Raw genomic sequence first — 236,448 nt, forward strand, 5'->3', positions numbered from 1 at the left:
AATACACCTCAAAAATCTTGAAAAATTAAGTCAAACTTGGTTTCTTATTCAACACAATGTGAAATATGAACAGGGGTGTAACAGTAAAGCAGGTTTTAGTTTTTTCAAACCAAATTATTACATGTGGGTGTTTTTTCAACCCAAGTCTTGCCTGAATATCTAAATTACAGTTTATTATTTGCTATCATTAAATAGCATAAAACTTAAATAAACACTTTATACATGAAAAATAAACACGAAAAATAGCTGAAAATGTAGATTAGTTTTTTTTCAGTGTAATCAAAGCCAAGATCAGCACAATGTTCTAACACAACCAATAGTTCTCTCTCTAATGAACATGGAATTTATACTTTCATGCTTCAAAAATTAATGGGAAATTGCCAGTTACGATATGCAAAATCAGAAAGAGCTCCCTGCCATTACTTGGATCACCAAATGCAGGCTCAAGACATTTTGTGAATCAATTTTCAATTTCCTCTCAATAGCCTAAAAATGCCTTCAGTTTACAAGCTAACAAGACATGCCAGCAGCAACACTGGTGGCTGATAAAGTGTTTTGTGGCTGAAGCTCCAGCACAGCGTTTCATTTATAAGTCATGATTGACAAGTGAGGATTTGTGGCAGTTCTATTAAAATGGCTCTTTGAAAAGTACAAATGAAAAACTTCCCAAAAAAAGTAGCTTTTTAGAGTCACTAAAAAAAAAAAACACCTTCATAACATCAACTGTCGGCAAAATGGAAACTAACTTTTTCTTCTAGAAAAAGACCACATCAATTTCACATGTATTAAACAGTACTCAAGATAAAGCCTGTAATCAAATGTGAACATTCTCAAAATTAACTCATCATATATCATCAAATTCCTTCAAAACCATTTGATCTGCTCTCTATTCACAACCACATATTCAGCCACAACTTTATACAATCATCTCATTTGTATCTATTTTTATTAATAAGGAATTAGAAGAAACATCTTAGGCCAAGTTGATTCTTACCTGAAACCCAACTGAGAGCTTCATCAAGTCTCCTGAGTTATGAACAAGCAACTCTGAGTGACAGATTTTACTTCTGGGTAAAGGCCTTTAGGGTTTTTTTCCCTTCCCTTTGCACTACAGCTAAAACAAGCCTGTTGATGATGTGACAAACACTGGCAAAGCCAGCAGACTCACAATTATCCTGAATCAGTCTCCACTGTGCATCCCATTGAGAGATTATGTTCAGAAAACCAAAACCAGCCATTGATAAGACTTACAGGAACAGAGCTGCTAGTGTACAAAGCAGGAGAGAGAGAGAGAAAATAAATATAACGGTGTACAAAGAGGACAGAGACAGAAAAGACCTGGGAGGGAAGATGAGAAGATGAGAGCAGAGCCCTGAAAGAGTCCCAGAGACATTGACTTGACTTCATTGACTTGTTTATAACAGTCACCTGTTTTGATGCTGAATGATTCTGTTTTGATTGAACAAATCAGCTGAGAAGACAATTCAATGACTCACTCATACAAATCAGCCTTTTTGAACAGGTGGATTTAATGAATTACATTTATTCCTAAAGACAAGTGATTGTTTGTTCCTGGCAGAGTTGGGTATAACAGATTACACAGTAACACATTACTTTATGTCTTTACACAGTAAAGTAAAGGTACATTTTAATTTATATAATTTGATTACAGTTACTTATGCCAATAATACTATGTTACATAAGTTACAAATGTAGTTGTCACAACTGGTCAAGGAGGCAAACAGGCAGACTCAAACAAGCAGGTGAGTTTAAGGCAACTGGGGAGAAGCTATATCTATTATAGCTATTAGAGTACCCGGGTAACATGGTCATGGTGTTCTTCAAGATTGGGTGAGTATGAGTATATATCATCGATGTAGATGAGGATGAACCAGTTGAGCATGTCTCTGAAGATCTCATGCATGAAGTTCTGGAAGATTCAAGGTGAGTTGGAGAGCCCGTAGAGCATCACCCGATACTCTTAGTGCCTTGTGGGCATCACAAAAGTGGTCTTCCATTTGTCACCCCTGCGGATGCGGATATAGACTCTCCTCAGATCCAGCTTGCTGAAGACGTGGCACTGCATAGTTCCTCCAAGGCGGCCGGAACCAGTGGAAGGGGATAGGCAGATTTGACCATCTGGTCATTGAGTGCATGGTAATCGATGCAGGGCCTCAGATCCCCATCTTTCTTGGCCACAAAGAAGAAGCTCGATGCTGCAGGTGAAGTGGACAGACTTCTTGAGCGTACTCCTCCATAGAGGCTCTCTCCAGGATTTACAGTGGATAGACATGTCCTTTGGGTAGTTTGGTTCCAGGCAGCAGGTCAATAGCACTGTCCCATTGCCGGTGAGGTGGAAGGTGAGTGGCTGCGACCTTGCTGTACACTTCCTGGAACGCCTGATACTCAGGAGGAATAGGAGTGACATGCGGTGAGTCTGGGCTTTCCACGGAGGTGGAGCAAATGGAGAGGTTGGTTTGGACTGAGATCACAACAGGCAGATCCTTTAAACATTCCTGCTTACACTCCACACTCCACTAGAGAACTTTTCCAGTCTTCCAGGCGATGGTGGGTTGATGTTTAGAGAGCCACCTCTGGCGTGCAGTGCCGCGCTAGCCCCTTGCCCAGCGACTTTCCTTTGACTGTGGTGATTGGTAGGTGGTGCCATTTTTGCAATGGGGAGTTTTGAATCCAGCAAGGCTGTGAGAGGAGATTAAATTTCCAGAGGCTCCAGAGTCCACGATGATTTTGACTGAAAAGGTTTGGTTGATGACACATTAGAAGTGCATCTATATGAGGCATGCAAGATACATCTGGAGTGATTAGGATAGTACTCACTGCTGGGCATGGTGGATGAACGGGGCAGGTGCGGAGCTGGTGCTTGTTGGATCCACAGTGGAGACAGATGCCATGGGTGAGTTGACGGGACCGTTCTGTAGAGGACAGTTGGTAATTGTCCATGATCATGGACTGTGGTGCTGGAGGAGAGAGGCTGGGTGAGGCAGCTACAGTGGGTATGGATTCCATATGGCAAGCAGTTGGTGTTGAGGTGTTGAGAGATGAGAGTTGCCTTTTGGAGGAAGCTTTCGAGCCCCATGCCATCCTTGCAGATGGACATCTGTTGATGTAAGACGTGGTTCAGGCCTCGGTGGAACGCCAATTTTTTTATTGTAAGTATATTTTTGAACATAGCAGGACTGTATAGGCTATTCTATTCTGTTTTGTCTATAGTCTGTGGAAAAGCATTCCAAAATTAACATTGTAGTTCCTAGTACTTGTACATTTGATGATGAACAACTTTAAAAACAGCTGTCAGGGAACCCTGTCAAACAACAACTTCATCTTGGTTTGAACAACATGAGGGCAAATAAATGATGATTGAATTTTCTTTTTAGGTGAACTATGCCTTTTATCATTCATGTCACTTGTTTGTCTTTCTGCCGTATTCAAATACACCTCTCACACCACCATCATTACTAATATCAGTCAGTCTGATGTGCTCTTTACATTGCTCACATTCTCACCAATTGTTCTGTCTGTCAGAGACCTTTTCATTATGATTTTATCACTGACACACTTGGATAGTTCACCCAGAAAATGAAAATTCTGTCATTATTTACTCACCCTCGTGTCTTTTTAAATGAAACTGCTTTCTTTATTCTGAGAAACAAAAGGAGATGTTGCTCTTTTGCATTGAAGGTGGATGTCATTTATACTGTCAAACTCCAAAAAGGGCAAAATAGCATCATATAACTTCTGCTTTGTGTGATGAACAGATTGCAATACATTTATAGACAACTGTATAATTTATACATAAGAATGTCTGCTATATGTTATGCTATCTTGAGCATTATTTAGCCTACATACACTTGTGTTTTCAAATAGTTTGAAAATGATGTTCTCATAAAGGAAAAATCTTCCTGAAACTCATTTCCAGGGTGAAATTTTTGCATTTTAATATAAAAGGTATTTTCTTGGTCTGTTGTCTGTGGATGTGATTTTGTATAGGATACTTGGTAAAAAAATACCCTCCAAATATCAAACAGTGTTTTTCAGAAAAGCAGGACTTGAGTGTAAATCTGTATTAAATAAATATGACATATTTACTTTGTCAATCCACTGATTAGATGAGATGAGAGTGGTGCATATGAGATATACCAGACAGTCCCTTTATATATTTGGTTTATATGCTCAAGATAAAAATAAAAAAAAAATTACATTCCACGTTTTCGATAGGTTCAAATTTTGCAATATCTAAATAATTTGGAATTTATCATAATAATGGCTAAATTGTTCTTCTGGGTTTTTATAAAAACAATAACAACATATTTTTTACAATCTCACTATGTTAATAATTCGTCCACTAATTTACAATGACCAACAGTGGACGTGCATGCATGACAGAATAACTTATTATGATATATATAAATTATTAGTTTTTCCTAAATGTAACATTTAATGTAAAACATCAAATCAACCACTCTGGCTAATTACGATTCCTGTGTCATGTACACTGGGCGCACTGATCTATTATTGTTCACTGATTGAGCACAAAAATAAAATACATTTTTATTATTTCTCTCTTTTTATTATCACTAACGTAATATTTTGTATAAACTCCGTGCAGAACTGACAAATATCGCTTTTATGGGGGGAGTGAGAGACTCCGCCCACACGCTCGTGATTGACGTGCTTTTCAGCCTTTCAATTCGCTCCACACGTGTGACGTCATTGGCCGTGTCGTATTTCCGGTTTTCGCCGCCTTTCCGCTTCCTTTCTGCCTGTGCGAGCCAGTTAGTGAACACGCTAGACTCCCTCTCTCCGCAAAGTGAGTGAATAAAAACCCCAATTTAACAAGCATTAATAAACGTCAAATGAGCAAATTATGAACGTGTTTGAAACGATGAATTCCCTCAATCCTTCATTTGCGAGGCTGGAGTAGTACAGAAACTCGGATTGATGTATTGATACACAGCCAGCTAACAATAGCAGTCTGCCACGTGCCATTATCTCTGAATTACTAGTAAAAGATGCTATTTTAGCTTAGGTACATTACCAAACAATATTAAAGTCCTCTTAAGCTTTGAATTTAAAATATTTAATAGGAAAAGAGCTCAAATAGTGAAAGATATGTAGTGTAGAGTTTTTTTTTGTGTGTGTAACGTTACACATTTAAAATGCATTTTCTTTATTTCAAAAAATCATTCGAGCAGAATATATTGCATATGAAATTATGAATATTTTAAATATAGCAGTGTTATTAGCCAATATTACTAGGACATTTCGCTATAAATATTTCTATAAGCTGTCGATGCTTTCTGCATGTTAATGCATTATTTTTTGCGTCTGTGTTGTAGGATGCGTTACGTCGCTGCTTACCTGCTCGCTGCCCTCGGAGGCAAAGACAGCCCCAGCACAGGAGACATCAAGAAGATCCTGGACAGCGTCGGCATTGAGGCTGATGACACCCGGATGAGCAAGGTACATCTGTTCATGAACACCCAGGAGCAAGTGCTGTGCTTTTGAGAGAGACTATGTGCGTTGAAATGCTTTTCTTTAATGTTGATTTCTGTGTTTGTAGGTAGTGTCTGAGCTCAATGGCAAAAATCTGGAGGAAGTGATTGCCCAAGGTAAGCTGGTCATTGTTTTAAACTGGTAATAATATGGGGGCAAACGTAAGGGAAACCTTTGACTTGAGGTTATAGGCCTCTTACTGTTTAAGACATGGTTCCCATGGTTCTGGGAAACCTGGAAAAAGTCTGGGAATTCTCTTCATAATTTTGGGAATAAATTGGATGTAGAATTTCCCAATAATTTTCACTCAAGTTAAATCTTGAAGTAGAATAATGTTATGTTCTTGTAAAATGTACAATAATAGTCTTTATTTACAACTTTGATTTTTTTTATATATATCAAATAAATTTTTTACAATGTATGATGATTTTGGCTAATTCTCATGTAATGTTTTATGCAATTACTGATTTTTTCAAAATTTGTAAATTCCGGCTCTAAAATAATTGAATAGGAATTGCATTTTATGGGTGTAATCTTTATAAAAGGTTTTCTGAAAAAGACTTATCACTAAAGAGTGCATAGGAACCCTACAGTTCACCTTTGCCTCAGTTTATTCCAATCAGGTGGTTTCTGCATTTAGTTTAAAATTCTGAATAAAAAGTGCATGCCAAACTAAGCATGATTTCTGTGATAATCAACATCATAGATAAGAAATCAGTGAGTCTGTGTGATCTTGTCTCAGAGTCTGTGTTTGTGGCCGTCTTGACAGGTTTCAGTAAGCTGGCCAGCGTGCCGTCCGGAGGAGCTGTAGCTGCTTCCAGCGCTGCCGCCCCGTCCGCTGGAGGATCTGCTGCCGCCCCTGCAGGTCAGTATAGAGTTGGGCGATACAGCTCAGTGCTTTTTAGTTTATATTCATGTGTTGATTGTACTGTCATTTTGACCAAATATCCATTACGGGCAAGTAGATAAACCTCAGTGAGATTAGCTAAACTACTCATTAAGAGAGTCAATGTGAAATGCTATGACTGTTTGAAATATTTAATTTGTTTTATGCTTTTGTTATGGACAAATGATTGTGAACTGTTGATTTTAATTTATTTTGTTAAAGTCTATTCCTTTTCTTTTTTTCCTGCAGCGGAGGAGAAGAAAGAAGAGAAGAAAGAGGAGTCTGAAGAATCCGAAGATGACATGGGATTCGGACTCTTTGACTAATCTGTCTCCTCTGGACCAAAATAAAGTTTATTACAAAACGATTTCTGCTGCTTTGGTCATTTCAGAATGTTCAAATGATGCTTATGATGTGGAATAGGATGAGTGATGGGAATCTACTCCATAATCACACCCAGGCAAATATTCATTATTGGGCGAGCTATTCTTTTAAATATTCCTCTAATTACAAATACTAAAGACACATCCCATATGGATTGAATGTTATTTTAGCATGTAAAGAGTGTAAACTGAAACTTAAGCACAGGATTCTGACATTGTTATGTTGAGGCAGTATCTTATCCCTGTCTTGGAAGTGGGTTAGACACGGAGTTTCCCAGTTGTGTTCTTTTGGCTGATTCCACTGTTGCACAACTATTTCTGGGAAATCAGGTGTCTTAGAGACAGCCGTCATTATTTACTTTAATTCAGATCAGAAGGGTGCAAAAAAAGGCAATGCGAATCAGTTTGTAACTGAACAGTTTATTTCTAAAACTACTAGTGATTCATTTTTAATGCACTTGGCATACACCTTTATCTGAAGCCACTAAAGGTTTACACATTTTATTGGGTCATGCTTTCCCTTGGACCTTGATGTTAGTGCATTCCATATTAGAATGTGTAGTAATACGATGTAAATCCACAATTACATATTTTTGTGATATTTTTTTCAATTGATTTGACCACAATGTGTGAGAACAATTTCAGTGTTTTTGCGCTTGTGTGGGGTTTTTGTGATTGTTTGCTCTCCCAAATGTTAAAACTGATGGTTCTTGCAGTGTGATGCTTTAATCATCCCAGGACATGGAAATTCCAGATGCCTGCACATACGTGTCCAACATTTGCTTACCAGAGTGTGTGTGTGTATATATAGTGTTACCACTTACTCAAACTTTCAATTTCACTTGGAAACTTAAAATCCAACTGAAATCAATTATGGTACAATAAGCTTTTGTCCTTTATGACTCTTATTGACATAAGTTTGAATGCACAATTATCAGACAAAACAGCATTAAAGAACCATGGAGGCAGCAAGGTGGGAATAGCCTATGTGTGTGTGTGTGTGTGTGTGTGTGTGTGTGTGTGTGTTTGACCCTGGAGCACAAAACCAGTCTTGAGCCACTGGTGTATATTTGTATCAATAGCCAAAAAAATAAAATGTTATGGGTCAAAGTTACTGATTTTTCATTTGTGCCAAATTCATTAGGATATTAAGTAAAGATCATGTTCCATGAAGATATTTTGTACATTTGCTACTGTAAATATAATAAAACTTAATTTTTGACCAGTAATATGCCTTTCTAAGAATTCATATGGACAACTTTAAAGGTGATTTTATCAGTATTTAGATTTTTTTGCACTCTCAGATTCCAGATTTCAAATAGTTGTGTCTTAGCCAAATATTGTCCGATCCTAATAAACCATACATCAATGGAAATATTATTTATTCAGCTTTCAGATGATGTATAAATCTCAATTTTGAAAAAATGACACTTAACAAAACCAATCTTAAGTCACTGGGGTATATTTTTTAGCAATAGCCAAAATACATTGTATGTGTCATAATTATAGATTTTTCTTTTATGCCAAAAATCATCAGGATATTAAAGGAATACTGCACCCCAACATGAAAATATTGTCATTAATCACTTACCCACATGTCATTCTAAACCATTAAAAGCTTAGTTCATCTTCAGAACACAATTTAAGATATTTTGGATGAAAACCGGGAGGCTTATGACCCATGTCCCATAGACTGCCAAGTAAGTTACACTGTCAAAGTCCAGAAAAGTATAAAAGACATCGTCAGAATAGTCCATCTGCCATCAGTGTTTCAACCATAACGCTATGAAGCTGAGAGTATGAGAATACTGTTTGTAAGCGAAGAAAACAAAAATAACGACTTTGTTCAACAATGCCTTTGTCAACAGTCTTTTTACGCTCTTCTGTGTCAGCCACGCCACAAGAATGCACTGTTTTCTTTCAAATGACACAGAAGAGTGTGTAGGCAGTTTGAGTGATTAAATATCTTAAATTGTGTTCCGAAGATGAATGAAGCTTTTACATGTTTGAAATGGCATGTGGGTAAGTGGTTAAGACAAAATGTTCATTTTGGGGTGGAGTAACCCTTTAAGTTAAGATTAAGATCATTTTCCATGAAGATATTTTGTAAATTCAATGTGCTATTATGGATGTTTATATTATTTTTTTAGAATTTTGAACTGTAATATTAGTATCTGTTCTGATGTGTGCAGTGATGGAAGAGAAGCTCTGCAGGTATCACTCGCAGCAGATGCTGAAGCTGACCAGGAAGCCGATCGCTGGGGACGTAAGGGTGGTGACCCCAACTGCAACTGACTAAAAGGCCCTACTGAAAAGAAGATCATCAGTGCAATAGAAATCATTTGCACTAAAACTTCTTGAATCAAATTTAAATTAAAACCATTTCACTATTCACTTATCACTTATTCACTATGTTACATGCTCTGTAGTGTATGAATAAAGCAAGATAATTAATTTATAGTTGTGTAGGCTATGTTTTTAATACATCACTCATTGTTTATGTTGGAGCGCCATCAGCTGGGCTTTCAAGAACATTGTCTTTATCTACCAACACTGAAATAAATAATATTGGTATTACAAAAGACCTTCTACCAGCAGCTCAGAATCCATGAACACATTTGATTTGAGTGGCATCACCAAAGCGGTGAAAATGTAACCCATCTCCGTTTACTGTAGTTGTAGGTATAGATTGGTAACGTGAAATCCTGAGATGAGTCTATCGAATATGTTTTAGTATCCGAGCAACTAACTTGAGCCATTTGTGTCGCTTTTCATTCACCTCAGCCGTTTATGATGAGCGCCACCGTCTGCATGGTTGCTCAAGCACACGGGTCCACAAAGTGTTCATTAAAAGAAAGACTTAAAAAAAATTATTTTTGACTTTGACTATTTATTTGTATAGAGACAGCTAAAAAAACATGATTTCTGCACAAAACAAACTGAAAATAAATCAGTGTGTTAATTAAAAAAATAATTAAAAAATATTAGTTTTTGTAATATATAACTATTTTTGACTTTGACTATTTATTTGTATAGAGACAGTTCTAAAGAAAAATATAATCACGATTTCAGCACAAGATAAACTGAAAATAAATCAGTGCTTTTGCTTTTTTGTGGAGGTTTTGTTGTTGTTTGCTCTCCCAAATATTACAATTTCTGGTTCTTGCGGTGTTAGGCAAAGAAAATATATATGATATATCATTATTAATTTGATATATATTTCATATTAAAACACTTTATGAACTATCACTGTGCTGAAACAAAGCACACAAATACAGCTTTTTAAATAAAGTAACGTATAGTTTTAATGATGCTTGGCCAATCCTCAACCTAACCAATGGCACAATGGTAACCCCACAACCTTACACATACCAGAAACCTTTTTAAATTTCAAATTTACACAACATTAAAACTTTGTGTTTTTGTCTTCATTTCTAAATATATTTGCATGTATCAATATACAGCCATATTTTCAATGCATATAGATTGCATATAATGAGAAGTTTAAGCACTTGTTTTCCAAATGTATTGTGAAATATACTGCATTATATCTTGCAGTATATTCCCATACTCACTCACACTTTCACTTTCACTTGGTAACTTTGGTAATAATGTTTCTTTTTTACTTTAAGACTCTTGTTAACATAAGTTTGAAAGTACAAGTACATCGGACACAACGCATTACAGTAAACAATATATATGAAGCATTTAACTTCTTGTTTAATATTAGGAATATGCTACCAAATTTTAGCATTTAGCCTATTGCAGAGATAGCCTTAGTTTGTGCTATAATGTACAATTCATAATTTTTTCATTATTTTGTGCAGAAATCATTAAACAGTGAGCATCAGTTTATATACCCCTCCGTTATCACAGAGGAGATCAGATAGATAAAAAGGTGAAGTAATGAAAACAGACACGCAATCTGCAAATTAATTTGCATGCTTTATTCAGACACTGATGATGCTAAAACTTAAAAGATTTGCATTTGTCATGTCATAAATGCAGATTTAATTAAAGATAATTGTTAAGATGTAGTAAAAAGGTGAAATGTTTTTTGCTTTTTATTGCAAAATTGAGTCATCAGTATTACAGTAAAATGATTTAATCCATTTTTCTGTTGCACTGATGATCTTCTTTTCAGTATTTTTCGGGAAGGCCTTTCGGTCTGTATTTGTTGGGGTCACCGCCGTTACGTCCCCAGCGATTGGCTTCCTGGTCAGCTTCAGAATCCTCTTTACCTTTGCCCGAATCACCCCATCCCTGCACAGCCTCTCTTGCATTACTGCACACATCAGAACAGTGATTTAATTACATAACATTATAATGTTGCAGTTCAAAATTCTCAAACATTATTTAAACATACATAATAGCACTGTGAGCTGCTGTTGCATTTTCGTGCAAGGGAGCAACATTCTTGCTCAGTATAAATGCTCAAATGAATCTCTAAGGAATAAAATCATGTCAAATCTGAAATACCTGATCACTTCGGCTGCCCATCTGCCTCCGGGGCCCCTACTTGCAGCATCATAGTTGCCGCGTGCATGAAAATACTTGTCTGAGTTTTTCCAGTTGGCCTCCCTCATATCCTGGTAATCACGCCACATGTCCTTGGCACCTACAAAACACAGTGAAATGGTTAAATCTGCCTGTAAATGGACTCAACTGAGTGAAGTTAATGCAGATAAAAAGGAAAAATAAGTGACCTCCAATGGCTTGTCCTGGGTACTGGTGCCATTGCGCCTGGGTCTCGACCACCAAAACCAACACCAACACAGCAAGAAGCTTCATGATTATAAAGCTGAACACATTAAAATATAACAGTGAGCAAATTATAATACTAATCATGCCACAAAAAGTAGAAGTTTAAAATCTCCATTGGTAAAGAAAGATCTTTGTAGATCACAGAGAGATAAGAGTGCAGCTATACCATCTGCAACTTAAAATCTTTGCATTAAGAAAGAGGTGCGTCAGTGTCTTACTTGTCAGGTTCACTCAGTTCAGACACATAAGGTCTTCAGCCAGCTAGAGACATTTTATAAGGCTCGGATTGGGTTGGACATGGATTTTCCCAACTGTGATGAGAAAAAATCTGACTAATTTAATCCTGAAACAGCTAATCCTGTGTTGCATAACCACTCCTGGGAAAACCCACATTTGTGAAACATGTTTTTATAACATTGTGTCAAAGTAAAACTAAACTTAACCCATCAATTTTTTTTTGTTACTACAAAATAAAGTGCAATCTTAAAAATAAAGGTGCCTCGCAATGCCATAGAAGAACCTTTGGTCTAAATGGTTCCATAAAGAACCTTTAACATCAGAAGATATCTGTTTCACAAAAGGTTCTTTGTGGTGAAAGAAGGTTTTTCAGATTATAAAAAGATAAGAAAGAGATGGTTCTTTAAAGAAACTTTGACTGAATGGTTCTTTGTGGAACCAAAAATGGTTCTTCTATGGCATCACTGTGAAGAAGCTTTTGAAGCAACTTTATTTTTAAGAGTGTAAACACGTAAACATATTTTATTTCAACTAGTTTAACATGAAGTTCTAAAATAACAATAAAAAAAACTAATATATAAATGAATAAATACTATGCAGACATATTTAAAGAAACTCAAAATATAAAACCACAAATACATTTTTCAAACTTTAACTAAAAATAGAAGTGAAAACATAAAATATAAAAATAAAATCCAGTTATAAATATTAACAAAAACAATAATAGTATATCAGTAATACTAGGAATTAAACAAAATGAAGCTGCAATCAAAAATAATTATCACACTCAAATAAAAAGTAGTATGGCAGAAATTAATCAGTTTTGTGGAGTAAAATGTGGTACATTTACATTTGATTAAAGATAATTGTCAAGATGTGTAAGAAAAAAAGAAATAGAAAAAAAGAAAGGAAAGTGAACTGGTTGCTAAATTTAATTAAGCTGTGTCAGGAGCAAAAATTATTTCATCATTTACTGTTGCGTTGGTGGTCTTTTTTCAGTACTTTTTGGTTGCATTCCCAGCGATTAACAGCATACATTTTTCTATTTTGTCACCAATTTCAGAACCTTGATGCCATTTCTCAAAAGTCTAGACACAATATTTAAAACCATTAAAAACCAAGTCATTATTATTAACACAGGCTGTCAACTGTTTAAAAATTTGCATATTGTGTTCATAAAGAAGCCTTGCATTTGCAGAAGTATTGGTCCAAAAACGTATTTATCATGAAATATCAGATCACTCTCACACAAGATGCCCATAGCTTCACTGTGTAGTTGTTAGTACAATCTTTAAATATAGTTGTACAAAACACGATGATGCAGCTTTCATTATGGTTCTACACATTCATACATCTTTGTAAAAGACTAGATTAAACACAGACAATGGAATCATTAAACAAAATTTGAAAAGTATTGATGATGTAATCAAATCACAACAGATTTTTAAAAAACAAACAAACTCGAAATAAGAAAAAGTTAGGTAAGGGAAAAAATATATTATTTTGCTGTATATTCCCATGTATGTTTGTTATGTAAGAGATGGAAATTCCAGATGCCTGCACATAGCCAACACTTGAATATTGTTACCACTCACGCTTTCACTTGGAAACTTGACTCTTATTAACCTAAGTTTGAGTGCACAAGTACATTAGACACAAAAGCATTACTGTAAACATAGGACGCTGCAAGGTGGGAATATATATATATATACACACACACACACACACGCACACACACGCCGAAGCTCTCAGCATAGACTGTATATAAACAGGCTCTCAGGCGAATATGGTAAGGGGAGTGACATTTCCTGACCAGGCGCTGAGTGGAGCCAATCACAACACACGTTGGCGCAGCTAACCAATCACAGCACATTTCGTATTTCAGAAGGCGGGCCTTCATTTTGCAACTTTTCGAGCCTTTCATGCCAGACCGGGGAGAGAGGTGTTTTGTAATAATGTAAAATACGAGAAAAATAAAGTGTTTTTCGAACATTTACGCCTGTTCTAGTACACCCCCAAAACAAAATCAAGACTTTGTAAAAGACCATGATAGGACCCCTTTAACATGTTTGCATTAAAAAATGTTGGTTCCTATCAGGTTCGCTCAGTGTAAAAAATATTATACTGTAATAGCAGAAATTAATCACATTTTTTAATACCTTTTTTAATTTAATTTAATTTTTTAATTTTCTGCATTGTTGCATCACTTTGGGTTATGACCTGAAAAGATTATCAGACAATAAAGCAATTAATTGCTAGAAGACTTTTTGATGAATACAAAGAGCAGAAAAGTTTTGTAACATTGTCTTTACTGTTGACCATTATAATGCATCCTTGCTAAATAAAACTGAATGGTTGTCTATTTATGAAATTTATCCTATTATAGGACTCAATACTTTATAGTTTATTAGTTTGATCTACCATATGGGCTTAAAATCCTGTACGAATAATAGAAAACACACACACACACACACACACTGTTATATATATATATAGCTAGTGCAACAAAGCAGTGCTCATGATGACATGCAGTTATTTCATCATACCAGCTGTTCAGGGTTATATGACAGAACTACTGTATGTTCATCTTGCCAAGCACAAACACACACTACAGGTGTTTTGAATTAAATAATTTCCTGTTTCACCACATATTAACGCTAGCTAATCAGATTAGCACTGTAAGTACACAGTGAACTGACATATTAAAATCTTTTTTTTTCACACTTGAGCTACAGTAGATGTTCGTTGGCATCTGTGTTTGTGGTTATTCTTACACCTGTGTGGCTCAAACTGGCAAATTTGTGTCGGTTTTAGTCTGCACAGACATGTTTCTACATGCTATAAATGTGTTGTGTGTTTTCACAATATAAATATTTAATACATAATACTTCCCTACTGATATACATTTTTGTTATATATATAAGGATCATACATAATTCATATTGTTTATTTAAGTTAACAGAAGAGGAAGTGTAAATGCTGGAAATACAGGTTATATACAGTACCACCTGCTTCTTAAAAGAGAAGTGGGCTGTTTTATTTCCTTCTTGTATTTCCCCTTTTGTAGTTTTGATTTGACGACTAAAGGTACTAGACACCTGATCTGGCTGAAATATGAACACTTTTACAACTGGTTGATACAGCAAGACACTTAAACAGGACGACATGACTCTTGATAATCCATTCTTGCTGTAATCACTCACTTTGGTTTTAGAGAACATGCAAAAACATACAAGCTCAGAGTTGTTCAGAATGTGAATCTTTTCTTTCTTGTGGTTCAAAACCATACTATTGTAATATTTTGTATATCAGATTTCATCAGACGGGTGTCTAGTTTCCTGGACTTCAGTTTAAGACTTCTTACATTAGACATTAATAGACTGAGACGACTTTTGGTCATAATTTGATATGCGGACAACTATTAGAATCACCTTTAAATATCATGAAATCCCCAAACTGCATTTGCCATGATGGGAAAGAGACCTGATGCTAAAATTTTGAAACATATGTGACAATTTATGGAGTCACAGTTAAATTGTATGTGATAAGAAGTAGAAAACACATGAATCCACACCAGAATAAGGTAGTAAACAATGTTATAAGGGATATATTTTTTTTATAGCTATTGATATTATCTTGGTTTATTTCTGGTCAACCTACACTATCATTCAGACATCAGGGGCCAGTAATACTTTTATTCAGCAAGGAGGCATTCAATTAATCTAAAGTGAAAGTAAAGACTGGTGTAAAAAAAAAAAAAATCAAATAAATGCTGTTCTTTTGAGCTTCTTACCCAGCAAAGAATCCTTACATTTAGCTCACAGTGTTCAAAATTATGAAATATTGAGCAACAAATCAGCATACAAGAGTGATTTCTGAAGGATCATGTGACACTGAAGACTGGAGTGATCATGCTGAAAAATGTAGCTTTGATCGCAGAAATAAATTAAATTACATTTTCAAGCATTAGAACATTTTAGATTGATAAATGCAACCTAGCAGAGGATAATTCTTTCAGTAACATAAAAAAATAAACACACACTACTTTTTAAAGCTTCTGCCCTCACACGGCAACTCAGTATTGATTAAAATATGCAAGGAAATCTTTGTTCAATGTATTTGACATACATTTTATATATATATATATATATATATATACATACACATATAAAGCACCAAAGTCATACTTTGCATATTTCTATTAATAACATTTTAAAACCTCACATCTGGAAACGATAAATGAGTCACAAGACAAGTTCAGATCCCAGAGGTTTCTATTTTATTGGTTTGGAGCACAGTTTCATTGACAAATCACACATTGCATGCAGGCAGGTCAAACTGTGAACGAGCTAGATATATAGAGTTCAATGGCTAATGAGAAGTGTGACTTTAAACAGCGAAGCATTGCAGAGTCAAACAAGCTAAGAGGTTTGTCTGCTTAAATAACTGGACACACAGACTGACCAGTCAGTTAAACAACATACTATAGAGTCTGATGGGCTACAAAGAAAAAAACAAATAAACACTTATACAGCACAACTAATCCGCAAATGATAAGATGGACAGAGTGTTTAGCTGCTCTCTTTGCCAAGTGTGAGCTTGTCGAACATGTACTCGGCCATGCCGTTCTGGGGGGCGCCCATGCGGCGCAGGTTGGTCACCCAGTCGCCCAGTTCTTTGATGGACTTCACCTGCTCGTCCAAGTAGTGTGTCTCAATGAAATCGCACATCTGTAAGAAGCAAGAAGAGTGAGTTTGGAATAGGTTTTGTTGGTTAATGAGATTGCGTTGGTGTCAGTAGCTGCACACTCACATGAGGGTCGTTGTGCTGCGAGGACAGCTTATGCAGCTCCAGGAGGGAGTGATTGACGCTCTTCTCCAGCTGCAGGGCACATTCAAGAGCTTCCACACCGCTTCCCCACTCATCCTTCTCTGGTTTCTGTCCAACACAAACAGAGAGGTTAATAACCCTTCTTCCAGTCCATCCCATGTTATCCCCTCACATCAAAAACATATGTTCAGAACTCTTTTTGCTTGTAAACGGTGCTTGATCGGAGGATATTTCCCTCCTGATTCTACTTTTGCTGGAAAAATAGATATTGTGGATGGAGGACTCATATTTTAGATGGAAACTAAAACACTGGAGTGGTGTGGATTATTGTGATGTTTTTAATCAGCTGTTTGGACTCTCATTCTGATGGCATCCATAAAGGGAATCCATTCTTGAGCAAGTGGTGTGATGCTACATTTTCAAATCTGTTCCAATAATGAACGAGACTCATCTACATCATGGAGTGAGGGTGAGTATATTTTCGGCAGATTTTCCAATCAATTATTTCCCCTTTCTATTTGGAATGAATGTACAAGGAACAGCAGCTATTGTAGGTCTTAACACCAATACTCATTGAACCAATTTCTGAAACCATAGCGTTCTCTGTCATGTGCGCTGACAGACGCTTTTATGGTTTAATGCATTCAAAGTGCATTTCCTCAGCACATAAATTAAATTTTACAGGTGTATCCTTATCCGTCAATGCCAGGAAGTCATGCAAGTATTTCCATTTTGCATTAAGGTAACAAAAAGGCCTCTGCTAGCGGCAGAATGCAATCATTTTTAAATAAGATACTGTCTTAAATGCTTTTTTGCAAGACCATTAATGTAAATTTTAAATTCTACATGTATCAGGAGAACATTAACTGCAAGATAATTATAATGGAGATTATTTTCAAAATGTTCCACCTAATTTAGGCTAGGGTTTATTTTCACTCTTTTTTTAGTGATTTTATCTTCTTTCATTTAGTACTCCATCAGTTTAAATATTAAAACCCTTTTTTGACTGCCTTAATATTTGCCATTGTTTATATAACTGATTAAAACTAATTCATTTTATTTTTTAATTGAAGAAACAATTAACAGATGAATCCATTATCAAAAGAATTGTGAGTTGCCGACGTACAGATAAAAATTAAACATCAGGTAAAATGCTGCTAAGAATTTTTGATGCTGTGGCATCTGACTAGTTATCATCACATGTCAACTTCCCGATATTAATTTCATGTGAACTAACCAATTTCCCCATTATGAACGAAACTGGTAAACCAGCTATACCCAGCAAAAATCACGAGATGTATAGCATCACAGAGCTCTGTCAAAAGAGCATTCATGCATGAACTTTAATCTTTCCCCACGACAAAGTAGCACTTAAACATGCTGACTGTCAGTTGAAGTTTATCGTCAATGCCGGTAAAGATAAAGAGCCCCACCCCAACTTTGTCCTCTCTATCTCTACGTCCTTGCCTTGCCCTGGCAAACTGTAGTGCTATCACGTGAACACACTATAGAGGTACCTTCACGTCCTGCAGAAAGATCTTCCCTCCCCTCTGGTTCTGAAACTTCATCAGTTTCTCAGCGTGTTCGCGCTCTTCGTGGGACTGACGGTGGAAAAACTTTGCAAAGTTGTGCAGGGCCTGATCATCTCGGTCAAAGTAGTATGACTGCATGAGAGAAAAATAAAACAGAGGTCACAAGAGAGACAGTAAACAAAATGGATCATTAACTAAACTTTCAAAGTTCATTCATGTAGTGAACTCAGTGCCCCTTCCCTTCACCTATTACACTATATTGTACTCTAAATGGGAATGGGATGGATCTAGTGCGCTGTAATTGCCTTGGACTCTCACCATGGAAAGGTAGACGTAGGATGCATACAGCTCCATGTTGATCTGACGGTTGATGGCCGCTTCGCAGGCCTCCTCAAAGTTCTGTCTCACCTGAGAGCTCATGTTTCTGTAAGAGAGGACACAAAATAAGCTTGCCACACTTGCTGTACCGTAATTTATGCAGCCCGTTATTAATGTGTGCTGTCAAAATCCAACACTCTCACGCACCATAAACCCACTAATAATAGTGTTTACTGTGTCTGCTCCAGACATGCCAGCATGTGTTTATGCTCTCTATAAGATGCTCTACAAGACTGAATGTGGTCTCAGGACAGGTGGTGTTGAAGTTTGACCCTCTTATCATTTGTTTGGTATGGGAAGAGGCACATGAACGCATGACAGACATTTCCTGGATCACTTCGATAATTCTTCTCAGGGTTTAGCCTGTTGGTCCAATCCCACCTGCTCAAGAGCTGGCACACTTACAGTGTAACCTATGTTTAACTTAACTGTAATTGAGAACCGATAAACAATTATGAATACATGGATCTGAAATGTGGCCTGTGGTGACAATCTTACAGACAATTTTGTAATCTGTGTACTAACCAAAGGATTATGAAAAACACCTTGTCTTTTAAGCGATTTTTTTTTTTAGGGTGACAGCGTCAGTCACCATAATGTTTTGATATTAAATAAAGCTAACAGTGAAAAAAAAATCGAGCCGCGAAATAATCGCAAAATTATAGCGTACGTCTTCGTGGGTGTTTACGAAGAAGACCGACGTTATAACGTAGCGATTCTAACAAATAAAGTAAAAAGTGAAAGAATATGAGAATGACGTGGTGGGTAACGTAAAGTTATTGGAGGACACGGCAACCTTTTCAAACATTACATCAACCCAAATACATATCAATTTGGTAAATTAATCGAATTCTTAGATTTATTTGATTGGACTCGTTTTTCCCAGCAGGACTTAATCGATAAAAACAAACAAACAAAGATGGCGCCCCTGCTAGTGATGGATGCCGCTGTCTCTATGCAACCGAGGTGACGTTATTCACCCGTTATCTAAACTAAAACAAACACTATAACTTGAATATGTGTTGATTCTGAAAAAAAACTTACCTTCAAATCAGTTTTACGGCTTTTCAGATGTTATTTGCACGGATAGTCAACGAAGTTGGTTAGCGTAGAATTGTTTTTTTTAAGCAAGCGTCTTTAAATCTAATTTTCGAAAACAAACTGACTAGAGTCAAAGGAGTTGTGACTGATGGAAAATGCGAAAAGACAGGAGATCGGTTGCCGTTCAAGCACTGTTGAAGCAGGTAACCTTCAGTCCGTCCTCGTGGCTGTAACGATTATGAATGCGTGCGTGCTCTGTCCTCTGTAGCGCTTGAATATTTGTGTGACGTACAGCAGAGCGTTTGTATGCAATGACGCGACACGCACGGCGTGCAGGATCCGCCCAAAGATGAAACAAGGCGAAACTAAATGTAAAAAAATAAAGAAGTAACACGCCTAAATAAATAATAGTAATCGATAATAATATCATATAATATAAATATAATTACATAAATAACTACAAAAGTATCTAAAATAAAAATCTAAATGAAATTCCGCAGAGAATCAAGGCACCACAATTAAAACATACATACATACATACATATATATATATATATATATATATATATATATATATATATACACACACACACACACACACACACACACACATTTTTAAAAATTGCAAATCCTACTAGAATTTGTTTACGGAGTAAAAAAACAGAACCATTCACTTTAAAAGTCCAAAAGGGTCTTCTGTGTTTTCCATACAATAATTAGGGTTTTCCTTTAAGCTAGCATAGGTGCAGCCTATATTTGAGAAGCATTAATCATATGCTTTGTGATTGCTGGGCTTCAAAATGACCAAAAATTGCAGTCCTTATTAAAATACAGGGGAAGGAAGAACGTCTACTCTTGGTCCTTGTGCGTATCAGTGGGATATATAATAGGAGGTTTGAATTCAATAGCTTGTTAGGTGCTGATGTCAGGAGTATCTGGAGACTTATGCTGACTCTACAATCATGTCCATCGGATTGAAGCGTTTGGGCGTGGCTTTTGTGCAACATAATCTTGAAAAAAAAAACTATGATTTAATGCTTGAAGAACAACTATATGATACACTCATGTCAGTAATTATTGACCTAGAGACATAGCCCTGGCATTTTTACTGTGTAATCAGCTTAACTCTGTATGAAGAATTCAATGTCAAAAAAAAAAGTGTATTGAGGATCATGTGACCACTGCCCATTGGAAACATGTTATCAAAAAGCACTGAAACAGTTAAGTTGACTGTCACTTATTCACTCCTTACATTGGTCAGATCCAGTTACGCAGTCAATGGCACGTAGATTGTGGCGTAAACATGGTGAAGACCAACATTTTCCAGAACTTGTAAATGTTGTGGAACAGTATGTTGTGTAACAGTAAATGTCTGAGTCAGAGACTGTTTTGCTTGCTCATTAGCAGTTGTTTCTACAGTTAAGAAAACTATTAGACTAAATTATTACTTTATTATTATTATTATTTTTAAATCCATCAAGCAAAAAAAATGTACAGTACAAATACAGCATCTTACTTGGTTATTTAGTTGGACTTTCATTTTTACCAGTTTTTTACAGTTCAAGATTTGTTTTCAAAAGCTTTTATCACATGTATTATGACTAAACGAAAAGTACAGAATGTGAATGTAAGCCCAAGATGATAACAATTTGTATTAACAAAGCATTTTATATTGTACAAAATCAGCGCATTGGCAAAACATATCAGGCCTTATTTTGCTATCTCACAACAAACTGTTTGTAAGAACTAGAAATACTGTAGGTGTGATTGATGTGATTTTTTTTTTTTTTTTTTTTGCAGAGATACGGTTTATGGGCTGCTTTGAAAGTTTTACTCATTTTCACCGGGGATTTCCACTTATAGATCTCTACTGTTGGTGTTTTTTTTACTGATAAAAAAAAAAAAACTGTCACCCAAAAGAAGTAGCCAGAGACGATAATGGCTAGACTTTCATCTATGAGTCACTAAACTTTCTATGAGACAATAGTTATTCATTATGTGGATCTTGAAGAAGACAGTCGTGTTGTCCATATTTTTATAATGGCATAAACATGCCACATCTACAAGGCAAACTACCTGTTACTATATATTTTACATTTGTCACTGTACTTTCATCAAAAAGGTAAAACAAAATAAAAATAAATACATCGACGAGGTGAATAAACTGGATAAATTAAATTGGACAATGAAATTGACTTTTTCACACTGCAGGTCATTTTCATCCCAACGCAAAGTACACATTTTAGATATGTTTTTCAGCAAGTTTATGTACAAACTAATAACAAGTTGTTATCATAAATGTACAATTATAAATTAACAATTGAAACTCACGTGATACGTGTCCTGCTAGACAATTTTTTGTGTGTGTAAAGCAGAAAAAAACAATACCTAAATGGGCAACACTTTATAGTTTGTCTTGCGCCCTCTACTGTACATATGTGAATTTACATTTCCTTCAACCCGAGGCTTTTATTCATTTCGATGTGTGAAAGTTGTGAAAGTTATATAAGTACATTTACATTTGCCAAAAGATAACTTTTTTATTTTAAAAACAAAACAAGCAAATCAAGCCCAGATTAAAAATAAATAAATGTGGGAATAAGAAAGACATAAAGGACAAACCGAAACCACAAAGCCATAAATAAGAAATATAAATAACAAATTAGTACCTAATTTTACTGTCTATGATTAGTACTAAGTAGGACATCTAGTGATAAAATTATGAAGCTACAAGTGCAAAGCCACATTATCAAAACTAAATGTAACTTTTGAACAGAGAGTCACATACAGTATAGAAAATGACAGAGCAGAGTCTCAGGGGAGTTGGGTTACTATAAGAGCTTATAGCATCAAACCTGCAGGATTTCCATACCTCTTTTATATATTTATATCTTTTTTTTTTCATCCACATAGAGCAGAAATATATTTCTTTAAAAAGCTTGCTTTATTTTTTTATTTAAATTTGACTCAATTATCTAAATATAGATATAGGTTAAATCTTTCTCTTCTTCTAAATCATTTTCTTTTCTTGCCTTTTGGTCTCCCATTTGTATTCTTCATGCTCAAACACTGAATTTGGCGACAACATGTTTTTACGAATTTGTTCACTCAGCAGGAAGAGTGAGATGCTGAGGTGCTTCTGAAACATCTTTGGTGAGAAACATGGCACAATTTTCACCTTGGGTTGGGTTTGCGTTTCAGGTTCTTCAAACTAAACCAAAAATAGTTCTGGAACAGTGGAGAAAGATTTTTCCACCTCATGCAAGCAGAGGATGTTGAGCTACCACCTCTGTAGCAATATTTTTACTCCAGCAATAGAAATTTAGTATGCAGGTTCATCCACTTGAATGATCAGTGATTCTGCCACAGTGGACAAATGATGCAAAATATCATCAGCATCAACATTTCTATCTGACAATACACATGGCAGACAATTGTGCTACATTAAATTGAAGTAAATTAACACCATTTATATTTTGGGAAGCAATGACCTTACAAATACATTTTGCTGGATATGTAAGTTGCTTATTTTGATAAAACTATTAAGCTTAAGTGCAAGTTTTAATGTAGATATGTTTAGCTATGTAATACAATTTTGTTATGATTCATATTTCAACCCAAAATATGTTTTATATTTGCAGAAATATAGAGAAATATCTTTATAACATTTAAATAAATCTTTTAGAATCTTTGTTCAGATGAACACTGTTTATTTGAAATAAATCTTTTGCAACGTTTTAAATGTCTTTTAATGTCACTTTCAAACAATTTACCGTGTCATTGATTTAAAAAAAATCCTTTCAAAATAAATAAAAACCAGAACCTCTCTGCGTACAATGTATGTGAATACAATTCACAGCAAACATCTATTCTGACTTAGTATTCAAATGACATCCAAATGCAACACTGACATTGAGTTTGTTTGCTCAGAAACATTATGTAGGTCAAAAATAATCTTAAAGACTAAAATACCAAACAAATTGCGCAGTCAGAGGCATATAGGAAAGTAATTTAAGCAAACAAATAGGATGCCTATACAGTTCCCCATAGCTTGTACTAACGCAAAATGGAACAACAGTAATTTCCTGCAAATGAAAAGTTAAGATTTATTCTCAAGTCTAATTTAGGCATTTCAAAAAAAATGTAGCAGAATACTGATTAATTGCTGACTAATTCGACTGATTTTCACTAGACATTTACATACAGACACTGTGTTCTCTTTGTACGGTTCATGAAGTGCCACTAGGAGGCAGCGGATGGCTGTTAATACCGAGCACACCAAATCACGCAGTTTCACACAAACATACATCTGGCTGACTCTTCTCAGCTCCTTGCAATTCCGCAAATATTTACACAGTAATCTGCTGTATTGAAATGCTGAAAGAATGCTCTGGAGAGTTATTTCCCGGATGGCTGCTCGAGCGCTTACTCTGCTTTGCAGCTGAACCTTTCTCCTATATTTGTGACAAGCTTTGATATATAGTGTTTTTGTTCGTAAAGGGGTTCTCCGAGATGCTGCCGTGACGTATGCGGCTCTGGGCCAATCACAATCCTCAGATCAAACATAACCGACCAGCACTTGTCAGTGTGGGGAAAAAAACGCACCGCGAAATGCAGGTCCTTTTCCCAGCGGCGGTGAAATAAACCGAAAGCGTTTCATATATAGGGTCTTGTGCTCCTTTAAAGGATTAAATCAACGTTTCTGCCTCCTGAATATTTCCTTTTTTCATCTCATTTCGCGTTTCGTCTTATTTGAAGGATGTCTGTGGCGGGGTTTAAGAAGCAGCTGCACAAAGCGAGTCAGGTAAGGAGACGCCCGCGTTACACTGTTCATCTTATAAGACCCAAGTTCTGAGGGTCTTAACAGGTGGATGTGGAGAAAGCGCTCGTGTGTTGTTTAACTGAAGCTGTCTGATTGGTTTCTGTGTTTCTAAAGGCCCGTCAGAGCGGCAGAAACGCCGCAGAGCCGCTTTACTTCTCATGTCAGTATTTGTGTCAACTTTGTTACATTTGTATCAGCGCTTTTGTTCATACTTCTCCGCTCACTGTGACGTAATCAAGCGTTTTTTATTTAAATGTTGCAAATCCCCCCTCAGCTAGCTGTTGTGAGGCCTGCTTAAAATTGTAATTGTAATTGTAAACTGGTAATCGTAATCATGCATTGATGTATGTGCATTATTATAGTAATCATAATCATCATCTGCTATCGAGGATGCCCTGGAACTGAAATATGGAGGTGTTATCACGACATATGTTGCGTGATGATGTAATTATTTTTTTTAGATAACGGTATTGTTATGATGTCACGCGTGACCAGGCAGTCCAAACCATTTTGACGTTTATTCCCAAAAAACTTGTGATGTTTATTAATGTGTTACTAGTTTTTAATTACGATATTTATTCATTGAGTTTCTAGGATTTATTCAGTACATGCTAGTGGTGATTCCGTCATACTAGTTATATTAATCAATAGTACCATTTTATTGTAAATATCTATTATAACTGTAATTGTTGTGTTTTTCGTTATCACTTGTTCTGATGTGAGTTATAAGATGCCTTCCAGCTAACAAAATATGTCTCAAGAACGCTTAAGGGATAGTTGACCCAAAAATGAAAATGTGATGTTTACCTGCTTACCCCCAGGACATCCAAGATGTAGGTGACTTTATTTCTTCAGTAGAACTCAAACAGAGATTTTTAACACAAACCGATGCAGTCTGTCAGTCTTATAATGTACGTGAATGGGAATCACAGCTAAAACAGACAATAAAAACAGATAGGGGTGCGCCGATCACGATCGGCCAATCGTTAATGCGCATCTCGTCAGTAAAGCCGGTTCTCTAATCAACGGTAAATTCCATCAGGTGCGTGATTTCACATAGAGCAGCTGTTACTACACAGAGCCGTTGTTAACTGAGAAGATGCGCCAAAAAATGCTGAAAATGAAGTGGATTTGCGCAGCTTCTCAGTTAACAACGGCACCCCTAAAAACAAACAAACAAAACTTTCACAAACAAATCCAAATGAAACCCTGCAGGCTCGTGATGACACATTGATGTGTAAAGAACAAAACAATCAGTCTGTGCAAGAAATATAACAGTTTTATAAAGTTTTTTTTTTACCTCTAATTCACACAATGTCTGAACTAGGGCTGCACGATATTGGGAAAAATTTACATTGCGATATTATATTTTTCTGCGATATATATTGCGATATGAAATACATTTTTTTTCTTACAAACAAAAATGGGGTGAGCACACTTACATTCCCATTTTAAATGATTTAAACATCGACACCATCGTGTCAATTGATTAATATGCGCAAGGGAGAGAGAGCAAGACAGCGCTCGTGTTGTTTGAAGACATTGAGCGTGCGGCCGGGGCTCGCTTTGCGCGAGCGCTCTCTCGCGTGCGGGCTCTCTCTCTCTCTCCCGGTGACAGGTGCAATATAAATAAGCGTCGGCTCTATTTCTAGCATGCACGTGTTTTCCGCGCGGCTTGACCGTGCCTGAGACGCGCGTCTCATGCAGGCAGTCTGCAAGCTCTAACCTGTTAACACGGGAGCCGAATTAAAAACGGATGTGACTGCGATGTGACTATCGTGGATTTGTACATCGCGATATTGATGCTTAAACAATACATCGTGCAGCCCTAGTCTGAACTGTTATAACTGTCCTGAGCGCATCCTCCTGAGTGTGTTATCAATCAGCAGGCAGCAGACTTATAAGTGCATTACCGCCACCTATCCCTCAAATGGACCATTGACACTATTTACAATCTCAATTAGGAGTGTCTTTGGTCCACTTGAGAGATAGGTGGCGGTAATGCACTTATAAGTCTGCGATCCACCATAAAGCAAGAAAAAGATGCCTCACGCGCCTGCTGTTTGAGAACACGCTCAGGACAGTTATAACAGTTCGGACATTGCAGTGAATCAGAGGTAAAAAACGATATAAATACCATTCCGTTTCTTGCACAGATGGATCGTTTTGTGTCTTTACACATCATTGTATTATCACGAGCCGCAGGGTTTAATCTGGTTTTGTTTGTGTATGTTTTTTTTTTTTTTTTTTCTTTTGTATGTTTGGCTTTGGTGTTTCCCATCTACCTCCATTATAAGACTGACATACTGTAACGGTTTGTGTTAAAAATCTCTGTTTGAGTTCTACTGAAGTAACAAAGTCACCTGGCCACATCTTAGATGCCCTGGGGGTAAGCAGATAAACATCACATTTTCATTTTTGGGTCAACTATCCCTTTAAGTTATGAAAACTTTATTTTTGAAAGTTCTCTGGAACATTCCATTTTAGAATTTTGCAGACATTCCGGGAACATTACTTTTGAATGTGCTCGGAACATTCTGAAAGTAATAACAATGCTAGACGAAGCATTGCAGACATAAAATATTCCATAGACGATATAAATAATGCTTTTGTGCTAACATTTTGAGAACATTATTAAAGATCAGATAACTGTGAATAAACATTTTATTAACATTACTGGAAGAACGTCTGTTCATAACTTTGAGAGAACCTTGCAGGAACAATTCCCATTTGCTTTTCTAATTTTATTATTGTGATTTTCCGTTGAACATTAAACCTAGTTTTTGTTTTGTTAGTAGTAACAATTGGATCGACAATTTGCAAACAAAGAGATGAAAATGAACAAAACAACAGTTGAGATGTGCATATTATTAGATGTACATCACAATATGGAATTAAAAATAGTCACCATTGCAGTTTCTTTGCAACTTGAATAATTACCATTATGCAAATACTGTTTACATTTTTAGTGGTATTTTTATTATAGGCAAAACACAGAATACAAAATGCCATCACTTAATGTTGTACAGTTAATGAATGATGCCCATCTGTTTTAGCAGAGAAATCCCGGTTTAACAGCTGTACAGCCCCAACTGTAGGCACATTCATACTGTAATTGTTCTACAGTTTCATTTCTGTGTTAGCAGCTGCCTTTGTTTGGCTGTTTGGAGTTTAACATCCTCTTCTTTGAATTAAGACATTCAGTGGAAGTGCAGGATGGGTTTGTTTGGGAGAACTGTCAAATCACTCTTTACCTGATTAATGTTTTGCCCTATCTCAGGTAGTAGGTGGTTCTGCATCATTACGCTTTAATGATGAAGCTTCAGCTGTACTCTTCAAATTATAGTGGTCTGATAGTTTACTGTAATTCCTGTCATTTTACAACTGCAGTCATCAGAGACTGTAAAACAAGATTTAATGCACAACTCTTCACAATCTGCATAGTGAATAACTAGCCCTACTTGATCTGAAATCTGTAGTGTATGGCACGAAAAGCTGAGACCAAGGAATCAGATTAGGATTACATAGCATAACACAACTGATTTGTTTTACATGTTCTGAAGAAGGCTTGTTTGTGTGAAACTCATAGGCATGTTGCTAAAGTTGAAATTGAAATTGATTTCCAGGGTGTTGCTATGCAGTTTCTAAGGTGTTATTATGAGGGATTTTTAAAATGTTGATTTCTCTTTAACTTTCTGGTTTCTATATGGCTCAGGTCATTCATTTTTGGCTGCTAATTTTATGTTTTAGCATTAAAAAAGTCATATTGTGATGATTTTCACATGTGTGGTATGGGTTCTGTGGGTTTTAAAGGACCTTTCCACAAATTAAGGCCATAAAAATAATATCATCCCATAAACTATATAATAGTAATTCCAGTCAGATTGAATAAAACAAGAAATAGATTTTTATAATCTCACATATATCATATAGGCTATTAATATTTTTTTTATATGTTGCCTCACCAAAGCCTATCTCCTAGTGTGCCATTTGTTTTTCATTTTATTGTTTTGAAACCCCATGCTGTGCCCACTAGAAGGTCTGCAGTTAGTTTAAAAATATATGTATGCTTATGTTTTGGTGGATATTTTCCATTGTCTGTCTAAATGGCTCAACAATAATGTTTTGTTTCCTGCTGCAGTGGTTCAAATTGCTCTGTTGACATTTCCATGGACCCTAAGGCAAATATTATCATTTATTTTTTTTACTAATTTTACAACTTATTTTCATTTAAACTGACATATATAAAGTGTATTTTAAATGAATATTTAAGATTTCATGAGTAAGACTAATCAGACTGTTATTTTACACTGAGTCAAGTCATGAGATCACATGGTTGAGCTAAATACTCACTTTAAAACAGGAACCCTCAATATTTGGACACTTTCACTAGTTAAATAAATCACAGCTGACCTTGTATAGTCCATTTCTACAAAGGAATCGGTAACTGTTGCAGTCACATTGCTGTTATTTATGTATAAATTTAAATTTATATGGTGCATTTAAAATGACTTTTAATGCAGTGATGCAGGTATACAGCATGCATGAATGGGTGCTGTCATAATGTGAATCGAAACAGCTGATAAAAACAGCACAACAATTTACAAGTAATCCACTCTTCATTTTTAGGTGAACTGTTCCTTTAACCCATATATATATGGAAAGCTGTTGGTATATCAAATATAGTTCACTTATTAGACTTTAATTTAATCTGATTGGGATGATCAAATAGATATGAAATCTTATTATTCTAGTATACAGTCTGTTTGCACACTTGCTGCTCATATACAACAATTCTGCTGGTTATGAACACTTTATTGAAAATGGAGTGGAAGCAGCACATTTCAACCACCCACAGGTTTTTTGATAGTAGAAATGCAAGAGCATCCATTTAGGTTATTACAGTTTTTGTTCCCTGCATTCATAGGCATCCACAATAGTCTATTTCTAATCCAAAGTTCACTTGTCATTAGTTGACATCATTGTTTACACATATTTGTATGGCTGATAAGAGCAGGGCAGGCAAGAGCTTGTTTATAATCTTGTCCTATTTTCCCAAAGGCTCTATTCTCACTGTATGCAACAAATCACTGTGTGAATGAAATGCATCAAGTGTCAGTTGCTCTTTTTAAGACCAAGATTGCGCAGGAAAGCTCAACTGCACCCTCTAGAATGAATAGTTTTAGTTGGGATTTTCCCACATAAGCAGCACGCCAGGATCAGAGTAACTTAGTAACCAGATGTCAACATGGATCAGAACTAGGTGTGTGTGAGAGCAAGAGTTATGTGAACATGGCGAAATGATTCATTGCTGTTGTACATACAAATTACTGTACTGTACTGTAGGTGTACGTTTCTTTTTATTATTTTTTGTAACCGATTAAGGAAACAATTCTCATGTACACATGCAGGTATTATACAGAAAAAAAAATGTGATTCAAAGTTCCAGACCCAGTATAGAAGGATGTTGGTACAATATACATGCAGGGTTATGAACACCAATTATTATTGGAGTTAATGCAATTTGTGCATGCCACAGTGTCAAAACAAATGTTGTTATTGTCTATTTATCTTTTAGTTGTCTGTTTTCTCTGGGTTTTATATAAGTGTAATATAAATTGTGTTCAGTAGTGTTGAACACCAGTGTTTGCGATTATGACTGCGGACACAAAGCATGGCAAGACTTTATCAGTAAAGAACAACAGTGGGTGGAAACCTGATAATGACCTTCAAACTTTAAGAATTACTGTATCCAGACAACAGAGAAACCTCAGCAAACCTCCATACTCTCTTTACTTTGTAGACCCTGTTTCCACAAAAAAAACATCACCAAGCCAACATCATGAAAGAGCTGCAACTGCTTAAACGTTCATTACAAACACTAGTGGTAAAATGCAAAAAAAGATGGTGTCATAATTCCTGGTCAGTTGGAAACCACTGTGGATAGTTTTGGAAAGAAGAGCGAGAAGCAGATTTCCTCCTTCAACATCTGAAGCAACTGGCAGATGTTTTGATAGACAACAGTCCACTGGAGATTATTCAGAAGTTGTATGAATCTGTTCAGAAAAGGTTAGAAACTGAATTAAAGGCTAATGGTGGTAAATCACCTTAATTATTTTGCCTATATTTCAGCTGTTCATATTATTTGGTCCAATTCTTGTATTATTATGCATAATATACTGTAACAGTTTGATTGTAGTTCATTCCAATGTTTTGTTGAAGGTTCATTTCTCAGTTTGGAACAGATTTGACAGAAAATGTTGTGGCTGTTTCTTTATGCTTTATGCGATGTATTTTGCAGATACTTTTATCTAGAGCAAATTCAAGGTTGTATGTGCATGCATTTCCTGAAATTTAACCCATGAAAATGGCATTGCTACTGCCAGTTTGAACAGTTTGAGCCTAAAGCCCAAGTATCTTTTTTATTTTCTTTTCTTTTTTTAAATACTCTATTTGATAGCACCAATGAACAGGTGCTCGACAAATGCTTAATCCTTGTTAACTTTAAAGTATTCTTTGGGCTTAATGGTGTGTAATAGCCTTTTCATGGTTATTTTGGCATGCACTATTTTTAAAGTAGTGTTTAAAAGAAAAATGTATGAAAATGTATTTATTTGGCATTGAAAATGGACTGAGCAGAAATATTACAGCTGTATGTTTCTAGAGCATTTTCTCCAGCATTAATGCAAAAACTAAACTGCAAATTACAAATAGTAGTGTTGAAGCATTAATATATTTTCAGCACAAATTAAATCAGAAACCGACTGTAAAATCAGGGCCTCATGCTATGCAGAGAACACAGATGTGCGATTTATGCGAAAACAGCAGTTCCTCTTCACAGAAATGAGACTAACCAGAAGATGTGTGTACACAAGACTTCAGGTCACTTCCAGCCACATGTATTATTGATTGAGTATCGATCCGAGCACCCACTCCTGGAGAGGAACATCACTATGACGAGGCTGATCTCTCTTTATTACTCACATTAGCGAGTGCTCCCACGGTCATCTGGCACAGTAATGGTTTTACTGCAGATGGCTGGGAGCAGACGCTACTAGAGTTATTCTAGTGCACCAAGGAATGTAAACCACTTAAATCCGCAGTCTGTTTTCTGCTCTGTCTTCAGCTCTTCAGTCTGGTATCATCACGAGTGATAAGACTTTTTTAAAACTGCGGACTGAATCTCATTTTGCATTTTTGGATTAGTGCATAGACTGATGGATTGCTTTTACTTTACTTTCCAAATGTTATCTTCCATAAACTGTTGTGCAACAGACTTTTTTTCAGTGTGTTTTTTCAATGCTTTGAATCCAGAACACAACAAAGTTTATGATATTTTATGGTGTTTTTGTACCTTTTGTGAAGCTTGAAAGTGTCAGTCAAGTTCTGTTAAGTAATAACCCTTTAATTTTGGGGTAATTTATTTGCATATGCAACTATTGATGTGAGGACAATCAATCAAGTCATGAATATGTCATAACTTTTCTTTATTGTCTGAATGTACTGTAGCTGTCACATTCAAAAAAATTTTGTTTTGGCACAATGATTACGTGTTAAGATTGAAAAGTTGTCCGTGTGAAAATAAGGCAGGATGTTCCAGTCGTGGGAGCGTGTTTCTTGTCTTCCCGTCCTCTCTCATTCAGGAAGTTCTGATTGGACAGAGACGTAATATTAATTCTTTATGTGAAACACTTTTGTTGAAATGTTGCTGCCACTCCCATTGGATATATTTCATGAGCATCCTTTGTCTGTCTGTCTATCTATCTATCTATCTATCTATCTATCTATCTATCTATCTATCTATCTATCTATCTATCTATCTATCTATCTATTTATGTCTGTCTAGGTAGATAAATAATATACTATACAAAAGCAGTATTTAAATATAGAGTTTAATATGGTCCATTTTGCTTTTTGTCTTGGAGACCCTGGTGATGTAAAAAAGCCCTCTGATGTAACCAGTGTTACTTCACTCTCTCAGATGGCAGTTGTATGAACTTTCCCACGCGAGGGGGAAGAGGCCTTCATGGTGTTTCGCTCTGCCAGGCAGGATGTTTAAGTGACTATTAACTGTGATGTTAAAAGCCCGTCCCACCCGAGGTGCTGCACCTGATAGATGGGTTCATTTCAAGTTTTTGGCTTGTAGAAAGAAATGGCTTGGCATCAGATGTGAAGGTTGAGAGAGTAAAACAGGCTTTCCTCAGAGAGGGCACAATTTTCTCATGTTCAGAGTTTTGATTGGATTTGTTAATAAGGGGCAGTTGTTTATTTTGTGTTCTCAAAGTACTCAAAATTCATTTTCCATTTTTTTTTTATTTGTTTCAGTTTTGTTTCTTTCATCAAGGCCTTTTCGACATGCATGTGCATATTTGTTACTGGGAATGGACAAACTGTTTAATATACATTTATTTAATTTTTTTAAGCATTGTTGCATTTAATAGGAGATGCAGCTTCTTTGAAAGAGTGTTAACATTCTGATAGTATGGTCTATTTTTTAGCATACTAAAAATCCACAGGTGCATGTATGAGGTGTTGTAGAGAGATAATAAGACAGAATTTTGCTTTGTGGTTTGTTACTTGCTCCCGGGTGTCTGCCAGTAAATGTTTGCTTGAGTAAAAGGTTGCAGTAGAAAAAAAGCAATACAGCTTTGATCTCTTGAATGGGATGTTTTACATGTAACCGCTAGAATAGTCCATTAGTCTAATTACTTGGGTTACATTGAAGTTCATTGTGTGCCACAGTACTGGAGACTTTCTCATGAGAGCTTTGATAGTTTTGTGCAGTAAAAGGTTTTACTACTTTCACATCTTTTGGAGTCAGTAAGATTTTATTTCTTTTAAAATCAATTCAAATTAATTTTATTCAACAAGGACATATTAAACTGATCAAAAGGGACAGTTTAGACATTTATAATGTTACAAAAGATCTCCATTTCAAATAAATGCTGTTCTTTTAAACTTTGTCGAAGAGTCCTGAAAAAAATGCATCAATGCTTTGACAAAAAATATGAAGCTGTATTCAACATTGATAATAGAAAATGTTTCTTGAGCAGGAAGTCAGCATTATAATGATTTCTGAAGGATCATGTGACACTGCATACTGGGGTAATCATGCTGAAAATTCAGCTTTATCATCACAGGAATTGTAATACTATTTCACAGTTTTAACTATATTTCTGATCAAAGGACCATAAGAGGATTTTTCAAGAACATTGCAATCTTAATCAATAGCCTAGTTTGAAGTCAATTATGAAAATGTGTAGCTGTGCACATCCCTAGTTTTTGCTGCATGTTGATTTGAGTGTGAAATGTTTTCAAGTTGAACAAAATTCAAGTCACGCAATTCTGTTTCCATGATCAATTATCTCTGGTACTTGTGTGTGTCCCAGCTATTTGGCATGTTATTCTGGAAAGGGTGACACTTAGGAGTCTGTGTAGAGCATTCCTGTTTTTGTGACCTTTTATTGAAACTGCATTGATGAATCAATTCTTGAAAAGCTAGAATAGGAAACCGATCCCACCCATGAAAAAAACACACACCATTGTTGTTGTTATTTTTATTGTTTTGTTGATTTTTACCCGCGAAGGAAAGGGTCTCATTGGTCAGAGCTGTTCCATTGATCATGCTGCATTGTCTTTATTCTCTGGGGAGGAAGAAGGTCAGAGCGCTCGTGCTGTGAAACTCTTTCACAAACCGCTGTATTTTTACTCCAGTACCCTGCAGGAAGTTACACATCTGAGAGAACACGGAGTCTGTGACTGTCTTTTCTCAGATGTTTGATGTACAGACCTGCATGTCCATTGAAGTACAGTTTTCTTCATTCACTACTTTGCCTTGGATTTGGTTCTTTTAAAGATGACATTATTAAAAGTACTGAAAATAGATATATAATCTACTTAGTCTTATTCTTATTAAGAACAATTGTTCTGTGCACATAAATAAAAAGTATATTTGTAAACTTTCAGAAAATGTAATCTACCTCTAAAATGAATGTTATTTTGGTATTTTACTGAAAAAAGTAACATTTTAAAATAAGGTTTTATTCAAGTCAAAAATAATACCAACATATGCACATTACTTTACACCAACATTAATTCATTCCATGGATTAAATTGGGTAGAAATGGTAATAAAGTAATAATTGCAGGTAACCACTTTTTACAATGTATTTAAATACTATTATAAAATTTATTGTAATAAACTATTATTTTATTTTAATTTTAAGTGAATTTTTAGCTATTTTTATTAAGCTTTTTTATTTAAGTTTTAAATGTAATATTTTTATTTGATCTTATTTCAGATTTATTTGAATTACCAAAAATGTTTTTTAATAGGTTTAGTTTAAATTAACAAGAACAACAAATGGACGACACAACAAGACGATATTGAATGCTGAATATTCACTCAGAAATGTTACATTGCAGAAATTCATATTCACTAATTCAACATGAAATCGAAATGTGAGGAATTCATCAGTGCACATTATTATACAGGAAAATATTTGTTTGTCTTTCATCAAAATAAAATAACCTTCTATCATTTTTGAGCTGGATTTCCAGTTTCACTTGATAATGGATCATGAGTGTCTTTTGACGTTGAGTGTAAGATGTGACTCCAGGCAGCGTGCTATTAGTAAATGAGTCAGGATGATGTTTTCCTCGCTACACCGACGTCAAGCTGATTTCACACTCTCTGTTCGTCTCTCATCATGTGCAGTGATAATAAAGCACTACTGGATCCGTTATGGAGTCACGGTTTGCTGTCGTCTTCAGTGACGGTTATTATCACAGACACAGCTGTGTTCAGTCATCATTATCACCGCTAGACTCCTACAAGCCTGGTGTTTCTAATGGACTGTAGTGAAACTCAGCCTCAGGTTACAAAGCTCGCTTCATTCCTTCACTGACAAACGTCAACAAGGAATTAAAGGAATATTGCAGGTTATTTTCTCCCTTTTGGTTTCTAGACCACATATTGCACACATTATTAATATGCTACTGTAAACACACCTGCCTTTTGTTTATACAAACTGATTCAAATGTATTGTCTGTGCAGTAAATAACCACATTTTTTTTTATGTAATGCTGCGTTAAATAGGGAAATGGTATAGTACTGCTTTTTTTTTTTTTTTTTTTAAAAGAGCTTGACTGACAGTCCAATCCATCTTGTGTTGACAGTTTGTGCATTAAAAATATTCAACATGACAGTACATGTTGATAATAATACAAAATACTCTTGAGTAATACTCCTTAGAAAATGGAAGCAGCCTGCACTAAAAGGTATCCAAAGTGAATGAATCAAAAATGTATTTATTTATGTGTTTGTTTGTTTAATTATGCATTGATTGTTTGATTTCAGTCCTGTGCGGTTTTATTTCAGTACCTTGTCAGTGATGGTCAGTCAGTCACACTAAAAATATGCTGTATTTCATTATAATTTTAAAATAGTGTTGTGGCTGTTCAAATTCAAGTTTTCAAGTTTAAATTGGATTGTGAAACCTGTAAGTTAGCCAAAATGTCTGAAAAGTTGTTGTTTTTAAAGTGGGGCATGAGATTTTGTTGGAGGATTGCACAGACAAACATTCGTTTCTGTGAAATTCCTTGCAGTGTTTGTGCATGATTAAACAAAAGAATGTGGATTAAAAAATGTAAGGTCAGTTTTCATATCAGGCTGACTTTAATCATGCATTCAAATATTTTTTCTTTTTATATCTGATTCATATCGCAGTGTCCTTCTGCTTCAAGGTTCGTGAAATATTGCCATTGAGCGGTGTAAGTCACAAGCAATACAGCCATGTAAGGCTAATTTCTTTTGTGTGTTATGGTTAAATTTAGCCTGACCTAGTTGGTTGCTAGTGAGTGGAGTTCGAGGAAGCCACAGAGACCGATGTGATCATGAGTATCCTGTGTAAGTAAGAACCTTATTTCATGGAGGCACCAGCTGTGAAGTTATTTAGTATCAAAAATTGTCAGGCCTCTAGATATTTTTCATGCTTAGTTTTTTAGAGCATGCTCTCTTAAACCATGTCATTCTCATTATAAAAAGTCTACACATGTTCTCCACTAGAATTCCACTGGTAAGGGAAAACAAAAAACTGCATTTGACAACCCGTTTGGTGGGGTACTTTTAATTTGTAATTTTATTTTAAATATATTTTGTACAAATATATTTTATATATGAATACATTTAGTAATTTTATTTAATATTTTACATTATATATCAAATATAATAATTTTATATTTATATATATATAGTATATTAAATATTATATTATAGTATATTTTATAAAAATATTAAATAAAATTGTAATTACTTTGTTCTATTTTAATATATTTTTAAATGTCATCTATTCCTGTGATGGCAAATAATTATTTGTATCTAATTTTTTGCCTGTTTTGGCAGGTAGAACTGAAATATGATGTGCAGCACATTAAAATAAATACATAATAACGTTTAGAATGATGTTTTCTTGATGTCTGACATTATCATCCATCATAAACGGCTGCAAATGTCCTGTGTTCTCTCACGACTGTATGTTAGGCTCTTTGATGTGCGTTTCGTTTCATCCTGTATTCTTGAGATGCGTGTAATGGCCGTACATAAAGAACACAGCAGTAGTGCTGCCTGAAAAAACATCAGGAGCATTATCTGTTCTGTATCCGCTTGCTGTTGTGAGACTGCCGCCCAACATCGGTGACACACAGTTCTGAGGCTCAGGTCAAATCTATTGTGCTTTATTAAACAGGAACAGTTTGTGCTGATGTTATTTTGTGTTACACAGATCTAATTCTCAACCAGTGATATATCTAAGGTCACCACAAAGTAAAACAGAGATGAGCAAACCAAAGGCCTTGCAGTTGAACAAAGACTTTGTTCAAGGTTTAAGTCTTATATCTATTCTAAGTTTATTAAAATAACTAGAGTTTTCTAAAAATATATTTCAGATGTGCAGGTCTGTCTTTACTCCTCTGATTATGATCTACAGTATTTTTCTTTTTTTGTGCTAACCTCAATCGGGTTTTCCACTTCAAATTTCAACGTGACATTTTACAAAAAGCTGTCTCTTAGAGCTGTCTTAAATGTTAGTCTTTTCCTTTGCTATATGAACAGATGACTGGTTTTAAAGCAATAGTTCACCCTGAAATGACAACTTGCTGAAAATGTACCCGGTCTCAGGTCATCCAAGATGAAGACGAGTTTGTTTCTTCATCCGAACAGATTTGGAGAAATGTAGCATTTCATCACTTGTTCAACAATGGATCCTCTGCAGTGAATGGGTGCCGTCAGAATGAGAGTCCAAACAGCTGATAAAAACATCACAGTAATACACAAGTAATCTAAGTAAATTAGGACGTTTTTAAATTCCAATTTTTGCCATAGGTTAAATTACGAGTTCTCTATACATTATTTTGCTTTCTTCAGTGGAAAAAGTGATCTTTTCTGAATCAGGAGAGAAATATGCACAGACCAAGTGCCATTCACAAGCAGAAACAGTCCAAAAAACACCTTAATGATGGATTTGTTTCTTAATACTGGAGTGGTGTGGATTACTTGTGGATTATCGTGATGTTTTTATCAGATGTTTGGACTCTCATTCTGACGGCACCCATTCACTGCATTGATGAGCAAATAATGTAATGCTACATTTCTCCAGATCAGTTCTGATGAAGACACAAACTCATCTACATGATTGATGACATGAGGGTGAGTAAATTTTCAGACGTAGATGCTACATTTTTACCTTTAAAAGTATTTCAACAATATTGCTGTTATATTAATATGAAATATTAATTTGTATGGTTTCGTTGCACCATATTGCATTGTGCTGTACACGGTTTGCCTTTTGCGTAGGTTTGCATGTCAGTTCTGTGTGTTTCTGAGTGTGTAGGAGGTTTATTCTGTTGTGTGCTGCACAAAGGAAGGGGCCTTATGTTACCCAATATTACTGAATCACTTAATTACTGTTAAAGACATTCTAAGAGTGCATTTTATCTTCCTAAATAATGTTCAATAGAAATCTTTTGTCTCAATACATCTTACATCATCGAGTTACAACACATATCCTTAAATCATTCCAGAAGACATCATTTCAGATCAACTTCCTGATTTGTAAACTGTATCATCATCTTTTTTCTCAGAGGGGAAGTTAAGGAGGTTTCTGAGATTTTAATTTCTGGGTTGAATGTTGGGAAAGTTAGTGGTTATGTGGACACACCAGCTGTTTACCCAGTGGACTGACACACTGTCTACACTTCGTGCATTTTGCATTTGTGTTTGCTGCCTATATGACCCCATCAGAAGCCATAAGAGACCACTGTAAAACAGATTACTACAATACTGTGTATGTATATATATATATATATATATATATATATATATATATATATATATATATATATATATATATATATATATATATATATATATATATATATATATACATACATACATATAATCAATAAATAATATACTTTTATTTTTGATTTAATGAAATAATTAAAATAAAATCTAATTTAATTTATATAATAATTTGTGTCAAAATCTATCTATCTATACACACAAGATAAAAATTTAATGATATTTTATGACTATTTATTTACACATTATATGGTAATCTGTGTACTGTGTAGTGATTGTTCCAGGTTTATTTGGTGATAATAAATGGTTGATTGAACATGATGACTGACATAAATACTAAAACATGGACACATTTATTCCACCTTCAGTCTTTAGCAAGTTGATCTGTTTTGACCTGGTGATCATCTGTTAAAGTGCTGCTGTTAAACTGACTGGTTCATGCTGACGTCACCAGAGTCGTTTGCTGTAGCTGCTAATTGGATAGATCACAGTAAAGCAATCGCTGCTTTGAAAGACATTCTCACTCTTTCTATTCTTATCCTCTGTTTTAAAAGGTGTCACGCTGTTGTCTGTTGCTATTAATTAGCGAGTGCTTTGCTATCTGTCATGTTTTTTTTTGAGTCTAGGTTAGAGTTTGGTTTGCATGTGCTTTCTGTGAGTTCCCACCCTCACAGACAGAAAACTTTGATTTTCACTTGTTGACTCTAACAATCGTCTGCAGCTTTGAATATGTGTGCGCCCTTGATTTAATTGGGCGTTTGTTCCACAACACAATGTTTGTCTGTAAGGAAAAGCGCAACCTGCTGGAGTGTGTGTTATCACTGTCTGGACTTGTGTTGCAATTTCCTTCCTCATTTAAACAGAGGGCACTTCGTTCATTCCTCAGTAAATCGAATGCTTGTCCATGAAGAGGAAATGAGCATTTTTTAGTGTCTGTGGAACTGCTATGAGACCAAGGCCACTGTCTGCCTTTAAGTAGCAGTAGGTCATCATTTAATTTCACTTCAGACATCACATTGCACTGCACAGTGTTGGAGTGTACTTACCAGTTTAAAGGGGGAAACATTGTGAGTGAAAGGGAACCGACTTTATCCAGAAAAGTTTCATTTACATTTTTTTTAATGTTGTATCTGTATAATTCCTAATTAAACAGTGTTAAAAGCACAGCTCTGCTTTGTCTATAGTGGTAACAATAGTAACTGCTGTATTTCTGCTTGTCCAAAAGCGCCACCTGCTGTCAGGAAGTACATTTGCATTTCATTCATGACATCTGTTGCCGTCGGTGTTGTTAATCTTAACCGTTTGATGGTAAATAAATAATATCAATTAGGAAAATAAAATAGCTAGGATTATTTAACACTTTGATTCATAGCTAAGTCTTTTAGATGGATCGCATATGCAGTGTTTTTGACTGGCTTCCGGGGGTTTCTTACTATTAGACTAGATGACTAGTTACACAGATACACTGTTTAATTAGGAATATATATATATATATATATATATATATATATATATATATATATATATATATATATATATATATATATATATATATATATATATATATATATATATATATAACAAACATCCAAGAGCTTTCATGTTTGCGGTCACCAGATGTCAGGAGTTTAAATCAACCAATCAGAGCTTTTTTTCCCATCATCTTCTGCTCAGTGTTTTAGCTAATCATCTCAACCTGGCAACAATCCACACGCACTCTTTCTGCACTGAGAAAAGAGCTGGTGCTATGAAAATATGCTATATTTCTCTCTAATGACAGTGTAATATAGTCTTGTTTTCTTTCATCTGGTAATTTATGTGGTTTTCCGCTAGTTCACATTCTCTTGATTTGAATCAATGTCAAAGTGCATTAATTCTGATGAAATCTGAAAAAAAAAGTAAAATAAAATTCTAAACCGTCAATAATTGAGATTAATATACAGTATGCTCTATGTACTCTACTATCTAGTGTATGGATTTTAGAAGGGTAGTTTGCCATCTTTCTTGGTTTCCATTATTTCCAACATGCCAAACTTTTTTTGTAGGGGTAAAATAAGTACGTCATCTGAATATTTGAAGCACTCCTCTTCTTGTTGGAATATGTCAGTGTGATCTGGGTCATTTTGAGACATCATAACCTGTGTTTCAGTGAGTAAGTAAATGAGCCGTCTGATCTGATTCAGTCCTGTGAATGATTCATAACTCTTTCGGCTGATCATGTTGCTAATGACAGTCTTGTAATTACAAGCGTGTTCTGATCAGTTTGAGTGTTTCGTGTGGGTGTTTGAACAACCTCTGCCTGCAGTCACCCATGCATTAAAGAGCGATAGAGAGAGAGACAGATTTACAAAGACCTTCTGACCCATGTTCTGACCTCACACCTTCATCACTCATGCACAGCAGTGCAGTAAACAAACAGCATCCATCAGGGCCAGTGTTGATGAACCAGAGCCAGAAGTAGGTCAGAATTCTGACTGTTAGTATAAATGTAGGGCACTTCATGCTGCAATTGGTGCTTAGCCAATTACCATTTTGGAAACAGATGAACTTCTGAGCTTAGACAACTGGGGCGTTAGGTGTGGAAAAACTACACGTTTTTATAATTATCTAGTTGGTGGCTAGTCAGATTTATATAATAAAACAGGTTTAGTGCTATACACAGATAATTGCAGCCTCTCAGTAAGTTAACTGACCGATATTTAGTGAATAAATAGGCTTAAAGTCAACATGAAATCATAATGGAATATTTTTTTAATATAAGTTTTATTTTGTGCAGTCCTTCAGTGTGCAAAGAGGATCATTAAAATGTAATTAAATTTCCTTTTCAGCTGATGTAATGGATCTCTCTAACATCCTGGCTCCATGATACAATCAATGTTATAAGATTAGGATCATTTTTTTCTTGTTTCATATTATATTTCACTAAATTTTTTTCAATAATTGAGCAGCATTGACATTTGGGTTCAAAGTCTGACAGGATGTATTTGGATTTATTTGAAAATTTAATGTTAAGGCATTTTTTACTGATGCTTTTACCATTCTTGAAGTATAACTTGGATTTTCAGCAGACTAAAGCACATCATGTCAGCACGCTTGAACCATTCTGAAAAGTTTTGACTCTAAATTAGCCTGCTTTAAGAGAGGTAAATTAAAATTATCAAAAATATGTGTTTTCCTTACAAATATGTACAGCACATTACATTTCCTTTGACTATTCTCTATTAATTTTGTGTCATATTTTTTCACTTTTTTATGTTCTCACTGAACTGCATGGCAAAAATGTCAACCTAATTTTCGTTTTGTTATGCAAGATATGTTAATCCTCTTAGTGATTATTAGTGGTGCTTATAACTAGTTTCTTGAATCACAACAATCAGTCTAGTGCACCAATTATGTAACAATGCACTACAAATTATATTAAGATTCTGGCTAATACAGATAAACTAATAATCATTTTTGTACTTGTTATGGTTGATAACTTATAAATAGCTGAGATTACAAACCCGATTCCCAAAGAAATTAATTGTGAATAAAAACATAATGCAATGATGTGGAAGTTTCAAATGTCAATGTTTTATTCAGAACACAGCATAGATGCTATATCAAATGTTTAACTGAGAAAAATTGATCATTTTAAGGGAAAAATAAGTTGATTTAAAATTTCATGGCATCAACACATCTCAACAAAGTTGGGACAAGGTCATGTTCACCACTGTGTGGTATCCCTTCTTCTTTATATAACAGTTTGCATACCTCTGGGGACTGAGGAGACAAGTTGCTCAAGTTTAGGAACAGGAATGTTGTCCAATTCTTGTCCAATACAGGCTTGCTCAACTGTCTTAGGTCTTCTTTGTCGCATGTTCCTCTTTATGATGCACCAGATGTTTTCTATGGGTGAAGATCTGGAATGCAGGCTGGCCATTTCAGTCCCCGGATCCTTCTTCTACACAGCCATGATGTTGTAATTGATGCAGTATGTGGTCTGGCATTGTCATGTTGGAAAATGTAAGGTCTTCCCTGAAAGAGACGACGTCTGGATGGGATCACATGTTGTTCTAGAATATACCTTTCTATACCTTTCAGCATTGATGGTGCGTTTCCATATGTGTAAGCTGCCCATGACACATGCACTCATGCAACCCCAAACCATCAGAGATGCAGGCTTCTGAACTGAGCGTTTATAACAACTTGGGTGTCCTTGTCCTCTTTAGTCCGGATGACATGGCGTCACAGTTTTCCAAAAAAAACTTTAAAAAAATTTGATTCGTCTGACCACAGAACAGTTTTCCACTCTGCCACAGTCCATTTTAAATGAGCTTGGCCCAGAGAAAACCCCTGTGCTTCTGGATCATGTTTAGATATGGCTTCTTTTTTGACATATAGAGTTTTAGCCAGCAACGGCGAATGGCACGGTGGATTGTGTTCACGGACAATGTTTTCTGGATGTATTCCTGAGCCCACGTTGTGATTTCCATTACAGTAGCATTCCTGTATGTGATGCAGTGCCGTCTAAGGGCTGAAGATCACAGGCATCCAGTATGGTTTTCCGGCATTGACCCTTACGCACAGAGATTGTTCCAGATTCTCTGAATCTTTGGATGATATTTTGCACTATAGATGATGATAACTTCAAACACTTTGCAGTTTTTTTTGAGAAACTCCTTTCTGATATTGCTCCATTTTTTTTCACTGCAGCATTGGGGGAATTGGTGATCCTCTGCCCATCTTGACTTCTGACTTCTTCTTGCCACCCTGAGAGGCTCTTTTTTTACCCAATAATTTTGCCATTTGACCTAATAAGTTGCAAATTGGTCCTCCAGATTACATTTAACTTTTCTGGCCTCTTATTGCTACCTGTCCCAACTTCTTTGGAATGTGTAGCTCTCATGAAATCCAAAATGAGCCAATATTTGGCATGACATTTCAAAATGTCTCAATTTCAACATATGATATGTTATCTATATTCTATTGTAAATAAAATATAATTTTATGTGATTTTTTAATTATTCCATTCTTTTTTACTCACAATATATACAGTGCCCCAACTTTTTTGGAATCGGGTTTGTATAATAATTGTTTAAAATAAAGTGATGTGAATTTATAATTGAAATGAAAAGTAATGACAATAATAATAACAACAGTAATAATACTTACAATAAATGTGCCCTTAAAGGGTTCATTATTATTATTATTATTAGTTTCTTTTTTGATGATATTATAATAAGTGATGTGGAAATACATTTTAAAGAATAATAGTAGTAATAATAATAATAATAATTAATGTGCTCTTGAAACATTTTTAAATTTTCAAATAAAGTGATTTGGTGCTATATTTAATATGCAAATAATAATAATAATAAATTATAATAATAATACTAAAAAGCATCTGCTAAATGACTAAATATAAATGTAATAATTTTTAGCTGATATTGTAATAGGTAGCCTAATGTAAAACTAGATTTTCAATGAAAATGATGAGGATAATAATATTAAATGTGCATCATGAAATGTGACCACAAAACTGTCATAAGGTTTAAAAAAAAATCGAAATATTGAGAAAATAATTTATAAAGTTGTCCAGATTAAGTTCTTAGCAATGCATATAACTAATCAAAAATAAAGTTTTGACATATTTACGGTAAGAAATGTACAAAGTAACTTCATGCAACATGATCTTTACTTAATGTCCTAATGATTTTTGGCATAAAAGAAAAAATAGATAATTTTGACCCATATAATGTATTTTGGGCTATTGCTACAACTATACCCCAGCGACTTAAGACTCCAGGGTCACACATATCAGTGTTATTTATAATCTTATCACTGCTGCTTCAACACACACACAAAACTAAATTCAGACCTGTGACATCAGGTATCATTTCTACAATGAGCTAAGACAGAGGCTCTTTTTATTGATTTGTTTTTCTTCTTCCGCCCACACCAGTGTGTACACAGGGAAACATTATGCGATTTCTTCCTGCCTAATATCACTGTTTCCTGTTTCTGATCTAATATCTCTCTCTCTCTCGTTCTAGTTATTGAGTGAGAAGATAAGCGGTGCAGAAGGGACAAAGCTGGATGAAGACTTCATGGAAATGGAGCGGGTGAGGAAAAAAACGGCAGAAACGAGCCCCTCTTCACATGTGATTTATATGACAAATATATTTACTCTTACCTTTTCCTACCTCTACAGAAAATAGAAGTCACCAACAAGTCTGTTTTTGAACTTATAACGAAAACCACAGAATATCTTCAGCCAAACCCTGGTATGATCACAGATCTCACATATTCATAACACTTATGATTTCATTGAGTCATTAAATATCATGAACACCACCTACTAAGCAGCTGTGTGCAGTGGACTTCTGAAATAAGGAGGCGAGGCCTTCCAGTTCTAATTTGATTACAGGGTTGAAGTCTTGTGAAACACTAGCCTTATACTTAAATGTGAACGATGCTAGAATAACATACAGTAGCATGCTTATACTACTGTACTATTTATTAAAACTGAAATAATTATACCACTGTTTAAGGGTTGGTATGATTTTTCCATTATTACCACTAGTTTGATCCATTTAGGCTGACTTGTTCAAACATGATTTTTGACCATTATCTCATTAAAATGATTATCTCACTCAATGAGAACACAGTAAACTCACCTCCCTTTGAAGCTTCATCACTATTGCACAATATAATTGATTTAAACACTATTTAATCTTGTATTTTGAAATAGCTTTTTTTGTGTGTGTTGTTGATTATTTTCTCATGCAGTATTAATTTTTTTTTGAGTAGATACTGCCTCTCTTGCCTCCACTGCTGCTTCTAAATTACTGTAATTTCTCAGTCAGTGAATCATGTTTGTAGTGCAGTGTGATGATTTCTGGTTTGGTCACGAGTGTATGTTGTGTATCCGGACAGCATCAAGAGCCAAACTGGGAATGCTCAACACGGTGTCTAAAATCAGAGGGCAGGTGAAGACGACGGGCTATCCGCAGACTGAAGGGCTTTTAGGAGACTGCATGCTGCGATATGGACGGGAACTGGGGGAGGAGTCCACTTTCGGTAACGCCCGCACATACCAACAGTCAAGCACATGCATGCACAGACATGAGCCACAGGCAGACGGTTACGGAAATCCCACTACAGCGCGAAGGAATGCTGGTCGATCTCAAGAACTCTGTTTCTCTTTGAGTCACACAGTCTTGCACACTGTGCAGTGTGAAACACGTTTCCTGGAATATTGCTTTACTTACAGCATTTGAACACAACTCTGACACCTTGTGGTGCTTTGCTGATGCCAGACACTGATGAGCACATGCTGGTTATATTACAGTGGTTTCCAAAGCGGATCCTCCGATTAGAAATTGAAATCAGAACAGTTTTACTGTTTGGGGTATTTTGTAGCTTTTTTTTTTTTTGCAATACCCTGTGGATTGTGTTAATTAAATGCAAATAAAAAATTATGAAATAAGTACCTTTCATTTGTAAAGTATTTAATCACTGGATTATCATATTATCACAAAAAGGCATTATAATGTGATTATGTAATAAAATGTTATTTTTTTTTTTATTACATTTTAATATATATTTATTTTTGTAAAAAGACATAGTATATATATATATATATATATATATATATATATATATGACACAATTTCTCTCTCTCTCTGTCTCTCTCTCTCTCTACATTTAAATGTTTGATCACTTTTATATTAAAGTCAAAATATAATGTCTGCCTCATCTTCTCAGGAGCTGCGCTGGTGGACATCGGTGAAGCCATGAAGCAGATGGCTGATATTAAAGATGCCCTTGATATCAACGTGAAACAGAACTTCATTGACCCACTTCAGACTCTACAAGACAAAGACCTCAAAGAGATTGTGGTACAACACTGTTTTGTTATTTTTTTATTATTAAATAGATAACAAATAATTGTTCATTTTATGTCCCTGATTCCCTCTATTATCAGACACTGTCATTTACAGATAGCTGTTTGTCCGTATTTAGTTTGTGTTTAAGGTTAGTGAAGTACATGATTTAATCTCATGTGATTTCCTGATAGCATCATCTGAAGAAACTGGAGGGTCGACGGTTAGACTTTGACTATAAGAAGAAACGTCAAGGCAAGATTCCCGACGAGGAGATCAAACAGGCTGTGGAGAAGTTTGAGGAATCCAAAGAACTCGCTGAGAGGAGCATGTTTAACTTTTTGGAGAACGATGTAAGGAAAATTACCAATGAGAATGTTTAATTTATTTCAAAAAATTATTATTTATTTATATATATATATATATATATATATATATATATACACACACACACACACATATATATTAGTGCTGTCATACATTTAATTAATATATATATAAAATTATTGTCACCATTTACTTACCCTCATTTAGTTCCAAACATGTATAATTTTTTTTTTCTTATGTTGAACACAAAAGACGATGTTTCGTAGAATTTTGAAAAGAACCAAACAGTTTTTGGTCCCCATTGACTTCCATAGTAGGTCAAGAAATACTATGCAGTGGAGGCCATCAACTGTTTCATTACCAGCATTCTTTAGAATATCTGCTTTAAGTCCAGAATAAGAAAGAATCTCATACAGGTTGGGAACGACATGAGTGTGAGTAAATAATGACACAATTTACAATTTTGTGTGAAGTATCATAACTTTGGGACTTTATTATTAAGATATCACATCATTATTCTTTCATTGCAGTCTTACATTATTAAGTTTTGTTTGAGTGTCCATATATATACTCTGTATGTGCTGCACACTATATGTGTTATTAAATATTAAATCCTATTAAATATATCTTGTTTCTGTTTCTGTTCTGGGATCAGTGAAAAGTCATGTCTTTCATGTACCTGTAGGTGGAGCAGGTGAGTCAGTTATCAGCTCTGATCGAGGCAGGGCTGGATTACCATCGGCAGTCCTTGGAGATCCTGAAGGAGCTCGACAGCAAACTACAGAGCAGGTATCTTCACCTACTCATTCTGCAAATCAGCTTAAAAACATCCCATATTCCTAGTCAGAGTTCACTTCGTTTTTTTCCCCCTGTGTATTTTATGATCTAGCCTACTGTTGATCTGTCTTAATTGGAAGATATGTTATGAAATGGTCGACAATAACAAATGCAGGCTTCTTGCTAATATGCATATATATTTTGCTCTTGCAGGATATCCACTGCAAGCAGTCGGCCCAAAAAAGAGTTCAAGCCAAAGTCGATCGTGTCCAGTTTGGAGACCGTCGAAAACACGCAGCACAATGGACTTACCCACACCTCATCAGTCAAAAGCACAGGTATCCACAGGAAAACACCTCAACCTGTGTGCTTCAGTCTGAGCATGAAGGCAGAACATATGCAGAATCTTTCATCTTTCTTTTTGTATTTTGACATAACTTTTAGTTTTAAGATTTTTTCAAGATCCTATTTTCTATGAAATTATCTATACAATTCCTATTTTTACAGTATATCTATTAATAAAATAATACAAGCACAGTGCTTACTAGCAAAAAAATAAATAGAAATAGTAACAATACAAATATATATATTTATTATTTACCATCCATCGACTGGTGGAAAAATTACATTTAATGAACATATGCTATACAGTCTATTTTGAGGTTTCATTCATTGTTTCATTTTGTGTGTTTTTTCCCTTCTGGCTTGTCATTCTTTGTGTGTGCGTTTATTTTTTTAAGAAACTAGAGCTTCATTAATGGCTTTTATTGTGTATTGCTCACATGTTTCACCACCATCATGTGTTCTTACATATTCATTCATATTCCTTTCCAGATATCCAAGTCAACCACACTGTAAATGGAAAAAGTAGGTGGTAATGTTTATCATGGAAATATTTTATTACTTTAACCTGTTCGGACTTTTTATATTTCAGTCACATGATACAAAATAGGAATCAGACTTGAAAAAGACTTTAAAACTAGAAGCTTTGGGAAAAGATAAAGAGGTTAATACTATCAAAATAATTGAATCAGAATCAAAACCTAACAACCTGACAATTCAGATCCGTAATTTATGGATGACATGGTTGTTGTTGTTTTTTTTTGTGGTCATGTTCATGCGTTTGTCTCTGATGTTTGATCTCATGTGTTTTTGCTCTCAGTTGATAAGTTCACACACACAGCACCCATTACTCTATCATGGCCTGAGAGCTCCAATGGTGATAGCAAACGTGAGTATCATCCTGTAGCTTCAGGCCTAGACGCTCACTGAATGTGAGATTGTAGTATTTGAATTCTGCAGAAATATCTAGAGCTTTTTTGGAGATCTGTGCTCACAGATTTCATGTGGACCCACTCATCTCATCTGCCCACACATCAGCTCTCAAACTGAGTTTATTTACTTTCCTCTCAGTAACCCTCTGCTGTTTTCTTTCCATTAGTTTCACTGGATGTTTGAATTCAGCACACAGGTGTTAAATATTTCATTTCAAACCCAATTTTCTCTCCCTCAAGTGATTCCAGACCTGTTTTCTGTTTTAAAAAATATCTTTAGAATTTCATAGTGACATAGTAAAATAATAAAAGGAAAGAAAGGAAAATAAAGAAACTGGTTTAAGATGAAGTACTAAAATATCTAAAACCAAATAAGCTAAAACCAAAACTTAGGAAAAACGGATAAAAATGACAAAAACACGAAATTCTTTAAAAATGACACACAAATATAAAAATAAAGTCTAATTCGAAATATTAAGAAAAACTATAGTAGTATATTAACTAAAGGACAACCCAAAAACTATATTAAAAACAAAATCTTGACAAAATGCTCACCAAAAGTAAAAAAAATTATATATATATATCTAATTCTAAATAATGACAAAAACTGTAATAGTTTATCAGTGGTACTAAAATGACAGGTTTGACAGCTGTGGTCACTGTAAACATTGTGGGACAAGATCATAAAATTTAAAAAGCAGCATATGGGCTCGGATCAACATAATAAGTACAAATGACAGATTCAGTGAAAGGGTGAATTTACTTTATTTACTTTAACTCTTTGCAGAGAGCGAGTCACACTTGGACCAGCCCTGCTGTCGATCGCTCTACGACTTTGAGCCGGAGAACGAGGGCGAGCTGGGCTTCAAAGAGGGCGACATCATCATCCTCACCAATCAGATTGATGAGAACTGGTATGAAGGCATGATTAACGGCGAATCGGGCTTCTTCCCCATAAACTACGTCGAGGTCCTAGTGCCCCTGCCACAATGAGCCCCGGGTCACTGACCGCACGCCAAACCAGACTGTCTGAACCATCCGCTCACCCAACATGCTCTGCTGCATTCTCACCAATGAAAGCCTTGCGTTTGACCACAGACAACTTTGAACCTTTTACATTTCAGTATTTATTTATCTTATTACGTTTTCCAGGCATCATGGTGCAACATCTAGAAATTTACACTGCAAAAAAAGGATTTTTAATGAGTGTTTTTGCTTTGTTCTTTAGTAAAAAATAACTAAACATCTTTAAAATGCAATACATTTATTTTTAATGATAATAATAATGATAGTAACAATAATAATAATTAATCTCAACTTTAAAAGTAAAAAAATGTGTAAGTCAAATAAAAAATAAAACAAATATAAAACTGTTTCTTATGTAAAATTAATTATTTTCATTTAAAGATGTTTTTTATTTAAATATGACAAAATACTGATAATTTACTTGAAATTTACTTTAAAAGATACCACTGTATTTTGTTTTTATAGTTCTATGTATAAACCAGTTTGCCAATTTAAGATATATATATATATATCTGTCTTATAAATTATAATAATTTTTTTTTTAAATTGTTTAGATTTAATAATGTTTAGATATTTTTATTGGAAAAACATCAAGATACTGATTAAGAATTTAGTTTTATTTATTTTGTATTTTTTTTGCAGTGTAATTTTATTTCATCTTCAACGCAGCATTTACCTTATTCATTTGAAAATGTGATGCATCCAATGGGGTGGATTTTGGACTTTTGCTGTTTAGGTATATTTTTCTTTTTCTCTGATATGAGGTTTACCTGCCTGCGGTGGTCTTATGTGTTTTTTGAAACACAAGTTTTCTATAAACTGTGACTCTCTTGACTGCTCCTCTTATGAATGTCCTCTTTCTCTCTCTGTCTGTCTCTGTTTACAGACTTATTGTGATCTTAGGTATCATAGTAAGTAAGTATCGCAGGTGTTTTTTAAATGGGTTTTGCTCTCTCGCGCCTTCAAGTGTTTTTTTTTTTTGAACGGTGGCTGTATTGCACTAAAGCTTTAGAATAACACACCCATTGATGTGCACATTTTATTTTTGTGTTGTGTTTTTTGGATTTAGGGCATTGCACTTTCTACTGTATCTCTTTCTGCCATGCCGAGAAATACAAAATTTTATCAGTCTTATCTTATGGAGTGCTAAAAAGCATATATAAATATATATTGATATGGTTCACAACTTCGTACTGTATGTAACAAGAACTTTTTGCTCACCTATGTGGTTTGTTTGACCGATGTCATCCTCCGAATGACATTTTAAAATGAGCAGATGTTAATGAAACATTCTGTAGTCGAACTGTCCTGTGCTTATCAGCGGCAGTCGACATCTTTCTAATTCGGACCAGTTAAGTTTGAAGTGACGAATATTGTGTCTGTTTGTCCCCCCAAAAACAGACTGTACTCAAGAAATGTCAAATATTATTTTTGTTACTCTGAGCCGTATGTTTCTTGTGCATGAAATTGAACTTTGGATGACTGTTTTTGTTTCTGTATTGGACAGATAGTGCCATTGACCATCCAGATGTTTTCAGATCATTCCCTGTTGTATTTTTTATTTAATTTTTTTGGCCAAATAGAGCAGTCAGAGAGCAAAAAGGGAAAAAGCTGTTTGAAACAAATGATGCCTAAAACTGTAACGTATCAATTCTGTGCCACTAACAGCACCAAACTGAGTTGCCAAAAGTACTGAATTTTTACATTCTCTGAAGAAAATGTCAGTGGTGAAAGAAACTCCTAAAATATATCCTGCTTTACAGTTGATTTATCAACAGTTGCTGGAAATCGGTGCAGGAACTAGTGGCACAGAATAAAAAGATCAAGGAATATGGGAATGGATCTCAGATCTTTTGGATTTTCAAATGTTAAAAAATCACTATAGAGATTATTTAGATATTTTTATTCAGCCCTATTTTTCTTTTAGAAACATTTACCTAACCCTCCATTTTTCATTGTTTGGAAAAATAGTAGTTTTATCCCCAAACCCACGCCACTGGTTGAGCTAAACGTGCATTGTTCAGAGCACTCCAACAAATTGTTTTAAAATGTACATACACTACCATTGAAGAGTTTGGGGTCAGTAGTTTTTTTGTATTTTTTATTTTGAAAGAAATTAAGTTTCTGGAGAAACATGTAATTTCTAGTCAATTTGACAGTAAAAACAGTTGCTACAAAATATATATATATATATATATATTTTTAATAATTGTTCTTTTGAAAAGTATCATGGAGCAGCACAACTGTTTTCAACATTACTAATAATAATTAATGTTTCTTGAGCAGCAAATCAGCATTTTAGAATGATTTCTGAAGGATCACAAGCCAAGAGAAATTCAGCTTTGAGCACAGGAATAAATAACATTTTAAAATATATTAACATAGAAAACCGTTTAAATTGTAATACTATTGAACCTTTTTTTACACTATAAAACATACAGTTTTTATTGTATCTCTATTGTATAAATGTGATTTTGGTGAATTTAAGAGACCTCTTTTCTTTTTTTTTTATATTTAAAACCCCAAACTTTCCAACGGTATAGTGTCTAATTATCCCTGCACAAAATACTGGGATATGATAAAACATTTTAACATTTGAAAAAAATACACACGGCAGCTTTAAATTCAAAAGTTAAGAGATTATAGATAATGTTCGAGTAAAATGAAAGATCTGATTCTTAGTATAAAATAATATATATGACTACTATTCTAGAGGTCATTATGAAAACAAGAAATTGCTCGACTCGAAAGAAAATGTGGCACCCCAACAATCTTGATCTCGGACTTTAGATGTAGAATAGCTCTTCGTTTCCAAACACTATTACTAACTCCTGTACCAATTTTAGTGTTCTTACAAAACTTCTACTCGAATGTTCATCACTACATCACTGAGTGAAAGGAAAGGCTGTGAATTGTTTTCTTTTTGCTCTCTGGCATAATTTATATAAACAAAGTGGTTTATAGATGTTGTAAATGAATATATTATTACACACTGTATATTGCATAAATAAATGACGTGGAAATATTGATTACATGTCACGACTGATTGTGCATTTTATTTCTTAAGCTCATCCAAACACACGAGTAGCAGCTGCCTTCAAAAACCTACCAAACAAAAATAGCATCGTAATCAATTTTAAGACTCTTCGACTTGTCCATAATTGAGTTTATATCCAAACCTCACTGCTCTTCTGCTTTGGTTTTCTTCCTTTGTTTGGTTGCGATTTACCCTTGAGTGATTGTGTTCCTCTGCAGGTGTCTTTGTCTTTCTTCGTTGAGCAGCTCCCAGCACAGGTCCAGTCAGGTTGATGGTCCACGACTAGATCTAAGGTAGGTAAAGAAGTAGTGCTGGTCACGTCTCTGAAGGTAAGCGAGGCTATCGACTGCGAGTCTTGGTTTATAGCGCCGTATCCCTTCCAGGAGCCGTCCTTGATGAGCACCGACTTCTTAATCATCTTCCAGCCCAAATGGTTGAGCTCTAGGAAGCTGAGAAAGATGCAGAAGATCCCAACGCAAAACATAAAGATCAGGAAGATGGTTTTCTCGGTGGGACGCGAGACGTAGCAGTCGACCTTCTGCATGCAAGGCGTCGCTGTGCACTCAAAGTGAGCGGGAACGTGGAATCCGAAGAGGAGCCATTGAGCCACTACGAAACCGATCTCCAAAACGGTGCGAAAGCACACGTGGAAGACGTAGAACTTGGAAAGTACACCCGAGGAGCTTTTGGACGGAGCCTTGGCTTCCTGCAATTTAATGCCCTCATAGACATCAGCAAGACTGTGGCCGAGATGTTTGTGCGACTTGATGGAGCAACTGTCCGAGTCGCAACTGCGATCGTATGCTTCCCTCGACTGCTCGCCTTTTGGCTGCTTGGACAAGTTGTGCCAGGTGTAGATGATGAAGCAAAGTGAAGGTGTAGACACAGTGATGATCTGGAAGACCCAGAACCGAGGCTGCGAGATTGGGGCAAAGGCATCGTAGCAGACATTGGGACATCCCGGTTGAAGGGTGTTGCATACAAACATCTCCTGCTCATCCGTATAGACATCCTCAGTGGCCACAGCCACGATTAGCAGGCGGAAAATCACCATGACCGTGAGCCAGAGGCGTCCGATCATGGTGGAGTGCTGGTGCACAGCGTCCAGAAGCCGCTTGAGCAGCGTCCATTCTGTCATGTCTCTACGCACTGACCTCTTGAAGTACAGCACCTGAAATATATCCACTTTAGCTCTGTTGCCAGCAAGGACGGCCGTTTTCATGTTACAGCTCTGTCCGGAGAGCCAAGGTGCCACCACTGCTCCCAGCCATCCCTTTCTCCTTCAGAGATAAGGAGCATGCCGTCCACTTCACTTTGGTCACATGGTGCGGTCGCTTGTCTTTGGAATCCATTTACAAACCGCTGGAGAGACGGCACTCATCCTGCTCTTGATACCGTTGGCAGATTACACTCTTTTCTGATTGCCGCCCTACATGATAGGATGGGTTCCATGCTTTTAAAAATACGCCACAGATAGTGGATACGTCTATGTGCTAATGGAGTTTGTATACTAATCTTATACTTTAAACTTGGCATATTGTGTACTATGAATATTGCTGCCACTTATGAGAAATTGCTTGTGATGTGGCCCATTTGTAAGATGCTTTGGATAAAAGTGTCTGCTAAATGGATAAATTAAAAGTGCTTCATTTTGTCAGAATTCAAGTGACTGGCTACTGTTTGTCTACTTAGTCATGTTTAATCTATTTAAATCAAGTTAAAAATTGTCATAATTTACACTACCATTCAAAGTTGGAGGAAGATTTCATTGAAAGGTTTGAAAGAAATTTCTTATGCCCACCAAGGTTGATAAATACAGTTTAAAATACTGTATTGTGAAATTTTATTAAAATTAAAAATTTAAAAAACTGTTTTCTATTTAAATATTATTTTAAAATGTAATTTATTCTTGCACTGCAAAGCTGTATTTTCAGCATTCTTCAGTGTCACATGATCAGGGTCGTCGCTAGTGGGGTGAAAGGTGATGATGATTATAGGCGCCCACGGCTAAGGGGGGGCTCCCAGCGATCTCAACCGACTGGCTGAGGCCAGCCTAAAAAGAAACTCGGAACAGTTGACGGGCCACTGCTGAGCGCCGTCAAGAAAGCTTATCATGTTTTTAAACCTTGCCAGTTGAAACATTCAATCACAAGACGCGGGAAAGCTCGACTGAGTGACTACTCGAGCGCTGTGTTCGGTGCACAAGCAGAGAGCCGTGTCTCACAGACAGCCACACTGAACCGAGCTCTCCTTCAGGAATTTTGCGTCCTCCTGCACCTTAATGAACAAAAACAAATCGCAGTTTAAACAAACAGAAAAAGATGTGAAAGAGCCCAATTCAGCACCCGCGGTGTTCTGGTATTCAGTCTAAAAGTGCTTCAACAACGAATCTGCCTGTTCTTGCTTTTGTACCGACAAATACATACAAAATATGTGTTCAAAAAACTGTCGGTTATGTCTTAAGGGAAAATTAACAGTTGAGAAAGAAATCGGATGTGTGTCATTTTAATGGATGCATTGTCTCTTAAAGTGACCACGCATAATTTACTAGCTCTGCTGTCGGTGTCCTTCACTGCTCTTGACTGAATTACTTTGTAGTTTTAACAAGAATTTATCCACAGTCCAACCAAAAATTATTCAGATACCAGAAATAATTGTTTATATTGCTTTACTAGTGGATGCAGGACACTATAGTTCATTTATGTAAGTGAGTATAGCAAAATAAAGTACTGACATATTATACCCCAAAATTCTTCATACTGTAGACTACCAGTGAAATTGATTTAAAAAAAAAGTGTAAATTTGCGACCAAAAATTATTCACACTTTGATCCTCACCATGTTTTGCTCACATGTTTTTTTCCTGAATTGGTAATGCACCCCGCAGACTAAACTAAATTAAGAATTGCTTGGTAATTGTTCAACAAAGTATGGATAGTTGTGTAAATATTTTCATACTAACAGTTGTCTGAAGTTTTGGTTGATTATAATCTATTGCACACCTTTCTATCAGTTATCTTACATTATCAAGATGAATTTGTTCTGACACAGTTTAACTGAGTTCTTGTCATATTTTATTACCAATTTCTAAACTATAGCAAATAAACTGTGATAATGTGAGAAAGGTTGAGAAAGTGTCAGAATAAATTTGGGTTTGACTGTGTATTTTATTTTACATTGAAGACTACAGTGTTATTTTATATTTAATTATTCAGTTTCACCTCGACACCTACGAACTTGAAAAAACATAAACACTGTGTATATAGCACAAATAAATAAATAGAACGGACATACAAATTAAACAATTTCAAGCAGGGCCCACTGGTACAATCTGCACCGGGGCCCCGCTAACCCTAGCTACGGCCCTGTACATGATCCTTCACTTTTTGTGGAAACGTGAACTATCTTGCAATAGAACGTTCAGAAGAACAGCATTTTTTTTTATAGAAATCTTTTGTAACATAAAAGTCTTTACTGTTGCTTATGATCAATTTAATGCATCCTTGCTGAGTAAAAGACCCCAAAGTTCTGAATGGTATTATATCAAATGTTTTTAGCGGTATAGGATAAGGATAGAATGGTATAGGATGTCCTAATGCTGATGATACTGGATGTTTACAAAAGTGATAGCAGCTATTTTGAATGTTAAACTAAAATAGAAATGATAGCAGTTATCTTCATGCTATATCTGCTGACTGATTATAAGAGCCTTTAAAAGGTCTGACACGAGTGGACTTGAGAAAAAAGGGCAGTAACCATTGGGAATTGGAGACTGGGGCTCAGGTCCAAAACTTAGAGGCCAGCTATGATGACAGTTAAGGCAGCTTATTAAGCAGTAGTTTGAATGTTTTGTGTCATAGAAATAGCTTTCCAAAGCAAGGAGACTCAACTCATTCATAAGCATCACACACAAAGCTTAAAATAGTATTTTATTTGTTTATCAAGTGTTTTTTTTTTTTTTTTGGCCCATTGAAATGCAAGATTGCCTTCTCGGAGAAGAATATGTGATGCTGCCTTCGAAAAGAAAATTGTTTTGGAACAGCCTTAACATTGGGAGCACCATTTGATGTATTATTGCTGCCTACATAGGCAATTCACTAGGTTTTAGAATAGAGTGAATGAGTCCCTGGCATCTTAAGCCAAATTCAATACAAATGTGTTTGGTTTCATGCAATATTGGGTGTATTTAAATCAGTGCATGTTGGTGATGCAACATGACAAAACTACATCAGTTCAAGATGTGCAAAATGTGTTGCTCAAATATTATGATTAGAAATTTTACAATGATATTGCAAGTTAATGATCACATTATGCTTCAGTTTTTTTTTTTTTTTTTTAAAGATAAAACTACAGGCGAAAGCCTTTTTTTCATGTAAATGTTTTTTTAATTTCCTGCACAGTTGACTGTATTTTCTGTTTAATGAGTGATAAAATGATCCAAAACCTTTATTATTATTATTATTATTATTATAAATTATATATATATATATATATATATATATATATATATATATATATATATATATATATATATATATATATATATATATAATTTAAAGCAAATAATGCATAATTTGTGTATTTAAACAACACTTTTAGAAAACTTGTAATACAGAATGTGCAATTCATAAATGTAATCAGTCAACTTGAATGTAATGTATGGTGACATCTGTTAGTAATATTTTTTTAATTATTCTCCAGTAAGCCATTATTTTTAAAGCATATTTTGAGGTTGCAGTGCATTGTTGAGGCTGATACATGTCATTGTTCTCCTCTGAGCACAGTGCATTTATCCTGCTCTGGCTCATAGGGCTGGTGATGTTGATGTACTCACCGTGTCTAATGGCTTTATCAGTAGCTCTTGCTGTGATGTTGTCCCTGCTATCAGACATGGATCCAGGTCTCAGCTCTCTGCGGCTGTGTGTGTGTGTGTGTGTGTGTACTTGTGCATGTTGTGTTTACAGAAAGGCTGCTCTCAGAGCATTTCTGTTGATCTTTAATGAGCTGTCAACAATTTCTGAACATTGATAACACAGGCACATGTGCAACCATTAACCAACACATTTAATATGCAGTTAATACCAGATTATTTGCATGTAGTGTGTGATAGATGTTTTGTTACGTAAAATATGGCTGAAAATAAATAACATAATACATTTAGTTAGGTTGATGCTTAGAAAATATGATAATGCTCGAGATGCATTCTCTGAATTGTTGATAATCTTTTAATAATCAGTGATTTTATTCTTCTGCTGCTAAAGTCCATCTGCTTTAGGGTTCGACGTGTTGTGTGTTCAGAGATGGTATTCTGCATACCTTGGTTGTAACGAGTGGTTATTTGAGTAACTGTTGACTTTCTATCATCTCTAACCAGTCTGCCCATTCTCCTCTGACATCTACAAGGCATTTTCATCCACACAACTGCCCCTCACTGGATATTTTCTCTTTTTCGGACCGTTCTCTGTAAACCCTAGAGATGGTTGTGTGTGAAGATCCCAGTAGATCAGCAGTTTTTCAAATACTCAGACCAGCCCATCTTACACCAACAACTATTCCACATTCAAAGTCACTTAAATCCCCTTTCTTCCCCATTCTGATGCTCGGTTTGAACTTCAGCAAGTCGTCTTCACCACATCTAGATGCCTAAATGCATTGAGCTGCTGCCAATGTGATTGGCTGATTAGCCATTTGCATTACCACACAGTTTGAATAGGTGTATGTATATATATATATATATATATGAACACACACAAACATATATATATATATAGCCAAGGACAAATGTTAAAAAAAGAAGCCACTTGATTTTTTTTCCAATAAATTCCAAATGCTAAAATCTAACGCTTCCCTATTTTTGTAATTTGATATACTGTTACACTCAAAATATGTTCAATGTTTCGTGTTGACTTATTTCATTAATAAAATAAATGTTCCATTTGTACAGAGAAGATTTTGAAATTACATTTGTCATGTTGGAGCAGTGGCTTAGCGCAATAGTGGGCTTATGCAGATGGTATGAGTTCAAATTTGGCATGCAGTCTTTTCCGAAACGTTCCTAATTGTTTCCTGCTTTATATATCTCATTATAAAATTAGAAGTTTCCAAAAAGAGGTTGCATATCCTTCCACGCTACCAGACGGAGGGTGAACGTACAATAGCGCCGCAGCCGGTCACAGCTCGCTGCATCCCTCAACATTAAAGAGCAAGTTCTCTTTCACCAGAGCTTGTTTTATTCCTCCGATAATCCCTGGTGTCTGGCTCTCTCTTGCAAGCGTCTAAGAGGTGTCAAAGGAATTATTCACCCCTTCACGCGGTTCATGAAGGAATCCACATTGATGTCCGTCCCCGCCGGTCATTCTAGCGAGCAGCTTGGCCATGAATAGCAGACAGGATTAGTGCCAACAGAACAGAAAGAGAAGCGAGCAGACAGAGGGAGGAAAGAAAGAGGCAGATTTATGGGGCGAGTGTGAAAGTCCCTCATATGACTACTTGTCTACAGTGTTTCCCCTTCTGCACTTTCATCTAAGCCACGAACATAGACCAAGTCATGTAAATGAGTGCATTAACCCTTGGCTGCCTGATCTCCCTTAATTGTTGCAACTGAGTTTCTCACGTGTTAAAAAAATCCGCTGTTTTGTCCATTATGCTTTTGTTGTGTCTGCGTTTTCTGGGATTAGACGACATTTGAATATAAATAATTATCTGACCACCAGACGGGGAAATTGTCAAATGATTTAATGACACATTGTTTAAATATGGCAAATAAACAAACCTGTGCAAACACTCAAAATCACTCAGCGTTCATTTTTCAACAGATATTCTGTTTTTCATGTCTGACTGCTGTGGTAAATTCTTTGCAACGTACAGAGTTTAAAAAATAAGGTTTAAAAAATTATATACAATCATACAATGTAGCCTGTGAAATATATTCATTTATGAAAATATGTATATATCTGTATATAATTTTAAATTAACAGGTTTCATTTACTGTTATAATATGTATTATAATATTTACTAAAATCCCTTTTAAAAGATTAATACCGAATTTATTAATTTATTTATGGTGTAACGGCTCCTGTGGTGATATTGTGTGATTATCTCATGCTTAGAAAAACTCTCAGCCAATCAGATTCATGAACCAGATTAAAATTTTTAAATAGGCCTAATTTTCGAGTTTTAAATGAACTGAATAAAAAACAAACAAACAAACAAACAACAACAACAACAACAAAAAAAAACTAATCCAGACAGGTGTATCAATGGTTCCCTATCTGTCGGTCACTACGAGTTATGTCGACCGACAAATGGGGTCTCACTTGGGAGGCCAATCATCTCTGATTTTAAGAGAAAACGCCAATGAAATTGGCAAGTGGATTAACACACCTGAGCCACTCCCCGTGCCAGCGGGTATAAATAGGGCGACAGGTGCATCCACTCATTAGATTTTTGCTTCGGAGCCGAGTGGTTGTATGAAAGCCGTTATACTCCACAAAGCCATTCATCTGCTGTGTCGGGAAGCTGTTCTGGTTGGCGGTACGGCGCAAACAGCGGTGTCCCTTTCAGCGATTCCCCTGGGCGCTTCAACTAAGAGAGCAGATTTCCTAAAAGAGCAAATCGCGGACGATTCGCGTCTTTTTCAAGACGCCGTTTCGTCCGCGTCCTTCTGGATGCGGTCGTTTCCTGTTCTCTGACAACGGCCACGTTCGCTCTCTTCCGTGTCTGGGCATTCAGCACGCTGAAGGCGCGTTCGTGGATGGTTCATGCACGCACTGCGTGTGTGACCATGGCAACGCTGTGATCGCGTCTCCCCTTTCTTAAAGGGAAGGGAGCAGACCCCTCTGTCACTACCCGTTCTGGTTTCTCTGTCTCGAGCAGAGGACCGCCGGCTAGTGCTCTGGGAGATTTGAAGGTGACCGTGAGAGCTTCTCCGCCGGGCCACGCCCCACGGACCTCTTACCCCTTCCGCAGTGTTTGTCCTGTGCAGCTGCTGGGTGATTTTGCTGGGCTGTCTTATGGCAGTCCCAGCGGGTCATTCAGTTTGCCGCCGGAGATCAGATGTCGATTGCAGCATCGGGGGATGGGTTATCGACCTCTGTGGATGAAGATTCGGCGGGGCTGCCCCCCTCGGGTGTTGTCGCCACTGCCGAATTGGACCCAGAGTCGACAGCCGTGCTTGCCCGGGCAGCTGTGAGCATCAGGATGGAGGTGAATGCACCGCCAGCCCTGAGTGCTCATGGCTGTTTGATTGGTTCTCGGTGTGGAGCGCGACTCACAACCGCGTTTTACTCTGGTTCCTTTCTTCCCGGATGTGCATGGGGAAGTGATGTAGTCGTGGATGGCCCCTTTTACGGCCGGAAGCAGCTCATTTCGTTCCTCTGTCCTCACTACCCTCGATGGCGAGGCAGCTAGGGGTGTGTTGACATTCCCCAGCAGGAGAGTGCGATTGCGGTGCACTTGTGTCCGCAAAACGCCGCCACTGGGAGGGATAGTCCGCGCCCCTCACCCAAGGCCTGTAAGCTGTCGGCCGCGCTCGCTACCAAGGCTTACAGTGCTGCGGGCCAAGCTGTCTCTGCTTTGCATGCCATGGCTATCCTGCAAACCCAACAAGCCAAGGCTTTAACAAATGCACGAGGGTAGATCCAACCCGAGGTTGATGCAGGAGCTGCGCATGGCGACTGACCTCCCCCTTCTGGGTGACGGAAGTCACAACGCAGTCCCTCGGGTAAGCGATGTCCACTCTGGTGGTCCAGTAGTGCCGTTTCAGGTTCAGCCTGGTCTGTATGAGAGACATTGACAAAGTGCATTTTCTCGATGCTCCCATGTCCCAGGCTGTCCTGTGTGGCGACGCTGTCAGGGGCTGTGCCCAGTAGTTCCTGACAGAACAACAGCAGACTGAGGCCATACAGCACATCTTGCCACGACGTGATCCTCTGGTTGCCACCATTCCGTCGCAGGCAGTGCCTCAGCCTGCTCGTCGCCGAGGGCGCCCCCCTGCGTCCTCCACACCAGCTCCGCCCCGTGCTGAGAGTTCTTCGAGGCCGGCGCGTCGAGCCCCGCGCAGGAGAGCGGCGCCCCCCGTGTCACTCCCGGCTGCAAAGTCCTCGAGGAAGTCGACTAAGCGGCCCTGACACGGGCAACTCGGAGATGCGGAGAACTGCTCTTCAGGAGATGGCGGAGAGAGCGCCACTCCCTCCCCCGGAGGAGGGCCGGGTGGAGAATCTTCTGGTTCTGTTCCGCCGCTGGTCGAACGGCCAGTGGCACCCACATTTTCATTGGAAGAGCAATTTCTCCTTCCTCCGAGTTGCAAGGCTTGTGGGCTGACAATGAGCGACGCACAGCTTCCTCATTCTCACCCACGACGCCCCCTTTCGCCAGCGGCCAAGAGGTCGCGGTTCGGAGACGCAACGCCTCTCCACGCGTCTCTGGCCAGTTCCTCCGGGAACACGGGGAGTGTGGTTGCGATGACCCAGGACGCAGTGCCTTCTGGGCCTTCCGGCACGACTCCCCATCGCTGCACCACTGCGGGTATGTCGACTGTCCCTTTGGTGCCACTTGTACGGTATCTGGGAGCGTGGCTTGCGCTGCCCAACCCGTCACGCTGGCTCATCCGGACGGTTCGACTCGGCTATGCGATTCAGTTCGCCCGGCGACCCCCCCCAAGTTCAATGGCATGCTCGAGACTTCGGTGGCAGTCCAGGACGCCCCTGTCTTGCGCGAGGAGATTGCTGTCCTCCTGGCGAGGGATGCAATCAAGCCGGTCCCTCCAGCCGAGATGAGGACGGGGCTTTACTGCCCTTACTTCATCGTGCCCAAGAAAAGCGGTGGCCTTCGACCTATCCTGGTTCTGCGAGTCTTGAATCGGGCCCTACACTAGCTCCCGTTCAGGATGTTGACGCAGAAACGCGTTATCAAATGCGTCCAGCCCCAGGACTGGTTTGCAGCGATCGACCTGAAAGACGCGTACTTTCATGTCTCTATCCTCCCTCGTCACAGACCGTTCCTGCGCTTTGCTTCCGAGGGTCAGGCATGGCAGTACAAGGTCCTCCCCTTCGGGCTCTCCCTGTCCCCCCGTGTCTTCATGAAGGTCGCGGAGGGCGCCCTTGCCCCACTTTGGGAAGTGGGCATCAGGATCCTCAACTATCTCGACGACTGGCTCATTATGGCCCGGTCCCGAGAAGAGCTGTGCGATCACAGGGACTTCGTGCTTCGGCACCTCAGTCAGTTGGGGCTTCAGGTCAACCGGGAGAAGAGCAAGCTCTCCCCTGTGCAGAGAATCTCTTATCTCGGTATGGAGTTAGACTCGGTGAGTATAATGGCACGTCTCACCAGCGAGCGTGCCCACTCAGTGCTGAACTGCCTGAGTTCCTTCAGAGGCAGGACAGTGGTACCGCTGAAACACTTTCAGAGGCTCCTGGGGCATATGGCATCCGCAGCCGCAGTCCCGCCGCTCGGGTTGCTTCATATGAGACCACTTCAGCACTAGTTACACTCCCGAGTCCCGAGATGGGCATGGCGCCGCGGTACACATCGTGTCACCATCACACTGATGTGTCGCCGCCTATTCAGTCCTTGGTCGGACCTTGCTTTTCTACGGGCCGGCGTGCCCTTAGAACAAGTGTCCCGGCACGTTGTTGTCACAACAGATGCCTCCAACTCGGGCTGGGGCGCGACATGCAACGGGCAGGCAGCTTCAGGGTCCTGGACAGGACCTCGACTGCTGTGGCACATCAACTGCCGGGAGTTGCTGGCAGTGCATCTAGCTTTGCGACGGTTTCGTCCGCTAGTGCTGGACTAGCACGTGTTGGTCCGCACGGACAACACTGCGGCTGTTCGTACATCAACCGACAGGGCGGTTTACGATCACGTCGCATGTCTCAACTCGCCCGTCATCTCCTCCTCTGGAGTCAGACGTGGCTCAAGTCGCTGCGTGCTGTCCACATCCCGGGGGAGCTCAATCGTGCAGCCAGCGTGCTCTCACGACAGCTCACTTTCCCCGGGGAATGGCGACTCCATCCCCAGACGGTCCAGCTGATCTGGAGTCGATTCGGGGAAGCCCAGGTAGACCTGTTTGCTTCCCACGAGTCCTCCCACTGCCAGCTGTACTATTCCCTGTCCCAGGCCCCCCTGGGCACAGATGCACTGGCACACAGCTGGCCTCTGGCTTTACGCAAGTATGCGTTCCCCCAGTGAGCCTGCTCGCACAGACACTGTGCAAGGTCAGGGAGGACGAGGAACAGGTCCTGTTGGTTGCGCCTTACTGGCCCACCCGGACCTGGTTTTCGGAACTCATGCTCCTCGTGACAGCCCCTCCCTGGCGCATCCCCCTGAGGAGAGACCTTCTCTCTCAGGGGCTTGGCACCATTTGGCACCCGCGCCCAGATCTCTGGAACCTCCACGTGTGGCTTCTAGACGGGACGCGGCAGACCTAAGTGATCTGCCCCCAGCGGTGGTAGACACTATCACTCAGGCTAGAGCCCCTTCTACGAGGCAGGCCTATGCTCTGAAGTGGAGTCTGTTCACGAATTGGTGTTCTTCTTACCGGGAAGACCCCCGGAGATGCCCGGTCAGAGTCGTGCTTTCTTTCCTGCAAGGTAGGCTGGAGCGTGGGCTGTCACCCTCCACCCTGAAGGTGTATGTGGCTGCCATTGCAGCACATCACGATGCAGTGGACGGCCGGTCCCTGGGGAGGCATGACCTGATCGTTAGGTTCCTGAGGGGTGCCAGAAGGTTACGTCCTCCTAGGACACCCCTGATTCCCTCCTGGGACCTCTCTATTGCCCTGGCGGGACTTCAGAGGGGTCCCTTTGAGCCGCTGGATTCGGTTGAGCTGAAGTTCCTGTCTCTCAAGACAGCGCTCCTGATCGCGCTCACTTCCATCAAGAGGGTCGGGGACCTCCAAGCATTTTCGGTAAGTGAAGAGTGCCTTGTGTTCGGGCCGGCCTACTCTCACGTTGTCCTGAGACCCCGGCCTGGATACGTGCCCAAGGTTCCCACCACTCCCTTCCGAGACCAGGTGGTGAACCTGCAAGCGCTGCCCCTGGAGGAGGCAGATCCAGCCTTGTCGTTGCTGTGTCCCGTAAGAGCGCTTCGCATATACGTGGACCGCACCCAGAGCTTCAGAAGCTCTGAGCAGCTCCTGGTCTGCTTTGGAGGTCAGCAGAAGGGGAAGGCTGTCTCTAAGCAGAGGTTGGCCCACTGGATAGTGGACGCCATCGCCTTGGCTTACCATTCCCAAGGCGAGCCGTGCCCCCTGGGGGTGAGGGCCCACTCCACACGGAGTGTGGCCTCCTCCTATGCTTTGGCGCACGGCGCCTCTCTGGCAGACATTTGTCGAGCTGCGGGCTGGGCGACACCTAACACCTTTGCGAGGTTTTACAACCTCCGTGTAGAGCCAGTTTCCTCCCGTGTGTTGGGTAACAGGTAATTGGCGGGAAGGGCTGGCTGGGTGTCTCGCTTGCTGCGCCATTCCCCCTAACACGGGGATGTGAGCGCCTTCTTCTCCCAGTAGAGTTCCCCGGTTGGCGTACCCTGGTCGAGCATCCTCCAGCACCCTCGGCGTCAGACTTGGCGGAGCAGTCTGTCGCCAGGCCCAGTACTGGCGTTAGCATGCCCGGAGCCGGTCAGCCCCTGTACTGGGCTAGGTGTCCATATGGCTGGGTTCCCTACGGGTAATCCCATATGTGTATTCTTCCACGGTAAGGTTTCCCTCTTGGCAAACCCATGTCTTCCCTTGACAGATCGCTCTGTCAGTCTCTTCTGGCAGCCGTTCCATCCCTACTCCAAGGTAGGACCTGCCTCAGAGACCCTTTCCATATGTAGTACTGCCCCCTGGGTCAGTCCATATCGGTATATCCACATGTCACCTCCCTACGGGTAGGATGTGGTCTCCGTAGCGACCTTTCCTAAAGGCTCGCTTCCCCATTGTCTTGCCAGCTGAAAGAACAAATAGGGAAGATTTGAAGCAATCTTTCACTGAAGGTTGAAATCCCTTCCATTTACTTTATGTGGGCGGAACAGCAGCATGGCCTTCTCCAGCAGCGATGTACTCACCCTTTGGCCCCTTCGGTACCAAGGTCAGTGAATTTGCGCTGGGGCTTTGGGAAGGTTACGACCTTAAGCGTAGCTTTTGTGGCACGCCAAGGCTTGTCAACAATTGCAGCGCCTCAGGGTTGTGACGAGGTTCAGGTTATGGCGTTTTCCATAGGACCCCATTTGTCGGTCGACATAACTCGTAGTGACCGACAGATAGGGAACGTCTCGGTTACGTACGTAACCCTCGTTCCCTGATGGAGGGAACGGAGACGTTATGTCCCCATGCCACAACCTTGAACCATTCGCTGTTGCCGGGACACGTTCTCGGCTCCTCAGCGTAAAACCTAATGAGTGGATGCACCTGTCGCCCTATTTATACCCGCTGGCACGGGGAGTGGCTCAGGTGTGTTAATCCACTTGCCAATTTCATTGGCGTTTTCTCTTAAAATCAGAGATGATTGGCCTCCCAAGTGAGACCCCATTTGTCGGTCGACATAACGTCTCCGTTCCCTCCATCAGGGAACGAGGGTTACGTACGTAACCGAGACGATATCATGGCTAAAAAAATATTTCAAATGTTCTAAAATAGTGTATGAATATATATATATATATATATGTATATATAGTGACAAAATAATGTTTTATCATTAACTTATTTTAAAAATTGCCTTGTTAGCTGTATCACTAAATAGCACATAGTTAAAGTTAATATTGAAAATATATTTTAAAATAACTTTCTCGTAATATGATGAAAAATAATAAAAAGTTGCTTATTGAATTTAATAAATTGTTCTTACAGTTCTGACAGTCCTGATAGCATCAATAGGCCTAATATAAGTGTCTTATACAATTATCTGCACATTTATTTTTTGGCCTTATGCCTCACATGGGATAAAGATGGTTAAGTACATTAATGGTTTAAAACCATTTACAGTATCTATTTGTAACCATTTTAATATAATTCTTTTATCTTAATAGAGTATGGGTCCCACTTTATATTAAGTGGCCTTAATTACTAATATGTACTCACATTTAAATTAACCACGTTGTACCACATCTTTTACGTTGTAGCTACTTATATTTTTAAAAATACCTGCATGCAATTAAATCTGTAATTCATTTCTGTAATTACATTTATAATTACATTGTTAAACCCATCCCTTACACCTTAACCCAAGGTTAGGGACATGTTTGATGGCATGGGTAGGTTTAGGTACCCCAAGGTATCCCACCTCAATAGCAGCAAAAGTATTTTGCATTACAATATAAACACAATAAGTACACTCTATCTATTTTTTATGTAAGTAGTAGTTAAGGCCACTTAATATAAAGAAATAGCCAGTTAATCCAAAAACCTTTCAAGATAATATCTTGCATGGAATAAATGTTTGGATAAAATAATCTATAAAATATAAACATATTTAATTGTGCCTGCTTAAGAGTGAAAGATGTCCAAAAACAATGAAGATACCAATACTGATGCTCCACCAGACCATTTGAGCTCTTAATTATTATCAACACAAAAATACTTTAGAAAAAATCACCTGCTACTTAAATGTGGCAATGGATTAGAGTGAATTATGGTTGCACCATTTTAGACATCAGTCTGTGAACAAGATAAAGAGGTATTTAGCAAGAGATCAGGCTGCTCTTAGGCCAGCGGGCTAAAATTAGGCCTGGTCCATGAGGTTCAGATGCCACCAAGACTTTCAGCAGTTGTTGTTGTTGTGTCTGCAGCAGTTTACAGTCAAAGAAAGACCCTGTTCAGTTAGAATAATGTCCGGAAAATGAAAAGCCACTGGTGAAGACTAACTGGATTAAGGAAGTTTGAATGAGGAGGTGCCCAGAGTGTAACCAACGGTGATGTGAGACGGATTTCCCTTTGTCGGCTCTGTGCCTGTGCTTTCCTTGCCTTCAGGCTAATCCTTCTCACCAGCGACCTTGGGCTCAATAATAATCTGACTGGAGAGAGAGAGAGAAAGAGAGAGAGCCTACGAGTCTAAGCCTTCAGAGCCCGGGTTATGGGGAGTTTGGATGGAGAACATGTTCTGTCTGATGGTAAGTTCCTAAAAACTATGTTGTTGATTTGATATTGCTAAGTGATAGAATAGTAATTTTACAGTTGTTTTAGTACTTATCGTAAAATGTTATATGCCTATATAGAGTAGATGTTGCTTCAGAGAACGTGAAGAATTTATTGACGGTGCATTATAAAGATGTTGACGGAAATGCAATGGTTTGCAAAAGTAATGCTCTATCACGCAACCAAAACTTTTAAATTTTTGCTTTCTGAAATAAACATCTGTTGACCAATGAGATTTTCAGATAAGGCAAGATGTCTTTCAGAAACAATCATCAGATAATTTTTTTATGGCATTCCCACATGACATTTTCCACAATCTGAAAATGAACATTTTGCACCTATGTATCTATTTATTTAAATATTGTTCAAAAGTTTTTTCTATGTTTTTTCTAACTCATTAATACTTTTATTCAGCAAGGGTACATGAACAGTAAAGACTTTTATGCCATAACAAAGAATTCGGTGTAAATGCTGTTTTATTGATCTTTTTCTCAAAGAAGCAAAGAAAAAATATATAACAGTTTCCAAAATATTAAGCAACAACTGTTTTCAGCATTGATAATAATCAGAAATGTTTCTTGAGCAGTAAATCATCATATTTGAATTAATCACCAATATGTGAATATAAAAATCTCATTATTCACTATTTAAGTCATTTATTCACAAAAATAGGAGCTAACAAATTTCCTGCACATTCATGTTCAGAATTAATATAGGTATTCTCATAAATTTAAGTAAATTTCCAACCCTGTGATTTATATATCAAGTGTAAATAAGCAGCTAATTCATTCTGTTCCTCACACAAAGCTCCTGTTCTGTCGGTGTCTCTTCACTGCTGTCATCACATGTCCCTCATGTCTCTCAGGAATGAATGGTCTCATGTGCAGCAGTCATGCTCTGTGAGGACTCATCACCTGGTCTCAGTGCTGGTCCAGATTCAGTGGATCTGGTGAAAGCGAATGCTGAGACCTCCACGGATCCTGTACAGGAGGTCATTCACAGCAGCACTTATGTTTCCTCTGTGATCCCTGCTCAGCTGGGCGGCATCAGGTGGGTCAAAGTCAGCTCAAACCCTCCTCAAATTCACTTACCTGTGATTTTCTAGGGATCCTGAAGACCTTATTTAACTTGCTCAGGTACGTTTGATTGGGGTTGGAGATAAAGTGTGCAGGGCATTGTCCCTCCTGGGCAATATTTTCAGAAAGCCAGTCAGCCAAACAAGCCAAAGTACCTGAAATCCTATTAGACATTGGTGGCATGTAAATGTGTGTGGTCATGTGTTCATAATCATATCTGGCATCAGAAAGTTGACATCTTTGTGGCTTGATTTTGCATTATGGATAAAGTTGTCAACATTATAATACGTTTTAATAGTAAAATGAATGGACTGTTGATCATGGAAGCCAAAAAAAAAAAAATACTATAAAATAATTAAAATAATAATAATCATTTTTTTATGTATTTTATACATCTTATACTATATAAAGTGTTTTTTGCTCGCCGAGGCTGAATTTATTTGATCAAAAACAAAAAGTAAATATTATTACATTTTAAAATAACTATTTCTGCCTGAAAATATTTTCAAATGTAATTTATTCCTGTGATGCAAACTTGAATTCTCACCCAAAATGAACGTTTGCTGAAAATAGATGTTTGTTTGGTCATCAGAACAAATTTGGAGAAATTTAGCATTATAAAACTTGCTCACCAATGCATCCTCTGAATGGGTGCCATCAGAATGAGAGTCCAAACAGCTGATCAAAACATCACAATAATCCACATCACCACTTCAGTCCAGATAATCTTGTGAAGTAAAAAAAAAAAAAAAAAACTAACTTCAAATCATTGCTTCCAGTTAAAATACACTCCTCAATCCATAATATTGTTTTAACCAGTGAAAAGTTGTCTAATCTGAATCAGGAGAGAAACATGCACAGATCAAGCACCTTTTACAATAGTCCAAAACAATTCTACACAACTATTTTGGAAGATTTGGATTTTAAAAGGACAACAATGGATGGGCTTTTGGACCCTTTTCACTGATGCATTATTATGGATTGTTTATATTTCAGCCAGTTAAAACAGCTTAATGATGGATGGGTTTGTTATATAACCACAGCTTTTCACTTCTCAAGATATTAACTGATGGTTAGTGTGGATTACTTGTGGATTATTGTAATGTTTTTATCAGCTATTTGAACTCTTATTCTGACGGCACCCATTCACTGCAGAGGATGCAAGTGATGTTAATCTGTTCTGATGAAGAAAGGTGGCCTGAAGGTGAGTACATTTTTTTTTTTTTTGGGTGGACTATTGCGTTAAATGACTATAAATGTTTAATTGTACTATCCTGGAATCTTGTGTGATCTTTAGTTATTGTTCTCTGAATCTGCACTGTTTGATGGTTAATACCCAGGTCTCTGTTTTCAGTCTGAACGCTGAGGAGCCGTTCTGTCGAATCTGTCATGAAGGCAGCGGCGTGGGTGATCTGTTATCTCCCTGCGAGTGTGCTGGCTCTATGGCGATGGTGCACCGTGTTTGTCTGGAGCGCTGGCTCACGGCCTCCGGCACCAGCCGCTGTGAGCTCTGCCACTTTGAGTTCGCTCTAGAGAGACTTCCCAAACCACTCACCGAGGTAAAATCATCAGCGGCAGAGCTTGGGAATCACTTATATTCTCTAAAGGACTGAGGAATGAGTTCACTCACTTGATGCTTTAGGCAATGTAAGATGTGACTTAAGTATTATTTTGTAGGTTTAGCAGGTGTTGAATCTGAGAACGTCTATTTGTGCTTTCTGTAATTCTGTTGGTGGCTGCATGTTGCTCTGGAAGACTGTCTGACCTCAGATGACATGAGCTGCACTATCAAATTGTCAATCTGACTTCAGAGTTCATGTGAGACAGAGGAATAAACAAAGCCAAAGCTGTACATGGACATATAGTAACACACTCTCCATTGTAGTCATATGGCAAGTGTTTTAAATGTCATTATCAGCATCTGTTCTCCTGCAGTCAGTCACTCTCAAGTCAGAGTCAAGTCGTGTCCCCGCGTCACATATTGGGAGGTCTGCTTTCCCTCGGCTTCTTTCAAACACTGATCCACTTAGCAGGAAAATGAGATTAGATGAGGAACATGTCCGTGTCGCTGCTGCTTATCTCATGTTTGGGCGGAGAACAGGAAGATGACACTACAGTCTATGAGCAATACATCCTGCTGACCGCTGCAAACCTGCCTGCTCTGTGAACAGGCACAGAGTGACGTGACATTCAGCCAAGTATGGTGACCCATACTCAGAATTCGTGCTCTGCATTTAACCCATCCAAAGTGCACACACACACAGCAGTGAACACACACACTGTGAACACACCCCCGGAGCAGTGGGCAGCCATTTATGCTGCGGCACCCAGGGAGCAGTTGGGTGTTGGATGCCCTGCTCAAGGGAACCTAAGTCATGAGATTTGAACCCACAACCCTAGGTTTAGGAGTCAAACTCTGTAACCACTAGGCCATGACTTCCCCAGAACCCATCCATTCATCCATAAATTCATCCATCCACCCATTCACCCACCAATTCATCCATTTACCAATCCATCCATCCACCCAACCACCCACCCATCCATCCATCCATCCATCCATCCATCCATCCACCCACCTATCCATACATATTTCTCTCTTTTTCTTTCTTTCATTCGTTCTTTTTTCTTTCTTGCATTTTATTTCTTCCTTTCACCTTTTCTCTTTTTGTTGGTTATTCTTTCTGCATTTCTTACCCTTTTCTTTCCCTTATTGAATTCTTCTTTTTTCCTTTCACTTTTTTTTCTTCCTTTGTTCTTTTTCTTGCTGCATTTCTTTCCCTTTTCTTTTTCTTTATTGCATTTTATCTTTCTGTCACTCTTTTACTCTTTCTTACATTATTTTCCTTTCTGCATTTTTTTCTTTCGTTTTCCTTGCATTTCTTTTTCTTTCCTTCCGCACATAATTTTTTATATCTACTGATTTATGCATTATGTAAATTGCTTTTGTGATCTGGATGGTTGGAAATTATTATTATTTTTTTTTATTATTAATTTTAGGTTGTCTTAATTTTAAGCTCCATATAAAAAAATATCAATTAAAAAGTTGAGCTACTATCCAAACAATATATGACATAAGCTTTCAAACTGATTGAAGTGAAGTATATCCCTGTCCTAATGAGCTGTGTTTCATGGCTGCAGTGGTTCACCACTCCTTCCATGCAGCAGCAGAGACGGACGCTGTGTGGAGATGCCATCTGTTTCCTGTTCATCACACCCTTAGCGAGTCTGTCCGGCTGGCTGTGTGTGCAGGGAGCCATGGATCTGTACTACAGCAACAGCATGGAGGCCGTGGGACTCATTGTCCTCACACTGACACTCTTCACTATTTACCTCTTCTGGACTGTAGTGAGTTCACTCTTGTTTTCAGTGCAGCAATAGAAAGTGCAATGACATTTTATACCTGCAGTGTTTCTGAAAATACATTAATAAGATGACACCAAGGATGATACAGTACAGTAATAATTAAATATAGAAAAAATTCACACTTGGCATCATAAGCTATTTATTCAGATTGAATCTGGACTACGCTGAACAACAAACCTCTATAAGAGTGATTAAAAAGTCAAATGATGATAATACTAACTTTTCCATACAATCTTCTTTTTTAACCGCAGGTATCCCTACGTTACCACATTCACCTCTTCAGGACATGGAATGAGACGAATCCCAGCGTCCGGCTACAGATTCCCCGACCTGTGAAGACACATCAGAGACCAAAACATCTGACAATGTACTTCTTGTGTAAATACAAGAGTAAGGAGACCATGGTGTAGTGCCTGAAAGATCATCAGGAAGAAAACAGCTGGCTGTTTCAGACAAACCCTGATTTCTTGACATCCTGACTTTGTGTCAAGCCCTGATTTCGAGTCACACTCAGATCCGGAATGATATTCTGATTTGGGGCTCACACACCGAACTGAAGCCATGTCCTAATTTGGTGTGAACACCCAATTTTGAGAGATTCTGAGTTACAGTCTGATCTGGAGCAGATGGTTTCATTTAACATCGGTTTTAAATAATTGAAGAAAAGAACACATCTTCTTAAATAAACCAGAGAACAATGTTTTTGATATGATAACGACCAAGCTATTTATACCTGCAGGTTTTACCTTACAAAATTTGCTTCATAATTATTCAAGAGAATATATGTCTAGAAGATCATACAGTGGCTGTGGTTAGGCAAGACAATCATACAGATTAGCAGATAATTTCATTACTGTTTGCTTTATCATGGAAACGCTTACAACAGTTTTCTTCCATGAAAACATGAAACATTTGAACATTTAATCTTTTGATGATGTAGAGGAACTGAAAAGCCTAAAAAGAATCCTGTGTACATTGCCTGCATTGTAAATGTCACATCAGAAAATTCAACAAAAGAAAATAAACACTACTATTTTTGAAAAACAATTATACTTTTATTCAGCAAGGATGCATTACAATGATCAAAAGTTACCGTACAGCCATTTATTTCTATTTAGCAATAAATCTTGAGTATTTTTTTTATCACAGTTTCCACAAAAATATGATGTAGCACTGATAATAATAACAAATGTTTCTTGAGCAGCAGATCAGCATATTAGAATGATTTCTGAAGGATCATGTGACACCGAACACTGGAGTAATGATGCTTTGCATCGCAGGAATAAATTAATATTCAAATAGAAAACATCTATTTTAAATGATAAAATATTATTAAAATATTACTATTTTACTGTATTTTTGATTAAATAAACAGGGGTGCATATGAGTCTTTTTTACATATCCCAGACATTTTCAGTGGTGTAAAGTTTTCTTTAAAAAAATTCATACAAATGTGCCACCAGTTGTTACAGTCTAAATTAGTTATGAATTGTCAGTTTCATTCAGGTGAGTGGGTTGAATATCTCTTTCAGTATGTAGAAGCTATGTTTTGACTCTCTCTGTCTGTCTGCATTTCTCACTGTGAAAAATATTAAATCATGGCAACTTCTGTTTTTACAATACTTTAACTCATCCAAATAAGCTTAGCTTTAATAATAATAAACCTTTTTAGTTGAGTTAGATGTATTTTATACAGTTAATATGAAATTAAACTTTATGTATTTTAAGTTAAAATTATTCACACAACCAAGCTAACTTTATTTAAAAAGAAATATGGCAACAACTAAACACAAGTTTTGTAATTGAAATAGGAGGATTGTTTTTGTTTTGTTTTGTTTTGTTTTACAGTGCATCTAGTTATGATTTGAGTCCTATTGGGAAAGTGAAAAAAAATATATATATATAATTGTGGCACTTGAGGGCAGGTTTGGGGAGAGTGTTAAGGTAAGAGGATAGAATTCCAGTTTTTTTTTACATTTTCTGTCTCTGCTGGTACAAATAACCTGAGGCTGTTTCTTCCACTGTGATCTGAATCATTCAGAGAGATGATGTATGATCGTGCCGATGTTCAGGCTGGAAAGTTTTCCTCACTTCAACACCATCAGAATACAAATAGAGAGAGAGAGACGAATGGGTCTGCAGTCAGTAAAAGAGCACTATTTGTTAGTATTCATGTTTCGAGATGATTTACAAGCAGGTAGTCCAATGTTAGGCTAATGTGCTGCTCAAAATAGGAAAAGACAAAAAAGTAGTAGACTTATGATATAGGCTAGATTCAAGAGGAGAACAGCAAACGTTTTAACCGCTGGCAAAAAGAGTAGCAGTAAATCATACTGCTTACTATGCTAGTTAAGAAGAACAGTGCTTATAACAGAGATAAAGGGAATCATGCATCACTGCTATTGCACTCATTGTCCTATAATTGCATCATTTGCACAGTAACAGCTCAGAGTCTAGAGAAGAACTTTTTTGAAAAACGTAAGAATAGAGACAACTATGTTTGTTACTAAACTGCTAAATATTGTTGTCTTTGCTGTTATTATTGACAAGAGCATCTGCAGTAAATAAAAGCAGCCACCTGTCCTTATGTTCAGCCTGCAGCCACCGAAAATCTTAATTTGATCTCTCCATTGCCTCCTTGAAATAAATGGTGTTGATATGAATAAGCTCGTCATTTACCGTGTTCCTGGGAACTACCAATTTTAAATATTGAAAAGAAGTGTCGACAGAGAGCGCTTATCCTGAAACATTAAAATAGTAATACAGCTTCCCATTTCATTTAACATGCAAAAGCTTGCTGTAGGAGTAGAGTAGTTAATTCCCTCATTAAAACGTTCAAGGACAAAGTACCTTTTTCTTTTTATATGTGAGAAGTGTGTTTTCATGCTTTAGGCAAAATAAAAGTTTGCAAAGTTGTTATTCATTTTGCTTTGGTTCATGCCTGAAGAATTCTGAAAATCCCTATGGAGAAAATAAGTGGATAATTACTAACAGATCCAAGGCCACTAAAAAAAAAAAAAAAAAACAACAACAACTGCAGATTTCACTGTCCATCCGTGCCGTCTATGAATAGAGGCCTATATGCCTGACTAGTAGTTTATCTACCCATTGCTAAATAGTTTTGGGTTGTTTTCACTATTTTGAAATGACCCTATTTTTTATGTAATCTGGGCAATTTAAAGGTGTTATAGCTTGCCTATAATTTTCAGCAATGTGGCACTTGAGGGCAGGTTTGGGGAGAGTGTTAAGGTAAGAGGATAGAATTCCAGTTTGTAGCCTACAGAATACAAATTATTACGCCTATAGATTGTTCCCATAAAAATTGGTAGCTAGTGCACGCACGCGTGCGTGTGTGAAAATATCGTATAGCACCTTTAAAACATGAAAGCAGTTTTGCCAATGCATATGTGAAAATTAATTGACGCAGGTTAAAGTATTAATTTTTTTTTAAATATATATTGAAAAAATGCATTGAAATAAATGTAAATTTAAAAATTCACTTTTTGGAAGGACACGTGCTGCTGGCCGACCGTCGCACAACGCCCCCGTCTGCATGGTAAAGTAATAACAATATCTAACCAACAATACACTGGGATCCTAAACACCTCACTGCATCTGGCATTCATGATCTAAATCTGCAGTGAAAGTTTTAGGATTTTCAATGGATCTAAAATAGATGGCAGTTATGACTATTCCTAGGTCACTAATAAAAATAAGTATATTATTCTCTCATGTTGATCATTGATCTTGCACCTTTTGTACGGGTCAGATGTTCTTACTTCAGTTGAAGATCAATATGATATGTCTCAAATCATGCTGGAGAATATGATCGGCAGATTTTACACAAACTTTTGGAGTTCATGCAGCTTGAGTGTTGCTTTTAAAAACAGATGATCAAATCTAATCCTTTCTGAAATTAGGTCATTTTAACAATCAAACTTTTAATTCATATTGTTATCCTGATTATATGATCGAAAAAATGTATTAAATTAGAAAATTTAAGCATTCTAATAAATATTCTCAGACTTTTTCATCGCACTAAACATTATGTCATTACAGCTGTCTATGGTCAAATACACAATTTAGCATCTATGTTTGAATTTTTTATCAAATATAAATAACTGCTAAAAATATAGTCTATATATATTACTGTTTGAGTTTGAAAACCGTTGAATGAAAACCGTTGCATAATTTTCTTCAACAGCAGGTGGAGATAAAAGTCCACGAATCCACTCATTCCTTCTGTACTCAGAAAGGAAGCAACAAGCCAGAAATGACTACGACTATTTCTAATGCATCTTATGGTTAAATATTGTAATTTTTTGTATTTTGCTGTTCAAACTCTAAAATCTAAATGCACAGTTGTTTCTGCCCCATTCAGATTATAGGCCACCTATTTTTCTTTTAAGTGTTAAATGTAACACTTAAGTAGGCTACTTTAAATTTATTTCATCATAAAATCTGCTGCTGGATTTATGTGGAATAATAATGAACCTTTTAGATCCAAGAGCTCACTAATAGTCCCTTTAAAAGAATGAAAAGCTTTGCCCTTCTGCTGCTCACTTTGACTTGAACCAGGGCAGGTGAAAGAATATCAAAGCCTCTCACTGCCAAACGCTACTCTTCACTTCATAATAAACAGAGATGCTGTGCCCCAACAAACTCTTTGATCACTCGCAGAAGCATATAGAAGGAAAAAAGCCCACGTGAAGGGCTGGGCTGCTCTCTGGAATCGATCCAAAAGGTTTGATGATGTTGCGGAAGTATTTGAACAAATACTTGAAAAAAAAAAAATGTATACGCGCGCGCACACACACACATACACACACACACACACACACACACACACACACACACACACACACACATATATATATATATATATATATATAGAGGCCCATATTGATAAGTGTTTTAGTGATTTGCATTTTTTTTTTTTGTAGATTATCCTAGTAGTGGATCTTGAACCTCTTGGTTTTTATATTTTGTCATTTATATGCAAGGACAGTTACATTGTTGAATAGACAGAATAGCAATATTTTCATAATAATAAACATTATTTATTTATTTTAACCCAATAATGACTATATGGGATATTTCAAATCAATTTAGGTCTATAATGAAAGTAGATTTTAACAAGGTTACTTCTCATTAGTTTTAGGGTAATATCAGGTAATGTTTTAATGTTATAAATGTAGGCTATATGCTAATTATATAAACATTGGTTTGAATTTTTTTAATTATTATTATTATTTTTCATTGAATGGTTTGTGTTTCTCGTATTTTTTTTAATGTTTTTTTTCCTGTTTTCTCGGTGAAAAAATAAAATAAGAAAAGAGCTCAAACACACAATGTCTATTAAGCATTAAATCACAATGTTCCACAATATGTGACAACATGCCCCGCTGCGGGGGGAGCGATCTAGTCGCGTCGCGTCCGGTGTGGGACGCCTAGCGGACTATCAGCTCAGCACACTAACTTCTGTCAGCTCAGTTTCAGCACGCAGCCCTGCGCTGAGGATATCGGACAAACTCCCAGTCATTTGCTCTGCATTCAGCCTTTCTATCATTCGACTGACCGCTGCGTGACGGACGCACGCACGCACGCCATTCAAATCAACATCAACAGAGGCTCGCGCGGTGTTTATTGATTGCTGATGCGGCGCCCAGTTTAATGGATTAAAATGTGAATCTCTGAGTTACTTTGCAGCAAAGGTAAGAGCTGATCGTATAAATGCACGTCTTTGCGTAGTTTTGCACTGAATAAGACGAGGTATAACAGCAGGTCTATCGTTTTCCCCCCAAGATGTTTTATAATATGAGTCATTTATAAAGCAACTTTGATTTGTCTGACACAACCTGTATGTGCATTTGGTCAGTTGCTCTATCTCTTTGCAGCGTCTCATAATGCACTAATCTGATCAAATAAAAGCAGTCACGTGAATATTGGTATAAATATATATGGCATGCAGTGCTGCACAAAAAATGATTCACAGAAACCTATTACACTGCATTCCTACTGCTGTTGCATTATGCATGGGGAGTACCTGAGAAAGAGGCTTTTTTTCAATGCCAGAAACCTCATACCAGACTAGATAGTGTAATTAAGTCAATCAGGAGTACCTCTGCCTGGCACTCACAATTTTAAAATCAGCAGTCTCATCAGAGGTAAATAATTGAGCATCATTGCTACAGCAGCAGCAGCTCTTGCATGATGATCTGTGGTGAAATGCATCTCTGTCTGTCTCTCCTCAGGCTGATATCTGACTGACATCATTCACCAGGCAGCTCTGGAACAGGATTTTAAAGATGGAGTTCTGGGTTTTGCCAGTGTGTCGGATCAGCTTGATGTTGACATTGATGTCATCCACTGGTCGGGTATGATAAATGTCAAACACTGTTTTCGTGAAGTTTGTTATCGCTCACCTGAATGCGATCAATCAGATCAGATTCTCTGCACTGTGATTTTCTTGGCTACTGGCTGCTGTACTTTTAGTCATTTATGCAGTGTTGGCCCTACAATTACATTTTAGTATACAGTTCATATTTAAACAAACTGCACTGTGATATAATAATGAGCAGGCCGGGTTATTTCTGTGATGTTGCAGCATTGTTTAGCTGACAATATTTTGAAACTCATTTGCTAACATGCTATATTGCCACGTATACTGTAGTGCACATTGCAAGTTGTAATCGGACTTCAACCATTAAGCTTTTTTATATTTTTTATACTGGCTAATCTTCATAATGGTGACATCACACAAGAGTTTATGGGTGTTTTCACTATGGCCATTTGAGCCTTTTTTCGAATTCCACAGTGCAGTGTGATCTGATCGTTTGTAAAGTAATTTGTTGTCCTCTGACGGAAAATGATGTTGATTTTACAGTAAAGGTTGGAATTTTGACTGTTGGAAAACTACTGGGAATTTTTGAATTTCATAAAACACTTTTTTTGTGTGTTTGTTAAACCTTTTGTTTTACGGGGACACAGGAAGTGTCCTCGTTAACCATGTTTACGTTGTAGTACCCATGTGATTATACACATTTGTGTCCTCATAAACCATACACACCAGTACACACACACACATAATTCACAGCAACAGTCAAGCCCAAATCAGCTCTCTCCTCCTACCTCTCAAGTTGGCTCACAGTCATGCGCTCCTTCACAGGTCCGGAGGGAACCGTTAAACGTTGCCTTCTTTTTTTGTAAGAAACAGGTTATATATAGAGGGCTGGTGTGGATGTTAATGGAAGAGCTGGCATGGACGTGGATGCCAGCCTAATCCCGTACAATAGGTCCACTCGATAACAGCAATTTACACCGCGGAGCTGCCACCAAAAGTGGCCAAATCCCTTTGTCCTGCGTGCCGGTACATGAATAACGACAGCTGAAACCCAAGTTCTGCCTTTGTGGGATTCCGAACGAAATGCAAGTGGAAAGACAGAGGCGAGAGCAGGTAGCAGGTAGTGGCATTAGTGCAGCAGTGCACTCTGGGGTAGAGTTACAGTCGGCCACGTCGAGCGCCTTTTCCATGCATGCACCATTTGGCTAGTGTCATTCATTCCCTAGTTTGTACATGAGCTGATGGACAGCAGCAGTGCTCTCTTTTACGCCGTTTTAAACCACGTCAGAATTTATCATTTCCATTTCGCTGACTGAAGCAGGTGACTCTGGCCATCCATCTTGGACTGAACAGGTTTCTACTGGAGTCTAAATTGAAATTTGATGTGCATTTATCCAGAGTCTCCATTAAAGCTCTTTGCAGTAATCTTTCAGAATAATATTTGTTCTATGGGCTAAACACTTCGGCTTGATTTATGCGCGCGTGGGAGCCGCCGCTGGGACTCCTTAAGAAGCTGTGAGTTTCAGCACTGAAAGCGAAGTGGAGTCTAACAGGTGTTTTCACTACTCTTTTTCCCACATCTCCTATTTTCCTGCTTTTCCTATTAGAGAGCGGCTCTGCTCTTTCACCTCCCTCTGGCAGTGCGCTCCTCCTGCTAGATGCGCTCGCGCACACATACACATCTTTCTCATGAAAGGACTTTGCAGGGTCAGATTGTGTTAGATGTGGGAGTCGGTGGGCAGACGTATTTAATTTTGCCTTTTGTTCAGCCTGATAAAATGATAAAACTCACAAGGTCTCGGCTGAATCGGAGTATGGAGTTCTATCAGTGTTTTATCTGTGTCAAGTATTAGGCCAGAAACATATTTTAGAAAATACATATTTTAGAAAACCTATCTATCTATCTATCTATCTATCTATCTATCTATCTATCTATCTATCTATCTATCTATCTATCTATCTATCTATCTATCTATCTATCTATCTATCTATCTATCTATCTATCTATCTCTATCTCTCTCTCTCTCTCTCTCTCTCTCTCTGTCTGTCTGTCTGTCTGTCCTTCTGTCTGTCTGTCTGTCTGTCTATCTATCTATCTATCTATCTATCTATCTATCTATCTGTCTGTCTGTCTGTCTGTCTGTCTGTCTGTCTGTCTGTCTGTCTGTCTGTCTGTCTATCTATCTATCTATCTATCTATCTATCTATCTATCTATCTATCTATCTATCTATCTATCTATCTATCTGTCTGTCTGTCTGTCTGTCTGTCTGTCTGTCTGTCTGTCTGTCTGTCTGTCTGTCTGTCTGTCTGTCTGTCTGTCCTTCTGTCTGTCATCCATCTGTCTGTCTGTCTGTCCATCCGTCCGTCCGTCTATCTATATTTATGTATGTATACATGCTACATTCAGATTCAGCAAATAAATTAGAATTTAAAAGAATGTATTTTCAGTTCATTTCCACTCAGCCTTTTGCATACAGCTTGGTTTTGGTCTGAGCTAAACTGCAGTGCTTTCAGCCCTCGTATTTTTCAATAGTTTGCTGCACTTTGGCAGCAGGTTCTTATTAAGCTCTTAAATTCACTTGTTTGGATAATCCAGCACCTAACACTTCATCTCAGCACAGCAACCTTTATTCTGCAGGGACAGAAAGCATGCACTTCTTCTCCCAGAGAAATGTAACATTTAAGAAGAAGCTCAGAGGTTAAATGAGTACATAGTCAACAATTACGGGCCAGAGTAGATTTTGAAATAGCGATTCTTGCTTGGCTTATAGCATAGATTATGACAAGCAGATGTTGCACTAACCTTGTGCCTGATTGCTTTTTATTGCATTGTGTTTTCAAGGGTATTGATATTCTCAAGTTCTCAATTGAAGCCATTTGTGCCCTCTTTTTCAATGTCACCATCTCTTCCATCTCGATTGCTTTTCCATTTTTCATATTTTTTTATTTATTCCCAATTTACAGATTCAGAAAAATTACTGAATGGTTGCATTGTAGGCGGACGAACAAATGAGCCTTTTGTTGACTCTGCCTTTCATAGACAGGAAATGCATAACAATGCACTCTTTCTATCACATTGTGAAGTTTTTAAATCATTTTTTGGGATAGTTTTCAGCAATTGTTATTGACGGAGACCGTAGAGAGACGACCGGAAATTATACAGCAATGAGAGGAGGAATTAGAATTGAATTCAAACATTAGAGGTTGCTTTTTCATTGCAAACAAATGAGGTGTGTTATGCCGCCTACCTTTCGGAACATCCTCCAAAGCCTTAAAATGCGCACTAGCTTGGTACAAAGCCAGGATGGTAAACAGTATATAAGCAACAGAACAACAGCTCAATCTCCCATGTCATTTCTGCCTAGTGCTCAACAGATACTGTGTTTGTGTGTGTGGATATTTAAATAAATGAGCATGCTGTGTTGGAGGAGAGTGTGAAGATTTCCGTGGAGTTTTCAGGCAGCAGTACGAAAGCTTTGCGCGCTCACTGCTGTTGTATCACGGGTCCAGAGACACTACGGCTGCAGCTCCAGCCTGTTTGAACAGCTGACACCTAAAGCAGAGACAAAAAACCTGGCTCCAGACAGCCTCATCGCTGAGAGCTGGGAATAGGTTGTGGATGTTTAAGTGTGTGTTTCAAGTATGCACTTGTATGTTTGTATATTTGTTCTTTATGGATGAACAAGAAGGCTACAGGGGCCCCCACGATATCTGCACACTTAAGCCATACTTAAAAATGTCTGAATGTTATTGCATATATATTTATATATAATTTTAGATATTACTTAAAGAAATGATGTCATTAATGACTCACCCTCATGTTGTTCCAACCTTTAAGACCTCCGTTCATCTTTGGAACACAGTTTAAGATATTTTAGATTTAGTCCGAGAGCTTTCTGTCCCTCCATTGAAAATGTATGTACGGTATACTGTCCATGTCCAGAAAGGTAAGAAAAACATCATCAAAGTAGTCCATGTGACATCAGAGGGTCAGTTAGAATTTGTTAAAAGGATGCATTATTAATATATATATAATAATAATGCATCCTTTTAATCCAAATTTTTATATTTATTAAAAATGGCAGGTTATGTGTTAACAGAGGCTTTGACCTCCACAGGAAAGCCTTGCGTCATGGAAGAGTGATTTTACAAGGTTGCTAGGTAGCAAAAAAAAAATTAGAACTTTGAGACATTCAAGATCTATTCATAGGGGTTGACAGATTTTAAACTCTTTTTTTCCTGCTTTTTACTCAGAAAATATCATTGATGAGGCAAAATCATGCGGCTTTCATGTGTTCTACAGCTTCACAATATATCTGCTGATGGCTCAAACTGTGTTAATGTTTTGATTTATTGGTCCATGAAGGGCCATAAATACACAGCTGCTTTTAATTGCAGTTTTACAGATAAAGCTTTAAATCAATGCAGCACATATATACGTTACTCTGAGACAGTCAAAGCCTGAGTGCAGGATAAGCATTAAATCACTGAATACCAAATATTGTTTTGCATCTTTAAATTCATGCATGATGTAAATCCGGATGCAATTCCTATAGGTCTGGTTTGCTCCATGAAAATGAAAGCATATATCTGGCCTGTTATGGTAAAGCTGTTGGGTTTAACTCATGCATGAGTTTGCGGATTGCATGCATAATTCTGTTTTACCAGACACATACGAGTTTAAACATTTATCTGCAGACAGCTTTATTCATCTAACATCTTTTTACTGAATGTGTCATCTATGTGCTCGAGTTCTTTGAATCCATTCTGCAGATTTTCCTCCAGAATAAAGAGTGTAAATGCAAAAGAAAGTCTGCCGATTGTGTCTGAGCCTCCATCAGTTATGTGAAAGGGTAAAAGAGCTCTTATCTGTATGTTTTGACATATACGGCTCGTCATGAATTCTCTCTCTCTCAGTCTATGGTGGGTTGAGTTGAACTGAAAGGCTCATTCATACACAGTCACTGTGTGGCCATTCAGTCCGTCCAGCTGTAAACAGACTCGCTGGCTTTTTGCACCCGCTGCACTGCTAATCTGTTGGATGGGACCCTCTCTCTTTCTCCTTCACTCTCTGACATGGCAAATAGGCTCTTGACACTAAGCCCTGGCACATATTTCATGATTCCATTAATGGGCCCAGTCAGCTTTGATAGAGAATGTGACATTATGTTTAGTTCAGGACCTTAAAGGAAAAGTTCACCCAAAAATGACAATTTTATCATAATTTACTCTTGTCTATGCTGTTTAAAGCCTCACATTTTTTTTCGTTCTTCAAATAAAGAGCAGAAATGCAAGGAAAAGGATGATGATTTATACGGTCAAGCTCCAAGAGGGACAAAAAAGTACCATGCAAGTTATTATGAAAGTTTTCGCAGTGGGACCATCGAAGAACCATTGTTGGTTCCACAAAAACTTTCTATGAAAAGTCTTTAAAATAATATTTTCTCAATTTTTCATTGTCATTGAAATAATCTGAAGAACCTTTTGATTCCATGGATGTTAAAGGTTCTTCATGGAACCAAAGTTTCCAAAAAAGAACTTTTATTTTGATACACAAGAATATAATGATGTTAAACCTGATGTGTGTGCATTTAAAGAGACACTTTTTGGATTTAAAATGATTAGCAGTTTTTACTTTTATAATTTGAATGTTTAATCTACTTTTAATTACTTTTGTTGATTTTTATCATTGGATTGTATGAATCACCATCAACTCTCAGTGTTTCCAAAAACAGCAGCTTGGCTGTTCTGTCTAGTGTCTCATTTTGAATTTCAAAGAAAACTGAAAGTAATATGAGATTGAAACCATATGAGGGTGAGTAAATGGTTACAAAATGTTAATTTGGGGGTGAACTATTTCTTTGAATGTTTAGGACAATTCATTTGAGAAGTAATCTTTTAGCCTCTTTTTAAGCCTCCGCAAACGTTGATTGGGGCTCAGCTTGTAGGTTCTGCCTCATTTCACAAATCTCTAGTTGTTGAAAGGACTGTGATATCCAACTGCCACCAGATCATTTGCAGTTTACCGGTAAAATTTCTGGTTTGCCACATCCCAGTATTTTTTTTTTTTCTAATGTACTATTAGAATTGTAACTACACTGCTACATCCATACTGATCTCAAAGACAGTGTGGAATATAACCTCAAGAGTAGCAACCATTACAGCCTGTTTACAGCCTGTTTCCTGTCAGATTTAATGTGCATCATCACAACCAGTTTGAGCCAATGATAGATGGAGTGAGTGCTTGAGAAATCTGTTTAAAAACTGTCCTTATGTTTGTAATTACATTGCTAGAGGCAGATTAATAACATACAGCATTATTACCGGTAGTAGCTTCATGTTGGTTCAACAGTAGCTTTAAAGGAATATTTCACCCAAAAATGAAAAGTTGCTGAAAATATACTTGCCACCAGGTCATCCAAGATGTAGATGAGTTTCTCTATTGGACAAGATTTGGAGAAATTTAGCATTACTCTTGCTCACCTGTGGATCCTCTACAGTGAATTTGTGCCGTCCGAATGAGAGTCAAATGGTTGATTAAAAACTCACATAAACCTTAAAATCCATAATATTCCTTCCTTCGGTGAAAATTTTCATTGCTGGTTGTTCTTTTACATGAAAATCTACCAACATATTTGGAACTGTTTTGCACTTATAAACAGTGCTTGATCTGTGAACATTTCTCTCCTGATTCAGACAATGTGACTTTCACTGGACAAAGCAATATTATGGATAGAGAGGACTTGTATTTTAGCTGTAAGCAATGGTTTGAGGTTTAAAATATCTCAGTGATGGGGTTGTTTCTTACAAACTCTCTACTTTTAACTTCACAAGTGGATTATTGTGATGTTTTGAGCAGCTGTTTGGACTCTCATTATGACGGCACCCATTCACTGCAGAGGATCCGTTGGTGAGCAAGTGATGCAATGCTAGATTTCTCCAGATCTGTTCTGATGAAGAAGCAAACTCATCTACATCATGGTTGGCCTGAGGGGGAATAGATTTTCAGCAAATTTTCTTTTTTGGGTGAACTATTTCTTTAAGAGCAGGCAGCAGCTTCTGCCAGCTTACTGCAATGCCGGTGTACTGAAAACTTTGCCTGTGTTAGTGTTACTAGTGCCACTTACCTGCCTTAAACTAGTTTATAGTATGTAGTTTGAAGTATGTTATGTCACCTTATTAATATTCATGAGAATATAGCTGTCATAATGTTCATAACATCTCACCCCAATTTTCAGATCATTCTTACTGCACTAACCCTTTATAATTTTACTTCCAGTGTGATCTGCATATGATATGTGATCAGCATGCTATTCATATGCATCACTTCGCTCAAAGTATTAAATTCAGTCGTGTGAACTGCTTACCCAGCACTGAGGCACTTCCTGAAGCAGCCTTGCTTTGTAAATATAGTAAACTGTGTGTTCTCTCACCTTTACTATTTATTATTCTCAGTGAGTATTTCAATCTCTGCACTGAAGCGCCTCAAGCGGCTTTTGGATTTGCATATGGTAGATATCCAGCAACAGTTCACCTCAGTGTTTTTTGACCTCACAGCATCTGTTAGCTTGTGCATCTTCATTTCATAATAAAAACAGAATAGCAATCAAAAAGCAGTTCAGTTCAGACTGATGGGGAGTCATTGCAATTATATTTTAAAACAAGTTCTGCTCCTCAGGGGCTCGAGTCGTGACGGTAGCAAACAAGACGATTCAGTCTTCGTATTGGAACTTCAGTGTCCAGCTGATCCCTTAAGATTAAAATTTTATTTTTATTTTTTTTTACCACATGCTTTCTTAACAAATAAATTTGAATGAAATTCAATAGCTGAAAGTAGCTATATGTTGCATGTTAAGCTAAACTTCTGAAAGTAAAGCAGAAAACTGTAAACGTGGAAAGCAATAATGAGATATTGACATTTGAATGTATAGTTTGCAAGTTAAAATAAGGTGACCAGAATTCTGAAATGGAAATCAGGGACATTATAGTGATTCAGTGGTCATAACATCATTAAAATCTTACTTGTTATGAATAATGAATTGAAAAATGTAACCAATAAAATGTTTTATGTTTTGTAACTGGTTTTAATACAATAAATGTAAAAAAATTACACATATATATATATATATATATATACATGTGTTTTAATTTGTTGTGGATTCCATACACTATTTTAAGAATTATTATATTTGCTATTTTTTTAAGTGTAAAACACTGCTCACCCTAAGTTAAAATAATTGCATACATATTGCATTTAATATCTGTAAAGTAAGTGTTATTACTGCAGAAAAATGACTGTTTTCAAACAGGTTTTCAAGAGACATGCACAATCTTACTCTTATGATTAATAATATTGCAACAAAGGTCATGCAGATGCCTTAAACTATGTTCTTTTTTCAGTTGAAGGTCATTAATCAGCTAAATCAAAAACAGATCTGGTATGCAACAGCATTTTTTTTCATCCAATCAATTCCTGATGCATGAAATCAAGCCCCGCGTTAAGTATTCACATACAAGGGAGTCAAATAAGTTTCAAAAGCCATTTCATGTTGAGTTTGAGCATAATGATGTTGAAAGAGGGAATATATTCTGTGCCTCTCAACCCCCCACTTTATTTTGGGTGGTATGGACAAGTGTGAGTTATGGATGTTAGGACCATTAAATGCTTAGCGGTAAATCCCGAGCTTCCTGCTGAGCCAAGGCTGGACGTTTCCCACAGGCAGACGCTGTGGATGCAGGATTTTTTTTCACTTTTTTGTTGGTATTAGAGGTGGAGGAGGCAGGGTTAAGAGTTAGCGAGGTGGAGTGGCGTTAAGCTGATGTGTTAAGGGGTGTGATTAGAAACAGAAGAGGTTTGGCCAGTGGCGAGCCAACCTGGAGTCAAATGTGTCAGTGCTGGTGCTTGTAGGGGAGGGTGATAAGAAGCGTTAACTGTTAAGGAGGTTAAGAGCAGACGAGGTTGGGTCACAGACTAGAGTAAATATAACAGTGGAAGGCAGCATTATCTTGGGCTGCTTCCAGACTCAGACATATTTCAGAAATGGAAATACTTTAACGTGATTAACTGTGAAATTTTGCAACAATGTGTTTGTACCATCATAAATATCTCAATTGTCAAGACTTCGCCTCGACAGGCCAATATGAGCAAATGTTTTTTGTTTTGGTGAAAAGATTATTGCTCTCTTCCAAAACCTTGGACTGCCTTGCTAGTATTCAGTCTGAAATGCAACATTGTAAGTGAAAGATTTGGAACATAACGTTCTTGTGTCATACAGATAGCGTTCGGGAGAATCAGGTCACTGCTGATTTCAACAGAGTTTGAATTTTAGCATATGTTGCTAATCAAATGATGTGGGACTCTAATAAGCACAAACACACATAGCACAGGCAAATATTTGTGACCTGCTCCATCATTTTAAATCACTTCTCAGTTCCTGAATGATTCCAGATAAGACTTGATTTAACCAAACTAGGACATTTATTTAAACATACATAAAGTAAAAATATAATGCATATACACTTTTCCCTTCAAAAGTTTCAGGTCAGTACAATATATGTTAGATTTTTTTTTTTTAAGAAAAATGAATACTTTTATTCAGCAAGGATGGATTAAATTGATAAAAAATGACAGTTTCTGTTTTTAAAAAATGCTGTTCCTTTGAATATTCTGTTAAAGAATTCTGAATAAAAATAAAAATAAGGTTTTCAGAAAAATATTAATCAGCAAAAGCTTTTTTAATTTTTTATTTTGCTGAAAATTAAGCTTTGCATCACAGGATTGAAATATAAAACAGTTATTTCAAATGTAAATACTATTTATGTATACTTTTTTTAAAAATCAAATAAATGAACCCTTGGTGAACAAAACATTAAAAATAAAACGTATTCCAAACTTTTGACCTGTAGCGAACTAATTTAACCTTTTTACTGACTCTTGTGATACACTTGACATAACTTATAAACTGAGGCTTATAATACAACAATACCTCATAATGATAAACAGTTTTTTGATACCTTTGAGTACTGAATTATTTTTATAATCAACATTAATTATATTCTCTCAACTATTTTTTCCCATTCGGGCAGCTCACTAGGTTTTGGAACAGAGCCCATGTCACCCCAAAACAAATATACTATACTGTGGTAATCTGTTCTATGTCCAGGTACCCAAATAGATCAGGAACAGCTGCTAGCAGATCCTCATGTTTACCCAATTCCCATTCTCAAGGTCAGCCAGACCCGTCTCAGAATTCCTCAACAGGATTTTCTCCCAACACGTCACCCGAGCTCTGTGAACACAGCTCACGGGGTGGTCATCAATGCTTGCGGGAACTGTTGACTTTAGGGTTATTGTCTTATAACCTCTTTTTATTGTTTTGTCAGAACCTCAGCAGTGCACAGAAGCCATCAATCAAGCTGGATTATTGGCTGGTTATGGAGTCGATTATGTTAGCCTGTTTCACCACTGAATAAAAAAAGTAATTCCAACTTTTTATTTCACAATTCAGATTTTTCCCCCCTCCCAATTGCGAGTTAACATCATGTAATTCTGACTTCCTTCTCAGAATTGCATGATATAAATGAGCAGTTTTTATTTTATTTTTTTCATAAAATTGCGAGATATAAACTCCCAGTTGTCACATATAAAGTGAGAATATTATAATAAAAAGTCACAAATGTGTTTATAAAGTCAAAATTGCTAGACGTAAACTTGAAATTCTGAGATATAAAGAATATAACGTTTATATCTCGCAAGTTCTGACTTTATAACAAGCAACTGTGAGTTTTAAAGTCAAAATTGTGAGATATTAACATGTGATTTTGATTGAAAAGTATTTTTTCCTCAGAATTGGTAATTTATAACTTGCAATGCCGAGTTTATAGTCCACAATAAAAAAAAAGAAAAAAAAAAGAAGGGAGAATTGCAAGGAAATGTCAGAATTACAAAAAAAAAGTTAAGAATTGCGAGATATACTTTATATCCTACAATTCTGACTTTATAACTCATAATTGCAAGTTTATATCTCACAATTCTGATAAAAATATTGAGAATTGAGATATATAAACTTGCATTTGCAAGAAAAAAGTTGAAATTGCGTGAAAGTCTGAATTGCAAGATATAAATTATTGTGAGAAGATAAAAAATAATTGAGATAAAAAAATTCATTTTTTTATTCAGTGGCAGAAACATACTAACATTAAACTTTTAGAAATTAATTGATGTATTTGCTTAGTGCTCAAAAATGGTTAGTTCCTTCTCCAGTTGTCTGCTTTTGTTTACACATCTCAGTGTGAAGCAGCTGATGCCATCAAGTGCCTCCTAATTGTTTTAGGAAGCAAGTTGTGTGTAATTGCCTTGTAAGTATGTAAGTTTATGTATGTTTAGATATGTGAATGAGTGTTTGGCAACTGCCAAGCTGTACCTTAGTTACCCAGAAACACTTGCTGGCTTGCTTCAGGCACATTTGTCACAGGTGTCGGGTTGATAAAAGTGTTACCATGACATGAACCTCCATCCTCTTGAGCTCTTGCTTATTAAAGTGCTTTCAGAAGATAACAGAGATCAACAGACAGTTGGAACAAGCCAAAAAAGGACAATCTTGCTGTACGACCAATGACAGTGTCAAAATAAGGATTGCTGGTACTAGAGGTGTGTGATAATATTGTAATTTTTGTTTTAACAGTGTGGAAGCTGACATTATCAGGTATGACACTCATTTAGCAGAAAATTGTCAAAACACAATATATATGGGGGCAAAAATACCTCTCTTTGTGTTTTTGACTTATAGTTCTATATGAAATAGATCGGCAATATCACATGTGCAAGCCTGCTGTTTTTCCCAAATATCAGCATGATAAAAATTTTTTGTTGTATTGTTTTAATACAGCAGTTCAATAAACAGCTATGTTTTGAGTTGTTCTCCAAAAAACACCCAGTGATGTTTTGTTCCTGAATGAATGAATCAATGATTCAGTTATTCACTCGTAAAGACAGTCACTTGGTGACGGGACGTGATGTCTCCGTTTCCTCCTTCAGGGAACCAGGGTTACCATACGTAACCTAGACATTCCCTTTTAGTTCGAATTGGGATCCCTACCAAAGCGCCATGACAGGCTCTAAGGCTATACCATAGACTATATACACATGAGTACCGCTTAGGTCTCAGTATGAAACCCAGCCTTCCACGGTTCTCACAAATTCATCATGAAGGCCTGACGATGGACATTCCGCCATATCCAGCTGCCGAAGGTAATGGAGGATCTCAACAGGGTCTACAGAACGGACACTCTGGAGCAGTTTTAGCAAACTGACATGAACTGGGCCTCTCTGTGCCACTACCCATTTGAGGTGTGAACACAGGAGGATACAGTCTGCAGCTCTACAAATATCTGTCAGCGAGGCACCACAAGCAATCGCCCAGGAGGATGCAACACTTCTAGTTCAGTGAGCTTGCAACTTGAACGGAATGGCACACCCTGTGCCTGAAAAGCCAGGGTGATGGCATCCACAATCCACAATCAACAGAGATTGCATTCCCTTTCTGCCAGTCTCCGTAACAGACAAAGAGTAAGTCTGAGGTTCTGAAGCTTGGTGTCTGGTCTACTTAGCAGAGCAAAGCCAGGGCTGGGTCTGCCTCCTCCGGGGGCAGCGCTTGCAGATTCACCACTTGGTCTTTGAATGGTGTAATGGGAACCTTGGGCATGTAGAAGGACTGGGGCCCCAGGATTACCTGGGAGTCAGCCATCCCAAACTCTAGGCACAAATTGTTGACCGAAAATGCATGCAGGTCCCCTACCCTCTTGCTCAGAGAGCTCTCCCTCCAATGCAGTGATTGGCATCTGGTCATCGGGAAGAGCACCAAAGGATAATGCTGGTACGCTCTTTGAAGAGGGCCCAGCTCATTCCTTTGGCTGCTCAATTGGATCGGAGTACTAGAAGAGCAGTGGGTTCCCGAGGGTTGGTTACCTAAGGGGTTTGCTACTGCTGTGATCCTCAAAACCACCTGTGCCACTGCTGGATTTAGTTCTCACCTGTCGGACTCCAGGACAAGCCTTAGATCATGGCAAGGGCAATGGCAACGGAGCTCCGTCTCCCTTGAAGAAATGGAGCCTGGTCAGCAGCTCTGAGACGGTCATGACTCATCCGCAAACTCCGCCTAAGTGTGTTTGCCCGGACACGTGAGGCAGCGATCGTGACCATCACCCAGTGCCAGGTAAAGACCACATCCAGAAATGTATGGGTGAAACGGAATCTTTAAAAAGATGATCCGTCGTTAAGCTCGTAGCTCACTGAAGAAATTTGGATTGAGCAGAATGATGTTGTCGCTCAGCTCCAAAGCGAAAAGCTGGTATGCATTGCATCTGCCGCCTTATTATACTCACGCGTGATCAGCAGCATCTGGATGCAATAATTGCATGCCAATGTGCATTGGCTCATTTCGATTCGATATCCCAATCTGTCGGTCACCGACGTGTCGTTGAGTGTGACCGACTGAAAGGGAACTGCATTTATTTATTTAATTATATTGCAAATTGTGTTATTTGACAAAAATTATTGCCATATTGATTTTATTCTGATATATTGTGTAGCCCTAATTAAGTGAACAACTCGATTCTCTCTTCAAATCTCAATATTTATCCATTGCTCAATAGAAATGAGTACCTGTAAGATGGACATTCATGGGTTGGAGGTAAGAACTTGAGGACAATGTGAACAAAAGTGTTCTTGTGCTGCATGACTTCTAAGTGATGGAAGGCCTGCTTTCATAATGAGATCAAAGATCTGGCACCTTCATCTAACACCTGCATTTGCTAAAACATTCAGCCTGAGGGTAGTACCAGCAGAACAGATCAGTGCCAGTGGCTAATGAAAGCACACAATGAACTCCATTAACTTTGTACTTTGGTATTTAGACTTCAAATGTTGTGGACTAATTTCGATGTGTATAATATTGCAGAATCACGACACTTTGGTTGGCAGTAGCCTGAAGTTTGCAACTCTGGGTTGCTTTTTGTTCCCAAGAATGAGCCACATTTAATCATATTAATCCCTGCATATACCAACTCGCTTTTGGTACGAGAAAAGCAGTCACCAAGGACATCAAAGTATGGCCATAGGGAGCAAGCTCAACGCTGCAGGACAGTTTTGCTTCTGCTGACTGGAATATGTTCAAAGAGGATGCTACATGCTGAGATTACACTGATGAATATGCATTATCCATCAGCAGGTGGGTAGATGATGTTATCACCAGAACTATCGCTGCATGTCACTAATAAAGGCTCTGGTGTATACTGACTTTCCTGGTCCAGTGTTTACACCACCGCTTTTCACTGGTGAAGCATTGTTGCTGTCTTGCTGGAAATTCACACTCTAAAAAACACTGTGTTAAAAACAACCCAATTTCGGTTGTTATTAACCCTGAGTTTCACTCCTAGCCAAAATATACTGCGACTGCCTTTATAACATGTCCAAAAACAAACAGTAAACATAAAATAAAATTGAATGATATACAGCACAGTAACGATTTTATAGATAGAATAAAATTTATACAAACCTGTATTTTACTGACGAATGTATCAATTCGATGGGGCTTAGAACTGATCTCTCCAGAAGAGAACGCAAAATCCCTGCAATAAATAACTCAACTGCTGGGTTATGTCTGACCCATGATATGAGTAATACAAAATCAACCCAAACACTGGGTTGTTACAGGAGCAGGGTAACACAAAAACTACCCAAACAATGAAAAAATAACTCAAACAAGTAACCCAAAAGGCTAAACCCATCATTTGGGTTTAAAAAATAACCCAGGATTTTTAAAGTGCAGAATCAGGCAAAAGAAGTAAACAGTTGTGACTGTGAGCTTGCAGTCTGAATCAAATGTTCCCATAGCCGGTTCACAAGTTATTGATTCACATTCTTTTGATGAATCACCTCAGCATATGACTCACTTTTTGAATTCCAAGTCTAAAATGAAGGAAGTTTTAAATATAGTTGATATGTTCATATATATGTATGTACACTACTGTACAAAAGATTGGGGTCAATAAGAGGTCTGCATTTGTTTGATCAAAAATAAATTCATATTTTAAAATATGATTACTATTTAATAATAATATTTTGTTTTCTGTTTGAAAATATTTAAAAATGTAATTTATTAAAGTGATGCAAAGCAGAATTCTTCAGTGTCACATGATCCTACACAAATATGCTGATTGGCTGATCAAGTAATTTTTTTTCTATTGTTATTATATATTAAAAACAATTGTTCTTTGGAAATTGTGATTTTTTTTTGTTTTGTAGATTCTTTGATGAATAGAAAGTTCAAAAGAACAGCATTTCAAAAATCTTAACTGTAATCTTAACACAAATTTTAACATAAAAGTCTTTATTGTCACTTTTTATGAATTCAGTGCATCCTTGCTAAAGTTTTTTATTTATTTTTTAAATCTAAATCTATACATATGTAATGCATTCATATATATATGATATATTGAGTTTAAAGAAATCTAAATTTGAATTGTGCTTTGATAAAAAAAAAAGAAAAAAGTTAGGTTTCTTTTATGACTCACTATGCGTCTACATTTCTATAGCTTCTGCCAATAGTAAAAAAAAAAAAAATACTCTGAAAGCTTTTATGTGACGTCAGGGACATTATATTATTGTCTTACAAGAGGCATGTGACCCAAATTGTTGTTGACGCTTTTTCCAAAGGATTTAAAGCCAGGATGCTTTTACCACCCCATAGACACTGCTCAGAGTAAATGATGAATCTTCATTGTCCCACTGACTTCAGAGCTGAGGAATGTTCGAGTGACCAGATGTTAACCTGGCCCTGTTTTAACGAAGCTCTCTTTCTGGAAGTTATGATCCAGGATTAGGTCTTCCTCTGACTGTACCGATCCTTGGCACCGAGCGCTGAAAGTCAAAAGCTTATCTAGGGTTAGTCCGGTCTGAGAAAAGCACTGGCCTGCTGCCATAAACCCAGAGACCAGCCAGAGTTTTCTCCACATTGTTGAGTAGACTCACTCTGACAGCGCCGTGACATTCCTTCGCTCAAAGCCTTTCGTTTCCAATCTTTGAAGTTAGAACTCTCGGTGCGGCCGTCGACTTAGTGCTTTACTTATTTGGCACTTATGCCCTGCTGAGACAATGTATCTACAGTTCCCTAATAGAGTGCCTGATGAAACATCTTCTGGCACATAAAAACACGCACACCTGTGCCGGCTCTTGCAAATGCCAGTGGAAGGGAGCGGAGCCTTTAGTAATGAGCTTGTTTGTGGCTCTAAGTTGAAAGAAACCCAGTATGGTTACTCACACTTTGCCTGATGTTCAAGTCGAATCAAAATCAGGGCAAATTACAGAATGAGTTAAGAGCCGTTCACAGCAAGGAAGAGAGCGCTGAGCATAAAGTTTAATTTAAACATTCCAAATCTATTGTTGGAATCTCTTTTAGATTTATTTTTTCTTGGTGATGTACGATAAAAGCATCAACTAATCAGAATCCACTCAGCATTAAAGTTCTATACCATTTAGAAACTTATGACTTTATCATCTTGTGGTGTGGATGCTAATATAGTAAGTATATAGGATATTGGATTTTTGCAGATATGTTTCAGTATGCTTAACTATAACAATAAATGTGAAGTTTTAAAAGCTAACTATATGAGAACTTTCTATTTAAAATTAGAATTCTGTTAGAATAGGTAAGTCCACACCACAGCTACGCTCCCTGGCCAAAAAGAAAAGTCTCACACATTAGACTGCCTTTAGCTTTGATTACAGTGTGTATTTGTTGTGGCATTGTCCCAGCAACCATTTATTTTCATCAAGAGTTGCATTTATTCTTGTATTGACAATGGCAAAGTCAAACCCTTCTTCAAAGTGCACTCCATCACATCCCAAACACTTTCAACATGGTTAAGGTCACGACTCTGCGGTGACCAATTCACGTGTATAAATTATTTCATATGCTCCCTGAATAGGTTCACAGTTTGAGCTCAGTGAATCCTGGCATTGTCATCCTGGGATACGGACATGGGTATCTCTTCAGACATGGTTGTTTAAGAAATGAAGAGATATACACTGCATCAGTTAGAATTAAAAGAATTGTAACCAAACATAATAATCACTGTAACCAAGATCCAACCATAAACATTGCTTGTTTAAATCCAAACAGTAACTTTTTGTTGATTAAAAAATACTAACAGCCAATCAGAATCAACCTGTTTTTAAAGAAATCGAGCATTTAAAGAGGCAGATGATGAAACTGCAGCACACACTTATAATAAACACTACTTTATTGTTTCTTGGTGCGGACACTATTATAGTTATCGTTATCTTTATTGTTATCGTTCTTAGTGTGAATAGGCCTTTAAACTGATTTAGAGGCAGCCATCCAAGTACTTTCTCTTAAAATAAAGAAAAGACTTAGCATTAAGCCTATTAAAATCTGATTTGTGTATAGAAACAGAGGTGGCTTTTATGAAAGGAGTTTGAAGCCCTCTTCCACTGAAATACTTTTTTTTTTGTTTAGGGCACTTAAAGGATTGTATGTCGGACTGTGAACATCCTTGCCGTGCTTTTTTTGCAACTCCCTTTGGTTTCTATTCTTGGTTATGAAATGAAAGTCATTCCTGTTAGCCATATTATTTTTGCTCTGTCAGGGCTGTTTCCTGTGAGAGATGATGAGAGATGGCTGAGCTGCTCCACTCTTTTCTTTGCTCGCACGTACAGGAGGGAGTTTGTTGTCGTAAGTCTGTGTGGGCCCCTGTGAGGTACCTTGGGGCCTCATAGGGAATTTATTGGAGTAGATGTCCCCTGCTAACACAGTCAGCACCTGAAGGATTTGTGTGTGTGTGTGTGTGTGAGTGCACTCCTGTATGCTCGATGATGGTGGGGTGTTTACAGGGGGGCAGAGGGACAGGAGAGGCGACACATGAGACTTGTTTAGGCTGCGAGGAGCCCAGACTGAACTGTGTGTTTGGAGACAGACTGCAGAAACCTACATGACAAACAAAAACTTAAACACATTTCACACACACAAAAACACATTGATTGTGATCGACAAAAACAGAGAGTATCATCTTTATTTTGACTTTGAATTGATTTATTATGTAATAAGATCTTTAGATCTTTAGGTTATAATAATATTAAAAATTCAAATCCAGATTTTGATTTTAAAAGATTTATTATAACATTTTATAAATTTTTTCCCCAAAATTCAATAAATCCATGATACTTATTTTTCCCAAAATGCAACAAATCCATTGAATCAATATGAAAGTTATTTTTTTAAATATCGAAACTGATAAAAATACACAACATAGTAAGTTGATCCACATATGACAGCCTCTGAACTTGGTCAATACTAATCTTATATACAGGCACTGGACTAAACATACATTCATCACTCAACGCTTCCAAAATGAATTCAATGGGTCATCTTGTTAATGCTATAAATTAATTACAGCTATAAAAGAACATTTCATCATGAACAAGAACATGAACAATATCACATTAGACCACAGAAATTACAAAATGACATTTCCCTTACTTTCAATTTCCAAAAGTGCATTCATCTTTTCCATTTTACATTCATTTAGTTGACTATTGCTATGTGCTGTATTAACAAAAACATAAATGGAATTAATACTAACACTAACACAAGCTACGCAATATTCGCATGTCAGTGATCTACAGCTCTGTGTATTAAATGCTTCTGAATAATTTCTATTTGAAAGCATGTGATGGAGATTTACCGGTAATATTAATCACAGAATCGGCTTTAAAGAGATGCACATGAAAAATCATATGCGATTTATTTTGCAGCCCTTGTTTGTTGATCACAAATTACAAAGTAGATGATAAAAACTAGGATGCCGGGTGTATTCAGAGCACCGCCATTACTGTCTAGAGCGCGTGGAGTGGTGCTCTTTGATATACCTCATTATGCAAAAAAGGGAGATAGGCGTCTGTCGCTGTTTGGAAAAAAAGGGAGAAAACATGACCTAATAAAAATGTACTCTTCAAGTTTTAAGTCAAAAAATTTACTTTTAAAAATGGTGTTTTTCACGTTTTGGAGCCAAACTCTTCATATATACATATATATACATACAGTACAGACCAAAAGTTTGGACACACCTTCTCATTCAAAGAGTTTTCTTTATTTTCATGACAATGAAAATTGTAGATTCACACTGAAGGTATCAAAACTATGAATTAACACATATGGAATTATATACATAACAAAAAAGTATGAAACAGCTGAAAATATGTCATATTCTAGTTTCTTCAAAGTAGCCACCTTTTGCTTTGATTACTGCTTTGCACGCTCTTGGCATTCTCTTGATGAGCTTCAAGAGGTCGTCACCTGAAATGGTCTTCCAACAGTCTTGAAGGAGTTCCCAGAGAGATGCTTAGCACTTGTTGGCCCTTTTGCCTTCTGTCTGCGGTCCAGCTCACCCCTATACCATCTCGATTGGGTTCAGGTCCGGTGACTGTGGAGGCCAGGTCATCTGGCGCAGCACCCCATCACTCTCCTTCTTGGTCAAATAGCTCTTGATGCCTTCAGTGTGACTCTACAATTTTCATAGTCATGAAAATAAATGAAAACTCTTTGAATGAGAAGATGTGTCCAAACTTTTGGTCTGTACTGTAGATACACACACACACACACACACACACACACACACACACACACACACACACACACACACACACACACACACACACACACATATATATATATATATGTATATATGTGTGTGTGTGTGTGATATGCAGTAACATTTTGTTTTAAGGTGTCCTTTTTATGCGTTACATGCTTACTATTATAATAACACTTAATTATGCATAATTGCAAGTAAACATAAGCCAAGTTTTCTCAAAATAATTTAATTAAATCATTTTTAATTTGTTGTCAATTTTTATTTATATAGAGTTATTTGAGGGAAAAATTGTGATGCTGTAGTTGATGGCTGTGTATAAATAGTTTTGACAGTGTTGCTCAGTTCAGAAATAGATGTTTCCAATTACTGCATTCTGCATATGAGGAAACAATAAATATTCAAAATTAATTCAATCATTTATGGTTGCAAAACTTATGTTGAACTAATGAACTTCCTCTATGTTGCGAGTCTGAATCTCGAGCCAGTTCTACTGAATTTTGTCCAGCCCTTACACACACACACACACACACACACACACACATATGGATAGCAGGACTGTTAATCCAGGCTTGTCAGTGAAAGTCTGTGTCCTGATGAAAGCGGCTCCTCTGACCATGTGCCAAACTCTGCTGCTCTTTAGGGCGTAGGTGCTTGGAGAAGTAGTCAGCCTCACACACAGACACTCCCTGGGCTCAGGTACAAAATTAGATTCACTTTTGATACCTGGTACATTTTGTTTTGAAGCTCCAAGCACTTGTAAATAGTTCCCCTTTTAATGAGCAGGGAGGGGAAAAAAGCTTTTCAGGAGCTCACTGTGATTTTATAACCTCCTTAACTTCCATAAATTGTTTATAAGTGTGTCACCAGGCCGTTCTGAGAAAGCCGTCGGCCTAGCATTAGCACTGTAAACACATGGTAGCCTACTTCAAATTGGTCTGAACGATTCAGGATTTGGTTCATGTGCTGCAGCTAATCTTTCTCAATAAACTTCTAAGGCGAAGGGAATTTCAGCTCTAACAAACCAGAGCTGCTTTCTCTTCTGTGGGCTTCTTACTGTCTCACAATGGACTTTTGACACACTATCGGTTACATTTTCTTTTATTTTTCCACGCTGTAGTCTTTTATCTCCTATTAGTTTGGGGGATGTCAGAGATGGATAGCAGCTGGCAGGTTTTGAGTTTCATTTTATGAGTCAGGATGACTACTAGATATATGTGCAAATATGCTTAGCTCATGAATATTAATTAGGTCATATTGAAGTGTGACACTGATAACATTTAAAACATCTTTTGTATGCTTACAATACATTATGGTTTCTCAAAAATGTAAGCTGAAGGCTCCTACATGATGTCCACAGTAATTTAAAAAGTTAATGTGGTTGTTGTGGTCTTGGTTTACAGGGAGCAGCGAGCCAGACGCAGAGTGCTTACTTCCTCCCTGAATTTGCACTTTCTCCACAAGGAAGCTTTCTGGAAGACACAACAGGAGAGCAGTATCTCACCTACCGCTATGATGACCAGGTCAGAAACACAGCAGCACACGCTCAGTACTCATCTGTTGAAATGATTTGTATGAATTAGACCCGAGTCGCACATGCCACTTCCTTTTGTGGTGATTTAATTGCACATCCTACAACTGCTGCTCCAGAATGATCATGGGTCACTAGCTTCTTGAATTTAATACTATCTAATAGACTCTGTCTACTAGCTGTCTACTAGCATTGGGTAAAATAAAACATTTTTAATTAGGTTTAACATTTCTTTATCAATATTATTCAGTGTTGAATGAAAGGTATGAGTTTAATTACTTTTATTATGATATATTACTATGCTTCCTATTAATTATCACTAATTATGCTTTGGAACAATCAGTATGTTGAAAACGCACCTATGATGCTGTCTGTAGGTAGATAGCTCACTAGGTTTTGGATCAGATCTATACATTTGTTATTAGAATTGCATGAGTTTTTTTTTATAGAAAAGTGAACTTGGTGTATGATTGAATGAGTCAGCAATAACATTTTTAACAATTATATTTTAATGCAACTTTTTCATTGGCCAGGTTAGAATCAACTTTTTATAATTTACATTTTATTTTGATGCAGAATAGATAAATGCAATTTATTAAAGTCTATTGTACATTTATATAAAACATACATTTTTTATACAGTATTGCTCAAATGTTTGGGGTCAGAAAGATTGATTAAATTAAACATTAAAAATTTATACTGAATTTCAGATTAATCCTGTTCTACTGAACTTTCTGTTCTTCAAAAAATCCTGAATTAATTGCATCAAAGTTTCCACAAAAAACAGTAAGTTTCAAATTTAAGTGTTACATTCAAATTACATTTGAAACTATATAAGAAAAAAAGTATTTGGAATTGTAATAATATTTCACTATATAGCAAATTTTAATGTATTTTGGATCAAATAAATGCAGTCTTGGTGAGCTTAAGATACTTTTTTCTAAATCATCAACAATAATGGATTTAATATACCTTTGTATTAAGCTGTATTTTAGCTTTTAGCTTTATTGACCAATCAGAATCCAGGGCCAGAAGTATTCTTTTTGAAATAGTGAAAGAGTTACTAAATATGGGAGCACAAGAGCTGTCGATAATGTAGATTTTGATTTGTTCAGAAATCACAGATATAATATATACCTTCAGTGACAGGCGCTGTGTTAGCGGTGGTTCTTTGGGACTCTGCTGTTGGCCTATTTCCTCTCGGTACGATCAGTTTAGACTTTGAGATCAGCCTCTCGGCTTAAGGGCAATTTGGGCCAGGCCTTCTCGGTAAACCCTCTGTATCAGGAAAGTCCAGGTAAACCTGAAGTTTATAGGCATTATAAAGCTCTGCCTGACTGTTTTCTTTCGAGTGCCTGCCCTGGGATCCATTAACCCAGACACACTGTGTGCCATCCGACTGTTTTGGGGCCTGTTATGGAAACCTTGCTTTGTGTCAGTCCAGCACTTATGTCTGTTTCCAGGCCAGTTGTTATGTTTGTGACGTGTTGGCATGCATGTCAAGGATGGCTTTTATTATGGTGATTTAATACAGGAATGTGACGGTGGCTCGGCAACCATGCAAACACATGCTCTTCCTGTTGTTAGGATGAACTTCCAGGCATTTCTGCACACATGAGCTTGTACTAATGTACTGCTGTTGTATATCAATGCTGATAGGTGTGTGAGTGGGTCTGTGTGTGTGCAAAAAAAAATCTCAATGGCTGTATTTGCAATTGCATTCTACCATACTGCTCTTGCTTTTGCTGTGTGCATATATTGTATGTTAATTTATATTTTTCAACTTCCTCAAGTTGATCAATTTGGCATGGATTTCAGTAGTTTGGCTTTAGTTTCCCCCCAGAGTTTAGTTTCAGTATAATTGCACATTTGTATCATTTAAAAATGATTTATGTCGTTGCATCGCAGTTGGGTTGTAAATGTTCCAGTTATAGAACATAACGTATACAAATAATTTAATAAAAATCAATTAATTTATAGCCATTTTTATTTTCTTACCTTTGGAAAGATTAATATGATTTTAATTGATCAAAAAGAGACCAGTTGGGATTTTAGAACTAAAAATAAAGAATTTTCATTTGAATTGCGTCACACATGTTGGTTTGTAAATCAAAGCGCACGACGAAGGAGATATCAAAATAGTTCTTTTAATTATCCACAGGAACGAAAGGGCACAACCAAACACAAATTCAAATCATCAAACATCAATAACAGACAAAGCAAAAATGGAGAACAAAGATTTTTAAATACTGGGAACACAATCAGTGGGAAACAGAAACAGGTGTGGGGTTAATTAATAAACTAAACAAGAAAAGGAACATGACCAAATAAGGAACTCAGTAAGAACAGAAGTCAATACTGTGACAAATTGTGTGCGACAAATCATGTCTTATCAAATAAAGAATAATTTTTTTTTTTTTTTACAAATTACATTCACCAGTGTTAAAACTTTACTGGGAACAAAAGGTAGTTGTTGTAAGAAAGGTCTATTTGTTCATTGTCATTTTGTCATTTTAATATTGCTTTTTACTTTGTACTATTATAATATTCATTCATATTTTGAATTCGAATTTGAATCTCTTAGTTTTTACATTTTCATTGTAGTTTTGTTGTGTTTTTTATATATATATATATATATATATATATATATATATATATATATATATATATATATGTATTCTTTAGCTTTTTTTTTAGGTTTGAATTTTTAGTACTTCAACTTAAATTTATTTATCTTAGTAAGTTGCCAAAATATATATATATAATATAATAATAATATAATAATAATATATAAGATATTAAATATATATATACAGTTTTTGCTTTAATTATTATAAACATCACCGGTTTCACATAGTATTTTAACAGTATACAGTTCCCAATGATTTCAACACAGTTTCCATTCTTAGGCAGACACCGAAAATGGCTGTACTGAAAAAAGGGTCCCATTTCTGCCCATTATGGTAGAATAAAGTCTTTTATACTGACTGATGTTTCATATTTAGAATGTGTCAAAAGATGTGAAACCTTTCCAGTCATCCCGTCTGCAAGGTAGAGGGCTCTTCTTACAAAAGAAAATGCCACCGGCCCCAGTGCTGCGTCTCTCCAGTAAGTCGTCTCTCTTGCCAGAAAGAAGGTGGATACCATCCAGGCCTGTGCCTGCTGAGGTTAGCCACAGATGTAGGGCTTTCCCCTACAGACACGGGGCTTAAACTAATAGATAATGCACATGTTCCCTGCGGGCATCTCTCCGGCCAGCCGAAGCGCCTGACAGACAGGCCCATAGTATAAAGCAGCTTTCCTCCTAGAGCCCTGTAAAGCATATCTAATGGTTTTTTGTGTTGCGCTACCTGCTTGAGACTTTGAGTTTAGCCAGCTGGAGTTTTTTGGCTATGAGCAGCATGCTAGTGCCAGTGTTTCCACTTACAGTCAGTCCAGTCCTTTCTAAAATAAGTTCTCGTTTGAAAAGACGTGACACTGTGCAGGCAGAAGACGGATTTTAAATGGATGGGTTCGGATTGTGTTGATTAATTAAGGTCAAGGAGCAAGCTACGGTCAGGGCGATTTGAACGTCTGGGTTTGAGAAGGTGTTCACCTTGAGAAAGCAAGTGCCAGGTTTCATCTTTGAGGTCTTTGATGGGGTATTTGTAAAACTGGCCCCCATCTGTTGCATGCCGATGTACTTGGATGGAGATTTTAATTGGGAGAGTCAGGCTCAGCAGGACTAAAAGCACTTGCATACTAACTACCTCTGAAGTGAACTATGATGAAGAAAGCAGGAGGGTGTTGGATTTGAGCTGTAAAAAGTATGAGATGCCTTTAATAGTTGGTTTATGCTTTATGTATTTGTAGCTAGATGGTGAAGAGGTGTTATGCATCATAGCTATACCTATATTTTGTGGTTTACCACAACTGAAACTGTATTGACCAATTAGCATCCAAATGGACATTTCAGCATTTCGATGTGTAGACATGGAGCATTAAAGGAATAACTCACCCAAAAATAAACATTTGCTGAAAATACACCCACCCTCAGGCCAAAATGTAGGTGAGTTTGTTTCTTCAGAATCAATCACCAAAAGAATCAGTTCAGTTCAGACGCTCTGTGTGTCGGTCTGCTTCACGCTGAATCACACATGCGCAGTATCATCAGCTCCTAGTTCACGAATAGGACGCATCTGACAGAAATGGTTCTTGACTCGTGAACGAGTCATTATCTCATTATTCATCTTCAGTTCTCTCTTCACAGCAGTTCAGTCAGTGTACTGTTTGAGTAAATGAATTACTCCGGGATATTGGTTTGTTTGAACTCCGAGGGAGTGTCAGCCACATTAAAAAAGTTAACAGCTTAAGTCATTTGTGGATTAATGCGTATTGGAGACGCGAGGGTGAGGGTAAGTTATTAATGACTTATTTTGCTATCTGTTAACCCTTTAACAGATTTTAACACTCTATGGCTTTCTTTTTTCTATGGAAGGCAAAAGAAGATCATTTGAAGAAATTATGGTTTCCAAAACACTGGTCCCATTAAGTGCTCAAATATTTTTTGGGGCCACTGTATGTTTTTTTTGTTAGTCTGTCATTAACAATCTAAAAATCTAAACTGACTTTAAACATCCCACAATAATATGTCAATTAAGATGCATGTGATACAAATACAAAAACATAATGTCTCACAACATCTCGGGTTGATATTTGACTTGCATTTAGAAAGATTATTTTGGGCACTTTTGATTTCATAGTGAAGCAAATGCAATAGAAAAGCTCATTATATGCATGTCTAAGCACAATTTTGAATATGTAGTAATTTGTTGTTTTAGTTTTATACATATCTAGGTTTTTGATTTGATTTGCAAAATCACTTCTAAAATATCTCAATGGTTGGTGAAATTGAGCAATTACTAGCCAATGTGGCTGGCACAAAAAAAGTTAATTTCCTTCGCTGGTTTTAATGCAATATAATCCTATGTGATGGACAGAAGCTTTGTGGGTCCTCTATTAGCGTCACACACTTGTGGTTCTCGGATCAGTTCCAAACAGCCCTCAATTCCCAGAATGCACCTAGTAATAATCTGGAGTCTCGTTACATGCAGTGCCTTGCTGCAAAAGAAGTGATGCACACCTCATATACGGCCATCATTAAAGAGTCATTTCATACTCTGCAGAAATGAGTCTCAATCAATGGCTGCTTCTGTCTGTAAGTGTAGATGAGCTGTAGTCTATCCATCTATCCATCTATCTATCTATCCATCCATCCATCCATCTATCTATCTATCTATCTATCTATCTATCTATCTATCTATCTATCTATCTATCTATCTATCTATCTATCTATCTATCTATCTATCTATCTATCTATCTATCTATCTATCTGTCATCCATCTATTGTTTCTTCTATTGTTCTATCGTTCTGTTGTTATATCTGTCTGTCTATCTGTCTTTTTAGACAAACCTTGGATTCTGAAGTTTGTATGTTTTGTAAAACATTAAAAAATTCCATGATATTTAAAAATGTATCGAAAGTCTGTAGCCCCTTTGACTCTATATTTGTAAATAACAGGCAAGTGAAGCATTTGATTACGCAGCACTTTGGTATTTAGTACAGAATTTTCTCTCAACTTTGTGTGTGTGTGTGTAAATGTACATGCCGAGCTGCTCCTAATTGTCTCCAATTAAAGCCTGAATTATTTCCAACTGCTGAAAAACACGTTTCATCACCCCACTGCCTGCTAATGCTTATAAGGCCTTTTTATGCAATGACACCCTTGATCTATTTTTAATGCGGCATTTCCATAAATTCGCATCTCTGAAATGCCGCTTTTGACTTTCAGGTCCTCGTGCCAAAAAGGATGTTGGTAATGCCAAAGTTGGGATGCTAATCAAGACTCTCTTAGTTGTATGGGACATCTAGTGTTTTACCCTGAGCTCTTTCAGTCGAGGCTTGTGTGAAGTTCCATTTGCCTAATCCTCAGAGACGCCTGACAAGATGTGGCTCAGTCAGAGGCTAATGCTTGACATTTGAAATTAGATCACAATGCATGTGATCAAGTTCAACGTGATATGCAGATATTAGCTGCAGATGTTTTATTATCAAAGGATTTAGTGCTGTGGAGACATAAAACAAGGGCTTAATGAGGTTGATGCTGGACACATTGACAAGAACAAGGAATTAATACTTTTATTCAGCGAGGATGCATTAAATTAATCAAATAAGACATTTATAATCATAACAAAAAGTTAAATTTGGCATAAATGCTGTTCTTTCGAATTAATCGAAGAATCTTGAAAAAAAAGTCACAAAAATATGAAGCATCACAAACTGATCAAAAATCATGTTTGACATTAGTCTTCTGTTTTGACTGAACTTTGCCTCTGAGGAAAATACTAAGCAAAAACGTGTCCTCAACTACCCTCACAAAGTTCAACATGAACTGCAACATGACGACCAAACCTCCTGTCTGAAATGAAATAGTTTTTAGTGAAAGACGGTTCATTCATTGTTGCCAAGCCGCTTTCACGGTCACACTGCAGACAGAATTATCCTCAGACCTCGACGTGTCGAGATGTTGATAAGACGAGAATCAAGATGGAGAAGAAATTAAACATGTTGGTATTGGTAGAGGAATCGTGCCAGGCACGTCTCGCTTCGGGTAAGAATGCAGCAGTGAGATATTTCTATTACTTTCTGAGAGTTTAATTTGAAATATTTAATTGAGATATTAAATCCTCAACTGCCCCCAGCACAGAAATAATAGCAACCAATGTAACAATAACTCAAATTTATCATTGCATTGTTCTTTATTAATAGCTGTTCACATCCATTTCCTATCATACATTTATTTTATTTCAATAACTTTCCTTACTTTTATGGTGTTTTTGTTCATTTTGGAGCTCGTTATTGACAAGTCACTGAAAAATAGCTGTGTGGAGTGCGTTACATTGTAAATATTACAGCTTATGGCTTTCAAACGACTTGAGGGGGCGTAAATGATGACAGAATATTCACTTTTGGGTGAAGGATTCCTGTAGTGTGGCTGAATGCTGTTATTTCCCGGAGAGAAACACAGGGTCACAGTGTGTTGACCACATGATGGTAATATTAACTTAGGAGACATACTTGTGTAACTTCATGTAGAGCAGTCGAGCGTGAAAGCCCAGCATTACAGCTGCCATCGGTGATATTCACGAAAAGTGTGTGTATCCTATCATCCTTTCCCTCCACCGCTATTAATCAAATCTGGAAAACTTCTGGAATTTAACCTGGGCCAAAATGGCTGGATGTTATTGTAGGGCTCATGTTTTTGCTCGGGGAACAGGCCTTTTTGAGGTTCTGACTTATGAGCAGGGAGTGAAAGTTGGATTGAGTGTGCTTGGCTTTGAAAAGCACACACATATACACACATGCATGCAGGTATAGAAGAGAGAGGAGGATATAAGTTCTGGTTCAAAACCTGGTGTAGTGTACTACACACGCTAAAACTAAAGCTACATTAACATTAATCCAGATAATTTTGAAAAGGCATGATAGAAACAAGGAATTTTACTTTGCCAACTTGGTTTGCAGAACACACATGGTGCCTAATGCTATCTAAGTAGGGAGCTCACTAGGTTTTGGAGCAGAACTATTTAGAATATTTTTTACAGTCATGTTAATTCACCTCATGTGGGTTTTTCGTTTCAAATATTTAGCTGTTTTTGTCATTAAACTTTCAACTTGTGTGTGTGTTTTGCCGTTCCTGCTATGTGGGGGGCTGTGACTGTTCTCAGATCAGCTTGTATCGACTACTTAAGGGACTCACATGGGCTGCACACCTGTTGTGTCAATTCCCTGCATTCAAGTTCGCTCAAGGTCATATTTCTAACACAGTGGCCACGTTTGAACACATATGCGAACTGCATTATGTTTGTGTGTGTCTCCTGTCTCACCCCCCCGGACAACAGGTGTGGCCCCTAAAACAGAACAGCCATCTGGATCTCGTTTGTCTGTCTTTTGAGAGTGCGCCGATTGAGGAATTGCCTCATTTTGCGGCCTTATTTCACATACTCTGACACGGCGTTCTTTGGTCGCGGCTTAACGTTAACACTTTACGGCAGCGTCCTCTTAAGTGGATAGTTCACCCAAAAGTGATTTTTTTTCTTCAGTAAAGACGATTTTAGCTGAAACTGTAGCCCTTGGTGATTCAGAAAATGCAAGTCAATAGCCACTGGTACTTTGAGAGTCAAGAAAAGCATATCAGGGAGCACAAAATTAATACTTGTGGCTCCTGATGATATATTGAGGTCTTATGTAGCAAAACGGCCGGTCTGTGCAAGAAACTGAACATTTACAACATTATTACCTGTAATCCAGAGTAATCTCTGGCGAACCCAGTGTGATGTCCGGTTCACAGAGGAATCATTCTTTTGAACCGTTTTTGTTTTTGTTTGTTTTTTAAAGCAGATTAAGCAGTTTGAAAGAGTTTGTGGCCCAAGCAGCACAGATCTACAAGCTACTCAATCAAAACTTATTTTCGGACGTCCGACAGGTTCCCTGACTTGCAATGAACCAAGATACTGGCCTGTATGATCCTATGTTGCTGGTTTTTGCCACCTGTTTCAGCACTTCAGTTCCTCTAACAGTCACTGGACTAAAGAAACAGTTCCGACTCATACCATAGACCAATGAGCTGGTGAATTGTTTAGTTTCATTTCTTGATTTTGATTGGTTGGTAGCTGTTTTTTTGCAATAAAGCAGAGCCGACTGCATCACCCAATGGTTCTGTGCCATAGCAACATAAACAGTCAATATAGCATCAACATCAGCAAAATTAACTGTTTATTAATTATGTAGTGAAGTATGAGTAACCCCAGTTTGTTTTATCATTCGCCTTTAATTATTAGGCCACACCCTTCCTTCTAAATGAAACTCTTCTCATATGCGAGCTATGTGTGTGGAGGTAATGTTACTGTATTTATTAGTTTTATTTTTCAGCTATAGTACTGTTTGTCCATTAATTTACACTGTAATGATGCTTGCAAACTCGCGTTGTCCCACGAATTGGTCTGTTTTATTTAAAAGATGGAAAATAAAGCAATAAACCCCAAGTAGCCGTGGTTTACTGTGAATTTATAACAGCTAAGGGACGTTGATAGACACGACGCAAAGCGAAATGATGATGTTAATAAAAACATTAATCTTTCCTCCAAACAATGTAGTTCCTCAGAAACGGTTGTGGGTCCCTCAAAGTGGTTGCCAAGCAACACACAAATATAAACAAAGGTGTGTTTTGTTTGTAGAGTAATTTACAACAGCTTCAAACTTAGCTCAACCAATCAGAATCAATAATAATAATCAATAATTTTGCAAATAATGATTTTAGTTTCTTGCACAAAATGATTGTTTCGCTTCATAAGACCTCAATATATCGTCAGGAGCTACAGGTATTTATTTTATGTTCCCTGATATGCTTTTTTTTTACTCTCAAAGTGACAGTAGCCATTGCCTCACAATTAACAGTTTCAACTAAAAATCTTCTTTGCTGTTTTCTTTACTACTAAAGAAAAAAATCCACCTATGACTATTTACTTTGTAGGACGCCTGGAGGGAGAAGATTGAGCCGCTAAGAATTTATTGTTCTGAGAGGAATTCCAGTGTTTGAGAAACAGGAACAGATAACAAAAGGATAGATGATGCCAGGGTCGTCTCTGGGGTTGTGGAGCAGAGGTTCAACAAGGTTTAACTCAAACAGAGGCTTCTTTAAGACATTCTTAACATGCTGGACAGATCAGATATTGTCCTCCCTCTGTGCTTTATGTGTCTCAATTAGGACTTTGCATGAAACGCTGGTCTTAAACTAAGTTGTTACAAACAAAACGAACAAAGAGACCTTAGAACGCGAGAAGAAATATTCAACTCCCCAAAAGCAATTACCTGCTAAATCAAATGAGGTCAGAGAATGTCTCATTCGCTGACGTTTTATGGGTGAGGACAATCAGAAGGACAAATTGTCTGTGGAGAAGTGGAGTCAGCAGGGAACTACGTCTTCTTCCAGAAGATGTAATGGGAAAAGTGTAGCTGGTGCATGTCATATTACTTTTATGAGTTTAGATTCCATGGTGCGTTAGAACCCACTTTCCGGCTTATATTTTATATTTTAAGTTTCCCCTGATTTTGAGAATCAAATGCAAATAGCATAAAATAAGACAACGGATGTGTGGTTCCTTTGACATATGAATTTACAATTGAACTAAAGACTTAAAGTCTCTGGCTCCCCAGTGGTCAAAGACAAAACTTGAATTTAACATTTAGAAAGTTAACATTTTTCATTATTGATTAATGGTGTAGTTATGATTAAACTAATGTATCACACCTTCCATTTGCTCAGTTTTGTAATTTTGTCATACTTTTTTAAAAGGTTGACACAAATAGACTGAAACAATCCCAAAAAAAGTGTCAGTTTCCGCAAAAATCTATTCAAAATCGAGAATATTAATACATTTTTAGCAAATAAGCATAATTTTCATTTTAATAATCTTTGCTGTCACATGAATACATTACATTTTGGAATACATTAAAATAAAAAACAGCTGTTTTAAATTGGTTTGCAGTATTTATTTTTCCACAATCTCTTTTTCCTGTATTTTTTATCAGATAAAGGCAGCCTTTACTGGACTGAAGCAGTTTAGGTTTGCATGATTATCCACGCATCATTTTTTAGACAAATCATGTTAAAAAGTGAGTTTTAAATGTGATCATCAAGCTTTTAGGGAGCACATGTTGTTTCCCTTTTCAATCATCATTGGATTGCACTGGATTATGTTTTATCTCCACAATAAAACTACAGAGCTTTGATCATAAAATGTTTATAGGCATTTTATATTAGTAATAACAATGTCATCTTACTTTTTGGTCATATTAACATCAACATCTGCACCAAATTGCATATTTTTGTTCAGTTTGTGCATCTGAATAAAACTTGTTTTTTTCCTCCTCTATTATTCTGACTATATCATTATATGGGCTGTAAACGCCTGACGTATCAAAACATAAAGTGTCGTGCATGATAGAAAACATAAAATGCATACAATTTAATTTAATTTACATTTTCTATGTCTAATGGTTCAATAAACTTCATAAACATTTTATATATATATATATATATATATATATATATATATATATATATATATTACATTAAATTTATCCATTTAGCATCTTACAGTGCATTCAGGCGATCAATTTTTACCTATCGTGTGTTCCCAGGGAATCGAACCACCAACCTTTGATAGTGCAATGCTCTACCAATTGAGCTACAGGAACACTATACAGGGTTAAAAACATTTTGTATTGAGTATTTTTCCAGTTTAGCTACATATTTAACTTCAGACGTTGATGATAAGGGGAAACAGCAAGGAGCATCTGCAAGTGTGTAAAGTTCATGGTACCCAAAATTAAATTAGATTAATTCAAGCCCTAAATTTGATAGCTGTTCAATGTTTTTTTTGTTTTCTGTCCTGGCTGTCATGCTATACTTGCAGATCTACGGCATCAAAAAAATGAAGGAATACCCAGTGGTTTTCATTGAGATGGGCAGCACTGAGTAACCATAGCTACATTATTGGAGTAATCCAGCTGAACTCCGGCCCGCTTACTGGTTCCCGCTCGCAACAACCAGTCGCTAACTTTTATTACAGAGCGCTCAGATGGATTAGGCCTGAATCGCAACAAAGAAAGGCTGTGCATAGATTTTACGCTACATTACCCCTTCCTGGGAACTGCCTATCACCGGCTTTGTTTGAGAGAGGAGCTGTGTATACACCTGCTTTGTGTCTTGCTACTACACACACACACACACACACACACACACACACACACCAGCACAGGTTCATCCTTTATTCAACCCTGTAAGCAAAATTAAACAAGACGATCCACGCTACTAAACTGTACAAAGAGAGGCCTGTAAACCATCTTACATCTGTATTGTGAACACAATCATGTTATTGTTTCAGACAGGTTAAACTTATTTTTATTATTTATAATAATTATTATTATTGAAAATATTATTTATGTAAGTATTTTGAGAGTTTTTTTTTTAATAAAATGTAATATTTGTATTTAATATATATATTATATATATATATATATATATATATATATATATATATATATATATATATATATATATATATATATATATATATATATATATATATATATGTGTGTGTGTGTGTGTGTTTTATGATTTATGATTTATGATAGTATTTAATAAATACATATGTACATTACTTTTACCAGGCAAACCACTTTGTATTATTTTAGTTCTAATACATGTAGTTATATTATATTATATTATATTATATTATATTATATTATATTATATTATATTATATTATATTATATTATATTATATTGTATTATATATTTGAAGAGTTTTATGTTTTTATTTTTTGTGTTATTTTTTATAAAATACATGTAATATATGAATATTTATTTATTTGATTATATATATTATCAAATACATAACATGTAAAATATTTGTATTTAAATTTTATTTTCTAGATAAATAGTATTAACAGAGTCTTCTGTGCAATTACTGTAGGACCCATTAGTTCAAATTTAAGCAGCTTTGGTGACATCAGCCTAAAAATTTGTGCATTTTGATGAAGGATTACAAAGACAAACATTATTATTATTATTATTATCTTGGAAAAGAATGCACATATTGTATGAGTCATGCACAATAAATAACATGTATTAAGAAAATAGGTAGGATCAATTATCATTTAATGTTGACTGTTAAAGCCAAAGGCCATGTGCTGATTTGAGTTTGGCTGATGTTTTCTGTTTTCACTGAGGTCATGTTGTTTGTTCTGGATTGCTCGAGTCAGTGTGTTGCACTGATCAAAGGCTGTAAATCGCTCAGGATCAGGGGACTGTATGGTTATATGGTCATTCTGCATCTAGTGTTTGATATTCAGTCCAAATCCAAATTAAAGTAAACATTTAAGTGCTTATACAGCACCTCATTTCTTTAGATCATATTTTTCTTTTTCCTTTCAACTTTGCATAGTATCAGTTCTGAGTCTGATAGAGCAGATGACAGCAGGAGACCAACTTTGGCGGTTTGTTTCTTGGGCCTTGTTCAGGATAACAGGATATATATATATTCCAATTATTTATTAGATACAAATATATATTTAAAAACTTGTTAATTTTCAAAGATTTTATAAATAATATTTATAAAAATATTATTATTAATATTATTAAATAAAGTATATTTCATATATTTGTATTTAATATTTTTATTTAATTCTAAAATAAAAAATAAATATTACAATGATATTGTAATATTTATTTATAATAAACAATAAAAAGATAAAAACACACATTCACACTGAAACAGTTTCAGTGCTTAGAAAAGGCTCCCTTGTGGTTTACAATGCTGTGGGTGATATTGTTGAATATTAGTGCAACAGCAGCTCATAGATGCTGATTAGAAACTTCAGCTGGGCTTTTGCTCTGGAGTGTTGAGATTTGGGCCGTGAGCCCAGATGCTCCGTGGGGTTCAATGGCGTTCCTCCTCCTCTTTCTGCCTCTGTTTCTCGTGTGCTCTCATCCTGTGTGTACTTGTGTTTCTGGACTGCTTTGCGATATCGTAAATCTGATAAGCATGTAGTAGTGTTGTTACCTGGGAAACCCACCCGTGGGATGTTTGCTGTCGGTTGGGTGGAACAGTGTGTTATTTGGCAAATCAGAGCACATTCCACGAGATCTGCAAACACTGCTACTAATGCGTACAGACACATACACCAGCGTCACAGCGTTAGATAGACCTTCAGCGCTCAGATGAGCGCTCAAACTGTCACCACACTGCTAGTGTGTTGTAAATCTGATCGCTTGGGAAAGTAATAGCGCGACATGCCACAGCAGGCCGTTCAGTTTGAGCTCGCTCGTTTATTCTGCAGGAAGTTGCACATCACAGGAAGATCACAATCAATGAGTGCACTTTTTTGGTACTCATTATTTTTGCTTTACTTTATTGAATATCCTTTATCATAACATGGTCACCAGAATTATATTTTTTGTTCAGATATTCCTAAAATGCTTAATTAAGTTACAAGTTATTTCATACTGGAAGTGTCTATTTTTTTTTCTTTATGAGAAATGACATTTTTAAGCATTATTATAAAACAGTTTTTATTCATTTTATTGTAATCTTTAATTTTTTTAATTCTTATTTTGGTTTTACTTTTTCTGTATTTTCTGATATTTAAATAAGTTTGCAATGCCTAATAATTGTAATATTTTAACATTTCAAGTTGTATAAATGAACATTAATGTATTGTGAATGGACATATTGTTCATGAACTTCTTAGAAAACGTTGAGAGACTTTCTAAGAGTTAGAAAAAACAGTATAAACAGTAATATTGTGAAATAATATTAACATTTTAAACAACAGTTTCCTATTTGAATACATTGTAAAATAGAATTTATTTCATTGATGCAAAGCAAAAAATGTTTTAGCATCATTACTCCAGTCTTCAGTGTCACATGATCCTTCAGAAATGATTCTAATTTGTTGATTTGCTGCTCAAGAAACATTATTATCAATGTTGAAAACAGGTGGCTGCTTCATTTTTTTTTTTTTTTTTTTTGTGGAAACTGTGATATGCTTTTACCAGGATTTTTTGATGAATAGACAGTTCAAAAGAATAGAGTTCAAAAGAATTAAATAATATTTATTTAAAATAAAAGTACTGTTTAAATTTGTTTACTGTCACTTTAAACCAGTTTAATGTTTCTTTGTTGAATAAAAGTTTCAATTTCATATATATTTAGATAGATAGATAGATAGATAGATAGATAGATAGATAAACTTTAGAAAAGTAGTGTACAGTTATTTAAAGTGCTATACAGTTCTCATATTTGTTTTTGGAAGAATCTTATTAGAAATGTTTGGTTCATATTGAGTCCTCTGAATTTTTTTGACTGCAGACTTTGGCAAATTTGAGCAAAGTTTTCATCTCGTTTCATCTCTTTTGAAACTTGACATGAAAGATTACTGAGGTGTTTTTCCAAAGTTTCAGATCTGATTTACGCACTCTCCACTCGCGCTCCATTTGAGAAACGTTTGAGATTCTGAAGAGATCTCACGCTCATCTTTGATAGCGAGGTTGGTCTAATCTGTCGGTCGTGGCGTCCTCCTCCTGAAACGCTGCTGGGATTCGTGTTGACTGTGGCGAGGTCTCGGCATCTGGCCAGCGCAGACCCTCAGCGGCCCGCTCCGGGAGCGAGGTGGATAAGAATAACTGAATGTCATGGAGGGCTTCGGTGGACTTAACTTAATTAGGGGACGTTTTTAGATGAAAAGACTGCTTCACAGCTGCAGGTACATGTAACAGGGGGCCTCTGAGCTTCCATGCCCCTTTCCTTATTTAACTACTTCTTCCTGATATAATGCTGCTAAATTGGCCACCTGGCATTCCCGCTAAATGATAGAAGCTTTATGACAGGTTTGTGGGCTGACCTCCACGACCTGATGATATTAAAGGAAAGATCGGCTCAGATGGAAAGCTCTTTCAAGCTGGAGAAAGGTGAGCCAGAGGTGAATATTCATAGGTTTTTTTTGTGTATATCTTTCTAAACAGTAGCTCTAGTATGCATTAGTCATGGAATTTGTTGTTAAGGTCGCCTGTATTAATTTGCATAATCTTCTGTCGTCTTTTAATATTCAGAGAGACCATAGAGTAAAGATCTAATAAGCTGTAATAAGGGCAATCGACCGTCATGCGTTATAAAGCTGTTTATACAGTCAAAAATCATACTGTCTTGCATGTATATCAGTGTTTTTTAGTTTTATATTTAACTATTTGTCACTTTTAAATGCAAAGACTGTTCTGCATTGTTGATTCACATACAAAACTAACAGAAGACAGATTTCATTGTTTTTTGCATACTGGATTGCAAAAGTCTACTTTGCATACATTTAAGCCACTTAAAAAGATGGATCTGCATTGTTGACTATGGTGCAGAACTGACAGAAAACGTCAAATATGTTATTTGTTATGACATTTTTTTCTTATACACAACCCTAATATTAACTAACTAAACTAATATAATTTTTAAACTGTAGTTGCATAAACTACTGTTTACATCAGGAAATGCACATTTGCTTTTTTAATTGTCCCTCAGATTAACTGAGCTGAAGTGATGAATTTAGGCTTTTATTTTGCTAAGCAAATGATATTACTGCCAGTAGCAGGCTGTTCTTCAGCAGGGACTGATGGTTTGCTCATGACTTCATCTGCCTGCTTTGGGCGGTTGATTAGCTGATTGACGACATGAGGCGGTGGAGCTGAGGATAGACGCACACATCAAGGAGAGAGCCGAAGAGTTTGCTTAGCAGACCCTTTTCTCCACACACGGCTGGGAATTCTTTCGTGATGGGAGGATTTTCATAACTCTGCATCTGTTCCGAACCGATGTGTTGCTTGATGATGTGCAGATTGTATTCGCTGTGTCTGTGGTTTTCCTTTGCAGATGAACATCGGGATGATTGTCACTTCAGTTTGAGAAAAAAGAAATGATGCTTTGCACTTTCCCACGTCCCACCTTGTTTTGCCTGTAGCAACATGTGTGTAAAAAAATAATAATAATCAAGTGTTGATAAAACTCAAAAACCTGAAGCAACCAACTACAGGGATTTGTGGAGGAATATGTTAAGATTAAATGTATAAGTAATAAAAGTATCAATTTAAAAACTAAAGTTGGTCTGTGCTTTCATCACACATAATATAATAATAAATTCTATGAAACCAAAATGTATGCTTTTTACTTTTGGGGATCCCAAAAACAAAACAAAACAAAACCCAAAATCCCAGAACCCCAAAACAAAACAAAACAAAACAAAACAAAACAAAACAAAACAAAACAAAACAAAATAAAATAAAATAAAAAAACAAAACAAAACTGTTTGCAGTCTGAAAATGTTATATCTTAAAACTGTTAAATTATAATCCGTGAATTGTAGTAAAAAAATACATGTATATTTTGCTATAAGTAAATAAATAAATGCCTAATTAGCTAGGACACACTACTACTAAAATCTGGTTTTGTACCCATAACATTTACTAACAATGGAATTTACCAGCCAATTTACCAATTAACAGGTTTTATTATAACATTTTTACATGTTTAGTCAAAATTACGGTAATTTTTACAATGCACCAAACTTGACTTTGAAAGCTTTTTACCATTCATGCTGTTTCTCAAACTAAATGGTCAAAAAATTACTTTAATTAATATTTTGCGTAAAGTCAACTACATTGATTAGTTTGTCAGCCTTTAATAGTTGGATTTTGGATGATTGACAAAAATGATGCATGCTCAACAAGAGATGTGAACATGTGTAGTGCAACTGCTGTTCTCCAGCTGTGATGGGCTGGTCGGATGTTGACTGCTTCCATGTGAAGACACCGCAGTCGGGCATTTCTCCAGCCCACGAGGACCACAGCCTTCAGTCCTCACACACCTCAGGCTGTGCTCTCAATGAGCTGCCCACATGAAAGCTGTGGAACATGTCCAGAGCACATTATTTCTGACAGGTACCTGGCTTCATTAACCTTACGGGACTTACACCTTGATTAGTTTCCCATCAGCCTCATACATCTGCGGCACTGCTTGAATATAATGCTGTGTGGATGCAGGCTGGTGTGAGGATTTTACCAGAAGTTTCCTGGCAGGTTCTGGTTTTAAAACTGGTTTTACTTGAGGGTGCAGACTGTACATTAGGCATAATTGTTTGTTGCGTTTTAGTGGCATTAATGCTTTGTACATACTTTGTAGTCTCATTTGTGTTAAAAATGATACACAGTGAGGAGAAATTGATCTGCAATAGTCGCATACGCTCAGATGTTTGGATTAATAGAGCAAAACAGCAATAGATATTTTCATTATGCATGGATTTTATGTTCAGAAAATTAGGACAAAGAGCTTGCTGCTTTTGGCAGATTGTTTTCTCCTACAGGTCCAATAAAAAAGATGGATAACAAACATATAAAAAATTTGGCATAACAAAGTGCAACAATTCCAGTGCAACAATTTCAGTTCCATTTCATTTGTCTCTTTAGCATTAACAATTTTCCATTTTCTCGTTGAACCCATGCTGCACCCAAATGATGTTTATTTTGTTGGAAAACCCCTTTCGATATATCAGGCTTTAGTGAACATGAAATCAAAACAAATACATGTTACTTTCTTAATTATTTTTTCTTTTTTTATTGCACATTATTCAAATTGAAATATCTATCTATCTATCTGTCTGTCTGTCTGTCTGTCTGTCTATCTATCTATCTATCTATCTATCTATCATTCTGTCATGCATCTATCCATCCATCCATCCGTTTTGATGCACAGGGTGCTGTTTTTCCGAGTCTGCTTATTGTGATGTCATGAATGTCTTATGCTCTGGTGCATGTGATCTTTATCCTCATATTTCAGTTTAGTTTTCATATTAGCCTTAAATCATATTATGCAGCTTTTGTTAGTCTTCTGAGACCTTTTTCAATTCTGCAATAGCAAAACCTCTCAAACCTCGGCTACTGCTGTGTAAGTATCACAGTCTCGCAATCATTGGTTTCCAATGGATAAATCTCGACTCGCTTCATTTCTCATCTATTATTGGGATGCTGCGGCTCCTGGTAACTAGCAAAGAGACTGTTTGTTAGATCTTGAATCCATTTGATTTAGATTCTTGTTAGATTGTTGTACTGCACTTCAACTCGCTTTAAGAGCACGGATAGTCATTATCTGTCGGGTCTGTGTATGTTGTAGAAGTGGGTTGTTTATTTCTATCTTTGAGCAAGAAATACAAGACTGGTGTTTTGTTTTGTTTTGTTTTGTTTTGTTTTGTAGTATATTTCGGGCACCTACCTTTTTTGCAGAATGAGGTTTACGGTGTAGACGCGACTGCAGAGATTGATCTGCATTTGCATCATATGCTGGCTTCACTTGAGTCTAATCTGAACTGAGATGTTCAAGACATTTATCACCGGAGCCCCTCAAGCCAAATATAGCAGAAGCATTTATTTGTCCATTTGTTTGTTCTCTCTATTTTCTCTCTTTCTTGATCTGCTGCTTTCCTTTCGGCATGCACAATTCCTCTCGCTTTTTCCTTTTCCCACCCGGTGGAAAGCTTTTTAATCAGAACAAATGAATCTCTCATCCTTGCGTTTATTTTTACTCGAGCCACTCTTTTACCTTCTTTCCAACTAACAGCTAGTGATCAAAGCTTGCTTAAAGGAACGTAATTATTTCCCTTTTTTCCTGCCAGAGAAACCAGGTCATACCAGTTGAAGGTGGTCAGACCCACTCAAACGGTTTGGATTTGTGGTTAATCAGCTCAACTGAGTCTTCAAAGTGGTTAACCAGTCCTGATCACACAATCAGTCCATCTGATCAACCATCTAACCAGCTTCTTAAATCGTATTGTTGTATATACTACATGCACAAAAAAAGTGTTAGCTAGTTGATTGTAACTAGACCCTAATAGAACATATTAGACAAAAATATTGTGTATATACACACAAACTATTATTAATGTTTTTAATATATGAAATGCATTGTATGTTATGGTTTTCTTGATGGTCTAAGTTGTTTATTGACTGGTTCAAGTTGGTTTAAGTGATTGATCAGATGATACCATTCGTAATCATGCAATCAGTTCTTCTGATTAATCATCTAAATCAATTTTTTTTTTATATTACATCTTGTTTAAGATATTTTTTAGCTGGTACAATGTGGTTTACCAGTCTTTATCATGTAATCAGTCCATTTGATGAACCAACCTTCTAAAGACCATCTTCAGAAGCTGGTTTTACTTGGATTTTCAAGAGTGACTGGACACTATTTGTAAGTATCTATCAAATGATGTTCCAGACAGATGTTCACCTTTGTCTCGTCTGGGAGCGCGAGAACCCATCCCTTCCTGCCGTTTTTATCTTATCTGGATCTGCTGTGCATCGGCCAGATTTCTGACGTACCTCTTGGCTTGCTCTCCGATTAGTTATTAAGACCCGTTTTCAGACTGCAAAGTCCACCCAAAGCAAGAGTGTACAAATAATCTAGCCTGGGATGTGTCCCATCTGTGCTCATAGGCCTCCATGCATTTGGCAAAGAGAGACGGCGATAAATCAGAGCAGTCTGTCGTGAGAAACTGTGGCATCCTTAAGTGGATGTACAACTGATGGTCTGCTAAACAGAAGAGCTGGGGAATTAATAGGTTCTGTTCCAAAACCTGGTTAGCCGCATACTTAGACAACTGACTTCCAAGACAGCATCTTAACTAAAATGGCATCTGATTGTTATTTAATTAACATTTGACGTTAGCATGTTGCTGGTGAATGGGATTGAGTTTAATAATGACACTGTTGTCTTCTGCTTTATAGCTGAATCAAATTCGTACATAATTTATGAATTTTGCGACACTGTTATTGAATTTATTTAACTGAAATGATTAATGACACTCTTGTCTTCAGTAGAATTTTACTGATTTTAAAATGTAATTATATTTATGATCTTTCTCTCACATTTTGTCATAATCTCACTTTAGCTTTTTCTTTTTTCAAAATTCAGATTTTTTTAATTCCTTTTTTTCCCACTAAGCTTTTTAAAGTGCTTTCTCTGCAAAAGTATACATTTTAGAATTTGTCCAAAAGTAGTTATTATAGAATCTTACATTCTGTCACTATAGGACTATTCTTCGTATCTTGAAAAGTGTTATTTTAGTATTTTGTACATTTACTATTATAGTATTTAATGCAATTTTACATGTGTAGTTTATATTTTAATTTTAATGTAAGTTGAAGTTTTAGTAATTGTTTTATGCGCTGTTGTCATCATTATTAGTTTTGTTTTTAGCTTAATTTGTATTTAAAATGAAGTTTTAGTCATTCTTGCAGCCTGAAAACATTTTTTTTTTATATTTTAAGTTAACAATAACAGCACTGATCTAGTGTGTGTTTATAATCTCTTAAATTTCTGTCTGCGTAGGCAGCTTGTGAGGTTTTTGAACAGAGCCAAGTCTTCTATCATCCAGATCAGGCAATGTGTGTTTAGTTAGGTTGGCACTGGTTGCGGCGGTGACCGGACAGGAATCTAGGCCAAACATGGCATGCGTCCGTGCCTTTCATTAGACTTTGGTCTCATCAAATGTTTTTTGAAATCCAAGTTCTTATAGTCACTTGAAGTGTTTACGTATATGGCAGAGATTGAAGTTGGCTGAACAAAGTTTTGCTTTGACAGCTTCGCTTGGTACTTAAAAATAAAATTAAATACATATCATATACAATATTATACCTTCTATGGGATATTTTCATCCTCTCCACCTTTATTAACATTTATTAAATGGTGTTGTTATAAATCTAAACTGATATCCAAAAGTTTTAGGTTTGAGCCTAGATTGTAATAAGTACAGTACTGTAGCTGTATACTGTTTGGTTAAAAGTGCCTGATATATCAGTTAATATGGTTTAATTATAAATCAGGAATGTGAATTATTATTTATTTTTTTTGTATACAAATCTACCCTGAGAAGTATTGGCTAATGATCCTAAACAGTTACTAAACAAAGAGCAAAATGCTTTTTGGAAATAATGACAGCACTGCAAGACCTAGTGGCAATATCTATGATCCAATGTTTTCAGCATTTTTTCAGTATTATTATTATTATAATAGGATGATCTTACATCCACTTTTTCCTGGAAATGTCCTGAATTCGATTTCTAAATTGCCTAAAAGGTCCAGGTTTTGTGATTTTTTTCCTATTGTTGTAGGTAATGACTGAAAAGTAGTTTGTCCAATAGCGTGCAGGCATTGTACACAATCAACCAAGTGTGGCTTGTGAAGGTGGGATCTAAAGAGAAAAAATGTGTTATTTTATTTCATTTTATTTTATTTAAGCAAATACTTAATACTCACATATGAAGGATGAAGTATGAGGACTGTATAGAGAATGCCAGTTGGAAAACAAAGCCTATAAAAGCAAAACCCCAAACCAGGACATTTTTATTTTATTTTATTTAATTTAAAAATTATTTAAAAAAATGTTTAAAAAAATATTAAAATGTATACAAATTTATACACATTATTAAAATAATTATAAAAATATGGAGAAACATTTTATTAACATCCACCCCTTTATAAGCGTATCCTTTTGCAGGTCTATATGTAGTTATTAATCCATGCAAAAAGTGTAACAGTCTAGTATCTGAGCAGGTTTTACACACGGTTTTAAACGAGCTGATTCTTAAATCTGAAACATTTTACATTGCTGAACTGAATCTGAGCATTAACAGGGATCCGTTGCACCCATAGGGAGGTGTAGAGCAGGACATATTTCGACAGATCACTGTGGTCCTCTCGTTTCTGTGTTCCCAGAGCTGACAGTCGTGAGGGTTCAGCAGGTCGCTGTGCAAGCTGATACGGCCGTAATACGTTCTGCTAAAGTTTCCAGTTGTGTTGTATTTCCTGATTCGGGGAGATTTACAAGCAGAGGCCTGCACATCTGTATTAGTGTGCTGTTAACTTGTGGGGCTGCTGGACGAAAAATGGCTGGAAGTAAAGAACTGCGGCTTTTCTCCAACACACACACACACACACACACACACACACACACACACACTGCTGGCTGTGCCTCTGTTCTTCTGACTTCCTGTTCGCTTATGGTTCACTTCAACCTGTCATACTTCCTGTTTCAGTGAAGCAAAATGAATGTAACTTATATCTTATAGCTTTTATATCTTGTTACAACTAAAATGCCACGGATCATGTGGGACGGTTGTGTATATTCTTATATCCTGCATGAGATGATATGCTTAAAAAATGATTTTGCTGCTTAATGACTCACAATCGCAGTCCATTTACATTTGCAAAACAGATGTTTACTCAGTCCGTTTGTGTTGGGACTTCTTCAGTGATTTCCAGTAGTGTTAACGTGGCATTGCTGAAACTGGGCAGGGGATATCTAGTTCCCAGCATGCTTTGCATGAGACTTGATGGGGAGAGTAAATGTTGAAATTAGATGCTATTTTATGTGTTTTTGAGCAAGCTGAGAAAAGGGGGAGAGTTGTTGGAGTTTAATGTTCTGTTATGTTGGGATTAAGAAGAGTTTGTTAGGTTTTCGAAGAGTTTTGGGGTTACCGTTGTGTAGCTTGATTGTGAAACAGCCCAATAGGTGGCGATATGCAGTAAGAGTGTACATCGGTATTGAACAAAAGAAGAAGTAGGCCTGTTGTATTTACTGATAAAGCAATTAACATTTAACTGAAGTGGAATCTTTTCTCACTTTTAAAGGGTAATATGATTAGCATGCTAACTTGCTAATGCTGTTGCTTTCTATTTATTTAATTTTGTAGTTGTGTTTGTTTGATGTGTGCAATTTTATAGTGTTTACATTTTAATTAAGTTTTTTTTAAAAATACAGTTCTAAATACAGCTCTGTAGTTGTTACTCATACATATTGAACAATATTTGTTTTTTTGAATGAAATAAATTGTGTTTTCTCTGTGATATTGATATGATCTTGATATGATAATGATATTTTATTATTGATATTTTGACTGGAAAAAAATATTAAATTAGAACTTGCTAGCAAATGTTACAATGACAAAAAACAGCAAAATCACACTTATTTAAAATTCTAAAAGTAGAAAATTAAAAATTCTGAAGTAGAAAAGCTTGTATTGAAAAATTATAGTTTCTTATGAAATTTTAATTTTGTTTACTATAGAAATTCATTTTTTACATTGCACATTGTTTATAAACGTTTATTTTATATACAATTAAATTTTATGTAAACTTATTTTATAGGTTTATACATAAAATTGTATAAAAAATATTATTTAATAGTAAAATTATTTTAATAATTAATAATTTTACTTATATTTTATTATATTGTCTCCATTATATTTAATATTAAATTATATTTTATTAATATTAAGTTATATGTTTTCTATATTATATTTATATGTGATTATTAATATTTTATTTTCATTAACTCATTAATTAATTTTGAAATATACACTTTTATATATCAATTTATTTGATTAAAAATCTGTAAAAATATATATTTATAATTTTAATTACTGATATTTAACTTATGATATTTAACATGATGATATTTGATTAATGACATTTGCTTGGTATTCTTTCCACATGTTTGAGTGACTGTGTATGTTTGGCATTTGTTCATCCAAGGACGAATTTATGTATTTTAGCCGTTGCAGAGTGTTTGTTATTTCTTATGTCTGTTCTGTTGAAGAAGTCATTGGATTCGTTGGAAGAATCTGTTTGTGTATAGAGCCTCAAAATGATTAGCACCAGCGATACTGTCAAGTACTGTATGTTTTCACGAAGACTAAGTTGTTGATATATATTCAAGAAGCAGATGTCCTTGTACTGAAGTACTGAAGTGTGTGTAAATCTTAGAATCTGGATAAATAGAAAATGGTGGTTGAATGTTTAAAACACGTGGAGAAAACAATTGCATAGCATATCAAACAGAACGTCCATTCACTCTGACAGCTTGTTAACATACTTTATTTATGATATCAGTTCCTCTTCATGATAAGTGCTGGAAAGTCTCTAATGCAGGAAAGATGTTCTGGTCTAGTTCAAGCATGGTAACGATGAGCCATGAGAATCTGCGTATTCTCAGAACCACCTCCACTTTAGACAGCCTCCTTCTAAATTCTTGACATATGTATTTGGTTGTGCTAGCAACCCTTAATTTTCTCCTCAAAACCCACATGCAAGTGTCTGTGAAGTCTGAGCAGCGTTGGGCATCATCTTGTCAGTGTTATCTTCCATTCCCTGATTGCTTGGTTGTTCCCTGTGGTATTTTTTGTATATCCGCAGAAAGGTCTTAGTGAAGAGCGGAATGAATCACGACTTCTCTTACGCATGAAGGGGTTTGAAGCCTGAAGTCAAATGGGACCTTTAGAAGTTACTGTGATGCCATAGGAAAACATTTTTTATAAGTTTCTAATGCCATAACCAACTCACTAACATAACTCTCATTCTAGCAACCTCTGCTCTAGACCACTAAAATGTATTCAACTCGTTTTCAAAAATGTCTACATAGCCTATATTTCAAATCATGATATTTTTTTTGGAACTTTAAGCCTTTTGTTAACTTTTATTTTACATTCACAATGTTTAACAGCTCTAATAACTTTGCTACTTTTATCTTATAATGTTATGAGGTTATTCTGAGGTTACTCGTATATATATATATATATATATATATATACGAGTTGCATCTCATTTCACTCATAATATCAGAATATTCCCAAGGCTTTGGGAATCAGTTTCAAAACTGTATCACTTTTTGTCTTCTGTGGAACTTTAAAGGGAATGTTTTTGAAAAATGAGGAATGTGTGTTTTTTATTGTCCATACAATGGAAGTCATATTTACTCCATTATTTTTTGGTTCCTAAAGTTCTCAAATCTCAAATTCTTTATAGGTTTGAAACCACATAATGGTGAGTAAATGGTGACAGAATGTCCCTTTAAGTTCCTATTTTTAAGTTTATGTGATTCCAGTGATCCCAATGAACAGTGATTCCCAAACGTTTTGTCAAGGGACCCTACTTTACAAGTCAAATGCTTCACGCTTCATAGTTTCATAGCTTTTCAATCTATTAGGAGCCGTTTGCATAGAGTTTCTTGCATTTTAAAAGCTAGATGGAGTGCAACAGATTGGAACAGAATGCAGGCGTCTCGAGACTTTGAACTGTCTTTATTCTCTTCTTTCCAATTCATGAAAGCTATTTTTTTCCACTCAGCTATGTTTCTATGTTTATAGCACAAGTAGGTTTGGTGACACCAAAGATAGCTTTGTGGCCACAGGTGGGAGGCTTTTGATAAGTTCTTATAATGACATAGGAGAACATTTCTGAATAACTAAGTTTGACTTAATATGCTGATCAAGATCTCCAAAGACCCAACTCAAGAACCAAATACAGCAAATAATGGTTCATAATACCTTGAGTGTTCCTTGCTAAACTTGATGTGTCACAAAGATCCATTAAAGAAGGTTCATTTTAAAGCTCACGGTGTTGGGAGGACAGTCTGTGAGAATGAAAGTCTGTGTACGGAGAGTGTCTTTGAGGCCGAGCAGATGTTGTCAAGCAGTAACTTCCCCTTGACCAGATGCAGTTTTAGTTCCAAAGCCAACAGCATTACTAACAAAAAGGGCTTATTGTCCCTTAGATCAGCCCCTGAGACCCAGCCAAAGACCATCCGCCAGTGACTGACTGTGTTCTCCTTATTATCCTCATCGAAACTGGTTGCCAGTGAGCGTTGCTAAGGTGCAGAAACAAGCGCTGGGTAAAGCCTGAAGTCTCTTAAACAGTCTGTGTCCATAAAAACAACTAAAACCTTGCTCCATCGTTTTTCTTGGGGGACAACCCAAGTTTGTCAAAGGATCTGTGAGCTTTGGGATGGCAGTCTTCTGTTAGTAGTAACATGAGTGATACTTGCCTATGCAAAACATGCCATTATGATTGTAGAGAGTTCTAGTTGGTTGCAAAGGTCTTGCTATGTGGTTTCTACAGTATTTGTGTGGTGGCTTACTGGCCCATGTCAAAAGAGTACATGCCAAAATATCAGTGGTATTCTGGATCCTGAAATGGCTGATTTTGATTGTCCAGCAGATGACAATAGTGAGTTTGATTGCTTAGAAAAAATAGCACACTTCTCAAGCTCATTGGAGATGGGTTCACTGGAGAGAACAATAGTGATAGTCTGTTTTCATAGACTGCTTTAGTAAATCTAGAGACAAAGTCAATATTTTTATTTCATAAGCTTACTTAAGGACTTGTTTAGTGAAATGTCACCAGGAAAAAAGTTTTAGAATTTTTATCATATGTAAATGTAAAACATCTTGTATAATCATAATTGCTATATTCGGGGGAACCCTAAAAATGTGAAAATAATCCATAGAAGGATGCAATATATATATATATATATATATATATATATATATATATATATATATATATTGGACCATATCAATGCTTATGAGTTCAGTTGTCAACCCGTAGCACCTAATATGTCCCCTCTAGTCCTAAAATACCCTTAAAGGTAGGCACTGATCCACGAGGAACTACAAGCTTTAGAGTTATTTTATGCACTGCATGTTGCTTTAGATACAAACCAGCTGCCAAATAACCCCACACCACCCCCCATTACCCAGAAATCTCTCTCTCCCTTGACGTCCCCCTGCCTTTAGCACCTAAGAAGAAAAATAACAGGCCTAATGTCCTCGCGAAGTGACATCAGGATATCACATCACTGGGGAAATGTAGCCTAATTTTCTGCTTGTGTTTAATAAAAGGCAACAAGGCTGAGGACATGTGCCAATTGAGGTCATATCATCGTTTGCTGCTGCTGTTGAGCGGTTTTTGGCTCGGATTTGCATAAGACTGGGCTTTTGGAACAGAGAAACGTGAAATGCAGTGGGTGAGAAGCTAATGTATTTGGCCCATGGGGTAAAGCCAGCAGGGGACTGAAGGAGACCCTCCCAACTCTGTGTTTTACTTCGCGGTACGAGTCTGATTCTGGGTAACGTGATAATTAATGGGCAAGCATTCGCTACGGCAAGCATCACTACTATCACAATTACTTGGGGTTAAACTTTTTGCAAAATTTTGGCATGTAACTTCACATGAATAATACCTCAAATAACACACACACACACACACATATACTGTACACACATATATTATTATTATTATTTTTTTTTTTAAGAGTTTTGCTATTACTTGAATAAGCGATCAGATATACAGATCCCATAGATTTACATTGAAGTTGATAAGAGCCGGTGAGAGCCGTATCTAGTTTCAGATTCCCATTGTATTGTTTTATTTTTATGAATACAGAAAAGTTCAAGTATGGCAGTAAAAATGTTTAGACCCCCTTAAATAGCCTATGCTATTATATATATTGCTGAATATTTGAATATATCTAACAGTTTGCATTACTTTTTTTTTATAGGATTTTTGGCACAGTTAAAAGGATAGTTCATCCAAAAGTGAACATTTTGTCATCATTTACTAAGCCTCAATTTGTTCCAGTCCTGTATAAATTACTTTCTTCTGCTGAACACAGAAGAAGATAATTTGAAGAATGATGGTAACCAAACAGTTGATGATAGCCATTGACCTCCATTGAAAAAATGTACACACACACACACACACACACACATATATATATATATATATATATATATATATATATATATATATATATATACTCATATATACTGAGCCTATTTTTATTTTTTATTTAGATATATAGATAAAATGTATGTAATGTAAGTGTGTGTGTACAATTTATGTAATTTATTATAAAACCCTGTCTGTTTACTTAAGTAACAGATATAGGTGTCATGCCATAACCTTTTTAATACGACTGACTGACTTAATATTAAATGTGAATTTAATATTGAAAGTTAATGTGATATAAAAATTGCTACTAATCTTTCATTGTTCAGAAAGAGAGCAAATAACATTTACATTATTAAAGATCATTTTCACTGACAGTCTAGAGTTCAATCACGCTCAGAAACTCCCATTAAAATCACTGAAACTGTTAACACTGTGAAATCAATATATTAATTATAGATTCGTACACACATCTGCACTTTGTTGTTTCTGATGAGAGAATTCGCCAGAAAGATGTCTCCTGTCAGCGATGACTCATCTGAACGCCTCTGATTGGCCATTGCATTCAAAAGCTCAACAGAATCTTGTGTCATTGGTTATAATGTGCAGAGCTGTAAAAACGCGTCTGTCTCTGGCTCAGCGCCAGCAAGCGATCATAGATCTGAATTTAGCAGCTGATGATATGACTCGCTGAACGTACTTGCACCGGTGTGATTGTATTAAAATTTATAAAATCTTAATCGGCTATTTTTTGTCTTTTGGAAGGTGCATTCAACTTGACTCCCCTCTGTTATAAGCCACACACGTACAACAAACTAATGTCACAGTGGTATCGTGTACTGTAATCGCATGTAGCCCAAGTTATTACCTGTTAAACAGTAGACAGCACACACGTAATCTAATAAGGATCTCCATCGCAAGCAAATAATAGCCTTTGCAGATTTGCTTTCAGTTCAACGCTGCTGATGTTAAAACGTTACAACTCTGAGTGAATCATTCAAACTGATTCATGAACAAATTCACTCATTTGCCAACTGGTTTGATCAAGCCTTTGAACATAATTGTCTCAAAAGAATGAATCATTCGTGAATGGGCATCGCTCATTGTCCAAAATAAAGTAGACGGCGCGTTTGGAATAAACTGAAGCATTTATAACATTTATAGCATTAAGATAAAGTAACGAGAGGAGCGTCGCCCAAAATAACAAAGTAAAAGTACAGATTTTCCCCCCAAAATTTACTCAAGTAAGAGTAAAAGAACCCATCTTTAAGTATACTCCAAAAAGTATTAGTTACCCCAAAAAATTACTCAAGTAAATGTAACGAAGTAAATGTAACTCGTGTTGTAACTACTACCCAACTCTGTATGTGTGTATGTATATATATATATATATATATATATATATATATATATATATATATATATATATATATATATATATATATATATATATATATATATATATATATATATATATATATATATATATATATATATATATATATATATATATATATATATATATATATTATGGAGATCAGTGGCTAACAAGATGTTTGGTTACCCACATTCTTCAAAATATCTTCTTTTGTGTTCTGCAGAGGAATTACACTTAGGTTTGGATGGTCTTATATGATGAGAGAATTTTCCCTTTATATGCAGTTTTCATTAAAATTCCAACAACAACTATTAATAATAATTAAGAAATATTAAAGTCATGTTATCTAAAAAATGATGTGGTGGTTCATTGGCTTGATCATAGTAGTCATAAATCTTTGTTCATTGTTTTTCAGACTTTTCTGCAGGCATGGTTAGGTGTCAGGAAAAACAGTCTCATTAAGCTTGGCTTGCATTAATTATGGCTGATTATCCCGCGACCTCTGTCATTAGCTCAGTGTTGAGGGCCTGACACGATGAAGGAGAGCGTGTGTTGGCTATTCATTGTTTTAATTGAGATGCTTTTCAGCGCTGTGTGGTTTGGAGATAAGCCAAATGCTGCGATTTGCACTCTGTCCGACCCGATCCACCTTATTCAGGAACTGAGAAGCCCAGAAAAATGAGAGTTTATATAAAGATCCATTGCCATTTCCATACATTTAGGTTCAGCAATTATTCAAGAATGCAATGTGTAAAAAATGGTGTCATTAAACTTTTCTAAATGTTCAACATAAGGAAATAAATGGCCACCACATGGAGCTGCTTTTCAGATTACGAGTTTCAAGTTTGTTTTTCATATATAACACACACACACACACACACACACACACACACAGACAGACACTTTTTGAATATGTATGAAATCACCAGCAACCACTGTATCACAATATTGTAATGTTTAATATTATTATATATTATATACTTTGTTTTATATTTGATTTTTATCTGTTATCTGCTATATATATATATAAACAGTATGCACATACACATATTAAAACCTTACAATTTATAAAAAGCATAAACACTTGTAAAATACTTTATATAATAAATTTGCATTAACAAATGTTTATGCTTTTACATATTTAAAACGTATTATACACATTAATATTTAAAAACAAATTATATATATATATATATATATATATATACTGTTATCTTGTCTTTCTAACTGTATAATTATAATTGTACATAATATATAATTTTATACATGTACACATAAATAAATACAATTATTTTGTATTAGCAAGTGCACATTGGCTGTTTGTGGCAGGCCGGCATTTTTTACTCTTCTCTAGACTTCGAAAAATAATGTTCATAATGAATTTTCCAAGCTGCGAGTTTGGGGTAGATGGAGGCTTAGTTCATTTTTCTCGCCAAATGATTCACGGCAGACTCATATTCATCTCATCTCGTTCACATTTTTGCTCTCACTTCCAAAATTACACGAGGATTAATTAGCAGCATGGGAATTAGTATCACTAAACTCTTTCACAGCAGGCAGAGGAAGGGCCAAGCGCTGAGCAAATGTTTGGATCCGTGGGATTAATGATCGCTGGTGTGTTTAGCTTGATGTAGTAGAATTGGTGTCTCTGGGTTTGAGAGTGCAACTTTCTGCGCAGATAAATGGATTTAGTTTAAAAGCAGAGTAAAGTTAGCTCATAAAATTACTTGTTATTTATGCATTCAGCTGGATATGATGTTTTTGCTTTTTCAATGATGTTTTATGGCATGCTTTTCCTCATATGACTGTTCCAGCAGAGAAATCGCTCTTCAAACGACAAGTTCATGAGAACGCTCGGGGTGAAATTGATATTGACACAGTGCGCAGGTCACTTGGTCTATTCAGGACAATATAACATCTGGTTCTGTGCTGTCCCTCTTACTTAACCCGTGTCACCACTTTCAAGTATAAATGGATCATTGACTAAAGTAATACTCATATTTTAGGAATTTCTATAAACAGACAGTGAAGCACCAGCTGCTGATGCAATTTAGTCTCGCTCAGTTTAATATTTCTGTGGCTACCCTTCTGAAACGACTAGTCTTATGTGGTGTTTCGATATTTAACAGAAATAAAATGGTTTATAGGGACAGGACATGATGGAAAGCACTAGCGCTCAGCGTGTCAGTATGTTCAATTGCAACTAGACCGTGCCACTTTACATACATTTCACATGTGCAAGAACCATTGATTAATTAGAGGAATAGCTCATCCAGAAATGGAAATTTGCTGGAAATATACTGTACTTACTCACAGGCAATCCAAGATGTAAATGAGTTTGTTTCTTCATTTGAACAGATTGGAGAAATTTAGCATTACATCACTCGCTCACCAACGGATCCTCTTCAGTGAATGGGTGCCGTCAGAATAAGAGTCTAAACGGCTGATAAAAACGTCACAGTAATGCTCACCACTTCAGTCCATCAATTAACATCTCATGAAGTGAAAAGCTGTGTGTTTATAAGAAAGAAATTACGTTTTTTTAAACATTAAACCGTAAAAAAAAAAAAAAAAAAAACATAATAACACTTTCTCCAGTGAAGAAAGTCCATCCCCTGTTGTCCTCTAAGATCAGAATCGAACCATATATTTGTTTAGAATCATTTTGGACTGTTTTGCTTGTAAAAGGTGTTTTATCTGTGCATATTTCTCTCCTGATTCTGAAAAGATGACTTTTTCACTGATGAAAGTCATATTGAATGGAGGACTGGTTTAAAGTTAAAACCATCTTTATTATGGATTTATTTATCGCAAAAATGCGTAATTTTGTTACACAAGACGTGAATTGACTGGAGTGGTGTGGATTATTGTGATGTTTTTATCAGCTGTTTGGACTCTCATTCTGACGGCACCCATTCACTGCAGAGGATCCATTGGTGAGCCAGAGGTGTAATGCTACATTTCTCCAAATCTGTTCAGATGAAGAAACAAACTCGTCTACATCTTAAATGGCCAGAGGGTGAGTAATTGTTTTTGGGTGAGCTATTCCTATTCCTGGTATTTTTATTATTTATTTATGTATTTATTTTTGGAAATCTTTAGCTAAAAAAAAAAAAAAAAAAAAACCTTACTGCAAACTGGCTACTAAAAAGATGTGAGTATGGTTCTCTTTAGTGTGCTCTATGATTGCCAACAATATTCAGTCAACAGTTGTATTATTTCTATGTGCAAATACAGTTGCATACAGTTTACTTTTTCATCTCTCAGTTGCAGTAAGTTGAGCATCTCTCGTTCCACTTGCTCTGCTGTCAATCCCACAATTCCCATTGTGAGCCTGCTGCTCAGAAAGCCTCCCACAATATGCAGCAGCAATTCTCATCTGGTTTTGCTTCACGCAGCATATGGTACCAAATGTTAAATAACATTCAAATCAAACATTGGTAATCTACGTATCAGGTTTTATGCCAAATAAAGATGTAAACGGAAGCATTTATAGAGGTTAAGCCTGTTTATTTTGCATTTTTGCTATGAAGTTCATTTAACGTTGTTTGCATTTAGCATTGTTTCTTACTGAAGTCAACATCCAATCAGAAACAGATCTGTGACCTATTTTCGAGTCATAACTGACCATTGGAGAACCACTGGCATAGGGAACGAATTGCAAACAGCCGTTCGGCTCGGCTCACATCAGCACACACTGAGGGTGAGGACCTTACTTTTAAATGTGTCAAACACTTGAACATGCTGATATATTCCATCTTTTGGATCCAAGTCCAAACCGTGACTTTTTGTGCCCCTCCTCTGAAACACTGAATTTAAAATCTAAATGTACGTGAATGAGCTCTATATTAGAGAGCAGATGAAGCGAGCGCACATTTGCCAATGTAAATATTGAACCTAAAAGATGTTTTCCATTGGGTGCCTTTGAGCCAAGCGAGGAATCTCAAAGATGAGTTTAATAAGGTGCTTTCATTGGAGGCTAATGGTGATGGAAAGCATGAGATTCTATTCACCGGAACTAATCAGCTATAGCGGTTTCACTTGTCTCACAATTTCCTACCATTTTAATGCATGCTAAGTGTAATTACTCATCAGAGTTGGACATATGAATTGGTGTGATATGGTTAGGGTGCGAAGCTACTATGAAACTGTGGCTTGTAAAGCATGAAACTATTCTTAAGTTAACGTATTCTTAAGTTAACGTAAAGTTGGCATGAAATGAAAATTGAATATTAAAACACTTTTTTAAAATTACATTTTTCTTTTTATAAGCAACCTACAATGACAATGATTTGTTTTGAATACATAATTATTTACTCATCATATTTGCAGTCAAAACTGTGTTTATCTGGAAAGAAGCCCATGGTGGTGGGGCATATGTAAAAATGTTCATTGAATTGAACTGTTCATTGATAATTATTTTTTTGGGGGGGCATATTTTTGGAGGTTGACATAATGAATTGTCATTGTTGGCATGAGCTGTGTGAAGATTCTTCAGAAATGCCTAAGAAGCAAAAAACAGCATATGGATTTGAAAGAGGATCAGGGTGAATAAATTATGACAGACATTTCTTTTTTGGGGTGAACTATTCATTTTCCATTTAACAACAATTTATTAGCATTTTTAGGGTGGTATGAAATCCATTCTCCCCAAATCTTTTTATTTTATTTTTTATTTATTTGTATTTATAAAACATTAACCATTTATTTTATTTTTATAGTAGGTTTTTTTATGTGTTTTTCTTATAAATGCTTCTGGATTTTCTGGTGTAATAAAATTGTAATAATCAAAATCAATGTTTTTCCAACTGAATTAATAAAAAATAACAATGTGAGGGTGAATAAATAATGACAGATTTTATTTTATTTTATTGCATGACTAAAACATTTGAGTCCCATTATTCTTCCAAAATCCTTGTTTTTTTATTTTTTAATTACGTAAAGAAAAAATCACAGTAATGCTCAAAATCAATGTTTTTCAGCTAAATTAATAAAAAAAACAGCAATGTGAGAGTAGATAAATAACGACAGATTTGATTTTATTAGATTTTATTGCATGAAAAAAAAATGAGTACCATTATTTTTCTGAAATCCTTATTTTTTTTATTACATAAAAATATATATAATTGAATTAACACGTGTAATAGTTTGAAAGATTATTATTTATTTATCTATTTATTCAATTCTTTGTTTTAAAGAAATTCTTTGCTGTCTTTCTGAGAATTCCTCAGAAAGGTCCCCATATGAAAGCAAATAATGGCATATAGGTTCAGAACAACATGATGATGAATAAATGATGACAGAAATTTAATTTTTTTGGGGGGGGAATATTCCTTTAAACCGTGTTTTTGTGTGTGTGCATGTCAGAACCGACTGTGTGTGGTGTTCCTTTACACGTCTGTTCTGAATTAATGCGCTTTTGAGTGACAGAAAAGTGTTTTTTATTACCTACTATTACCTTATTCTACTACCTTGCTCAAGATGAGTGAAGTTGCATTGGGGTGGAACATGATAACTCAAATGCGGTCTTCAGGCGGTGCATTTCAGCGAAGGGAAGAACATTTGAGGTCTATGAACTGTGAATCTGTTCTTTGCCACAGATTTGTTTTTATATCTGCCATCTTGCGTTGGCAGCGGCTCGATGGCGCAGTCTTCTCTATTAGAGAGCGGTTGTGCTGAATCCGATGGGGCTCGTCCTGTGTTTTCTCATATGTGAGTGTGCGGTTGTAAGTGATATCCTAGAGGGAATGTCAGCAGGGAGAGAAGAATGAGGTTTTTCTTGTTTAGCTTTTTCATCACACTGATCTTGTCCATGATAAAGAGTTATTAGTTTGGAAACCCTTCCAGCTTTATTTAACCTTGCGTTGGATAGGAAGAAATCGTTTAATCAAAACAGACCTCCCAGCCTGAACGGTTTGATGAGCATTCTTGGAGCATTATCCAGATTCTTGCAGACCAAGAAGCAGAGAAGTTTTCTCATTTTTAGCATTGCGTTACGGCAGGGGCCGTCTTTTTCGAGATCCGCTTTCATTTCAGGCATGATTTGGCACTGCGATTGGTTTATATCTTTTTCACATTATGATGAATGCAGATCTCTGCGGTTTTATGCCTCAGTGACATCTACAGGACAGTTAGCACCTGCTAATGCTAGCTGTTAACGCTGCAGGAATTTCACGTTGCGTTTGAATTCTTTCCTTTTTGGAATGCGTCATGGCTGTCTTGGATCGCAAACGATTCAGGCCAAATAGGTCAGAAGAATTAGTCTAATCTGTAAATCTTGATTTCTCTAACCTCAATTCCCCGAGCTGTCGTGGATCATGCTAATTAGCTTCACGGCGAGACTCAATCGCTCAGTCCTTTTGGAAAAAATATAAACTGCAACATTAGGACGTCTTATTATGCGCAGATCCTAATGAGAATTCCTGATTGTGCCTAGAGTCAGACTCATGAAATCAGGAGGGAAAAAGGAAAACATTTAGATTCGCATTCGTCTTTACCAATCTTTTGTTCTTTTTTTCTTAATTCAGTTCCCATCACCACATTCCTCAGTCAGAACTTACAGTAAAGTGAAAAACCACTCCCTTTGAAATTATTTGCAGTTTTTCCCCACCAAATTTTTCTCATTGTATTTTTCTAGATTCCATGTTAATGGTTAAAATTAAAATATTATTAATCAAAAAAATTGAAATTGTGGAAATTGTATACATTTTAACAAAAATTTTATTAATTAAAAAAGTACTTTTTAAGTTGCTATGAAATCATTTTTTTTTTTTTTTTTTTTTGGTAAATCATGTTTTATTTTTAAATTTCTTGTCTTTCATTAAAAGAATTCCGAATTTTCTGTTTTAATTTATTTATTTAAAAAAAATGTAAGTCAACCTCTTTGTCAAAACTTTGTACATCACCACAGTATTTAATATTTTTTTAAAGGTTGTCTAATCAATAAGTTGAAAACTGTATATATATATATATATATATATATATATATATATAGAGAGAGAGAGAGAGAGAGAGAGAGAGAGAGAGAGAGAGAGAGAGAGAGAATTTAATCAAATGAATGTGTAACAATTCTTAAATTAAAGTATTATTATTATTATTATTATTATTATATTTTTGTTAAAAATTTGGTGGAACAATTTGATTTATTCATCCAAAATTGGCCAAATTCCATGACGTTTTCATGCTATACTACAATTTTGTCAGCTGAACCACTTTTACTTTCCCCTTGAGATTGTAACACAATTTAACATCACATTGGCTTCTTCACAGTTTTCCAATGTTGGTTAATGGTCACATGTTATACAGGTAAACAAATGTTTATTTATTTATTATTCTAAATATAAATACATGTTTACATATTACATATTAATTTAGACCTCTTATCCTATGCTAAACTTTGTTGTATGACTTTTCCTGCACTGTGAATGAATTATATGGATTGTTGGACTTTTACTTTTTTTCATGTAATTTCTGCCTTGTGAACACTAGAACCAATTGAAAAATTACACAGACTTACATAATATCATTTAGACTTGTGTGTGGGCTCTTTTGACTTAACCATCTAGAAACCACCCAGAACACCCTGGCAACCACATACCATCATGCTAGCAACTTCTCAGAACACCTTCATAACCACATAGAAATGATCTGGAAACCACCCAGAACACACTAACGTTGTGGCGGTGAGTTTTACACAGGCATGCACCACTAGACAGTGTTTGTGTCTTTAAATTTTATCGGCCTAGAGAGTGTCTGGCTCTTTAATAGTGTATATTATATTTGTTGTATTATAAACTGCAGCTGTCTACTGTAGTTGCAGGCCCAATTCCATATTAATCAATCAATTAATATTAAGAGCTGAGGTGAGCTAATTTAAGCTCCTGTTATGCTCTCCCAGATGCAGCACTGCGTTAATGTGCCAGGTCTTCGATGAAGAGACCTATTTTGTGGTTTTGCTCTCACCTTAATGAAAACATGAGACGCCCTTCGCCAAACCAGAACTATGCCTCGTATGTGCTGCTTGGTCCAAAGCCCTGAACAGAAGAACATAATACTGAAGCAAATAAGGCCAGATAATGTTCTTCTCGCATGCACTGTAAAAATGAGTTTTCAAAGAAGTAAATAAAACAAAGATTGATAGAGTACATTTACAAGAAAATACTTTTTCAGTCTTACCGATCTTCAAGCTTTTATGTGTAATTCAGTGTGCTACTTGCTATTTCTTTGATTCTTTGTGAATTTTAAAAGCAATTTCTGAGTGAAATTTATATTATATTTTATAATATATTTGAATATATTATATTTTCACGTAATAAAAATAAATAAATAATATATATATATATATATATATATATATATATATATATATATATATATATATATATGTATTCTTAAAGGTCATTAATATTGTGAACAACAAATGCAAAAATCTTCTCAAAAATCATTTTCATTACTAATCCAAAATTGAGAATCTCATAATGCATTGAATTGATAAAAAACAAACAAACCGTCCAAGATGTAATCATTTAATGTTTTGCAATTGGGTCTTTTTGAAAAAAAAAACTAAAACAAATCAAAACTTATTTTCCCCTTAAAATGATACATTTTCTCAGTTTAAACATTTGATATGTCATCTATGTTGTATTCTGAATAAAATATTGAAATTTGAAACTTCCACATCATTGCATTCTGTTTTTATTCACAATTTGTACAGTGTCCCAACTTTTTTGGAATCGGGTTTGTATTTGTGCACTATGTATGTTTATTCTTATGCTGTGGTGTCTGCAAAGCAACATGTCAGTGTCAGTTCATACTCTGTTCAGCTTAGTTGTGAGTCGAGTCTCTCATGCATTTCATGTTGATTTGTGGTTTCTTGAGTTGTTGGCAATGTAGAGAGTTCCAATCAGTCAGTCAGTTAAGATACCTACTGTATGTAGGCAGTATAGATGGCTATAGGCAACTCAGATATAGAGTCCAGGGAGTTTAGTTTTTATCTCTGGCTTTGTTTCTCTCTGCTTGTCTGTCTTTCATCCGGTCTGTCTCTGTGTCTCTCGCTATGAGACGTGTACCACCTCTGCAGTCTCACAGCGATGCTGAGAACAGAGACACGAGGCGCGCAGGAGAATGGGATCAGCCTGTCTGGTATTTCTCATTTCAAGCATCCTGGAATTACGAGAGGAGAAAACTGCAGACACCTTATCATTTTATCTTCTCTCGTCAACAATACATCTGCTGCCAATGCTTTTAGTTTCTCACAGACCTCCATATTTCTTTTGTTGTTGTTGTTGCTTTTTCTGATTGTATATAGCTGCTGCAACATTTTATATAAGCGCCTAGTGATGATTTCAAATTGAACCTTTGCAGGCACAAAGTGACAGATTCATTGTTTTGGTTCAGCTATTATTCTAAAAGATCTGTTTTTTTTTTTGTTTTTTTTTAAGTTTTTAAGTTTTTGAAAGTCTTTTATGTTCATGAAGATTGCATTTATTTGTTCAAAACTTAATATTGTGAAATATTATTTTAATTTAAAAGTTTTATTCTACTTGAATGTATTTTTAAAAAAAGATTTTTTTTTTTTGCAAACCTGTATTTTCAGCATCATTACTCCAGTCTTCATGATCCTTCAGAAATCCTTCTTATATGCTGATTTGCTGCTAAAGAAACATTTATTACAATGATGCTTTATTTTTTTGTGGAAATTATTTATTTTTTCAGGATTCTTTTATGAATAGAAAGATTAAAAGAACAAAGAAAGAAATATTTAGCAAAATTATGAGCATGCATTCTGGGATTGTCTTCTGCATAAAAGATGCTTTTAAAGTTGTCTTCAAAATTTGTTTAAAGGTTTCTTAGAAGGCAATGAATGTTGCTAGGCAACAAGCAGTTTTGAGTTACTGTATAGTGTCTAAAACAGAGCTTTAACAGCAAGATATGTTCAACTAATTCTTATTAGTTATAACATAACCTGCTGTGTTCTGGAAGCTCTATAATATAGACAAATCTATTAAGCAGCAATTATCAAACATTGTGCAATGCATTAGGAAAATTTCATGCTTTTGCCGAACACCTCTAAACATTTGGCTTCAATTTCTGTCTCGTGCAGAAGATCAGACAGTGGCTGATTATGTTGAGAGTTCTGAGGCCATACATGCGTTGGCCATATGGCTCGCTTCCCTGACAGCTTTGATCTTCACGTCACTAGCAGAACGCAATTGTGTTTGTCACAGCTTGTTAGAGTAACCAGCCCCCTGGATGAAATTGCCAGCAAACATCTGAAAAAGTGAGTCAAAAAAGCGGGAAGGGATTTTAGCGGGGTGACTTGGAAGAGTGTTTTCTTGGAGACTATTGGAATGGTTTCATTCCCATAGATTAAGATTTTGATAACAGTGGGTTCGATCCACGTTTAGCAATTGGTTTTCTTAAATGCTTTCCATGTTTCATTGCATGATTTTGTAGGCCAACCCAGAAGTTCGCATCAACCTGGTTCTCTCAACAAAAAGTCAATATGATTTTTCCTATTGGCTTTTGGATTATTGTAGGAAATAAGCTCTTTGACATGATGACGTGTTATGTCCCAGACAACATCTGTTGTCCCATTTATACATTTGTTAGCAAGTAAAAGCTTCAAGAAATCACAAAAATAAACTGATTTCTGGACGATGGATCCAGATAGATATATGATTTAGTTTTTGCAATTTTCTCAGCTTTTTGCTCACAATTATACATTTTTATGAAACCTACCTATATTTAAAAGGTCATGTTGCAGGTTAACCACCACTGTCAATGAATGTGTACATAAATCACTCAAGATATGTATATTATTTTTAAAATGTCTCAAAAATGGTCTTAAAGACCAGTTTTTTAAGTTTTTGGTATTAACTTTTTTTTTTTGCGCAATTCAATGATGACGTCACAGCGGAGAGAAGTGGAGGAAAGGTAGCCTAAGCCTAGTATGATGCCATGTTCAAGGGAACTAGTAACCCATGTTTTTACAACCTTAAACCTGTGAAAGTGCACTGGAAAGGTAGTCAAACCCGTGACTTCCCACCCGTGAACTCGTACTAGATTGATGTACTCCTAGTTCCGACGTTACACAGGACGCGAAACAACAATGACAGCCTCTATGGATAATACTGCCTACAGACGCAGTGTTTATGCAAGTGGTACACGTTGAAAAAACGATTTTAGGACAATGTAACGTTGCGATAAAAACTGGGATGAGGAAGAGGTGGCAAGAGCCATGTATGATGGCCCGCAACCATATAATTTCGAACCTGCCAGACGTGAGAGGGCAAATGAGGATTTGCCAAGAACTGATGGCCGTCAAAGCCAATTAAATGCATGGTCCGAGGAGAATGAGTGGAGAGTTGGTGAAGTGTCCTGGTGAGTTGCTATCATTTAACAACGCAGCAATGAGCACTGGAGCTAGTCTACATCAGCAGTGCACAATAATGACACATGTGTATATATATATATAATTTTTATTTTTATTTTTTACTGTTATTGGATAGCACCGAGTGAAAAATCAACATTTTCATTAGTGGCAGTGATCATGACATTAGTTCAGATAAGTACCGGTAACCTTTGCATAGTGTCGTAGTACTGGTAAATTTTGTCTTTGTCATCTAGAAATAGAAGGCATCATGCTAGCTATATGGGCGTTTCTTCCTACGGTGAAAATGTTGTTGCAACATCCAATATATATATATATATATTTTAAATTGTGCCATACTTTCCTCTCACGTCCCTTATGTTGTTTCAATCCTTTATTTTTTGGAACATAAAAGAAGGTATTTTGAGGACAGTTGTTAACAAAGCTGTTTTGTTTACCAATGACTATCATTGTATGAACAAACAATACTGAGATCTTTCTCAAATTGTCTTCTTCCATAGTTTATGGTAGGCCGTTGTAGCCTAAATGTTTGTGTAATTTTTTTTTAAATCAAATAAAATATTTCTAAAGCTACAATTTGTAATGTCTACTTGAAACTTTCTCATTTATTTAAAAAAACTATATTTAAAATATTTTTAATAATTCTTTTGTGCATATTTTCAAAGTCAAATTTACTTTTTTTTTTTTTACTAGCCTTATACTTTATATTATTTTTTATTTTGTGTTAACATTTTTTACTTGTTTTTTTCAAGATTTCTCTATATATAATGATATATTTTTATTGTGAATTCTTTTAGCAATGATAATCATGTAGTGTAAAATATGTTATCGTGGCAGCCCTAGAGAGGACTTTAAGTTAGTAACCTTGCAGATGTTTTTTATGCTCAAAAAGCAGCATTACACACTTACTGAGGTTGGAAAAGTCAAAAAGCATAATAGGACCCCTTTAAACTGTTCCTTTTTTTCAGCTTGGCAAATTTTAAATTGCAAGTGTGAAAAGCCCTTTTGTGTTCCATTAAAAAAATCAAGTGAATTTGAACGACATGCTGGTGAGTAGATAATGACAGATTTTTCATTTTGGGGTCAACTATTCCTTTAAACTCCCCTCCAAACCTCTCCTACCCCCTTTTTCCCCCCTTCGCTCAGTCAGTTTGTGTTCGGCAGCCAGCTCACCCAGATGTTAAAGTGTTGTTTAGCCGAGTCCCCGACCGCCGTTGCTTTCCGTCCAAAGTTTGACGAGAATCTCATGGACCTGTTGATCCATCCGTCGCCCCCACACGCACATGCATCTGGAGCTAGGAGAGATATGATTGACGAGCAAATTCCACTGGTGGTCTGTGGGAGACTGGGAGGAGGTCAGGTCCCAATGGAGAGTCTCTAGCCGAAGGGACGCTTATCACCTTCTCACACCCACTCACTGTCCGGCCAGGCCAGCCACTGTGTGTTTGAGTGTATGTGTATGTCTGTGGCATATAGGACTTATGTTTATGCATTTGAGAGAAGCTTTTATCCAAAGCGACATAGGTCATTTTATACAAGTGCAGATGCCAAAACTTTTCAAGCATGGTCCTGTTAATAAGGAATAGTTCACCCAAAAATGAGAATCTCCTAAATAAATTAATCCTCTGGCCATCCATCATGTGGATGAGTTTATTTATTCATAGCAGATTAAACTCTATCAGATTTGGAGAAATTTAGCATTGCATCACTTGTTCACCAATGGATCCACTTCAGTGAATGGGTGCCGTCAGAATGAGAGTCCAAACAGATAAAAACATCACAAAAATCCACAAGTAATCCACACCACTCCAGTCTATCATCTTTATCCATCCACAATCCATCCATCAAGACGTTTTTAATTTAAATCCATTGCTTCCATGTTAGTCCTCTAATACAACTTTGTCCAGTGAAAAAGTTATTTTGTCTAAACAAGGAGAGAAATATACAATGATCAAGCATATTTTATGAGAGCAAATAGTCCAAAACAGTTCTAAACAAATACAGTATGTCTGGATTTTGATGTTAGAGTAACAACTTTTTGCAATATTATTGCAATATAGTATTTAGCCAGAAGCATATTGTGCAAAACCATGTCAAAACTAATGCTAGCATTGATATTCTACCAGTTTTATGAAAACAGCTTACCCAGTAAATCAGCAACTTACTGTAAACCACCTCCCCATTTTGAGTAATATGCTTGTATATTTTGGGTGAATGTTTGGTCATGATAGACAATCAGGATAAGCTACTGTTAGCAAGTGTTTACATTTAGCTGTGTTTTTCCCATACATTTGTGTAATTTGTTTTGGCAGAACAAATTGAGGTAAACTGAAATTTGGATTATTATTTTTTTCTCTGAGACAACTATACGCTTTAGGCAAAAACATGGCTTCATTTTTCAAATCAGATTTGTTATGTTTCCGTTAAAGATGTTTACTGTGGGAAGGCAACTGATGAAGATAGACAAGTTATACTTTAATTATATTATTTACAAGATGAGCACATGTTGTGAAACTCTTTGAGCCCTTTTTCAAGTGGGTTGTAAATAAGAATAGCGGAAGCTACAGTAATTGCTGTTGGTAAGCTGCAATTGTCAAGTCACCATTATTTTTATAGCACTTTATACTATAGAGAGTAAAGCTGCTTCACAGTAATAAAAGGAAAAAGAAACAGAATCAATGTTGTAAATTTCAAAAACTGAGACAAATCTAAATGAATAAAAAATGCTTACAAAAATGTTTCATGATTGTGAATGAGTTTAGGTCAGTCTTTGATACAGTGGCTCCACCTCTATCACTACTGCGCAGACTCTGGTTTCAAAGGAATCATTTCCTTTGCAGACTCTGGCTCCGAATGAATGACTACTGATCTGACTCTGGCTCCAAATGAATCACTACTGCGCAGACTCTTGCTCCAAATTGAATCACTACTGCTCAGACTCGGTCTCCAAATGAATCACTACTGCTTAGACTCGGGCTCCAAATTAATCACTACTTGCAGAGAATCACTACAGCACATACTCTGGCTCCAAATGTATCACTACTGTGCAGTCTCTGGCTCCAAATGAATCACTACTGCTCAGACTCTGGCTCCAAGTGAATCAATACTGTGTAGAGAATCACTATTGCACAGACTCTGGCTCCAGATGAATCAATACTGCTTACACTTGGGCTCCAAATGAATCACTACTGTGCAAAGAATGACTACTGAGCCGACTCTGGCTCCAAATGAATCACTACTGCTCAGACTCGGGCTCCAAATGAATCACTGCTGCAGACTCTGGCTCCAAATGAATCACTACTGTGTGGAGAATCACTACTGCGCAGACTCTGGCTCTAAATGAATCACTACTGCACAGACTCTGGCTCCAAATGAATCACTGCTGCAGACTCTGGCTCCAAATGAATCACTACTGTGTGGAGAATCACTACTGCGCAGACTCTGGCTCTAAATGAATCACTACTGCACAGACTCTGGCTCCAAATGAATCACTACTGTGTGGCGAATCACTACTGCGCAGACTCTGGCTCCAAATGAATCACTGCTGCAGACTCGGGCTCCAAATTAATCACTACTGTTTTGAGAATCACTACTGTGCAGACTCTGGCTCTAAATGAATCACTACTGCTCAGACTCGGGCTCCAAATGAATCACTACTGCACAGACTCTGGCTCCAAATGAATCACTGCTGCAGACTCGGGCTCCAAATGAATCACTACTGTGTGGAGAATCACTACTGCGCAGACTCTGGCTCTAAATGAATCACTACTGCACAGACTCTCCCTCCAAATGAATCACTGCTGCAGACTCGGGCTCCAAATTAATCACTACTGTGTGGAGAATCACTACTGCGCAGACTCTGGCTCCAAATGAATCACTGCTGCAGACTCGGGCTCCAAATTAATCACTACTGTTTTGAGAATCACTACTGTGCAGACTCTGGCTCTAAATGAATCACTACTGCTCAGACTCGGGCTCCAAATGAATCACTACTGCACAGACTCTGGCTCCAAATGAATCACTGCTGCAGACTCGGGCTCCAAATGAATCACTACTGTGTGGAGAATCACTACTGCGCAGACTCTGGCTCTAAATGAATCACTACTGCACAGACTCTGGCTCCAAATGAATCACTGCTGCAGACTCGGGCTCCAAATTAATCACTACTGTTTTGAGAATCACTACTGTGCAGACTCTGGCTCTAAATGAATCACTACTGCTCAGACTCGGGCTCCAAATGAATCACTACTGCACAGACTCTGGCTCCAAATGAATCACTGCTGCAGACTCGGGCTCCAAATGAATCACTACTGTGTGGAGAATCACTACTGCGCAGACTCTGGCTCCAAATGAATCACTGCTGCAGACTCGGGCTCCAAATTAATCACTACTGTTTTGAGAATCACTACTGTGCAGACTCTGGCTCTAAATGAATCACTACTGCTCAGACTCGGGCTCCAAATGAATCACTACTGCACAGACTCTGGCTCCAAATGAATCACTGCTGCAGACTCGGGCGCCAAATGAATCACTACTGTGTGGAGAATCACTACTGCGCAGACTCTGGCTCTAAATGAATCACTACTGCACAGACTCTGGCTCCAAATGAATCACTGCTGCAGACTCGGGCTCCAAATGAATCACTACTGTGTGGAGAATCACTACTGCGCAGACTCTGGCTCCAAATGAATCACTGCTGCAGACTCGGGCTCCAAATTAATCACTACTGTTTTGAGAATCACTACTGTGCAGACTCTGGCTCTAAATGAATCACTACTGCTCAGACTCGGGCTCCAAATGAATCACTACTGCACAGACTCTGGCTCCAAATGAATCACTGCTGCAGACTCGGGCTCCAAATGAATCACTACTGTGTGGAGAATCACTACTGCGCAGACTCTGGCTCTAAATGAATCACTACTGCTCAGACTCGGGCTCCAAATGAATCACTACTGCACAGACTCTGGCTACAAATGAATCACTGCTGCAGACTCGGGCTCCAAATGAATCACTACTGTGTGGAGAATCACTACTGCGCAGACTCTGGCTCTAAATGAATCACTACTGCACAGACTCTGGCTCCAAATGAATCACTGCTGCAGACTCGGGCTCCAAATGAATCACTACTGTGTGGAGAATCACTACTGCGCAGACTCTGGCTCCAAATGAATCACTGCTGCAGACTCGGGCTCCAAATTAATCACTACTGTTTTGAGAATCACTACTGTGCAGACTCTGGCTCTAAATGAATCACTACTGCACAGACTCTGGCTCCAAATGAATCACTGCTGTAGACTCGGGCTCCAAATAAATCACTGCTGTGCAGACTTGGACGCCAAGTTAATCACTACTGCTAGGGCTGCAGGATTATGACAAAAATCATACTTGTCGATTATTTCCTTGAAATTGTAATTGCGATTATTAATTTCGGTTACCAACATTTACATCGAATGATGTTTATGCCATTGTTTGATGCAACTGCATGCTGTATTTTTATATGAAATAAGTTGAAATCACTGACTGAAAAACTTTTGGTGTTTTTCTATAGTATTAAGCCTCAAATGTCAAATATACATTGGATTGGTTTCTTCTTTAAATTATTAAAAAAGCAAAAATATCAACACTATTATAATACAGAAACTAAAACAACGGAAAACCCTTAAGATAATGTAGAAAATAAAAAAAAATGCATCGTAAGCATGCAGAATAAAATAAGTGGACTTTGAATGATTAATTGCCACTTTGAACGATTACATAATTGTGGCATCCATAATTATAATTGTGATTAGAAAATGTATTCATTGTGCAGTAGAAACCCCCTACTGCTCAGACTCGGGTTTCAAATGAATAACTTCTGCTCAGACTCGGGCACCAAATGAATAACTACTGTTTTTTTACAGTTTATGGTATAATCACCTCCCATAACTGTCATAAAGATTGCGTTCCCAAATATCACTGAATGCAAGATGACATTGCAGTGTTTGTTATCGCATTTTGTCTGCGTCCTGGCGTCCTCAATTGCAGAAACTTTCATTATTATGCTATGATTTGCACCAGGAAGTGATGATTTTATTCTCTTGAACACATGGTATGAAAACAGTGGTTTAGTCACAAATGTTTTTGCGATTATTCTAATTATGCACACAAGTTAAATGAGTAAATTTTGATTGAAACAATGCCAGTGTTGGTTCAGTTCACGAACTATTTAAAGTTCTGACTACAATTCTATTAGTTTAGATGGTATTCTTAGTTTTTAAATGGCTAATTGAAAATGGAATATTGGTAAAGCTCATAATAAAATATGTAATAACTTCTTAAATTTAAATTATTATGGTAGTTAGAGTCAAAAATAAGTATGAAGAAGACCAGGCCCACCAAAACTAAAAAACAAAATAACTTTTTCCTGTTGTCATGCCATTGTTAACTGAGTAATCACCCAAAACTAATTATAACAGGCTAAACTTATTGTGTTCATTAAGGGACAGTCTAGTGCTACAGGTAGGATTTAAAATAGTTTTTAGGGACATTTCAAAACCCTGGATGTCTTAATGTCTGTAGTGCACATTTAATGCCTTTCAGTAAAAATAAAAATTTTGAATCCAAAATATGTGTGTTATGGTTCTGTTCTGTTCTCGTTAGTTATTAGTTAACTCTCTTCACCTGTTTTCCCCTCGTCAGCTGCCCTACTTAAAGTCTTCCGTCTGTTTAGTAGTTTGTTGGTTATTGTTTTATGTTACATGTGTTTCTGCTACCCTGAGTTTCTTCCTTGTGTTCATGTGGATTATAATTAAAGTAATTTTTTGGATTATTTGAGATTGAGGGCTTGGAGGGATGCCCTGCCCACTCTCCTGCTCCTGAGGGTGAGCTGCAACTGGTCACTGGGCTGTATTCAGAGGAGCTTATGGACATCTTTAAAATGGACTTAATAGACTGGTTTGGAAAGTATTGCCCTGAAGCTCCTGCGTCTCCACTGGTTCTGCCCTGCTCATGTCCTTCTGTGTTCCCACCCAGCCTCCCACTCCCTCCTCCTCTGTATCAGCCAGGCAGTCCATCAGCCCTGTCTCTGCTGCCTCAGGAGAGCCCTCAGCTCACTCTCAGCCTGCAATGTCCAGTTTTTTGGTTGTGCTTTGAGATTTCCTGTCATCGGCTACCCCAGGGTCCCCTGTCTCCACCTCCAGCCTTTGAGACTCCAATTCGATCCTCCGACCCAGGGGAGACGAGGGAGCCAGGAGCCAAGGTGGCTCCCTCGTCTCCACTGTGGCCAATCATCCCACCGGGCTCCCTCTGCCCTCTGGCTCCATCTTGGTCAGTTTTCGACCATCCGCCACCTCGGGACTCCACTCCGCTGGCTATGCCTCGTCACTCCATCCCTCTGGCTCTGTCAGACTTCTCCTTCCTTTCCGACTACGCCTCCATCCTCAGTCACTCAGTGTTACCCTGACTCTCCGTCTGCTTGGCTCCATCATTGGCTCCTCTTCCATCAGCTCCCCTGGTGGGGTCAGCCACAATCCTGGCTGGTCTCTGGCTATCTGCTATCTGGCTACACCTGCTCCAGGCTTCTTCCTGGTTCCTCTTTCCCTCCATCCCTCTCTGGCACTATGGACTATGCTCCCTTTCCATTGCCTGCCCAACGCCCGCCTCCTTAACCCCCACCTCCTTAATCCCGACCCTACCTCCTCTGTTGAACTTTTGTAGGCACGAGGACGTGCCGTGGGGGAAAACTGTTACGGTTCAATGTAATCTTCATCTTCAACGCCTTTTTATAATAGAGACCGTAACAATTGGGTGGAGGGAGCCTTTGATTTGATTTAAATTTGATTAATGATTCCGAATTTGATTTAATGCTATGTAATGGTATGTTTATAAGAATTGCATGCAAATATCAGTCATGATGTTTTATTTTTTGGCCATCTTGAGTACAGCAGCGCTAGCAGGGACGCTCAGGAACTCTGCATCTGGCAGAGAACAGGCTCTGATTCATTAATACTGTATAATCTTCCTTAAATTTGTAATTCAAAACTACACATTGAGCATGTAAGACTTGCGTTTTTCTAATGTTACTTTTACTGCCAAGTTCTCAAAAGAAATTTGGTCAATTTGAGAGATCTTTCATTTATTTTGTTAACATTTTATTGCATTTATTCATTAAAATATAATCTATTCAAATAATTTTATATATATATATATATATATATATATATATATATATATATATAATTTTTGTTTTTTTGCTAAATTCAACATTTATGCATCTCTAAAATTGGGTTAAAGCTCTGCATCATGAACCTCATGCTAACATTTACATTAATGTTGCAATATTGGCTGAAAAGGCTCCACTGTAGAGTATTTTTTTCCTTGCCATAAACTGATTATAGTAATTCATCTAGTGACTATTCGGCTACACAAACCGTGATTTGTTGCATCTTTGTTTGAAAGTACTCCTGGAGGAGAGAACGCAAGTGACAAACAAACATGATCTATCTAACAAGCACATTATTTGTTACAACCAAGATCTTTCCCAAGGAGCAGTCCTGGCAATCAGAGGCTTTACCTAAACTGACAAGTATAGAGAAGTTATTTGAGGTCGCTCAATATTCTGGAGCACTCTTGTCCAAAATATACTTTTAGCTCACTCGGTTCCTAGTGTTGACAAATCAAGTGAGACATGGGAATATGAAATGTATGTCTCTATAGACCAAGTACTTTTTTTCTGAACAATGCAGTGTTGCTGGCTTTTTGAGTTACCTTTCTGTTTGCCTACTGTGCTCTCTCTAGAACTTGGATCAAACCAATTGTTTGAATCAAGTTCAGCTTTAGATTCAATTGGATTATATACTAAATGTATTGAACAACATTAATGTTGTATAGTTATAATCCAGACGTACTAGAGAAATATTGGCTTGGAAAAAAGTACATTGAGTTCTACAGTTGGGTGCAGTAAAGCTAGAAATGTTGGCAAGAGCTTAGAAGTACAGTGGCCAAAATATTGGACACTCCATTTCCAGTGGACTCAGAGCGTTGTCTCTTAGGAAATTGCACTGATTTTAATCTCAGACACAACCACAAAATAAAATATACAAACATTGCTTTCATTGTTGCTAGGAAGTGCATTGCACTGACCTGGAAGTTGAATTCCCAACTCGATCACAAAATGCTTACCTCTGCAAAAATACACCGAGTTAAGAAAACAGAATGATGAATTTAGGATGATTTTAATCGAATTTTGAATCTTAATAGAATTTTTTATTGCATTTTCATCCTAGTATAGTTTGTTTTGATTTAAAATGAACTTGATTTTCTAAAAAAAAAATTAAAAATAAAATTATAATTTAGTTTTAGGTTTTGCCATTTTAGAACAAAAATGTTAAATGTTAAAATGTTGCTAACTGAAATAGGTTGAAGCTTTTCATCTGTATAAGCAGAAAACATTTTTAATTATATATAAAATGGTGAAATGCATTGGTTTAAAATAATTTTAGGATTATTTTAATATAAGTAAAAAATTTTACTATTTTTTCTGTCTTTCAATTTCAAAGTCATTTTTAAGATTCCTATATTTATATAAAAATACCTGATTTTCAAAATGATGAAATTTTCTAATGGAAATGTACGTTTGTCATCATTCAAAAACTGTGCTGAACAAGTTATGTACATAGCAACGTTTACTATTTCAGGTTAGGGAATTTAAATTTTAAACTTGATGCATGAAAAATAGATGCCTTATCGGTCTCCGTTATTATTTTATAAGGAGTGATTTAGGGTATGTTGAGGCCCAATTAGGCTCTATGTACTTGCGCTCAAAATGCTAAATTGTCATAATGATGGGGAAACACAAACTAAACATTCAGATTCTGTTTATTTAGCAATTTTCACTTCATTAAACCAATACAGAACAATACATAAACAACTCTCACACAACTGAATGATTGCAGGCAGGTGTTGGACACAAGAAATAATATGGAGAAATTCCCACACGCTGCCATAGCTTTCAGGAAATCCAGCATTTACTGAAATGTTTTGGCCTCGCAACCTTCGTAACACAAATTTCTTTCACTTCATTAAAACAAACACTAGAAACATAAACGAGGTTCATTTAAATCTGTTGGACTTACAGATTCTAGTTGAATTAAATAATGACAGGCTATGTTTGGCATCGAGAGTGTGTATGCATCTGAATTCAAAGAGTGAATATTAAGTCAATATGAAATCATAATGTAAACAAAGTCAGAAATCTGTGCGTAACCGGAGAGAGGTGTTTGGTTTTCCTCTGAGCTGCATTAGCCAGTGTTGTGAAACGACACGTCTGTCCGTCGGAGAGCTCAGTCTTGAGATGCTGTGGAGACGCTGAACAGCACGTCTGTGTGTGGCTGCCAGTGCAGTCTGCCATCTTCTGCTCTTATTTTCTCAGATTTTCGCTGGGATCTCTGGTGTGTCGTTTACTGGGCGCTGCTGAGGCTATTAAACAACACTGAATATTGTGGGTTTTCTGAGTCACGCGTTTGTTGCATGGTCTCTCTGTCATTTACTTTCTCTCGTTCATTCTGGACTCAAGTAGTTGGTCTCACTGCTGGAACGGCCTTCATGCTGAAATTTTATTTATTTATTTAATTAATTAAAGCAACATATAACTTAATCTAAAAAAATTAAAAATAAAAGTACAAAAAAATCTATATATATATTACATGTGTTTTCAAAGTTATTTTAGTCACATTTTTACTTCTAATTAATAATTTTATCAATTTTAATGTTATTATTATATAAAAGGTTTAAATAATATATATATATATATATATATATATATATATATATATATATATATATATATATATATATATATATATATATATATATATATTTTTTTTTTTTTTTTTTACAATAATTAAAAAATGTACATTATACAGTATATAACTGTTATGCTCTATTAAATAACATTTAATGTAATTAAATGGAAGTACTTTTAAAGGTGTTACTCACTGAACTATAGCACAGAATGAAATATTTCTATCGCTATGTAATGTCTGTTGAGTACCATTGTTTATACACAGGGCTTGACAACCATTGCTAATGAAACCTGAACTAAGCGAACCTCTAGCTAGCATTAGCCAATAGGGTCCTCATCTTCAGCATAGACACCAAATGAGTGTGGACATTGATGTGAGCTCTTCAGGTCCCATTTTCAGGTCAGCGATTTGTAATAAGAGGAGACAGGAGTAAACCGTCTGCTTTTGTACCTGGTGAGCCTGGCGAGAAACCATAAAGAGGTCAGGAAGTCTTATAGAGGAAGAACCTGTGCTAGTAACTTTTAAAACAATAGGGATTTGAAATTTAATCTGAGGGCAATTTACAGCATCTCTCTTGACTGGAAAGTTTAGTCCTCAGGGAAATGGATTGCTGTTAGATCATTGTAAAAGCTGACATCCCATCAGTGCTGCGAGGCTAGCTAGTCAAAGCCCACTGCTGCTTGTCTGTTTTCTTTGGCGACTACTGACGGGCAGTTTAACTAGGACTGCGGTCCAACATGTGAAATTAAGAAAGCCTCTACACACACACATTCATGGTAATAGAACTGTACAAGCAGAGATGTTACATTTTCCAAACGAAAATGAGCAAGAATTTGTAGAATGCCGAAAGAAACTGGCCTTTCCCACAGAACAACTGCACATTATCCATCAGAGGAGCCTGGTTAAAATAGATGTACACTGCTGTTCACAAGTCTGGGCTCAGGGAGATTTATGTTTATTTATTAATTTGAAAGAAATTCGTAATTTTATGACACAAGAATGCATTAAATGATCAACAGTGACAGTAAAGTCATTTAATAATGTTAAAAAAAGATTTCTATTTCAAATAAATGCTGTTCTTTTAAACTCACTATTCATCAAAGAAAAAAACGATTGTCGTTTCCACAAAATAGATACATAGACAGATAGATAGATAGATAGATAGATAGATAGATAGATAGATAGATAGATAGATAGATAGATAGATAGATAGATAGATAGATAGATAGATAGACAATAGACTGATAGATAGATAGATGGATGGATGGATGGATGGATGGACGGACGGACGGACGGACAGATAGATAGACAATAGACAGATAGATAGATAGATAGATAAACAGACAGACAGACAGATAGATAGATAGATAGATAGATAGATAGATAGATAGACTTACATACAGACAGACGATAGATAGATGGATGGATGGATGGATGGATGGACGATAGATTTAGTTTTCATTTAGATAATTTAGTTTTCAATGATCTTCACTCCATTTTTAGTACACAACAGCAGTTTAAGCTCCAACAAACCAAATTAAAGCCGTAAAGATAGTTACTATCCTTTGTGCACTAGGTTTAAAGAAAACCACATGATAGCTTTGCTGGATAGACAGTTTTTACACATAACAGAAGAGACTACAGTGCTGAAATGGGGGGGGGGGGGGGGGGTTCAGGGATTAACAACTAATTTTCTTCAAAATTCAGACTGTCTATAAAATGCCACCATGCTTACGAAGCAATAAAATCAGTGATGTCAGTCTTGACATGTCATTTTTAAATCTTATGTGAAATGAGATTCCTGAACAGAGTTGTTCCTAGACACAACACAAGTCTCTCGTGTCTTACTGTTTAATTACAGTCTTGGTTGCTTTCGGGATCAGACACATGGGAGGTTGTGTTCAGTAAATGTGAGCTTCAATTGATTTGACACCAAATAAAAAGGCGGTCAGAGTTAGACATGAGTATATTTTGCTGTATAAATTGTATCAACACACAGGAGAGTTTGAGTGGGTAAAGAAATCCAGCAGAAGTATTCTGGAGTGCTGGGAGCCTGGCTAATGTTCAAGGTCAGTGTGTAGCCGGTGTCCAAGAGGGAATTACTGGTGGGAAGAAAGAAGCAGCTCAGTGGATGGGTGGATGACCAAACATAAATTATACTGGAAAATCAATTAGTGTTTTTTTTCAAAAAAAAAAAAAAAAAAGTTCATCCAGCAATAGCGATATGATTTTTCAGGGCAATACGAGAATTATAAGACCAAAAATAGAGGGCATTGAACTGGCCATTCACACCAAGGACGGTACTTTATAATGATGAAGATATATTTTTAAAAATGAAAAAAAAAAAAAAAAAAAATAGCCATTGAATTGTCAACAAATCAGCAAATGCATGGTCATTCAGATTCATACCTTTAACATCAGAAATTGACTGCAATGAAGAATGAATTCTGAATTTTAATCTTGGATTTAAGAAAATGTTTAACATAAATATGTATTGCAACTTGGTAAATGTTGATGTTTTTGTGTCTTGCAGTCCTCGAGAACGACCCGTTCGGATGAGGAGAGGGACACTGGTTGGGACGCCTGGGGCACGTGGAGTGACTGTTCTCGCACCTGTGGAGGCGGAGCCTCGTATTCTCTACGCAGGTGTCTCAACGGAGTGTGAGTGAATACACATACATGCATTTATATCTCCATGACACCTCAAACACAAACCCTTCCTTTAAAGCCACTGTTTCAAAATTATTCTGATGGCACATTGACTTCTAATAAGGCGAAAGTTATACTGTATGTAAGAGAGTACAGTATGTAAGTTTGGTGAGCATGCACGGAATTCTGTGAAGATGGCAGATTGCTTTATGGCAGCAACATATCTGTACAGTATTACACTCTAATTAAATGATATATTTACGATACATTCAATTGCAATGCTATATTGATATGTACTATTACATATTAATTGATACACTTTACAGTTGTAAGGTGTAAAATATACTGGCAAGCAATCATTTCATCCCATAATACCTGAAACAATATCACCATAATAATAATAATTATTATTTAATTTTTTGTATTGAATCACTAGCAATCAGATCTAACAGGATTTTTTTTTTTTTTTTTGCGCAGTGTGCATGTGCTTCAAAAAGTTTGTACATTTTAGTCACTCTTTAATATCATTGAATTTTATTGCTTTATATCAAAGAAAATGGCTTCTGTAAACAAACAATGCTTTTCTGAGAACAGAATTTATTTGTTGTCTGTCTTCACACAGACCAAGCATAGTAAAAATATATATCTGTGTTTGTTTTGTTATTGTGCTTTATATGACAGTGCCACAGTTGATTTCAGTCGTCAACAGCAGATATCTGTCATTGTGATGTCAGGCCGCTCATGGTTATGGCTGACCTCAGAGAGGACAGAGAAGTGCATAATTTCCAGAAAGAATGGAAAACATGACAGATACTTTGGATTTAACAGTCTGTGTTTCTCCCTCCTTCTAATTCTACTTCTATTTCTGCCTCACTCACTCCTTCTAAAGGAAAGGAAAAAAAGTTTTGTTGCTCAAACAATAATGTAAGTACACATGCCATTAATTATGCATGTGCATAATTTACATGATTTAGAATACATTACAGCGAAGTCGTTGTCATTAGAATGAAGCCAAGAGAATTGAATCATTCATGGATACGGCAAAATGTGTTTTCTGGGTATAATATTAGTTTTGAAATGCTAATTGGCTTGTTTTGTTTTAAGCCAATTTTAGTTTCTTGAACATCAAAATGTAAACTTTGCTGACTAAAAAGTAGAGATGTTCCGATACCCTTTTTCTCTTCCCGATACCGATTCCGATACCTGGGCTCAGGGTATCGGCCGATACCGAGTACTGATCCGATACCTGGGTGTGTATCTGTATATACAGCTGTATATACTACTAGCCCTGTGTAAATTGCTAGAATTCTTTTTATGGTGTGCTTCAGACAGATCCCTCAATAAAACATGAACAAATACATGGTGAACTACTGTATTTATTACAGTATTTTTATTATCTAACATGAATTTGACAGTATTATTTATTTTCATATGCAAAAAAGAACTTCAAATGCAGCCAAAAATCTAACACCGCAAACTAAAAAAGGTATTTAAGTTTTACAATATAACTGTATAAAAAAACTGCAACAAATAAGTCTAGGAATATAAAAAAAGATCTATTAATCAGATAATCTCTTTACAACAAAACAAGTAAAAAACAAGCAACCATCTAGGCATAATTATTATTATTATAGAGACGTATTATTATTACTGTAGGCTACAACAGTAGCTTTATATATTGTCAATTTACTCATGTAAACCAAACATTTATTTTAATGGGCTGCCATGAAGATCTTTGAGTGTCTGTGTTTATGATATGACAGTATTCTCAAATGAAACGGTAAATTCTCATGAAGTGACGGTTTATGCGTTCGTGTCCTCATGACACACAGCAGAGACTACAAAACAGCGAGCTCTCGCGCATCTGTGCCAGTCACCCACAGAGATGTAGATTTTGCGGGAGTAATATTTAAATAGTATTTTGCAGTTTAATATTCACAGACACTAGTATATATTCGGCTACTGTCTGGAGCCCTGCGCTTTGACTGAAGCGACTGAACGCAGCTGCCGGTACTGAATATACTTGAGAGTCTGTAACTACCGGTACTACAGAGACATACTGCTAACCACTGATCTATAATATAGAAGCGGCTTCACTGTCTTTTGGCAGTTTAGAATGTGATGAGTGATCCAGTCATATATAGATCAGGGCTGCTAACGCGTTTTCATTTCTTCTTCGCTGCTCTAAACAGGGGTTGCTTGTGGCAACACAGCACAACTTCCTGTGTTTTCAATGCATTTTGAGCAGCGAAGAAGAACCGTGCAGCGGTTAGGCAAAGCTTGCGGTCATAACTAGGTATTTTTTAAGAAAATGGTATCGGATCGGTATATGGGTTCATGTACTCGCCGATGCCGATGCCAGAATTTGTTGTGGTATCGGAGATATTTCCGATACTAGTATCGGAATCGGAACAACTCTACTAAAAAGTAAAGTTGGCTAACTTTATAATTGTTAACTTTGTGAGGCGAAATATCTGTTTTTTCAAATGTTAAAATAGAACATTTTCCTATCCTTAAATATATTTTTTACATATTTATTAAACCTGTCATTATGTCCTGACAGTAGAATATGAGACAGATAATCTGTGAAAAAATGAAGCTCCTCTGGCTCCTCCCAGTGGTCCTATTGCCATTTGCAGAAATTAATCCGCTCCCGGTAAGAAACAACCAATCAGAGCTGGTGTCCGTAACTTTGTTTATGTTCAAAATGTAGAAAAATGTATATAAGCGAGTACACCATGAATCCATTTTCCAAACCGTGTTTTTGGCTTGTCCTGAATCACTAGGGTGCACCTATAATCAGTGTTTATATTCTGACTATTTTAGATTGCTTCAGGGGGTACCGCAGCTGAGTAACCCAGTACCTTTGTGATTCTTCATAGACATAAACAGAGAGAAGTAGTTCCGGCTATGATGTTCTTCCGCAAGACGCAAGCAGTTCTGTTTATTAACCGCTAGAGCGTCAAACGTTACAGACTGCAGCTTTAATATTTTACTTAACATTAAACTTGAATATATATGCAAGAAGTCCCAGCCAACTAAACTCAAAGCAATGAAACAATTCAGAGTAGTTGAAATCTGTCAGTTTCGGGAACTCAAAAGAAAATGAAAGTTCAGAATACTAATAAAAGTAGATTTTTTTAAAACTAATTGGTTTCATATAAGATTGCCCTACTCAAACCAGATAATTATTTTGAGCAACACTTAAGCAATGGTGCAAATTTCGTTCAGTATGGCAATCTTAAATTAAACCAATGAGGTTTCATAGATGTTCAGTTGTTATGCTTTCAAATTTCTTGACATTTGTGTGTGTATTTTCACAGTATTTTCACCTCCTAACTGCTTGAAGGTGCAAAGGTGGCGCTGAAAGGCCAGTACAAAAAAGGCCAGTAAAAAAACAAAAATAAAGCTGTAGAAAAATACAGTATAATGAATTACAAGGCTGTAGAGAAATTACATTATTGTAACCGCTATAATCAGTCGTGAACTAAAGTGGGCCGGTCTTAGACATGAAACTCAAGGGTTAAAAATGACTCCAACTCCGGCTCAGTTGTTAGTAAAAGGTTTGGTACAGTACTGAGTCCCATTAGCCAATCAATGCTGCCATGATGTTATTTTCCTACGGCTTTGGAGTAATTAGTCACATGCCATTTACGACTCCGATGATTGGCTCCAAACCTGAGAGATATTATGTACTTTCGACTGACTTATTGCCATTGAAATGAATGGGAACGCTAACGGATAGCTCTTTCCAGGTGTGTCAGACCTCGCTGAAGCAAACAATGTTTTGATTGCACAGCAGTGGAAATCACCCAATGAATGACTTATTTAGAATTGTTTATGCACATTAATACTGGGATAGATATCTGTTTTTTTTTTTGTTGTGTTGGATGCAGTTGTGTTTTTGTTTCACACTGCCCATTACTTCATTGCTGGAGGGTAGATGCCAAGAGTTAAAGCAATGCACAGAAAATGGAAGTCATGCGCCATTTAAGCCGCGATACTCATTTAAAGCTAATTGACCGGTTAGATCCGACTGAAAACAAGAGAAAGGGCCAATTATGGCTTGCTTTCAGGTCTCATTGGAAATGCTTCTGCTGACCCTCAACGTAAAATTGTTCTCATTGATTTGCAATTAAATGCTTCCTGTGTGAAGATTCATTTTTTTCCAAGAAAATTCTAACATAATGCAGAATGGTTTCAAGTCACTTTTATTAATTTCCCCTGTATAAAACCTTTCAGAAGTTTGGGGCCAAGATTTTTTATGTTTTTGAACTCTTATGCTCTCCTTGGTTAGAGTTATTTGATCAAAATACAGGAAAAACAGAACAATTATGAAATATATATTGTTCTTGAGTTAATTTGACACATAGTTTGGGAATTCATTATTCAAATATTTTTTTTTTTTCTTCAAATCAATAACCATTTTGATATTTGAGGCCATTTCGTCCACAGAAAAATGTCTTGCACAGATATTAAACAGACCATCATGAGTTTTCTGTGTGCTACTGGAATAACCTCGGCTCTCTTCCTGCTTTTGTTTATTGTCAGTAGAACTTTAGAAGAGCTGCAGCGGTGGGCCAGCTTGTGTTGTGATTGCGTTCTGCTGATTACAGGAAGATCTGGAAGTGATTCCACAGCTGATTATGTGGTCAGCGAACAAAGACGCTCTTTCTGAATCGTAGCATCCGAGCAATATCGCTTGCACACAGGCCAGAGCACCTGTTAAAGAGCACTGGAGCAGAAATAACAGACATTGATGGTTTGGAGTGGAGACAGGGAAGGCTATAGATGACCTGAAAGAGAAGAATGAAACATAGAAAAAGACTTAACTAAATAACTATATTCTGCCCCTTGAAGCAGCCTTAAGAATGCAGTGCATACTTGTTGAATTGTTAATTACTGTGGGTTACTGTTTAAAAACTTGTGGTCAGTAAAATTTTGTAAAAAAAAAAAAGTGTTAAAAATTTAGCAATAATATACAAAAAAAAATCTAATTTCTGTTCTTTAAACAATTCTCAAAAATAAAACCAAAGTATCGGAATATGAAGCAGCATATTGAGAATTTCTTTTTCTATTTTTCTATTTACCATTTTCATTTATTTTAAAGATTTAAAGATGTAGTTTTTATTATTAATTATGATTTATTCATTTTTCTTTTAGTAATTAGTTTTCTTGATGACTACTTCAAATAGAAAATTGTGTATATATTTTATTTTAATTTCCGTTTTAGTATTTAACTGTAATAACCCTGTTTCTGCACTATAATGTGAAGCTGAAGACAATTCACCTTTACCATCACAGGAATACATTTTCTTAAAACAAAAAAAAAACATATTGCAATAGAAAACACTTATTTTAGGCTGTAATCATATTTTTCAAGAGAACTGTTTGTAATATATTTTAATTACAAACTGTGATTGATCACTGAATCTATATGAGCTGCATTCTCTTGCATGACTAATTATTTGATCTGATTGCCAAATGGTAGTTATGTTTTTGTTTTGTTCAGTATGCAGTGCACTGTGCAGTATCCAGTGAATAAATGCTAGAATTTCATCCTTCATCATTTCGCTCAAGGGCAGGACGATTGCAGAGAAAGATTGAGATCTTAATAACAGTCTGGTTGCATCTTCCTTCTACCCTTTAGAAGTCTTGTGATGTGAACCATTTCTGTTTAGGGTGACTGCTGCTCTTCTGAACGGAATTAATAAGCTGAAATATGATAGGCTAATGTTTTTAGGCTGAGTTAATTTAGAAAGTCAATATCCTGCTGTTCTTCTTTCTGGTTTTCTCTTTATTTCTGTGTCTAAACATCCTCTTCTCAATACACATTGTTGCATATTTAATACAACTGTAGCTGGATTCATGTTTTTGGAGAAAATCACAAATTGCAAATAGTTTCATGTTTATTATTATTATTATTATTATTATTTAAATGCACTTATACTGAAAAATATTTCAGAATGGTAATTATTATTTTTATTTTTTTTGTAGAGGGAATTTTTTTTCTATATAGCATTTATTCATTTTAGGTTCTCAAGAAGCGCACAAATAGACAAAGAGTCTCACAAACAAGTGAGCAGTTTAAAGAGAGAACAATCAAGAGCAGGTCTGAAAATTATACTGTAGGAATAAATAGTAGGATGTTCCTTTCCCCTTGATAATGTACTGTAATATTGAGACAAAAGATGGAGGGGCTGCGCCACAAACAAGAACAATGACTTTGTAACATATCAGATTTTCTTGTTTTGTGTTTGTTCCACAGGAACTGTGAGGGCAGGAACATCCGCTACAGAACATGCAGCAATACAGTAAGTCAGTGTTATGAGGCTCACCGGCAATCTGTGTCTGCAGAAAGAGGTTTGCATAGAATCTTATTGATCTGCTTTTGAGGGGAGGGGCTTACCGATAGGTCAATTGGAGCTAGTACCCTCATACCCATAACCTGTACTCATTTGGTTATTCATCCTGTTACCAGTAAGAGTGTGAGTGTAGTTTAAATTCCATAGTGCATTTTTTTATTCAAAAATTTCTCTGCTTCAATAAACTACTAATTTGCTGCTTATTATAGTTAGGTAGTTGTTAAGTTTAGGTATTGGGTAGGATTAAGGGATCTGAAATATGGTAATGCAGAATAAGGCATTCATTTGTGTCAATAAGTATTGAAGGGGTCATATAACATTATTTGGTGTAATACAATGCGTTTATGTTCTTTAAAGTTAAAAAACATGAATTTCCTCATATTGTATATTATTGTTGCTCCTCTCTGCCCCGCCTTTCTGAAACGAGTTGATTTTTACAAAGCTCATCGATCTGAAAAGCTAGGTGTGCTCTGATTGGCCAGCTATCCAGTGCATTGTGATTGGCCGAATACCTCAAGAATGTAACGGAAATGTTTCGCCCCTTAACATCTAGAAATACACAGCATCTCCACGACATGATGGTGGTGGCAACAGTACTACAATGAGAATAAAAGTTACAACTTCTTTCTTTGAGTAAATATTTGAGCGACCCTAGGCAAATCTTCCCACAAAGTAAGTTGTGAGGCGTGTTTAAACAAGGCAATTTAGGAGGGTGTGGATGAGTTGTAACTTTTAAGGGTTAGTTCACCCAAAAATGAAAATTATGTAATTAATGACTCAACCTCATGTCGTTCCAAACTCGTAAGACCTCCGTTCATCTTCGGAAAACAGATTAAGATATTTTAGATTTAGTCTGAGAGCTTTCTGTCCCTCCATTGAAGCTGTGTACAGTATACTGTCTATGTCCAGTAGGGGTGTCACCATTCTCCAAATCCTCGATTCGATTGCATTTTCGATTCTAAGGTCACGGTTCGATTCGATTATCGATTTTTACATTTATTCTCTTTAAAGCACAGATTGTCATTTTTCAAACTAGACTTTTATGTAATATAATATTTGACCTTTGTTTGCAATGTACCACATTACACTGTCAAATTTAACACTTTTATTAACAACATAATGTAACAACTTATATCTTTAGTCAATTGAAAACTTAAAATAAACTGCCATCCAGTTTCTCTTTTGTAAGTGCAGTCACAAAAGATGACATTCAAGTTCATAACAAAACAAACAAAAACAATAAAAAATGACTAAACTAACCTTCAAATTTTACGATGTATCTATTTAAAAGATTAAAGATAAAACGCTTGTTAAACACTTCAGTCATTCATTTATATATATATATATATATCAATGGTAGAAAAACACTGGCTTTTGATTAAAATGGTCCTTGAGACACATGGGCATCTAACTGCTCTCAAAATGAGTTTGTCCAGTGGTTGGGGACTTTATATATATAGAGGTGAGATGATCGAGCGCGAGGATGTGGGGAATGAGCATAAGCGTGCGAGGGCTTTTATTGCGCGCAGAGTACATGTCACGCGCGCGCGAGAGTTTGAAATGAGCTCGCGGGCACCCGTTTCTTCACATCCGATTCAGTTTTCCTCTCGCGGAAGCCATATAGCGCGCGCGCCAGCATCAGTTGAATGCTCGGTTATTTTTGTCATTGATTTGCCGTCATACAACGTGGGGGCGTGGCAGCATCGACGATTCCATTTTTTAATTCGAAGTTCGAGACTGTGACTTAATTTCGATCGATTTCGATTTAAAATCGAAATCGTGACACCCCTAATGTCCAGAAAGGTAAGAAAAACATCTTCAAAGTAGTCCATGTTACATCAGAGGGTCAGTTAGAATTTTTTGAAGCATCGAAAATACATTTTGGTCCAAAAGAAAATTGACGACTTTATTCAGCATTTTGTTCTCTTCCAGGTCTCTTGTCAATCCGCGTTCATGACTCCGCAGTGACGCTGCTGACGTTAGTCACAACAGACCCGGAAGAGAAGACAATACTGAATAGTCATAATTTTTGTTATTTTTGGACCAAAATGTATTTTCGATGCTTCAACAAATTTTAACTGACCCTCTGATGTCACATGGACTACTTTGAAGATGTTTTTCTTACCTTTCTGGACATAGACAGTATACTGTACAGACAGTTTCAATGGAGGGACAGAAAGCTCTAAGACTAAATCTAAAATATCTTAATCTGTTTTCCGAAGATGAACGGAGGTCTTACGAGTTTGGAATGACATGAGGTTGAGTAATTAATTACATAATTTTCATTTTTGGATGAACTAACCCTTAAAGAAAAAATAACTCTTTGGGTTTGAGACTTTAGTCTTTGCGACTTTTCCAATCTTATTTATGCGCAAACAGCTGTAACACTCCGAAGAGAAAGGAAAACTTGAAATTTCATCATATGACCCCTTTAATAAACAGCCAGCATGCTAGTAATATGCATGTTAATAAGTAACTACAGTAGTTATCAGTAAAAATTGGTCCCTAAACTAAAGTGTTTAGTTTGAATGAAAAAAAAAAAAAAAAAACTGGCATGGAATCAAATGATTTTCATGACATTTAGTCATTTTTGCTTTTATTGTATTAGGCTTGATCAGTGTAGTCTGATTCGTGAACAAATAATTCTTATAACCAATTGTTTAACTGATTCTTTGAAAAATTGTTTAAATTGTTTAAAAAAAAAAACAGTTAAAGGAGTTGTTATGGAACCAGAATGGTGCCCTATGATTCAGTCAATAGTCCCCAACCACTGGACAAACTCATTTTGAGAGCAGTTAGATGCCCATGTGTCTCAAGGACCATTTTAATCAAAAGCCAGTGTTTTTCTACCATTGAAGTGGTTTCATCTGGAATCACATTCCTCCTTCACCCACAATTCCAATCAGAGCCATCTGGGAAAGATTCCCAGCATAACATTTATCCCATTTCCGTCAAAACAGTGAGAACTGATGCTCGGTCTTCCCTGTCAGGCTTTATAATTGCTGTTGATGAGGTCCATTGTCGAATTGTTCTTTTTGTTTCCATTACGATTCTGACGTTGAGGACTTGTGATTTGTAATCGCTCTATCCGATGGAGACGCTTCAGTCATGGGCATCACTGATGATCTTTGCACATGGGGGCTTCAGAGCCGGTCGGATGATTAAATGAGTTCAGAGCCCCGAGCTGCAGAGGAAGAATTGTGGTTTTCTTTAGTGCACAGGAGATGACATAGGAAATATTGTTTTTCAAAACATGGAGGCCTGCCACAGTTCAATTACACTGTCACCATTCGTTAATGCACCCAGTCATCTGCATAAGCTTTATGATGTTACACACATGATCACGATTTAATCTCGCCACATAGAAAATAATATTTCCAGTGCCAATGTTAGGTCAGCTGTTATTTTTGGGCCTTTTAAATATTAGTGTTTCTATTTTGTAGGCAAAGTTGATGCTGAGTAGTAACTCATTATATACAGTATAAATAAAATACGTAATCCGATTCCAAAAATTAAACACTTGTTAATAGATTATATAACATTTTAAAATACTCATCAGACTACATACACAAAATGACAGTAAATTATTAATAAATTACATTCATAATTCCTCCTCTAATTCTTCTGTAACAAATTAGTAAAAAAAAAAGTTTTTATTTTAAAATAATTTATAATATATTACATTTAAAATAGTATTTTTTAAATTAATTAATTTAGTTGTTTTAATATCCATATGGTACAGGATTATCCTGTTCAAACTAATGTGATAAATAAGGTTAAATTAATAGAAATGTAATCAAAAAGCTAAAATACTTAATGTAGATTGTTACCAACTACCATTTCCAGCATGTAATTAATATTCAGTGATGTAATGCACTTCGTAAGAAAATCCACCTAAAGATATTAATTTTTTTTTTATAGTTGCCAAATCTTTCTCTGTTTTTCTTCCAATCAGGACTGTCCTCCAGAGTCAGGTGACTTCAGGGCTCAACAATGCTCCGCCCACAATGACATCAAGTACCAAGGACAAACCTACGAGTGGATACCTGTGACGTACGATCCTGTTTCACCCTGTGCCCTCCGATGTCAAGCCCGGGGGAAAAGCCTGGTGGTGGAACTGGCGCCCAAAGTGTTGGATGGCACTCGGTGCAAAGCGGATTCTCTGGATATGTGCATCAGTGGGATTTGTCAGGTGAACATCAATTAACTTAAGCTACGTAAACTGACAGTGAGGCACCCTTTGAGTTCAAAAATATTAGTCCATGACATTATAAGAGTTGTCATAAGTGGCACTAAAACAAGCATTAACTGTTTTCTATACCTGTTTTACGTGGTGTTGACAATTTCACAAACAGTTACAAAGAAACAGCAAGTAACAAAGTGAATTAAACGTGAGATTTTAAAATGTATTCTTTTCTTTTCTTTTATTTTATTTTACAGTGTAGGGGTGGGTGATATGACCAAAATCTTATTTCATGGTGTGAGTTATTACCATTTCATTTCATGATAATAATATGGATCACAGTAGAGTTATTTAATTTTTTTTTTGTTATTAAAAATAAGACAGACACAATAGCAGTAAGATACTACATTATACAAATTCATTAGGATTTGAATAGTAGGTTTATTTAACAGTAGCATTTAACCAAATAATAGAACTAAAATAATAAATAATATTTATTATGATAATATAATTGTAATGAAGTAAATATTATAATTTTGATAAAATAATTGTTAGTGCACATGCATGTTGTATTGCTTATCCACTGGTATGGGAGAGAGAAGAACTTTTTTCAGATCGTCCATTGTTTATTTGCTTGATTTTGGCTGATTTTGTACTTTGTTTCTGGCTTGGATTTGTGAAATATTCTATAAACGACTGTCTAACGGAAGTGGGAGCTTACCAGGTGCACTTGAACGCAGTGCGAGATGGCAGAACTCCCAGAAAACCCAAAAGTAAAAACTGAAATCTGAAAATGTTATTTATACATAAGCCTATTTAAGTGAGCATTTACAGCGCTTAGGTTAATACATCTGTCCTTTAAAGTTCAGTCTAGGCTTGTTGATGAGGTGAAGAACACTTTTCTGAAGCCAACGCCACTCAGTATTTACGAGGGAGAATTCTTGACCTTTTCAGCCCTGTTCTGACATGCATTACAGTAATATTAGCACAATGAGAATAAGCTTTACAGTTTTATCCAATTCTTTTTCAGACTATATATGGATCAAGTGTCCATCCACTAAAGTTACCAAACCATCTGTTTCTGCCATAGTATGAGTCTTTTTCACTGCGTGTCCAAAGGCTTAATGTTATTGTTTGGTGGTACTGACGCCAACAGGTTTTCCATCCTGGATATTTCTAACAGCATAACTCACATTTCCTGAAAATATAAAAAACTTGCAGCTAAAATGGAAAGATAATGAAATAATGACCATAAACATAGGAAAACTGTCTCTCTTTTTCAGTGTTACATATGTGGGGATTTGGGGTATATTTAGGTCATGATTCTGCCAGATTAACCTCAGTTCTGTGTCTTTGTGTGAGCAAAAGAGAGAAAAAGAGGCCTGAATCGACAGAAAGACAAGGAATCGAGTTTCCATTTGACCATGGCTCTGGTTTAGGAAGTTAAACACAGGATTTCCAAAAACAGGGTCTCCAATTGCTTGGAAACTAACATAATTACTTGCATACATAAAATAGTTTATTTAGCACTAATTTTGCATTCATTTTGCAAATAGCCTTCCAGTGCACCTAGAGCGTGAATATCTGTTTTTTGAGCTTCTTGGCTATGTTTGATTCACTGGATACCAAAAATAGACTGAAATGTGTCATTATTTAACCTCATATGGGACGCTTTTCCAATAGGGATCACAAAAGGAAATATTCTGAAGGATGACAGGGGATGAATGCTATTAAGCCCAGAAAAAAAAGCACCATAAAAGTAGCCTATATGACACAATATTATCACAATATTCAAAGTTCTGTGAAGTCATTATCTATTGGTTGACAGGCAGGAACAACTTATAATACAACAACTCTTGTTGTGGTTCTGTATATATATTAAAAAATTTAGTGTTCTGCCACTCTGCATGGTTTAACTTCCATTTGCTCTTGCATACTGTGTAACTGAAAAAAATATATACATTTAAATATATGCAACTCTTAATATTACAGCTTTCTATGTGTTTATTTATTCCTTACACAATGATATCACATGGCTTGGAAGACTTGGAATATAGTGCACAAATCTTACATTTATGGAGAGGTTTTGGTCAATTGTGGAGCTCAAAAGTATACATCCCCATTTAATTTTGTTGACTAGAGCTTCTGGCACATTCAGCTAAACTTAACTTTTCTGTTCCACCGAAAAAAAAGAAAACACAGATGGTACATAAATGATGACTGAATTTTCATTCTTGGGTGAACTTTCTTAATGTTTTCAGTAGACATAGCCTCTCTGTTTTCCATCTGGCCCATTGCAAAGAAACACAATGCACTTAAACTAAATCAGATACAATCATCAGTATTCAATGTAGTACTGCACAGTAACTGAATTCGACAATGTTGATGAAACTTCTCTTGCATTGCACCGAATCTGACCTCAGTCCCCGTGTGTATTAGGTAAATTGGTGTAAATGAAGCTTGTCTGTTTACTTGTGCTTGTTTACCAGAGCTACTGGGTAAAGTCTTGCTGTTTGCTTTCTCTGGCTGCTTTCCTTATTGCCCCGCTAGTGTAAACAGAATTTTGTATTAAACCTGGGCAGCTTTTCTGGTGCAGATGGTTGTTTCCTAGAAGAGCATCACTGTCAGAAGCACATCTTTCTGGGTAAATATTGAGGAAAACTGGAGGGAACATGTATGGGGATGAAAACTTATGAAAAAATATTCTTTCCATGTTTTACATGTTGGCTCTCCATGAATTTTTATAATGCTTGTAAGAGCTTAAACATTGTAGTTTGGAGTCGTGCGCTGGCTAGTTTCTCAATCCACATCATTTTATTGTCCGTTTCTATTCTGTTGAGGAGGAAGCATGATTTGTCAGTTGCCTCTCAGAATAGTGTTGCAGCAGGAGGGATGAATCAGGAAAATGTTCAATTCAAAATACCTTTGTGGATCATTTGGAGTCTGAGTCAAGTTTCCTATTTTGCCTTTTTTCTGAGTTATGCCTCTGTATTTTCCAACAGGAAGTCGGCTGTGACAGACAACTGGCAAGCAACGCTAAAGAGGACAACTGTGGCATTTGTGCTGGAGACGGTTCCACTTGTCGACTGGTCCGAGGCCAGGCTCTGCCACACGTGTCACCTGAAGAACGTAGGTACACGCATACATGAGCACATGTTTGTGGTTTTGTTTTTAGACTATTGCTCTGTTTTTTTGGAGCATCCTGAGCAGCCAGTCACAACAATATTGGATCAGCCCAGGGCCATAATCACCATAGACACTGTGGGGGACTGCATCAGTGGTTGTCAATGTCAAAATTAAAGTAGGTGGAGTTTACTGTTCACCATTTCGGTATCATTTAAAACTGAATGTGAGGAGACAAGAAATGTTTGGGGTATTGAAAATGTTAGGTACACAAATAGCAGTGAATTACTTTCCTAGAATTAGAGCATTTCCTTTGCTATTCTGTTCCTTTTTACTTTATAAAAAAATAAAATACACCAGGGTTCAAGACTTCAGTATTTTCTTGGATCAACCGATGACATTTGGACAGGAATTGTTTATAAATATAGTTAGATTTTGACTTTTTTGTTTTGTTTTGTAATTGTAATTGTAATTGCATTTTGATATAAAAATTGTGATTTAAAATGTGTTTTGTTTTGTAGGGTTGCACAATTTGGCCTTAAAAAAGCCATTTTATATAATAATAAAAAAAAATAAAAAAAAAATAATAATAATAAAGTCAGCTAATAAAGTGCAAAAGATCGCACTCATGGGCACTGCACATATCCTTCGTAAGGTGCTTGGGTGAATCGCTGTGATCTCTTGTATAATTGTTTTTAAGAAAACAATTATAATATAAATTTTACAATAATAATAATAATAATAATAATAATAATAACACCAACAACAAATTGTTATTATTATTATTATTGTTGTTTTGTTGTTGTACTTATGATTATTATTACTGTTAAATATAAAACAAATAAGAAATATTATTATTGTGACATTTCAGTGTAACTGTTTTTTTTTATATATTTTGACTAACTAATTGTCTATTTTTTGTGATAAGACATAATATTGATACAAAATATTATTATGTTGTAAAACCACAAGTAGCCTTTTAAGCTTTTCTTTTGTTGTCAGCAGGCAGTTCATAAGGGCTTTTCTTTACAAGTTTGGGAAGATGGTTGGCACATGTTGCATTACCAAAAGCAATCCAAACTCAGAGCAGATGCAGAAATAAGCAGTTCTTATGGAGCAGCATTGACTACGATCCACCCTGAGATACTGAAAACACTGGATCATTACTGCTCACTTGTAAATGAACACAGTACCATGCTTCACTCAGAAGCACATACATATTTATTGTATTGAATCAAAGCTAGTTTAATTTAAGGTGATTTAATAAACACAATTTCATTTTTTTGTTTCGATTAACTGTGCTGCTCAACGTGATACTATACATCTAAATAAGTCAGTGGACTTTTCTCCCTTTATCTTAAAATGAAATGTTTATTACTGTATCAAATCAAATAATCCTCAATGTTCAGAAACTTATGTGTTTTAAGCAGTCTTACATTCCCTGTGGTCTTCAGTTAGTGCAAGCATTGGCGGCTTTATTTGCCTGCTTAATTTATGTGAATGCCAGCAGACGGATTGTTTGCATTCTGGGACTGAAGATAGAGTTATTGATTCCCTTTAAAGCGTGTGAGGGAATCTCAGCCCATTTGAGAGAAATAACACGCTTCATGCTGTGGCTCTTGCTTGTAAATAGCTAGATGTCATTTATTTAAGATTTTTACCCAAATACTCAGTTTTTGTTTCTGTCTGCTGGGCAAGTATTGGGGTTTTAGGCAGGATGCCATTGCTGAAATCATGTCTGTTTAAAAATATCAAATAACAGAAGCGTTTCATATGACAACCACACCCCAAATTAATTAAGACAGCTAATTTTTATTTCTGTACGGCTGAATGTTGCCTTTAAACATTCCAGCCTGAAGAACACAAGGCTATTTCTGTGGCACTGTGTTTTCGCCTTGAGTTTTATATTTGTTTTGGGAAGATTCTGCGGTGTATTGTGTTTGGTGGCTGCTGAGGATTTTTCCTCATCCAAAAATTCCTTTGTCTTACAGCAAAATGCTCCACCGACTTTGATTAGTTGGCTGCACAGGCAGCATTTTAAGGCATCATAAGCACACTTCCCACGCAAAGGCTGTTCCAAAGCGTAGGAAGCATGACTTAGCTGACTTCTAAGATACCTTTGGCAACATCACATGTGGAAAAATGCGTTACGATGACCCCATGTGAGATGGATGACACAGTACAGGATAATTATAAATATACACTGCCGATCAAAAGTTGGGTTGGTAAGATTTTTATGTCTTATGTTTTCCACTGCTTCCTTTCTTGAGAAAGAAAATACAGTAAAAACAACAATCAATTTGAAATATTATTACAATTAAAAATAATTGATTTTCTTTTTGAATATGTTTTCAAATGTAATTTATTCATGTGATGCAAAGGTGAATTTTCGGCGTCAACACTCCAGTCTTCAGTGACAAATGATCCTTCATAAATCATTTTAATATGCTTATTTTTTACTGCATTATATTTTTGTGGACGTTGTGATGTTTAGTAAGTATTTTGTGATGAAAAGAAATTCAAAAGAGCATCATTTGTTTGAAATAGATTTTTTTTGTCATTGTTTTTGTTACTTTTGATCAATTTAATGCTTGATTGTTAAATAGAAGTATTAATTTTGTCATATTTAAATAATAAATAAATCATACTAACCCCAAAACTTTGAATGTTAGTGTACTTAATTTCTTCAATATCAGATTATTTTCTGTATGTTTTAATGGATTGTTATTAGCTCAGCCGCATGCTAACACCAAATTCTATTGAACCAGTTGTGTTGTAGATCATAGATTGTTCCAAATCGGTTTTGTTTCAGTTGATGCTTCCTTAGGTGTCTAGCAATGTAGGCAGTAGAAAGCAAGGCAGCTCACTAGGTTTTGGAGCAGGGCCTGAGCGACTGGAACTTTTCTCCTAACCAAAACGTTTTCACACAATCATGCTATTCATTTTCAAAGCCTGTTAAAGCAAAAACGAGGTAACTCGATCCAAACAAGTTATGCATTCTTTAATAAAAATCCGTCTCACTAATAATTCACATGCGTGGCACTGACATGTAGGCTTCTCGTAAGTCGTCATGAGGTCTCCAGATGGAAGTCCAGTGATCGGATAGGTCATTCCCCAAAAGACTTCAATCCAGTCTGGATGATGGTCAGGATTCCAGAGCGTCACATGGATCTGTTAATATTAAAGCGCAATAAAAAATTAAATAAAATAAAAAAGCTGCTAATGAGCCTCTGGCTCATAAAATTCATTCCTTTTACTCTGCAGTGACTCATTTCTGCATTTTTGAAAGGAGGGCGAAGTAAGCACAGATGCATTATGGGAGCGTTTGTGTGATTTTAATTTAACTTGCTGGTCGATGCTTCTTTGTGGAGCAGTTAGTCATATTAGACCGCCCCCCCTCCCCCCCCACATCGTTATAAACAAATTTGAAGTCACACTTGCATGGTTGGGTTGTTTTTAAAGTGAATGTAATTACGTCTTGGGTATTTTTTATTGGTAATTTTAAAACGCAGCATTGTTTGAGCATTTTTTGCCCTGTTTACAACAGAGTGGTGTCTGAAACTTTGTTTCATTATAGCAATAAATTCCAGAACTTTCTAAATATGTTTCCAAAAGTAAATATTTTGGGGCTCCCATGATTTTGGTGCATTTCCAAGCCCTATAATTGCTGGATGCAGTGAGCAATTGCTGAGTGAAGGGAAAAACACCTCTTTTCCTGCACTAATTCCTACTAATGCAATAAACTGCATTAACACTTAGCATCTACACAAACCACTAACTTTATATTTGAGCCAAAAGTTTATCCGTTAAAACTGTTAAAGAACTTATTATAATAATTAATAATAATAATTCCTTACATTTATATAGCGCTTTTCTAGGCACTCAAAGCCCTTTACATAGACAGGGGGTATCTCCTCATCCACCACCAGTGTGTAGCATCCACCTGGATGATGCGACGGCAGCCATAGTGCACCAGAACGCCCACCACACACCAGCTTACTGGTGGAGAGGAGACAGAGTGATGAAGCCAATCAGTGGATCTGGGGATTGTTAGGAGGCCATGATGGTCAGAGGCCAATGGGTGAATTTTAGCCAGGATGCCGAGGTCACACCTCTACTCTTTTCGAAAGACATCCTGGGATTTTTAATGACCACAGAGAGTCAGGACCTCGGTTTAACGTCTCATCCGAAGGAAGCTAAAGCTACAAGCTAAGAATGTTCGCTGTTGAAACCAAGGACACTTAAAACACACTTTTAACACTCTTACTATATTTATTTGTCCACTAAAAATGTCCAAGGGCTGACATGTATAAAAGTGTAACAGAATATTTATGATTTTTTTGTAATTTTCTTTGTAATATTATGACTGTTTCTATCACTTATCATGTATGTTGTTTAATAGCTTTCTATGGTGAAAACGACAGTGAAGGAAATACAATTTTAAACAATTTTCTAATAAAATATCTTCATTCCTTTAAAAAAAAAAGAAAAAAACAACATAACAAAAAAACACCTTGATTTTATGTGTTGTAAATACAGTGACATAATATTTCCAGTGTTTGCATATTTTTATGAAAAGTTTTAATGATCATGATTGGAAATGAAGGGCAATAAAAAAAATATGTGAGAGAGTGATATTTACATTAGTTTTTAGTTATTTTGCATACACTTGTCTCATATTTCATATGTGAAAAATAAATCTGTAGTTTATCATTTAAAATACAGATTAAACATCTGTTAAAAATCAATACTAAAAAATTCCATAATATTTACATTGTGCATTGGGCTGTATTTTTATAGATTTTTCTTAAAGACACAAGTTTTGATAAAAATTGTCCCTCTAATATCATTTTGGGACTAAACTTTTTTCAATGTTTTAGTTTTTTAATTGTTGTTGGTTCCATGTACTATTATTAACTAGATAATTATTATGATGTTTTTTTTTCTTCTGTTTTAATACAGCACAGCAGAAATAACACTATGCAAATGGTTAATATTGACTTTGTTAGTAGCAAGCAGTTCAAACAATGTAACAAAATTATGACCTAAGAAATAAAATGAAACAAATACGAACAGACATGAAGAATAAAATTGTTTTTAACTTAACAAATACTCTCAACAAATTAAAAATAGTGTTTATTTAAATTTTCACACACTGAAATACAGCTTTTTTTTCCCAACTTTAACTTTAAATGTTTTGTTTGTGCCTTTGAAATTACTCCTACTATCCATGATTAGGCGTATTATTTTGTGGTTTAGGCTCAAAATAATAATTTTAAGCACAACGTGTTTTCTGCAAATGTAATTGTGCAAGTAAACATTTTTTTTTATAATTATTTATTCATAGGTGTACATTCACACCATGATATAATTAAGATGTTTGTGTGGATTCATTTGTGAATGCATTTTGCTTTGTATTAGAAAAACCTTTAAAACATTTCTGGGGACAGTTCCATTTAGGGACACAATTACAAATACCAGGACTGTCCCCAGAAAACAGGGATCTGGTCATCTTGTTTTATCAAGTATGTTCATATTTTTAAGGAATCCCATTTTCATCCTTGAACATGACACTAAGATGCAAAATGTTATAATAATAATAATAATGATAATAATAATAATAATAATAATAATAAATTCTGTCATTTATTACTCTTTTGTTGTTCAAAAACAATTCCAAATATATATGTCTGAACATCCTCAGAAAAAATCTTTATGGAAAAACATGAGGGTCAGCAAACAATGACCGAATGTTCAATTTTGGGAGAACAGTTTCTTCACTCTGTGGGATTATCCTTGTAATAAGTCTCTTTGTGCAAGAAATCTAAATAAAGAATAAAAAGAAGTAGGGATACAGCGTAACTGGAGAGATTTCCTGTATTCCTCCCATTCTCTCCATTATCCTCGTTCCGCTTGCTTTTACAGAACACTCTCAATCCAACCATAACTGAAAGCACTCAGGCTGTTCTCTGTTGTGGTTTTCTGTTTACTGAGCTGGAAATTGGTGGGTTTTCTTTTTTCAGCAGTACACTGGGAAGCCGCAAATGTTTTTTATGGAGGGAGGTCGAACACATTAAGTGTGTTGCAGTGTGTGTGTGTGTGTGTGTGTTTGCAATTCATTTACTCTCAAATGTAATAATGTATTTATGTGCACTTCCGTATCTCATATAATCAGTGAATATTGACATGAACTGTGAGGGATGCTGTACTTCTGATCTGAGTTTGGAGTGAAACACTGCATTGCATGTTGAGTTTAGTGAGTGACCTGCCAGTTATCATCTAGGAAATAAATGCAGTTGTTCTGCAGATTAATCCAATTTTATATTTAATTTCATGCAGTGTATTATGTGATGCTTTAATGACTTTCTGGTTTGTGATTCTTCTTCCACAGCCATAAAAACGGTGATTGAAGTGCCGATGGGTAGCAGAGGCCTTAGAATCACATCCAAGGGACCAGACACGATTGGTGAGATTATGCATATTAACTTAATACAAAGATCTGTGGTGCTTCAAAGCTTCTGGGTCCTTGACCTGACACAAGACTGTCATGAATGAAGTCTCTGCTTATTCTGGCAGTTAGAAGCACTAAAAGACTAGTCAGGAAGGGTTAAGATTCAAAAGGATTTTCAACATTATTACTATGATTTAATCCAGCTTTCTGCCACAGGTCTGAGGCCTTAGAGTGTAGTTATAACATATATAATAGTTATATCACAGCGTTTTGAGAATTAGTGAGACGCTATATTCAGCTATCACTGAGTTTTCCCACACTCTCCCAGAGAGATTTTCCACCATCTATGTAATAATGTTGAGTTATATTAACCATAAATACATTTTAAAAATTCATTTATTCATTTAAGTCAGCTTAATATTTGTGCAAAAATTGTATTTATTTATTTAAATTTTCAGGAGAATTATCGGCTGAAGGTTTTTATTTATTTATTTTTATTATAATTTTTTTTTTTAATTGGCTTTGTGACATTCTTCCACATTTGAGCAGCTCTTTATGTAGGAAAATAATGTATTTGATTATAATGGAATCGTGGAAATTTTATAGGAAATTTTCTTGATTGTATGGAATAGCTTTCACTGCATATTTACCCAAAATCAACCTTCAATCAACGTCTGACCTCTCACACTGATTCAAGTTAAAATTAGAATTTTCCCCGTTTCTTTTCCTAACATTGGGGATTTCCCATTTGTAACATCCTTGCTCCTCTCAGGAAGTTGTCACAGGCCATCAGAAGCATCCTAGACTGATTTTCCAAAGAACTCTTCCCACTCCTGAAATATAGTCTGAATTTTACAATACTTCCACAGTGACACGGCCAAACTGTATTTGACATGGTCGCCTGGTGTAGTAGAACAGTGTGGGAATGCATATGGATTTTATATCTTTATATCTAGTCTGAAAGACCATAAAAAAAGAGATTTCCTATTACCTGAGTGGGACTGGCAAATGCTAAGAGCTTGAGGGAACTTTAGGATAGAGCAGAAGAATGAAGTGTTCATGCAGGCTAATTTGTGGTGGCTGAGAGCCCGGTATGATGGAGACGGGGCCAGTAATCTTACAGACTTCCATAACGGACACACAGAGTATGCCGAAGTCCAATCCTAGTGATCCGTTCCACATCCGATGGACCCACACTCACACATGTACACACTTCCGTTCTGTGGAAAACTACTATTTTCCCTGTACACACACTGATATCTAAACCCTTTAACCTGTGCATAACTCCTTTTTAGTTGCAAACTAGACATCCATCAAGAACTACAGGCATTTAGTGGATGTTTGACTTGTCAGATGTTTTATAAATGGGGTTTGAGTGAACTGAAGATTGCTTGCACCGATCAACTATCCCAAGCTCAGGTAATGAATTAGGTATTTTTTTTCAAACATAAAATACTTTAAAAGACTAGAAAAATAAAGAAAACGAATACATATGATCCAAAATCTAAATAATGAACTTGCCCTATAGATTTCTTCATTGAGATGTTTTAGATATTATAGCTCTTTTATAATGTGCCAATAATTGCCATTGTTTATCGTTTCAAGCCATAAAATATCATATCACCATCCGTTGTTGAAAATATTCAATGTGATTTTAACAATTTCAGATATAAATAAATGTCTTTCCGTTGTTTGCAAATATGATACGCTGTTTTGGAAATAATTGCGGGTCCTTCATGTAAATAGAGCAAGAGAACAACATGTGTTAGCGGTAAGGGAAAATCAAACAACTGGTCAAAGCGGCAAGAGAGCGGCTAGTGTCAGCTGAATATAATTATGCCTTCTTTATCGAAACAGCTCGCAAAGAGATTCAATTCCCACGTTGTCATTCTGCTCTTCTTGAGGGCGTCTTGTGATAAAAATTGGCAGTTAACATTTATTTGCTTAGACAAACAGATTGGATGATGGTTTTTCTGTGATGTGGCAGTTTACAAATTAGAATGGTTGGGTTAATGTATGATTCAACGATTTAAAAAATTATTTTAACTTTTAGTTTTACTTTATTTCAAAGTTGGACACAAAGTTCTTGTGAAATGCAGTTTGCAAACAAGAAAAAAATAATAGAAATTAAAGCTACTGGGTGGATATTTATTGGCATTACATAGAAAAAAGGATAAGATGGATGGATGGATTGATGGATTAATGGATGGACGGATGATAAATAGAATGGATGGATGGATGGAAGATACATACTATAAATGGATGGGTGGGTGGATGGGCAAATACAATGGATGGATGGATACATATAATATATTAATGAATGGGTGTATGGACACATACGATGGATGGATTTATGGATGGACAAATACGATGGATGGATGATACATATGATATATTAATGGATGGGTGTATGGACACATACGATGGATGGATTTATGGATGATACATACTGTGGATGGATACATACAGTATGATGGATGGATGGATGGATACAATGGATGGGTGGGTGGATGGATTCTGTGAATTGATGGACAGATATATACGATGATGGATGGGTGGATGGATGGATAGATGAATGGATACATATAATGGATGATAGGATGGATGGATGGATGATACATACTATGGATGGATGGGTGGATGAATGCATGGAAGGATGGAAACATGAGATAATGGATTGGATGGACACTTACGATTTATGGATGATACATACAGTACTATAAATGAATGGATCGATGGGTGGATGGTTACATACGATGTATGGATGGATGGATGGATGATACATACTATAAAGGAATGGATGGGTCTATGGAAACATACAATGAATGGATTTATGGATGATACATACTATGGGTGGATGGATGGATGGATACACACAATAGATGGATGATACATACTATAAATTAATGGATGAGTGGGTGGTTGGATACATAGGATGGTTGGATACAATGGATGGATACAACGGATCGGTGGGTGGGTGGTTGGATAAATAAATACTGAGAAGGAATGGATAGATACATATGATGGATGGATGGATGAATGGATACATGTGATGGATGATAGGATAGATTGATATTTATGATGGATGGATAATTCATACTGTGGATGGATGGGTGGATGAATCCATACTATGGAGGGATGGAAACATGATGGATTATTATGATAGGATGGATAGACACATACGATGGATGGATGGATGAAAACAATGGATGAGTGAATAGATACATACTATGGATGGATGGATACATATGGATGGGTGGATAGATATGTACTATGGATGGTTGGATAGATACATACTATAGATGGATAGATGGATGAATACAATGGATGAGTGGATAGATATGTACTATGGATGGGTAGATGGATGGATAGAAGTAGAGACATATGATACAATGGATGGATGGATGCATACTGTGGCTATTTTTAGACTGAAGAATATATAATGTATATATAAATATAAGTTATTATTCCACCATATTTCTTGTCCTCTTTCAACTCTACTTACATTAAATCTGTCAAAATGACCAAAAATCTTAGCATGAATCATTTTAATTGAGTCAAAGTGTAACTTTATTAATAAAAAAAAAAAGACCTTCATAAACTTTGAAATTTTAGTTTTTAAAAGAGTAGTAGGGAGTTTAATCTGTTTGGCGTCTGCCAGACAACCACACAACCTCCATCTGAATCGAAACACAGGTCAGCCAACCCTAACATGCCGAGTGCTTGACAGGTAGACGGTGTTACAGTTTAGAGTTCAGTTTTTTAGAGTACAGTTTTAGTAGTGATCTGTTCCACTGCCAGTTAGCACTGCTTTAGGGACAGGTGTGCTTTCTCAGTACACCTGTTTCAGCAATATCTGTTAGGTAGTAGCAAGATTTCATTTGTGGTAATCCTGCGAAATCACTCATTTAAACTTAAATGTTGTATTTCAGTGATTGAAGCTCATGCACCAAATAGCAGGAGAGAAGAGGTGGTGTTCAGCTCTTCAGGTTCTCACGCTCTGGGTAACAACACGGTGGAGTACCAGAGAGGAGCAGACAGACAGACCCTCCGCTGCTATGGACCGCTGTCTGCAGACTTCACTATAAAGGTGGGTAATGAAAGCCGAATGACAGATTTATCTGCAAGTGGTAATAGAAAGAAAGGCAGAGATAGTCTTTTTGATGGATCTTCTCTTGTATTGGAGATTGAACCCATGAGTCATCTAACTGAAGTACCTCCTAAAATTTGAAAGGACTAGTTTAACCAAAACTGAAACATTTAAGGAAAAAATATATTATTTAATCTTTCAAACCTCCATTATTTTCCTTTTTTCCCTCATAACATACAAACACGATGTGATGCACTTCTTTTGCACACAACAAAAGTGAATGGTCTGTTGTATTCATAACACTGCTTTGTAAGATAAAACTACAAAAGAAGATTGGATAAATATTTAAAACAAATATCCAGTTTGTTTTATGTATAATAATTATAATGTTATGTCATTTAATTTATATTATTACAATGTTAATAATCAGTTTTGGGTGTTATGCATTACTAAGGAATTACTCCTAATTTTTCTGTAGTGTAATTACTGTTACTGGTGATGTAATTGCGTAGACTATAGAACAAATCTATATAAAAAAACAATGTATTTAACATCAAGTTTAACATCTAATGTTAAAATCAATGTTTTTAATAGGCCTACTTAGGGCTTTTAAAAACTTTGGTCAGTTCAAGGGTAGTTTATGCAAGCTTATATTATTTATTTAAAATAATTAAAAGAGAAGTTGTCTACTTGTATTGTTCAACTAGTCGAGGTTGATGTGGGATTTAGAAAGTAATCATATTTGACACATCAAACTATTATGGCTCATACAATGATATAGGAGATTATAAAGTTTCTTTTATAACTGTAAAGCAGACTGCTGTATTTACATAAAATGCAATAATATGTCTTAGTGATAGATGATATGTTAAATGCTTAATTTTTATCTCAAATCTCTCTCGTTTTTATTGTAGGAATAAAACATAATGCAGTGCAATGATTGAGAGATGAAAAAATATGGATCCATGGATCTTTTTGTATATTTACTTTTACTTGGTTTTTCTAATAAAAAAATGTAAATCAAGTAAACCTGAGTTGCTTCAGTCCAGTAAATGTTCAACTATAAAACATATGAATAAAAATATAAAAGTTAATCTTATTTTTGCTTTATAAAAATCATTAAAGATTTTACACCTGAACCACAACCTGAAGATGATTTTTTTTTTTTTTTTTTTTTACAAATACTCTAAAATGCCTTTTACTTGCTAAAAAAGTATAAACTATCAATCAGCCAACAGATGTCATATACTATTTAATCTATAATAGGTAGACTCAACCTGTCCTCCAACCAATACACTCGTCTAGGTCGTTTGTCCAAATCCCTGAAATACGACCCATCAGAGCGTAGTATACTACAACTGTGTCCCTATCGGCTTCAGGACGTTTTCATATTAATGTTTTGCACTCTTTTATTTGCGCTATAATCCAGTTTGGGTTTCGTTCAGTTCAGTTTGTAGCATATTGCATTATACGACTATATGTAATCATGCATTTTGCACATTTTCACATTTTGATTGGTAATGACGTTATACGTCATTTCATGACGACAGACGCAACACGTTACTGTCATTACTTTTACATTTGCTAGAGGGCGCTTAACTTTAAAATGTAAATATAGGTCGTAATAACGTGCTTGCACAAACAATCTATATGGTCGTTTTTTTTGGAGGCCAGGCTCGGTAGATGAAATAATTTTTAATGATTTGACATATATCATTCTCACAAACCATCATGAACCTGCATTGAATACGAATGATTGTGAAAGTTTCAAACAAACTCAGGTTGAAGTTTCATGATGAGCAGAGAGAATCAGTGTTAACTCCCCTCGTCAAACTGTAAACACAGAACAATTTGATTTTAATCATGTTAGACTTTCTCATGTCGAGACCTGAAGATTCTTGATTAGTCTTGACACTATGGCTTACAGTAATTGAACATGACTCATTACTCTAGTTAATCGCAGCAGCATGTAAACAGTATTTAACTAATCATCACAGCTCCAGAAATCAAGACTAAAAGATATTCAGTGGCAGATGATTTCTATGGAAATCCTGACATGAGTTCGACTGTAGCCCCTTGAGTAAATTTGCTGCTTTGTATACTGTACATGTCAAAATCATTTGGTTTTTAAAAATGAATGGGCTTTCATCTGATAATGCTTCTCATTTTTTTTGAGTGATGTGATTATGAATATGACTATAAAAAGTAAACCATCAAACACATTATAAGTGAATCTGGGTTCTTCTCAGGTAAGGTACGCCGGGCCTAAAGACACAGTGATGCAGTTCATGTTTTACCAGCCCATCCGCTACCAGTGGAGGGAAACTGACTTCTTCCCCTGCTCCGTCACTTGTGGAGGCGGTAAGTGTTGTAGATTGATTAAATATAGCCATTTTAATCAATCCCAGTGATTTGAATGGTTTACATTCACTAAAGACTCTCGTTGAGCACACCTACAAGACAAAGCTTTAAAATTTGGGATATTACTGTCCGTTACTGGTAAGCCAATAATTATTTTCAGATTATGAAATCTGTCGTATAATTCTCAATTTTGAAAGAATGACCCATATAACTGAATTTTGTGGTCCTGGTTCACAAATATATAATCTAAATGTAAAAATAGGGGAAATTAACTGTACAAGTATATATCCAATTTATATCAGTTTAAATATATCCAGTATCAACCAATGTCAATACTGATAAATTAAAAAAAATCTAATATCTGCTTTGAAATTGGCAGATAATTGATTTGGAACCCATATATCATGTAATAATATGATTCATGCATGCATTATTAAAATTAGAAAAAATCTAAAAAATATTTTATGTGTCTTTGGATAATATTAGTTTATGATAAGCTGACTGTTAGTTTTGATGCTTGATCGACTTTGTTTCTTTATTTTAATCAGCTTTAAATGTAAAATAAGTGAAATAAGCCAGTACAAATAAATATTCAATATCTGCTGATATATATCCAGCTGATATTGACTAATGCCAATACAGATAAAAACAAAAAGTCTAATATTGGCAGATAATTGATTTGGTACCTGTCATGCATCAAAGGGTTAGTTCATCCAAAAATGAAAATTATGTCATTAATAACTCACCCTCATGTCGTTCCAAACCTTTAAGACTTCCGTTCATCTTTGGAACACAGTTTAAGATATTTTAGATTTAGTCCACAAGCTTTCTGTCCCTCCATTGAAAATTTATGTATGGTATACTGTCCATGTCCAGAAAGGCAAGAAAAACATCATCAAAGTAGTCCATGTAACACTAGGGACATCAGTTAGAATTTGTTAAAGCATCGAAAAATACATTTTGGTCCAAAAATAAAAGAAATTACGACTTTATTCAGCATTGTCTTCTCTTCTGGACGTTTTTTCTGGTGCACCCAATAACAAAGATAACATGTCAGCAGTGTAACTGCAGTGTTGTGAACGTGCTCACAACAGACCAAGAAGAGAAGACAATGCTGAATAAAGTCGTAATTTTTGTAAAATAATACTTTTTAGGTTCTAAACATTTTTGACAAATTATTGGCTAATATTGATTTCTGATAAACATTTGACTATTAGTTTTGATGCTTAATGGTGCTTTGTGTCATCTCTGAAGGTTATCAGCTGAATTCGGCTGATTGTATGGACATTCGTTTCAACAAATCGGTTGCGGAACATCTTTGCCACAGCTTCCCAGAAAACACCAAACCCACACCCAAACTCAAGGAGTGCAACATGGATCCCTGCCTTGAAAGGCTGGTTCTGTCTTATTGACCCACCATGACTAAACACAATGAATGGAGAATAAATCTCAGTAAACCAGAGGCTGTCTGTGCATGAGACTTCCTGTTCATCAGCTTATGAAAGTGTGGATAAAGGCTTGAAAGCTAATGGTGTTTGTTTCTCTGCAGTGATGGGTTCAAGGAAGTGATGCCCTACGACCAGTACCAGCCTCTACCACGGTATGAAATTATTTATTGTACAGCACACTTACCGCTCACATACTCATGGAGATCAGTGATGCTCACTGGCAGAATTTAACGTCATTCATCAGGACCAACGTTGAATGTTAATTTGTCAAGTCTGCAAGCTTAGAACATAGTTTTAATACTGGACAGTTTGATGAAAGAGTTATATACTTAAAAGTAATAATTTCAGTACTTTGATAGATGCACATTGTTTAAAGGTTTAAGGTCTGTAAGATTTTATACTGAAATAAATTGATACTTTAATACTTTTATTCAGCATAGAGACATTACAATTATCAGAAGTATCTAAATTATCTAAATTTTAGTTGCCTATAGTTTTCATTCATTTTTTTTCTTCAGTTTTTGTTATTTTAGTACATCAAGATAGACTAAATGAAAATTGAGTATTTATACTCCTTCCTTTATCTCCACGTTTTTTTGTTGCTACATTATGTTAAACTGCTTTAAATTACTTTTTTCCCACATCAATCTACAGTCCATACACCATATTAACAAAGAAAAAACAGAATTGTCACAACTTCGTACATTTATTAAAAATAAAAACTGAAATGGGTACATTGCATAAGTATTCATATGCTTAACTAACTATTTAGCTGAAGTGCCTTTACAGACTCAAATAGTAGTTGCTAGTTGCCCTTTAATGTCACTAGTCACAAGTACCAGCAAATTTTGCCATCAACCTGTCCATACATACATGTCAGGGTTTTGCACTGTCACTCTGTTTGTTTTGTTTCTTGTGTTTAATTGTTTTCTCGGCCATGTGCTACCTTAGCCCCTCCTCCTTGTTTCCGCTCAACCACACCCTCTTGTTAGCCTGGTTAGTCTAATTGTGCTCACCTGGCCCCTCATGTATTTTACTCCCAATTTATAGTCCCCCTTACCCATTTGTGTTTACATTAAGGTGATCTCAATATTTTGGTGCATTAAGCTTTTTTTCTACTCTGATAGTACCTGCTGCTGAAAAACAGCCCCATAGCATAAGGCTGCTACCAGCACACGTCACTTTTGGGATGGTACTCTGCAGGTGATGAGCAGAGCTGGTTTCCTTCAAACATGATGCTTAGATGCTTTTTTGCAAATTCCAAGTGTGTCTTCGTGTGTCTTCACTGAGGAGAGAATTGAGTTTGGCCACACCAACATAAAGCCCAGATCAGTGATGTGTTGCAGAAATCTTTGTCCTTCTGTTGATTTCTCCTATTTCCACTTATGATCATGGAGCTCAACTAGAGTGATCATCAGGTTCTTGGTCACCACTCAAACCAAAGCCCTTCTCCATCAGTTGCTCAGTTTGGTCAGGAGGCCAGCTCTAAGGAAGAGTCCTGGTTGTTTCAGACTTCTTTTAATTAAGAGTAACAAAGATAACATGCTTCTGTGACCCTTCAATGAAGCAGTGTTTCTGATCTCTTAAGGCAGTTTTCTCTTTTTTTTTTTTTTTTTTGCTCAGGGCTTGGGTTTTGCTCTGATTTGCATAATCGGCTGTTAGATATTTTAGTCCTGTGTGGCTTTCCAAACCATACCTATTCAATTGAACAAGTTAACTTCACTTGAAGCGTAGTAACATCCACAAGCAATATGATTGCTCCTTAACTAAATTTCAATTGTCTCAGTAAAGGGTATGAATGCTTATGCAATGGAATCATTTAAGTTTTTTATTTTTAATAAATTTGCAAAGATGTTAAAAACCTGTTTTTTTGCTTCACTGTTACTGTGTATGGAGTGTAGACTGATGTGGAAAAAAAGTAATTTAAAGCAGTTTAACATAAGGCTGCAACATAACAAAACTTGAAAACATGAATACTTTCGCAAGGCACTGTATATAAATTATTTTAGTTGAAGTTTATTTTATTTCAAGTAACAAATTGTTTTATGCTTTTCGTTTTAGTTATCTATAATAACCCTGTAGTAAAGACTTTTATAATGTTACAAATTATTTCTATTTTCTGTCTCATCAAAATGTCCTGAAAAATGGTTTGTATAATATTGCTGCAGATGGGAGCAGAACCCGTGGACGTCGTGTTCGGTGTCGTGTGGAGGAGGATCTCAGGAGAGAAGCGTGGTGTGTGTCGAGGAGGATGTCCACGGGCAGATCGTGCAGGTGGAGGACTGGAAGTGCACACACTCTCCTCGACCAATCAGCAAACAGAGCTGCAACACCTTTGAGTGTCCGCAGTGGATGGCCATGGAGTGGTCTCAGGTAAGTGACCTTTACTGACCTCTTCTTCCATTTCCGATGACCATTCACCATCTATAGCTCTGTTTTACAAACTAGTGAGCTGTTTCTGTGTCCTAACCTAAATAAAATCACGTGAATGACTGAAACACAGCAGCTCTGTTCATTTCATCTTCTGTTCATCTGTTCATTTTCTTCTTGATGTTAGCATATAATGTAAAGCCGAGGACACAATATTTTAGTAAGTTATAAAATGCTGAAAATATTGACACCATAATAAGCAGTCTGTCTTTAGGACTATATTTATTTTATGTATGTATTTATGTTGATGGATAATGGACAATAGGTATTATACCTGCTAAACTACTTGAATTTTATTTTAAATAAATAATTTAAAGCGACATTAAAGATAGTTTTCACAAAGATATTAAGCAGCACAATTGTTTTCAACTGATAAGAAACAGTAAAGCAGATTATTTTGGTATTATTGAGATGCTATTTTTTAAATGTTTTAAATTGGTTTTTATTTTTATATTTAGGGTGTTTTAAGTAGAATTTTTGTTAAGGCTCTTTTAATTTTGTTTTGTGTGTTTTAAAAATAAATATTTACTCAGCACCAAATCAGTGTATTAGTATGAATATTCAGGATATTAGATGTTAACTAATAAAAAAGATGAGAAAATTATAATATATGATAATATAAGATTTCAGAAGGATCATGTGACATGGAAAACTAAAGTAATGTCTGCTGAAAATTCATCTGTACATCTCAGGAGTAAATTACATTAGAAAATATATTTAAATAGCAAACAGTAATTTTAAATTCAATTAATATTTCACAGTATAAAATCTTTTCGACTGTATTTTTGTATAATTTTCATAATATGTATTTGTTTGTGTTTTTAATCTGTGTAATCCAGTGCACGGTAACCTGCGGCCCAGGTTTGCGGTACAGAGTGGTGCTGTGTGTGGATCACAGTGGTCAACATACTGGCGGCTGCAGTCCTCATCACAAACCCCATATCAAAGAGGATTGCCTGGTCCCCGTCGCCTGCCACAAACCACGAGGTACAAACACAAAAAGGAGATCCACTATCGAGTGAGCTACTCTGATTTGTGAGTCAGCATCCTCAATGAAGTACAACCTTATACATTGGATTTAAAGCATTCTACATAAGCAGGAGTTGCACATGTGAAATGATTTCATTCCCAATAATTTTAATATTGGCGTGTTGCTAAGCTAATGACATAATGCACTAATACAGACCCGGCCCCTCATTGCCAAAGACAATATTTGAAGGCCCCTTAAAATATTTCTAATACTTTTGCTACAATGACAAAACTGCTTATTTTCAATTTTTTATTTATTTAAAGAAACTAGCAGGGGCATTTAAATTAGCGTAAATAAGTAGTTCAGTTATATATAAATAGGACAAAATATTAATAAAAATTGTATTTAATTACAATGATTAAAAATAACAATTAATTAAATAAATAATTCCAGAAATAAATGGTGTGAACTTTTTATTATCCATGAATTTACACTTTCAAGTCATTTATGATTACGGTGTTTTATTTTATTTTATTGCAATATAAATATAAATTGTATTTTGTATCTGATAACAGCTTGAAAAAGTTAGAAAATGTATATTCTTTAATAAAAAATGTATTTCATTCAATTATTTATTTATTTATTTATCAATCAATCACATTTTATTCATTTTCAAGACTTTTGTGACATCTTGGAATCCCTTATATATCTGCATTTTCAAAGACTCTAAAAACCCTTGGTTCTTAAATAAAAATGACAGTTGTTGAGGGAGCAAATTAAAATATGAAATATGTCTGGTACATTTTTCATTGACCTTGTTGCAATGCCTTCTAGGAAAGCCTTTTGGGTGAAATATACATTCAGTGTTGACTTCTTTCTCTCACAAGTTCCTTTGGGTTTTTTTGACAAATCAAACAATGCAATAATGTGATTCATCGTAGCTAGTTAGTTTCGTTCAAGGCTTTGAACTCTTCATGGAAGAATTTTCTGAAATGCCTTCAGAGAAAATAAATGGGAAATAAATCTGGAGCCAAGGCCGCTGATAAAGTGAGCAGTCACTGCTGAGCTCCATTCATCTACTAATAAAAACTAACATTAAAACATTGATATGATTAAAATGCTGTTAGAACTTATTTGTTTCAGGGAAGCATTTAAAGTCTCTGTTCCAAAACCTAGTAATAAAATTACGCTGCCCTTTAAGGAACCCCATTTTGCAGCACTGCGTGTATCCATCACAGAGAATATAATGAGAATGTGCAGTGCAAAAAAAATCCATCCGAGATAGTGAACTGCAGGAAAGAAACGTTTATTATTGAAGTAATTTGTATTTGAGTGAAGTACAGAAATGCTGACTGCGTTGAGTCTGTGTAGAGTCTTCATCTCAGTTTAGGATGTTGCCTATGTAGGCAGCAGGGAAGCTCACTAGGCTTTGGAACACAGCCAAAGCGGACTCCATTAGGGAACAGTCAGAGCCTACAGCTGTCAGACAGGAGAGAAGAGAGTGTGCCGCAGACACGCTCATGAAATAACGTGTGATGTGAATATGAAATGCTCCATAAGTGCAGACAGTCACAGTGAGCTCATGGAGAGTCAGTCACGGTGTGTTTTAGAGCTCTTTCTTGCTGTGGAGTTAATTAATACCTGCGACTTCTCTCTGACTCTCACTTTATTTTCCTGTCAGGTCCGTGACACTTTTTTTTCTTTCAGTGTTTTTCACGTAGGAGAAAACATGAGAATGAAATCTCTTTTGAAATCTCATTATGATATCTGTTGCTTTCTCTAGTCCCAGTGAAGTAAAGTTAGTCAGTAACTAAAGTTTACTTCTTTATATCAGAAATTAATTAAACAAGTGGCTGAAAATAAATGTAGAGTACATTTAGAGTACATTAGAGTACAGAGCTATTAGAATGTTAATGCAATTGATTTTGTATAATGAATTCTGAAAGTCTTAATTAATTGATTTTATTGTTATTATTGAATGGATTTATAGCTATAATTTGTTTGTATTATTTACGTGACAATACTAAAACAAATTCATTCAACAAGTGGTTCATATGAGTCAGTGATCCACAATGTCTATAAATATAATTAAATTATTTTAACAACACACACACACACACACACACACATATATATATATTTAGTTGTGCTCATAAATTCACATATCCCTTGCAGAATATGGAAAATGTTAATTATTTTAACAAATTAAGAGGGATAATGAAAATTGCATGTTATTTTTTATTTAGAACTGTCCTGAATAAACTATTTCACTTAACAGATGTTTAGATATACTCCACAAGACCAAATAATAACTGAATTTGTAAAAATGACCCCATTCAAAAGTTAACATACCCTTGAATCTTAACACTATGTGTGATTTCCTGGATGATCCAGAACTGTTTAATATTTTGTGATATTTGTTCACGAGTCCCTTTTTGGTCCTGAACAGTTCAACTGCCTGCTGTTCTTCAGAAAAATCCCCCAATCCCTGCTCATTCCTTGGTTTTCCGGTGTCTTCTGCATATTTGAACACTTTCCAGGAGGGACTGTATTATTTTGAAATCCATCTTTTAAGACTGAGGACAATTGAGGGACTCCATCAACATCTGTTATGGCGTGACCCATACTCAGAATTCGTGCTCTGCGTTTAACCCATCCAAAGTGCACACACACAGCAGTGAACACACACACCTGGAGCAGTGGGCAGCCATTTATGCACCCGGGGAGCAGTTGGGGGTTCAGTGCCTTGCTCAAGGGCACCTCAGTCGTGGTATTGAAGGTGGAGAGAGCGCTGTACTTTCACTCCCCCCACCTACAATTCAGGACGGTACTAACTAAAAAATAACATTTTCATGATCCCTCTTATTTTGCATAAATTATTAAGGGGTATGTAAACTTATGAGCACTTTATACATATACATTTTCATAAATATACATCTTTTTTTTTACTGTATTATAATTTTTATAGCTCTGTACTCTTGTCAACTCTCTTTTTTTTTTTATTACTTTTTTTAATAAATTTTATATTATATCCTAACATTATTGCTTTGCACGCTAGTCAAGCTTTATTTATTTCCTTTTATTTATTTATTTTAATTTATCCAAAGCTATTTTTTTGAAGAAACATCTAAGTTGAAGCATGTCGGAGAACTCTTTGAAAGCGCAACCTCAGTTTTTAAAATATTTTCATCTGGGTCTCTCCGTGTTACCGTGTCTTTTCTCACTTAAATATGTTACGTCTTTTTGGCAAGACTCCCTTGTCATAAAGTCTTGTGTAATTAGTTCAAGTGATTTGTCCGGGTACATGAAAAAAATTGTCCTTTTTTCATGCCAAGTCATGCCAAACACAGTCCCGTCTGCTCATGAATCAAACTTCCTTTGTCGAGACAGAAAACTTGTGAGTTCAGGCACATAACAGGAGGTGTTTGTCATCTAGACGTCTAACACTTTTCCTCCTCACACGTGTTTTACATTTCCAAGCTTTGCTTAAATCCTCCAAGTTTTCATTGAAGGAATACTTCACCCAAAAATGAAAATTCTGTCATAAACGAATCACCATAATGTCGTTGCAAACCCAAAGAGAAACTTGAAGATCCCTTATAATTCTCCTTTGTGTTCCACTGAACAAATGCTCAGGTTTGAAATGAAATGAGAGTAAATAGTATTTTCATTTACATACCTCTCAAAAGTTTGGAGTTAGACTTTTCAAATGAAAAAAGAATGCTTTAATTCAGCAGTAATGCATTAAATGAATCAATAAAGTCATGGCTCCTGCTAAAATATTAACCAGCTCAGCTGTATTCAACATTAATGATACTAATAAATGCTTCTTGAGCAGCAGATCAGAATATTAGAATGATTTCTGAAGGATCGTGTGACACTGAAGACTGGAGTATTGATGCTAAAAAATTCAAGCTTTGCATCACAGGAATAAATTATATTAGAAAATATATTCAAATAGAAAACAGTTATTTGAAATTGTAATAATATTTCAGAATATTACTGTTTTTACTGTATTTTTTGATGAAATAATTGTAACCTTGGTGATCCTGAGAGACTTTTCAAAAACATTCAAAAATCTCACCAACCCCAACCTTTGAACAGTAGTGTATTCCTTTAAATGTAATATCAGTTACGCAACGATGCCAAAATTCAAGTAACCCTAATCAGAAACATCTGTGCGCTTTTTTTCACCAATTATTCTCTTCGAATCAATCAATTCCACACTTAACTTGAGCCTGACATGCTTGTAAAAACAGTGGGTTGAAATGACAGAGGCTCTATTGCCTGCTATTTCATCTCGACCTTCCCGCACGCCAAATCTGAGGACGTCTGCCATCAGAGAAACCCAGAAACCCCGACTGAAGAGCCAAACCCTGAGCCCTCGGCATGTTCTGCCGCGAGACTTTACTGCTGCCCCACAGTCACCAACAGCTGTGATAATCCTGTTCCAGATCAATAAATGGTTGCTTGCATAAATATTTGGTTGTCACATGGAGATTTATGTTGAGCTTTATTAGCTGTGTTAGGGTTGGGGGTTGGAGGGGGAGCAGCCGGACTCAAACTGGCTTTGTAACCTTCACAAAGATGTATGACCCAGTGATGGTACAACAGATGTTCATAGCAGGAAGGGTTTCTGGTGAAATGTGAGTGTCCCTCGACACTGATTTCGCACAACTTGGCTTACTGTATGTTTTTGTCATCTTTTATCTGACACTTTCATCCAAAACAGTTTACAGAACACTTAATACCTTGACAGTCCTTCTCGGAGTAACCTGAGGTTGTGTGTCTTGCTCAAGAGTACAATGGGCGATGGTTTGTGGATCACTACTTACAGGGCTTGAACCTACAACCTTTGGTTATCAGCCCAGAATTGATTTTCCCACACCACTCTCAACTAATGTGCTCTGATAAGTAGCCAAGCGCCACTTTTTACAATTATGAACCTCAAAATTGTTTTTAGAATTTTAGATGTTTTTAATATCTGACATTAAATTCTGTACTGTGGTTAGCTAGAGTTTCAGTACATATAAAAAGAGCGGTTTCTTTTACTTTAATCTACTTTTAAGTAGATTTAAAATATTTTGACTCTGAAATTAGATCAGATTTGGTGATATCTGTTAATAGAGAGGAAGATAGGTTTAATTACTCTACTCGGTGCATGATTAACTTTTTGATTTACAATAATGTTATCCAATATTGTGTTTGTTTGTTGCTTTCTCAGAGAGCCAACCTGTTGAAGCCAAGCTGCCCTGGTTGAAACAGGCTCAAGAGCTGGAAGAAACCAAGATAGCCTTGGAAGATCCTACGTGAGTTTATTTTCTTTATATTGTACATTACAGGTAAATATCATGAAAAAGATCCTGTTTTTTTTTTTTTTTTTTACTTTTATGAGTATTAAGCTCTAATCATCAAAATTCAAACAAAAAAACCTTTGATATATTTTAATGTGTCAGAAATGTTGAACAGTTGTACTGCTTTCTTTCTTTCTTTGTGGAAACCATGGTCCATGTATATATAATATTCAAAACATAACCTCAAACTTTTGAATAATTATGTATTTTAATAATATCTTTAAGTGGGAAAAATGCTTTTTTTATTTATCAAAAGATTGTTCCTTTTATTGGAGGAAAAGTAGTTTTAGATTGAGTGCATAAACATATATATCATATAAACACACACACACACACACACACACACAAACACACACACATATATATATATATATATATATATATATATATATATATATATATATATATATATATGTTTAAATGTTATCAAAAGACTGAAAAACGTATGCATTGTTGAATATTTTAGCTGTATCTTTCAGCCCTACCTTTCACTCACTGCTGAGAATTTCTAGGTCATTTGACTGTGAGGCCATATGATGTCATGGTGTCATGCAGATAAACATTACCTCTGCTCTGATTTATTGTAAAATAAACCTGTCCAATATCTTTGTGGGAGTTTATCCAGCAGACAAAGATTCCAAGGATTCAGTACTGGCTTCATCCTTACCTTTGAGTTAGTTACAAAGCAAGCTCACATGGAACTGGAGGTTCCAACAGAAGTTTTCTAACTAAAGATCAGCAAATGTTTGTATTGTTATTTTGGTTAATTTGCTTTCAGCTATGAAAACTATATATATATTACACTAGTATTCTTTTAGTTCCATTTAACACATTTTAAGACAAATCCATTCTGCAGAATTCTGTAGAATTTTCCAGGGAATCTGCAGAAAATACGGAAAATGTCTGCAGATTCTGTCTGGGCTTTGCTACTAGTGTCTGAATAAACATATAAATCAATCTTTTCCCTTTTATAACCAATAATCCACTGAACCGTGAATCCTCAGGTATCCCAAGACGGTCTCATCGCATTTTGTGCATTGCAACTCAATACAGTCATGTATTTTTTCATTCAGAAATGTTTCAACTTGTAGATGAATTCTTTCACCTGTTACTCAGGATGTCTGGTGACTTCACACTGGGAGAGTTCTTTTTACACAGTGGAAGTAAAAAATACATTTCACCCAGCCCTGTTTAACCAGAACTGGACAAGAATCAGGCTTCATTAGCTGATTTGTCATCCGAAAAAATGGCTACTGAAACCAGAGTTGAGCGTGTCTGCATTTTAACCTCTGTGTGTCCAGTTTCCTTTCATTACTTCAACAAGGCCCCACGGGCCACTCTCACTCCCTGTTGTGGTATTATTAGAGTTATCCCCCCTCCCGTCTCTGAAATGATACCCCTATTAATAGTTGGCAGGGGAGCTTGATGGACCCCCGCTACCCCTACTGAAAGCCGCTAAACAGTGGGCTGCCAACATCCAGACAGCCACTGTTCCCTGTGGTCTACCAAAGGCATCTATCACAGAGACTCATAAAACGAGAAGAATGAGGGGTGAAAGTGTTTAAGGGTTTATAAAGAGCCATTGAAGAACGCTTCAGTTCGTATAAATGCATTGGGGGTTAAGATCTACCGTTTGTCTGCAAACCCTTCTTGAATTACACTCTTAAGTGGAGTATATCACTCAGCGATAGCAGCACTTCTTTTGCGTTCTGCTCTGTTGCTCCAGTAACTAAATTTAGGGTGATCTAAGGTGGTGTGCACCAGGGCTCGGTGCTCAGCCCTATCTTATAGAGAGCCCAGTCCACTTTGCTGTGGAATTCATGGCTGGATGCTCGTCTCTGTGTTTTGGATGGGTGGATTATGTGGGTTGGATGTAGTTGTGGAGTCTCAAGCCTGATCTTATCCCTACTTTGATAAAAGTGGAGGAGACACTCTGGTGAAGGAACCTCCACTCAGACCTGTCGTCTTTCTGAACTCTAATCCAAAGATTAGAATCCGCTCTCTGATATATTCGCTCTCAGGCTGATGCTACGCAGGGCAAGTTTTTGAGCAAATGTTGGCATCAGTGAGCAACCAGGAGAGACACAAGGCCCACAACTGATCTAAAATATCCAGATATAAAATTGTTATGCCTTCTCAATGGGAAAGTGCCAAAGCTAAAAAAAAAGTTGCCCAGCAAATTTGCTTAAAAAGTTGCTCTGTGTATTAGCAGCCTCAAAAATGCAGCCACATATAATCACAGGCCCAAAACATACAATAAAGGGATAGTTCACCCAATCATTAACATTATGTAATTAATTACTCACTCCCATGTTGTTACAAACCCGTAAGACCTGCTGTCTATTGAGGGTCAGAGAGCTCTCACATTTAATCCAAAATATCTTAATTTGTGTTCTGAAGATGAACGATGGTTTTACGGATTGGAATGGCATCAGGGTGTCACCTACTAAAATTTTGTTTACATTTTTTGAAGAGTTTTTCTTTCTGTTGTGTATGGATCCTGTTATGCTGGAGCATATATGCCCTGCATCCGAAGATGGCCCTCGAGTGGAATTAATCGCCATTGTGGAGCGGACACTAAATTATCTCCATTCCTCGCTGGTTCCCAGGAATTGATTGCCAGAGCCACTCCCAACCCAGAGCCCAGCCCAACCTCTCCCCAATGCATGGAGCACATTCCCCAGCCCACCACTGACAGAGAGCCAGAGCCCAACACGACTTATGTGCCACCACCAGAGAACGACAGAGCTGAGGATCGCCGCAGAGCCAGAGGCCTTGACGACAGTCAAGGTGTTTGAGCCTGCAGCAACTCCTGCCACAGGGGGAGAATGCACGCACGGCATGAGTGCGGAGAGTAGCTCTGCCCCCCTGCACCATGGTTGAGGGTGATTTGAGTATGGCAGGGCAAAACGAGGAGTGAGATCTCATAGAGTGGGAGTCTGATCTGGAGATCGAACTGCCCCCTCTCCTCTCTCCATCATCTCTGCTGGTCCTGTCCTGCCCTCCGTCGTCCTTGGTTCCCTCGTCCAGCCCTGAGGGGGCTTCCGATTTTCCAGTGCCTGCTCCTCAAAAGCTGCCCTCTAGTCTCGAAAATGCAAGTCCTTCCACCCGCTCATGCCTCCTCCAAACATTGTCATCTGGCAGCCCCTCTGCTCACCCTCAGCCCACCATCATTGTGGTGCGAGCCCCATGGGACTACCATCCTCCAGCGTTGCTGTGGCTGGAATCTTCCTTGACTCCACCTCCAGCCTCTCCCAATGACCCGTCGGTTCCACCATGTCTCCTAGCTCCCTCCTCTCCGTCATGGCCCAGCACTCCACAAGCTCTGCCAGGCTCCCTCATCCCTCCTGCTCCACCTTGGTCTGGGTTCGACCATCCTGTGCCTCGCGACTCCACTCCTCTGGCTTTGTCTCATCCCTCTGTCCCTTCAGTTCCATATGGCTGCTTCATCCCCTCGGCTCCACCTCAGTCCTCTGTCGCTCCGGCTCCACTGCAGCCTCCCGGAACCACATCTCAGCATTGGTCGCCAGCACAATCTGCTCCACCTAGGACCTCCGGATCCTTGCTGTCACCCTGGCTCATCGGCTCTCCAATCTCAGGCTAGAGCTCCTCCACCACCTGCTCCACAAACCTTAGGTCGGCCACACAGAGTCGGCAGCCGGCAGCTTTCAATTTGTCATTCCTTGCACCTGTGTTTTCCCAATCATCCTTTGTTTAAAAGCTCCTGCCTTTTTTGTATTGTCGGTTTTACTTGTTGGATGTGGTTTCCTGTCTCAAACTTTGGATTATTAAAGACTTATTATTGTTATCGCCAGCATTTCCTCGTTCCCTCCTAGAGGGAGTTTATGCATAAATGCCTTTCTTCTGTTATTTTTCTACACTATAAAAAATATTCTTTATTTTTGTGTGTGTGCGAGTGTGATTTTGAGATTTTGTGAGAATACTGTTAAGTTAAATTAAATAATTTTGAATTTAATAAAACATTAAATATAGTAAAATTATTTAATTATTTATATTGGATTGTTTTTATATTATTCACCTTTAATTTGTGTGTGTGTGTGTGTGTGTGTGTGCGTGCGTGCGTGCGTGCGTGCGAAATAAATACTCGTGCATGTCAAGTCACTAATTCTCATCGCCTGTTTTCTCAATCATATGAGGTGTTCTGACATCATAATATTCCCTGAATGACACCCCTACATTAGTCCAAACATGACATGTTTGGGGCTTATGGGGAATAACAGATCTCATAAACTTTAATCCCTTAAGCCTGGAAAGTATTTAGACAGGGGGTGGCGTGAGGTGTGCATTTACACCCACTCCGGACGAACATATTTCCACAATACTTAAATAGTTTTACAGATCACTAGTGTTTCATGTGTGTTTTAGTTGCATTTAATAACATAACAGGAAAAAATTTACACAAGTTTTGAAAAGCATGAGTCGGCAAAGCATGTTCATCTTGGGTTTATTGCACTGGTGGCAAAGAACATGTTGTGCTTTTATTCCTGAATCCAATTATTCACAGATCACGCAAGCTATGCATTTCAGCAATATTTTCCAAAAGAGTCATTTTCCTCTCAACAGAAATATGGGAAAATCATTCTGTGGTTCATTAGGAGACCTTGCCACATCTATTTTTATGATCACGTTTATTCTAAGTGCGGCTGACTCTTAAATATCAAAGTCTTTTGGTCCATGTTAATGCTATATTTATCAATGCTATATTGTTTTCGTTGTTATTATAGCTATCATAGTACTTGGGTTTATTGTTACATAAAGGATTAAAGCCAGTGTTTCAAATTTAAAAGTTTTCACTTTTCCCACAGAGCAATATGGGAAGATAGAAATATAGAAATAGTGAAACATATCAAACATATATTATTGAATAACTTTATCTAAAATTGCAATTGAAAATTTTTTATATACAGTATGTACCGTCTATAATTTTTATGTAATGATTTTCATTTAACATTTACGTATATAAAATATTTAATTATATTACTTAATATATGTTATATTTCACTAATTAGATGATTGATTTTCAACTTGACCAACCTTTTCTTTGTGTGTAGTTAGTGAGGATAATGCAATAGCAAAACAAAACAATATATACAGTATATATATATATATATATATATATATATATATATATATATATATATATATATATATATTTTTTTTTTTTTTTTTACACATTTGTTTGCAATTTTCATGTGGTTCAACTGGTTGTGAAATTGCCTGTCTTTAAAATGTTTTCCGATTCATAATGTCATATTTTTTTTGTGTGTCCAGGTTCATCCCGGGTCCGTGGTCATCCTGCAGTGTGTCTTGTGGTCTGGGCGTTCAAAGGCGTCAGGTGAAATGTAAAGTACTGCTGTCTTTCACTCAAGCAGAAGTCGAACTGCCTGATGAAGAGTGTGACAAGGACAAGCCTCCCTTACAAAGGACCTGTGATTCAGGCCCCTGCTTAGCATCTCCAGACTCATCCTGGAGGCCCCTGTGGGCCCATGAGATCCCTGATCAGCACGGCTATGTTTGGGAAAACATGGGCTTCACTCCCTGCTCTGCTTCATGTGCTGTTGGTGAGCCTCCATGAAATCCATTAGAGAAAACAAATGCTCTAATGCATTTACTGCCCAAATAGCTTTTATCAAGAATTTTCTACAGCAAAAGAACTGATTTAGATTTTTACATGTACAGCTTTCCAGATTAAATGAAATTGGCATGAAATCTGAAATTGCTAAGAGAGCTGATAGTGATCAGACTGGGCTACAAAATACATATTGAAATACTGCTTTGCCAAAAAGCCTTGTTCCTCACAGTGTTGTTTTGCAGGCAAACAGATGGCTGTTGTCAGGTGTGTGAGCACCTTGAAGAAGGAAATTGTTGATGACACACTCTGCAACGGCTCCAAAGCGCTGCTCTCCTCGCTTCGCATCTGTAACCCTCAGCCATGTCCTCCGAGGTATGGTCCAAACGACAATTGTTTTATAAGCTCATTTCTCGCTTTATGAGAGAGTGCCGCGGTGTGTGCATTTTTGCTAGGATCCTTTATTCATGCATACATTAAAGAATCAGTTTTGAAAATGAATGCATATGAATGTGTGTAGGTGTGTGTGTGTGTGTGTGTGTGTGTGTGTGTGTGTGTGTTTGTGTGTGTGTATATATATATGTATATATAAATTACTGTATTAAAATTTTTTTTAAAAGAAAAGCATTTATTTGAAATTGAAAATTTTTGCATTATAATATATATAAAGAATCTTCCTGAGCCCAAAAGTTTAGATAGTAAAAAGAGTGAACTAAACAATGAGTAATAAATAATAATTGGTGAATAATCATTATAATGATGAAAAGAACATAATAATATTCCTTCATCATCTTTGTTGAGTCATTAGTTCCATGTGTAGCTTAAATGAATAGTTTGCCAAAAAATAACATAACAAATTACAATTTGACCATGGTCTAAAAAGCACACAAAACGTTTTGTTTTTAATGTCATTCAATCCCTTTGTGTGAGGAACAGTCTGAAAATAAAGACTTTATTTACTCATAATCTTACCCAAATTCTATGATCAGTTTGGTAAGATGTTGCAACCAGATATTAGTGTGTGGTGTTGTGGCTCAGTTAAGTCATTTGGCATTTTCTCGACAGTTTATCATCTGCCAGGCAATAATCTGTTCATAAAACTGACGGGTTTAAGTCTGTTAATTTAAAATGTAACAGCACAACCCTATTTAACCATAAATATGCACAATAATAATAATAATACAGTGATGCTTGCCTTAGCAGAAGCCAATAATTAATTCTTCCAACACAAATGTGTTTGTTCAATATCTGCATGCAAAGATATTGCGTGCAAAAGCAAGCAAGGAAAAAGCTACATTATAATTCATACAGCTTCTTAACAAGGAGCTCAAATTGAACCGCTGGCCTAGATTATGTTCAAAGACCAAACTCAGATTTAATCTTAGCAGGCTGTCAGGCCGCTCTGAAAATAAGGACATGTGATGAAAATAATGTGATTTCCTGTTAACTGACCATTTGCCAACAAAAGCAGGACAGCTGACTTTTAAGTGCGGTGCAATATGGAATGAATGATTTTACTGGAGCTTATATCTTTCATGTGGCTTTTTATGTACTGTGGCATAGAATATTACAATAGTTCATATGCTTTTGGACAAAAGCTTGATTGTTATCTCAGATCATATAGACAGGATTGTTTGAATTGGAAAAGCCTGGTGTTTAAGCCAAATGATCGCCTTCATATGGATCATTCCCATCATGATTGTCTGGCAATGTCAGGGATCTTAAAGTTCAAAGTCTATGGCAATGTCACTTTATGTGTTGCATTACTATACAATAAACATATAATAATATTCTGCTTAATCATAAACATATAGATTTTTGTGTTAAGGATTATTGTTGGCATTTTGTATTCTAAATGATTTACTTTCCTAATTCATGTTCCTGGTCTTATTGTGCATGAATTCTCATTGATTGCAATTACAATTTACAATTTATAATTTTTTTGTTTTGTATTATTATAATTCATCTAATAAATCAAGTGATACATTGCCCTGCATCCGAAGCAACATTTTATATATATGATGAAATGAGATAAAAAAAACATTTAATTAAAATTGTATTCAATATTTATGTTTAATTAAAAACTGAACATTTAATTATCCAATCAATTATTTCAAATAAATTATTAAATATGAATAATACATTAACTAAATAATAAACAAATAAATAATTAAGTATTATTAAATTAAGCACATAACAATTTAATAATATTTAAATTAAATAAGAAAACTGAAAATTAAATTATTAAAATATTTCAAACGAATTATCAAATATTAATAATAAACGAAGTAAATAATAAACAAATAAATTATTAAGCATTAAATTAATCACATAACAAAAAACTAAAATTACAATTAAATATTTAAATCAAATTAGATACTTAAAATATTATAATTTATATTTATTTATATAATTTATATATATTATTTATACTTAAATATAATATATAAATGATACTTAAATATCAGTCATCAACAACTTGCCAAACAGCTATTTTCAAGCTATTATAAGTAAATAGAGCTGGACCTCCTCAATCCACTCCAAACTTACATTCAGTTCTGAATTCATAATAAGATAAAATATCTACTTATCATGATCCAATCTATTCCCACTGGAAAAAGGTTTTCACTGAATATCCTGTATAACACGTTCATTTGAAATGGTTTGTGTGTTGGTGTGTTTTCTTCAGATGGGAGGTGAGCTTGTGGAACCCGTGTTCTGTGTCATGTGGTGTGGGGTTGCAGACGCGCAGTGTGTCCTGCATGAGGTCTGTGGCGGGAAACCGCACTGAATCTGTGTCCAGGGTAGAGTGTGTGGAGAGAAGACCTCCAGAACTGCAGGCCTGCAACCAGGTGGCCTGTCCACCGGCCTGGGAGGCTGAGGAGTGGCAGCAGGTTAGTCAACCCCTGATCTCAAAAGTCAAAATAGAAATGAAAATGCATCTCCTTGTGAAAACTATAAGCTGGTGCATGGGAATAAATTAGGAGAAAATTAGATGAATCCCGCACACTGCTAATGCATGCAATGTTTTAATGCAACATTTCATGCCAAATGAAAAATGTATGCTGCACAATTTACATTTTTTTATTTTTATGAAAATGACAACGAGGCCACTTTAAAATCTCAATGATTTTTCCTAGACATCAAGGAGAGACTTTTGCATACATTTTCTTGTGTGATTAAAAACAGCACAAAGCACCAGAGATTCACAAAAAAACAAAAACAAAAAACACAGACACATTAAAGGACGTTATTTTCATTGAGCATGTCTTTTTGATCACGGAACATGATGTGGAATTATTTTTATAGCTGTTCTTGAATCTTCACTTGGCTTTCGTTTATTTGGATAGACAACATCTGCACATCAAGTGTCGTGTGGTTGCATTTGCTTGCATGCTGCGCTCTTGTGGTTGTGGTACATGTGGCGAGGGTTGGTCTGTTGGTGTTGATGTTGGTGTTTGTTTGGTCTCTGGGTCAGTGCTCTCATTCGTGTGGCAGAGGCACTCAGTGGCGTAAGGTTTACTGTAAACAGAGACTGGCTTCTGGAAGTTACCGCAGGCTGAGCGACGAGGAGTGCGCTGGAACCAAACCCGACGTCCACAGGACTTGCATCAACCCTGACTGTCTGCTGCCGCGTCTGGAAGGAGGAGAGTGGTCAAAGGTGTGTTTGTGTTACTAACCAAGCTAAACTTTGGGAATATGTTCTCAATGGAATGTTCCCACAACCTTTTTTGGGACACCTTTGAAGGGACAAATACTTTATAAATAATATTTCTCCACAAACAGTGGGTTAAGGCTGGAATACACAACACAATTTTTGCCCAGATCTTTGCACCAATTTGCAGGAGATGATGAATAGCCAGTCCGTAGATTTGGGTTGACACATTTAATAGGAAATCACATCATGTATGATGTTCACCGACTCTGATTTTTTAAGCTTGAGACTATGATTCCATCCAGTTGGAGGAAATCAGACATGCTTGATGTTTTGAGCCGATTTTAAAACCCATATTGTTCGCCTTTGTCATTGAGTGTATGATGCCCAGTTTCTACTATTTACAAAGATAGCTGAGGCATGATGTACAGTGTTTCAAAATCTTTTCAGATATTAAAAGTTGTGTAATGTAATCTAGCCTTTAGTCTGTAGAAATTACAACTGATAAAAGTTTGGGGTCAGTTTTTTTATTCATTTATATATGGTACAATTTTTGTTAAGCATTTTAATTCTTAATGTGTGTTATTTCAATTGTATACTGTACACTATCTTTCAAAAGTTTGGGGTCAGTATTGAAGTTATTCATTTATTAGTTTTTTTGTACGATTGGGAAGCATTTTAATTATATATATGTATTTCAATTATATACAGTTTCAAAAGTTTGGGGTTAGTATTGTATCTATTTACTATTTATTATTATTTTTTGCCACAATTGGGAAGCATTTTGATTATATATGTATTATTTCATTAAACGTACTATTGTTCAAAAGTTTGGGGTTCTATCTATCTATCTATCTATCTATCTATTTATCTATCTATCTATCTATCTATCTATCTATCTATCTATCTATCCATCTATCCATCTATCCATCTATCCATCTATCCATCTATCCATCCATCCATCCATCCATCCATCCATCCATCCATCCATCCATCCATCCATCCATATATATATATATATAATAATTACTTCTGTTGAACAAGAATGCATTAAAAGACTGAAGATTGGAGTAATGATGCTGAAAATTCTGCTGAAATAAATATTGAAAAAATTAGCAGGAATACATTACATTTTACAACATATTCAAACATAACACATATATTTTAAATTGCAATTATATTTCATAACTAGCTTTTATTTATTTATTTATTTTTAATCAAATAATTCCAACTTTGTTAGTATATGAGACTTTTTTCAAAAACTTTTTTTTTTTAATACCTCATAACTCAAATATTTAGGTAGAAAGGTAAATATATTTCTAAAGTGAATATTGTTCCAACTAGATATTTCAGTTTCTTTAATTGCAAGCAACACAAAAGAAACATAAAACAAACAAAAATGTTTTTTTTTTAAAGATGTTAAAGCTTGTTCAGTCAGTTTCAGAATGATTTTCTCCAGCTGATGAGTGATAAAAACATCAACAGCCAATCAGGATGAACCAAATTTTTAAGAGCTCAAGCATTTAAAGTGGCAGTGTAAATGGGCCTTTATATTTTCCATTTTGTGTGTAATCTTTTCTTTAATATAGTTGATTTAATGTATGGATTTGTCCATGTGTGTTTGCAGTGTTCTGTGACGTGTGGAAAAGGTGTTCAGCGGAGGGAACCCGTGTGTAGGAGACAGACGGCCTCTGGTCAGCTGGTCACTCTGGACAGGTCAGCCTGTAGTGACCTTCCTCTTCCTCCCCTGATCAGGAGCTGCCGGATGAGCCCATGCAGCAGTAAGACACTCTATGCTTGCCATCCCATTGTTTTCCAGCCATCCTTTACTTGCCACGTCAGTTTAAGCCTGGATATTTCAGTATGAAGCGTTGGATTTCTTGCACATTTCATGTAAATTATGGCCGTAATTTAACTTAGAACTGACCTCTATTTGATCTTGCTCTCACTATAGTCTCCATGCATTCTGATAGCAGCACAAGGGAAATTTCATAAAAAGATTTCGGGACTCCCTGACGTTTTAATCTCTAGTAACAGCACAATCCTACTTGGGTTTCATCTCAAGTTTCTCAAATAAAAAGCAGGGTTCTGTAGGTATCACTTAGCATGTTATTATTATTCTCATGATACCCAAGAACCAATGAACTCTCTGTGGTCATATATGTGAACGTATGAAACTTCCAGAATCGCTCCGAGATGCTTTCAGATTAAGCTTAATGCTGCGGTGCAGAGAGATCGGCCTTGATAATGTTTCGTGCTGGATTTGGTTTATCGGTTTGTATATCTTGATAATGCTCTGTGGTATGAAGGGACGGTCCCATAGCAGATCAGTCTGCAAGCGGAGAACACATTCACATTGTGCCCTAATGGTTTTCGCTCTTTCACCTAAACTTTCCAAACCCCTTTTTCCCGTGTGATTTGACTTCATTGGGCTCGAAATCAAGAGTCTTGAACTGCTGAGATTATTCGAGGGTTTCTAAAGCGTTCATAACCTCATGCGAAACTAAAGTAATTAGCCCTAACCGATGTTTGAACCGCTTCAACTTCTTCCATCTCTCTCCGCAGAGCACAAGCACACCAAAAAACGTTGCCCTCAGGTCATGGGCCTGAAACGCATCTATATTCAGACCAGACAAGAGAAACGCCTCAGTTTTACCATCGGAGGACGAGCCTACCTTCTTCCCAAGACCTCCGTTGTTATCAAGTGTCCCGTTCGGCATTTCCCTAAAGCTCAGGTCCGCTGGGAGAAGGATGGGAGTGATCTGACCAGCTCCAAACGTCTGAGCATCACCAGATCTGGCGCTTTGAGGATCTACAACCTGGAGGCTGAAGATATCGGACTGTACCGCTGCTGGGCCAACCAAGATTCGGACATCTTCATCCTGAAGCTGATCGGATACAATAATAGGCTCCTGGAACACCCTGAAGGAAAGAGTTTGGGAAGTAGGAGCTTTCATCCGTATGTCAACAAAGAAGGAGGTTTCGTTGGTTCAAAGTGCCATGAGGGGTTTCCACCTGAAAAGAAGGCTCCAAAATCTCCCCCAAGCTGGATGCAAAAAAACGAGTTCTACCGAGATGACGATGGCCAGCCTAAGGAACTCTGGGATACTCTTGCTTTAGGAAACTACGCTTTGGCTTCAGCCGCCAGGAGCCACGCGGGAGCCTTTGTCCTTGATCCTGCACAGTTCGAGGAGCTCGTGAAGAACATCAGTCAGCTGGCCGAGAGCGGAGATGTGACGGATGAAGTGGCATTGCATCTGATTGGAAAACTTATGGAGGATTTGGCTGCCGCGGGGCAAGGGGCACAAACCGAGGAAAGCACTACAACAGGCAATCATTTAGATAAGACGCCAAACACTTCTGAACTTTCTGAGGGAAAAACGCCAAAAAAAGGCAGTCGAGCGGTCATCGTTCGACAAAAGCATCAAGGATCTGCGATGAGCTTCCAGAGGGATCTTCGGATCCATGTGGGCAGGACCGCTTACCTAACCAATGCTACCCACAGCCTGACGCTGATGTGTCCCGCTCAGGGATTGCCACCTCCAGACATCTCCTGGAGCAAAGATGGAGCTCCACTTCAGAACAGCGACAGGTAAAGACAAGCAGATGTAGACGAAGGGGTTGGGGTGCCATACTGTGTCGCAGTTTATCTTTCTTCCTCTCTTCCTTTTTCTTAGATTACAATTTTTTAGGCTTTTTGGTCGTCAGCTTCTTTAAAATCATTTAAATGGCAAGTTTAAAAAAAGAGTTAATTGAAAACATTAATTCTATCATTGTTTACTTCCTCAACTTCTTTTTTAAAAGTATCTTTACTTTTTTTTTTTTTTTTACGTTTTAGTCATTTTATGTTCATTTGTAAATGTATTTATTTATTTATTAATCTTAATAAATTCTTTATTTCCATTTTTAGTAATTTCAGTACTTTAGGTATAATTTTATTTTTAAGTTAGCTGCCAAGGCAACATTTAAGCTTTCCATCTAAAAGGGGTTAATTAAGGACAATTTAACCATTATCTCCTATTTCTCTCAATGGCAAAAAGTCCAATTTACCTGAATTCCCCAAATATTTTATTTTAATATTATTAAAAATTATATTTTTTAGCTTTTTTCAATTTATTATATATATATATATATATATATATATATATATATATATATATATATATATATATATATATATATATATATATATATATATATATATATATATATATATCATTATTATTTTTTAATTAATTAATATTATTATTATTTTCAAAAATATCATCCTGAATTTTTATATTCATGCTTTTCTCCAAAATATCACCCTTTGAGCTCTACTAAAATAATATGATCAATTATAGGTGAGCTATTCCTTTAAATGTGCCCACATTATGTGGCTCAAAATACTACTAACAGCATAGGTGTTTTTACTCTAACACACCAGAAGAGTGTCTGATTACAAATCTTCTGGAATTCACATGACTTTACTATTTTTTTTATTTTTTTTGGTTATTATCAACCACAGTTCTTTTAGTCCAACGAACATGATGTTGGAAACGATCAGAGTTCAACTTTAACACCGAAAAGCCATTTTTTCTCTCTTTATAGAAAACAAGGCTCCCTGTGTACCTCTGAGTCCAGCCGTGACTGATCTTGATTGAGCAATCGCATATTCCAAAAGCCTGTTAATCACCAACCCACTCAAATATTCACCTCCAGAGCACCCCAGATCTCACGTTATGCGGTCTGTTGGGGTCAGAAGTACTGGCTGGGCTTCTTTCACTTGTTCTCCAGGGTCGCATTGTGGTCTAATCGTCTGCTCTATACTGTTGACTGTTAAATACCGTCATTGAAAACATTGACTCAGCTTTGTCCAGCTCACGTCCTTTACATAGCCCCCACCCAGACAGTCGCCAAACATTGTCTGCCCCTCTTCCTGGCGTGCGCTATGGGACCTGAAAGAGACATGGCTGAGCAAACATTGTTCAGGCCTCTTCTCGCGGCCTTGGCTTGAAAACCCACCAGCCCTGAGGGGAAGCGTGAAATATTGAAGCGTTTTAGCTTTCAGAGGTCACTTTTGACATGACTGCAGGGTGCTTTTTTCAGTTTGACAAAGTGATTCTGAAGTCAGTTTGAGATTTTAGACATTTTAGGAGATACCTAATGCATGTACAGTAAGTGTTAATTGCATTGTGCCATCTCATGCTAGCACTTTGTAAAATGTTGAGTTACCTTCAGAAAGACGAAAGGGCATTTAGAAAGACAATATAATATGAAAAAGCAAATATCCAGCAACTGCAAAAGCCTTGAACGGCTGAAAATGTAGGATTTTCACCTGATGAAAATAAATAAATAAACACTATTAATATATTATATTATATTATATTATATTATATTATATTATATTATATTATATTATATTATATTATATTTGCATGTTTACTAATATAGCATTAAGTTGGAAACAGCTGTTTTAGAAAAAAAACATAAAAAGTGAAATAAAGTTATTGTATTGTACTGACATCAGTTAATCATTGCTAAAAATCTTTTTTACATATGTACTTCATAAGGAAGACACAAATGGGACTCGTTTTGTAGAATTACCGTGCAGATGTTGATTTTGACAGCTGGTTTTATGCTAAATTTTCGTCACATGTCACATCCATTATCAGATTTTATTGGAATCAGGTTTTATTTTATTGGATTTGGAATTAAACCGATTCGTTCGGTTTTATTAACTGATGCTTGTTTCTATGATTTTTGATGACACATCATCTTAAGATCCTTGACAGATATTTATTTATTTATTATTATTTTTTTAATCTGAAGTTCAGCTGAGGTGAACGATCTTGTTTTCAGCTTTAACCATTTTTGTCGTAATATGTTTTTGGATCATGCACAATTCTTTTATAATACTTTATTTATTTATTATACCCCAGATATTTTGACCACAGTATTGCTCAGAGCTGCCAATTCATTTGCCTCCCACTCTTTTGTTGACAGCCGTGTTTGTGTGCGGTCTCTACTGCATCACTGCTGCCATCAAAACACTGCTATTCAATGCCACTTGACTCCAAAACCAAATATAACGTCACTGCCAACTCATGCCAGCCCAGTGCCAACCCAGAATGAATGCATTCCGCTCCTACAGAGTAATATTTACAGTTAGAGCATGTTATTCTTCTCTCACTGCAGGTATTGGGGATATTTTAAACATGTCTCGCTATACGGAAATTGTTCCAAATTACAGTGTGTCTGGGTTTTATATTTTGTACATTTTTTTTTGCATTTGTGGGAAGAAGCAAAATCTGTCTGTCTATCCGTTTGTCTGTCAAGATTTTTCATTCTTGACAATTTGTGAAGGCAACAATTTGATAGCATTTTAATTATTAATATTATTTATTTCAATTATGTACAGTATTGTTCAGAAGTTTGGAGTGAAATGAATAAAAATAAATACATGCACATATGCTTATTTACAGTATTTACTTTTAATCAAGAAAACCGGCAATCAATTCAAAAGTTAAAATAAATAAATAAATCCACAAAAATTAAGCAGCATATCAGGTCACATATACACATTAAAACAGTGTGTGGTATTTCAGTAATAAATTTGACAAAGTTTTCTTCTTTTCATGTTGTTGTGGTTAAACTGCGAACATCCAACACTTTTGAGGTGACCTGAAAAGAAGTGATTTCAAATGAAACGTGCAATGACAGCCTCGCTGGAGAAGCATGGGTCTGTGTGTCGCTGTAGATCTGCATTCTCCTCCCATCTGCGGCTCTGCTGTGGCGCTTACATAGCGCTTCTTATTTTTGGCCAAAAGTGAAGCAAAACACTGGCGAGCTGATTGACGTTCAAGGACTCTAAAGCTGTGTGAAGTCTCACCCTTTCCCGCTCTTTCATTCAGATGTGTCTTGGCGCCGCTGCGATGCTCTAAATCAGATCCTAACAAGGTAGCATTGCACCTAGAGCTGTGAACAGGATTTCACACTCAAACCATTGCAGTTTGTGCTCCGTCTCGTAACAGAAGACTGAGAATTACTAATTACTATTGCCTATAGAGTAGGGTTAGTGCTTTAAACAAAACTGTAACTTTAAGTATTAAACTTCAGAGTTTAACACAAATTTTTTATGTTCTGATGAGAAGAGATGTGCTAATTTAAGCAAACATCTTTATAATTTCCACCATAAGTGAAAAAATCATCCAAACCATATCAAATGTGACCCTGGAGCACCAAACCAGTCTTACGTCACTGGGGTATATTTGTAGCAATAGCCAACAATACATTGTATGGATAAAAATATTTTTCTTTTATACCAAAAATCATTAGGATATTAAGTAAAGATCATGTTCCATGAAGATATTCTGTACATTTCCTTCTGTAAATATTTCAAACTTAATTTTTGATTAGCAATATGCATTGCTAAGAACTTCATTTGGAAAACTTTAAAGGTGATTTTCTCAATGTTTAGATTTTTTTGCAACCTCAGATTCCAGATTTTCAAATAGATGTATCTCGGCCAAATATTGTCCTATCTTAACAAACCATACATCAATGGAAAGTGTATTTATTCAACTTTCCGAAAACAATTTAGAAAAAGTGGACCCTTATGACCCTTTTGGTTTGTGGTCCAGGGTCACATATAGAGTTTTTAGGGGATGACTCTTTTCACTTAGTGCTAGTAAATAAATCTATTTAAATTTCTACAGTATGCAGTTGAAACTCAAATTTTCCCAAAGATGTCTCAAAAATCATTATTTTGTTCATTAAATTTGGCATGAAAGTGTACAGTAGGATAATGTTTGTGATTGTGGAAACAATGCTGCCATTGTCCCGAGGCTGATTTTCTGCACACATTTGAATCGCTCCAGACGTGCCATCACACTTTAGATGATATCTTTTCTATGAGTTGGATACTTCAGACATGATTCAGCTGCTGTGTTTTTATTAGTGGCTCTGAACGAGTGGGCTTTCATGAGGTGTGTGCTGAATGGGATACAATGCACATTTTGTGCCGCGTCCCTTTGTGGCTTTGGGTGGGAGTAGATGGAGAGCTCACTGCACCCTGGAGCTTTCTAACCCATTCTGACTTTCTTAATCACTCTGTTTCTCTTCCAGAACATAGGGAGCTTCCATGCTGTGTCTGTATTCTAAGGCAGCATCCTCACTGAAATCAAGCCTTAGAAATGATTGATTTTGAATTGTTCACATTGGCAACAACTTTGTGTTTCTTATAAACAGTACTTTTCAAATAGTACATATTGTGGTGTGTGTGTGTGTGTGTGTGTGCGCACCTGTGGGCACGTTTTTGTGACATATCAGGACACAACTCTGTATAATGACATGGGTATGACACAGGTATTACAAGGAGAGGGTGACTTATGAGGACATAACCCATGTCCCCATTTTTCAAAACGCTTATAAATCATACAGAATGAGTTTTTTTGAGAAAGTAAAAATGCACAAAGTTTCCTGTGAGGGTTAGGGTTAGGTGTAAGGCCATAGAATATACAGTGTATACAGTATAAAAACCATTACACCTATGAGGTGTCCCCATTTTTCACAAAAACAAACGTGTGTGTGTGTGTGTGTGTTTATGTTTGTGTATCAGTATTTTTGTTTGTTTGAAAGAAATCAGCAAAAGATATCTCTCTCTCTCTCTCTCTCTCTCTCTCTCTCTCTCTCTCTCTCTCTATATATATATATATATATATAATAAATGCATTTTATATATTATATTTCAATGAAATAAACTGGAGAAACTAGATCTGGAAGGTAATTGTAAGGCATATCATATAGTAGTTATTAACCTTCATTGGTTTGATGATCGGAATTCATGAACTAGTAAATGTGGCTTTGAATAATTCAGTACAATGTATAAACAAATCATGGATAGCATAGTTTTGAGAAAATAGCTATTAAGCTGATGCCTTCTCTAGTGTTATTCTGTTGTAGGATCCCTGCAAATCCAAACCTTTTTTTTTCTTTGGCTCTGGAGGCCCACTAGTCTTTCACAAGTGTCGGATGGAGTCCCCGAGCAGCCCTCCAGACACGCACAATGGCGTCTGCACAATAAACACTTTAATCAGGTACATAAACACCTCTGAGAGTCCATCACGCTGCCTCTGATTGGCTCTTCTGGGACTCCTGATTGCTGCAGGAGATCACGTGAACCAGAACTAAGAGTAGCAGAGCCTGGGGGACACCTCTGATTGATACACAGGAAATGAGAGATTGAACCAGATCTCGACCTGATCCGAGGGTGTGACTTGATTAAGACACAATCATGGTGTGTGTTTTCACTGAAAGGCCATTGAGCTCCTGTGGTCTCACCTCAGTCTGGAATAGTTGTGGTTTTAGCCCTGCAGATACAAACCGGTTTAAGAAAGCTAGTCTCTAATTTTATCCGTTAAAACTCATCTTTTATAATCAAAATGACATTTTTAATATTCTTTTGTGAAATGAGTTCTTCATGCCTTAAAACGGCTTGAATAAAACCCTACACCCTTACCTCATTTAGTATGCGCAGAGTAATGAATATTCAAATTAGCCCCACCTTCACTCTCAAACTACCTGCTCCACTTTCTGTATTAAACGCTACACAATTGCAAGGAATAGCAAAATGGCTTGTTTACAGTACGCCCATGTATCAGATTGGTTGTAGATTTTATGTCTCACTTTCTAAATTGTCGCACACCTTTGGCTCGACTATGTCATCAAACAGCTAATAATGTGTTGTTGTTGTTCACAAACCATGTTCACATTTGCAATTTCAGACAAACAGCTTCTAAAACTCAACATCTTTAGGTAAAGACGCGTTGCTCATGATATGAAAAGCCTCAAACTGCAAGTTCATGGGATTTCATGGAAATCATTGAAAACCCCAGATATACATTTAAATAACATTAAAAGCTTATTTTTCATTACATAGGGGAATTTAATGCTACATGCGTGAGTATGGCAAATGCAATGAAATGGTGTTCTCTGAACTCTACAGCTGATTGGACGTGTCTCTCTTGCCCTCCCCAGGGTATCGTGGGACAGCGGGGGAGAAGTACACATCCTCAGCCCTGGCGCCAGTGATGTGGGAATCTACAGATGCACCGTCACCAATGACTTGGGCTCTGATTCAGAGACAACACTAGTTCTGCTGGCTGGTGAGACATCACACACGGTTGCTCTCTGTAATGACTGTTTTGTATATAATGTGAGCGGATGGTTTTTGTTTCTTCATAAACAGAAACTCCCACGATCGCTGCCTTGCGGAGAAACACGTCAGATCTGAAGAGCAGCAGTCTGAAGGTGGTGGTTGGAGGGGTTATAAGTGTCCGTTTGGGTGCCAACCTCACCCTCGAGTGCCCCGTCAAAGGTATGGGATGGTTTACAGCTGCATCTCCAGAATTATGAAATGTCACAATCGAAAGAAAAATAGGAAATTGTATTTTGCATATAAAAAATTAAAAAATTAAAATCATTATATAATGTCATAAAAATGTGAAGCATAATTAATCAATAAATAATAAACACCAGTGTAATAAATACCCGTGCTTAGTCTCACATAATGTTCTAACCTGATTTAGCATTATATTATATTATATTATATTATATTATATTATATTATATTATATTATATTATATTATATTATATTATATTATATTATATTATATTATATTATATTATATTTAACATAAATAATAAAAAAATATATGAATTTGTCATTTTAGGGTTAAATATGACCTTACATTTATATTTTGAGATTCACCCATAAAACATAAATACAAAATGCATTGTATCACATTGTATAACTATCGAGATTTGGCAACAAAAATGCTAAAAAAAAAAATTATCTGACACACCCCCATTCTATGGCTTTAATGTGTATTTTCACATTCTCAACCTCTTTTCGTTATTACCAGTTGCCACAATGTCCAGATTCTTCAAATTATCAAGATACATCACTCTGTGGTTGAACATGGTTGATGTGTGCATATCCCATGCTTAACAGCTCTTGTCCATGTGGTTTTGGTGAAAGATTCGGCTAATTGGACAGAAATGGTTTGTAAAGTCAACAGGCGTTCAGGATGCGGGGCCCTTCGATGGGATTTATGCCGCGCCGCGTCATTTACAAACGCCAATCTACTGTAGAAAAACAGGGCTCCTGTCGCTCTATTGTTGTTTAATGGCCTAATTGTTCAATGAAATCTTGAATTGAGATACATTACTTTTGTGCCCTTCAAGCTTCCCAAACTGGACACTATTCCCCCTTTCACTTCCTTTTTATTTGCATTTATTTGTCCCTGTGGTTGCTGTGTCTGTCTTCACTCACTGTCGCAGTATATGTAGACTTGTTTATCTAGTGATTTGGTTGATGCAGAGTGTCAGCTGTTCTCTCGTGCTTTCATCACCATCTGATTCCCTGAGATGACTAAACAGGACTTAAAGAACGCGTCCAGTTGGCTTCGACAGAAAGGCCGGCATAGGCAGGCACGGAGCAGTGCAGTATGGGTAATGATGTAAGAAGATACTGTAATTGAGTGGTTAAGCTGATGGTGTGGAGAGATGTGTTGTTAGAGGACACACACACCAGGATACAGCGAATGTCTGATCCAGGTCATGTCATTACAGAGCAGAATTCAGTCTGCTTATCATGCAGGTCATTAACAGTAGATCCGTTCTAGAATCTAGTGAGCGGCCTACATAGAAAGCTTCTATGTAACCTCAAACGGGATTTTGGATGTGATTTTGGAGCACTCTACATAGGCAGATACTGTGTGCATTATATAAGAAGTGCAAAGCGCACAGGAGGACATTTAGTTTAGTAGATTTTAACATTTGCATGATGCTAAAAGTACATCCCTCTTTCTTTAAGTAAATCTGAACAATTGTATTAATACTCTTCAGTATTGAAATCATTTCAAATATAATTGTATTTATATTTTTAATTCAACAAATAGTGAGAAAATATTGATTTGTGATCAGATCAGATGGTCATACTAAATGTTATTGCACTATTTAATTTTTCTGTTCATTTTATAGTTTTTATCATTTATATAGCCCGATATTGGAACAGAAGAAAGAAAATAAAGCATTTGATTTTCTGATTCTTTTATTTTCTAGTGATTAACATTAATAAAGTATTTTATTTTATTTTATTTTATATATATTTTATATTTTTTTCGTTTTATTTTAACATTGTAGCCAGATGTCAGTTTATTTCAAATAGCACTGTTAAACATAAGTTGGCCAATTTGCTTAACATTAATTAATGCAAAACCTAATTCAAAAAATTATCGAAATAGTGAGAAAATGTATTAGAAAAGGAGTAGTGAAAATAGCAACAATAATAATAAAAACAGAGATCACTGGCATCAAAGTACTACCTTTCGATCTCTCTGACTGGTAAAACGCCAAAGAAGGAAGTAGTTTTGAAATGAGTTCGACTCGGAGCACTTCTAATGTGTATTGGAACAGAGCGCGTGTTTGTACGAGTCTGCAGTCAGTAGGCGGTCAGCACTTAGAGATAAACATTTTGTATGTAATATATCTTCTTTTAATGTTCCATTTTTTTCTTCATCATCATACAGTTATTGTTCCTGTGTACTTTTTTCCTCCCAGTGGAAATTCCCTCTCCTGGAGAGCAGAGGTCACTGCGGCGGCCACTATTAATCCTACCTACATCTTAACAACACCACTTTCTGCCATCATTGCAGGAATGCCTGACTGTTTACTGGTGCCAGAGTGTGTCAATGCCCACGTGTGCGCTTGATGCACACACACACACACCTCAAGGCCTCTGATGTGATTTTCCATTCCTAAGAGTGTGTCTATTCATTGGCTCTCAGACTAACAGCCGTATGTCAGTACTAATGTCTCCATTCGGCAGAATGGGGGACCATAAAACTCAGACTCCAATCCATGTGCTGCTCATTATTTTCAGCGGGGGCGTCCCATGGGAACTGGTTGGAGGGAGGCAATTTGCATTCATTGTGCCCATTTGTACAAGTAATTCGTGGCAATCTGCTGGCCTCTTGCTGATCTGCTCTTTGAATCAACATTTTCTGTGGTTTGATTTATTCGGCGCAGGCTTTGATGTTGACATATGAGTCTTTTAAGGGCACGATAGCAGTTGCCCCTAAATACGGGAACTTGTTCAGTGATTTGTCAAAAGCTTAGGTTTGTTTTTGGGAAAGCTGCGTCCAGACCAGCTTTTCTTGAATGGGGTGCAAAATAGGGTGTGAAACTCTAAATATATATTTCAAATGGTCATAAAATACTGAATGTGAAACCCAGTGGAAAAGGTCAAAATATTTTTTATTTTTATTTTTTTACTAATTTTGGCACTTCTCAGTTTTTGAGATTCTTTTTACATTTTCAAATAGTAAACACAAATTAATAATTTTATTAATAATAATAATAATAATAATAATAATAATAATAGTGGCTTATAGTTGGTTACACCATATATTTTCTATACATTTATATATATTTATAATAGAAAAGTATTTAAGTTTCACAACATTGTTGAGTTTAACAAATGCAGTCAACAGTACAATTTGTGAATAAATTGAGAAATTAGATAAAAATGTTCAGCTTTTTGAATTTAAATTCATATATATTAATAAATTAATATATATAAATTTATATTAATAATATAATAATATATATATAATATATAAAATATTTAATGTAACGTTAATTTGTTGTTGTTAACTTAAAAATTATTATTTATAAAAATAAAAATAAATTGATGATGTTGAACTGTTTTATTTGTTATTCTATTCTATACAGTCAAGAAAGATATGAGGTGGACAAGACCAAAATCACCATTTTAAGGGCTTATTTTTGATGTGTTTAAAAATACTGTCCTTTTATTTTAAATGATACTTCATGTAGTATCTAACATTTCTGACAGCATACAGTTTGTCCTTCAAACACATTTAAAAGGTAATGGGACACCTAAAGTGTACCCTACTCTCAGAAAGCGGTGATTCTTTCTAGCTGTAGACTCCAGTGTGAACTGATTGATTGAGAGTGACCTGACGTTTGTCTCTGAACAGGTGTCCCGAGGCCAACGCTGAGCTGGCACCGCAAGGAGGGTCCGCTAGGCGCCAGCTCTAGTCCTCTCCCGGACGGATCTCTGCTCCTGAGAAACCTCACACCGCCAGACTACGGCACCTACTCCTGCGTGGCTGCCAACAGCATTGGAAAGTCGGTGGCCTCCAGCCTGCTGCGTGTGGCGGGTGAGTAGCGATTCCCATAGCAGTCGTATGTCAGTCCACACTTCTCCGGGTGACGAGGAAATCCTTGCACGACAGCGTTTCGGTGCTAAGTGAACCGCACTCTGTGGGTTGGCTCGGGTTCCCACAAAGTCAGCGAACCCGGCGGGAGATTTGCGAGTCGCTTATTGATATTGGCATCGTTTGGCGCGTCTTGTTGAGAAATAACGTGAGACCTACAGACCGCAGGGGTGGTAAAATCCATTTTTGCAGCGAAATCAAGAAATATTCCCTTCTTTGTAGAGGCCGCTTGTCTCTGGAGATCTTATAAGCCACAAACAGAAGGCAGTGGAGGCCTTGTTTGGCCCCAGATGACACGACTTCCCGCTGTTTTTCATTAATTGAGGTTATTTCTGTCTCCAGCACGGTCGAAACAGGCTGTGATCTCTCTGCTGATTGGGAAAAAGCTCTAACTAGGAGTAATAATTCAGCTACTTGAGGCTGTTCCACCATCAGTGGAATAATCTACCTGTAGGAATGCTTTGGTTGATTGCGTTTGATGGTGAGATGTTTGGTGACACAGTGCTGTCTTGATGCCAGGAGGAGCTTTGGGTGAATCTGAGCACCAGGGCTCAAAGGAGATGAACAGGAAGAGGGTTCTGATGGCCTCTGTGATCGGCACCAGCGTCACGGTCAAACCTGGAGATACCTTGAGAATAGGTATGGCACTTTCATGTTGCTTAAATGATACACTCTTAAAAATAAGGGGGAAGTCGTGGCCTAATGGTTAGAGGGTTGGACTCCCAATCGAAGGGTTGTGAGTTCTAGTCTCGGGCCGGACGGAATTGTGGGTGGGGGTAGTGCATGAACAGCTCTCTCTCCACCTTCAATACCACGACTTAGGTGCCCTTGAGCAAGGCATCGAACCCCCAACTGCTCCCCGGGCGCCGCAGCATAAATGGCTGCCCACTGCTCCGGGTGTGTGCTCACAGTGTGTGTGTGTGTTCACTGCTCTGTGTGTGTGCATTTCGGATGGGTTAAATGCAGAGCACAAATTCTGAGTATGGGTCACCATACTTGGCTGAATGTCACTTCACATTTCCTTCACATTTCCTTCACATTTCCTTCATAAAGATTCCAGAAGGGGGTATTTGCAGCAATATGGTAGAAGAATTATTTTGGGATCCCCCCCAAAAACAAGTTTTCTTAGTGTGAAGAACATTTTATAATCTAAAGAACCTTTTGTTGAATGGAAATGGAATGGTCAATGCCAATAAAGAACCTTTATTTTTAGGAGTGTATGAGCTTGTTTGGAAATGTAAACACCATATTATTAGTCTTACTTAAATAAATTGAAATTTTATTGCGTGTAAAAGGGCTTGTGTCTTGTATTTTCATGGGACTGTATACTAAGTATTTTCACACACACACACACATAAAAAAAAAAAAATGTTTATCACAAATAATTTTCTCAATTAAAAATCACTTTGTGAAAATAATGTATTATTATTATTAGTAGTAGTAGTATTAATTATTATTACTCTTATTATTAAGATCATTTATTCATAATGCAATGTTTTCCATAGTGTCTTTTGTGTTATTTATTTTTATTTATATTTATTTTTAATATAGTTTTTGCAAAATATTTAAGTTTTAGATATATTATTACATTGAAAAACTAAATGAAAATGAGAAATGTTGCTTTATAAAATTTTATTTCAGTTAATCTTTATGGTATTTCAAGTAACTGAAATGCTTGTATGGTTTTTGTTAAAAGTACTCAAGACACTGCGTACGATTTTAAGACAAGTTTTCGAAGGATGTGTCTTTTTCTGTACATGCTTTTTTGTTATTTTTTTACCACAATGGCAGATTCACATGTTTTTAACTTGTTTTGCAGAGTAAATGTATCTTATTTCAAGGATTTTTAAAAAAAATTTGCCTGGATAACAACTAAAAAATTATAATAAAAAAAAAACATATTTTTTTTTCAGTGAAGAGATGCTTTTTTTATGACATGAACATGAATCATGAAGAAACATAAAGGCCTAGAGTCAACTGTAGTGTTTTGTCAACCTGCACAGCCGCTGTAGCCTTATTCTTATTTTTCTGTGTGTGGGAGTTCAGATTTGATTGACTTAAAATGCTCTTTTTAGTGCATGTTTTGCACACTTCAATCAATAAATGTCAAATGCAAATGACAGGAGACCCTTTAAAATTCACCCATAACCCCTTTCAGGTTGCCCGGTGGTCCCCAATCACAGGAAGCCCATCAAGTGGTCTTATCAGAACCAGACCCTAAATCAGAGTCCAGGCATGAGCTACCGCATGCTGGTGGGGGGACGAGTTCTGGAGATGAAGATGCACGGAGGGACGTTTGACGGACGCTACGAGTGCCAAACACAAACCAACAACCAGAAGCCTATAAAAGCTTGGATTAATGTGCTTTCACAAGGTTAGTGTGAATAAAAACAATATGAGGGAATAAACTAATAAACATCATCTGGTTGACCACGTTTTGTTTTAATTTTTCTGAAAATTTCCTATCATATGCACATAAACTGACAGTCACCACTTATAAGCTACTACTAAACATTGTAGAAACTTAATTTTCTGTAAAGTTGCTTTGCGATTTGTATCGTAAAAAGCACTATAGAAACAAACTGAATTGAAATGAATTAAACTCTTAAAGCTTAAAGAGTTCTTTAGTTTTGGAAATACATATTCATTGTGCAATGTGCATGTGTACAGTATGCATGTATGGATAACCAGATGATCTGCTGTATTCGCCAACATGTGTGCAACATGCAACAATACTGATTTTACACTAAAATTGGCAAATCATATCTATATATTGTTTTTATGTATTTTAGATTGAAAGACAGTATGCTAGGAATTTAAGAGCTAAGTACACTATGCAACTGTAATATCTATGTAATACACGGTTTTGTTCTTTATTCATTCACGTATGTTGTTGTTTGTGATTGGGTTTTTGTATTGTTGTTATATGCGTGATGTGACAATACATAAGAAGTGCATAAAGTACTGCAGTACAAAGAAGTGCTATGCATAAAGTCAGCAAAAAGTGCAAATAAAAAGAGATGAATAGCCATAGTCTACTGATGAAACTCAACACCCAGAATAGACAGGAAAGTAAAAGTCGACTTTGTGTTGAAGGTTTGGACATGAATTGGACTTCAGTTCTGTCTTGCAGAAAACCAAGCGCTCGGAGCTCATTTGTGTCTTGTTAAAGCTGCATGTCTTCCTTTCAGTTCCCACACAATGCCAGGAATTTTAAAAGCTAGAGACGATTGTGTAGATATTCAAGCCCAGATTCCTAGAAACCTTTAAGGGCTTGTAAATGGTCCCTATAACCTCTCTTTTGAATCAGGCAATTTGGCAGCACTTGAGTAATAGTGGTGCTTCTCTAATAGTGTGTCCCTGGTATTGATTCATGTCATACCTGTTTTGTCCTTTATAATAGAAATTCACAGAAATTCATGTCTGGATACACAGTACTGTTTTCTCTATGTGTGTATGTATATATGTATATATATATATATATATATATATATATATAGGATCATGTAACACTGAAGACTGGAGTAATGATGCTGAAAATGTTAGCTTTGATCACAGGAATAAATTAAATATATATATATACTTTATATATTTAGTTTATTCCTGTGATCAAAGCTAACATTTTCAGCATCATTACTCCAGTCTTCAGTGTCACATGATCCTCCAGATATCTTTCTAATATGCTGATTTGCTGCTGAAGAAACATTAACATTTTTTTTAGGATTCTTTGATTCCAAATACAGTTCCAATAGAATATTATTTATTTTCAAATATAAATCTTTGGAAAGATTAATTAATCAGTTTAAATAGTCTAGAGTTGTATTATCAATGATCAGTAGATGGTCTATATTCAAATTATATGGTATTCTGTACTATTTATATACAATACAATACATACAATGACTAAATAAATGAAAAAAAAAGTTTAATTTTTTTTCCCAATGATTCAAAGCCTACAGAACAACAACAACAAATAAATAGCTTATTTTTTCACCAATAATTTTAATATCATCTCTGTATGTGTATCATAACTGTATGTCTATTTCTCTTTGTGTCTTTTGTGGGGTGTAGAGTTTGAGTGGCGTTTGGGTGAGTGGAGCACATGCAGCACTTCCTGTGGCAACAGAGGGACTCAGATGAGGAAGGTACGATGTCTGACGTCAGAGGGCCAAGAGATGCCTCATTCAGTCTGTCATCATCTTCCCAAACCGATCAGTCAACCACGGCCATGCAACCTCCTGGACTGCAATCCCAGGTACACTTCTCTAAGCAAATAATAAAAATACTTATAGAAATAGCTCACCCAAAAATGGATTTGGAGAAATTTTGCCTTATATCTAACCATCACGTACATAATAACGCTTCTTCCAGTGAAAAAGTCCATTCCCTGTTGTCCACTAAAATTTGGACTGTTTTCGCATCTAAACGAATCTGCTTGATCTGTGCATATTTCTCTCCTGATTCAGAAAAGATGACTTTTTCACTGGAGAAAGCACTATTATGAATAATCTGATTGATTCTTACAAACAAGCAGCTTTTCACTTCACAAGACAGGATAGACTGGAGTCATGTTATGGATTATTGTGATGTTTTTATCAGCTGTTTGGACTATCATTCTGACGGCACCCATTCACTGGAGAGGAAGTGATACTAATGCAATCAGAATTTCTCCAAATGTGTTCTGATGAAGAAACAAACTTGTCTTAGATGGCCTGAGAGTGAATACACTTTCAGCTAATTTTCATTTTGAACTGAACTATTCCTTTAAATAATATGCAGCATTTGTCAAGATGACAAAACCAATCAGGATTGGGTGCAATGTGAAAAATCCATAAAAACTGTCATGTTGTGCTATCAAAGCTAGTGTATAATTAGCCCTGTTCTCTGACCGTTAGCGATTCAGAAGACAGTTACAGTGACAGCCACTCCGTCTTTGATAAACGAGCGTCTGCTAAAGGATCTCTCTATAGACTTTAATATAAAGAGAGCGGAACCCTTCACAAGTCTGAGAGCTGTGATGCATTTGACTGCGAGCAGCACCCCGGTCCTCTGATTCCCAGCCAAAGTGCCTCTCTCCATCAAACAGCCCATCTATCATTGCCTTCCCAGCATCAGTCTTTTCAGGGGCCGTGCAGACGCTCAACGGAGCACATGAATCAAACTGTATGAGTCCAATGGGGCCGGAGAAGAGCAGATATCAGCTGTCAGTGTAAAAGAGCTTCTTTTTGTCAGTGCACTGGTCTGGCCGGAGAAAACCCTGTGGGTTTTTACCATTTCGACACAATCCGGAGAAAACAGAACATTTGGAATTAAAAAAAAATATTGTAAACAAAATATATTCATGTCCAGGATCAGAAATTAATAGCTTGATTTCCAGGACCTTTTTTTAAAGGTGTCATCTGTCATGTCTGGCAAAAAAATCTAGTCGTACTCCACATTCCATACCAGATGGGGGCAGTATGCCTCAATAAAGTGAATTGGTCTACTCTAGAGTAACAAACGAGAAATGGCATAGTCTCTATGCTCCGCCCCTACCTTCACAACAACCCTACAGCCATAGCCGAAGCCTAAGAGGACGTTTTGCTTCCAGAGGAATGTTGGGTGATGTCAAGTGATTTTGAAACATGACATCTTCAAGCTACTCCCCTTCACCTTTACCAGTGAATATGTTCCTATTCGTTTTGTTCATATTACATTTTGAGTTGTATATACACATTATTTGAATTAAATTAATTTGACAGACAGCATTCTGTCAACATCATTGGTCGACATCAGATTTGAACTTTGAACTTTTTTTCTCCTATTTGAACTTTAGCACTCACTATTCTGAAAAAAATAACTAACTAGCTTTCTAATCTTTTTGTATGCTATCTGTTTTCTTTTAATTTATTATACAATTAACAAAACATTAAAACATTAAAAGATCTCTAACACTAGTTTGCTCTATTCTTTATCTATTCTATCAGTTTTTTATTTATTTATTATATTATTTAAAATCCCTTGCTACGTGTACTGTGTAAGGCTACAGTAACTGAGACTTGTTATAGCACTTTTATATCATTGCTTGTTTGTTGATTTTGATCGCTTCCATTGTCCTCATTTGTAAGTCAGCTAAAAGGTGGCATGCATGCATTTTAAGTTATATAAATGAATATATAAATTATAAACTGTATAAAAAAATAATAAATAAAAAAACATTGGTAAAAACAGATAAAAAGGGTGCCATGTAACATATTAATATAAACATATTTTCTATTAAAAAAAAACAAAAGAAAAAAAAAAAAAAACAAAGCAAGATAACAAGCATTTAGGAATTCACAAAAGTCAAGACTTCACATTATTTTAATAGCATTAAAAACACAATATTTCTTTAAACTAGAATGTTCCCCATCACTAAAATGGTCATTGATTTTAGTCTAGCATGAGTTAAAAAAAACATTCTAATCACTTGTGATTGGCCACTGCATTATAAGATCAAGAGAACTCAATCTCAAGACAAACGTGTTTGATTGGTTAGAATGCTGATGCAACATGAGCAGATCTAAATGCAATGGCACAATAGACACCTTTCTTTCAATTTCACTTCATGCACAAGAGCCATAATAGAGTTAGTTTATTTGTCACATGTCATTTTCCCTTCTGTAAAGAGATTGTGTTATTTTTGAACATTTCATTTTGGTTACATTAGAATTTTGCAAGTTAATGATATTAGCTTTTTTTTAAGCACAAAAATAAAATGAAAAAGCAAAATTTTGCCTTTAAATAAGCATTTTAGTGAACTGAATGATATTAGCATGTACTGTATTTCCACTCTTTCATATAAAAGTAAGCAGGAGAAAAATATTCTAGAATCATTAGCATAGTCCACGTTTCACATGGTGTGCTGATTGATTGAGGGTTTCAGGGTTTCTCGGATAACACAGTATAGATAGTGCACACGAACACTCTCCGACTTCTGAACGTCCATGCCAAAAACATCATCTGATTATTGCCATGCGTCTGGACTCAGCGCATGAATCATATGGCTCTGTGAAAACGTTTAGCATCAGTTCAGAGCCGTCAGCGGGAGATCCTCTCACAAAGCGTGTCTTTGTTACTGCTTCTTGCTCTCTAACACAACCCCAAATGCCCTGCAGAGGCTCCCAGCTCCCCAGTGACTGGGTTACAAGCTGGGCTTTTTGAAAAACCAAATATATCCAGCCATACGTATCCATTGTTGAAATGTATAGAGATATATATTCTTGTCGGTTTGGAATGGCACATATCCAGAGTTAGCTAGAAGTTTGAGGTTTGTTAGGGGGTGTTTAACTGGGTGAGTGCAAAGAAAATTGGTAATATGCAGCTAGATAAAGGTTAAATCTATGATACGATGCTTCAGGTGTGAAGATAAATCATGTACTGTAATGATTCAAATTACATTTAACTTCATTTTTTTTCCACCGTCCATGATGTTTTAACAGCTAAAGCATGTAATTTTTTGCAGCATTAAATGGTATTGTAATTGAAAAAAAGTTGTGCATTTTAATTGCAATATATTTTTTTTTAACCAGTTTCAAAGCACTTCTGACTTCTGTCAACAGGTTTCAACACTGATAATAAAAAAAATGTTCTTTAGCAGCAAATCAGCAGCATATCAGAATGATTTCTGAAGGATCATGTGTCACTGAAGACTGGAGTAATGATGCTGAAAATTCATCTTTGATCACAGGAATAAATTACATTTTAAAATAGATTGAAATAGAAATTTGTTTTAAATTCTAATAACTTTTCACTATTTTCCAGTATTTTTTTAATCAAATAAATGCAGCCTTATTGATACTTCTTTCATAAAAATCAGGGAAAAAAAGTATCTTACCAACCCAAAACTTTTGATCGTTTCTACTCTATACTACAAAGATAACACCAAACAGGAGTATGCTACATTATCACATGGCCTCATTATGTTTATTCAGTGGATAGCATACAGTTATGATCTATATTTTTTGGCAGTCTGATTAAGAAACAGATGTGAAATCGTGACTTCTGGCTCATCAATCACACTGGAACTGGAAGGTCAAGTTGAGTGCATTGCATTGTGGGATAAACTTATACAGTGTGCTTTGTTTCATACTGCACATTTAAGAAAAATATATAGGTCATCTATATATTTCATGCATGCTGAAAATTTCTGGTTGATTTTGCAGTATTTTTATATTGTATTATCACATGAGCTTTTTAAATCATTCTGAAGCTCTCCTGACTGTTTTTGCTTTATCTGTCAGTTGGGTGTCAACAGTGTGGTCCAGATGCTCCAGTTCCTGTGGGCGGGGCTTCAGAGAGAGGCGGGTCTCCTGTCAGCAGGTGGAGGCCTCTGGGAGCGTGAGGGTTTTGTCCAGCTCAGCGTGTGAAGGATCTCGTCGGCCAGAAGACAGGGAACAGTGCAGCTCATACGCGTGTGTGGAGTGGCTCACCGGCCCCTGGGGAAAGGTATGTTTACTGCCATATTTACATTCATTTTAACCTCTTTAATGTGGAGCGATGGGATAAAATGATGTATATAATTAGTGATAGATCAATATATTAGTCTGGCTAATTATCGGTAGCCAATATAGCAGATATTGTAGATATTGATACAGATGGTAACTGTTGAAAACATATTATGATCAACAATTATAGTTATTTTATATTCTGTGGATTTACTGTTAAGACCATGCCTAACTATATTAATATTTTACAATATTACTGTTTTTACTATACTTTTCATCAACTAAATTGATCAAATATTTATAGATAGACAGACAGATAGATTTAATATTAATATCACTCAATATTTATACCATATTGAGTAATATCAATATTAATATTAATGTAATGTGACATGGTCCTTCAGAATTTGCTACTGAAAAAAACAACAACACTTTTTTAGTCTAATCAATCTTTTAAACTGGTGCAGCTTAATAACTTTGTGGAAATCATTCAATTGATAAGTTAAAAATAACAGCATTTATTTGAATTAGAAATCTAAGAAATATTTCAAATGTAAAAAATATTTTTCAATGAATCCTTTGTTTGTAAATGATTGTCACTATGGATTTTTTAAAGTCGGAATAATACAAATTCATAAAAATAATACCCCCTCCCACACACACACACACACACTGGGAATTTATTGTATTGTGACATATTAGGAAAGTACGGAGCCCCGCACATGACATGCAAGAAAACATAAATAAATTGTGCGCACGATTTACCAGTTCGTTCCCTTAATGTACTAAAACCTGCACAATTTAGCAAATCGAGGGAACGAATTAGTAAATTGTGCACACAATTTATAAATCGAGTGAACGCAATAGTAAATCGAGGGACGCAATAGTAATCGTGCGCACACTTTAGTAAATTGAGGCAATGAATTAGTAAATCGTGCGCACAATTTATAAATCGAGTGAACGCAATAGTAAATCGAGGGACGCAATAGTAATCGTGCGCACGTTTTAGTAAATTGAGGCAACGAATTAGTAAATCGTGCGCACAATTTATAAATCGAGTGAACGCAATAGTAAATCGAGGCACGCAATAGTAATCGTGCGCACGTTTTAGTACATTGAGGGAACGAATTAGTAAATTGTGAGCACGAATTAGCCCACTATTTTTTCTTACATGTCATATGCGGGGCTCCGTAGGAAAGCAAATTCAGATACTTAAATATTTTAATAGTATAGTAATAGTTTTTATATATTCATATGCTATAATATTGTATTCAGATTTGAATGGTTAATAATAACTTAATGATTCGTGCAAAATGTCTTAAGTAAAGTAAAATACTGACCAGTTACAGAATCTAAAAATATACACTTCCATCATTCATGTTATTTGCCAGATACACATAATCACTTTTACGTACTGTAACTTGTGCCTGTTTAGTATCAGATCAGCTGCATCCACATCATATTTACAGTGATGGTAATGCGTGTTCACAGTGCACAGGTCGATGTCTGGGGCCTGCGGTGTCCACACAGAGCAGAAGCGTCTCATGCAGACACTTCAGCAACTCCACGTCCAAAACCTGCGACCCGAAAGAAAGGTGCCAGACTTGTTATGCAGTATTCAGCATCACTTATTCTCCCATGCACAGCTCTGTTAACCTGTTCTTTCTTATGGTCTGGTTCTCGAACACCTTTAAGGCCGTCATCCGTGAGGAACTGCTCGTCTGAGATGTGTGACGTGCACTGGAAGGTGTTCCCGTGGAGGACGTGTACCGCGGCGTGCGGCAGCGGCTTCCAGTCCCGTCGAGTGGAATGCATCCATCGGCAGAACAAGAAAACCCTCCCTGACCAGCACTGCGCCTGGCAACGGCGGCCTTCTACCTGGCAACACTGCAACATCACTTCCTGTGGCAGTGAGTCTCTTAAAACACCTTGTTATAAAGCAGAGCATCTGTATGGTTCAGTGAACGTTTGCCCTCGTTCGCCACCTTTAGAGTGTTCATGTTTTATTAGGGAAAATATTAGCGACCTGAGGGCCAAATATATTGGCTTGTTCCGTCACTCTCGAAGTCCAAGTTATCACAACGTCCCAAGAGGACTTGCTCTCGTTCGCAGGTTTTTCTTCATTTTTTGTTTTTTTTTTAAAGCTCGCTCATTTCTGAAATGCTGTCGGTCCAAACGTCTGCTTTTTGTTCTTCGCTCTTCTGTGGTGAAACTTAATGAAACATCATTTTTTTTGTGTTGCCTGACTTGTTTCTCGTGCAGAAATGTTTAATAAAACAACACCAATAAATGAACTTATATTGTTTTTAGAGTGTGAAACCGTGGTCACGCTAGACTTTGAGCACGGCATGTTGCATCACACCACAGTTAACAGGATATGATATCACACTCGAAGGATTCTCTTTTTAAGGAAAAAATGAATGACTAAAAACAAAAAAGTGAAAATATACTGTGAGCAGCAACACAGCTTAGTTTTCTGTGACTTGAGGTCAGTCTGTGACGTTTAGATCCTTTGCAGGTCATAGTTCACCAAACTTGAATTTGAAATGTGGCGGAGGACAAAATGAATGTGAATGAATTAACATTTCTGGTTCCCCGTAATTCTGTGTGTATTAATGTCATTGGATAAGTTGGATAAGAAAATATATTAATAACAATGAATAATAAAACATAATAGTTATAATAATATTATGCTTTATTATTTATTTATTATTCAGAAAGACCAACAGAAAACTCAACACTTTCATTATTATTAATCTTCATATTTAAATATTTTTTTTATTTAACTAGATAATTAATTCCGAGTTAATCTAGTTCATTGCTTTCGGAAGCACATTTAAATGTTGTTGTTTACGAACTCATTTATGTAAATAGCTTCTATTCTCGGACTATTTGTCTGTATTTTAATCTTTAATTAAAATTTGCATTTGTTTGCCAATTAATGAGTGGACTGTGCTTTTGAAAAGTATGATTTCCAGACGTATATTTTGAAAAAGCTTTGTTTTCTTTTGTGCTTCTGTAGGTGAGTGTAAGGACAGAACCCACTACTGTCCCGTGGTCAAACAACTCAACCTTTGCTCCGTGGATCTGTATCGGCAACGCTGCTGCCAGACCTGCTCACAGGACACCAGCGCCACCTAGTGACCACCAGAGACCAAACCAACAGACAAGCCCTGATTCTCTCTCCTAACACAGAATATTGTTAAATCGTACAAACAAAAAGGACACCTGGAGTATATGGACTAAACGATATCTGGACTACACTTCACTGGATGCTTTCCCACAATCATCAGAAGTCCAAAGAGGAAATCACTTGATGAGATTTGAAACTTCTCTCTTCGCCAGCTTTCTCTGCACATCTCATTTTATCTTGCCCTGAAAATGATATAACGTATATTAATTTAAGATTTTTACATGAGAGGACAAATCTTATCGGACCATTCACCAATGTGAAGGAAATAGAAAGGCCTCTTGGGTGTACTAATAATATCAGTAGTACACAGCTTGGAGTATTAAGAGAGACATTCATTCATTCTTTTTTTTCTTTTTTTTTTTTTTAAGTCAGTGCTACCTTGAAGTCAACATGAAATGCTGTCTCAACCCATTTTACTACTCTAATCTGATTGCTTCAGAGGCGAGCAAAAATAAATTCAACAATAAAAATGTGGGGCGGGGCGTAATTGTATTTATTAGGATTTGATTGGCTCGTAAATGGAATCAGGTGGTCAGAGGGGAGGAGTCAGAGGAGTAAGAAAGATTTGTGATGCCTGCCATAAAGGGAAATATTTTCAGAGGGAAGCAAGTTTAGTGGAAGTTTATTTCCATCATGGAATGAAAAATAAAACCGTTATTCTGACTTTTTTTTTTTACTCATTTATATCATACAAAGTAGTTTTTTTGTTTTTTTTTCGAATATCAAATCTGAGTATATATCTCACAATTCTGAGGAAAAAGTCAGAATTGCGAAGTAAAAACTAGTAATTATAAGAAGAAAAGTCTGAATTGTGAAATATAACCTCACAATTGTGAGAAGAAAAAAAAAACATTATCTGGAATATTGTGTCTATCAAGGAATAATAATTAAAACTCACATATCAATAATAATTAATAACTCACACACATTTTGACTTTTTTTTCTGTTTTCAGAATTGTAAACTCACAACAAGAGTTTTATTTTCCAAATTTGAGTTTATATCACAAAATAATAATAAGTGTTTTTTTTTTCTGAATTGTTGGATATAAAAAGTCACAATGAACGTTTGGTGGAAGTGAGCTAAAGTTTATTTTGATAAACATTTCAAAGACAAACACATTAGCATGTTTTAAATAAGTAAACCATTTTGTTTTCACGTTGACTCTAATATTAAATAACGATGTTTTAATATGGACGTAGAATGTATGACAGAAAACCCGTTGACTGATTGAAATGGCATGTGCCATAAAAGTACCATTTCTCCAGCCGTCTTTTAGGTGTATGTTTTGTGTTCAACCAATGTGCTGCATTGTAAAATATGTCTTGTATATAATGTGTTTTTAAGTGCAATATTGTACATTGAGTGTAGAAAGTTTGGATTTTATTTTCTTACTTGGTTTAGTTTGTCTTTATAATCCATATTTTAAATTAAACCCAACACAGACCTACGTACTTATAGCACTTGAAGTGAATTATCCATATCTCTAATATAACGGTTTCCTACTGGCCTTTATGCATGCATTTTAAGTACATGAACAAATGTTGTACATAAGCCACTCACTGAATTTATCCATCAATTTAATCCATTGCATTTTATTGCTACAGTATGTGGAGAAAGTGCCGCTACATGACTCGGTTAAGGAAGTGCCAGTTCTGGTTCTGTACATGTCAATATTGCAAACAGTCTATGTGATAAAAAAATAAATAAATACAGTTTTACCAATCAGTTTAGAATTATTGATCTTTGTATTCTATTTTGTGGTTAAAACAATCAATTATTGTGATTGCAAAAAGCATGTTTTATGTGGTTAACTAATCTGTTGTTTAAAAAAAAAAACACATTTGTTTGATAAAAAAATAAAGTAATATTGTGAAATATTATTACAATTTAAAACAACTACTTTCTATTTCAGTACATTTTAAAATCTATTTTATTCCTGTGATGAATGCATAATTAATGTTTTATGAAAGATAGTTTAACCCACTGACCTTTAATCGTAATTCATTACGATTCCCCGTAGGATTACAATAATTCAGAGAGATCATATTGTTTGCTAGTTTCCTTTTATAGAAACAACATGATGACTTTCTTAAGATGTCAAGACCATTTCCTTGGGCGTCTCAATCTTGTCAGCAGATGTCGTCTTGCGGAAGAAGCGGTGGCCTCGATCATCGTAATTATCGAAAACAAACCCCGGCGGAGACTCAAGACTGGCAGGACACACGCTGATCTTCTTGGGTGTGAACTCCGTGCGGTACACGGTGTCGTTCTGTAGGGGAGCATCGGTCCGCAGTGGTGCGTTTTGGGGCTTGAAGCTGAAACTAGGCTGTGCTTCATGCTGAATGAAATGAGCCCTGAAGGTGGTCAGATCTTCCATTTTCCCGCTGGCTCGCTGGATTTCTTCTTGTTTCCGGATCATACTTTGACGGGGAGCCGCCCACGGCTGGAAGTCATCTCTCATGGTGGTGCTGCCCTGAAAGGGCTCAGAGGACTTAGTGGGAAGTGAGAAGGGTTTGACTGAAAGGAAGGGCTGGATTTGGTGCTTGATGTAGTCTGTGTGTGAGGTGGTAGTCAGGTCCATGTGCTCTGTTGGACTCATGTACTCCACTGACTTCCTCACCTGCCGGAGGGATACGGGCCACTGCTGGAAATGGTCACGGAATTCCGTGCTGCCCTCGAAAGGCTTGTTGGAGGCCACTTTGAGCAGCTCAGGTTTGCAGCTTTTGGTCGGCTGACTCGGTAGGCCTTGAAAGTCTTGTCGATGGGTGGTGAGGTCCTGGAAAGGTTGGCTGTTGGGTTTGTATTTTACTGGCGGTTTAATGTACCGGGCTTCTAGAGTGTGTGGAACGTATGAGAGCTTGCTGCTGGTCATGTTTTCGAAAGGAGCATCGGATAGCCTGGCTATATTTGGGGGCTTGTAGCTCTCCCGTGGCACTAGGCCTCGGTGGATGAAATCATCCTGGAATGTCGTGGAATTCCCAAACTTTGTAACAGGGGGTTGATACGGTGTGTCAGGCTTAGTCAACTCCCGTCTGCTGATCTCCCACTGACGAAAATCCTCTTTAAAAACATCACACAAAACTTTTACTTACAAACAAAGGCATTTACTGTAATAACTGCTTTTTTATTCATTTCATCTTTTGTACCGTGTACTGAAAATATTGTCAGTCATACTGTATGTTTGGGGTCGGTAAGATTTTTTTAATGTTTTTAAAATAAATCTTCAATGCCCACCAAGGCTACATTTGTTTTGATCAAAATACAGTAGTTGTGAAATATTATTACAATTTAAAAGAACTGATTTCCATTTGAATAGAATTTGAAATGGAATTGTGGTGCAAATTGCAAATGTGGTGTGATTTTCAGCATCATTACAGTCTTCGGTGTCACATGATCCTTCAGACATCATTCTAATATGCTGATCTGCTGCTCAACAAACGTTTCTTCTTATTAACTGTTATTTTTGTGTGTGTTTTTTTTTCTGGGATTCTTTGACAAATAGAAATCCCAAACAAACAGCAAAGTCTTTACTGTCACTTTTGATAAATGTAATGCATCTTTAAATAATTAAAGTGTTAATTTCTTTAAAAATAATAAAAAATATAAAATCTTATTCACCCCAAATTGTTGAACACTAGTGTTTATGATGTTCCTTATAAGTTGCTGTGTATAAATTCTTTTAAATTAAAACAATTCTTGATTTAACATAAGTAACAGCAGATCCCTAGATAAGTTCCAGTTGTTTTGTGTATGTATTCTGAAACTGCATGCTCAGAAAGAATCACATGACCTAATTGACCTAGATTGTCATTACCTTTATAGGTGGGTATGGTGTCCAGTTTTGCATGTGTGGTATGTTCTCTCTCTTTCGGACGTGAAGGAACAAATGGTTGCACTTCATATGGGTTGAAGTCATGTTTATAGGTTGTTCCTAAGTCAATCTCTCCAGGCTTGGGCTTGTATTTGGCCTGCTGCTTCTCAGGGCGACTGGTGACCACATATGGGACATAGTCTGTCCTGAGAAAATGAGAAAACAAAACAGATTATATGAGGCCTATAGAAAGACATAGAGGAGCCATTCTAAAATCTAGTGTGCATGTAAAATACAATTATCGAATCCTAGTGAGTAGATGTATCAAACTGTGTAAATGATCTGATTTAAGATTAGCCATTAATGTACCTGAAGGTGGTTGTTCCTTCCATCGTACCCTGATGAGCTTTATACTGCAGTTGGGGCTTGGTGCTCTTCGGCCGCATGTGCCCTTTATAGGCAGGATACTTCTCTGAGTACTCTGACAACACATTAGTCTTGCTGCCTTTCTTGTACAGGGCCGTGGGCTGGTGTTTACATCGGTGGCGGCTGAAGATAATGAGAAGCATTTAAGACAGAGGAGCCATTTAAAATAAAAGTATCCTTTTGAGAAGACATAAACTTATCACCAAGACGCAGCACTATTAAATTATGTCCAACAAGGTTTGTTTTCTGAATTTGTTTTCCATTAAGTTACGTAACTTGATATTCGTTCTAGCATTCACCCATCAATTATTCAAAACTCCTTCTCGTGCTTCAATATTAATACAAAACAAACAAACACTCTTAAAAATACTCTTACCCACAGCTGCACATCTCACAGATACAGAGACGCGTCATTTTCTTCGTTTTTGTTGTTGTTGAGGAAATCGGTAAATTTCCCTCACTTAACACTCCTTCACTAGCGTTAGTCCTGTACTAAGCGTCCCGTTTCCCCGGCAACTCCTGTTTGCTGCGTCCTTTTTTTTTTTTTTTTTTTTTTTTTTTTTTTTTTTTTTTTTTTTTTTGAAGTGTTTTTTTTTTTTTTTTATTATTATTTGACTTACAAACTTACAAACTTACAAACATTAATTCCAGCAAATCAACATACAACTGCAGTATTTCACAAGACAAATATCATACCTTTAGACAAAATGACAAATCATAACAACAGCAAAAAAATAAAAAATAACTAAAATAAAATAAATGAGTAAAAAAAGAAAAAAAGAAAAAAGAAAAAGCAAACAGCATATTACCTTTTTCCTAATTAGACATTCATTATACATATATACATTTTTGAGAACACAATGGGGACTTTACAGAATCAAAAATTTCTCCATAAATTTTAACAAAATTTCGTTCTTTTTATTTTTAACTAACTTTAACGATTTCTTTAGCGATTCCATCTCGATTAAGAATAGACTACATTTAGGTATGCATTTTGCAAATTTTTGTTTATGGATGTAATATTTACCATGCAGGATATAAAAGTTCACCACATATTCAAACATTTTGCTTCTATGTGTGAAAGAACATATAACATCTTTTAGAGATAATTTATAATTCACCTTTCTTGGGGCAAAAAGAAAAAAACTAACGTCAGACCAAAATTTTAAAGACACATCACAATTGTAAAACAAATGAGCCAAGTCTTCCTCGTGTACATTACAAAAAATACACTTGCTATCAATGTCCATGAATTTTGATAACAAAGCTTTACATGGGTAGATTTTGTGAAGTATTTTAAAGTGTAACTCTTTAACTTTATTTAGCATACAAAATTTGTTTGGATTTAACCATGTTTCTTTCCAACGAATATCATCAATTTGTGCATTCCAAAAAGATTTCCCTCTAGGAGAAATTTTATGTTTGGATTGAAAAATTAATCTGATATTTTTATTCTTACAGGAATGAGAAAATATTTTGATACCATCAATTATTAACTCAGGAAGTTTCCTTTCGTTACTTCCAAAAGTAAGGTGACTTTTCATCAGATGTTTTAACCCATTGGGAATAGCTTTAACAACTTGCTGAAACTCTTTAAATGGAATGGGGAAATTGTAAATAAACATAAAATCTTCATAAGACAAAACATTTCCATATTCATCAAACAAATCCATGACAAAATATATATTTTTTTCAAACCATTTCCGTAAAAATAAAGATTTATTCCTAGAGGTAATAAGACAATTGTTCCAGAGAAGCATTTTGTGTGGAGAAAAGTTGTGATGGAAACCAATTTTCCAAGCTAATAACATTTGCTGGTGAAATTTGGATAGAATAACTGGTAATTTCCCAGGCAGATAGTTACATCTCAATATAAAAGATAAGCCTCCAAGCTTGTTAAAGATGGACTGGGGGATAAAGAACCATAATGAATTTTCATTTCTTTGACAGTTTCTTAACCAATTAAGTTTAAAGGTATTGTTAATATCAAAAAAATCTAACATCTCTAAGCCACCATCAACTCTTTTGCCTGATATAATGTCCTTTTTTAACTTGCAAGGTTTATTTTTCCAAATAAAGTCGAGAAAGGTTTTATTAATTTCTTTGGAAGTTTTATCACTGACGTAAAGAGAGAGAGCTGGGTAAACAAATCTGGAAAGACCCTCAGCTTTGGAAAGCAAAACTCTCCCAAACAAGGACAAATCCCTTTGTAACCAGTTGTTAAAGATTTTTTTAGTTGTATTAATTTTAGGCATAAAATTCAATTGTTCACGCGTGTGTTTATTTTTAGAAATATGAATGCCAAGGTATTTAACGGAGTCCTTTACTGGTATGCTTTCAACGAATAGATCTATAGAATCGTGTATAAATAGTATTTCACATTTCCTAAGGTTTAACATTAAACCAGAGGAACTGGAAAATTTGGAAATACATTCCAGGGCTGTTTTAACTTGCTTTTTATCTCTCAGAAATAAAGCAGTGTCATCTGCCAATTGAGAAATCTTGATTTCTCTATCAAATATTTTCAGTCCCAGAATGTTATGATTATTCAAAATGTAAATAGAAAGAAGTTCAGCCACTAATAAAAACAGAAAGGGAGAGATTGGACAGCCTTGTCGTATGCCACGATGAATCCCAAATCTTTTAGAGGTTCCCATATTAAGAATAATAGAGCTATTAATATCTTTATAAAACATTTTAATGACATCAATGAAATTATTGCCAAAACCAAAAACTTTCAGTGAGTGGAGTAAGAAGCCGTGTTCGATGGTGTCAAAGGCTTTACAAAAATCTAACAACACAATAAGAGCCCCTGAATCAATTTGATCAGAATAGTCTAAAAGGTCAATTATAAGGCGAATGTTGTTACTAATGTGTCTATTTTTCATAAAACCTGTTTGAGTCTCATTAATGATTTCATTTAATCCAGATTTTAATCTTTTTGCATATACTAGTGCAAACAATTTATAGTCTATATTTAGTAGAGTGATAGGTCTCCAATTGTCTATATTTTGGGCATCTTTATCTGGTTTCGGAATCAAACAAATTAAACCTTGTTTCATAGTTGTGACCAAATCCTGTTTTTTAATACATTCATTAAACAATAAGAAAAGGGGATCTTCCAATACCTTCCAAAAGTGTTGGTAAAATTCAATTGAAAGGCCATCTGGACCCGGACTCCTACCTTTTTTCATATATTGGAGAGCTGACAGTAATTCCTCCTTCTTAAGGGCAGTATCACAACGGTTTTTAAAGTCATTACTAATTAATGGAATAAAATCTTGAATGTCATCAGTAAATGATTTACATAGGTCATAATTAAAGTTAGACTGATAAAGTTTTTCATAAAAGTTGCTGACAAAATCTGAAATTAGTTTGGGATCCTTGCATAAGGTGTTGTTAATATATAATGCAGACAAAGAGTTTCTCTTAAAATTCCTTTTTTCAAGGGCAAAGAAATAGGCGGTATTCCTCTCTCCCTTTTCTATCCACCTAGCTTTTGAACGCACAAAAGCTCCACTGGCCTTGCTAATATACAAGTCATCAAGTTTTAATTTTAAGGACTGGAGCTCACTTTCCTGTGTTTGAGAGAGTGTCTGAACTTTCCAAAGAATATCAATTTTGTTTAATAGCTCAGTTTCTAAGCAATCTCTGTCTTTTTTCAATTCCTTACTTCTCCTAATAGCTAATTCTCTGGATTTAAATTTAAATAACTCCCATTTAGATGCATAATCTGATTCCTCTGAATTAAAGATATTGATGGCTAACATTTCAATATTTTTTGTAAAAATGTTATCTTCTAATATAGAGTTGTTAAGTTTCCAATAACCACGGAGGCAGCTGGGTTTATGAACAGTCTGTAAAGACAACTCAATCAGAAGGTGATCTGAAAATGGAGCATAATGATGGGAGATATCTTGAACATGTTGTAGCAGACTGAATGAAATAAGAAATAGGTCAATTCTCGATTTTAAGGACTTTGACGCATTGCTCCATGTATATTCAAATGAATTACTATTAAAGTAGCGCCACGAATCCACCAAAGATAGATCTTTGCATAAGGAATCAATAATATTAAAGCTTTGAGAGTGAGGTCTTACTTTCCTTGGAAACCTATCCATTAAATCATCAGGGACTTCATTAAAATCTCCTGCGATTATTAACTTAGCATTTGGGGTTGTTTTCAGCAATTGAGATAGAATGAGAGAAATGTCAGTGAAAAACGTATTATTCATAGAGTGTGAATTAAACCCATAAATGTTACAGATAATAAAGATGGCATTATCTAATTTAACAGTTAGAATAACCCATCTGCCTTCAGGGGAAGACATAGAATTAACAATATCTCCTTTAAACTTATTAATTAAAATAAGAACACCAGCTGAATTATTTGTCCCATGACTAAAATAAACCATATCGCCCCATTGAGCTTTCCAAAATTTTGAATCAGAAGCAGCCGAATGTGTCTCTTGCAAAAAAATAAAATCTGCATTATAACGTCTACAAAACAGAAAAATTGCTTTTCTTTTAATGTCATCTCTTAAGCCCCGCACATTTAAAGAAACAATGTTCAGCTGTTTGAACTCGAAATTGTCCATTAACAAATAAAAGTATGATAAAAATTTAGAGGGAAAAAAAGAAAAAAGGAAAATGACAACCACAAAGTGAAGCTATTGAACACCTAAATTTAAAGTTCTGTAACTAACGCTATTTGCCTTAAGAAGGTTCAGGGAATTAGTATAATAAGGTCGAAAAGCCCTTAGAAAAAAGTAAACGATATAACTGGGCAAACATGCAGAAAAAACTACATCGAACCTGACAACGCGGTTAGAAACTTGTAGTCATTTTACGGATGCTGTGCTGAATTGGCAGCGATTCTCTTGTTATTGATAACAGCAAAGGGACCGCTGAAACCGGCCTTCTTTCCCTCCTTCCGTGCCGCCAGGACAAGGGGCCAAAGTTTATTCCGACTATCAATGTCCGCTTTGGAGAGAGATTCCTTGATATAGAGAGCGTGCTCTCTCAGGTAGAGAGAATTCTTAGCTTCCACCCATAAGATGTCGCGGTACCTCCGTATGGCGAATCTAATGATGATGTGTCGCGGCGAGCCATCCGGCCGTTGTTTGCCTACACGATGGACCACATCCACAGCCTCCTCTAGCTTATCTTTGATTCGCGGGACCACTCTGGCAAGATGATTGATGGTGATCGATCGGACATTTTCTTCCTCACGTTCTTTCACACCCAGCAATTTCAAACACCACTTGCGGCTGTACCTTTCTAGCTCTTCCACTCTAGACTTGAGAGACACACTCTCCTGTTGCATATGTTGTATCGAAGCTTCGGCCTTACCGATCCTTTCGTCTTGAGTGGCAACATCTGAAAGGAGTCGAGTGACGGTGTCGGATAAAGAGTTCACAGCCGCAGTTGTGATCTCAATGGAGCTCTCGATGTGAGTTATTTTTTGAAAAACCGCGTCTTGCTTGGAGTTCAGGGACTGAATGGCGTCGAATATCTCGGTAAGCGATACAACACTATCAGCTTTTTTCTTTTTTCCAGGAGGACCTTTACTGGGTGTAGCACATCCTTCCAAATCCTTTTCAAACTTATCTTGTGATCGTAGGGAGGTTTCTCCGGATTCAGGCACGGAGACATCCATGTTTTGTTCAAGAGATTCACAAGACATCAGGC

General features: G+C 36.4%; 8 protein-coding genes and 1 long non-coding RNA gene across 13 annotated transcripts; 4 read left to right on the forward strand and 5 right to left on the reverse strand.

The window, feature by feature from the left end:
• Positions 1-4,709: 4,709 nt before the first annotated feature.
• LOC127961186 (60S acidic ribosomal protein P2-like) lies at positions 4,710-6,767 on the forward strand. The gene is made up of 5 exons (XM_052560177.1): positions 4,710-4,828; positions 5,358-5,481; positions 5,582-5,630; positions 6,284-6,379; positions 6,650-6,767. The coding sequence occupies exons 2-5, from the start codon at positions 5,359-5,361 to the stop codon at positions 6,724-6,726; spliced, it is 345 nt and encodes a 114-aa protein (XP_052416137.1). The 5' UTR covers positions 4,710-4,828; position 5,358; the 3' UTR covers positions 6,727-6,767.
• Positions 6,768-10,709: 3,942 nt separating this feature from the next.
• Positions 10,710-11,856, reverse strand: LOC127962159 (serum amyloid A-5 protein). Of its 2 annotated transcripts, none has more exons than XM_052561652.1 (4): positions 11,766-11,856; positions 11,490-11,584; positions 11,263-11,401; positions 10,710-11,068 (listed from the first exon to the last, which is right to left on the reverse strand). In XM_052561652.1, exons 2-4 carry the CDS (start codon positions 11,572-11,574, stop codon positions 10,924-10,926), a joined length of 369 nt encoding a protein of 122 aa, XP_052417612.1. In that variant the 5' UTR covers positions 11,575-11,584; positions 11,766-11,856; the 3' UTR covers positions 10,710-10,923. The 2 variants fall into 2 exon arrangements, with proteins under 2 accessions (XP_052417612.1, XP_052417613.1); XM_052561653.1 differs by lacking the exon at positions 11,766-11,856 and adding an exon at positions 11,714-11,744.
• Positions 11,857-16,040: 4,184 nt separating this feature from the next.
• Positions 16,041-19,841, reverse strand: LOC127962321 (ferritin, heavy subunit). Its single transcript, XM_052561858.1, has 5 exons — positions 19,569-19,841; positions 18,465-18,570; positions 18,132-18,278; positions 16,597-16,722; positions 16,041-16,514 (listed from the first exon to the last, which is right to left on the reverse strand). The coding sequence occupies exons 2-5, from the start codon at positions 18,564-18,566 to the stop codon at positions 16,356-16,358; spliced, it is 534 nt and encodes a 177-aa protein (XP_052417818.1). The 5' UTR covers positions 18,567-18,570; positions 19,569-19,841; the 3' UTR covers positions 16,041-16,355.
• Positions 19,842-24,036: 4,195 nt separating this feature from the next.
• LOC127962592 (endophilin-A3-like) lies at positions 24,037-53,051 on the forward strand. 3 transcript variants are annotated; one of them, XM_052562216.1, is made up of 11 exons: positions 24,037-24,369; positions 44,781-44,849; positions 44,939-45,011; positions 45,664-45,807; positions 46,495-46,628; positions 46,808-46,966; positions 47,626-47,729; positions 47,931-48,055; positions 48,552-48,584; positions 48,880-48,948; positions 49,779-53,051. In XM_052562216.1, exons 1-11 carry the CDS (start codon positions 24,325-24,327, stop codon positions 49,982-49,984), a joined length of 1,161 nt encoding a protein of 386 aa, XP_052418176.1. In that variant the 5' UTR covers positions 24,037-24,324; the 3' UTR covers positions 49,985-53,051. The 3 variants fall into 3 exon arrangements, with proteins under 3 accessions (XP_052418176.1, XP_052418177.1, XP_052418178.1); XM_052562217.1 differs by lacking the exon at positions 48,880-48,948 and having other exon boundaries at positions 24,039-24,369; XM_052562218.1 differs by lacking the exons at positions 48,552-48,584; positions 48,880-48,948 and having other exon boundaries at positions 24,040-24,369.
• Positions 53,052-53,167: 116 nt separating this feature from the next.
• On the reverse strand, positions 53,168-54,207 carry LOC127962594 (gap junction delta-2 protein-like). The gene has a single exon (XM_052562219.1). The coding sequence runs from the start codon at positions 54,190-54,192 to the stop codon at positions 53,185-53,187; it is 1,008 nt and encodes a 335-aa protein (XP_052418179.1). The 5' UTR covers positions 54,193-54,207; the 3' UTR covers positions 53,168-53,184.
• Positions 54,208-67,999: 13,792 nt separating this feature from the next.
• zgc:158785 (uncharacterized protein LOC791214 homolog) lies at positions 68,000-73,654 on the forward strand. The gene is made up of 5 exons (XM_052559963.1): positions 68,000-68,143; positions 69,034-69,218; positions 70,599-70,803; positions 72,383-72,589; positions 72,859-73,654. Exons 2-5 carry the CDS (start codon positions 69,040-69,042, stop codon positions 73,015-73,017), a joined length of 750 nt encoding a protein of 249 aa, XP_052415923.1. The 5' UTR covers positions 68,000-68,143; positions 69,034-69,039; the 3' UTR covers positions 73,018-73,654.
• A 4,447-nt stretch (positions 73,655-78,101) lies between these two features.
• On the forward strand, positions 78,102-228,245 carry LOC127961344 (ADAMTS-like protein 3). Its single transcript, XM_052560422.1, has 31 exons — positions 78,102-78,321; positions 78,862-78,984; positions 100,023-100,142; positions 154,440-154,567; positions 160,824-160,869; positions 164,876-165,112; positions 168,106-168,232; positions 174,618-174,692; positions 178,610-178,767; positions 181,017-181,128; positions 182,383-182,521; positions 182,678-182,728; positions 184,745-184,949; positions 185,846-185,993; positions 191,201-191,285; positions 196,623-196,912; positions 197,166-197,295; positions 199,610-199,814; positions 200,399-200,581; positions 202,203-202,356; positions 203,141-204,167; positions 210,593-210,720; positions 210,804-210,932; positions 214,622-214,804; positions 215,381-215,500; positions 217,020-217,235; positions 218,933-219,116; positions 223,123-223,327; positions 224,818-224,921; positions 225,022-225,236; positions 226,349-228,245. Exons 2-31 carry the CDS (start codon positions 78,916-78,918, stop codon positions 226,465-226,467), a joined length of 5,292 nt encoding a protein of 1,763 aa, XP_052416382.1. The 5' UTR covers positions 78,102-78,321; positions 78,862-78,915; the 3' UTR covers positions 226,468-228,245.
• On the reverse strand, positions 199,989-205,436 carry LOC127961346 (uncharacterized). 2 transcript variants are annotated; one of them, XR_008154423.1, is made up of 2 exons: positions 205,271-205,436; positions 199,989-200,557 (listed from the first exon to the last, which is right to left on the reverse strand). It is a non-coding gene; the product is annotated as an uncharacterized LOC127961346 (long non-coding RNA). The 2 variants fall into 2 exon arrangements; XR_008154422.1 differs by having other exon boundaries at positions 205,187-205,436.
• Positions 228,246-228,566: 321 nt separating the features above from the next.
• On the reverse strand, positions 228,567-231,292 carry LOC127961345 (stabilizer of axonemal microtubules 2-like). Its single transcript, XM_052560423.1, has 4 exons — positions 231,134-231,292; positions 230,701-230,880; positions 230,335-230,537; positions 228,567-229,580 (listed from the first exon to the last, which is right to left on the reverse strand). Exons 1-4 carry the CDS (start codon positions 231,169-231,171, stop codon positions 228,610-228,612), a joined length of 1,392 nt encoding a protein of 463 aa, XP_052416383.1. The 5' UTR covers positions 231,172-231,292; the 3' UTR covers positions 228,567-228,609.
• Positions 231,293-236,448: the final 5,156 nt, after the last annotated feature.

The sequence above is a fragment of the Carassius gibelio genome, chromosome B7, assembly GCF_023724105.1.
Source record: "Carassius gibelio isolate Cgi1373 ecotype wild population from Czech Republic chromosome B7, carGib1.2-hapl.c, whole genome shotgun sequence".
Lineage (NCBI taxonomy): Eukaryota > Metazoa > Chordata > Actinopteri > Cypriniformes > Cyprinidae > Carassius > Carassius gibelio.

Bases quoted from the DNA above. Each gene is read 5' to 3' on its own strand.
- LOC127961186 (XM_052560177.1), top strand. From the start codon at position 5,359: ATGCGTTACGTCGCTGCTTACCTGCTCGCTGCCCTCGGAGGCAAAGAC. The intron at 5,482-5,581 runs GTACATCTGTTC...CTGTGTTTGTAG, and splicing joins ATGACACCCGGATGAGCAAG to GTAGTGTCTGAGCTCAATGG. The intron at 6,380-6,649 runs GTCAGTATAGAG...TTTTTCCTGCAG, and splicing joins ATCTGCTGCCGCCCCTGCAG to CGGAGGAGAAGAAAGAAGAG.
- LOC127962159 (XM_052561652.1), bottom strand. From the start codon at position 11,574: ATGAAGCTTCTTGCTGTGTTGGTGTTGGTTTTGGTGGTCGAGACCCAG. The intron at 11,402-11,489 runs GTCACTTATTTT...TGTGTTTTGTAG, and splicing joins CCCAGGACAAGCCATTGGAG to GTGCCAAGGACATGTGGCGT. The intron at 11,069-11,262 runs GTATTTCAGATT...TGATGTGTGCAG, and splicing joins TGGGCAGCCGAAGTGATCAG to TAATGCAAGAGAGGCTGTGC.
- LOC127962321 (XM_052561858.1), bottom strand. From the start codon at position 18,566: ATGAGCTCTCAGGTGAGACAGAACTTTGAGGAGGCCTGCGAAGCGGCC. The intron at 16,723-18,131 runs GTACCTCTATAG...TGTGTTGGACAG, and splicing joins TCTTTCTGCAGGACGTGAAG to AAACCAGAGAAGGATGAGTG. The intron at 16,515-16,596 runs GTGAGTGTGCAG...TGCTTCTTACAG, and splicing joins CGCAGCACAACGACCCTCAT to ATGTGCGATTTCATTGAGAC.
- LOC127962592 (XM_052562216.1), top strand. From the start codon at position 24,325: ATGTCTGTGGCGGGGTTTAAGAAGCAGCTGCACAAAGCGAGTCAG. The intron at 45,012-45,663 runs GTATGATCACAG...GTATCCGGACAG, and splicing joins ATATCTTCAGCCAAACCCTG to CATCAAGAGCCAAACTGGGA. The intron at 45,808-46,494 runs GTAACGCCCGCA...TCATCTTCTCAG, and splicing joins GGGGGAGGAGTCCACTTTCG to GAGCTGCGCTGGTGGACATC.
- LOC127962594 (XM_052562219.1), bottom strand. From the start codon at position 54,192: ATGACAGAATGGACGCTGCTCAAGCGGCTTCTGGACGCTGTGCACCAG.
- zgc:158785 (XM_052559963.1), top strand. From the start codon at position 69,040: ATGGTCTCATGTGCAGCAGTCATGCTCTGTGAGGACTCATCACCTGGT. The intron at 69,219-70,598 runs GTGGGTCAAAGT...CTCTGTTTTCAG, and splicing joins GCTCAGCTGGGCGGCATCAG to TCTGAACGCTGAGGAGCCGT. The intron at 70,804-72,382 runs GTAAAATCATCA...TCATGGCTGCAG, and splicing joins TTCCCAAACCACTCACCGAG to TGGTTCACCACTCCTTCCAT.
- LOC127961344 (XM_052560422.1), top strand. From the start codon at position 78,916: ATGGAGTTCTGGGTTTTGCCAGTGTGTCGGATCAGCTTGATGTTGACA. The intron at 168,233-174,617 runs GTAGGTACACGC...CTTCTTCCACAG, and splicing joins ACACGTGTCACCTGAAGAAC to CCATAAAAACGGTGATTGAA. The intron at 178,768-181,016 runs GTGGGTAATGAA...GGTTCTTCTCAG, and splicing joins CTGCAGACTTCACTATAAAG to GTAAGGTACGCCGGGCCTAA.
- LOC127961345 (XM_052560423.1), bottom strand. From the start codon at position 231,171: ATGACGCGTCTCTGTATCTGTGAGATGTGCAGCTGTGG. The intron at 230,881-231,133 runs GTAAGAGTATTT...CATTATCTTCAG, and splicing joins TGTGAGATGTGCAGCTGTGG to CCGCCACCGATGTAAACACC. The intron at 230,538-230,700 runs GTACATTAATGG...TCATTTTCTCAG, and splicing joins GAAGGAACAACCACCTTCAG to GACAGACTATGTCCCATATG.